General features: G+C 44.8%; 2 protein-coding genes across 6 annotated transcripts; one reads left to right on the top strand and one right to left on the bottom strand.

Moving 5' to 3' along the window:
* Nucleotides 1-44,535: 44,535 nt before the first annotated feature.
* On the top strand, nucleotides 44,536-45,879 carry TPBGL (trophoblast glycoprotein like). The gene has a single exon (XM_036743235.1). It carries the CDS (start codon nucleotides 44,536-44,538, stop codon nucleotides 45,877-45,879), a length of 1,344 nt encoding a protein of 447 aa, XP_036599130.1.
* Nucleotides 45,880-78,869: 32,990 nt separating this feature from the next.
* ARRB1 (arrestin beta 1) lies at nucleotides 78,870-208,891 on the bottom strand. 5 transcript variants are annotated; one of them, XM_036746990.1, is made up of 16 exons: nucleotides 208,560-208,891; nucleotides 122,607-122,637; nucleotides 121,551-121,611; nucleotides 116,623-116,667; nucleotides 114,563-114,756; nucleotides 110,908-110,967; nucleotides 108,316-108,383; nucleotides 105,996-106,131; nucleotides 103,371-103,455; nucleotides 102,783-102,855; nucleotides 100,647-100,784; nucleotides 98,159-98,242; nucleotides 96,540-96,563; nucleotides 93,258-93,328; nucleotides 91,295-91,346; nucleotides 78,870-88,764 (listed from the first exon to the last, which is right to left on the bottom strand). In XM_036746990.1, exons 1-16 carry the CDS (start codon nucleotides 208,889-208,891, stop codon nucleotides 88,656-88,658), a joined length of 1,563 nt encoding a protein of 520 aa, XP_036602885.1. In that variant the 3' UTR covers nucleotides 78,870-88,655. The 5 variants fall into 5 exon arrangements, with proteins under 5 accessions (XP_036602885.1, XP_036602884.1, XP_036602887.1 ...); XM_036746989.1 differs by having other exon boundaries at nucleotides 88,174-88,764; nucleotides 98,159-98,245; XM_036746992.1 differs by lacking the exon at nucleotides 96,540-96,563 and having other exon boundaries at nucleotides 88,174-88,764; nucleotides 98,159-98,245.
* Nucleotides 208,892-214,347: the final 5,456 nt, after the last annotated feature.

Here is a 214,347-nt window from a genome sequence, read left to right as displayed (position 1 = left end):
TTCTTTCAATTTTGGTGATTCTATGATTTTGTAATTCCCCCTGACTAGAATGCTTGCCCCCATACTTTGCTTACCTTGATTGCCAATATTCTGGGCAAAACCAGAACCAGCAGGGGAAAGTTACAGGGATGCAGATTTAAGTTTGATATAAGAAAAAAACTTCCTAATAACCAGATATTACTGGCAATTGAATAAGTTGCATGAGAGGCAGTGAGAACCCTGCCACTAGAGAGATCCTACTTATTCTTTAAGGCTCAATCTAATTGAGTAATTAAGAGAAGGGTATCCTAAAACAAGAGATTGCTATCTATCTATAGACTTTGAGAATATTTTTATTGATAACTTTATCTTTAAGTCATTCTCTTTTCCAAATATATCAATATATCCCTGCCTCTCATCTGCCCAGAGAAGTAGTTCAGCAAAACTAACCAGCACACCAACAAATTCCAACATTATATGCTATGTTCCATGTCTATAGTTCCCCGACTTCTGCAAAGTAAGGAAGTAGGTGCATTTTCTCATCTATTCTTTGTTCCCAATTTTGGTCTTTGCCTTTACATAGCTTCGATTTTTGATTTGTTGTTACTGTTCTTTCTATTGACATTTTGGGAGTCATTTTGTATACTGTCTTCCTACTTCTGCTTGTTTCACTCTGCATCAGTTCATACATGTCTTCCTATGTTTCTCTCTGTTCTTCATATTCATCATTTCTAATGGGGCATCAGTGTTCCATTATATTCAGGTACCACAATTTGTTTAGCCATTACCCAATCAATGGGCACCTCTTTTTTTAGTTCTTAACTATCACAAAAAGTGTTGCTATACATATTTGGTATACATTGGACATTTCTTTCTATCCTTGACTACCTTGAAATATAGACCTACTGGTGGTATTTCTGGGTTCAAATTTAGTCACCTTTTTGGTATTATTCTTGCTGATTTCCAGAATTGGTAAACCAATTCATGGCTCTGCCAACAATGTTTTAACGTACCTGTCTTTCTGTAACCCCTCCCACATAAACTATTCTCATCTTTTGTGATCTTTGCCGAATTTCCGGTTATGATACAAGACCCCAAGGTATTCTGATTTGCATTTATTTTATTAATGAATTCAAGCAATCCAAGTGTGTACTGTAACAACCAGATTTCAGAAGAATGTTTTCTAAAAGATATATACAATACACTTTAAAATCTAATATGCATTAATAATATTGGTCCATAATTTTCTTAAATCTAGGCAATCAGCAAAACAATAAATCATTTGCTAGCATTTTCTAATTTCTGAAGTAAAAATGCTTGTGCTGAAATTTTTTAAAATATTTTTTCCTTTTTGGAGGAGGGAAGGCAGGGCAATTGGGGTTAAGTGACTTGCCCAAGGTCACATAGCTAGCAAGTGTGGCGAGTGTCTGAGGCCGGATTTGAACTCAGGTCCTCCTGACTTCAAGGCTGGTGCTTTACTCACTACACCACCTAGCTGACCATTGTGCTGAAAATTAACAACCAGCTCTTGGGAGAGTGTATGAGCTGGCTACAGCATACCTCTGATTCATTTTTCATTTTGCAAACAGCAGGATGTTCTTCTGCTGAGATTTGTTAGTTCATACCCTTCTGGTAGTTCATATCCATTAGTCATGCCACTTGACCATTAGATATTTTGTTAGTCCTCTACATATATTGGATATCAGATCCTTATCAAAATACTAGATGTAAAGATGTTTTCCTGATTTACAATACTACCTATAGTCCTTGAAGTCTTACTTAGTACATCTGAAAATGTCTCGCCACTAACCATGTTCCCAGCTCTTCCCCAACTTCATCTCATCAGAATTTTCCAATGTCTTCAGTGGGTGGAAATCTCAGCTGGCAGAGAGCAAATGTCCTGCCATCAACCCCAAGGTTTCAGAGGAAGTTAAGTTATTCCTTCACATAGAAAAGCTAGAAATACCCAATTTAAGGGCATGTCCAAGAAGATACAGAGCTAAGATAGAATCTAAATTGGGTGGGTTAGAGACCAGATAGTGTCCTGGCTATGATAGGTAAAAAATATGAGTAGACAGAGGCCAGAAATAGGCAGTAGCACTGAAAAGACAGAAGCCACAGGCTTTGTGGACTTATATTTACTATCTGAATGATCCTGGAAAGTCACTTATCCTATTGAAAGCTCACATTTACTCACCTATAAATTAGGTATAATGTTGTTTGAACTTCATAAGGTTGCTGTGAGGAAAGAGCTGGTAAACCTTGAAGTTCTGTACAAACAGAGCAATAACACACAATATAGGTATGGTTGACATGGACATGGAATTAACAGGCAAGACTCATCCAGAATAAAAGAAGCTGGACTATGAGCTAGGCAAGGTCAGGAAACCTAAGCAGACCATAACAGAACCACAGGACATGAATGATGGAGGAGAATCTCAATGCCTATCTTGTCCAACCTATATACAAAAGAAATGCCCACTATCACATACCAGACAAGTGGTCATCCAGCCTCTGATTTCACCACCTCTTGAAAAACCCATTCTGTTCTAAGACAGCTCTAATTGTTAGGGATGTTTCCTGACATCAAGTCTAAATTTGGTCTCTTTGGAACTCCCAGTTATTGCTTCTGGTTCTTCCTTCTGGACTAGACAGAACAAGTCTAATCTCTTTCACATGTTAGTCTTCCAAATACTTGAATAGAATCTCATTTCCTATCTTAGTCTTCTCTTCTCCAGACTGAATATCCTAAACTATTTCAACTTGTCCTTATAAGACATTAACTCAAGACCCTTTGCTATTCCAGTTTCCTTCCTCTAGATGCTCTTCAGAAAACCAATTTTCTTCATAAACTGCAGTACGCAGAACCAAGTACACACCAGATTAGGTCTAATGAGGACAGAGTACAAAAGGGACAACTCTTCTTAGCTTCTGGAAGCTATACCTGCTTTAAATGCACCTCAAGATTATATTAACATTCTTGGCTACTATATCACACTTCTGATTCCTGTTGATCTCACACTCCTCTAAAAAACCCTAAATCTTTTTCAAGCCAAGTGCTATCTAACCATACCTTCACCATCTGTGTGTGCAAAATTGGTATTTTTGTACCTAAATGCAAGACTTTACATTTATCCTTGTTGAATTTCCTCTTATTAGATTCAACCCAATTTCTAGTCCTGGCGAGATATTTCTTGGACCTTATCTCTCATCCATTGACAACTTAATGTTACCTACAATCTTATGAAATGCCATCCAGGTCTTCATCCAAGTCACTGACAAAAATGTTTGACATCACAGGCCAGCACAGATCCCTGATACACCTCCACTAAAGAACTTCATCATTTTGACATTGAACCATAGTGACTATTATTTGAGTATAAGCCCACCTAACTAGTTCTGAAGCACTATTATCAAGCATATACCTCTCCATCTTCTCCACAAGAAGAGCATAAGATACTTGTATCAAAAGATTTCCTGAATTTGAGGTAAACTACATCTACTTTTCATACATATATACCTTTCATCTTCCAGAGTCACAGAATTTGAGAGTTGGAAGGGACCTTAATAGTCATCTGGTCCAACCTACATATGAAAGCATCGCCACCAAAGCTAACTGACAAGTGTTATAAAGCCACTTCTTTAGAACCTAGGTGTAGGCAGGGAGAGGACCCTATAACTTCTTTTTTTTTTTACAAGTTCTTATCTAATTATGCTGTGTACCATTTTAGTAATCCTTTCAGAAAAAGAAATAAGGTTAGTGTGGCATGATTTGTTCTTGATTAAGCCATGTTGACTCTTTATAATCTCTACTTTCCTTTCTAGAGATTCACCAAGATTTCTTTAAAGATACTCCTAGAATTTCTCAGGAAAGTCACACCCCACTGGCCTATATTTCACAGACTGTGGTTTGCTTTTTTTAAAAAACAGATTGGGGTAGCACCCTGAATCAGTGAGCTGTGGCAGTTACCAGACTCTCAATCCACAAATGCCAAAAGAAAACAGAGCAGGTTAGTGGAAAAACTGCTAGGTGGGAGTGAGACGAGTGTGCAGTTGGCCCCAATCCCAAGGGCAGCGGAGGTGGTACAGCTCTGTGGCTGCTTCCAGAGCTTCAGCTGCAGTTGCTTCTGGCCCCAGGACCACCCCTGTGGGAGGAATTAAGTGGTAGATTAGAGTGGGAGTGCAGAGCATGCTTGGATCTGGATTGTGGTCCTGGTTGGCAGCTCTTGGAGAAGGAGGAGCACTGGTGTGGCAGAGTTTGCTGTGTAGAAGTAGCTCTGAATACAGCAATGCAAAGGCCCCTAAAGCTTGGGACAAAGCACTCTCTACTCCACAAGCAGTCATACCCTGACAAAAAGCTCAAGGGTCAAGCAGTTGACTGGGAACATGAACAGGCAGCGAAAACAGACTCAGATTCAGACTCAGACTTTGGAGTCTTTTTTTGGTGACAAAGAAGATCAAAGCATACAGCCAGAAGAAGTCAAAAAAGTCAAAGAGTCTATATCAAAAGCCTCCAAGAAAAACATGAATTGGTCGCGGGCCATGGAAGAGCTCAAAAAGTATTTGGAAAAGCAAGTTACAGAAGTAGAGAAAAAATTGGGAAGAGAATGAGAGTGACGCAAGAAAATCATGAAAAACAAGTCAATGACTTGCTAAAGGAGACCCAGAAAAATACTGAAGAAAATAACACCTTAAAAAATAGATTAACCCAAATGGCAAAAGAACTCCAAAAAGCCAATGAGGAGAAGAATGCCTTGAATGGCAGAATTAGCCAAATGCAAAAGGAGGTCCAAAAGACCACTGAAGAAAATACTACCTTAAAAATTAGATTGGAGCAAGTGGAAACTAGTGACTTGATGAGAAATCAAGATATTATAAAACAGAACCAAAGGAATGAAAAAATGGAAGACAATGTGAAATATCTCATTGGAAAAACCACTGACCTAGAAAATAGATCCAGGAGAGATAATTTAAAAATTATTGGACTACTTGAAAGTCATGATCAAAAAAAGAGCCTAGACATCATCTCTCAAGAAATTATCAAGGAACACTGCCCTGATATTCTAGAGCCAGAGGGTAAAATAGAAACTGAAAGAATCCACCAATCACCTTGTGAAAAAGATCCCAAAAAGAAAACTCCTAGGAATATTGTTGCCAAATTCCAGAGTTCCCAGGTCAAGGAGAAAATACTGCAAGCAGCTGGAAGAAACAATTTTAGTATTGTGGAAGCACAATCAGAATAATACAAGATCTAGCAGCTCCTACATTAAGGGATCAAAAGGCTTGGAATATGACATTCAGGAGGTCAAAGGAGCTAGAATTAAAACCAAGAATCACCTACCCAGCAAAACTGAGTATAACACTCCTAGGCAAAATATGGATTTTCAATAAAATAGAGGACTTTCAAGCTTTCTCAGTGAAAAGACCAGAGCTGAATAGAAACTTTGACTCTCAAACACAAGAATCAAGAGAAGCATGAAAAGGTAAACAAGAAAGATAAATCATAAGGGACTTACTAAAATTGAACCGTTTTGTTTATATTCCTACATGGAAAGATGATGTGTGTAATTCATGAGACCTTTCTCAGTATTAGGGTAGTTGAAGGGAATATACATATATTAGACAGAGGGCACAGGGTGAGTTGAATATGAAGGGATGATATCTAAAAAATGAAATAAAATTAAGGGATGAGAGAGGAATATTTTGAGAGAGGGAGAAAGGGGGAGATAGAATGGGATAAATTATCTCACATAAAAGTGGCACAAAAAGCAGTTCTATTGGAAGGGAGGAGGGGGCAGGTGAGGGGGAATGAATGAATCTTGCTCTCCTCAGATTTGACTTGAGGAGGAAATAACATACACACTTGATTGGCTATCTTGCCCCACAGGAAAGTAGGGGGAAGGGGATAAAAAAAGGGGGGACAATAGAAGAGAGGAGATGGGGGAGACAGTAATCAAAAGCAAACACTTTTGAAAAGGGACAGGGTCAAGGGAGAAAATTGAATAAAGGGGGACAGGATAGGGTGGAGTGAAATATAGTTAGTCTTTCACAGCATGAGTATTGTGGAAGTGTTTTACATAATGATACATGTGTGGCCTATGTTGAATTGCTTGCCTTCTTAGGGAGGTGGTTGGGGAGGGAAGAGGGGAGAGAATTTGGAACTCAAAGGTTTAAAAAGCAGATGCTCTAAAAAAAAAGTTGTTTTTTGCATGCAACTGGGAAATAAGATATACTGGCAATGGGGCATAGAAATCTATCTTGCCCTACAAGAAAGTAAGGGGAAAGGGGATGGGAGGAGTGGGTTGACAGAAGGGAGGGCTGACTGGGGAACAGGGTGATCAGAATATATGCCATCTTGGAGTGGGGGGAGGGTAGAAATGGGAAGAAAATTTGTAACTCAAAATCTTGTGGAAATCAATGTTGGAAACTAAAAAATATTAAATAATAAAATATGGAATTAAAAAAATTGGTACATTTGTCCTTCTCCAATTTTGTTGCACCTCTTCCATTCTTCAAAGTCATTCCAATATTATTAATAATGACTCAACAATCACATTTGCCAGTCCTTTCTATTCCCAAAGATTTAGTGTTGGGGGGGTTTTGTGGTTTGATTTTAACAAGAGTAAGGAAGTGTCCTTTTTCCAGATTTAAGTGCAGCAGCATCAGAGTTCTGGGTGAAGCCAGTGTCTGAGATCATCACCATGGAGAGTTCCAGCAAGGCAGGTTTGTGATCAGCACCATGGATAGCTCACTCACTGGAGTGAGACTGGGGTCTGAGATCAGAGCTATAAAGAACTCCCAAAGAGGACATGAATTGGACCGGCATGATGGAGAGCTCCCAATGAAAGACAGGGCCAAAGGCCAGCACCATGGAAAGTTCCTACAGAAGCCAAGAACTGAGATAGAACTACAGCGAGTTCTCAAGGAAGAAAGATCTGAGTTTGGGCACCACGTAGTTTTCAGAGAAGAATGGAATGGGGTGGGAGTGGGTGGGGAATACCATGGACAGACCTTAGGGAGAGACTTTGAAACAATGAAAACAGTCCTGGTACACCAGGCCAGCTCTATCTCAGTGAGACAGGCACTACTCAGCCTTAAGAACCATGATCAATTATGGTAGACTCGGTTCTGTAATGTGCTTAAGCATAGATCATAAAGTAATAGTATACCAGAGCTGGAAGGGACTTTAGAAAACATCTAAACCCTCCCCCCCTCCACCATTTCATTATTAGTGTTGACAACATCTGAGAGAAACAGAACGGTGCTGTAAGTTAGAAAACTGCCCTCAGAACCTGAAAGACCTGGATTCATGTCCCTGCCTCCAACACATGCTGGCTAAGTAAATTACTTGACCTCTCAGTGCCGCCAGGCTACTCTTTAAGACTATAAATTGCAGAATTGTTACCAATCCGTATTGATGGGGAAAGATATCCTTTTACTAACCTTATTAATCCTTTTAATAACCCATTATTATCCCCATTATACTGACGATGAAACTGAACTCAGAGCAGCTGTGACTTGCCTATGGTCACACAACTAATAAATATCAGAGGCAGGATTTATAGTCATAGCATTTGGAGCTAGAGCTATTCATGGCAACAGTAGTGTTTCTTCAATAATTTAAGGATCTAAGATTTCATCATGGAGCATCTTCCCTACACTGACACTGATTTCATCTTGGTAGATTACTTAATGGGCTGTGGTGGACAGGAAAAGTGGCTATCCCTCTCTGATCTTAGCTACACTGGTTCTTGAAGCATATTTACACAGTCTCTTCCTAAGTCCATCCTCAAAGTCTGAACAGTTTCGGAACACCTGTCAGAGCACAGCATTTCACTGGAGCTGCCATTGAAAAAAGAGTCACTTCTACACATTGGAGGTAGATTTTAGGAGATAAATGAGGAAGAAAGATGGGTGATACTGCTGCTGCTGAATCTCTGGGTTTGGTTTGCTCATCTGTAAAATGAAGGGGTTAGACCAAATGATCTCTAATGTCTCTGCCAGCCCTAACCCTATGATTTTATGACTCCAAGACTTCATTCCAGAATGCTACCCCCCTCTCTTCCTCCTCTGAACCTCCATAACACCATGTATATCCTTTTATGATTTTCCCCCATTCTCTCCTCCATTCTCCCCCATCAAAACCACTGTTAACTAGCATACATAGATGGCATAGAACAGGGCTTCTTAACCTGGGGTCTAGATTCCAGGGGGCCCAAGAAATCAGGCAGGAAAAAATTAAATATTATTTTCACAAACCACTAACTGAAATTTAGCATTTCTTTTAATCAAGATTTTTTAAAGCTATTATCCTGAGAAGGGACCCATAGGTGTCACCAAATTGCCAGAAGGGTCTATTACACACAAAAAGTTAAGAACCCCTGGTTTAGAGACACAATTCACCTCTATTCCAATGGGAGGGAATCTAGTGATCAAGCTGTTTATAGCTGAGGTGACTCATATGCAAAGTCACATATTCCTCTGTTGGTACAATTTTAAAATATTAAATTAACTGTGTCTTAACAAAAATAATACCTAGAATTCTTCATAAATCACTGACCCCACAACAGCTTATGAAGTAGGATATGCAAGGACAATATCCCCATTTTACAGATTAAGTAAATGAGGATCACAGGATCACAGAACAAATATGTATCAGAGCTAGAATTTCAAGTCAAATTCCCTGTTTATAAATCCATCAGTCTTTCCATTACACTAGAAGAGACAGGCCAAGAAGGAGGAAGCAACCTATCTAGAAGTCCTCAGTGCCTGGATCTGTGGGTAACACCAAGTCCTTTAAGTAGATTTGGGCCTCAATTGAGGTGTCATCTTCTCCTAGTTCTTTGGGGAGGATGGTCACCAGAGTCCTTGAATTATTTCATTTAGTCTTCACCTTCTGGAAATCCTATCCCATGACATCCCACCACAGGAAGTCTTTAGGGGATTGATAAGACAGCCTTTGACAATAATTGGAGATGGATAAAGGTGGGGAGTTTGGTGGTGGTGATGGTGGTGGTGGTGGTGGGTGATCTGGGTTAATTCAGGAACTAGACAGTGGAAAGTATATTAATGTGTGTTAAAATAAGAACATTGTGTCAGTCACAGAAACTAGTTTTTCCAAGGCCCTCCTAGAAATTATGGAGCATTTTGGTGCCACTGCCTGCTGATATATAGCTTTCATTTCTGACTTACAAAGAGATTGCCTCACAATAACCCTATGAAAGTAAGTGGGGAAATTATTGTTATAATACTATGATCCTAGGATCACATTTTGATGATCAATTTTCTTGTTACTGCTGTTCAGTCATTTCAGTCATACCCAACTCATCGTGACCCCATTCGAAGTTTTCTTGGCAAAGATACTGGAGTGGTTTACCATTTCATTCTCCAGCTCATTTACAGATGAAGAAACTGAGGCAAACGGGGTTAAGTGACTTGCCCAGGGGCACACAGCTAGTAAGTTCCAGATTTGAACTCATGAAGATGAGTCTTCCTGACTCCAGGCCCAGCACTCTATCCCCTACACCACTTAACTGATCAAACTGATGTCTAAATTAAGGAAGTGACTTGCCCAAGGTCACCAATGAAACAATGTCAGTCATGATTCAAACTTATTAATTTTGACTGCAAGATAAGCACTTCCCTTCATACCATACTCTCTCTCACTTTCCTGCCAAGATAGCATTCAAGCCCCAGACTCAGAGAGAATCATAGATCTAGGACTGGAGGAGGATCTCAGAAGCCATCTAGTCCAATCTCATTGTATAGATGAAGAAACTGAGACCCAGGAAGGTTCAGTGATTTGCCAGAGGTCCCATAGATAATAGGAAACAGAAGTAGAATTTGAACCCACATCCTCTGATTCCAGAACCACTGTGCTAGGTGCTCCCTTTTTGAAAATCGATTGAAGGAGTGTTAACTTCCTCATTCTTTTCTCTCCTATTAAACCAGGAACTCCTTGAGGACAGAGGCCATCCCTCTTCTCTCAGCCCAGGCACTCTCTGAAGGTAGGGGCTGTATCACCTGCTTCCTACCCCATCAAAGACCCTCTCCCTTACTGAAAGCAGGAGTCATTTCTTCCCTTCAATCAAGAGGGGTAAGTACCTAACAGGAAAGAACCAGAACCACCCAAAATAGAGCTTATAAGAGCACTCAGTACAAGACAAGCTGCATTCAACTCAAGTAAAAACTTTATGACAATGAAAGGATCAGACCCAGGACCAGATAATGGTCAAAATTACTCTCTCCTAAATGGCTTAGACAATCATCTGATATTATCCTCACCCTATTTAGAGCTAGAAGGGAGCTTAAAGGAAACTGAGGACCCAGGAAAAGAGTGGCCTGCCTAAGGTTACACAGTTGCAAGTAATAACCTCATAGAAACAGGAAGTTTGACTTGTGGCCATCAAGGCTTAGAGAGCCTACTCATTTTATCATCATTACTTCCCCCCCCCCCCCCCCCGCTAAAGTCCCTTCACATCCACAGTTTCCATTCCTGGGAGACAGTCAGTGCAGAATTGATTTTTCCCATTGGTAGAGGAAGGAATTTTTTTCTGCAATAACCATGCCTATTTGGACCTCATAGTCTAGACCACCAGGAATAAATTGGCTTCCAGGATTCTGACCATCACACAAGGTAACTTTTTTCAGCCATAGACATTTTCAGAAGCCTTCTAAATTATAATTTATATATAATTATATATATTTATAAATATATAAATTATATAAATATATACTATGTGTATATATGTGTGTGTGTATATTTTTTTTTTACAAAAAAGGAGCACCCACAGTATATCACAGGTCCCTGTGGTATTAAAGCAAGTATGGGAATAAACTAAAGACCTCAAAAGAAAACTGAGCCATCCAATGTCATAAGGGTCTGGCCCTGGTGAAGCTAGGCCTAGAACTTGGGTTTCTCTACTCTCAGCCCTGGTTCATTCTGCCCTTATTTCAACGGCTCACCAGCAGAGCATCTCCTGCCTAGAGAAGCCTCCGTTGTGGGCTTTGGCCCCTTTAACACAGCCAAGGAGAATGTTCTAGTTAAAGATCACTCTCACATTAGCCTCTGGGCCAATCATTCTGAGTCCTTGACTGGGAACAAAGCCCAACATTCCATCCCTTGTAACACTCTACCTATTTTTCAGTTTATCTGAACATTGTGACCTCTATCCTTCCTGCTCATCTTCTCCATATTCCTGGACATGTTGGGGCAGGTATTTCTAGACCTCTGTGCCCTCCTTATATTAGCTCTAGTTCCCAGGTCAAAAGTGTTCCCAGCCTCACTGTGAATGGATATAGTTTACATTTGACAATGATCTCTGTCTTTGCCAGGCCAAACTACATCTTTGGTTTAGGCTCATAGTAGTGGAAGAGGCCTCAGAGGCCATCTAGGTTGAACCCTTCATTCCATAGATGTGGAATCTGAGGCTTAGAGATGTTAAGTGACTTACCCAGGGTCATATGTCAGTGACAGAGCCAAGAGGAGATGCGGGTCCTGTAGCTTCAAAGCTAGTACTCCTTCCACTCACTCCCCACACTCAAACTCTGGCCTCATTTCATTGGTCAGGATGCACTTCTAGACTGGGGCTGGGGAGGGAAGTTACTTTAAGGACATCCAAAAATCCCCCTGCTCTCAGGAAGCCCCTAGTCTGGCTCTCACATTCGGGAAGCCCCTAGAATGACAAGGAGAAAACCCCTGCATTCAGGGAGTCCCCAGTCAGAGTCAGCAAGAACAGAAAAAAGTGGGAGCCATAGCCCTGGGGTGAGGGCTGCCTCCATTCACCAGACCCAGGGCTCCAGCCTGCTGGGGTTGGACATATGGTATATTACACCTCTGGCAAGGTGCAGGGCTGTGGGTGGGGCAGTACTGACCTCAGCAGGAAGATCTCCCTTACCCCTCTTCCATTCATTCCCCGGGCAGATGCTGACAGAGCTCCTCCTGAGCCGGCATCCAGAGTCCAGCCAAGTCAAGTACTGCCACCCAAGTGGAGGATTGCTTGATGTGGGGATTGGCTAAGGCTGTTTGGCTAGAACTTAGAGCTCTATTGCCTTGCTGGAAGAACCACTGCACCTTTCTGCTTTGGCCTGGTTACTTCCCTCTTTCTGCCCTTCCCCCTTTGGCCTAAGTAACCATATCTCTGGCTGCCTTAAAGATCCTAGGTCAGAGATTGACTTGGCTTGGGCACTGAGGTCAGGAGTAAGGAGGGAAGAGCTGAGAAGAAGAGAGGAGAGAAGGGAAGGGGAAAGGAAAGAGGATGGGATTTGGGGCTAGGGAGGAAGGGAATTCAGGCAAAAAGATGAAGGGTATGGAGGAAGAGAAGAGGGCCAGATGAGGTTATGGATGAGGAAGAGGGAGGGATAAAGGAGAGATTAGGAAAGGAGGAAGGAGGAGGGAACAATGGGTAGAGAGAAGGGGGGGAGGTGCCAGGAGTCAAAGCCAGGAATGAGGCAAGGTGAGAAGAGACCAGAAGGAGGGAAGATAAAAATGATACCTACACTGGGAAGGATAGGCTGGCTTTAAGCTCAGAGACCTGAAGTTTCATGTAAAATTCATTTTTCCTATTCTACTAAGTACGTACAAATGCCCATTCTATTTAGTGTTTAAGTTCAGAACAAAAATTAAAATTAATTAGGAAAAAAGGAAAATGTCTGATTTTCACAAAGTCATACTCAGAACTAGAAGGAACCTTAGAGAAACTAGCCCAATTTCCCACCCATTGCAAGACTCCACGACAACGCATCCTCCAGCCTTTGCTTGGATACCTCCAGAGACAGGGAGCTCCCTCCCTTTCCAGACCTCCCATTCTATTGTGAGACAACTTTTCACCATTAGGATTTTGTTCCTTATACTAAGCTGAAATGTGCTTCCCTGTGACTTTCTGCGTCCTTCAACCCCTGGCTCCTACTTCTGCCCTCCAGGGTCACAGACAAGTCTGCCTCCCCTTCCCCAGGATAGCCATTCAGATATTTGAAGACAGTGATTATGTTCCCCTCCTCCCACAAGCCTTTTCTTCTGCAGGACAAATATTCTAGTTTCTCTAGCCAATACCTGAATCACATGGTTTTTAGTCCTTTCACATCCTTGTGTCCCTCCTTTGGATTTGCTCCTGTTTCTCAATATCCCTACTTCAATGTGATGCGCAGCACTGATCATAGCACTCCTGGTATGACCTAACCAGGGCAGAGAAGAGCAAGACTGACACCTCCCTTGGCCTGTGGACATGGTGCTTCTGTTCATGTAGCCCAAGAGCATGTTTGCCTTACTGTCTTCCATATTACAGTGTTGACTCACATTGAGTTTAGTGTTGTTCAGACATTCAATCATGTCCAACTCTTCATGATCTCATTCAGGGTTTTCTTGGCAAAGATACTGCAGTGGTTTGCGATTTTCTCCTTTGGCTTATTTTACAGATGAGGAAACTGAGGCAAACAGGGTTAAGTGACTTGCCCAGGGTCACATGGCTAGTAAATGCCTGAGGCTGGATTTGAACCCAGGAAGATGTCTTCTTGAGTCCAGGCCCTGCACTCTATCCACTGTGCCACCTAGCTGCTCCACATAGTTTTCAGTTCACTAAACTCTAAAATCTTATTCACATGAATTGTTATTAAGTAGATTTGCCCCATCCTGTATTTATACAATTGGGTTATTTTTTTTAACCCAAATGCAAGGTTTTAACTTTATCCCTGTTCCACTTGATTTTATTAGATCTGGCCCATTGTCCCAGCCTTTTAGAGCTTTTTGTATCTTAACTCTTTCATCAAGTGTATTAATTCTCTCTCTTTCTCTCCGTCTCTGTCTCTGTCTCTGTCTCTCTCTGTCTCTGTCTCTCTCTGTCTCTCCCTCTCCCTCTCTCTCTCTCTCTCTCTCTCTCTCTCTCACTCTCTCTCTCAACTTTGTATCATCATCCATAAATTTAATAAGAGCTCTTTCTATCCTTCATTCGAGTCATTGTTTTTCTTCCTCCAATAGCCTTTAAGATCGTTGAGAACAGGGAATGATTTTTGCCTGCCTTTGTATCCCCAGGACTAGTTTCCTGACTCACTTGCTGTTCATTGGGTCTAATCTTTCAACCAATTCAAATCCACCTAACTCTAACACCATCTAGCCCTTCTTTATCCATCTTATTCACAACTTTATCATGAAAATCTTTGTCAAATGCCTTCCAGAAATCCAAGTATGTCTATGGCACCCCCATAGGATTCTAGTAATCTTGTCAAAAAAGGAAATTAGGTTAGTTTGGAATGACCTGATTTTTTTATTAACTCATCCTAGTTCCTAGTAACCACAAGGACTGATTTCCAAGAGCTAACAAAACCATACCTTTAAAAGTTCATCTTAAAATTCTGCTAGGGAAGGACACCCAACTTCTGGGAATAGATGGCCAATTATAAGGAGCTGAGTGGGAGGTGAGATCATGGAGACAAGTGGAGAAAAGTAGGATTTCTCTGTGAAAGTGGGGGCAGATATAAAATGAAAAACTGAGGGGATAGTAGGTTTAAGTGATTTTTTTTTAAGAATGAGGAAAATTTGGGAAGGCAGTAGGAAAGGAGATAATCATTAAAGAGGGGTGGTGACCAAAGGGATGAGCTGCCTGAAAGAATAGAAGGGGCTGGATCCAGGGTACAAGCATAGGGGCTGGCACTGGTAAAGAACTCAAGCAGAACAACTACTTAATTCTCCAAGACTGGATCAATGGAAGAAAGAATGAGTAATGATGCTGAGGTGGTCTGAAGTATGCAATGGAGAATGAGAGTGAATCCCCGGCAGAAGGCCTCCAGTGTTTTCTTTTTTTTTCAGTAAGATGTAAGACAAGGTCCTCTCCTGAGTGGAAGAGGGTAGAAGGGATGGAGGTAGTGTGAAAAGAGGTGGGGCAGTTAGGAATAGTTCCTGTGTCAAATATAATAGTCATTTTGTATACAGCTAATGAGGGAATTTGTTCTGCCTGGCGATGTATATAGTCAAGGAATTTGTTTTGCTTTTCTCATTTCTTTTACAAGGGGTGGGGGATGGGAGGGAAAGAAAATGGATTTCTACTAATTTTTTTAAAAACACTAAAAAAAAGAGAGGTTAGGAGATGCTACAGACATGGAATGTTGCTTTCAGATGAGGCACTGTAATGTTAGTTTTGTTTAATTGTCCTTGTTACAAGAGAGCTCTCCTGGGTAGAGGTAATCAGGAAATGTTTGTAATGTAAAACAAAGCATATAGATGAGAGTGGAGAGAGGGAGTGAGGGAGAAAGGGGGGGGGAAGAGAGAGAGAGAGAGAGAGAGAGAGAGAGAGAGAGAGAGAGAGAGAGAAGGAGAGAAGGAGGGAGAGGGAGAGAGAGAGAGAGAGAGAGAGAGAGGGAGAGAGGACGAAAGGGAGAGAGGGGGAGAGAGAGAGAGAGGTAGAGAGAGAAGAAAGGAGGGAGGGAGGGAGAAAGAGAGGGAGAAGAAGGGAGAGAGAAAGAAAGAGAGAGGTAGAGAGTAATAGAATTAGTGTGGAGCAATGAGGATCCCAATAGGATTGGATCACATAAGTGTGTCCTGTCAACATGGTTGTGTGACTTTGTGCAGGAGCAAGCAGGAGCAGAGAAGACAGGGTCAAAGTTTGAAAGGGATGAACAGAAGTAGGACAATGAGACAAGGAATCCAAGGGTGCAGGACAGTGTGAGGTTGAACTGATTAACAAATAGGTTGAAATTTTGGAAGGAGGAAAGTGAAGTCAGGATGCAAGCAATAACCTGGGCAAGTAGAGAAGGGTGAGATGTGAAGAGGCAGCAGTGAGGCAGAAAATTAGGCTTAGGATGGGTAAGCCACAGGGAAAGATGGGAGGACAGGAAGCTATAGTCAGAGAGGAATTTCCAGGTTATGGATTGCAGAAGTGGAACACTTGTGAGTAGTGATGGGATCAGAATTGTAATCATGCTGGTGTGGGGCTGAGGTGGTGCAGACCATAGGAGTTGAAGAGAGGGATGATCTGGAAAGCAAGGGTATTAGAGGGAAGGAACATCAATATGTAAATTGAGATCCCTAAATATTATGGTGGGGTGATGGATACAGTGCCAGATCTGGAGTCAGAAAGACTTACCTTCTTGAGTTTAAATCTGGCCTCAGACACTTCCTAGCTGTGTGACCCTGGGCAAGTCACTTATCTCTCTTTGTCTCAGTTACCTCATCTGTAGCATGAACTGAAGAAGGAAATGGCAAACCACTTCAGTATCTTTGCCAAGAAAACCCCAAATGGGGTCATGAAGAGTCAAACGTTACTGAAAAGAATTGGACAACAAAAAATCTTATGACAGAGATTTAGATGGAAAACGTAACTGTGAGCCAGGTACTGAACCCCTTAAGAAACAAGAGTGATCTGAGATAAAGATGCAGAATGAGACCTATGTTCTTGGACATGACCAAGATGGGAATCTGTTTTGCTTGACTATGCAGATCTCTTACATAAACTTTGTTTTCTTTTTTCCCCCAGTGGGAAAGAGGTGAGAAGAGAAAATAAATGTTTATTAATTGAAGGATCCACTCATCCATGTCCACTAACATCCTCAAAATATCCAGAAAACAGGAAGAGGTCCCCTGCCCCATTGTATGGACCTTGCTGTGGAAAACCCAGGAGAGGACATGGACGAGAAGGTATTCATGAACTGAGATCTGCATTGCTGAAGGAAATATTCATCTTAATGATTATTAGAGTATAAACATAGGTGTATATTCAAAGGCATGAAGTCTGTTCATTCATGTGCATGCATTGATGGTGGCCATTAGGTGGAGCAATGGATGAAGTGCTATCTTGGAGTCAGGAGGAACTGAATGCAAAACCTGCCTCACACACTAGCTGTGCAATCTTGAGCAAGATCCTGAGCAAGCACTGAATTTCTTTGGATATCGGTTTCCTCATCTGTAAAAGAAGGTAAACCATAGGTCCTATGTCCCAGGGTTGTTGTGAGGATCAAAGTAAATGACCTATATAAAACCTTAAAGTTCTATATACGTGCTCATCATCATTATTATTGCATAACATTACTACGTCTTAATTTTCCAATAGCTTCTTTCATCTAATTTGCTCCTCATAATATCCTTGTGAGAGATGAAGAAACTGAAAATTATATAAGCTGATTGGCTCAGTCAGGGCTACTCACGAGGAAAGGACAGAGCTAGGACATGAACACAGGGCAGGCACAGTGGTAGAGTGAAATGAACACTGACTCTGGAGTCAGATGAGCTGGGTTCAAATTTCACCTCTAATGCTTGTTTAGCTGTGTGACCTTAGGCAAGTCACCTAACCTAGCTGAGCCTCAGTTTCCTCATCTGTAAAATGAAAGCACTAGACTAGATGGTCTCTCAGGTCCCTGATAGCTCTAAATCTTTGATAGCACCCCTATTTAATGAAAATAATAATAATCATTAACTTTTAGACAGTGCTTAAAGGTTTGCTTACTACCTTATAAATAATACCCTATTTGATCTATTTCTCTCTAAAATCCTACTTGTGCAGCTAACTACCTGTGCAACTTTGAGCAAATCCCTTGACTTGCCTGGGCCAGTTTCCTCATCTGTGACCAAAGGGGGTTGGATTATATGGACTTTGAGATCTTCTTAAGGTCTAGTTCTATGATCCAGTGTCTGGAGTCCAGCATTCCTTCCTTTGTAGTGGGTCTTTCCCTAACACAACTCCATAGAGCCAAGGAAATTGGAGGAGGGCATGATCACATCTGGCTGTGGGGATAAAGAAAGCATTCATTCATCTCAAAGGGCCAGTTTGACCTAGGCATTTCTAAGCTTCAGATAGGGCCCTATTTCTGAGAATAATCCTTTCCCCACCCCCTGAGGTGCCATCATCTTCATCTCAGCTTCCCCCCTCCCAACTTTTCTCATCAGTAATGACTCCTCCCCAACTGGGACCCAGATGGGTGTGGGTACACCCCTGCCTGACAGATGGGCTGATGGACAAGAAGGCAGCTGGGTCTGCCCTTGATCCGTCCCTGGCTGGAGCAGCTTCGTGGCATCTTTCCAGAGGAGGCTAAAGACCTTTGTGTGTAATTTACAGCTTAACCATCTGGGGGCTGGAGAAAGAAGTCCTGGGAAAGGGACGGGAGAAGAGCAGGACTGGGCAACTGGAGCTGAAGCTGGGACTTAAGGAGGGAGTAGAAGGGAGATGTGCATTCTGTGACCTCTGCCATCACTCGCCTGACCTCTCCCCTAAATAGGACCATGAAGATTGATGACCCTAGATTTGGAAGCGAGATCTAAGCTGGAGTCCCAGTTCTAGCATTTTCTAGCTGTGTGACTTTAGAGAAATCACTCCCCCTCCTCCATGCCTCAGTTTCCTCCTCTTTAAAATGGGGACAATCCTTGCCCTGCTTCCCTTAGAGTTGTGAGGAAAGCAATTTTTAGATGTCCAAAGGGCTATGTAAATGTGATTTGTTATAATTATTATTGACAACAATTTAACAAACATTTATTAAGCAGTTACTTAAAGGTGCATAGAGCAATGCTCAGAGCTGTGGGAGATTTAAAGTCTAGATGTTTTCATGTAGTTCACAGACTAGCAGATATGAATATGCTTGATAAATTCACATTAAACCATACATACTGTCTGTTACAAGAAAGGGCTACTCCAGGCAGCTGTTGAGAGGCAACTGGCAGATAGAAACAATGATTAAAAAGAAGGAAGAAAAGAGCTTCAAAGAAGCATTAAAAACCATACAGATGAGGACTTAAGGAGGTTCAGAGACACCAACAAGCAGGGCAACTTTGTTATTGTCATATTAAATTTAATATATACTTCAAGAAAACAAACTAGGTAATAGAAGGTCAAAATTTCATATATCATCCTCTTTTCTGTTCTTCTTTGCAAATTGAAATGCTCATGTTTGCCAATGATTGTGGTGTTCATAATATAAAGTAATTCAAATTCTAAATTTTGAATTTAAATTTTTTTAATTGTCCCAAAAATCTTAGTGAGGGTTTAAGTTATTGAGGCTTACAACTGCACAAAGACTTTTGGGATGCCCTGTGTATACATATATAACTTTATTATTTATGTAGGGAAGCTGCAGAGCATGGTGAAAAGACTGCAAAACTGGGATCAGAGACACCCAGGTTCAAATATGGGCTATGTAACCTGAGGCATACCACCTCCCCATCCTGAGCCTCCGTTTCCTCATTTGTCAAATGGGCAGCATAGGACTTGTACTCTTTACCTCACAAGTTGTTGTGAGGGAAACAGGTTGTAAGCCTGAAGGAGCTACAGAAATGGGGGCCATCGATAAGTCTATACACATTTATAGAATCGATCGGAGTCAGGAGACTTGGATTTAGACCCCATTGGGCCATTTGTTAACTAGCATTTACATACCACTTTAAAGTTGGCAAAGTGATCTATATAGGTTACCACATTTGATCCTCACAATGACTTTATAGGGTAGGTACTATTATTACCTCCATTTATAGATAAGGCAAATTGAGGCAAATAGAAGTTAAGTGACTTGCCCAGGGTCACTCAGCTAATAAGTATCTGAGGCAGGATTTGACCTTTCATGACTTCAGGCCTGAAGCTCTAGACATAGGTCACTCAGCTGGCTCATTTTCCACTTCTGTACTATGAAGTGATTAGATTGACTTCCTTCTAATGTCTCTTCAGGCTCCAACAATCCTATACAATATTAATGCATATGTACATGTGTGTGTATACATACACACATGTATACATACATACACACATATACACGTGTACACACACACGAATATGGGCCTTCATACACAAAAAAATGACATTGGTGCGTTTGCCCAGTTTCCTCATCCATAAAATGGACGTAATCATATCCCCTTGTCTTTGTCTCCTCCCAGAGCCATTGTGAGGGCTTAGGAGGGTGTCACAGTAAAGCACTTTACCATGACAAAGCCCTAAAGGAATGCGAACTGTTAATGCCAGGCTGCTCCAAGGATGTGCTGATCCCAGGCAGGGTGGCCTGAGCCAGACAGAGCTAAGAACAAGGTCTGGAGACTGAAGACAGGGCATCAAGTTTCAAAGATTTAGAGAAGAAAGATGCCTTAGAACGCAGATTGTTAGAACTCAAAGACACTATCTAGACCACCACTTCCATGTTTGACAGAAAAGGAAATTGAGGCCCTAGGAGAAAAAGGGCCTTGCCCAGGGTATCAAGAAGAGGGGGGTCTGCGGTCTAGACAGGAAAAGAAATGGGTTCCCTTGAGGACTGGAAGGGAGTTAAAGGCAGAGAGCGCAGCCTGGAAATAAACAGAAGTGGTCACAAGGAGCAAAAACCATCCAGGCGAGCAGAGAGGAAGGACCAGGAGACAAGCAGCAAGCGGGACAGGGGAGAGCACTGCATTTAGAGTCAGGAAGCACGGGTTTCAGTTCCAGCTCCACTGCTCACCAGCTGCAGTACCCTGAGCAAGCGCCTTCATCTCTGCAAGCCTCAACTGCCTCCCTTCTAAAATGGGAAGAATGGTGCTTGTATTCTTGTCCTCGTAGGGCTGCTGGGAGGAAAGTTATTTGGTAAAGTACTACGGAAATGTGAGCTAGTAGTTGTATTTATATTATTGTCATTTTGTTGACAAGGAGATAATCGACATAGAGGAGAAGAGAAAAGACAATTAGAGAGAGGAGGAAGGGAGAAGGAGAAAGAGAAAAAGGGAGAGAGAAAAGGAGACAGAAAGAAAGGGAAAGAAAAGGAGGGGCGAGGAAGGGAGAGTGAAAGGGAGAGAGACAGAGACACAGAGACAGAGACACAGAGACACAGAGACAGAGAGTGCCCGCTTTTATGAGGCACTTACTCAATTCCAGACAGTACCAAGTGCTGGAGACAGAAATGCAAAGGATCAAAGCAGCCCCTGCCCTCAGGGAACTTACTTTATACTGGGCAAGAGGACACACAAAGGGATGCTGAAAGAGGGGCAGGTTCACCCTCAGCATCATGGGAGTGATATGAAAATGACTGGGAAATGGCGTGGAGGCCTGAGCCCCGGTAATAGAGAACAAACATTCGCCTACCAGAGTCAGGGAACTTTCCGTTGCTGTTCAGTCATTTTTCAGTCATATCTGACTTTTCCTGACCCCATGTGAGGTTTTCTTGGCAAAGATACTAGAGTGGTTTGCCATTTCCTTCTCCTGATCATTTTACAGATGAGGAAATTGAGGCAAATAGGATTGAGTGACTTATTGAGGGTCACACAGCTAGTGTTATGGTATCTAATCAGCTCGCAAGATCTCAATGTTAAATTTTCATTGTGAGCATTTTCACATGAGAAATTGGTCATCCCAACCAACCTGGGCCCGATTTATTGTTTTGTTAACTGTCTAGACTTAAGAACATGCTAATAATTCAGATTAGACATAAAAGTGTGAGCATACATCCCTCCTCCCTCCAGCCCTGTTGTTAAATATTTAGCAGCACATCCCTTCAGGGAACCCAGGGGTGGAGTCCAAGTTTCTGATGCAATGGATAAGATAGCCCTGCAGGGTCTTTCCAACTCTGAGATTCTGAAGTTTTGTGACATTTAACCTGGGCCAAGTCATTGCAATGACACTAGACTTTGAATAGGAGTTGCCTCACTTGCAAAGTTTGTATCTTCTCTGGATGACATTGTTCTTGAACCATCTCTCTGTTTGTGCTGAATGACAGTGGGTAGGAAGGAGGGACAGGACTTCCTCTAAAGTGGGAGAGTGGGGGCAAAGGCCTGATCCATAATGGGGAAATTCCTCCTCCTTGTCCCTGTGGGTAGTAACCACAGAGAGCCTGGAAGCTAGTAGGAGACCCATCTTCAGGAGCCTCCCTTCACTCTTTACTCAGCCTTGAGGCAGGTAGGTAAGGCAGTGTAACAACAATGCTGCTTGCCACTACTGTGGCTGTGTAAGACCAACATCACCAGCACACAGGAGGGCTGCTAGCACAGGTTCTTTGATCTGCTTTTCTAAGGAAAGCAACTTTAAGGGGTCAACAATCTCACTTGAATTAAACATACATATATCATTAACTTAGTTCAGGGGAGAAAGTTAGCACTCTGAACCTCAGAGCAAATACAAACAGAAATTACAAACAGAGACAATATAAACAGACGAAACACACACAGTTATCAACAGACAGGCCTCTAGCTGTCTGACCAACGAATTGCATGGTTACCAGAGACAGAGGCACCAACATCCGGGTTTTCAAAGCCAGGGGGCTCCAGCGGCTCCCCAGAGTCTCGTCTGGTCAAATCACATAAGGCTCTTCCAGTGAGTGAGAGCCCCAAACAAAACACTAACCTGTGAATTTACATACCCTGTTCAGGGTCAAAGGGTGTAACAACCATGCGACTCAAAACCATGTGATGCTTCTTCAGGCACCACAACCATGGGACTCAAACCTATGTGAACTAGGCTTTCTTGTTTCTTAAGCAGGTCATCAAAGACTTCCGATTTAATCAAAGAAACAAAGGCCAGACTCATCAAAGGCACTTGGTTACCTAAGTGCTCCAAAAGAGAAAACAGTAAAAAAAAAAAAAAAAAGTCCCACCCTAATTACCAATACAGGCAGTGGATAGAGAGCTGGGCCTGGGGTCAGGAATACTTGATTTCAAAGTCTGGCCTCAGACACTTATTAACTGTGTGACCTTGGGCAAGTCACTTAACCTTTGTTTGCCTCAGTTTCCTCGTCTGCAAAGTCGGGATAATAAAAGCACCCAACTCCCCCAGGTTGTTGTAAGGATCAAATGAGATATTTATAAAGCAATTATCACAATGTCTGGTGCATAGTAGGTGCTATATAAATGCTAGCCACCATCATCATCAATCACCTTGATCTTCATCACTATTATTATCTCCTTACCAAAGACTGCCCCTTGCTCCAAGACCAAAGTGGAGCGTGTCCCATTTCCTCATGGTTTTCTGCTCAGAATAATCATCCACATTCATGAAAGACCTTCTCTCCCTAGAAGCTTTCTTGGCTATGAAGTTTGACAGGCTCCTCACTCTGTCGATCTCATTAATTGGGCTCTCCCTTCTCATATGGATAAAATAAACACCAGCAGCCATGTGAATATTTATTTGACCAATGCCTTTATTCTACTTCTTGCGCATGCACTAATTGTCCACATTAGTGGATCTGTCTCAGGCCACAGCAGAAGGCCATACCTCCCCTTTCATTCCAGGGACCTCTTAAGGTCAGGACCATATCTTCTCTATATAGGACTTGGCTCATAGGACAGTAAAAGGGGCTGAATAAGTCATTTCCCCAAAGGAATACTGGTTTCCTTGAGGTCAATATTGGAGAAATTCCAAGTCATTGATTCATCTGATGTCCTTCCAGTAAGAGGCCACTGCTGAGCTGGTGAGCTCGGTCATTAGAGTGCATTCCTAATGAGGATAAGTTTCCATTTCAGACAAGGTCAAGTAGCCTTAACTCCTGGACCCAGACTGAGCTCTGACCCTGCCTTAGAGGGAAACCTGACGCTAGCCCCAGATCGAGCTTTGACACTGACCCTTGATCCTGATCATAGACTGAGCACCTGATCTTACCCTGAGCTCTGACACTAGCCCCAGTTCAGTCAGTCAACGAGCATTTATTGAGCACACCTACTATGTTCTAGGCACTATGCCTCAGATTGCTCTTGCCCTCAGACTTAATCAGCACTCGACCCTACCCTGAGCTCTAATTCCAGACAACTGAGGAGAGGGACCGGTGACCTCTAAGGTCTATTCCTACTTTCAGGTTCTATGATTCTTCAAAGATAATAACTCCTAGGAGCCTCAGTGAGATAGAACACTGGGCCTGGAGTCAGGAAGACCTGAGTTCAAATTCAGACTCAGATACTTGCTTGCTATGTGACCCTGGGCAAGTCACTTAACCCCATCTGCCTCAGTTTCTCATCCGTAAAATGAGCTGGAAAAGGAAATTGCAAATCACTCCAATATCTTTGCCAAGAAGACTCCAAAAGAGGTTGCAAGGAGTTGGACATGACTAAAAACCCACTAAACAACAACAACTTTGTAAAACATCTATAGGTTACAAAGAACACATTTTACCATTTTAAAAGCTCTTTATAGTAATCATCTCCCTTCACCCAAAAGTCAGAGAAGCATGTTGCACAAGAAAGGGTGGGGTTGAGTTTCAAAGAGTCATGGGACAGAAAATCTCTGGGCTCAGAGCATAGGACAGAAGAAACTTAAAACATGGAATACTAGAACACCAAATATTGAAATCTAAGAGGTGGAAGGGCCCCTAGAATGTGGAACTTTAAGGAAAGAACCTTAGAGACCACCTAGTTCATGCCCCATATTTTTCAAAGGAGGAAACTGAGGACCAGATAGGGTAAGCAACTTGCCCAAGGTCACACCAAAAGTTAAATCGGTAAGGGTTGGTGCCTTTGTCGCAGAATAATAAATAATAGCCTACCTGTGGCCCTGACTGTTCTCTGGCCTAAAGCCTGGGCTCCTAGCTCCCGCCCATCCCAGGGGCTGCATCAGCTTTGTTTCTCGATTGCATGAAAAGCAGGCATTTTGAACCCAAGGCTCCTAGAACCTCAGGGTTGAAACAGACTCCAGAAGAGTCATCCAGCCTCCTCTTGAAGACCTCCAGGGATGGGAAACTCACCATCTCCTGAGGCATCCCATTCCACTTGGCAGAGAACTTGCTTAGAAAGCTTTACCCCGCATCAAGTAGAGATCTGCCTCTCAGCAGCTCCTCCCTATGGTGTCTAGTTCTATCCTGTGGGACAAGGCAGAATAAACAAGTCAGGAATGTTTATTCCATCATCATGACAGCCCTTCAGATACCTGGAAACAATGACCACAATGATTATATACCAGCTTAAGGCTCTGTTCCAGGCATTTGTCCTGAAGGATTTGTACTCCCTGCCTGACAGAATCCATCAGCTATTGGCCTGGAGAATTGGAAGGGGTGGTTGGAGAAGTCAAGGGGGTGTGTGCATGTCTGTATCTGTCTGTCTGTCTGTCTGTCTGTGTCTGTATCTGCATCTGTGTGTCTATATGTCTGTATATGTCTGTGTATGGCTGTGATGTGTTTCACCAAGGGAAAAAGCTAAAATCAAAGATCCTGATTCACCACAGCCTAAGTCTCAGTATCTTTTCCTTAGTCAGAAAGAAGGGGGAAAACTAACAATACAGGAATTGAAGAGATGTGTTTTTCTGTCCCCAGAGATGGAGTATGTCAGTCTTGCAAAGAGACAGTAGAATATGGAGGGGGAAGACCCCAGAGCAGTGATGAAGCTGACAATGTGACACTAATTTCTTGTCCCCCTTCACAGGACCCTTGTCTTCTCACTGAACCCCTCATTTTTCTCCCTACCTAAAGTATGTTCCTGCTTGCATACACTGCCAGAGTCACCTTTCCAAAGCCCAGCTCTGAGCTCACTATCCTCTGCTCAAATATCTTCAATGGTTCCCCATTACATAAAAGAGAAAGTGCAAACTCCTTTATCTGGCATTCAAAGTCATCCAGAATCCACCTTTTAAGGCTTCACAGAAGAGGCAACAGTGACAAAGGACTATATTCTGGTCTAGACCATGGCCTACAGGAATGCAGGGTGGCAGGAGATGGCAAAATAAGAGAAAGGAACAGCTGGTGACCCGGTATGGCTACAACATAACATGCATAGAGGGGAGCATGAAATAAGGCTAGAAAGGTAGTTTGGAGAAAGTTCACAGAGGGTCTTAAATGCCAGGCTAAGAAGTTTGTAGTTTGTCCCGAAGGCAATAGGGAGTCCCTAAAAGTTCTTGAGCAGAAGAATGGCATGACTGCATATATGCCTTAAGAAGATTATTTTGGCAGCAGTGGAAGAATAGTTTGGAGAAGAGATATTGGAGGCAGAGAGGGCAGAGGGATAGCTGTTACAATAGTATGGGGGAGATATGGAATGTAAGAGAAAGGGAAGAGGTAAAGACGATAAGGGTTTTCAAACCTTGCTGCCAGAGATAGAGGGACCATCTGAAGTTGGGAGGAGGGACAGATTCAGGGAAGGTGATGATAAGTTCGGTTTTGGACATTTTGTGTTCTAACTAGTGGAATGTCATCCAGGTGGAGAGATCTTGAAGACATTTGGACATTCTGTGTTCTAAAATCTCTTCCAACTGTGACATTATATGCTCTAAGGCCCCTCCTAGCTCTGATATTCTATGTTCTAAGGCCCCTTCCAGCTCTGACATTCTCTCTTCTAAGATCTCTTCCAGCTCTGACATTCCCTGTTCTAAGGGTCCTTCCATTTCTAGCATTCTGTTTTCTATTCATTAAATTATTGTGGAAAAAGAACTAATTAAGAGACAGTAAGGAGAGGTCACCTCAATTGGAAGCATAACTATTTCCAGGGAACTATAAAGTAAATTCTCTCCCCCTCCTCTTTTTTTTGTCTTCTGTCTTCTACCTCATCCTCTAAGGCAGAAGCTGGCCAACTCTAGGGGCCACTGTCATTTGACATAATGCCAGGGAACCCATTTAAAGCCCCAATAATTCTGAGATATGGTATTTGTTCATGCTCCATTTCCAGTGGGTCAGAAGAGACCCCTGCCCCCGAGGATTCTTTGGTGGAAACTCCAGCCGTCAATCTGTCCATCAACTATGCTGAGTGCCAAGCATGTACCTAGCCTCTGGGCTTGACCACTTTGTGGCTACACAGGCCCTCCCTTGGGAAATTCTGGTTAAAGAGACAAGAATTGTGCAATCAAACAATTATAAAGCATCCTAAGACATGTTTAAAGACTAAACTGTGCTTTGCATTCCAAGAGCTGCCAGAACTTGAGAAGGGAAAAATGAGCAATCTTTAAGGGGCATGAAGTCCAAAAAGAGGGAGCCAATTATCAGAATATCAGAGTTGAATGGAACCTTGGAGGTCAATTACTCTGCCATATACCTGAACGAGAATCCAATCTAACAGCCCACTGTCCTATTTCTCCTCTGCTTGTGGTCAGATTACAACTGGAGAATTGGATGTTACATGTTAGGAAGGGCATGAACAAGAGGGACATTTAAGGTACAACCAGGGTCAGGGAAAGACTAGAAAATATGCCATCCAAAGACCTGTTAAAGCAACTGGGACTGTTGAGCAACAAGAAGACTCAAGGGAATGTGATGGCTGCCTTTAAGGATTTGGAAGCCTGTCATATGAAAGAGGGATTTGATTTATTTCTCCTGACTGGAGATGACAGTACCAGGAGAAATGGACAGAAGTTACAGGGAGGCAAGTTTCAAACCTTTCCTAACAACCAAATGTGTCCCAGAGTGGAATGGACAACCTTGGGGTAATATTTGCACCCCAATTCACCTGAGGGTCTTCAAGTCGAAGCTGGATAACCACTTGTCAGGGATATTCTTGTGAGTTACAGGTTGGACTAGAGCAGGGGTTCTTTTTTTTTTTGAAGGAAATTGAGGTTAAGTGACTTGCCCAGGGTCACAAAACTAGTAAGTAGCTGAGGCTGGATTTGAACTCAGGTCTTCCTGACCCTATGGCTGGTGCTCTATCCACTGTGCCACTTTGCTGCCCCTAGAGCAGGAGTTCTTAACCTGACAACTATGAGCTTGGATTTTTTTTTAAATTTGATCATTGGATTGCAATATGCTTGGTTTCCTTTGTAATCCTATGGATTTTACTTTATGCACTCAAAAATATGATTCTGAGAAGAGGTTTCTGAAAGGAGCTTTGAATCCCTCTTTCACATGACAGGCTTTCAAATCCTTAAAGGCAGCCATCACATTCCCTTGAGTCTTCTGGATGCTCAACAGTCCTAGTTGTTTTAACAGATCTTCAGATGGCATATTTCCTAGTCTTTCCCTGATCCTGGTTGTACCTTAAATGTCCCTCTTGTTCATGCCCTTCCTAACATGTAACATCCAATTCTCCAGTTGTGATCTGACCAGGAGAGAGAAGGAATAGGACAGTGGGCTCTTAGATTCTGAGAAGAGAACCAGGTTTCACCTGATTCCTGAAGGGATCCAAGACACACAAAAAAGGTTAACAATCCCTGATCTAGATGGCCACTGAGCTCTTTTCCAACTTAGAGGTTCTGTGGTTCTTTACATTTAAGTGACTTATCCAAGACCCCACATCTAGTAAGTATCAGAGCTCTGATTCAAACGCAGATCTCTTGAGTCTTAAGTCTAGCTCCTAATGCCTTCATTTATAAGATTACCTTATAAAGTATCTATTCTGTGTTTATCACATATGAATATGTATGTATGTATGTACATATGTTTGCACTATGTATGTACATATTGTCTCCCTATTAAAATGTAAGCTCCTTGAGGGTAGGAATTGTTTTTGCTTTTTCTTTGTATTCTCATTACTTAGCACAGTGCCAATCACACAGTAGGTGTTTAATAAATGCTCATTGTTTGATTATTATTCTGACCATGGAATAGTATAAGTGGAAAGAGCTCCCTGGATAAGTGGAAGAGTTGTTTTTTTTAAGACTAAAGAAATGGGAGGGGGAAAAAAGGAGAGGGTCTAGCACAAAAGGACCCAAGTGTCTTCCTTCTCCTAGTCAAGGTAACAAACATTTATTAAATGCCTACTATGTGTCAGGTCTTGTGCTAAGCACTGGGGATACAAAGAAAGGACAAAACCCAGTAGTTTTCTAGCCCTCTTTCTGGCCATCCCAGGCCAAAAGAAGGAGTGTCTCACTCTAGAAGTTTCAGTTGAAAGAAATGGGGATGTCTAGCCTAGGAAAGAGCCGACTTTAGGAGAGACATGGTCACTACTTTCCAAGATCAGAAGGGCTATCCCAGGGCAAAAGAAGCAGATATGTCCCATGTGCCCAGGTAGAACTAATACCAAGGATGGAGGAGGAAGGAGATACTAGGAAGGGTGGGGTATAGTGGCAAAAGTCCTGGATTGGAGTCCAAGCTTTGTCATTTACTATATATGTGGTGCTGGAGAAATAACTCCCCATCTGTGGCCTTCAGTTTCCTTATGTGTTAAATGGAAAGACTGAACTACATTATCTCTAAAGTGTTTTAAGTTCTAAATCCCATAAACATCCAATTCAGAATTTAGAGCCAAGAAGGACCTTGGTATTCATCTATGTTCAAAGTCTCCCATTTTACAGGAGAAGAAATTGAGATAAATAATGCTCACTCCCATTCGTCTTTTGCCTGGACTATTGCTTCCTAAATGGTCTCTCCTGCATCAGTTCTCTCTTCACTCCTCCCATCAGCTGACAGAGTGATTTTCCTAAAGCATTGGTTTGACCATGTTATCCCCCCACCGCTAACACGCATGCATGTGCACATGTACCCACATATACACACACATACACTCAGCAAACTCCAGGGGCTCCCAATTAACCCCAGGAACAAATTTTAACTCTCTTGTTTGGCATTTAAAACTCCTTGAAATTTGGCTCCTCTTAACTTTCCAGTCTTTAAACCTATTGGTTCCTTCCAATGACTCTTCCATCAGGCCATGCTGGACTATTTGCTATTTCATACACACAATACTCCATCTCCCTCCACCATGCCTTGGGGCTTGCTGTTCCCCACACCTGGAATGCTCTGCCTTCTCATCTCCAAAAAAATCAGCTTGAATTTCACCATCTGCAGGAGGCTTTTCATAATCTCTCCAGTGGTTAGAACCTTCATCTCTAAGGTTATTTCTATCTCCTCTATATGTTTCTTGTGTATTCCTAATTGTGTATATGTCTCTTTCATTAGAATGTAAACTCTTTCAGGGCAAAAATGCTTTTGCCTTTCTTTGCATCTCTAGAGGTACCTGGCATGTAAGGAAGCACTTAATAAATGTTTGCTGACAGACTGATTGACTTACCCAAAGTCATATGGCAAGGTAGAGGCAGAGCAAGGACTAAGAACCTAAGTTTGAGGACACTCAGTGTTGAGGGTAGACCAGATGCCCTGCCTGGGATGGTTAGACTGGTCATGCTGCTTATAGTTATGCCCAGAGCCATTAGTCTGAGCCTGCTGTATGTGGCTATTATTTATACCCTCTCTTCTTTGTCCTCAGGGACATCTCGGGTTTAGGGCCACTGGTCTCTCTTCACAGTCAACCAGTTAATAAGGCACTATCCTCTACCCTTTAATCTCTTGCTTCCTTGTTCTTCTATTGTTCTCACTTCACTAATCCTCAACTCTGGATCACCGCCACCATCACTTTTCTCTGGAACTGCTGAATGCTACCAGAGAGAGTCACAAAATTGTTTTGGATAAATGTACTATGAATTCATGGCATGTAATCTCAACCAGTCTTTCACTGCTACAGGCAATTCTCTGATTCATCTCTCCCTATCATACTCCCCAAAGCAGCTATCCCAAATCTTGTCCTGTTTCTTCAAACCTACAATTCCATTTTATCTGTGACCCCCCCCAACAGATGACCTTGACTCCAACTTTACTGAGAAAAACCAAGTCATCCATCCAGATATTCCATACTTCAAAACCTCTCTAGATCATCACCTTTCTTCTCCTTTACTCCAGACTCAGGGAGAGAGCCCTCCTGGTCAATTCTAACACCTCTCCAACTTGTGTTCTGGATCACTTCTCATTACCTTTGTGAATATGTCTCATTAATCATTTCCCCTTTCTTATCTTGTCTTTCTCCAAACCACTGGTTTGCAACAAACATTCTTAGGTCTCCACTTCCTTTTTAAAAAAAGCCTCCCCTTGATGCTACTACCTCTACTCATGCTATCATTTTCTCCTCTCTTTCCTGATAAATTCTTCGAAAGAGTTGATATCTCACCATGAGCTTGCGGTCTGGCTTCTGATCCCACCACTCTACTGAAATTGCTATCTCAAAGTTTACCAGTGACCTCTTACTTGCAAAATCCAATGACTGTTCCCTTTTCTCAGCCCTCTGAATTTGACACCGTGCCAAGCAGACAGCAGGAACTTAATCAATGCTTATTGATTGGCTACATACCCTCCTCCCAGAGAGTCTCTTCTCTTGACTTTTCCTGATGCTTCTCTCTCCCAGTTCTCCTACTAGACTGACTACTCCTTAAATGGGTCCACTATATTTGGCCCAATCTCTAAGCATGATGCCCTCATGTATCTGTGTTGGGGTACTTGTCTTTTCTCTTTTTTATCTATACATAGTAGGTGATTTTAAAGTATTTGCTGAATTTGTTGAATGGGAAACCACTCTACACTTGCCACCTCCACTTCCTCATTGCCTATTCTCTCTCTCTCTTTAACTAAAAAGTGGAATAATCTACCTCTGAAGATGAGTCAGATTTCTATTCCACTTCTCCCAACACCGAAGACCATAGTATCATAGTGTCATAGACCTAGAACTGGAAGGAACCTCAAAGGCCATCTAGTCTAACATCGTCATTTTACAAATAAAGAAACCTCAGTTTCTCCAGAAAAAGTGATTTGCCCAAGGTCTTTGGATTGCTAAAGAGCATTTGTTCTGGAAGCTATGGAGAAGATCCATGTTTCAGGCATATTTAGATTCAATATCCTCTAAAATGTATTCCAGCTCAGAAAGTCTTTAAGTTAAAAATCTGCAGAGTCCTAAATACCTAGGGTCCAGCTGTCAGGGCAACGAGGCATAGCCACTGGAGTTGCCAAATGTTCCCATCACGGCTCTCACCTGGAGATTCACCAGAGTCTTTAGGTTAATGAGTTCTCCCAGGTGTGTCCTCCAAGATTTCTCTGAGGTTAGGTGTCCTCAAGGACATTTCTCTAGTTCCCAACAACCCAACCCAATACCACCCAAACATGACATCCCTTTCCTCCTTTAAACTTCTGCCACCCAGGCAAAGTCTGCCTGGGACAGATTGAGAAAATTGAACCTCATTATAATACTGGTATTTTGCAGGGGAGGTCATTGGCTTCTGGGATTTATTTCATTATCTTGGTGTGAGACAGAGATATCCCCAGGATAATTCTAGTGTGAAAAAGGAAGATATCCCCACATAAGCTGGTGTGAGGGGAAAAGATAACCCCACCATAACACCATTATCAGGAGATAGAAATTACCCTATTATAATACTGGTATCAAAGAACAGAGATACCCCCGATTATAATCTTCATGAAAGGAATAGAGATAGGCCCAGTATAATGCTAGTCTAATGGAGATAACCCCATTATAACATTGGTATCAGATGCTAGAAGTGTTCTACACACACACACACACATACACACACACACACACACACACACGCACGCACAGTATAACCCTGGTAACAGGGACAGAACTATTCCCAGCATAATGTTAGAGGGACAAAGATAACTCCATTACGCGCATGTAATACTATTGTTGAGGGGGATAGAAAGATAACCCAATTATAAGGATATTTTCCAAGGTCAAAGACAACTCCAAGCATGGTATTATGGAAACTGCATTGAAACAGGAATCAAGGCATTCGGATTCTAACTTTGCCTTGCTATTTGCTACTTGTGTGACCTTGGGCAAGTTTTTCCCCATCTCCAGACCTTAGTTTTCTTATCTGTAAAATGAGATTATTGGAATAGACCTCTAAGGCTCCTTCCAGCTCTTAACCCTATGATCCCTTGATCCATCATAACTCTGGGGTTAGGGCAGAGGTAACCCCATTATGGTGTGCATGTAACATGCTGGTGTCTAAGGAAACAGGAAAGCCTAGCATAAGGCTGGGTTAAAGCCGCTGTCAAGTGATGGGGATAATCTTTGGTCTCAGGAGGATGAGGCTAACACTCATGTTAGAGACTTTCCCAATGATCTGATTCACAATCAAGCCCAATACAGTTGTGCTGTATGGTAGAGGCCCCTTGATAGCTATAGCAAACCTTCTCCATTTTAATTCTGAAATGTAGGGACCCATGCAATGGTCCACAAAACAAAAGGATTTTTCCCTTATTTGTAAAGCAGTTTCAATGTGATCATATCTGTGTTGATTTGTTTGTGTGTCTTTTTGTATGTGTATGTCTTTGGGTGTGTTTCTCAAACACAGTAAGTTCCCACGCAGCTGCTGCAACATAGCCATCAGTATTTATTGACCAATAAGTATGAGCCAAATACACAGTTTCCTTTCCTCCCATTTCAATCATTTCCATGTCCTGGCAGCCCAAACACATTAGAGGATGGGGAGACGGACATTAAGAGGAGAGGATGGGAGGATGGGGAGGAAGGAGATGGTCCCTGGACAGGGAGGAGTGGTCCATTCTTCTCTGATCTGAGGAGGTTTCTGGGAGGCTTCCCACATCACTGAATGATGTGAAAGTCATTTGGAAGGAGGGAGGAGCCTGAGCCCTTTATTCCTTTGGAATATCAGACCTGGAAAAAGCATTAGAGTATAGAATATCAGAGCTGGAAATGACCTTAGGACATAGTCTGTTTGAACATAGATGGAAGGGAACATTAGGATGTCAGAGCTTGCAAAAATGAGGCCCAGGGAGAGAAAGTAAAGTGATCTGTCCAAGGCCAAACAGAGAACCAGTGACAAAGTCCGACGGAACCCTGTACTGCTAACACCCTGTCCCCTGGTTCTTGCAGCTATACTGTGACTGGATCTTTAGGAGAGACTATCCCCATGGAAAGCCTGAATAGTGTATAGCATTCTGGGGCCAAACCCAAGTCATCTCAAAGGCAGAGTTGTGGGGACTAAGCCAAAGGAGAAAATTAGTCTCTTGCTGTTGCCGTGAGTTATAAAGCTGGAGAGGGATGAGAGGGAGAAAGATTTGGGGGAAAGGGGGGAAGAGGGGAGGGTGAGTGATGATTCCAGGGAGAAAGGCTCTGATGGTGGCCCAGGAATGAGTTCATGCAGCTGATTTACAGCTGGATTCTAATGCCAGGGAAGGGGAAGGAGGAAAGAAATATTAAACAACCCAAGTGCTTGCCTTGCTATCTTGCCTGCTTTGGGGGGATAGGAGGGGGAGTTGGCGCCAGCTCACTAAGCGGAGATCAGGATCACATTGAGATAGGAATCCCAGGTGCAGTGATGAATTTAACTCAGCTCTGCCCACAGGGTTCCTTTTGGGTCCTGGGCTGATCTGATGTCTCACTCCACCCCCATCCAAATCCACACTGGGGATACTCACACTAGGAATTGTATCCTGCTGAAATGCCCTTGGGCATCCAGGTCCCTGACCCACAGAGATTTCCCTTTGTCAGCTACAGCCTCTGTCCAGTGCTGACCCTGTTAAAGCCCAAAACACTGAGTACAGTGGAGGTATGGTGGGGGGAAGGGGGAGGCAGGGCAAATGAGGAAGGAAGGAAGTGAGGAAAGAAGGAGGGAGAGAAGGGGGGGAAGGAGACAAGGCGGGAGAGAGATACAGAGAATATAAGAAAAGGGGGCGGTAAGAACTGGAAGGGGAGAGGAAGATGCATAGAAAGGGAGAGAAGAGAGGATTGCCCTCCCCCATACCTCTTCACTCCCTCAGGATAGCCGTTTTCAATATTTTGAAGGCTTGCCAAGTGAAAAAAAAAATGCATGTTCTACTTGGTCCCAGAGGGCAGAATTAGGAAGTTACAGAGAGACAGATTTAGGTTCAACCTAAGGAAAACCTTAACGATCAGAGTTGTTCAAAATCAGAATGGACTTGCTGAGGGGAGTAGTGTGTTCACCATCATTGGAGGTCTCTGAACAGAAGCTGGGTGGCCATTGGTTAGAGATAGGGGTTGAAACAGATGCAGCCTGAAGTCCTCCCCAGATTTCAGACTGATTCTGTGACTCAAATGAGGAGTATATAAAAGATCCCTGGCTGAGGCAGCTCTCTCTGTCCCTGCCTCTCTGTCTGTCTCTGTGTCTCTCTGTCTGTCTTTTTGTCTCTATCTCTGTCTCTCTCTTCTGATCAGTTGCTAGTTGCTGTCAATTCCACCTCTCCACCATCTTTTCCATCCACACTTTCCTTTATTCCTAATGCCACCACCCTAATAAAAGTCCTAATTATCACTCTCCTAGACTATTGTGAGAGACTCTTGACAAGACTTCCTGCTGCCACTCCCTGCTTCAATTAAACTTTATAGCTCTACCAGAATCATTTTAAACCCTCAAATCTAATCATTCAAAAAATCTTTTAGCAGTTACTTATTGTTCAGACTTCTAAACCTGGCATTCAAGCCCCTTCACAAGCAAGTGTCATCCTATCTTGACAATCTAATCTCATGGTTTCTCCTCCATACACTGTGGTGCAAACCAGATGATGCTCTATCTCCCTGAACATTTGATGCATTTTCCTGTCTGCCTTTTTTCATGTTGTTACTTAAGTCTGAAGTGCCCTATCCCTGCATGAGATCTTCCCCAGTGCCACCTACACACCCCATAAGGACCTTATCCCTAGGACCTTCCAGTGCCCTTTGCATATACATATATATATGCATACATATAATATATGTATATATAATCTGTAATTTAGTTATCTTTGTCTGTGTCTCCTCTCCCATTAGACTGCGAGCTGTGAGGACAGGAATGGTGTCTCATCTAAATACTGTCTCCCAAATGCAAATTAAAGCAGCTCTGTGGCTACCTTACACTCATCAAATTGGCAAAGTTGACCTTCTCCTGTCCCACCCCCCAAAAGAAAATGGCAACTGATAATAGGCAAACAGGAATATTAGTGCACTATTGGGAGAGCTATGAATTGATCCAGCCATTCTGGAAGGCAATTTGGAACTATGACCCAAAAGTCAGTAAACTAGGCACAGCTTTTGGGGTCCATGTGGTAGCAATACCATTCCTAGGGTTATGCCCCCAAAGGGGTCAAATAAAGAGGAAAAAAAGACTCACATGTAACAAAATATTTATACTTTTTTATGGGCAAAGAACTGGAAACTGACAGGATGCCCATCAAGTGGTGAATGGCTAAACAAATTATGGTATGGAAATATAACGGAATACTACTATGTTGTAAAAATAACAAAAAGGATGGTTTCAGAGAAACCTGGGAAAACTTGTATGAACTGATTCAGAGGATTGCAAACAGAACCAGGACTGTTTATATGATAATGACATTGTAAAGACAAACAACTTGGAAAGACCTAAGAACACTGATCAATCAGATGACCAACCATGACTCCAGAGAACCAGTGATGAAGCAGATTGTCCACCTACTGACACAGAGAAGATGGACTCAAGATGCACAACGAGACAACATTTTTGGACATGGTCAATGTGGAAAATTTGTTTTTCTTGTTTATGTATATTTGCTATAAGGATGTTGGGTTTTTTCTCTTTTTACCAGGGGGAGACAGAAAGAAAAAAATAAATTCTTATTCATTGAATTTTTATTTTAAGAATAAACATTTTTTGTCTCTCCAGTAGCTCTGAGGTGCTCACAGGGTGCTACAAACTGTGATTTCTTGCTATTTGTTCTGGTCATTAAAGTCCTTTCTGGTTATTGGTCACTCACAAGGCCCTGCCCTCCTGGTGACTGCAGATCTGATTCTTGGCTATTTGCCTGGACTGTTGATTATCATCCTTGCTCTATCCTCTGGTATGTGTGTGCTCTCGGCTCACGCTGGCATAACTCACTCCCTACCCTGACCCTCTCTCTTTTTGGATGCCCTGAGTCTGGCTTGCCCACCCAGCTGGGCTCCACAACCCCCGAAGTAAAAGACTCACTCTACTAGAACTGCTATTGTAGATAAATTTCTGCTCAGGTAATAGTTAGACTGGCTGGTCTTCCTGAAGTTTCTCTCTCCTGGCTCTAAAATTTCAGTATTCTGTGCCTTTAATATGGCTGTCCTAATGGACCTTGGGGGTCACCTCCTTCAATACTGGTTTGAAGATGTATTTGTGATCTTAAGGATAAGAGGCAGCTTGGCATGCCTAGTTCTGCCCTCTGAGGCCAAGTCTAATTTCCCTTCCCCTTCCACATGACAGGTCTTTAAATACTTAAGCAAAGTTGTTGGATCTCTACCCCACCCTTCCCCCCACCCAAGTCTTTTCTTATTCGGGCTAAACATCCCCAGTTTCTACCACTGATCTCCATACAATGTGGTCCCCTGCCCTTTGCCACCCCAGTCTCCATGATCATCCTGATCACCCCTTCTATCTTTGCTCTTGTTTATCAGAATGGCTGAAGAAGTAGGTGTGAAACACCAGCCACTATCTGACCAGGGCAAAGGGCCTTTGCAATTTAGGTACCTATAATCCTAGAATTTCAGAGTTGGAAAGAATCCATTTAGTTTAACTTGTATTTGATCAGGAATTCTCTCCACAACATCATGGGACCATAAATTGGAAGCTGGAAAGGACCTTAAAGGGCATTTCATCCAACTTCATTTCAAAAGAAAGAAACTGAGGCCCAAAGAGATGGGATGACTTGCCTGAGGTCACAAAGTAGCACATAAGAGTCAGGATTTGAACCCAGATCTTCTGACTTCTAATTCATCTTTCTTTCTACTATATCCCTGACTCCACCTCCCTGATAAGTGGTCATCCAGCTTCTGATTTAAGACTATTTACATCTCCAGTCTGTTTCTATTACACAAATGATAAGGTCCCCAAACGGCCATTCTACCCTGAGAGGCAATGGCTCCATCCTTCCCATTTCCCTGGAGACAGCTGCAGACAAAACAATCAATTCAACCAAATCTGTATTGAGCACTTATTGGATCACAGAATCCAGAGCTTGAAGTTTTCCTAGGGTTCATCTAGGCCACTACCGCCCCTGTCTTTTTTTATAGATCAGGAAGCAGAGCCCGAAGAAGTCAGTCAACAAGCACCTATTAAATGCTTAGCATGTGCCATCCACTGGCCTAAACCTGGGGATACAGAAAAAGGCAAAAAACCTGGCCCCTGCCCTCAAACAATTAATATTCTCATGGGGAAGACAATATGCAAATAACTAGGCACATCTAAGAGATACAGGGGAGAGAGAGTGATCCAGGCCAGTGAGGTGGCCCAATGAATAGAGCACTGGGCTTGAAACAAGGAAGACTCATCATCTTGTGTTCAAATCCAGCTTCAGATGCTTCCTAGCTGGGTGACCCTGGGCAAGTCACTTCACCCTGTTTGCCTCAGTTTCTGCATCTGTAAAATGAGCTGGTGAAAGAAATGGCAAACCACTTCAGTGTCTTTGCCAATAAAACCCTAAATGGGGTCACAAAGAGTCAGACACAACTGAAACAAGTGAACAACAAAGAGTGGTCACACCAGAAAAAAGTATAGGAACTGGGATTCCCCAGAACCCCTGGCTCAGTATCCATGGCACCTGGCATTATGCTAATATTACTGGCCCAAGGTCACCCAGCCAAGGTATATTAGTGGGAATTCAAACCCTGCTGTTTTTCAGGATCTGTTGGAATTCCAACTCTGATTCTAAATCCGGGACTCTTTTATGGTGCACAGCCCTCTTAGAGATTTACTTAGTCATTCCGTAAGGAGTGACTGAGCCTTTAATAATAATAATAGTTCTCATTTCCACAGGGCTTTAATGTTTACAAAGCATGTCCCCCCTAAAACAGCCCTGGGAGGCTGATAGTACAAGGATTATTACCTACATTTTATGGAGCAGTCTGGGATTAGGGAGTCAGGGAAGGAGAAGATCAGAACAAAGTTGTGAAGCGCAGCTGGGTGGGTAAGCCAGAATTAGGTCTACTTAGTAATTTCTTCACAATAAGCCCATGACAAAAGTAATCCAAGTATTATTATTGCATTTCTTTTAGATGAAGAATGGCTCTCCTCATAGGAGATGATTTGCCCAGTGTCTCACAACTGGAACGTAGCAGAGCTGAACCTTGAACCCAGGACTCGTTAGTCGACAAGTCTAATAGCCATGACTCAGAGCACAATGTGAAACCATGGACAGTTCCCCTTTTTCTTACACTTTCATGGAAATCATACCATATAGTAAATCTCAGTGTCCCACAGGAACAATGTTATACCCAACAGGTTCATTCCTGACCCAAGGTTTGGCCTTAATCTAAATTGCTTTTACAGCATGCTATAGGGACAAAGCTCCATCATCATGCCACGAAATCAGCATGCCACGAAAAGAATTCCTGATCTGGAATCAGGAGATCTGGGTTCAAATCCTGCCTCTGATGCTCAACAGTTTCATGACTTTAGGAAAGCCACATCCCCATAGGAAAGCCTCAGTGTCCTTCTCTCTAAAATAAAGAAGCAGTACTCGATGACCCTTAAGGTGCCTTCCAGTTCTAAAACTATAATCCTACAAACCTGTGTGATCACTTCAAAAACAACTGTACTTTCGTGGCATAAATATACATTACCACACATAAATATACATAACTATACTGTAACACATGGAGCTAGTGACACCACTCCTCTGTTAAAAAAAAAGACATCATAGTGCAATGGAAAGAGTGGCTCTGAGATCAGAGGACCTGAGTTCAAATCCTGCCTGTGATGCTCAACTGGCTTGTATAACCTTAGGTGAATCATGTCTTTGGGAATCAGTTTCCTCATCTATGAAATTGAGGGATGGGGGATTCAAGGGCTTCTAAGGTCCCTTCCAGCTCTAGACCTAGGATCCCATTGCTATTCAGTGGGTCTCAATTCCCTACTAAGAAAAGGTCACACTTCTCTTCAAGGCATTCAGGTTCCTCCACAATCTGGCACCACTCTGGCCTCAGCTCATATTACTGCCCTCCATGCACTCTACACTGCAGTCAAATTATACACCTCCATACTCCCTGGCTATACTCTCCCACCTCTATGACTTTGCCTGGGATCACCCTCCTTGTTACTACCTTTTAAATTCGTACTTGCCCCTTAAAGCCTACTTCAAGTCCTCTAAAGAAACATTACCTGATGCACCCAGTCCATAAAGACCTTCTTTCTCCCCCACCCCAACCACCACAACCCCAGCCCACTGAATCACTCCTATGGACCTTTGTTTGCTAATACTTAATAAAGAGATCTGGAAGGATTTAAGAAACAGGCCCTATTATGACAGTCAGTACATGTATTTTATCCCCCTTATACTGTGAGGGAGGGGATCATGTCTTTTCTAAACTTCTAGTCCCAGTACTGGGCCCTGTAGTCATTCAAAAAGCATGTATTAAAGGCCAGGCACTGTGCTAAGCCCTGGGGATGCAAAAGTAAAAAGACAATCCTGACTCTCATGGAACTCACAGTCCTATGGGGGAGACAACTCAGAAATGACTGTTCATAGATATAGGCAGGACAAAATGGAATAACCTACGGAATCAGCACTCAAATGTTTGCAGAATTAAACGAGTCCCCTCCAAGTACTAAAAAGTGTACGCACACAGCACCCCCCACAAGAGCTCTACAGTATGCTTGACTTATCTATAATTAATGTGTTTCCTATAGCATATAATATCTATCACGTATATAGCACTCATCTTCCTGAGTCCAAATCCAGCCTCAGACACTTAATAGCTGGGTGACTTCACAAGTCACTTCACCCTTTTTGCCTCAGTTTCCTCATCTGTAAAACAAGCTGGAGAAGGAAATAGCAAACTACTCTAGTATCTCTGCCACGAAAACCCTAAACGTAATCAGGAAGAGTCAGATATGACTGAAAATGACTGAACAACAACATATAGCACTCTAAGAGCACTTTATATTTAATTATCTTATTTGATCCTCACAGCTACCCTGTAAAGTAGGTGAGAATATAGTAAACATTTCACTCACCACTTTAACTCTCTCCTTAGAAAAACTATCTTTTAGAAAGATAATTTGGATAGCCCATGTCTCTTTAAAAAGCTGTCCCTGGAAGTCTGAACTAATCTTTTTTTCTCTCTTTTAGATAAATTTCCCTATATCAAGACGAGGTACGCAAAATGACAACTAATCATTCTTTTCAAAAATAGCCATTAGAGCATATGAATATTTGAAGGCTGCTAGCTAGGGTTCAGAGAGCAGAAGTCTCTTGAATCTGGTCCTCATTCATTTTTTTTTCAATCTCACCAGCTCCTTTGCAGTACCTTTCCTCCACCTCCCTCACCTACCTAAAGGTCACCGCCCCCCCCCCCAAGCCTGGTGTAATGAGAGGAGATTGGACACTGAAGTCCAAAGACACAGAATCAAGTCACAGCTCTGCTATCCATATAGATTGGGCTTTCTCTGAATCTTTTCACTTAAAAAAATAAAGAAACATCCCCGGGCAGTTTGGTAATGGGACGGATATGATTATCCGCATTTTATCTAAATGAAAATTGGTTCCAAAAAGGTGAATTATCCAAAGTCACATAGAAAAAAAAAAAGATGTGCCCAGAACTTGGTTTTTAAAGTCGAGTTGGGTTAGGCTGTTTTATTTCCTACGTTTAGCCTTATGTTTCTATCGTAAGGGCAAGTTCCCAGATGTTACCGAGCATAGCAGTACCTTCAAAAATCAATTTCAGAGCTGTCTTGGGCTAAAGCCTGAGGGGGTTGGCATCTCCATGGCCAGTGAGTTGGGAGGAAAGAGAGGTGGTAAAGTAGTTGGAATGGGGGAGGGGGAAGAGGGGAGGAAGCATTACTGCTGTGAAAAGTAGGTGACATGAAGGGAGCAGGCCTGGGAGAATAATTGGCCCCGGGGAAAGAAAGATCTAGCACAAATCTAGCTGACTCTGTGGGACAATCATTGTTGGGAGCTTGGAAAGGAGGGGGGAAAGCTGCCCCCTAGAATTAGAACAAGGAGTTCTAATTCAGTATCTTCCACTAGATTCACACTCCTGGAGTGGACAACATGCTCCCCTCTACATGAATTCCTAAGGATAAGTGACCAGTTCCCCAGTAACTCAAGAAGCTGGACTAGAAAGGTACTCTCCCCCCCAGAGCAGAACAAAGTGTAGGCATGTGGCCTGGTTCTATGGCAGCATCACCAGGGCTTAATGCAGGCCATTTGGGGATGGGGGTGGGGGACCCTGGGCAACCACAGGGTCAGCCTCTGCTTCTTAAGTGTTATTGATCCATTAAATATAACCACAAACAAAGAATCAAGGCCACTAAGCATCTCCATCCCTAGGAGAGCCGGAATTGAGTGTCCAAGCCCTGTATGCTCTACTCCTGAACTCCTAGGGGTGGGGAAAGTGGAGGGGAGAGAAGAGAGAGAAGGTACTGGGAGCCTCCGCCATCCCAGCCCCAGTTTCCAATGCTGGATCAGGATCAGATGTCTGCTGGAGTCTGAATAATTCATAGCTGAGCCAGAGAGAGACTGAAGTCCTAGAGCTCCTTGGGGCCTGTTTTCTGTCTCCTTAAATCAATTGTTGGGGAGGATAGGGTAGTGGGGAGCCCCTCTGGGCTCTGCAAAAGGAAGAAGCTCCCCCACCCACCCCTGTCCACTGCCGATTCAGTTTGCTCCTCAGTCCACTGTCCACCCCACTACAGAATCCTTTGAGAAACATTCTTGTCTTCTTCCTGCTCCCCACCTCTCCTTCCCTCCACCCAGGAGGCTGGGAAGCCCAAGGTCTGTGCCTGGAGCTCTCTATGCAACAGAAGGAATACTTCCCCCATCCTCCCAAGGTCGGTGACTTCTTCCCTGTGGCCCTCTCCTCTCTGTACTCACATAGACAGACCCCAGCCCCTCTACAATGTGTAAGTGGTTTCTTGAGTTGCTATGATTGAAAAAAAAAAACTGAATCAACCAGTAGAGCATCCCTTTCTATGGCACTTGACAGTTTATATAAAACCTGCACATAGGGCATAAGTTACACACTATAATAGAGTGAACAGAGAGAGCCCTGAGCTCGGAGTCAGGAGCCCTGGGTTCTAATGTCAACTCTGACAGAGACTCATTGGGTCACCTTTGACAAATCATTTCACTTCCCTTGACCTCATTGTCCTTCCCTGTAAAAGCAGCCCCAGTGATTTCCAGGGTGTCTTCTAATCCTGGCATTCTAGGATTCAAGCTCTATGAACTCCCCTTGGGAATCTGCTGGGACTCAGCCAAACCTGGGCTCGTCACTCCAACTTTGATATGCTCAGGTATCTATCTCCTCTGGCCTAGATACAGAAGAGTTCCTTAAAATTCATTCCCTAATTTTCCACATCTGTAAAATGAGAGGATTGGACCAGATGCTCCCTTCCTATCTTTTATGTAGTAAGGGCCTTCCCAGATCTGACATTCTATGAGCCCACTTATTTTACTGGATCCTCAACATTTCTGAGACTGAGGCAGGGCAAGCATAATGATGCCCATTTTATAGATTAAAAGGAAAAAAGTTGAGGACTAGAAATAGGAAGTGATTTGCCCAAGACAACACAGCAAGTTAGTGGCAGAGCTGGGACTACACCCTCCCCTTAAATTCTAGACTTACAGACTAGGACTTTTTTCTCCACAAAATAGAGACTTGTTAGTTACGAGTATTAATATATTATTAGTATAAAGGCAATTCAGGATCATTGTGGGAAAAAGTCCCAGGTTCAGTAGGGTTACCAACATAATAAGCCCAGACCATGAAGCCGATTAGCGAAGTTTAAAACACAGAAAGCTGAGTCACTGACTGCCCACCCATCCTTCTTGGAGCTCCTCTTGTATGCCAAGGCCTGTGCCAATGAGAGGACAAGAGGAAGGCAAAGCAGAGGAGGAACTGGAGAACGTACCGTCTAAGCCATCAAGGAGCCTAGTCTGGCTGGGGAAGGGGAAAAAGATACTGACAATTAAAGAAAGATAAGTGGGGACAGTGAGCGCTGGGAGAGATCGGTGTGGTCTGTGGAGATGGTCAAGAAATGCTTCCCAGAGGAGAGATGTGAGCTGGGCAGGGAGATAGATACCTGAGAGACAAATTCAGACCATCAGAACCAGAAGGGGTACCAAAGAGTCTTCTAGTTTAAACTTTTCATCTTTCGGATGGATTGAGAAATGACTTGTTCAAGGTATATGTAAGTTGGAGCAGAACCAGGGCTAACACAAAATTGTAGGGTTAAAAGGAATGTCAGAACCCTCATTTATCCCCACCCCAATTAGAACCTCAAGAAAAAGGCTCAAAGCTGATATCAGAAGGGTAACTACAAATTTGCTCTCCTCTCCCCTGCTGGAACCTCCCCTAGTTCGGGGGTCAGTTCTTGGCTGGAGGTACGGAAGGGGTAGGGTCACTTAAATCCCTAACCTCGAACTCACCCTGGAAGAACCTTCTATCTTGGGGGCTCCCAGACTCCCTACTGTCCCCACAGTTGGAAGAGGGCAGGAAAATTTAAAGGAACAGAAGAAAATGCTTGAAGGGTGGAGGAGACCAATTCCACTGATGTGATGGAGCCACAGTACTGGGTTGGGGGGAGAGAAGTGAAGGGAATAAAGAGAGGGAAGAGGGGCGGGGAAAATGGAGAACTCTAGAGAGTCCAGAGTCTGGGCCGCCTCCTCGACTCCCCCGCCCGCCTGGGACCTCCGGAAGAAGAAGGCGTGTCCTCGATGCCCGGGAGGAGGGAGAAGAGGGAGGGCAGAGTGGTCCAGTAGTAAAGTCCTCCCCACACCGGGGCTGTCCTGGCGCGGTTTGGGGTAGAGAGAGAGCTGAGGCGTGCTTCACATCTTTTCGGAGAACCGATCTCCAGTCCGCAGCCTAACCATCCCTCCCCACCCACTTCCCTGAAGGGGCAACTGAGGCTTCCAGCTGCAGAGAAACAAGCCAGCCCAGCCCAGCTGGGCTCCTCCCTTCTTGACCCAACTCACTTTCTGAGAGGAACCGCGACCTTTATACTCTCCCCCCACCCCACGCAGTCCAAGCTTCCTTCCCGGGGGGGCCTGGATGTGGAGGCAGAAGCTATGGTCCCGTGCCCTCCGCCGCCCAGGGCTCCGGCCGCCGCCCGGGGCTCGGGGCTGCCAGGAGTCTTGGGTCCTCCTCCGCCGCCGCCGCCCCCGCCTGGGCTCCCGCCGCTGCTGCTCGCACCACCGCCGCTGCTCCTGCTCCTGCTGCTTCTGCTCCTGCTGAGCACGCCGGCCGCTCCGTGCCCCTTCCAGTGCTACTGTTTTGGGAGCCGGGAGACTATACGCTGCAGCCACATCGTCCTACAGGAACTGCCTCGCGACCTGCCCGCCGACGCGCACAACCTCAGCATCGTGGGCTCCAACCTGACGGTCTTGCGTGCCGCCGCCTTCGCCGGGGAGGAGCTGCCCACGGCCGAAGGCAATAGCAGCGGTGGCGGGGGCTGGGCAGTACGCCTGGTCAACCTCACATCCTTACAGCTCAACCAAGACAACATCCAGGTGGTGGAGGACCGCGCCTTCTGGGGCCTGCCCCGCCTGGCCTCCCTGGACCTCAGCCACAACCCGTTGGGCGTCCTGGGGGCCGCTGCCTTCCGTCTGCTGCCCGCGCTGAGTGTCCTCAGGCTCAATGCCGCCGCTCTCGGGCTTGGCGAGCAGCTGGACGCCGCCCTCCGCGGCCTGGCCACCCTGCGCCGACTCGAGCTGCAAGCCAATGAGCTGACCCACCTGCCGCCCTCCGCCCTGGAGCTGGCGCAACTAGAGCTGCTGGACGCGCAAAGCAACGCGCTGACCGGGCTGGCGCCGGTTGAACTGCGCGCGTTGGGAGGGGAGACCCCGGGGAGCCCGACGACCCCGACGGCTCCGGGCTCTAGAGGGCTGCGCGTGTGCCTAGCAAAAAACCCGCTGCTCTGTGACTGTGGGGCGCGGGCGCTTGTGACCCTACTCCACAAGCACCCCTGGCAGGTGCCTGACGCGCGCAGTCTGCGCTGCGCCGCGCCCCAGGCGCTCCAAGGTGTTTCTTTACTGGCCTTGAACGAGTCAAAGCTAAGCTGCTCCCAAGGTCCCCAAGAAAAGGAGGAGGGGGATGAGGAAGGGAAAAGAAGTGAAAAAGAGGAGGAGGGGGCGGAAGGGAAAGAGGAGGAGGGGACAGAGGGAAGGGATGAGAAAGGGCAGACGGGTACTGGGGAGGAGTTGGAAGCGTCCTACGTCTTCTTCGGCATCGTTCTGGCGCTCATCGGTGTAGTCTTCCTTATGGTCCTCTACCTGAACCGGCGCGGCATCAAGCGCTGGACGCGCAACCTGCGCGAGGCGTGCCGGGACCAGATGGAGGGCTACCATTACCGTTACGAACAGGACGCCGACCCCCGGAGGTCTGGCACTGCCAGCTCGTCGGGCACCCTCTGAGCGCGGCGCTCTCGGTCAGACAGATTAGTCCGCTAGGAAGAAGGGGGGAACTTAGCCCCTCTCAGCACCCAACCTTTGGCTCTTCGCCCCTATCCATCCTTTCCCATCTTGAGCATTTAGTCCCCAACCCCTACACCCCACCCTCACCCCCGCCTCAACTAATCCTTGGCTCTTAATCCCGCCTGTCAAAATTTAGGCACTTTGTTCCACCTGGCAAACCTGTTATTTAGTCCCCACCTATTTCTCGACTTTTTGCTCCTCCCCCAAACCCCAGTCTTGGGCCCTCTCTCAAGTTTTAGGAACTTACTATTGCCCCTTACTAGCCACCCCCTTAAGATATCCCCCAGGCCTGGGGAAGTTAGGACGCAGCCTCCAGTATACCACGCTCTTCCTCCTCTTCTTATGCTTTCTCCCCTCCTCCTCTTCTTCCTCTTCTTCGTCCTTATATTCTTCCTCTTCCTAGCCCTTCTCCTTTCTTTTCTTCCGTCTTCTCTTTTCCTTTTTTCACCCCTGCTCCCTTTCTTAATTCCTGTCACCTTCCGCCCCCACACCTTCTTTCTCCTTCTTTGGTTTTAGGCTAGGGAGAAGTCATTAGGATACTAATTGGGAGGGAGGAAAAGGTGAGGAGAAATCTCATCTTAAGGCTTTGCAGAAATAGAGGAGTTTGAACGCTCTCCCTGAACAGACAGCTGGACTGCTCTCAGGGCCCATTGCTGCTAAAACTGGTGCCTCCACCCCATTCCACCTATTTCCCTCTTCTTTACCCACCCTATTCTCCTCCCTTCTCATCAAATGAGATTTTTGTAGAGCCCTTAGTACACAGTAGGCAATATATAAATGCTTATTCTCTCCACTCTCCTTATTCCTCTTCTTTCTGTACTCCCAATACACCCCTTCCAGCATTTCTCCCTCTCTTCTCTCTTTCCTCCTTTCTTCTTCTCTTCCTATTTTTTCCTCTCACTTCACCCTCACTTGAAATCTCTTTCCTCCTTTTCATGGAAAATAGAATGTTAAAGCTAGAAAGGGTCTTAGAGCTTATCTAAGCCAAACTTTTCTTGACCCTCCTTTCCCCTTCTCTGCTCCTCTCTCCTCTTTTTCCTTTTTCTACCTCTTCCTCTTCCAGTCCATCTCCTCCTTAACCACCCCTTCCCCACTCCTACCTGCCTACTAAACAAACTTGGATCAGTCCCCTCCTCTTTCTCACCTCCTCCAAGGATTCTCACCTCCTCAAACTCCTCCCTCCTCTAGGGGACCTTGGTGAATCTGACAAGTTTCCCCTCTTTTCTCAGGCACAAACTCCCCTGCTCCCTCCTCATTGGCCCCAGTGAACCTGTTTAAAAATCTGGGGTCTGTCTGTCAGCCACTTGCATGATCTCAAAGCACACCCATTGTGGGGAGGGGTACTGCCTAATCCTGGAATCCCCTCTCCCTGGGACTTCCCCCCTTCCATAGGTCAGGCTGTGACAACAGACTATGTCCACACTGTAGAAAAGGGAGCTGCCCCATCCCCAGCCCTTGAGACCCGACCCCCCCCCTTTTATCTGTTCGGTCTCTTGAATGGTCAATTTTCTATAAAGCTTGCAATAATTTCTGGACCCTCCAGTTTCCCCCTGGAAGTGCCTGTGTCATTCTTCACCCGATCTTGGGGGGGACCCCGGGGTGGATAAGTCAGACCAGGAGTGGGAGTGAGCCACACACACACACACATGTTCAGAAAGAGAATGAAAAGTCACCAAGTATAAAGAGGTGGAAGGGGCCTTAGAGATATAATTGAATCTCTTCCTTTTATAAATAGGTAAACTGAAACCACAAGAAGGGAAAACACTTGTCCAAAGTCACACAGCTATTCAGTGGACTAAGGATGAAGTCATAAGATGTCGGAACTAGAAGGTACCTTAGAGACTGTTGAATCCATACTCTTGATTTCAGAGGCAATTGAAGCTCAGAGAGGGGACAGAAACAACTCAAATAAGTGGCAGAGATGGGACTTATGCAATAGGACAATGACCTTATGTGCCGTTCTCCCAAAGACTTAGAGCAATAAGTTAGGATTGTGCTACAGTGCAAAGGATGAAGTAAGGTGGGATACAGAGAAAGACTTTATGAGAAGCAGAAGTTGTGGAATGTCAGAGGCAAGTTATAGGATTTCATTAAGCAGCTAGGTGGATAGAGCTGGGTCTGAAGTCAGGAAGATTCATCTTCCTGAGTTCAAATCTGGACTCAGACACTTACTAGTTATGTGACCCTGGGCAAGTCACTTAACCCTTTTTGCCTCAGTTTCCTCAACTGTAAAACAAGCTGGAAAAGAAAAGGGCAAACCACTCCAGTATCTTTGCCAAGAAAACCACAAATGGATTTGTAAAGAATCAGACACGATTGGACAACAACAAAACAGCCCATGCTCCATTGCTACTGGTGTGGCAGAACATTGGACTTGGAAATCAGAGAACATGGGGTTCCAGTCCTGCCCCAATACTCATTAGCTATGTGATCTTGGCTAAGTCACTTCCCCTCATTGAGCCTCATTTTTCTCACCTGTAACAATATTCACACTTACCACAAAAGCACTCTTTAAATTTTAATGCATCAGGATCTTAAAAATGAGAGGATCTCTAGGGTCCTTCCTAATGCTAACATTCTATTTTCCATGAAAGAGAGATTTCAAGTGAGGGGGGACTGAGTAGACCATTAATGTTAAATCCCAGACTAGTTGCCTCCCGTCTTCTCCAGCCTCTTCACTCTCCCATCAATTCATTAACCAAGAGGAAAGGCAAAGAGATTTCTTGCAAAATCAGCCCTACTCTGGTAGAATCTATGGCCCTTGATTCCAGAATTATAGGGTTTGGTGATTCTAGGATATAGAATTAAGTTGATTGAGAGAATGTCACAGATATAAATAAAAAGTAGTGTTGTGACTAAAGTTGGGCCAATGTCCTACTTTTCAAAATAAGGAAAGAATATGGGTTTTTCAAACTATAAGGCTAGAAACTTAATTTTGATTCCCGGGGAAAATCTGGAATGAATACTTTATGAGCATTCTGAAAGGGGAACAGTGATCACTAAGACTCAGGGTAAATTCACTAAGACCAGGCCATCCCAGAGTAACTTCACTTAGAAATGCCAATGACATTGTTTAACTGCATTTCAGCGAAGCATTAAACTAAGCCTCATATAGACACAATGGAAACATCAAATGGATGGGCAGGTGTTGGAACCATTTGACTGAGTAGAGTGAAAATACAAAGGCATGTACCTCATGTCTCAGTCAAGAAAAATTTTGAGTTGTCTTCAATATTGCAATGATTGGTTCCTTTTAATGATTAGAGGCACTGCTCTCTCCAACTAACACAGATAATGAAGATTTGACTCACTGCTACCCACAAGTGGAATGAGCTCCCTCAGAAAACAGTGAGTTCTCTACACTAGAGATCTTTTTTTTTGATGAAGCATTAACTGATTTAATTACTTTTTTTTCATTCATTCTTTCATTCATAATACCAAGTTTTACATTATATTCTTTTTATATATTTTATCTTCCCCTAATTACATGTTATAACAATTTTTCACATTTGTTTTTTTTTTAAGTTTTGAGTTCGAAATTCTATCCTTCCCTTCCTCTTCTCCCCGCTCCCTGAGGAGAAAGCAATCAGATATAGGTCATACGTGTGTCATCACTTACTTTATCTTCCAAGTAAAGCCTAATGAACACTTTTTTATTTTATTTTTTTATATTACATTTATTTATTTATTTTTAGTTTACCACACACGGTTCTACATAATTTTGAGTTCCAGATTTTCTCCCCTCCTTCCCCCCTCCCTCCCCAAGACGGCTTGGAATCTCATATAACTACCATGTATAACTTTGCATACACCAGAGATCTTGAAGAGGAAGATGTACGACCAGGGACATCAGAGCAGAGAGGATTGCTGCTCAGGGTATAGGTTGGATTCCATGTTCTCTGAAATCCTTTCCAGTTCTGAGATGGCATGATTCTGTGACTCATTCATACTTGCTGTCCCAAAGTGAAATAGGCTTGTAAACAAAATAAAAGGTTGTTGCTTAAGTAAGGGGTTGGGATAGAAGCCACCTGATTTCCTCTCCAGTTCTAAGATTCTATGATTGGAGGTGAAAACCACACAAGTGCAAGGTAACTTAAGTCAAAGGCTCCAGAGATACAGGAGAATGGATACTATAATTCCCATTGGGCGAGGTCAATGCTAGATTTATAAATCTGGAATTATGCATTACCAAACCTCCTCAGAAATGGAGGGGAATCAATAGCGTTGGTTGCCTCCACTGATCGGAAATTCACCACCTACCTTGGAAGCCATTTTTATTGTGGGAGAATCTTGTTACAATTTTCTTCCTTCAGCTGAGCTCAAGTCTGCTCCCTTGTTCTTTTTCCTGGGACCAAAAAGAAATCTTTTCTTCTCTAGAATAAATACACCTAGTTTCACAATCCAGCTTCCTATGCTATGGTCTCTAATCCTTTCTCGAAACTGTCCACACTTCTCTGAATTCTCTCTGGATGTCAGTCTTTCTGAAAACATGGTATCCTGAAATGAACACAATTGTCTAGATGGCTAAGATCCAGTTTGTCACCATTTCACATTTCACATTGTTGATTTATATTGAGCATGCAATCCACTGAAAACTAAAAAAATTTTAATATCTCCATTTCCATATTTATACTATTTATTTTTTTAATCCAAGAATAGGACTTTACATTTATCCCCATTAAACTTCACCCTGTTAGGCTAAGCTCAATGTTCCAGGCTGTCAAAATCTTTTTAGATTCTAACTCCATCTTCTAACATATTAACTATTTCTAATCTTAGTATCACCTGGAGATTTGTTAAACCTACCATCTCTATTTTGATCCAGCTCTTTATATAAATTTAAAGTGTTGAAGGGGCCAAAGGTAGATCCCTGGAACCCTGGGAAAACTAAGGTTTTCCCTCCAAGTTGACATCAGCCCATTAATGGCTACTCTTTGAGTCTAGTCACTGAACTAGTTCCAAAGTCATACTATCATTCAACCCCATCTCCATCTTATCTACAAGATTACAATAAAATTTTAGAATACTTCACTGAAATCCAGTGAATTTCTATGTGATTATGGCATTCTCCCAATGTATCAACCTAATGATTTTTTGTTCTAGAATCACAAAACCTTATAGTTTATTCAACTCATTGAATGTTAGGTACCTACATGTGTAAGCACTCTGCTAGGTCCTGGAAATACAAAAACAAAACAGCCCCTTGCCTTCAAGGAGTTTATGTTCTCCCAGGAGGATAAAACATATTCACAAATAATTATAGTATAAGAAAAATGGAGGCTGGGAAGAGCACTGAGAGACGGGGGAATCCGAGAAAGCTTAACAGTGGAGGCTGCACCTTAGTTAAGCCTTGAAGGAAGCTAGAGATCATCCAAGATGAAAATGAAGAGGAAGTGCATTGCAGTTATGGGGGATGGTCTTACAAATTCATAAAGGCATAAGACAAAGTATGATGTTTGGGGAATAACTGGTAGTTCCATTTCACTGGAAGGTAGGGTTTTTAAGGGTTATTACCATAGAAAAAAAAGAATGGAAAGGTGGCGGGGAGGGGGGGATTTGTGGAGAGTTGGAGAGTTGTGGGGAGTTATGAATGCCAAGCTGAGTTTGTATTTTATCCTAGAGGCAGTAAGAAGCCATTGAAAGAAATAAATGGGACCAGATTTCTAGTCAAAGACCCTCCCTTTCAGACTAATGAGGACTAATGATTCATTGAGGATCCCTACTCTGTTCCATCAGTCATTCATATAGGGGTAGTGATTATAAGGCCTATGTATTAAGTCCCAGAGCTGTGAGGTATGAATTGTTAACTTGCTTCATCCTAAGAAGTTAACTAGAGGCCCTCCACCCTTGTTTTTACTTGTCATGATGACCAAGCCCAGTGTGATGGAGGTGACTTAACTACATGGAAAGTCCCCCAATTTATTTTTGTACTGCTGGACCATTCTCTCTTGTCCAGCATGAGCAGGTGACCATCTTATGACCACTTAGTCAGTGTAGATGCCCCATGTTTCACCCAATCTGTGACAACCCCCCCCACCCCCACCCCCAATATGTCATTTTTGGCCTTCAAGAAGAAGGTCTATCAACCAGTAAGATTCTCTATTTTGCCATGCCTCTTTTGCGTATTTGAACAAGAATAAGGAATATATTAATCCGTACTTTATATAAGTCACATAGGAATATAGTTTCTAATAGAAGGGCCCTGTAATAGGCCTCAAACTTTAATGTAATGTTCATTAGTTGTTTACCAGCTGTGGAGCTCACTCGTGCAACCATAAGAATGCTGACAAAGATATCTTCATCCTGTTTTTCTCATGTTCCACGACCAAACCAAGCACAGGTGGTGGCATGATATGGAAAGTTCCCCTGACATGTTCTTGGAGTGTATGTATAGCTCCAACCCAACCTAAGGAGAAGCTCATGCATCTTGTGACCACCTAGTCTCTGGAGATATTCCCTCTATTGCCCAGACTGTGACCCCGCTGATCTATTGTTTGCTTATTTTAGCCTGTGCATCATACGTCAACCAACAGAATTATTTTGTATTTCATATAGCTGCTCAAGAATGTCTAGATATCTAGCCCTATAAATATTGGGCCCTGGAAGGAGGGAGCATCTCAGCTCATGACAAAAATCTGAGGTCCACTGGGGACCATGGACTTTTTAATAAAGTGCCATCGGCTCAGAACTCTGCCTCAGTCTCTCTTATTGTAGTTTGGATCATTTTAATCCCCATGCCAACATGGAAATTATAGAAGCATGCAGTATCAGGGCTAAAAGGCTCTTAAAAGTCACCAAGTTCAATTCCCTCATTTTAGAGATAGAGAAACTGAGGATATGAAAGGGGAAAACATGAGTCCAAGGTCCCTCTCCATTACCTTTCCCCCATTAGACCGTAAGTTCCTTTTTTGTTTTGGATTGATATTCCTGGTGCTTAACCCAGCGCCTGGTGCACAGCAGGCACATAATAAATGTTTGTTGACTATCAACAGATATATCAGTGAAAACAAAGACTGAAACTTAAATCTTCTGTCTCCCAATCCAGCTCTTACCTTCACAGCAGCTGGAGAAGTAGCACCCCGACCAAGTCTGGCTCAGTCCGTAGTATTTATTACTATTAACAGCAATGATGCTCCTAATAGTGCGGGACTTTGTTAACATTTCCTCTGAGGTAGGTAATCATATGAATTTTGTGTTCATTTTACAGATAGGGAAACTGAGACATAAAGCATTATATCGACATTAGTGGGGTAGACTTGGAATCCTAACAATGTTCATTGAATCAGTTTCCAAGATCACTCTCAGGCTATAGATGGTGGACCAGATGCTACTCTGCATTGGCAAAGGAACTTCCTCATTGGGAGTGCCCTAGACAAATGAAATTATAAGTCTGGTCCCCAAAAAAGTTATTATTCACCCAAATGATGCCCCAAGGTGACCTTGACTCTCCTCTTTCTGGGTCTCTGCTGTTGTTGTGCACCTTCAGCAGTGCTAGGACTAGGGTTGGTATTTCCATTCACATAAACTCCTCAGAAAGCAAGGCAGCCTCTACACACACACCACACACCCATATATACACCCCCCACACACACACACATACCAAACACACATATACACACAGATACACAGCCCATACATATCCATATGGCCTCACATGCCCCTATACATACACATCCATGTATTCACACTGATGCATACCCATACACACACATCCATATTCTCACATACACACCCACACCAACATATACACAGGCCCATTCCAGCTGCTGAAAATTGGCCAGTAAGAGTTAAAGTCATTTACAGACCTTGGATCTGGTACTTTTTCACCCTAGCCTAGCAGCCCTAAGCCTCATCAGTGCTCCATCCTTCTCTGCTGAGGTCAGTGTGCAACATCTGTTACCATGGGAACATATTCTCCTCCCTATCCTTCCCCATCCCCCTCGTCAAAATGAGAGTTTTCTGAGGGCTGGACCTGCCCATTCAGACCAGGGGCTCCCAGAGGGCAGAGCCTTGTCTCCTTGGGTGATGGGATTGCTGAGGGCCAGGACTGCATTCTCTCTATCAAAGATGGGCGTCCCTGAAGTCAAATATTGTCTCCCCCTCAGATGAGGCACATTAGGGAAACAGACAGTAAGAAGAAGAGTCCAGATGCAGCCACAGTGACATAAATATAGGAGTTGCGGGTTTGTGTGTATGTGTGTGTGTGTGTGTGTGTGTGTGTGTGTGTGTGTGTGTTTAAGGAACGCTGAATCTTCCCCCTCCTCTTCCCTTTGGCTCATCAATCTCTCTTCCATATCAAGGAAGGCAATTTCATTTTATTGATCTATGAGGCATCACCCAGAGCAGCCTAGACTCCATGTTCCCTGAGCCCTGAAATCTCAACCCGCTGCTATCCCATGATTCAGTCTTGGCAAGCCTGTAAATAGAAGTAATCTCTTAATTATGGCTCATCTCTGCTCAGGGAGCCAGAATCCACTGTGGATATAGTGGCCAAATAGATACTAACTGGTTGAGGTCAACTAGGGAAGGGTCCTTGGAGGACACAGGTTTTGATCCACGATTTAAAAGACAGGAGGAATGGAGTGGTTGGTGTCTGCAGCATCTTGAAGCCAGGAGACAGAATTCTCCTTAATTAATCAACCAATCAATATTTATTAAGCACTTACTGTGTGTCAAGCACTATTCCACATGCTGCATCTACATCAAAAAAAAACCAATCCCTACCCACGAGGAACTTATATTCTAATGGGAGATAGAAGTATTTATACAATTATATGTAGTATACCTATAAAATCCTGCTGCTGCTGCTGCTGATGACGCTGATCAGGGAGGTGAGGTCATGACATTCAAGTGAATTGGATTTAAGTGAGGGAGGGCTGGGCAAAGTCACCAGCCTCACTTTCTTCTCTGGAGCCATTAGGGTCCGGTGGCCAAATATAGATCAGGATACCTGGAGATGGCCCAGGATGCAATGGGGAACCTTGGCCTTTTCAAGCTAAGGTCTTTAATCAACCTCAGTTTGACTGAGGCAGCCCCTATTCTCAGTGATTAAGGCTCACTAAGAAATGAGGCAGATAATGGCCTTTTTAAAAAGAAAAAAAAATTATGTGGGAGGAGAAGGCCCTCAGGGTTTCTGGCCAAAACAGATGAATGAATAAAAAGAGATACAAAGACATCCAGGAGGGATGGCACTAGGAAGCTGTTGTTTTTCAGTTGATTTTCAGTCATGTCTGACTTTTTGTGACCCCATTTGGGGTTTTCTTGGCAAAGATTTCCTTCTCCAACTCATTTTACAGATGAGGAACTGAGGCAAACAGAGTTAAATGACATGCCCAGGGTCACGTAGCTGGTAACTGTCTGAGGTTGGATTTGAACTCATGAAAATGAGTCTTTCTAATTCCAAACCCAGAGCTCTATTCACTGTGACAACCTGGCAGTTGGGGGAATCATAAAAGGCTTCATTCGGAAAATGAGCTACATCTTAAAGGAAAAGAGGGACTCTACAAAGCATGGCGGGGGAGGGGGTGGGAATACATCCTAGGCATGTAGGACAGCTAGTGTAAATATATGGAGAGAGGGAAATGGTGTGTTGAATACGAGGAACAGAAAAAAAGGCTGTTTGGCTGGATCCCAAAGTGGAGGAGAAGTATGCCCAATGAAGCTGGAAAGGTAAATTGGAATCAGGCTTTATAGGGCTTCAAAAACCAAATAGAGGAGTTTATATTTTATCCTATAGGAAGCTAATGGAGTTTATTGAGTAGGGGAATCATGGTCAGATATACCATTAAGGAAAATTCCTTTGGCATCTGTATGTAGGATAGACTGGTACAGGGAGAAACTTGAGGCAGGAGGTCAGTTAGGAGGCTGTTGCTATAATCTAGTTGAGAAGTGATGAGGACACCATCTAAGATGGGAGCCATGGGAGTGAGGTTTAGAGATGTTGTGAAGGCAGGGATGCCAAGATTCGGCAACTACTTGTATATATGGTGTAAGAGAAAATAAGGAGACTAGAATAATGCTGAAATCACAAGCCTGGGACACTGGAAGGATCTGGTAACTTCTACAGAAATAAGAAATTTTAGAATAGGGAAAGATTGGGCAGAGTGCAATAATGATTTATATCTCTAAGATTTATATCTCTAAGACATACAATTTTAACTACGAGACATAGTTTGAATGTCCAAAAGGCAACTGGTGATGTGAGACTGAGGGAGAGAGACTGGGGCTGGATAACTGGAGACATATACACATATACATATGTACATACATACACACACATACATATGTATCTCCTCCTGGATCACTGCCTTGTTGTGGCAGAAGAACTTGAGTAGCTCAACGAAATGCCACGAAGAGTTACCTAAGAGACAAGTCATAGTGGAGAGTTCTGACAAAAGGTGATTCACTGGAGAAGGAAATGGCAAACCATTCCAGCGTCTTTACCGAGAAAACTTGATGGATAATATTTAAGTGATAAAGATATGACACCAGAAGATGAGCCCCTCAGGTCAGAAACAGGAGAAATCACAGGAGTAATAGTAGAGACAGACAAATGGAAATTCAGTCTCTAAGGGATGTTGCAGAGGAAGCTGGCCTGGACCTAGAACTTCTCATCTTGGCGTGACTGATAGAAGGAAATGAGACAGTGGGGGTGGGGAGCAGAGAAGGGTACAGTGGTCCTTCCCCTCTCATCAGCCAAGTCTGGGTCTAGGTTCAGCCTGGAATGTCCAGGTCTAGCTATTCCTGGTTCCTTCTCTAGGATATCTAGTGAGGGTCACAGAAAGCTGGTCCACTGGTCCTGGGTCTAGGTTTGACACAATGCTACTCTTCTCAGGTGGCCATCCACATAGCTAGGAGCCCAGCCCAACCACAAAGACCCAGTTCAAATCTCCCTTCCTTTAGCAGCTCCTCTGTGATTTAGCCATATCTGGAAAACTTTCAGCATACTGAGACTAAGATACACCCAGAGAGAGGTGATAGAAAGGCATCACAGCCTAGTGGTTTGGAAAGAATCCTGGACTGGAAGAGAGTTGGACCTTGCTTGCGGCTCTAACACCAACTCTTCAAGTAAGGGAAGCTCCTCTCCTGATTTACACTTCAGTTTCCTCATCTCTAAAAGAAAAGAACTCAATTAAATATAGTCCACATTTTCTTCCAACTCTATCATTCTGTGTTCCAAAGTCCCTTCTAGTTCTAACAGTCTATGCTCTCATTCTAGGGACCCTCTGAGCTCTGATATTTCATGATCCTAGCTCTATGTGTATACACCTCCTAGGAATCCTCATAGGATCTAACCAGGCTAGGGAAGACAACTCTGGTCCAATAGCCAAGCATTCATCTCGCTTTCATCGGCTGGTGTTAATGCCTGTTAGGATATCATCCTATTTATGATCTATATGTGCATGTGTCCCATCTTTACCCTCAGAACAAAGACTCCCATATGGCAAGGGTTGTGATTCCCAATAGACTAACTCCCAGGACCCCTCTTGGAGTAAGACAGACTGTCACCTTATGCAAAGGCCTGCCCAACATGTGCCAACATTCCTCCATCATGAGACTTCCTCAACCTTGCCCCTTCCTCTTCCACTGCTGTCCTGATTTTTTAAAAATCTGTTTTGCTTCTGGGGGAAAAATCCATAAAATCAAAAAATCATAGATCTTAGAAACTTCAGAGGCCATCCAATATGACTTCCTCAGAGCTAGAAGGGATTACTTATAGAAGGCTTCATGGAAGAGGTAAGTCTTGAATTTGCATTGGAAGGAGAGGATAAGCCATCCTGTGATATCTGCCCTGTGCCTATCAGCTCGTGGATGCTTTGGGGGCACCCTCTTCTCCAGCATTATTTATCTGTTTGTATTGTCAGCTGCCAGTCCACAAGCAATTACTAAGTGCTTCTTATGTGCCAGGCACTGTGTCAAGTGCTGAGAAATACATATAGGAGCAAGAAGAAAGATAGTGCCTGCCTTCCGGAAGTTTACGTTCTTTTTGTTGTTGTCAATTTTTCATTCTTTTTAAACTTAAATACAAAATGAGAAAAGAAAAAAAAGGAACATTGCCATGTGCACAGCAGAACCTGAGAGGATTCAATATAAAACAATAAATATCCATTTCAAGAAAACTTAAGTAATAAATACTATACCTTCTTTTCAAAGCTACCCAGCTTTTCTTTGCTTCCTGGTAGGTTTTCTTTTGTTCTCTGCTATGCACTTTTTACTTTATTTTCCCCCTCTTTCTCCCCCTCCCCCCAGAAGGCTACAATTTAACTTGGATATATACACGTGTATATATACATATTGATATCTATAAACATACACACATATTTACATATACACTCGTACACATATACATAAGACCATACTATGCATATTTCCACTTCTTATATATTTCTCTGGAGGTGGGCAGCATCTTCCTTCATATGCCCAAGTCTTTCCATGTTTTTCTAAATCAACCTATCTATCTAAATCTAAGTCATCATTTCCTACAGCAAAGCAATATTTCAACATAATCACATCGTATCCAAGAGATTATCAATTAAAATTTTTTCCCCCAGTTTTCTGCATTCTTTCTATTCTTGGTTACATTGGTTTTATTTATACAAGAAATTTTTAATTTAAAATAATTGAAATTATCCACTTTACACTTCAACAATGCTCTCACCTAATAATATTGTTTAAGGTATGATACTACTTAATCTCCTGTATTTATATCTTTTTTCCCCCTGGTTTCTTTAAAGTTCCTGACCTTTTGTTCTTCCAAATGAACTTTATTATTATTTTTCTGACTCAGTAAAACAATTTTTAGTAATTTAATTGGGATGGCATTGAATAAATAGATTAGTTAGGTAAAATTGTTGTTTTTTTAATATACTGGCTTTACCTACCCATGAATAATAAATATCGCTCCAATTATTTAGATCTGACTTTATTTGTATAAGAAGTGTTTTATGTTTATGTTCATGTAGTTCCTGTGTCTATTCTGAGGGAAAAGACAAGATTATAAAAGGTTGTGTTGGGCCCAGAAGGGAAGACAAAAGAGGGAACCAAGAAGTAATTATACCGAAGAGTTTAGAGGGAAAGTCATTTCCACTCTTTAAATCTCTTATAACAAAATGAGGGGATTGGACTAAATGGTCCCTAAAATCCCTCCCATCTCATTGTATGTTCCATGTACTTTCTGCACCATGGTTTAGTGGAAAGAGCACAGTACTTTGAACCTGGAGACCCGGGTTCAGATCCGGTCTCTGTCATTAACCAGCTATGTGGCCCTAGACAAGTCTCTTCCCCTTTCTGAAATTCAATACCCTCAATTAAATAAATGAGAATGATAATAAAGCCCTACTCACCTCATGGGGCTGGGATAAGGACAACGATTAGTAAAGCTTAAAACTGTAACAACAGGAGTTACAGATGTCTTCGTTCTCTAAGGTCTCTCCCAGCTCTATGATTCCATAAGCCTCAATCCTTTTTTATTAATGTGTAGGGTGGCTGATGCACTTAAAGTCATAATTTATAGGCACGACCTTTCCCATCCTCAGGGAAGAGTGATTGGCACCATTAATTTCCCTATATAAGCAGTGCTGGGTCCTTCACATCCCAGCACCTGGACCAACAAATCACTGGCATGATTCTGACTCCCGCAAATGGAGAGTGGGGGCTTTGGCCCAAGAATGGGACCTACAGTGACTTCCCCTCAGCAAAAGGGAAATTTCCTGGGAGGAATGCAAGGGATGGAAAGGGATCTTGGGCATAGAAAACAGAATGTGAAGACCAGAAGGTCTCTGGGACAAATAGAATGTCAGTGCTGGAAGAGATCTCAGAACAAAATGTCAGAGCTGGCAGGGGTTTGGGAACATGTAGTATCAGAACTGGAAGAGTTATCTAGGGTAGGGACTAGATCAGGAATTTCACTGGTGTAAGAAACACCATCTGCTGAAGCAACTCACAGCTGCAACTCATATTCTTAAAGTTGTCTAGAGGACTAAGAGGTTAAGTGACTAGCTTAAGGTCACACAATAAGTATGAATCAGAGATGGGACTAGAACTCAGGTCTTCTCACGTCCAAAGCTAACACTCCATCTACTACGCCATGCTACCTTTCTAAGATCTCTAAGGAAGAGACTTTGAAACATAGAATGTCAGAACTGGGAGGGCCCTTGGAACACAGAATGTCTGAGCTGGGAAGACCCTTAGAACATAGAATGTCAGAACTAGAAGGGCCCTTGGAACACAGAATGTCTGAGCTGGGAAGACCCTTAGAACATAGAATGTCAGAACTGGGAGGGCCCTTAAAACCCAGATAATCAGAGCTGGGAGGATCCTTAGAACACAGAATGTCAGAACTGGAAGGGCCCTTAGAACATAGAATGTCAGAGTTGGGAGGGCCCTTGGAACACAGAATGACAGAACTAGGAAGGACCTCAGAAGTGATCTAGTCCAACTGCTTCATTTCACAGAGGGGAGACTGGGACCCAGAGAGATATTTTTGTCACAGGCAGTTGGTTTCCCTGTATTCTATTCCTATCTATTCCCAAGTAAAGATAATATGGGCAATCACAGAAACATAGAATTTCAGAGCTTCAAGGCATTTCAGAAGATCTAGTCCAATCTCATATGTCTGAAGATAACAGACAAATGTGTCCCCTCGTTGCAGTCATTTAGTCCTGAGATAGGAAGCACATGGCTGAACATTCGGTAAACACTAATTGAATTTTCCAATACTGGGAATGGGTTTGCGCTGAGCTATCCATTAATTCTGGCCTGGTCCCACTTGGCTAGGGTCAGGTCTCAGATTGGGGTTGAGGTCAGAGTTCAGCCTGTGATCAGGTAAAGCTTATTAACCTGAGGCTATGATTCTAATGACCTCACCTCAACCCTCATTCAGACCTCAAGAAAGTCCACAACAAAAAAGAACAATGTAAAAAGTACACAGAAGAGAACGCAAGAAATCTTAGAAGGGAGCAAAGAAAAGATGGACAGCTCTGAAAACAACATGAAGTATTCATTATATAGTCTTTCTTGAAATGGAAATTCATTGCTGTATATTTTGAATCCTCTCTTAAGTCCTGCTGTGCACATGGGAATGCTTTTTTTTCTTTTCTTATTTTGTATTTATTTATATTTTTAATATTTAAATTTATAATATATTTCTTTTCTTATTGTTTATTTAAGTTTTTGTATTGCAGTTTGAAATAAATAAAATTTAATTTAAAAAAGAAAAAAGTCCACAACACAAAGTCCTAGGGTCCCTGTCTCCCAAAGCTGCCTTATACAAAAGTTGGGGGGAGAGAGTGCATCTCAATTGCCTCTTCCAGCACAGAAATAATTTCCTGCAGAAAGATGAGTAAAGGAAGTGGGAAGGTTATGAGAACTATAGCTGGGATCTTCAGAGCAGGATGCAGATACAGAGTGGCATGAGAGTGAAGATGGGGAGTCACTGTTATAGGAAGTCCCATCATTGATAAACTTCACTTTTTGACCTTCTACAGGGAAGCCCAGTAATTACAGGGCTCTGTTTTTGATTCCTTAAAGCTACCTTGTTGAAGGAAGACAAGGAGCCAGGGCTTGGGAGAGTCTAGAGAACAGGTCCACAGGATGTAGGTCCTAACCCCAAACTCTGAATGAATTCTAAACCCTCAGTCTAAACAGATTGAGCCTTGACCTTAGCCCCAAACTGAGTCTTGACCTTGGCCCCAGACAGATCCCTAACCTATAACTGACCCATGACATCTTCTCAGACTCAAATGTCACCCTAGTGCCAGAATGTGCCCTGGCCTGGATCATATGTTGAGGCTTCAACCTTCCTTATTCTGAGCTTTAACCACTAAACTAAGATCCACCCAGACCTATCAACAAAGGAAACTGCAAATTCTCTTTCTGTGTTTGACCTGCAATGAGTAGACAGAAATGGTTAGTTGTGGTCCTTCGTTCTCGAAGAGGACCAAAAATGACATCACTATGCTAGAGTCAAGTTACAGTGTGTCTAACTGTGGCTGATCAGAATACTCTATCACAGGTTGGGCACAAATAGTCCGTGTGAACATTTGGGGTGGATTCTTTAAATCTGCATATCTCATGTTTCTTTTGAGATGTTTCAATTCTGCTTTGCTCAGAGCACAAGGCCTTCTCTATGAGGGCACACCGTACTGGTGACAGGAGGAAGGAGGCATCTCTGGAGTTGGTGTTTGGATGTCTTCATGAGAAGAACATCTAACCACGGAGATGCAAACCTCAAGCTGGACCACTAGATTGGGCTGCTTTCTTATAATACAGGGACCCAACCAGCCCCCAGCCACTGTCTCTTATCTCCTGAAATGATTAGCCCCAAGAATACAACTCCACTGATTTTGATGGGACCCAAACATCTTCAGCTGGTTCCTTAGTGAGAGTGTTGGACATTGCAGAGTTGTAAAGGCCTCCTAGTCCAAACAAAATGATCATGGCTATCCAGCCTCTACTTGGAGACCTCCAGTGAAGAGGGACCCACTATCTCCTGGGGCTGCCCACTCCACTTTCAGATAGCTCTAATGTGAGGAAGTTTTTCCTTGAATCAAGCCAAAATCTGGCATTTCACAACTTCCTCACAATCTTCCTGGTTCTTTCTTCTGGAGAAAAACAGAAAAAGTCAAATGAAATAATCTATGTACAGCGCTTGGCAAACCTTAAAGCCCTATACAAATCTTAGCAGTTACTATCATTATTATTAACTTTTCTTTTTTGATTTAGTAGTATAATACAATGATTTAAAAATATAAATTCCCTTTAAATCCTGTGCATGTTTTTACATCTTTTCCACATGATACACCTTGCCTACTATGGTCCCTCCCAAATGGGAAATCCCTAGGTCTCCCAACCTATCCTCCTATGGTATTGTCTCCAGTCCTTTCTTCATACAAACCACTCACTAGAATCTAGAGGGATTCTTAACCTTTTCTGTGTCATGGGATCCCCTGGCAGTCTGGGGAAGTGTAGGGAGACCCTACATGTTTGTAGCCTATATTCACAATTGAAAAAAACACAAAATTCCAGCGTGAGGTTAGTGAATATAATCTTTTTTCCTATCCAAGTTCATGCCGTACCCCCCCACCCCGAAATCTCTCCAGGATCTGTTGAAGGTTAGATGCTTGGCCCCTCCTGGTCTTCCACAGAGTTAACACCTGAAATAAATCCCTATCCTCTTTCACTCTCAGCAACAGAAGTCAGCAGGATGGATATTGTCTGGGTCTCTGCCTCATAGCACCGGCTTTAGGCTGGAGGTTGGATCCAGGGAGGGACATTGAGCCAAATACTTGAAACCAACTAGCTCTCAAAGCTCAGCTCAAATGGTGCCTCCTGCAAGAAACCTTCCCTGATCTTTCTGGTCATAGACAATCATTTTCCCAGTTGGACCTCACATATGACTCTTTCTCATGCTCTCATTATATTCTATTCTGCATTCAATTATTGCACTACTATGCCCCTACTGGACTGTGAACTCTATGAAGTCACAGACTATGTCACTTCTAAATCTGTATCTCACCCCCAAAATAAACAAACAAATAAATGCTTCCCTCTACTTCCTGCACACAGTAGGTGCTTAATAAATGTTTGTTGAAATTTGTTTGTTCAAGGGACTTGAAAATATTCAGAAAAAAGTCAATTTAAGAAACTAGGAATGTTTAATCAGGAGAAGAAAATACTTAGGGGAATGTATCTGAAGAACTGGCATTGAAGAAAGATTAAATTTATTCTGCTTGGCCCCAGAGAGAAGAAATAGAAGCAATTAAGGGAAATTTCAGAGTCAGTTTTTGGCTTGATGTAGGAAAAAAAAAGCTTCCTAATAACTAAAGCTGTCCAAAAATGAAATGAGCTTTCTGAGTGGGTAGTGAGCTCCCCTGCAAAGGAGGTCTTCAAATGAAGGCTGGCTGGATACTTCTCAGACCATCCTCTTCTACAATTCTGGGATTTGTTTTCAATCAAGACCCGTGATTTCACTCATGTAGAGAACTCTCAGTCAGGAAGTTCTTTCTGTCGGTACAGACTCTCTTTAGAGAGTCTTGACCACTAAAAAGTGAAATCAGTGAGTTGCTGAACAAGCATTTATTAATCACTCATTATACGTCATTTAGTGGTTTGGTTAAGTGACTTGCCCTGGTCAGACAGCCAGTCTGTCAGGAACAGGACTCGAACCCAGGTCTTCCTGAATCCAAGACCAGCTCTCCATCCATTTTCTCTCACTGCTTCTCTATGATTCTAGTAAGCAAAACAGAAATGGTCGTCAAATGGATGAATGAATGAAGTTCAACAAAGAGATATGGTGCCAACAATAAGCAAAGTTCTGCACTCAGGGTCTTGCATATAGTAGGAAGAAACAAGTATCTATTATGAACCTAGCCTGTGTCAAGCACTGTGTTAAACTCTTTACAAATATCATCTCATTTGATCCTCACACTAGCCCTTCGAGGTAGGTCCTATTATTAGCACTGTTTTGAAGTTGAGGAAATTAAGGCAGACAGTGGTTAAGCAGCTTGCCCAGGGCCATGCAGCTAGTGAGTGTCTGAGGCTAGATTGGAACTCATGTCTGCCTGACTCCAGGCCCAATGCTGCCTAACTGGCCAAAGAATTGAGGTAGAAACAAACTTAAAATAAGATACAAGTCCTACCCTCACGGAGCTTATTGTCCAATGAATCTAGTACCTAGTCGATAAGTCAGCAGGCATTACAATAAATAACATTTATTCAGCAACCACTCTGAGAAAAGATCCACCTAAAAGTTATCTGAGACTAGAAGTTCCCTGTGAAGGCAGGGACCATAGTTCTGTCCTGCAGCAGAAAAAGCAGAAGCCTTCCTTTTGAGCTTCATACTCCTTCACCCAGGGGATCCATTCAGCCATGCTCCCCTCTCTACCTCTTGCCTCTTCCTGAACAACCTTCCCAGCCTGCTAACTCTCCAACCCAAAGTTCTTCTCTCTCCTTCCTAAAGATGACCCTACTGTGGTGTCTCCTGAGAGCTTCCTATTCCAGGACACCTACCTGGCCTGATTAGAGACTTGATTAGAAGCTAGCTTAACCTGGCCTGCCCAACTGATAAGTGTCATTAGGTCTACATTCATTCACATCTGGGATAAACCTTAGAGATCATCCAACCCAGGAATTCTTAACCTTTTTGTGCATCATGAGAATCTTTGGCAGGCTGGAGAAGCCCCTAGATGCCTTCTCAGAATAACATTTTTCAAATATGCACAATAAAATACAAATGATTACAGAAGAAACCAATTCTGTATTATCAATTTTTAAAAAATACAAATTCATGGAAAACCCCCCAACCTAATCTATTTCATTAATGACATATTTTTATATAATGCTTTCAGGCTTATGAAACACTTTCCTCCCAACTATTTTACAGCTGAGGAAACTGAGGCCCAGAGAAAATAAGTCAGGAGATCATGTTCAGTTCTGGGCCACAGTTTAGCAAGAGCACTGACAAACTAAAGCATCTTCAGGGAAAAGGGACCAGTATGATGAGGGGACCATCAATCCCATAATAGGAGGGCTGTCTGGAAGAACTGGAGATGTTTAGCCTGGAGAAGCAGAGTTAGCCTAATGGATAGCTTTCTTTGAGTATATAAGCTTATAGCTTTCATGTAAAAATGGGCTAGACTATTCTTCTTGGCCCCAGAAGACAGAACTGTGAGTAATGGATTGAAGTTGCACAGTTCTGTTTGAAGCAACCAGAACAATTAGAGTTAGTCGAACAGTTGCCTTGGGAAGTAGTGGGTCCCCATGCTGTGTGTAGTAGGGGATGGGGTGGGCAGAATGGCTTTAAACAAAGGTTGGATGATGGCTTGCCAAGGATGGTGCAAAGGAGATTACTAATCAGTTTGGAGTTGGACTAGAGGACTTGTGAGATCTCTTTCAGCTCCTAGATTCTCTGGGAAGTGACTTGTCCAAGGTGTTGTGAGGAGTCAGTCCCAGAGCAAGGACTAGATCTGGGTCTCCTGATTCTCATTCAAGGGTTCTTTCCACTTGACTCACCACCATACCCCACTCCTATGGATTTGCCAGAGCCAACTGAAATTACCTAGTAAAAGTCAGTTGTTAAGTTTTTGATGTGAACAGTTACACCTTGGAAATCAGCAAAGGTACAAAATGAGGGCTTGATTTACTGTGTTGGTGATCATCTAGGCTTAATGAAGTGATGGAGAGAGTGTTAATAATGAAGTTTAAGCTTAAAAGTGTGTCCTGTATAAAGTTTTTTTTCCCCAGAGAGTCGTGAAACATTTACCAGCACACCTGGGTCCAAACCCCACCACACATTACCACCACCACTAGCACAATGTTTTTTACTCTTACCTCACTTAGCCTACTTTTTGAGGTAAGCTGATCAAAGAGAGACCAAGTCTAAAAACCAGCTTTCTGGTTCTAGTTCTACCTTTATTTCCTGACTAGGCAAATCACTTATCCTCTGTAAAATGGGCAGAATCATTCCTCTCTTTTATCCTTTTCTCCTTCCCTTCCTCCTTCCAAAGGCTGTTGTAATCATCCAATAACATAATGGAAATGAAAGACCTTGTAATCTGCAGAGCACTATTTGAATAGAAGGGCTGATCACCAGCAATATGGTGGATGGAACCCATCCCAGTACTGAGAATGGCTGAGGTAAGGACATGAAAAACATAGAAGTGAATTTTAAAAGAACCTTACTGAGTTAAGAATCAACTAAGTTAATTTTTTGAAAAATATAGGCATTGACTCAACAGTGATTCACAAACAATGAAATTAATTAAAAAATTTCCTTGAATGAGAATACAGTGAAAATGGCATATTAGTTTAAATGATTTGGAACTCAAAAACTTGGTCTATATCCCAAAAGCATTAAAGACAAAAAAAGGACTCATAGGCACAAAATTATTTATATTTATTTTACCAAGGAACCGGAAATAAAAGGGGTGCCCATCGTCTGGACAGTGGCTGAAAATATGATGATATATGAATGTGTTGGAATATTATTGTGCCCTAAGAAATGACAAAGGTATATTTTCAGAGGAAGTTGGGAAGATTGTATGAACTGATACAAAATGAAATGAGTAGAACCAGGAAAACAATTTTCACATCAATGATAACATTGTAAAGACAAACAACTTTGAGAGACCAACCACAATTCCAGGGAATGAATGATAAAGCACATAGAGGAGGTACACCTTGATTTTTCTCAGACTACCTCATGTCTTATCTCTCAAGGCCAGACAGCAGGAGACCAAGGATCATGCCTCTCTCAAGCCTTTACCAACTCTGCTCCTCAAGGTGCATGAAATTGGAAAAAATGAAATACTTTTTAAAAGTGAGTAGGGATTAAACACTCTACCATAGGAGGTGTTCACTTCCCTGCCAGAGAGGCTATATAGGGGATTCCTGCATTACACTGGGAAAGGAGTTGGATGAGATGATGATTAGATACCTTCTAGCTCTGAGACTATCATTCTGCTCATGAGACATTCATAAGTCATCCTGTATATGTGTGGGTATATGTATATATATTTTTAAAAATCTGTGATTTATATGTGTGGGTATATAGGCATATATATGGATATGCATGACATATAGGTATGTAGGCAGATATATGTGGTTATATGTTTGTGTGTCTGTGTGTGTATATATATGTATGTATGTATGTTATATGGGGCAGCTAGGTGGCACAGTACACAGAGTGCTGGGCTTGGAGTCAGGAAGAGTCCTTAGTTCAAATCCACCCTCAGACACTTACTAGCTGTGTCATCCTGGACAAGTCACTTAACTCTGTTTGCCTCAGTTTCCTCATCTGTAAAATGAGATAGAGAAGGAAGTAACAAACCACTCCAGTATTTTTTCCAAGAAAACCCCAAATGGGGTCACAGAGAGTTAGACATGACTGAAAAATTACTGAACAACAATATGTATCATACACACATACATACATATGTACGTACCTATAATATACCTCATAGATTTTTTTTCCTGTCCTATATTTGTAATCTCCTTGGTATAGGGAACTCCATGTGAAGAAACTCCCTTCAATAGCACCTGTTCAGCAATTTATAATCTCAGAGAGCTGCCTGGGAACACTGAAAGGTTAAGAGACTTACCCAAGGGTCATACACCTGAGGAAGGACTTCTAACCCAGGTCTTCCTAGCGCCAAGGCCAGCTCTCTCTATTGTCAATGCACTATGCCACTGATTCTTACACACACACACACACACACACACACACACACAATGTATATATGATAGTGATAATATGTCTACGTGGCATATTAGCACATACAGCAATGAAGAGAATAACAGTGATTATTTTGATTATGATAATGACAATCACCTATACGGCTTCTCTGACAGGGAGGTGATCCACCTCCAATGAACACTTCCAATATAGGGTGCTTGATCTCTATTAAGGCAGCCCATTTTATGGTGGGATTGATCTGGCTTCTGAGAAGTGTTTCCTTATGTTGATTATTATGATGGTTAACCTATGGCAATGTCATGTGAGTGAGATGGTTGATGAAGATTTTGTTGATGGTAGTGGTGGATCGTAGATACAGAGCTGGAAAGGAAGTTGTGAGTTATCTCATCCAGTGCTGTCAAACTCAAATAAAAATTGATCCCTGCAGGCTGTATATTGACTTAGAAAACCACAAATTAACATTATCTATGTTATATTGCATTTTCACTTCTTTTGTTAAACATTTCCCAATTACATTTTAATCTGGTTCCCATGCCTTCAGGAGATTTTTTTGGCCAATTGCTACCCCTGGGCCATGAATTTAACACCAATGATAGTCCAACCCTCTCATCTGACAAATTAGAAAACAAGGGCACAGGGAGGGGAAGTGACTTCACTAAGGTAATATAAGTAATAAGTGGCAGAACCAAGATTTGAACTCAGGTTGTCTGATTCCAAGACCAGCATTCTTTCTACTCCACCATGCTGCCCTTCTACTGGTGACGATGGTGGTAGTGTGGGGCAGTGGAAAGATAGCTATATTTGGAGCCAGATGACCTAGGTTTAAATACAGTTTCTAAAACCATTCAGTACCTGTGTAACCTTGGAAGTAAATCAACTTCTCTGGGTTTCAAGTTCTTCCTTTAGTCAAATGAGGGTGTTGAATTTTATAATCTCTTAGGTCCCTTCAAAATCTAAATTTGTAATTCCGTGATTGTGTTGCTGGTTATGAGCTGGGAACAGGACTTTAAGGTAGTGCATTCCCATTCACTGGAGACCTTCCAGCACAGCCTGAATGGCCCACCATCAGGTATATGATAGAGATCTTTGTTTAGGTGACCTCCAAGGTAGCTTCTAGTTGTGAGAATCCATGAATCTACAATTCTGAGCGTGATGAAGATGATAACGGACATGGAAAATTTTACTCTTCCTCCTCAGATTTACTCTAGAGACCTCTGTCTGACTTCTCCTGTGCTCCTATCCCTCTCTACCTTATATTATACTTCTCTGGGCATGTCATACCCCACCCAGATAATAAAATATAGGTGTCCACAGTACGGATCGTGTCATATTTTATTTTGTATGAATCAATCAACCAGCAAGCATTTATTGAGTGATATGGACTGTACTAGGCACTGGGGATACAAAGATAAAAAATTAAACAGTCCCTGTCATCAAAGAACTTGACATTGCACCTTGAATATAACAGGCATTTAGTAAATGCTTTTTAAATAGATGGATGAATGAATGAATGGAAAAAATAGTAAGTCATGCTGACAGTGGTCACTATAAATAGGCTGATACAAATCATAACACATTCCCATAATATAGCAACCTTTGTGTTGATACATATAGGTGCATAAACTCCACACAGATAATTGGAAACACAAAATCCACAACATGCCTGAACTTATTCCTCAAAGATTAAGATCATTTTAATTAAATAAATAAATTTAATCAGTGATTAAAGGTATGAATATACCCTGTCATGTCTTCTCCATCCCAGTGATTCTGAGTTTCCAGATTCCATTATTCTGACTCCATTTTTGTCCCTTATTGGCCACTCCCATATTCCTATCCTTATGAAATCACCCCCCCCCACAACATCCGTCTCTAAATCTAAATGCCCCTTGCAATCTTCCCTCTTTAATGTCTGCTTTATGGATAGCAAATCTTAATCTTAAATATTTTTCATCTTAGATCTTTTCTTTTTTCACTCCTATTATCTTTTTGTGCTCAGTGAAACTTAGCTCCCTCCTAATGACTCAGCCTCCCTGGCCACCTTGTCCAGCATTGACTGTACTTTGACTCATTTTCCCACAAGTCACTGGCTATTTGTCTTTTGTTCTAGAAGAGGACCAATGACTTTATGAGAGTGATGTCTAGATTTGTGCATGAATTGGATTTAAGTGAGGCATAGCCGTGCAAAGTCATCAGCCTCATTGTCTCCTTCACAGTCATAGAAGTCCAATGGCAAAACAAAAAGTCAAGATGACTGGCAATGGCTCAGGATGCAGTGAGTGACCTTGGCCTTTCTAAATCAAGGTGTTTTCCAGGTCTCAGTTTGTCTGAGGCAATGCCCATGAGACAAAAGATGTACCAATTTACCATTACGAAAGAATCAGTCTGGGAGGGGAAGACCCCTATAGTTTCTGGCCAGAACAGAAAAGAATTGCTATTGACATTCATCATAAGTCATCAAAAACTAAACAATGAGACACAAAGACTTGGGTTGGGGGCTGTTACTGGCCAATCAATGAGTCAGAGTGATTTAGGTTTAAAGGTGTAATCAAGTAGCTCCATTTGAAACAGAAGGGACTTTTTAAAGCATGTTTTTTCAGAGCTATATTTTAAGAAATCATAAATGAAAATTATGTAGGGAAAAAGGAAATTGTCCCAGGTTTTTAAAACAATAATAAATAGAAGTAAAAAAATTTAAATTCAGGCTCAAAACTTAAAATGTCTTACAAAATATAAGAAGAGGAAGAGGAAGAAGAAGGAGGAAGAGAAGAATAAAGAGGAAGAGGGGAAGGAGGAGGGAAGGAGGAGAAGAAGAGAGGGAGAGGGAGAGAAAAAAGAGGAAGAGGAGGAGGAAAAGGAAATGGAGAAGAGGAAGAAAAGGAAAAGGAGGAGGAAGAAGAGGAAGAGGAAGGAGAAACACACAAAGATAGTTATACCTTGATCACACCATCACCCACAAGTGTCCCTTTTCCATGTTCATGAACTCTAAAATTCCCTCATCTGATCACAGCCTGTCATACTACCTCTCCCTCTCCCTTGAAATGCTCAATCCTATTCCTCCTTCTCACTGAGACTTCCAATCCCTCCACCACTTAGTTCTTTTCCAGGCCATTATCCTTAGACTGGCCAAACATAACAGGTACCTCTACTTCCTTTCCTCTCCTTGTCTTCTTAATTCTCTAAAATCTGGTTTCTGACCTCGTCATTCAATTGAAACTGCTTTTTCTAAGGTTACCAATAATCTCTTAGCTGTCAAATCTAATTTCCTTTTTTCAGTTTTCATACTTCTTAACCTCTATGAAGCTTTTGACAATCCATAATCCTATTCTCCTTGATACTCTAAGCTTTCCTGTCACCCCTCTCTTCTCCTCTTATCTGACTGATCTATTTTTCTCAATCTTCTTTGCTAAATCTTCATCCAGATTATATGCACTAACCATAAGTGTCTCCCAAAGCTTTTTCCTATCAGGCTTGGGGAACCTGCAGCCTTGAGGCCACATGTGGCCTTCTAGGTCCTCAAGTGCGGCCCTTTGACTGAATCCAAACTTCACAGAAAAAATCCCATTAATAAAAGTATTTGTTCTGTGAAGTTTGGATTCAACCAAAGAGCCACACTTGAGGACCTAAGGGCCACATGTGGCCTTGAGACTGCAGGTTCCCCACCCCTGTGACCTAGACCTTTTCTCTTTCTCTATGCTATTTCACTTAATATCATCAACTGTCATGGATTTAATCCTTATGCAAATGATTCTTAGATCTATTTATCTAGCCCCAACCTCTTTGCTGACTTCCAGTCAGTGGCTCCCTATTACTTTCAGGATCAAATAATCTTCTGTTTGGTTTTTAAATCCCTTCATAACCTGCCCCTCCCCAACCCTGCACACGCATGTGTGTATGTGCATGAGCGCGTGCACACACACACACACACACTTTTCCAGTCTCCTTACACCTTACTCCCCTCCATATGATCTAAGATCCAGTGACACTGGTCTCATTGCTGTTTTTCACTCATACAACAATTGACTCCAGTCACTGGCTGTCTCCCATATTTGGAATGTTCTTTTCCCTCATCTCTGCCTTCTAACTTCCCTGGCTTCCTTCAAATCTAAGCTAAAATTCAACCTTCTTCAAGGAGTCTTTTTCTGACCCCTCAATGCTAGCACTGTCTCTCTGTTGATTTATCTCCAAATTATTTTGGTTTTATCTTGTTTATATATAGCTGTTTGCATGTCTCCCCCTTCCCTATTAAACTGTGGGCTCCTTGAGAGCAGGGACTGTCTTTTGCCTTTCTTTGTATCCCTAGTGTTTAGTATAGTGTCTGGCATATAGTAGGTGCTTAATAAATATTTGTTGACTTAAATTGTCTTGATAATCACACATGCCAAAAACAGAGATCACACATATCCATGTTCACAAATATAGAAGCACACCAACGCTTTTATTTATGTGTTTGTTTATTCGTTTATTTATTGACCCTGGGACACCCTATCTCACTCAGGCTAGAGGAGCAGCAACCAGACATGGGCAGATTCTTTTATTGTTTGACTCAGGAGCTTTAACCTACTGTGTTTTTCTGATCTGAGCAAGTTCCTCTCTCCTTAGGTAGCCTGATCCCCCTCCCCAAATCCAGATCCCAAGGGATTGTGTGTGTGTGTGTGTGTGTGTGTGTGTACACACACACACACACACACACATATATATATATTAGTGCCAAACATTGACACCCCCAGGATTTTAGCCCACTGCTGCCCAGAACTCTCGAGCTTAATAGATCTGCTAGACTCAGCCACCCCAACAGCAGGAATCACAGGTGTAGGTCACTAGACCAGTAATTACATACACTTTAACATACAGACATAAACATACATAACAGATTCATTCTGTTGGACAGGCATGCACACACGGGTATCACAGTACATACAGATATATTGGGTCCCTATCTCTTTCTAGACCTTAGAGTGGCCTGAGATTCCCAGGCTCAAAAAAGTGACTCCATCCCACTTCCAGGCCCAAAGCCCAGCTGTGCATAAAAGCTAAATTTGGCAGGAGGAGCGGCAGGGACACCTGGTGGCCACTCTGGGTGACTGCAGGAGACTGTCTCCTTGCTTGGAATAGTTTCTCACATAGCTTCAGTTCCAGTGTATTGGACACTGAAAACCCTAAGGAAATATCCTGTTTGGTCTCCCATAGCCACTGAAGGGCCCACCTCCCCAGGCCAATGAGTGATGAGGTAAGGGAAGGGTAAAACAGCAAAACTCTGGAGAGTGGAGGGAAAGAGGCTAGAAGTATCCAGAAAGTGGAATCAGCTGAATAATGAAGCAGTGAGTTTTCCATAGCAGAGGAAGTGAGAGCTTCTAGCATAAGCTGGATGACCACCTTCAGTAATATTGTAGAGGCGATTCTGTTCAGGCAAGGGTGAAATGATCTTCAAGGTCCCTTCTAGCTCTGAGATTCTGAGTGTGTGGCTCACACATTAGCAAAGGAGTTTCAAATCCTTTCCTAGAGCAAGTTTCCTAGATAAACACAAGGTGGGTAAAGAAAAGATCATTTGAGCACAGGGACAGGAGAGGAAAATGGCCACCACTGAGGGGGGTGGGTGGGGTAAATGAATGGAATTTATTATATGCCTATTATGTGCTAAGTACTGTTCTAATCACTAGGGAGGGAGAGAATAAACATGTTTATTGCACCTGCTATGCTCTAGGCACAGTGCTAAGTATTTTATATTGAGATGAGATATCATCTCATTTGATCTTAGGGGTTCAAAAATAAGGCAGTCCCCACCCTCAAGGAACCTACTATTCTAATGGGGAAGTCAACTCAAATGAAAGAAGACACTGTCAAGATAACCTCTCCTAACCTCATAAGCTTGTCAAAGGTAGAGGTTGGGGGTATTTGATGAAATGGATGTCTTTAATTATAGCAGCTGAAAAACAAGCTTTGGACCATTATAAAAAGAAGGAAGATGGAACAGTGTGTGCCTGTTGCAGAAGCTAAGAATCAGAAGGGTGAGGGAAAGAGCAATGTGTTGCTCTATTTTTTAAGAACCATGGCATTTTCAGTTCGCATGGACTTTGGAGGGCAACTTGTCCAACCTTTACCTGACTGACTCAGCCAGCACCTTCTTGAAGACCTTCATTAGCAGGGAATGCACTAACTTCTGAAACAAGCTATTTCACTCTCTTAGTGAGAAAGTTTTTCCTTAGATTAAACCTAAACCTGCCTCTTTTTCCCCATTTTGCTCCTGGATCTTTCCTCTGGCTTGAAGAAGCATAATCCTACTTTCCAAGTGGCCATCCTCTAAATAGAGGAAGAAAGCGATAGCTCCCTATATCTTCCATTGTCTTTTTCCCCATGTAATATTACTCTTTTGTAATAGATAAGCATAATTAATCTAAACAAATTCCCTCATTGTCCATGTCGATAAATGTATTGTTCATTCATTCTGCTCTTTGAGCCCATCACCCTTCTGCCAGGGGGGCAGGTAGTATGCTTCATCATTGATCATCTGGAGTCAAGCATGGTAGCTCATTGTATTGATCCCAGGTCTGAAGTCTTTCAACGTCATTTTTCTTTATGATGTTATTACTGTATAAATTGTTCTCCTGGCTCTGCTTATTTCACACTATATAATTTCATTCAATTGTTGGAGTTGGAGTCAGGAAGACCTAGCTCAAATCTTGCCACAGAGAACTTGCTACTTGTACAACCCTGAGCAAGTCATTTAACCTCTGTTGGCCTCAACTTCTTCATCTGTAAAATGGGAATAATACCTCATAGGGTTGTTATGGAGATCAAATGAGAAATAAATACTTTGCAAACTTCAAAATGCCATGCAAATGCTGGTTAGTACAAATATTTCTGGGTTTCCCTAAAACCACACTTTTCATAATATCTTATAGCTCAAAAATATTCCATTATATCCATGTACCACATTTTGTCTAGTCATTGTCCAAATGATCAGTAATCCCTACCACTTAGTATAGTGCCTGACACATAGTAAGCACTTAATAAATGTTCTTTGACACAACAACAACAACATACTGCTATAGATATATTTCTAAGTATGGAGTTTTTCCTCTTTATTTGATCTTTAATAGTGATGAAGCTGGATCAAAGATTATGAACAGCTTAGTGATTTGGGTGATCTAGTTTGGGGGCACTTGCCAGCCCTCTCTACACCATGCTACCTCTACATGAACCATCACCTCTAGCTTCTCCCCACCAGAAATCTAGTCTCCACCCCCTGGATCTTTTGTCTCTGATAGGTCAGCTTTTGCCTCATCTTTCTAGGCACCAGTTCTCCACACTACTTCCTGGATGCATACTCTCCTTTTCATGCTCCCTATTGTGTATTACCTTCCTCCATTAAAATGTAAGCTCCTAGAGGGCAGGGGTAGGCAGTCTTGCTTGCTTAACACTGTGCCTGGCGCATAGTAGACATTTAATAAATGTTTTGTCTTTTCATAATTACAAATTGCTTTCCAGAAAGACTGGGCTAATTCACAGCTCTATCAACTGTGCACCATGGTGCCTGCCTTTCTATGGCTCCTTCAGCAACTGTCATGTTCTTTTTTTTACATCTTTGCCAATTTAACAGGTAAGAAGTTGAACCTTGGAGTTTTTAGTTTGCATTTCTCTAATTATTACTATTTTGAAGCATTTTTCATATGGCTGTTGTTAGCTTGGATTTAATCCTTTGAGAACTGCCTGTCTATATTCTTTGACCTTGTGTCCACTGGAGAATGACTGTAATTCTGACACATTTGAATCAGTTTCAGGTATATCTTGGATATCAGACCTTTAATGGAGAAACTTGCCACACAGATGTTTTTCCCAGATAACAATTTCCCTTCTGATTTTAACTGCTTTGCTTTTATCTGTACAACAAAGTATCAATTTTATGTAATCAAAATTGTGTATTTCATCTTCTATGATTCTATCTCTTATCTAGTTATGAACTCTTCCCCTGTCCAGAACTCCAAGAGTTAGCCTTTATAGCTGTCACATATTCATTTGCAGATTGCTATGGTATATAGCAAGAGGCTGACCTAAAGCTAATTTCTACCAGTGCTTTCCAGTTTTTCCAGCAGTTTCTTATTTTAACTATTCTTACCAGCTAGGTGCCGGGCTAGGGTGTTTCGTACTGCTGAAGGACTGCAAGTGTTGTCCACTTCTAAATTTTGGCACCTTGGGGCATTACTCCACCCATCCACCCCTTAGTCATGCACTCATGGCTGTACACCTTTCAGATGAGAAATGATCTTAGAGAGCACCTAGTCTAACCTGCTTATTTTACAAATGGGGAAACTTGCATTAAATAATCCTAGGTTCCTGATTTCCAGTTCTATGATCTTTCCACACCTCTTTGTCTCAAGATTTCAATCCCGTCCAGGAGCTACTTATTATCTGTGTGACTCTGGGCAACTTTCTGGGCCTTGGCTTTCCCATATGCAAGGTGGGGGAGCAAGGTTGGACTAAATCAACTTCTAGGTCTTTTCCACTGCAGAGATTTTATAACTAAGGCCTTTAAAGTCCTACAAGCACAGATCCTTGAAGGAGCATTTCTTACTCAGTTAGGACTGGACAGTGTTGTAGTTATATGCCCACTGATACTATCACTCTTTCTAGCCTATAGGCAGATGCTGGGTCTTAACAGTATTCCCCCTCAGGACCTAGGACAGCTCCTTGCACTAGTAGGCACTTAATACATGTTTGTTGCTCAAAAGATAAGGGTTAGGTTACTAAATGTTATTTTTCAAATGCTTTGGATGGAATTAAAGGTGGTATGCTTGAGGAGGGAAAAACTGAGGATGACGATAATGAAAGAAAAATGTAGACGATGGTGATGGGAGTCCATGATAGAATGTTAGGGCTGAAAGTACCCTTAGAACAGAATGTCAGAGCTGGGAGGGACTTAGAGCATAAAATGTAATTAAAGCACAGAATGTCAGAGTTAGGGTCTTAGAGCATAGAATGTCCAAAGTAGGAAGGACCTTGGAGATCATTAATCCAACCCCCTCATTTTACAAATGAGGAAACTAAAAGCCTACTGAAGAGGCATAAGGCATGGCCCTAAAAGGCCAAGGTAAGGGAGGAAAAACAACACGAACTCCAAGCAAATCATGCAAGGAACAACTTACCTTATTGTATTGTGTACATAAGTACATAATATGAACCTTTTAGGGGAGGGGGAGGTGTCACCTTCCTTTTGTTTCTAATTCAATGAAGCTCTTCCTGTGTGCAAAGCCCTTTGCCAAGAGATTTGCTAAGGCAGGGATGGAGAAGAGTCATTGTTCTTCAGGACCCCACAATACAAGGTAGGGTTTGGGCGGAGCAGGGGAAGGAGTGGATCACCTGTGGCTGGAAAACTTCCTGGAGGAATTGGTCATTGCCCCAGGGCAGGGGTGGGATTGGATGGTGGCATGGCGGGACAAAGAACAAGAGATGTGAGAAAAGGTATGGAATCAGGAAGAGTCCAGTGTACCACAAGTTCATGTAGTTTCACTGAAGCCTAGGATATGCAAGGGGGAGCAGCAGGAATTAAACAGAATGCCACATAGGAATTTGGTCTTTCTCCTATAAGTGATAAGTCATGGATAGTGTTTAAGTGGAGGTTGGGGGCTGGGACAGAATATTAGTTCTGTTTCACTTACTGGAATTTTAGAACTTCCCCCAGCACCCCCACCCCCTATCTCCACTTCAATGGTTTTATCCAATGTGTCCCTTCTTGATTGGCTAGAAACCTTAAACTATCTGGAGTGACCATGATTTAAAGGAAAATGGAATAAGGAGCTCAGACCTCTGCCTCTGCAGCAGGAGTGAGGTCCTAGTTGGAGGATGTCAGTAGACCAGAAGAAGAAAGGCCTAACTGGGCTAAGGAACTAGATAGGGAAGATGAGGAATTTCACCCAGATCAGTCCAGAAAGACATAAAGGTATCACCTGAGGGTTACATGTGAAGAAATGATTATTTCTCTTATATTAATAACCAATTATTGAATTAAATAGGACTAAGGTTTTTCCCCTTTTCTATTTCCTCATTCAGAAATGATCCCATATAGGTTATTCAGGCAGCCTTTGAAACATAGGGCTGATGATGAGAGGGAAAATGCAGATCTGTTCAAAAGGTAAAGAAATTTTAATTTAGGTGAACTCATGGATTCCAGACCATTGCATTTAACTCAGACAGGTCTGTGTAAAAGTGAATTCCCCCTTTTGTCTAGATTACCCTAGATGGGGTGATATAGGTATAGATAAATCTCTTTGACTGAGGGATCAGTCACATACCCCAGATGCTCATTAGAATAAGCTCATCTCTCATTATAATGTTCATTCACTCATTACTTGTTAACTGTTCAGTTTATTTCCATCCTCAGGTGCACCCCCTTTTCCAAAGGCTTTAGAAGTACTGAAGGTTCCACCAGTCAAGTTTCTTCAGTCATCAAGAGGACAAATGAGCCCCTTTTTGTTGACTACTTGCTAGCTGTAGTTGACAAAATTGATTATAATTTACCCAGAAACTGTCCCACAGAAGTTTTTACTCACTACATATATCTTACTAAATGATCTAGGGGTGGTGTCCATTGGGGTTTGTCCAGTTATGCCAAGCAGGAGGGGCCCAGAATCAATAGCATTTTTTTTTTGCCTGGGACTATTCACACTCTGACTACCAGAGGAGAAAATGCAACCAGCCCCTGGTCCCCCAAAAGCAAAAATGTAATAGCCCCCATTTGTGCTGATTGTTTTTGTTGTTTAATAAACTATAATAATTTATGTGACAGACACAGAAACAGTACAACAAAGAAACTGAGCAGGCAGGGCCCATGGTGGGTGCAAAGAGATCCTTTTTCAAGGCCCTAAAGATGACCACGGTCCTCGGGGGTCACCCCTCTTTCTTCCTGCTCCCTTCTTCCATCTTTATATCTCTTTACATGTATATACAGAGAATCTCTGGAACACTCATCTCCAAACATCAATCTCAAAAGTGGAAGCAAAGGATGGAAGGAGTCTGGGGTGAGGAGGGACAGCCACAGTCCCATCGTGGAAGAGGGAGCAGGATATGAAGGGCAGGTTGGTGGCCAGCCAGAGCCCTGCACCTGGTGTGGCTTCCCAACTGCATTTTACTGCTAACAAGGTTCAGCTAGATGAACACACCTCTAGAAACTGCCTCCCATCCCAAAAAAAGCTCTTATTCATGCTTTTTTATCTGATCGTTACAATGGCATTTTGAAGGAGACTGAGTGGGCAGAGGGTAATGTCTTACCGTTGTCAGTATGGCCCAGAGAGGGTAAGGATGAAGACCAAGGTCACACAGTGAGCCAGTCTTGGAATGGAACTGGGAGCCAAATCTCCTGATTCCCCACATGGGGATCTTTCCAAGGTGTCCCTGTCCCTTCCATCTGGGCCCAGGAAACTGTGTAGCAGTGCCGCAGTATAACAACAGCTGGCTAGTTTTCCCCTGGGTCCCCAGGACTTCAACAAGTACAGGAGCAAGACCCCAGGGCCCCTTGGGGAGGATGCCTCAGTCAGGCAGATCCCGGGCCTCCCTAACTGGCAGGAATTTGCTGTGACATTCAGGCCAGTGATCTTCAAATCAGCCACAAGCAGATCTCCTCAAGGATAATGAGAAGTCATCAGACTTTAGGATTAGAACTGGCAAAGACCTCAGAGATCACTAAATCCAATCCCCTCCTTTTGCAGAGGAAGAAACAGAGATCCATAAAATGAAAGTGTTTTGCCCAAAGCCCTGCATATAGTTAAGTATCAGAGTGAGGATTTAAACCCAGGCTAACTCCAAATCCAATGCTCCTTCAGCTACACCACAATTCATGTACAGAAATGGAGACTGCATGTGTATCCTATTTAAACTGCACTAGGAAATTGCTAAAAAGGAATGGGGATGGGAGGAGGTGAGGAAGCTGTAAGATAGACATTCTGCTAAATGAAGATTCAACTTCTCTTTTGTGTAAATCTGGCATTTCACATATTCAGTTTTGCTTAAATTAATATCTGCCTGTTTTTTTCTCATACTATTAGTTTTTTGAAGGTAGAGGAGGTCACATATCTCTCACTAGGCCAGGGTCCAGTGCCTCCATCAGACTAGAAGCTCCCTGAGGGTAGAGACATTGTCTCCCCTGGAGCCTACCTTCAGGTCAGGAATTACCAAGGATGGTGGTAAACCTTCCTCAGGCAAGAGATTCCATAAGGACAGAAGCCAATTACCCCCTTGGGCAGCGATCCAAAACATTTTTTTGGCCTTGAGAGATCTCCTGGGTAGGGACTATTCATGATTTTATATCCCTGGAACCCAGCAGTGGGCCCTTGTATATAATATGTTCAATAAATGTGCCTAATACTTGGTTGTTAAATCAAGTTTTGTGTTCCTCTAGAGTTCTCTTTACCTCCAAGAGGCACAAATGAGGACCTAAGAGGAAAGATCTTCCATCTCCAAGAGTGACTGAGGTCAGATAAATGTCTCTGGGGCCCAAATCAGTCAGGAAGGTGCAGCAGGAACTATCAAATCAAGCCAAGAGCTTCCTCCTACCCACCACTTTGCTCCATATAATCCAAGACTTGCCAGGAGTTTCACAGACCCAAGGAGAGCTTTGCCCCCATGACAAACCTCAACCTAAGCTTCTGGGCAGGCTGACCAGAAGCACTAGAAACAGATTTGTGCATGATTTTGTATGTTTCTGTGCATGCTGTTCAGTCTATTTTTGTAGGTATGGTACATGAAAATACAAGTACACTTTAATCCATGTTCCAAGATTACATGTGGACACTTTCCTCCTTATGTGTGAGATTATGCACTTGGTTGCATTTGTGACTATGTGATTGTGACTAGCTATAACTCTAGCTGTGTGTACATCCCTGTTCATGGGTTTAGAGTCATGCATGTTCATGCATGTATCTGTAAAGCCTGTGATTAAATCCTTCCCAGGCTCCTAGCCTTGAAGTTGGGAGGGACCTTAGGGATCATCTAGTCTAACCCCTTCTTTCAGAGATGAAGAAACAGAGAGGTTGCTCCTTGCCCAAGGTCACACAGGCATTGAGTGACTACATGTGCCGAGTGGCATGTGCCTGCCTACACTTGAGCATGAGGCACAGGCATAAAAACCTCAAGAGAATATTGTCCCCAAGGCTCTTCCAACAAGCAAACCAAGAAATTTAATGACAAAATCCTGCCTTGGATTTGGTCCCCACCTAGGAGATCCAAATCTAGGAAAGCCTCTTGGATTTATGTTTCAGAGAGACAGAAATCATGAGTTCTATTAACTTGTCTTTGAGTTGGGAGTGCAGAAAATGTCCTTCCAGAAAGGTTTCCTTTTAGAGTCTGTGGGCAGGGTCCCAAGCCATTCAGGTTGAGGACATGGAAGATACTTCTGCCCAATGTGGATATTTTATGGCATGTCAGGAAGATAGGGTAGTTGACCTGTGGGGACAGGAAGGCAGCTACTCTTACCAATAGCCTGAGGAGAGCACCTTTCATTCTAAGGTTGCTTTCAGCCAGCAGATAAACAGTGAGATTCAGAACCTCTGGACTGGTGCTCAATAGTGGCCTGTTACACTGGTTTCAGAGTTGACTGTCTTGAAAGGAGGGAGAATGAAAGAAGGTTCTCTAGACTCTAGGGAGTTATGTTACTTGGTTGTTTTCCCCACATTCCCTTGCCTTAGGTGTGACTTTGAGAAAGCCTCATGCGCTGGGCTAGGCTATGAGCTGCCTGAGGGCTTAAACACAGAGAATGTCAAAGGGTTGAATAATCTTGCTTTCTACGGCTCCCTGTTTGCGTACAAAGCCATACTCTGATCTGCCTGAGGTCTTGAGCACAAAGAATGCCAAAGAGCCAAGGAATCCTAAGTCTGTCAAACCATCAGTGACAGCCACAGTCAAGACAACACCCTCTGAACTTACACTAGTCTCTCAAGTGTGGCTGTGTCAGAGGTCATGGGATCCTGTTAATGGAAGCATAGAACATCTCTGGGTAGTGAAAGAAGCCATCTAGAAGGTGGATACATGTAAAGCAATGGGCAGTTGTTTATCCAAGTAAATAAAAAACAACAAATGTCAAAACAGAATTATTGGGGACATATTTCAGGACTCAAATCCAAATCTCTTCCGTTTAGATGTCTTGGGAATTTCCAGTGCCCAGGTCTCTAATGGGAGCAAAGCAGACTGGGAATGCCAGCATGGCTTCTCTCTTCACTCAGGAACACAAAACCTCAGCTTTCTGGGCATCAGCCCCCACTGTCCTGCCATTGAACTACCTTCTGCAGGTAATTGCTTGTTCCCTTTACCTCTAGTACCTTTCCTCTGAGATTACATTTCATTCATTAATTCGCTGTATTTGTGTGTGCGTGTAAAATCTTGTATGTACGTGGCTGTTTGCCCGTTGTCTCTCTTCTGCAGCCTCATCACTTAGCACAGTGCCTGGCACATAGAAAGCACTTAATGATTGCTTGGTTGAATGACTAGGAGACTTGTTGGTGCTGGAACTGATGAAAGACTAGAGGAGGAGGTTCATGCTCAAAGTAGATTGGAAATCAGTGGGAGAAAATGGGACTGTTGGCAAAATACTCCTTTCTCAGATGCTTCCAACAATGGAAAGGGCTGAAACCTCAAAAAGTTCTATTGTCTTTCTAATGAATTTATGGTATAGTGTGCACAGTAGGGATAGGATCTGCAAGGTATTGTGGGTAACAAATTCAGGGGGACCAGCAGGTGATAGAAACCCCAAAAAGAACACTGTGAGGCCATAGTATTCCATCCCATCATTCCCTCTGCTATTTCCAAGTCTAATTCCCAGTTGGTAGATGAGATGGGCCTCTCACTGACAGCAATTGTCACTGCCAAGAACAACCACCCATAGACTTACATTTCAGAAGACAATAACAAACTGAGTTTTGTCCAGAACAGAGTGAACGATATCATGAAGGGACAGGAAACAATTCCACAAAAGGATTAGTAGAAAAAAATTGGGGATGCTTAGTCAGAAGACTGAAGAGCACATGGTAGTCATCTTCAATATCTGAAGAGCCGTCATGGTGAAGAGAGAGATTAAATACTTGTCCTACTTTGCCCCAGAAGATAAAAACTAGGAGCAATGGGAGAAATTAGAGGGAAAAAGATTTTTTTTCCACGTAAGAGAAAAGCACATAACAATTAGAATTATCCAAAAATGGAATGGGCTGCTTTAGAGGACGATGGGTAGCGAGGTGGTCTAGTGAACAGAGCACCAGACCTGGAGTCAGGAAGAGCTTAGTTCAAATACTGCCTTATATACTTACTGGCTGTGTGACTCTGGGCAAGTCACTCTCTCAACATCAATTTCCTCACCTGTAAAATGGGGATCATAATAGCACCTGCCTCATAGGGTTATGATGAGGATCTACCAAAAACTCTTTGCCAACATTAAAGAATCACGTACATGTTAGCTATTGTTATTAGTGAGTTCCCCACCACTTGTGGTCTTCTAAATGATGAACATTTATCAGGAATGTTGTTGTTGGGGGTTCATGATCTTGGTAGGAATTGGATCAGATGGTCCTTCAGATCCTTTGGAATTCTAAGTCTGTGAATACATATTTAGAAGCACTAGACTGACTCTTTCATGACATTAATTTTCTTCTACGAGGATAAATCAAGTCATGCTCATTTGTTTGATCTCTCGATGAGTCTGACCCAGAGTGATGGGTGGTATGGTCCAGGAGAAAGAATGCTGGGCCAGGATAGGCTCTAGTTCCACCTCTTCTTGGACCTACTCTGTGATTTAGGACCAAAGCTTCTCTCCCAAAATACAGCCTGTCCCCATCCTTGCAGTGGTACGGAGAAAAGACAGGACTGGACATAGAGAAGCTTGCATCAAATTAGAATGAGAGGTGGTAATCATATTGAGGCCAGTTATTCCCTCATAGGCTTGAGGTCAGAAGAGATCTTAAGGGACCACGGAGGCCAAGCTCTTCACTTTAGAGAGCCCCTGCCTCCAAATCACACGTTCTACCATGGCATTTCTCTTGACTTAAACCACTGTAATAGCCTCTTAGCTGGTCTCCCTCCTTCCAGTCTCTCCCTCTTTCCAATCCACGCTCCAAAGCTACCAAAAACTAAGACATCACAAAATCTTCAGTGGCCTTCTATTATTTCTAGATAAAAATACAAACATCTCATCTTGGTATTTAAATCCCTTCACGGTCTTCCTCCAACCTACCTTTCCAGACCGATTTCACGTTACCCTCTTTCACACATTTTATGTTCCAAACTAAACTAGTAGTTGTTTCTAGTATATGGCACCTCTCGTTGAAATGCCTCTGCACTGGCTGGTTACCACCACTCCCCCCACCCCCATTCTACCTCTGGTAGAATATGTAGCTTCCTTCAAAGTTCAGGTACCTGAAATGGCCTTTCATTTACTTATCCATGTACACATTGCATTTTCCCAGTAGAATCTAAGCTCCTTGAGGGCAGAAATTGTTTCAGCTTTTTCTTCACATTCCCACAACCTGGCACAGGTCCTTGCAATAGAGCAGATACTCAATAAGTCTGTGGAGCTTAATGATCTGATTCAGCTCCCCCACTTCCTTCTGCATGCAGTGCAAGAGGCACCAGTTTATCCATGAGCTGCAGTGACCTTGACACAGTGCTGGTGTGGTCCTTCACCGGGAAAGTGAAGAAGTGGACCAAATGTCTGTGGGGATCAGGACCATGTTTTCATGGAGAAACAGTTTTTGGAACACCTCAGGCTTTAGCAATGAATCAAAATAAAAACCAATACAATGAATCTTCTGCAAAGAGAGGACTTCAAGGCAAGAGCCAAGACTTGATGATTTTCCTTGATAATGGTCTCTTCAGCCATCTAAATCAAAAGATCTCCCTCCTGGTATGCTTACTCTGCCCTCTCTGGTTCTGGAAGTTAAGGATACACAGTGGGATGCTCAGCCACACTGAGGGGATCTTCAGTCTGCACTGTCATCTTTAACAGCAAGAGGCATCAGTTTATGAAGACCTGCTCAGTTCCATGTCCTAACTTGTCCTCACAGGACTCAAAGATGGGAAAGGGAGTGAAGATCATGTCTAGGTAATACTAGCTAAGGACTCTGTGGATTGTTTAACCTAGAGGAAATTATTTAAGAGGGGGTGTGACAGTTTTCTTCGCTTAATTATTTGAAGGGCTATCATGTAAAAGACATTGGTTCAGCTGGAGTCCAGAGAGAAAACCAATCCTGTGGGTAAATTTCAGAGGCAAATTTCAGTTTGACATAAGAATTACTAACAATGAGAGCCGTCCAAAAGTGAAATGGAGTTTTGGTGGGTAGTGGCAGATTCCCATTTACTGGAGACCTTCAAGGCTAGATGATTTAATCTGCTAGATCCTCCACTAAATAGGTGAAAGGGTGAGAAATTCTTGCTGAGGTACAGGCTGGACTAGTTGGCTTCTGAGGTACTTTCCAAATCTGATAGAATGTAAGGTCCTTGAGGGCAGGAACTTTTTTGTGTTTGTATCTCTAGTACCTAGAATGGTGCCCTAGTACATAATAGGTGCTTAATAAATGCTCAGAGTCTGTGACTCTGTGAACTCTCCAGTATTGCTGCTTATAATTTGAAGCTGTGGAAGAGAATTTTGGAAGGGTAGCAAGTGGACATCTACTTTGTCTGCCATTCCTCCCCTGTTGCTCCCTATGCTCAGTTCTCAGGCCTTAAACATGGTTCCAACTTCCTGAAGAGGTCTCAAGTGGATTGCCAACGATTTTCCTAGGAAGGGTGTGTTGGCACGTGAAAAAGTCAGGACTGGCAGGAACAAGGTGAGACCTCTAGGCTCTTTGTACTTCTGGCTGCTTCTGCCTTGATGGCTAGGTTGCTCCTTACTCTCTACTGAGGATGGCACAGGTATTGGAGCTGGGGGGTTCTCTGAGAACTCTCTGTTGGGTAACTTTGCTAATCAGATGAAAAGATGGTGTGTCGGTGAGGCTACAACATATACTGACCAAGGAGCCCAAAATACTGCTTAGGAAAAAAACTACAGAATTCTCTGTGGCAATCAGTGCCTACTGGGAAGGAGAAGGGAAGGAGAGTTATAACTGGAGGATGAAGAGGAATCTGTCTTAGGGTACCAAAATTTGTTGGATGCTGTGCTTTTTTATCCCTATCCCACCCCCAGCAATTATACTCTTGGTGAGCTTTTACCCCTACCTTTCCCCTATTCCTTTATTCCAGGTATAAAAGTTCTTAGTTATTGCTCCAAATATGGCATCCATTCCTTATTCTGTACACTTGAATTCTTAAGGGTTCAAATCTGAGCTCCTTTGACTCTAGATTCAGGGCCATTTCCACCACACTGTGACATTCAATCCACATCAGATGGCCTCATCATCAAGGTTATGGGGAAAGAGTCTCAAATTGGGTGAGAGGCTGGACTAGACTCTTAGGGTCCTTCCATCGGGAGGGATTCCATGTATTGGAGTTAAAGTTTTTTCTCTATAATCTCTAGATTGACTGAGAGAGACCCCATCCTCTGCTCCAATTCTCCCTCTGTGGCTCTGGAGACTTTCCAGGATCCAGGAGAAGAAAGATGGAGAAACTGCTGAGCTTGAATCTATAGGTGTAGATGAAGAGAACAGCCACTCTGCAGGAATCCATTTGCTTCCTCTCTAATGAAATATCTTTCTTTTCAGAGGAGAAGAAACCCAGAAGAACACAACCAGTTGCTAGCAAGGAGATGACCTCGGGGGATCAGAAATAAGTTTTTGGTCTGGAAATCCAAATCTGAACCCAAGGGAGTCAGAGAGAAAGCTTTTGGAAGGCAGCTCCCTGTTCAGGATATAGAGGATTGGGAATCAGAGGCCCTGGGTTTTAATCCTGGTTCTATTCTTTATTACTTAGTGTGACTTTGGACAAGTCACTTAACCTCCTTGGCCCTCATTGTCTTAATCTGTAAAATGGAGAGGAGGGGCCAGTTTAGACTACATGATCTCTGAGGTTTTTTTTTTTACTCCCTAAGTCCTAGGCAATAAACCTGCCTTTCCACATCACTTCCTTCTGTTTCTGAAGAGGGAAACAAAACCAACATCTGGGCCTTAGTACTAGCTCTTCTTCTAGAGACCAGCTACATCCTCTTCATTTGTGTGTCCCTCACCTGGCCACAGAAGGAATCACAGCCAGAGACTTCTCAGAGAATTGGGTGAGATCTGAACCCACCACATACCCCAACTATCCTTCGGCCCCCACGTATGATCTGAGGGCAATTCAGTAACTAATAAACCAAATGGAAGAATCTAAGTTCCGCTCCCTCCCCCAAACTAGAATATAAGTTTCTTGAGGGCAGGAAGCGCTCCCTTTATCTTTATATCCCTTGCACAGAGGCATTTAATGCTGCTTGTTGAATTTAACTGCATCGCTGAATAGAAGACTAAAACTCTGCCATCCTAGGGTAGATTAACATCTCACTCGGGAGAGAAGAGTCTCTCTGGGAAGTCTTCCCCAGAGACACTGATTCCCTTGCTACCAGGGACTAAGAAGCAAGACGTGCTTCTTCTCCTCACTTCAAATACAAGGTCTTTTTTTTTTCTGGACCATTGACAATGCCCATCCTAATATAAAAATGATACATCCAGCTCTCCTTCTTTCTCTGTCTCTAATACATATAAGATACATATCACTTAAGAGACTAAGTTCTGACAATATTAAAATGTTTGTACTAATTCTTGTGACCTGCATTCAACTTAGTAACTGCTGGTAAGGACATCAATTTGCCTGCTTTTGTCATGTTGAACCGTTATAACACTGTCCAAAATACCAAAATATTGGGAAGGAGGGTGGAAAGACAGAGAGCCCAGCTGCTGGCTCTTCCCCACCCTCCCCAGTGAATGGCTCCCCACCTGCTACCTCCATCTCTGTCCCAAAGTAGTTCAGCCAGGTTGTCTCACTGGCCATTCTGAGCATGCCATTGGCTAGAACTATGTCACCTCCCACACCCTCAGTAGCTGTGCCTAGAACCATCCCCCTGCTCCCACCCCCAAACACACATATAAGAGCAATCTTTTCCCCTCTCTCTTGCCAGACTCAGTTTATATACTCAATTCCATCAGATGGATTCCACCCAATGTGCGCAGAAGAGATGCAATCCAAAGGTTGTGGATTGGGAAGCTCCTAGAGATTGGCCATATGGAGAAGACTGAAGGCTGGCTGGCTTGGGGGGATTGAAGGTGAGGCAGAAACAGAGAGGGATTGGGACGGATTAAGGTTGGAAGAAGAGTAGTAAGCCATTCTTTCATTCTCCAGGGTGGAAATGAGGTGTCCACTGGGGAGGCTCAGTGAGATGGTGATGAGTGGGTCAAAGCCAGACAGCGAAGATCCCTGATGATACCTACATAAGTCCTCTGGAGTCCCCTGGTAGAAGTAGAAAAACAGAAGGGGAAAGAAATACCAGAAAAAGAAGGGGGAGAAGAAAAAGAAGAAAAGATAACAAGCAGCCTAATTCACAAGAATTAACCAGGAACCACCCGAGAAGAAGAGCAAGAGGAGTCCAGTCTTATGTGTTGTTTAAGTGTGGCGAGTTTGGGACTTCCTCTTCTTCCTGGTCATCCTTCATACCTTTCAGTCTCTGTCGAGCAAAGTCCTCAAACACAATGTCGTCATCGCTGACAGGAGAGAGAAGGGGAAAGGAGCTGTCAGTAGGGGAAGGGACATCCATACAGAGGGGTGGAAGCCAGGGCAACTAAGGGGGCAAGGTACCAGACAGGCTATCCAGCTGCCCACGGGCCAGGACAGGCATGGCTGTAGCCCATAGGGTAGCTCCAGGTGGGTCAGAAATAGACACTGCTTTCTATAATGAAAGCTAGGGAGGATCTGGTGCTGAGGGACTAGACATCTGGGGTCAATTCACAACCAGTTGTGAATTGTTGTGGAAACAAGATAGGAAGAGAGAATCACAAATTTTTGAGGTAGAAGGGACCCCAGAGGGCAAGTAATTCAAACCCCATGTGAACAGGAATCCTCTCTGCAACATTCTTGACAATGTGCATCCCACAGGCTACAGCATGCATCCATGTTCTGGAGTAACTAGGAAGCATTTCATGTGAAAAAGATCTGGGGCTCTTAGTAGACCACAAACTCAGCAATGCAATCTGCCAGCCAAAAAGACTAATAACGTGAACTTAGGCTTCATTAGGAGAGGTGCAGAGTTCAGAAATTATAGCTCTCCCACCCTCTGCTCTGGATAGATGACTTTGAGGGTACTGTGTTTGGTACAGGGTATAGCATTTTAAGGATGACAGTGGCCAACTGGAGCACATCCAGAGGAGGGTGACCATCCAGAGGATGGCAAGGGGACTAGAAGCCTTGCCACATGAGACTGAGTTGAAGGGACTGAGTATACTTTTTACTCACAAAGAAGAGTGCATGTTACAGTAATCTCTGGCTATCAACAGGCCTCAGATGCAGAAAAGGAATCAGACTCATTCTACTTGGCCCCAGTGAGCAGAACATGGAGGAGTGGGAGGAAGTTAAAGAAAGGAAGGTTTTGTTTCAACATAAGGGAGGAACCTCCTAACAATAAAAGCCGTCAGGAGACAGACCCAAGTATCTCTCATCAGTGTGATCATTCTTCCCCTCACCATGAGCTATTCATCCACTGACCCAGTGAGCTCTCCATCACTGGAGGTCTTCAGGTGGAGGCTGGACAATCACTTGTCAAGGATATTAGCAGAGAGATTTCTCTTTGGATATAGATTGGATCTAATATACTCTGAGGTTCCTTGCACCCCTTAGGATTCTGTGACTCCTGGGAAAACAGGACTGATTCTTGGGAGTCAGGGAAAATCAGAAACCCCAAATCACCCCAAAGCACAGCCTAAAAGGCACCGGTACCAGCGAGAACCAAGCAGGGCAGAGCGGGAAAGGCGGAGGGCTTCAGGGGTGAGAGCAGTCTCCTTGCAGCTTTGCTAGCTCAGGGATACCCCATGGGGGTGAAGGGTGAGGTAGCAGGACAGGATGACACAAAGTAAAGGAGAGAGCCCAGCTTGCATGCTAAGGGTTTCAGGCAGCCAAGCTTGTTGTTGGACATGCCAGGCCAGGCGGGATTCCTTGTAGGTGCATTAGGCCAAGCATTTCCCAAACCGTGTCCACTGGAACCCTGGGGTTTTGAAACAAGAAAATTTCAATACTGAGCCATATTCTCCATTGCCTTAAAATACAAAGCTTGAAATTATAGCCTAAAAACACTTCAAATGGCAATCTGAAAATGTGAAAATATGCTCCAAAATTAGATTCTCCCACTCACCACTTATAGGTTCCATCAACATATACCGTATTGGTCTAAAGGTAGGCCACTTTTTTTTCCTAGACCTGGCTCGCCCAAAACCTGAGTATAACCCATAATAGGTGTAATTCTTCAGTGTTCAGATTTTTTGTTCGTCCATTTCCCCCACTGGAACTTCATGTAAGAGGCTTTGGGGCATGGAGGCCAAGGAGCCGGCCTTTGCTGGGGGCTATGGAACTAACCCTCAGCAAGTCACTTAACTTTTCAATGCCCCAAGATAACTCTTTAAGAGCATATTATGGGTTGGTTTCCCCACTTAGAATGGAAGCTTCCCAGGGGGAATGATTTGTCCTTTTTTTGCATATATTTGTGTCCCCAGACTACATCACAGTGCCTGACACGGAAAGTGCTTACTAAAGGCTTTATCTAGCATTGATGGAGGGAGTTTCTATACTAGACATTCACCTTGAGATGAAATCATTGACCTAAACCTCCTCCACCACCACCACTCCAACATTAAGTTACCATTCAATTTAATTTCATAAGCACTTATTAAACACCTACTATGAACCAAGCATCTACTTCTGAGGCTTAATGTGAGGGAAGTGCTTTGTAAATTAAAGCACTGTGTAAATGAAGAGTCATTATCTTAGGGGAGCAGCCTATATTTAGACCAATATGGCAGGCCCCAAAGTCTCTGATGGCCAAGTGGTTTGGGAAATACTGAGTTAGCTATAGATGGGCCTGACTCATTAGAGGTTAATATGCCAATGAGCCAGGCCATTCCCTCCCCTTCCCACCACAGCCGGTCTCCTACACACACACACACACACACACACACACACACACACACACACACACACACACACTCCCCTCCCCACCCAGACATCCAAAGTCAGGGTTCAGCTTACTTTGTATCAAGTTCTATGAGATTGGTATCTATGGGCGCTTCATTCTCTGGAACTAAACACAGGGAGTTAGGACATGGGGTTAGTGAGTTTATGCATGAACGGTTGGCTGTCCAAGTCACAGCGACAATCGCCACACACAGAGAAGGAAACAGGAAGGGAGGGCGCTGGAACTCAGCATGGACTAGTCTATAGCTTGTCTACAGATGCACAGCTTAGTGTTTAAAAGAGTGCTGGACTTGAAGGGAGAAGAGCTGGATTCTAGTTTGGACACGACTGCCTACTAGCTGGAGCACCTGGGGTGAAGTCCCTTTCCCTCTATGAGATTCAGTTCCCTCCTAAAAAATGAAGGCATTGGTTTAGCTCATGGGCTCTTAACCTGGAGTCCCTGAGCGGGCCCAAGAGGTCTATGGATAGATTTCAGTGGATCTGTGAACTTAGATAGGAAAAAAATTGCATCTTTATTTTCACTAATCTCTACCTGAAAGTTAGTATTTCCTTCAATTATTTTTTAAAAAGCAGTTCCATGGGGCGGCTAGATGGTGCAGTGGACAGACCACTCCACCTTGGAGTCAGGAGAACCTGAGTTCAAATCCAGCCTCAGACACTTACTATCTGTGTGACCCTGGGCAAGTCACTTACCCTAATTGCCTCAAGAAAAAGCAGATTTCCAGAAGGGGTACATCATACAAAAAAAAGTAAAGAACTCTGGTCTAATTGGTCTTTAGAGGCCTTTCCTGCTCTAAGTGCCTAGAAATGGCTTCCAGGACTTTTACTTTTCTTTGGGGGTGGGGATGCTGTGTTTTAGGGAGATTGGGGCTGTGCATCATCCCAAACAAACCCTTTTCTAGGTTCCTCTCTGAATAGTGCCATATCAGAGCTCATTCCCACCCACCTACTTCGACCTCCAAAGCTAACCCCAATATGAGACTGGAGAATCTGCCAAGACTTGGGATATGGAGAGAGCCCATCCTCAGTATGGTCCCTGAAAGCATTGGAATCCGAAGGGTTAGGTGTCCAGAGGTCATTGGACCCAAGCTCTTCCTTCCAAGTTGGTCTGTGCTAATCTCAGTTCAAGAAGCCCAGAATGGAAGAGGAAGAGTTGCCTGGATTTGGAGGTAAGAGGACCTAGGTTCAAATCTTGGCTCTGATTCTTACTACTACTGGTATTCCCTTCGGCAAGTCACTTCAATGGGACTCAGTTTCCTCATTTTTAAGATGGGGTATGAGGTGCTGAACTACATGAATTTCTAAGGTTCCTTCCAGCTAGAAATCTACAATCCTATGAAATTAGAAGGGAAAGGCAAGGGAGGAGAAGGAGTCTGTGCTTAGAAATGCACCCAGAGTCAGGAGACACTACTGACTCGCTATAGGACTCCTGGTGAGACACTTGTCATTTCTGGGCCTCATCTCATCTGTCTGGTCTCTACATCAACATTGTTTTCTCCATTCTATGTTCTAAAGTCCCTTCCAGTTCTTATGTTCTGGTTCTAACGTGTTCTAAGGCACCTTCCAGTTCAGTGATTTGGCCAGCGCCATTTGTAACAACAGTGCTACTTGCCCTGATACTATTTTCTGTAACCTTCACCCCCAGCCCTAATCTTATCACATGTCCATCAGAGATGGACATGAAAGATGGAGCCAAGGTAATTCCTAGGCTGACGACCAAAGAAGAAGTAGGAGAAATCCCCATCTGATAAGCCTTTCCACTAATAAGTCAGAGGTGCTGAAACTCAAGATATTCTGTAAGTTATTAGTTGTGTGTCCATGGGAAAATCATTTAACCCCTCTGAGCCTCAAGTCTCCTTATCTGTAAAATGGAAAAACTTGAGCCCTCTGCACTTCCCAGCGTTTGTGAGGAAAGGATTTTGGAAACTTTAAGCACTATAAAAGGAGAGTTATTTCTCTTCCAATCCTGCTCAGTGGATAAGACCCAACCCATCCAAACTCCCACAAACACACTCACCTTCTCGACGCACAGGTTCCTCCCTGGGCTTCGGGTGCATCAAGGTAAAGGGCAGTTCTACAGCCACATCACTGAAACAGACATAGAAAGAGCTAAGCTCAGGTCCCACACACTCTCTTGGCCCAGCCCTCCTTCAGGCCTCCCAAGGAGACAGGCCTCTCTCTGAGATTGGGGGGAATAGGCAATGGGAGGGAGCATTTCTGTGTTCAACATTAATAAATCAGCTAGGAGTCAGAAGTCTTGGGTCTGAGTACCAGCTCTGCCTCTGCCTTGCTGTATGACCTTGGGGAAAGTAATTTCCGCCCCTCTCCCCCTGGTCTGGGCCTCAGTTTCTTCCACTATAAAATGGAGAAAATAACCCCTTCCCTGTCTCCTTTCCAGGAAAAAACTATAACATTTAGAGGGATATACACATGTGAGAGATGGTTAGTACATAATCATTACATAATTATTCAACCAACATTTATGAAGCCCCTACTTTATACAAGATCTTATAATTAGGGCTGGGCATACAAAAATAGATATATCATGGATTCTGCTCTCAAGGGGCTTATAACTAAGTGGGGGCAGGGCAGCTAGGTAGAGCCATAGTGCACAGAGTACTGGGCCTGGAGTCAGAAGACTCATCTTCCTGAGTTCGAATCTGACCTCAGACCCTTACTAGCTGTGTGACCCTGGGCAAATCAGTTAACCCTGTTTGCTTCAGTTTCCTCATCTATAAAATGAGCTGGAAAAGGAAATGGCAAACTACTCAAGTATTTTTGCCAAAGAAATCCCAAATGGGATCACGAAAAGTTGGACATGACTGAACAACTGGACACCAACAACAATGGTGGAGAGGCAAGGGTGAGAGGAATGAGAGACAAGTATAAAAATGACAATGATAGGAGAGAGGAAAATAAATGTAAAGAAGAGAGGTCCAGGCAAAATGTTATGAAAAAATGTTATTGAGGACAATAGAGGAAGACTCCAATAACTGGAAAGATATTCATTGTTCATGGTTGAGCTGTGCCAACATGATAAAAATAAAACTATTACCTAAATTAATTTACAGATTAATACCATACTAATCCAACTGTCAAGAGGTTACTTTAGATAATTAGATAAAATTCTGACATCATTTGGAGGAGACTTATAATGGAAGTAATGAAAAAAGTAAGAAAGAAAGGAGTCTAGCATTACTAGATTTCAAATTATATGACAAAGCAGCTATCATTATCTAAACTATTTGGTACTGATTTTAAAAGTTAAAAAAGTAGATCATTGGGAAAAAACTAAGTCATCCATACTTAGAAGTAATTAAATGCAGTATCCTGATGTTTGAGAAATGCAATACTATACTCTACTGATTAAAGGATTCTCTGTTTAACAAGCATGCTGGGAAACTAGAAAGCATTTTGACAGGAAACAGTTATATTACATCACATACCACAATTAAGTTTCCAAGTGGGAAATGAACTTAATATATAATATTACATCATTAAAATAACATTAGAGAAAAAAGAAGGAATCTTTCAAGTCTAGGATAGGAGAGGGAATTCATAACCCAACAAGAAATAGAGCAGAAGACAAAAGTCAATATTAGACAATTTTGATTATAAAACTTAAAATACTTTTGCAAAACAAATGCAGTTGCAACAACTGCATTTATTATATTTATTTTATCACATTTGTTGTTATGTGTTATATTGTTTATATGATATATAATTGACATACATGATATATGATCATGATAGATATGATATACTTACATATAAATAATTTATTATTATAATATATAAAAATGAGAAAAATATTTGCATCAAATTTCTCAGATAAAAGTCTAATATCTGAAGCATATAAGTAACCGTAACAAATATAAGGCAAAGATCCATTCCTCCAAACTCTCACTAGATTCTACCTTCTCCCCACCAGCTCTCTTCCTGTATGTCTCCTCTCATCTGCTAAACTCTTTGAAAAAGCCATCTTCATTGGTGTTTCCACGGCTTCTCCTTACTTTATTCTAAATCTTCCACAATCTGGTTTTCAGACTCATTGTTCAACTGAAACAACTTTCTCTGAAGTTATGAATGACCTTTGCGCTGCCATACCTGATGGCTTTTACTCAGTTCTCAACTTTCTTGACTTCTCTGCAGCCTCTGACATTGCAGACCTCCCTTTTCACCTGGAAATCCTATATTTCTGGGTTTTCATAACACTTCACTCTCCTGGTTCTCCTAGCTGCCTGACCGATCCTCAGTTTTCTTCACGAGATCTTCATCTATGTCATACCCACTAACTGTGGATAGACCACCCCCCCCCAGGCTCCCTTCAGAGCTCTTTTTTATTTACTCTCTACTTTCTATACTTGATCATCTCCATCAGTTCCCATGGATTCAAGCATCACATATATCATTCCTGTATCTCTATACCTAGCCCTAGTCTATTTCCTGAGTGCTAATCCTACATCATCAAATGCCTAGTGGACATGTCAAAATGGATGTGTCATAAACACCTCAAACCAAACCTGTCCAAAAGAGAAATCACTACCAGCCCCCCCAAAGAACACCTCTCCTGTTCCAAACTTCTCTATTATCATCAAGGCCACTGCCATCCTCTCAAACAAACTGTAGTTTTGAATGGAATGGGATATTTTGTTGTTTCATAAGAAATGACAATAGGAAGAATTCAGAGAAGCATGGGAAGACATGCATGAACTGGTACAGAATGAGAAAAACAACATACATAAGGTCTACAAAGATGTAAATGAAAACAACTCTAAATATTGGTCCTAGAAAACAGAAAGAATCTCAAGTGGAAAAAACCTCCAAGATAGGGAAACACAGGTATGTAAAATTATATGCAATGTCAGGTATTTTTTTAAACTGTTTTTCTTTGTTATGAGGATCAGGATGAGAGTGGGAGGGGAATGTATTAGGATATGACTGTAACCTGAAAACTAAAGGCTGGGGGCAACCAGGATGTAGCATTTGGGCTTGGCCTCAGGGGACGGATATAAAGCATAATCAAGTTGAAGTTTATTACATAGTCACAGGGTAGTGAAACAAGCCCCAGGCTAAGAAGTCATGAGCTTACAAGCTCTGTCCCTGACTTCCTATGTAGCCTGGACCACAGACTGACCCCCTACCTTGACCACAGGTCTACCTACTCCCTGGACCCACCTAGACCTCTGAGAAATGCAAGACACCCGAGGCCCAATAATGGGCCTTGGTTGTCGGGCCACTGAGGGAGAATGGGCCTGGCCCAGCTCAGAAGCAACTGGGTCATAAGGAGTTGAGTTACCTGGATGCGAGATCTCCCAACAGGCTGGCGCAGATCAGAGGAGGCAAAGAGAAGGCAGAGTTCAGAGTGGGAGAGACCAACAAAGTCATCCATGCAACATCTGTAGCCCCCAGTGAGGATAAATGAGGGAACTGAGACCATCCTGGACTGCTAGCTATGTCAGATATGGAATCATGACATTGATAATAAAATTGGAGTACAAAGAGTCCTAAACTCTTTGGATTCCTGACTCTGACAATGACTCCCAACATGTCCTTGGACAAATCAATTAACCTCTAATTAAGCTATAAAAGCAGGCAATTAGACTAGATGATCTCTAAGATGCCTCCCAGCTCTGACATTCTGTGTTCTGAGGTCTCTTCCAGCTCTGACATTCTGTGTTCTAAGATCCCTCCCAGCTCTGACATTCTGTGTTCTAGGCCCTTCCAGATCTGATATTTGGAATTCTAAGGTCCCTCCCAGCTCTCACATTCTCTGATCTAAAATCTTTTCCAAATTTTGTATTTTAAATCTCTCCCACCTTTGACATTCAGCATCCCAAGGTTCCTCCCAGCTCTAATAGTCTAAGTAAGGGAAGAACCCAAAAGGAGCAGAGCAGCCTGGCTCACACCTAGATGGAGGAGTGCCCCTTGAGGCACCTCTGGCTTGAGATCCCTCCCACCTTGCACTGTCCTAGCCTCTGAGGGTAGGACCCGAGGCCATATCACTCACTTGATAAACTTCATGCCCCGAGCAGAGAAAGGCTCCATGAGGTCTGAGATGGAGGAAGAGGAACATGAAGAAGAAGGAAGGAGGAGGAAGAGGAAGGAGGTAGGAAGAAGACAGAGGAAGGAAGGAAAGAAGGAAGGAAGGAAAGAAGGAAGGAAGGAAGGAAGGAAGGAAGGAAGGAAGGAAGGAAGGAAGGAAGGAAGGAAGGAAGGAAGGAAGGAGAAGACAATAGAAAAAGGAGCAAGGGAAGAGGAAGTAGACAGGGATAAAACAGAGGTACGAAGGAAAGAAAAAGGAGAAGAGAGGAGAAACAAAGGTAAAGCAGTAGCAAAGATGAATATGGAGGAAAGGAGCAGGAAGAAGACGAAAAGGAGGAAGAGAAGGAAAAAAGGAAGGAGGAAAGAGAAGAGGAGGTGAGGAGCATGAAGGAGGAGGAAGAAGAAGTGGAAGAATATGTATGAGGCAGTGGTATAGGGAAGGAAGAATAGACAGAAGAATGGGAGGAGGAAGAGGAAGGTGGAGGAAGGAGATAAAAGAGGAGGGGTCAGAGGAGGATGGAAAATGCTTGGATGAGAAGAGGGAGAGAGGAGGAAGGACAAAGGATGAGGGAGGAAAGAGAAGCTGGAGGAGGAAGACCCCACACCCCTTTTGTTCTCCCCAGGTGAACCCAGCCTGGGGAAAAAACTATTAAAGGTATCCCAGATGATGCCCCAACCGAGGAGGGGGTGGTGGGAGCATTTGTGGAATGGACCAGAGCTACAGCTGCCTCCTTCCTCCCTCCACCCTGCTCGGGAAGTCCCCAGCTTGAGGATGATGCCCCAAAGGGAGTTGGAAGGGCTTGCTTTTGTGATGGGAGATGGAAAGGGGAGGGAAGGGGGAATGGTGGAGAAGTAAGGATGGGGCCCACTTACCCGCCTCGGGAAACGACCAGCTTCACTTTGACTTTGTAGGACACGATGATTCCCAAGATCTCTTTATTTGTGCCATCCCTCAACCTGCAGTGTTTGGGGAAAAAAACAAGTCATAAAGACAAGAGGTAGGAGAAGAAAGACTATGAAGTAGGAAGCAACATTGGGTAGATGCGGAAGACTGAGGGGAGGAGATGCCAGCTAGGATACTAAGGAATGAGCCCTGAGCCTGGGGACAAGGGTCTGTCTGCCACTCACTCTGCAACCCTGGCTAAGAACATAGTATCTCAGAGCCAAAAGGGAGAGTCCATCTAGGCTAATGTGCACCAAACGAGAATGCCTTCTACAACATCCCTCCCCTCCTCCTTCTCCTCCTCCCCCTCATCGGCAGCAGCAGCCGCAGCATCTATATTGTGCGTGGAGGCTTTCAAAGCACTTTATACACAGTAACTCATTGCATCTTCTCAACAACCCTGTGAGCTAGGCACTATTACTATCTTCATTTTACAGGTAGGGAAACTGAGGCAGACAGAGGTTAAGTGACACATGATCACATAGGTAGTAAGTATCTGAGGCAGGGTTTGAACTTCCTAACTTTGGTCTTCCTAACTGCAGATCCTACCCTCTGTCTCCTGTGCCTAAAGTGTCCCCAAGAAGTGACTGTGCAGCCTTTGCTTGGAAACCTCTGGGTAGAGAGGAAACCTTCCATGGAATGGAATAATCCATTCTCCTTTTGGATAGCTCTGTGAGGAAGCTTCTCTTAGAGGCATCGTGATGTTGTCAACAGGACACTGGACTTGCAAGTCTTGAATTAAGTTCAAATCTGGCCTCAGACACTTCCTAGCTGTGTGACCCTGGCCAAGTCATTTCACCTATGTCTGCCTCAGTTTCCTCATGTGTAAAATGAGGAGCTTTTAGACTCAATGCCTTCTGAGGTCCCTTCCCGTTCTAAATTTATGATCCTTACATGGACCCTCTATCTTCCTCCTGGCTCTTGTACCTTCTGCTCCTGGCTATGCCTCCAGAGCCACAAAGGAAACAAGCCTAGTCCCTCTTCCATGTGACAGGTTTTCCAATCCTTAAAGACAGCGCTAAAGTTTCCCTTAAGAATTCCTTTCTTCAAGCTAAATCTTCCCAGTTCTTTTAATCCATACTGAAATGGCCCAAACTCAAGGCCTTTGGTGATAATAATAGTTCACATTTATATATGGTGTTTTAAGGTTTGCAAAGTTATCTATATATACCTATATGTAGATGTTTATATTATACATATATAACATATTAACATATATGTGTATTTGTATATGTACATATGTTTGTATGTATGTCTATAGGTATATGGGGGCAGCTAAGTGGCACAGTGGATGGAGCACCAGTCCCAGAATCAGGATGACCTGAGTTCAAACATGACCTCAGACACTTATTAGCTGTGTGACCCTGGGTAAGTCACTTAACCCCAATTGCCTCCCCTCAAAAAATTTGTGTATGCATGTATATGTATGCATGTATGTATGTGGGGGGGAAGAGTAGGGGTGAGAGGGGGAGAAAGGGGAAGGGAGAGGGGGAGAGAGACAGACAGACAGAGGGGAGGAAGAGAGGGAGGGGGAGGGGGGAGAAGGACAGGGGAGGGGGAGAAGGAGGGATGGGGAGGGGGAGAGGGAGAGCGAGAGAAGGGATGTTCTCTAACTCTTCCTGGAATGGAATGGCCAAAAGTATAACCGAAGTACTCTGGAGGCAGAACACAGTGGGACTGTCAGCTCTCTTCTCAGCTCACAATGTCTAGGACTCCGTAGGCCCTGCACTCCAGGAGTTCAAGGCTGTCTGGGGAGACCAGAATTGTCCAGGGAGAGGCAGTCTGACATCCTGGGAATCGCTGGTTATCTGATTCAGAGAACCTCAGTTTGAACCCATTTTGCTGTTTGTCATCTGTACGATCTGGGGCAGCACTCAACTCAGATCTCAACTTTACTCTTGATAAGCTGTGCGACCTTGAGCAAGCTACCATGCCCTCTGTGAGCCTCCATCTCCTCATCGGTAAAGTGGGAGGCCGGACTTCACTCTAGACTTCTCTTTCCTATCCCTTTTCTCCTTCCCCTTCTACTTAATGACTAGAGTCTCCTTAGAAAGTGGTCTCTAGGACCTTCACCACCTTAACTAACTTCCCCAGTGACTGACATGACAAGTGATGTCTCCCCCCCAGACCAGGGCCCCCAAGATCAGGAGTCATGGCTACCCTTCCTCTGCGTCTTTTCTGGACACCAGAAAAGGAGTTTCTGCTCAGATCTGGAGGAACGTGGGAGTGAGGGGGTAAAGGAGAAGCATGATCCAAGGCCTTGACACTAAGGATGCTTAGGGAAGGCTGGGCTGGCAGGCCTGGGAAGGGCAGAAAACAAGCAGCCAAGGCCAGGGAGGGGAAACGTGGGACATGCATCCAGAGAAAGCTTGGGCAATGGGCAGTTATTGGGGAGGGGGCAATCGGGGGTATCCTCACAGGGTACTAGAAGCCAAGTTGGTGTCTTCATGCTTCAGCTTGCCATCCAAGGCCAGGCCTCGCTTCTCACGGTTGTTGGCCAGGAATGGGGTAAGGGTGTAGACTTTGCAGAATGTTGAACTTGGAGCCACCACGTCACTGGAAAAAACAGAGGTGGATAAAGGAAGATTCCCTCCTTCCCAAGGCCCAAGCAGACAGGCAGGTAAGCCCTGCCCCTCCCCATGCCCCACGTCTGTCTGTCTGTCTGTCTCACACACACACACACACACACACACACACACACACACACACAGTCACACTCTCCCTTCCTCGGACAAATTGGGGACGGTGAGAAAGATCTTGAAAGAGAGGCCAGGTGGGACAGTGAAAAGGATGCTGGGTTCAAAGTCAAAGGATCTGGGTTCAAACTCTGCTAATTATTATCCGTGCAACATTGGGTAAGTCTCTTAACCTCTCTAGGCCTCAGGGTCACCTGTAAAGTAAGAAGGATGAACTACACTTACTCTAAATTCCAAGACTATCATTCTAACTACTAAATCATCCTGTCTAACCCCTGCCTTGGGGGAATGGATGTGCTTAGCACAGCGCCTGGCACACAGTAGGTGTTCAATAAATGTTTTTAATTGAATTTAATTACTCTAAACAAATGATTGATTGATAGCATCAGAGCTAGAAGAGAGCTCAGAAGCCATCTAATCTAACCACCCTCATTTTACAGATAAAGAAACTGAGGCCCAGAGAGATTAAGCGATTTGCTGAAAGTCAAACAAACATTAAGTAGCAGAGTTGGAACTCTGATCCTGGCTTCTCTTGAATCTGTGCATGAGTCCTTTTCACAGTACCAAGCTGGACTCTCCCTGCCTCCCCTTCCCATGGTCACTTTAGTGATGTTCAGGGAACCAAGATGCATGGTGTAACCTGCCTGGGCCACATTGGGCTGGCGAGGGAAGCTTGCTGCCACAGGTGAAAGAAACAAGGGGATCTACAGCCTGGAAGACAGGCCTTTGAGGTTTTCTGCTCCTTCAAATTATGTCCTGTTCTGTATTAGCTGCTTTTCAAATTAGTCATCTGCTGCTTGTTGGGTTGTTGTTTGGTTTTTTTTTTTTTAAGCCACTCTTTGGATTATGCTGAGCTAATACGAGCCACACTCTTCAGTATCATTGGCTCAGGGTTTTTAAAATTCATCCACACTTTTTTCCATTAACCATTTGCTGTTTTGGATTAGCTGCCTTAAAAAAAAACTTGTCTAGCTACTTTCACACCAAGAAGCAACATGGTACAGAGATCAAATGGACCTAGGGAAATCAGTCTAAGTTCAAGACCGGCCTCAGACACATACTGCCTGCAGGACCCTGTGCAAATCATTTAAACCTCACAGTGCCCTTTTGTATGTTCAGTGTGTTCAACTCTTTGTGACCCCAGATGGGGTTTTTTCTTGGCAGAGATACTGGAGTGGTGTGTCATTTCCTTCTCCAGCTCATTTTACAGATGAGAAAGCTAAGGCAGACAGGGTAAAGTGACTTACCCAGGGTCACACAGCTAGGGAGTGTCTGAAGCTGAATTTGAACTCAAGTCTTCCTGACTCTAAGCCACTTTACCTACTGTGCCACATAACTGCCCTCACAGTGCCCAAAGCAATTCATTAAGACTATAAATAGCACATAAATCACCACTAGAGAAGAGAATTTTCACACCCCATGCTGACCAATTTGGAGAGTTGTACCAAAGGAGTAAGACATTTTTTGCAACATTTGTTTTTTAATTACCTGAAATTTTGAATTGTTGATTATTTGGAGGTTACCCACTCTTTAATTATCCACTCTTGGATTATCTGCTTTTCAAAAATTATCCTCGGTATATCTTATTATCTGTTATTATCTACTGGTTATTTAAGGGATTATCCAGTGTTTGGCTGTTGTTTTTTTTTTAAATTATATATGGCATGAGGATAATCTACTGCTTTTATTATCTGATTTGTAGGTGGGGGGAGGAGTTGGGGAGTTTGTAATGATCCCTTGTTTTTCTGGACTTGGGACCTGACTCCCGCTTCCCCCACCATTGGCATTGAGGGTCAAGGCAGGACAATCAGAACCAAAATGCTTCCTACCCATCTCAGGTCCTATAGGGCTAACTTACTCAGCCTCCTCCACAGCCACAGGACATTTGTACTGCGCCGTATTGAACAGGCAGATGTCAGCATATTGGCGAACTACAGGCAGAAAGAGAACACACCTTATAAGGAAGAAATCCCAGGGCACTAGAGGGGGAATGCCCAGGGCAGCCCCAGGGGCAGGGCCTCAGCAGACATGAGGACCTGTGGCCCACCAGCCTATAGGGCAGCTCCCCTTCTCCCAGGGCAGCTGTGATACTCAACCGCCCTACAAATGCCCAGAAGCATCCCACAATCCCTTCTAGCCTCCCTTGGTCCTTAGAAGCCAAACTCCAGCCAGAATACTGGCGGAGGTCGTTCTACTCACACACCCTCCAAGAGCAGCAGCCCATGTTATCAGCCCACGTGGCCTTAACCCTTCACCACCGTGCATGTCCACTGCCTCCCCTTAGACCACTGAACAAGGGTCTATGTGAAAGGCTGATATGGAGAACCCTTTAACCAACTCCAGGAAGAGGGTGAAGAAGACAGAGCTCTCCCTACCAATTTCACCTAGAACTTGCTCTCCAAACCTTCACGTGCAGATCTCCCCCACCGCCCCAACCCCCAGGTACCTGAAATCTTTATCTTCTTCACGGTCTTGTTGGTGTTGTTGGTGACATGGACGTTAACACTGATGGGTTCCCCGTGGTAGTAGATCTGGGAGAAGGGGGAGTGGAGAGAGAAGGGTGGAGGAGTCCAGTGTAGTCAGGTAGGGGAAGGGAACAAGCACTGATCGATTTACAAACATTATCTCACTTGATCAGCAGGCAAGGGCACCAGACCCCCTATCTGTACTCCGAATCAGTGCTTGTTCTCTATAGGGCTGCATACTCACTACTTCTTTGTTTCTGCCTCTTTCAGTCAAGAAAACGGTCCCAGTCAGAAAGGAGAACCACCTTACACCATGATGTCAGTAAGTCAGAAGCAGGTGAGGAGGGGAGAAGGGAGAGGCCTCCTTCTGGACTCCCTCCAGCTTAGAATGGACAGCAGGACTGTCCTGGCCTGGATCCCACATCTCTGTTAGCAACCCTGAGCTCTCAGGAGGCTCCTCTCTCCCCAGACACCTCCTGAGGGGTTTTCCTACAGGCCCTGGGGTAGTGCTGAATCCACCAAGAGCTAGGATCATTTCTTCCCCCATTTGTATAGCACTTTAAGGTTTGCAAAACACTTTACACATATTATCTCATTTGATCCTCACAACAACCCTGGGACAAAGGTGCTTTTATTGTTCCTATTTTACAGATGGGCAAAGTGAGGCAGACAGCAGTTAAGTAACTTGCCCAGGGCTGTACAGCTAGCAAGTGTCTGAAGCTGGATTTGAACTCAGTCTTCCTGACTCCAGGCCCAGTGCTCTACCAGAGAGCATGTAGTCTAACTTTTACATAGATGGAAATCCCCTCTCTGACCACCTGCTCTGATAAGATGTAAGCTCCTCCAGGGCAGGGGTGCCTCAGGGGGTTTTTTTTGAGATTTTTTTGTCTTGTTTTGTTGTTTTGCTGCATACACAGTGCCTAGCAGATGGTTGGTGCTCAACAAATTCATGTTGTTTGATTCTCCAGAATAAATATTCCCCAGTACCTTAAAGTGACCCTGGAATGGGCTGGTGTCCTATCCCTTCCCCATCTGCATGCCCTCCTCTAAACACACTCCGTAGCCCATGAACTGGACGTAATTCTCAAAATGGGATCTGACCAGGGCTGAGGCTGGGGAGACTATCGCCTCCCTTGCCCTAGAGGCTGGGCCGCTCAGTGTAGCCTAGGAGGATCAGTAGCAGCCCGCCATCACTTCAGTTAGAAGCAGGAGACATCTGGGTCTGGCAGCTGAAGGAGCGGATGGCAGACCAGCGTCTGCTAAAGTTGAATTGTCCACAAGGCAAAATCTTCCAGGCCAGACTCAAATGCCACCTCCTGCCTGATGCATTCCCTTACCCCACAGTCAGAAATGAACCCACAGACCTCAGACAGGACTTGGATTCTCCTCTATTATATACCCATCTTATCTTGTATCATTATTATCCATATATACGTTGTGCCACTGCCCCCACCCCGACTCCTGGACTGTAAACTTTATGAAGGCAGAGACTGTAGGCTAGTGTTTCTCATGTCATCTCCTCTCCCTGACACGTACACACACATCCCAGTATCTAGTACAGGACTCTATACACAGTAGATGATTCCTATTTATTGAATGAATGAATGAATAGTAGGCACATAATAGATGTATGCTGATTTGCAGTGAATGAATTCAAAGCTTCCTGACTCAAGGGATACCCCTGGACATCTATTTGCCTCTATCGGACCCAAAGTTAAAGAGAAGCCAAAACCAAAATTGACAAATTGGGAAGAAGGGTGCTACCAATGTCTCCCAGAAATCCTCAAACAACTACTTTCAATGGAGTGTGCTGCCCTTACTTACTCATAGAACTTAGGGGAAAAAGAAGAAAAATCTCGATCCTTCGGCAGAGTTTGCTGCCCTAGCACATGGCTATGAGAGGAGATACAGTCCCCCTTTCAGTAGTGGATGATCCTGAACTACCCAGTCTAAGGAAGAAATTCTCAATACTCTTTTGGAGAGCTTGTGGCCCTTATTTACTCATAACATGCAGGGAAATGAAAGAGGAAGGGAACAAGACCACACACTCATACGAAGCAGAGAATCTAAGATTTGGAAGAGAGCTCAGAGGTCATCTAGTCTATCTCTATCCTGAATATAGGATCACCCACCCCCCAACATCCTTAACAAATGGTCATCCATCCTCCATTTAAAGACCTCCAGTAATGGGGAGCTCATTACCCCCAAGGCAGCCTGTTCTATTCTGGATAGCTCTCACTGTTAGGAGGTTATATTGAACTGAATCAATCAATCATTCAGCAAGTTCTTATTAAGCATGTGCTAGGCCCTAGAGATGCACAGAATAAAATAATCCCTACTCTCAAGGAGTTTGCATTCTCTCCCCATCCCCCTCCCACCTCCAACTGGTTCTAGCTGGGCTTTCTGGAGCCAAGCAAAATTAATCTTTCTTCTTTGCAGCAAAGCTTCAAATATTTGAAGGCAGACAGGTCGTCCCCACAAAAATCATTTTTCATTCTTGAGTTCAAAACCCTGGAGGATCATGGGAAAGTCCTAACTAATTGATGACAGTCAATGCTGCCCTCCTTACCTTAGCTCTTCAACCACTCAGGGCCCAGTGCCCTTACCTCCTTGTCCAGAGAAGCCTCCAAGTGCAAGGGCTTGTCAGACATCAGAAACTGACGAGTTGTCTCAGCTGTGGGCTGGGGACCAGGCCTCTCCGGGGCATACTGGACCTTCCGGATAACCAGGCGCACAGAATTCCTGAACGAGCCAGGGAGAGGAAAAGATGATGCCACTGGGGGCAGACAGCTCAGTCTCCTTCCCAAGACTCCCCAAAACTTTCCTCTGCTCCAGAACACTAACTCCCCATAGATCCCACAGAATCAAGATCGAGCTGCTCAGCCTAGCATTAAAGGCCTTCCAGGATCTGAACCTACTCTAACTTTCTAGCTTTATCTTTACTCCATGTACCCTTTGCTTTGGACTTCCTAGAAGACCCCACATTTCTTCCTCCCTCTTTCCTTTTGTTCATATCAATCCCTTTCCCAGAACACTTCCAACTTCCAATTGTCTAAATCCTAATAGTCTTTCCAGGCCCAATTCAAGGTCTACCTTCTCCGAGAAACTCTCTCCCTGACCACCCTGGGCCTTTCCAGTCCTGACTATCTCTACAGCAAAGTTTAGGGCTCACTTCCCTCATTTATTCCAATGAGTCTTAGTTGAATCTCTGTGATCTGCCCTGGAGATGCTGTCCTCTCTTTTTCCTGCTGCGAGTCCCTCTAGCATAAGGCTAAGAACAGGCTGCTAGTGATAGTGACAATGATGATGGCTCAGTGAGGGGAAGATGAAGGTTCTGTGTGGGGGATGCAGGACTTGGGCAGAGGATGGAGGCTCAAAGATAATATAGGGATTCAGTGCTGGAGGCTGAGGCTCAGAAGGGAATGGCAGTCTCAGTGAGAGGGTGGAGTGAGGACTCAGTGAAGGGAATGGAGGCTCAGGGAAGATATGGGAGAAAGGTGAGGATGGGGAATCAATGAAGGAGAATGGGGGTTCAATGAGGTGGATGAGGTGGCTCAGTGGAGAGGAACAAAGACAGTGTGTGGTTCAGTGGAAAGAATACTGATGACCTGGAGTGTGCTGCCCTTACTTATTCATAGAACTCTAGGGGAAAAGGAGAAAAATCAGGACCTGGGCCCAAATCTCAGTTCTGCTCCTTCCTTCCAGTATGACCATAGTTTAATTCCTATACCTCTCTCTAGGAGGCTGGGCTAAATAACCCCCTAAGGCCCCTTTCAGCTCTAACTCTATGATTCGATGATCCTAAGGGGATGGTAAGGTCAGACAGAGGAAGGGCTAATTAAGGAGAGGAGGGGGTAAAGGCTTGCAGAGGACATAGGTTGCTTAGTGAGGGGGCAGGAAACCCAAGGAAAACATGACACTCAGTGCCAAGTCTGAGGGCTTAATGGGGAGGGGGGGCAAAGGATCCCTCAGTGAGAGGGATGAGGACTCAGCGAAGGGACAGTGGCTGAGGGAGGGGGATGACGGCTCAGTAAGCAGACTGAGGGTCAATGGCTGGCTCTTTCCAGCTAAAACTGTCAACAGAATTGCCTGCAATATGAGAAATGTCCACCAGATGGTGAAGCCGGCCCATACCACATGGACCTCCAGATTGTCTCCTTACGGTCCACGGTCTTCCACCCACCTGGGCTACGCAGGAATGTTATTGGTTGCTCATAACCTTAGACTAAAAAGCCCCCATCACCACCCAAACCTTACCTTCTTTTGCCTTCTGGGTCCCATTACTTAAACCTATCACTAACACTGCAGTTTCCAGCATGGAGTTCATGCCTATCTGACTTCCTCTCCTTGGTTCATATTGTTCCCTCATGCCAAATTTGATCCTGATTCTTCTTGGAAGTCTCTTCCCTGATCAGCCCCCACCTACCCTCAGCAACTACCCAACTACCCTCAGCACTGGCTTTTTCATCCCCTGAGGAAAAGGGCCATGTTGAGCCTCCTTGGATAAGGTGTTCCGTTAGGGCAGAGACCATGTATTTCCCCCTCAGACCAGGGACTTCCAGAATGCTGGGAATGTGCCTCCTACCTCCTAGATTCAGGTGGTGTCCGAGAGATAAAGAGAATGCCAAATCCACTTTAGATTCCACTAGAGAGCTTCTGCCATATATATTCTCAATTCCTCTTTAGAGTCTCATGTTACAGAAGGGGAAAACAGATTCAGAGGGAATAGTGTTCTCTTAAAGCCACAAGAGCATTTCAGTGATTGATAAAGATTAGACCCTTTTGTTCCCATCTCCTGCCCAGGATTTCCACGACCACCACCACCATGTTCACAAAGTTTTGTGCCTTCTCTGAGCCCTTGCTTGATGCCTCACTCTTCCCTACCCCCAGACAGGGCCGACAAAGAGGACGCTGGGTCCTGGTTACCGTTTGTGAGTCTTCTCCTCCAGATTTTCTGCACAGAAGGCCTTGACTTCATAATCCACACCACAGGCCTGTAAGAAGATGGGGTACACTGGGGAATAAGGTATGCCCCAGGCTATAGGTACAAGGATCCCTCCCACATGTGAAGAACTGGGAACTGGGGCAGGAAAGGAAAGCCCAAAAAACTCAAGACCTAGGTCAAGAGAACTGGGTTCCAGTACAACGTGTGACCTTGGGCAAATCGCTCTTGGAGATTCAATGTCCTCAATTTGTAAAGATTAGATCATCTCTGAGATCCCTTCTAGGTTTGACATTCTACGTTCTAAGATTCTTTCTGGTTCTGACATCCTACGTCTAATAAAAAGAATTCCCATCCTTTTAGCCCAGGCCCCTCACAGGGTTAACTCTGAGCAGGCCATTTCCATATGGACAGTTTCCACGCCAATTCTACACCTTGGAGAACCTAGGGCTCACCCAGGGTGAGAACCTTCTTACTAACGTCATTCTGCTGTATTAGACACAGAAATTTCCTGAAACAAATTTCAGGCTACAAAAATCAGCTCTAATGTGCTGGAAAATATAGAAGCTGTCTCATCACCCCTAGGAGATAAGAGGGTTGGTAGTTATTTGACAGATGAAGAAAGTGACAGACCAGAAGGTGGGGAGAAAAGACATTGCTTTCCTTTATTCCCAGGGACCAAAGAAGCCAAACACCTAAGGTCAAGTTATAGAACCACAGAATGTCAAAGCCAGGAGGAACCCTAAAACACAAAACATCTGAATTGGGAGACATTAAGGCATTGAATGTCGGAACAAAGAGCACAGAATGTCATAGCCAGAAGGGACCTTAGGCCATAGAGTGTCAAATACAAGGGACCTTAGGGCACAAAATGTTACTTACACCTGGAAAACACAGAAGGTCAGAACTAGAAGGGAACTTAGAGGTCACCTGGCATAACCTCTTCATTTCACAAGTGAAGAAACTGAGGCCTGGGAGAAGGGAGGTGACTTGTCCAAGGTCACCCAATTAGAAGCAGGTTCCTTTTCATCTGCAAATGCATGCTACTCTTGGTTCTCCAAAGGCGGGGGAGGAGAACAATGGCCCAAATAATCCAAACTACTTGATAAATCAAAATGAAACCAGGTCTACTTAACTTTGGAATGGATTATGATAATTTTTGGTTCCACATATCCTGATTTTGTCAGGCTTGGGCTCTACCAGGATCAATCTGCCTTTCCCAACCACTCCTTGGCATATACAAATGTTCTCTCTTCCTTCCCTCTAGATCCCTGCAAATCCCTGGCCTGCCAACTTTCAAGGTTTGAGAAGTCTTCCCTGACCACCTCAATGTACAGGGTTCCCACCCTCTTCTGTACCACAATTATAGAGCCAGCTCTTCTACAACATCCCCAACAAAGAATTACCCCCATTCCGCTTCTGCTTAAAGACCCTCCCTCCCTTCCCCTGTCCCCAGTGATGAGAAGCTCACCTTCTTCTCAAACAGCCCAATCCCTTTTGTAGGCAGCTCAGATCACGTGAAAGTTTTTCCTCATATGTAGCCAATATCTGCCCCACACATACCCCACCCCACCTCCTTCCTTCCTCCACTGTTCTTACTGTTTTTTACCATCATCACCACCACCACCACCACCCCCACCCTAGGGCAGAGTGAGATAAATCTTCCTCTTCCCTGGGCCAGTCCCTCCAAGTCTCTACCCACCCCACATCCCCCTCAGCTAAACATCCCCAGCTCCCTGAATTACAGTTCCTGTGAAATGGCCTCCAGACCCCTCACCATCCTGATTGGCCCAGCCTAGACACACTTGGTTTGTCAGCAGCCTTCCTCACCCAGAACTGAACACAATGCTCTAAGCATGCTCTGGCTCGCACAGAAGGCAATGGGGCTGTCACTCCCTCTAGACACCATAAGGCACTTCCTCTCCCTCTGGACACCAGATCCCTATTCCTTTAGCCAGCATCCTATTCTCTGGGGCTCATTGTTATGGTTTGGCTTGTTTTCTTTTGCGGGGGGGGGGGGGGTGTTTTATTTTGTTTTTGGCTTCACTTTGCTGACTCACGTCAAGAATGGAAGCCCATGAAAAGCCTCAGGTCTTTTTCACATGAACTTCTGTCTACTCATGCCTCACTGATCTTTTCCTTGGGCAACTGATTTTAAGATAATGAATGTAATCAAGAAAGCATTTCGTAAATGTTTCACAGAATGGTGGGGGCAGAAAATGTTTTAGAGATCATCCATTTCCTAGAATCCTGGAAGTTCAACATCTGAAAGGTTCAGAAAGAGTACTGAGCACCCAAGTATCTGAACAGAAAATCTCTCCATCTTCCCCCAAAGTGCTCAATCCAGCCTCTACTCACAACCCTCCAGTGATGCGGAGCTCCCTACCTACTGAGTTAGTTCTATTGCTACCTTGAATTTCACTTCACTACACCCTGATACTTCATATTTCACCCTCACAAAGGTCCTGGGGCCTGCCTAAACTACTCCCACCCTTTTCTGCCTGGATGTGGTCATGTCACTTCCCATCAGGTCCAAGAACTCCAACCCCAGAGGCAATGAGCAAAACTAGACTCACCTTCCCAGTGTCCTCAGGCCCTGGCTGCAGTGTCACTGAGCAGGGCAAATTGGGAGGAATCTGCAGAGAAAAGAGCTCAGGGTTAGCAAAGGCTTAATAGTACAAGCTCCCCCACCAGACCAGGGTTTGACCAGTTTCTCTCTGAAGGTGAGAGCCGTGTCTCTCCCTCCATCCAGGTACTTTCTGCAAGAAGGGACAACATATAGTATCTGTCCTCCATCGGACCAGGACACCGTGGTTCACTCCACACTGCCCCAAACCAGGACCAGACAGACTGGGGAATAAAGACTTTGTGGTCTTGAGCGGAGATGATGGTGGCGGTGGTGAGGATGGTGACAGCGCTGTCCCTTCCCAGCCTCTCATCCCCAGAGTCCCACTGAGCTGAAAAAGGCACATTCTCACCGCTATGAGAGGTGGCCCATGAAGTGTGTGTACAGCTGGGTCCCAGGAGGGAGCTGTTCCGCAGGAGGTGCCAGCTTCCACCCAGTGCAGCAGGAGGAAAGGTGTTGATGACCCTTGGGCTAATTTTAGGCAGCAGTTGCTGAACTCTCACAGAGCTGAATTTCCTCCTCCTTTCCCCCCACTCTCCCCTCTCCCACAGGACCCTTCAATCAGGCTATGAATTAGGGAGGTGTCAGTTCTGGGCTGGTCTGGGCTTGGACAGGATTATACCCATAAAACTTTTCCAGCTCCACCCAAGATTCCATGTGTGAACCTGGACCTGCCTTTTGCCCTCTAGTGCCTCGTTTCTTCATCTATAAAATGTGGTTGGTCTACTCAGTCTCTAAGATTCCTCCTAATTCACATAGTATATGGGTCTAGGAACCCTTGTGAGCTGAGACACTGTGGACTGTCTTTGAAGGTCCCTTCCAATCCTAACATTCTACTGTCTACCCAGGGGTAGGGAATGTATGGCCTCAAAGCCACATGTGGCCCTCTAGGTCCTCAAGTGTGGCCCTCAAGGGTACTTGAGGACCTAGAGGGCCACATGTGGCCTCAAGGCTGCGGGTTCCCCAACCCTGGATGCTCTAAGGTTCTGAGCATCAGTGAAACAAGAGCATGGCCTAAATGACCTCTTATTTCCTCTCTAACTGTAAATCCATAGATTTATCCATAGATATCCAAATCTGTAGACCATAGTCCTAGGATGGGTAAGTTGCCTTGTCTTCTTGGGACTTTTGTGTCCTCTTCTGTAGAATGAGAGTTGGACTGTCTCACTTCAGAGGTCCCTTCTCTAATCTATGACCTGAATCTGTTTCTGAGCATGCAGCACAAGATCATTAGCTTTTAGGGCTGTCGCATCAACCACACTGTTGACACATCTTGAGTTTGTGGCCAATGAAGAAAAGCCTCAGGGCTTTCTTACATGAATTGCTAGCAGTCCAGACATGCCTCCCCCTATCTATATGGCCGACTTTCGCTTTATGCCTGTTTCATTTAGGTGGCTTCCAGCCAATCGAGATCTTTTTAAATTTAGATTCAGAGATCCAAATTGTTAACTGCTTCCCCCAGTGTTACATTATCAGTAAATCTGCTCTGGGTTCCATCTCTACCTTCACCCAGATCACTGACCAAAAATGGTGGCCAGCCCCAAGGCCAGTGAGGATGGAGCTCTGGAGCAGTTTCCGAAGCCTGCCCTCCTTAGGATCATGGGATTTAAAGTCAGAAGAGAGCTCAGAGATCATCGAGTTCAACATTTTAGGTCTTTATCTTACAGATGAAGTAAATGAGGTCTAGAGAGAGGATGTGGCCTCTGTTTGACTACACAGATAGGAACAGAGCTGGAATTTGAACTCGGGTCATCTCAATTCAAATCCAGTGTTTCCTCAGTGTGCTCCTTTCCAATCCTCCTTGCTGACTGTGAATCATCCAGCCAGTTCTGCATCCTTTCCTCCTCTTCCCTCCTTTACCCTCACTTTCCTTACCAGCTCTATTCCTGGCTTTCTTTGAACTTTAGAATCATGTCCCCTCTATTGCTGGCTCATCCTGGAGTCCTTGGGGCCTCCTCACCCTGGAAAAGCCTACCATTCCTGTGACTGGCTCACCCTGGTACTCACCCATTCAACCCTGGTGGGCTCACAAGGCCAACCTCCCCTTCTACCTGATCCACCTGAAGCCTCCATTTTGTGGCTAACCGAGGGGCAGTTAGGTGATGCAGTGGACAGAGTGTCAAGCCTGGAGTAAGACTCATTTCCTGAATTCAAATTTGGCCTCAGACACTTACTAGCTGTGTGACCCTCAGCAAGTTGCTTAACCCTCTTTGCCTCAGTTTCCTCATCTGTAAAATGAGCCAGAGAAGGAAATGGCAAACCACTCCAGTATCTTTGCCAAAATGGGATCAGGAAGAATCAGACACGTCTGAACAACAAAACCATCCGGCCAAGCTGTCTTTATTCCCCTCCCAGCCCTATCCTGACTTTCTCTGGCCTTTAAAACCATGGCCCTGTGCCAGGTACCTTTATTCCCTCCCTGCCCCTTTGTAGCTCCCTTTTGTGCATCGTCTTCCTTATTAGAACACAAGCCATTTAAATGTGTACGAACTAATAGTGCATCCGTGAGTCAACTGAGCAGGACCAGCAGAACAATTTATGTAGCAACAGCAATTCTGTAAGGACAAATGACTTTGAAAGACTTACAAACCCTGATCTGACCAAGCACAACTGACTCAAGGACTCAAGATGAACCGTGACCTATCTCATAATAGAAAGGTGAATAATACAGATTAAGACATGGTTTTTGTACATAGCCAATGTAAGAATGTTTTACGTGACTATAAATGTTTGTAACAGGAGTTTTGTTTTTCTTGCTTTCTCAACTGGGGATGTGGGAGGGAAGAATGTGAATCTAAAAATAAAATTCAATTTTAAAAAATATAAACTCCTTGAGAGCAGGGAATATCTTTCTTTTTGCTTATATTTTTGTCCCCAACACTTATCATAGTGCCTAGCACATAATTAGCATTTAATAAATGCTTGTTTGTTTGCTTGCTTCCTTTCTTTCCTTCCCCCGACCCCTTCTTAACTATCACATCTCTCACCCACAACCCACCATCCCTCTCCCAAAGAGGACATATGTATGTAAACATCCAGCCCTCATTTCTCCATCTTGCCTAACCAGTTAATAAACAAGCGTATATTAAGCACTTCAATATGTACCTGGAATTGTGCCAAGTCACAGGAATGAAATAGTCCTTACCCTCAGGAACCTCATATTCTAATCAGGAAGACACATTTTAAGAAATTTTGTGGAATGCCTTGCTGAAATCTACACACGATATCTAAGACATTTCAGTGATCTACCAGTCTAGTAACCCTATGTCAAAACAAGAAATGTGGTTAGTTTTGCACAGTCTGTTCTTGAGGAAACCATGTTGTTGTCTCTTGGTAATCACTTCTTTCCTTTCCAAATGCTTAAATGAAAGAGGTAGCTTTCCAAGTATTAGTAACAGTCAAAAAATAGCAGCAGCTAAAGCTGGACAGCTCCTCACTGCGGTGACCCTGTAATTTCTTATACCACTTCATTTAAGGGAGACAGAGTCCAGATCTGAAACTAGACTTTAATGGGCTGGGTAGTGTCAATGATGAACAACTTCCTGGAGACAGTAAAATCCAGAAAGGAATCTTTGGGACTGGGAAAGAACCCAGGGATCCCTCACCTCAAAGGTGAAGGGGTAGGCATGCTCTCCCAGTTTCCTGATGAGCCGTTCTTGGAGCCGAGTAAGAGGCCTGTCTTCAGGGGCAGGTGGAAAGGACTGGATGTTGGCCACAAATAGGTCCTTGCGGAAGGTCAGGCCCAGCACATCCAGGTCCTCCCGGCCATAGCGGAAGGCGCAGGTCAGGGTCACGTACACTGTGGCAGGAAAGGAAAATCAGAAAGTCAGAAAATGAGTGGGTCCCCTCAGGTAGCAGCAATTACATCTCCATGAATGCCCTGAGCCCATCCCTGGGAAGCCAGACCACAGCAAGATATCCAGCAAAGAGGGCCCAAGCCCTATAACATCCTAAGGGTGGCCACCTTCTCTACAGGGAGGCTAGGTGTGAGACGCAAGGTGACCATGCCCTACTATTCCTTTCCCAAAAGGAGGAAGCAGCTAAAGCCTCATTGTACCTATTGGGAAGAGAGAAAAGGGTCCCCATAATATCCTACATATTAGACCCTGAGGTCTTTTTTCTCCTACTAGAAAATTAGCCTGAGATGACAGGGATAGGGAAGTTCAGGAAGTCTTAGGGGTGGAAAGTATCTTAGCTCAAGGAGCTTGGTAGAGAATAGAAGAGACTGGAGGTAGTGGGAGGGAAAGAAGTGAGAGGGGCTAGAGGGATTTAGAGGGACCTGTCTAATCTGGAGAAGGATAATAGGACTTTCCTGAGACCAGGCAGCTGAAACAGGGTGATGTATACAGGAGGTGATGTGGGTTCCAGGATGGAAAGATTAGGGAGGCTGGAATTTAGAGGAGCCTTCCTTCTTCAGCCCCTTCCTCCCATCATACTCCCAGCCCCATGCTATATCTCAGCTTGGGGGAGCTTGATAGGGCTAAAGGAAACCAAGAAAGGCTTAAAGAAAATTCAGAAAGCATGATGGTGCTGTGGAGCCCAGAAAGGAGAATACTGACTGAGTTGAGGACCTAGACCTACTAGGAGATTTGTCTAGATCAAGGAGTGCTGCTCTGAGTAGAGCTAGGCAAAGCTAGGGAAGGCTAGAGGAGGCCAGAGAAGCCTGGAGGAGGATAAGGCTGGGGGACACTGCTGGTACTGTGGGGCCCAGTGAAAGAGGTTATTGGAAGACTTCTGGGAGGGTTTAGGGAAGCCACTACTACAACAACTAAAAATAACAACAATAATCCTTCAGATTTATATAGTGCTTTACTATATAGATGTACTTTACTATAGTGTTTACATAGGCTATCTCATTGGGTTCTGCACAACAACCCTGTGAGGTAGGAGCTACTATATCCCCATTTTACAGATGAAGAAGCTGAGGCTTATCTACACAGAGAGAAGTCGGGGAGGGTCTGAGTTCCAGGAGCTCAGTGAAAGGTTACAAGCTAAGGAAGGCTGGAGGGTCCTTAAGGGTTTAGTGAGAACTGAGGAAGGACAAGGTTTAGAGGGCCTTTAAGGGCTGCCTAAAGCTAGAGAATGGGCATGAGCTTGGGAGGCTTGAGGCTAGAAGAAGCTAGAAGATTCTGGGGGAGTCCCTAGGAAATAAGAAAGTTAGTAGGGCTGGTAGGTTCAAGTGTGAGGGGATTAGTTAGCCTGGAGAAGAATGGGAAGGGGGTCTGAGATCAGGGGGCTTGGTAGGGTTTAAAGGAAATTAGTGAGACTGCGAGTCTTTCTCAGAGAGGGCTAAGGGAATGGGGAGAGGTTGGGCTGGTCTTGGGCAGACCTTGGCTAAGCTTGATTGAGGGAGGCTGAGAAAAGCTAGAGTGAAAGAGGCTGAGGGAGGATAGGCTGGTCCAAGGGAGATAAGACTACAATAGGCAAGGATGAGGACTGTTTTCTCCCTCATTTTGGGGCTGGATGAGAGAAAGGGAGGTCAAGGATCAGAGGAGAAGAGAGGGGAAAAGGAATTGGGACAGACAATCAATACTGAGGTCCCCCTGAGACAGAGGAGGAGAGTGTGAGGGGGTTAGGAATGGGGCTGGACCAAAGAATGAATGGAGAAAGAGACAAGAATCCCCATAGAAGAGGTTTGGGAAGAAGGGCAGGGCAGGAGACTCACCTCTCCTCTCCTTGAGGTACTCAGGATCCACCAGAACCACTCCATCTGAGAGAAATAACACAGTGAAGAGGGAAGACCTAAGTGCTCCCTAAACCTCTAACTCTACCCTGTAACCCAGACCTACTAACTGGACTACATGCACAACATTTCAAATCTAAATTCACCATCCAAAAATCCAATCTCACCATCCCCAATCTGAACTCACCCAAACTCCAATCCCATATCTTCATCCTGAATTCATCAGCCCCAGGTGAATCTAAGAAACAGACTCTAGACCCCAATCCCCCTCTAACCCAACCCCAAATTCACACAATGAAAACTCCTTGAGGTCGAAGACTTAATTTTTGTCTCTGTATCCCTAGCACCTAGCCTGGTATATAGCTGTGAATTAATTCATACATGTTGAGTTAGATTGATAACTAATCCAACCCATTTGCCATTACCACCCTGAACATAGCAATCCAATCCTGGGCCCAAACCCCATTAACCTAATGATGAACTCTCACCAATACTACAATAACCATACCTTCACCTATCCACCAACCCTACCTTAAATTCCAATCCCACCAATCCTGCTCCCAATCACAAACCCATCTCCTCAACCCTGTCCTATACCCACCATCCCTGTTAAAAACCCCAATCTCACCAATGTCACCATGAACTCACCAATCCTAACCCAAATGCCAACCCCATAAACCTACCCCATCACCAAACACATCATCATCCCCACAATGAACCCAAACCCGTACCAAACACCTCATCCCTACTCTAAACTTCAAATCTTTATCTACCAATTCGTCCTCTCACCTCAAATCTCTAACTCTATACTGACTCCTGACCTCTGAATCTGCTACCCTTACCCTGAAGCCATGAGAATTCCAGAATGCTAGAGCTGGAAGGGAACTGAAGAGATCACCTAGTGAAGCTCTACCCTGTGTTAGAGCTGCTAATGGCAAGACCTGGGACTCAAACCCAGGACTTGGGGTTGTTTTCTATACTTCTTTCCAATCCTACCCTGAAAACTACCCCCCAAACCCACCAACTCTACCCTGGATCAGTAAACCCTACCTTGACCCTGTTGGCACCCCTCAAAGGCCACCCTGGATGAAACCTCCTCCAGAAAGTCTCCCAGGGTTTCTCTTCCCCAATAACTGCAAGCAGTCTCTTCCTTGGGCTTTCATAGGACTTCACAGTCCTCTTTATGTGTCTGTCCTTTTCTGATTCACATTCTATTTTTCTGTCTGTGTATTATCTCCCCCACCAGATGGTTTCTCATTTATCTCAGCATGTGCCCCAGCACTGAGCATAGGACCATGCATAGAGCAGATGTTTAGTGAATGTTTGTTGGGTGAATGAATGAGTGAGCAAATGGACCATGAACCTATGGGCCCGACTCCTATCTTCTCAGCCCACCCCAAGCCCAGGCCTGGAGCTGGCTGCCTGGGGCATCCTTAAACGCTCAGAGAGGTCCACCATGGGTGGCCCTGCCTCCTGTCCTACTGCCTCTGAATGGACAAGACCCTTTCTCCTAACTGGCTGAGTTCCCTGTCCTGGTGCCAAAACCCCAAGCCTCCCTTAGTGCCCTCCCCAGACACCACAATGCCAGAGCCAAGAGAACCCATGAGAGAAAGGAGAGTGGGAGTCTCTGGAGAGAAGATTGCTGTTCTCCATTAATCCCACAGTCTGATTTCTCTTGCTCCCTGGGCTGAGTCAATCTCCCCAGCTAATGCATCCCAGGGAGCTTTAGGGCTTCTGAAATGGGTGTACTTTAGAATCACAGAACATGAAATGATAGAAAGACATCAGAATATATATAGGACATTGAAGCATCAGAGTTGGAAGGGACCACATTAACAAGAGCTGACATTCCAAGGGAGCTTGGAAGCTTACAACACGTGTAACACCCATTACCTCATTTGAGCCTCACAATGACCCCTGGGAAGCAGGTACTACAGATATTAACATCCCCATTTTACAGTGGAGGGACCCATGGCTCAGAGGGATCAAATGACTGGCCCTATGTCACATAAAGGTGAGATCTGAACCCAGGTCCTCCTGACTACAAGGTCTGCTACCCCACAATCAACAGCAGTTGATCTGTCAGGGCTAGAAGTGACCTCAGAAAGTCAGAGTTGAGAGAGAGGGGGCCTTAAAGCAAAAGACACAAAGTTTCAGGGCTGGACCTTAAGAGATCATCTAGTTCCATGCTCTCAATTTACAGATGGGGAAACCCGAGGCACAGAAAAGGGAAAAGCCTTGTCCAAGGTCATACATCTAATAAAGATCAGAGCTGCGACCATGATTCATGTCTCAGGATCCCCAGGCCAGCTGCCTTTCTTTCTCTTGCTGGGGAGAGAAATTAGAGAATGAAAAGCATTTGCAAATGTATAATCAGCAGGATTTGTAATTAAATATGTTTCCAAAACATCCCCAGGGACAGAAGATAACACAGCAGCAAAGTCTCCCCCCTCCCCTTTGTCTCCCGTCTCTGTCTCCCTTTTCTCTGTATGTCACTCTATCTTTTCTCTCTTCTCTCTAATAGATGTGTGTGTGTGTGTGTGTGTGTGTGTGTGTGTGTCTGTAGAGAGAGAGACAGAGACAGAGAGAGAAGAGAAGAGAGAAAAGAAAGAGGAGAAAGACAGAGAGAAAGAGGAGGAAGATGAAAGAGAGAGAAGGGGGAGGGAGAGAGAAAGGAGAGGAGGAGAGAGAAAAAGAGAAAGAAGGGAGGAGAGAAAGAAACAGAGAAGGAAAGAAAAAAGGAGGGAGAGAGAGACAGGGACAGAGGGAGGGAGGAGAGGAGAGAGAGGTGGGAGGAGGAAAGACAGAGAGAGACAGAGAGAAGAGAAGAGAAGGGAAGAGAAGGGAAGAGAAGAGAACAGAAGAGAAGAGAAGAGAGAAGGAGGAGGAAAGAGAGAGAAAAGGAGGGAGGGAGAAAGAAGGAGAGAGGAGGAGAGAGAAGAGAGAAAAAGAGAAGGAAGAGAGAAGAGAAAGAAACAAAGAGAGAAAGAAAAAAGGAAAGAGAAGGGGAGAAACAGAGAGAGAGGGAGGGGGAAGGGGAGAGGGAGAGGGAGGGGGAGAGAGAGGGGGAGAGAGAGAGAGAGAGGAGAAGAAGAACAAGAAGAAGAACAAGAACAAGAACAAGAAGAAAAGAAGAAGAAGAAGAAGAGAGAAAAAGAGAAAGAAGAGAGAAGAGAAAGAAACAGAGAAAGAAAAAAGGAGAGAGAAGGGGAGAGAGAAACAGAGAGACAGAGAGAGAGAGAGAATCCATCTTCATTTCTTGCTTCACTTTTCTGTCTCTCTCCCTCCTTCTCTCCCTGTCTCCATCTCTCTTTTTGTAACATGTCTTTTCTTTCTCTCCTCATCTACATCTCCCTCCATCTTTTTTGTCTAAATCTGCAACTAAATATGTCAATACTCTTATATAAATATTAAATATAAACCCTCTCCTGTCTAAACCTCTGTGTCTCTCAATGCCATATCCCATCTCTTTCTCCCTCGATGTCTCTGTCACGGACCCTCAGAGATGAAAGGAATCTTAGAGATGAAAGGATCCTAGAGCTCGAGCCAGAAGCAAGGCCATGTTGTCTCGTCTCCTGATTCTACAGATGGGGACACTGATACCTAGGTGGGTTAAGTGATTTGCTTAAGGTTCCACAAGTAGCAAGCATCAGAGGAAAGGCTATGCTTTGTCATGTGCTCCAGTGACAAAATCACTTCTCCATCTCTCTCCCTTGACCTTTACTCACATATCCTCCATAGTGCTCTCCCCAGTCTGGTTCCTGGATTTCATTACATGAGTATGCCTTCTCTTTTAAAAAAATTAATTTTATTTTTAATTTATGGAATAAAACAAACATTTCTATGACACAGTAAAATAAAAAAGATGATTGCACTTGAGTATGCTTTCTTAATATACTACTGTATGCTACTCTCTCTGCCCCTCCCCTCTTTTATGTACCCTATTTCTCTTCAATAAGGTATGCCTATCCAGGGCCATGGTCCAGTCATGTGGTTTGGCCTACCAAGTCTTAATGAAGTCACATTTGACCCTTTCCATTAGGACTTCTACCTCCTCTTTGCTTGTCACTATTGTTATTAGCAATAGAGGCCTATACCAAGATGGCAGCTGTGGGAATGCAGGAGGAAATGAATGCAAGAGACGGTGTGGAGACGCAAATATCATACAGCACTGCAGATGAAGAGGTCTGGAGAAGGGAAGTGTTGGAGATCACCCCAAGGTTAGGAACATGGGAGATAAGTATAATACAGTGGTGAAAAAGAACACTGACTCTGAAAAGGACCTGAGTTCACATACTACCCCTCGTGCTTACTAGCGTGGCCAGATCACAACCTTCCAGGCCCTCACTGGTAAAATGAGCAGGTTGGACTAGATGGCCTCTCAGGGCCCTTTCCCATAATCCTATGACTTCAACCTTGGTTCTCTGACTCCAGAGCCAGTGTCCTTGCCACTGGACCTTACTGCTGCTCATCTGGTTCGATCCCCATCCCCATTTTATAGTGCAAGAAACAAACTCAGAGAATGGGAATATTTTGCCTAAGGCTGTATGGCAAGTCAGGGACGGAACCTAGGTCTCCTGACTTGCAGGCTGGGGGCTCTTACTACCATACTGCACTTAGGGTTAGTCTACTATCATGAATCTCATAGCACATGCCTCCAGAAAGTCCTTTCTGTCATCTGACCTCAATCCTCCCTACTGCTGCACAACACCCTTCCTCTCCTCCTATGTTGGCCTCAGCATAGCTGGTGGCCAGTGGAGTCCCTAACCTGTGTATGGAGGCCCAACAAAACTCTAAGGATGAAATACACGCTGCCCTTGACCCTCATCTTTCTGGGAGCGGTTCCTTCCTCCCAAGTTTCTCAGCCTCAAGTCTCCAGCCCTCAAATACCCCAACCAACAAGAATTTACCGACGGGATCGACGATATCGATGTGGTCCACAAAGTCTCTCTTTCCCAGGTAGACTGTGAGCTAGGCAAGAGAGACAATGAGACAGTTAGAGGGTGTGGGCCAAGAAGCCAGACACTCTGGTCAGCTTCCAATGGGGGTCCTCAGCAAAATCCTAAATCAATTCTAGAATGCCTTTGATTCATGGGATTTAGAGCTGAAAAGAACCTTGGAGATCACCAAGGCCAACTCCCTCATTTTACAGGGGGAGAAGACCCTCCCAAAGTCACAGGAGCAGCCAGTAGCAAAGCTAGGACTCAATTCCAGGTCCTTAGACTCCAAAGTCATGGCTCTTTCTGAATCTTCTAGCCTATTCTGCTTCCTTCCCTCTCCGCTAACCCTACTGATGACCTCTACCCTCATTATCCCTCTCCCAAGACTACAGGTGGGACAACTATAGACTAGCAAGCAGGGTAAATCCCCAGAAAATAGGGGAAGGAGTAGATGGAGACTCTGAAGGGTAGAACATCTGGGGATGGAGCTTCCAAAAATTGAGTGTATCTATTCCTTGAGGCCCTAGGGTCAAGCTCTTAAATCTCCTCCTGACCAGAGCGTCCTAAAGGTGCCTCCCTCTCAGACTTAGGCAGTGGGGAGCTGTAGGAGCTTGGGGATGTGGGGAGGGAGGCAAATGCTACAAATCTGGGCTAGACTCATTGTTCTGTTGGTTATCTAGACTTAAGAAAGTGATAAAGAAAATGTTAATATAACAGGTTATACTTAAAAGTGTGTTGTGGTTATATTTTTCCCCCAGAGAACTAGCTGTTAAGGATTTGCCAACACAACCCTGGACTGGAGACTCCCTGAGGGCAGGGGATATAACTCCCTCTACCAGCTCCAGCCTACCTTTTTTCTTAGATGGCTCACTAATTATGTAGATTTGTATCTGGGTCATAGGGATCAGGTAGAAGCTAAGGGTGGTGGGTAGGGAGATAGGGAAGGGAAGGGGGTAAATAATTATGATGATCATGTTATTATTCAGTGAGGAAGAAGAAGGGGTGACTTTGATATACGGTACTCACCTTTCCATTTGGACTCGCCTTCTTGAAAACTCTGTAAGAAAGGAAAAAAGAGAAAGGCAATATGTTAGCAGGGCCTGATATGAAGGAAGTGAAGGGCAGCCCTGCCTACCTGCAGGAACAAGGAGAGGGGGTTGGGGGCTTGTAGAGAAGTCATTTAGGTAACTGGGTGGCCCAGTGAATTGAGTGCTGCTCCTGGAATCAGAAGTACCTGAGATCAAATCTTGCCTCAGACACTGTAACCCCAGCGGCAGACGCTTAACCACTCTGAAACTCAGTTTCCCCATCTGACAAATAGGGATATTAATAGCACCTATATCCCCAGGGTCATAGTGAGAGTAAAATAAGAGAATATTTGTAAAGTTGCCTGAAATTAAATTGAATGGCTTAAATCACTTATAAATTTTGCTAATTATCATTTGTCTTTTGTTTTGTTTCATTTTATCTTTTTAATTAACAAAAATCTATTTTCTCTTACCTCCTCCACTACAGAAAAACAAAAAATTTCTTGTAACAAATATGCATAGTCAAGCAAAACAGACTGTCCAGAAGTAATTTGCAATCATTCCCCTCGCTAGAGAACTGCCTCCAAATTTGACAAGAAAAGTATACTGAGGTCAAAAGAGGTGGAGCGATCACACAGCAGGTAGGCCCATCCTTAGCCTCCTGCCTCCTGGGTTGGGGCTCTTTCTATGGAACAGCACTGAAGGCCTTCCCTCCTCCTCCCCCCAATAAAGATCCTTTTTGCTTCCTGCTTCAGGCACAGGGCCCAGTTCATATCATGAACTGAACAGATGTTTGTTGAACCGGATTGAATGGAGTGATGAAACGCAGATTAAAACAACTGAGGTTTCATCTCACACCCAGCAAATTGGGAGAGATGATGAAGGACAAAAATAGACAGTGCTGGAGGGGAATGTGAGAAAATGGGAACATGAATACGCTGTGGGAGGAGCAGTGAACTGGTCAGACCATTCTGGAAAACAACTTGGAATTATTTGAGAAGTCCCTCCGAGGTTTTATACCCCTGGGCCTGACCATCCCACCACTGGGCAGAAACCCAAGCCCGTCGAAGACAGAAAGAAGTTTCTTAATCTACCAGGATACACACAGAGAGACTTTTTGTAGTAGTAACAAAAAGAAAACATACTTGACTGCCCATCAACTAAGAAATGGCTCTGAACAAATCATGGTCCGTGAATATAATGGAATAACACTGAATGGTGAGCGGCTACAAATAGGGGAAACTCAAAAACAGGGAAAGACTTATATGAGCTGGCATAGGGAGAAGAAAGCAGGGCTTGGAGAACAATATGTACACTGTCTCATAATAATAGTAATAGGAACTAGAATTTATGTAGTACTTGGAAGTTTACAAAGTACTTCTATACATGTATTATCCAATTTGATCTTCAACAACAACCCTGTGGGGCAGCAGCTGGCATTATCCACATTTTACAGATGAGGACACCTAGACTGAGAGGATCACAGAACTAAGAAAGTATTGGAGGCAGCATTTGAATTCAAGTCTTCCTGGGTCCAAGTCCACTGCACCCAGCACCTGCTTCCATATGCAGTAATGTGCCTGAAAACACTAGCGGCAATCAGAGAGGACTGAGCTTAAACACAGTAACCAATCTTGGTCTTAGAGAACAGATGTTGTGAGACCCATTTTGCCCCTCTCAGCAGAAGCGATGGACTAGAGCTGAAGAAAGTTGCTTATGCTATCAGACTAGGTTTTGTTTGTTTTATTACAGATGACTTTGTTTCTTCTTCCTTACAAGGAAGGGAACTGGCCAGGGGGCTACACTAGGAAATGGTAGGGAGAGGGAGAGGGAGAGAGGGAGAGAGAGAGAGAGGGAGGGAGAGAGAGAGGGAGAGAGAGAGAGGGAGGGAGGGAGGGGGGGAGGGAGAGAGAGGGAGTGAGAGAGGGTGAGAGGGAGAGAGAGAGAGAGAGAGAGAAGCTCACACACCCACTAGTTAGGGAGAGAGGGTGAGAGGGAGAGAGGGAGAGAGGGAGGGAGGGAGGGAGGGAAAGAGGGAGAGAGGGAGAGAGAGAGAGAGAGAGAGAGAAGCTCGCACACCCACTGGTTGTTTCTTGTCTTGGATTTCTCCTCCGTATGATTCCAGAAAAGCCCTGATGTCACCAGAGAAACATTTGAGTGACATTAAACTCCAGAAGCCCACGCAATGTACAAGCCTCCAGTTTCTTAAGTTTCATGCCATCACAGGCTCTGGGGGTAGAAAGGAAGCTCAGAGTTACATCTCAGCTCACCTCCCACTTGGTGCAGGAATCCCCTGGGCAGCCTGCTTGGACAACTCCAATAAGAGGGAGCTCCTCACTTCCTTCAAGTGGCTTGCTAGACAGCCTTTCCATCCTTCTGAGCAGAAACAGACTTTCTGAGAATGCCCTCTCCCTCCCGTTTCTGCTCCCTGGCACCAAAAAGAACAAGCCTAACTAACTCTTCTTCTGCAGGGCCACCCTTCAGATACTCTCTGATGCCCTCTATTAATTACTTACAATTTAGGCTTGTTTACACATGTTGTTTTCTCCCTTATGAGATTCTGAGCTCCCCAAGAAGGGCCATAATTTGCCTCTTTTTGTATCCCCAGCATTTAGCACAGTGCCTGGCACGTAGACGCTTAATAAATGTTATTGATCAATTGATTAAAAACAGCTCTCATGTATGTATCTGTGTGTCCTCCACCCTTCCCCCTGGCCCCAGGCCTAGTCTTTTCTTCTCCAGACTAACATCCCCAGCCCTTTCACCCATATTCCTATGGGTGGCAGGTCTCCAATCCCATAGCCCCACCCTGATCTCCCTCCTCCCACTAAGCTGCAGTCTGTCATTGTCCTTCCTAAAATGTGGCCATGGAGCTGACCCTCCAGATGAGCCCTGACACAGACACAGGACAATGAACTGATGCCTCCCTTGTTCTGGGCGCTAGGATTTTTATTCATTCAGCAGAGCATAAGATTAGCTTTTGTTCTTTCAACGCCCCACTTTTACTCGAGGTAAGTGCAAATGCAATCCACTAACACCCCTTGGATATTTTTCACACAAACTGCTATCTAGCCATCCCTCCTACCATAGACTCATGGAATTAACTTTTCAAATTACTCCAATTCAGTCAGCCAGTCAGTATTTATTAAGCACCTATTATGTGCCATTGTGCTAAGCATTAGGGATATGAAGAACAGCATAAGACAGTCTCTGCCCTCCAGGAGTTCACAATGCAATGAGGGAGAAAGCATGCAAACATGTACAAACAAGATCTATATAGGACTGATATGAAACAGCCAACAGAAGAAGGTACTAGAATTAAGAGGGATTGGGACAGGCTTCCTGCAGAAGGCAGGATTTTAGCTGGGACTTGAAGGAAATCGAGGAGGCCAGGGAGCAGAGATGAGGAAGGAGAACATTCCCGGAATGGAATTCTCTTCCTCCACACTCCAATGGCCCTGATCAGCTAGCTGCCTTCGAGAAAAGGAGCTTTTCCAAACTAGAATGGGCTGTCTTGTGAGATCCTGGTCACTAGAGATCTTCAACCAGAGGGGGAAGCATTTATTCAGTGCCTACTATGTGCCAGGCACTGTGCTAAGAGCTTTACAAATGTTATCTCATTCAATCCTCACAACAACCCTTGGAGGTAGGTGCTATTATCATCCCCATTTTAGAGTTAAAGAAACTAAGGCAGACAGAAGTTAAGTAACAGAGTCACCCAGCTAGCTAGTAAGTGTCAGAGGCAGAATTTGAACTCAGTTCTTCCAGATTCCAAGCCCAGCACTGTATCCACTGCACTGTCTTGTTCGTACATGTTTGCATGCTTTCTCCCTCACTGCACTGTGAACTCCTGGAGGGCAGAGACTGTTTTATGCCTTTCTTCATATCTCCAGTGCTTTGCACAATGCCTGGCACATAGTAGGTGCTTATAAATGCTTACTGACTGACTGAATTGGAGTAATTTGCAAAGTTAACTCCATGAAGTCCATGGTAGGAGAGAGGACTAGATAGCAGTTTGTGTGAAAAATATCCAAGGGGTATTGTGTATGTATGTGCGTACATATATATGCATATGTGTCTATGTGTGTATATACGCCTATGTAGGTGCACGTGTGTATGTATACACATTATGTGCATGTGTGCACACAGAAAGAAGTCTGTCACGTACAGAGCATCCTGAAAGGCCCAGCACAGTCTGAGCTTTAATAAGCTTAATACGCATATACCTACATACCCAAATGGGGGGTCACAAAGACTCAAACGCAACTGAACAACGAGACGATAACAAAAACACACACACATACAAATGACTATGTGTATAAACATACACACATGGATGCATGTATACATACATGTTCTATTCCTCCCCCTGTACCCCCACCCCCATATGCTATTTAAGAGGGATCATTTTTTCATTTGGTGAACACCACAGTTCCTTCCGCATGTGTATATCTGTGATTTTGCAAACACATAAACAGACGAGCATGCACATGCGCGAGCGGGCACGCGCACGCGCACACACACGCGCACACACACACACACACACACACACACACACACTCCAGCAGGAGTTTAGTGAGTGCCAACAATGCACTTAGTCAGCATTGGAATAGGATCCCTCCAAACCCCTGCACTGACTATTTCTGACATTCTAGGCCATCACCCCATCAGATTCTGAGTTTTCCCTTCCTCCCCTGCCTCTTCCTTCTCCATCCTTCCCTCCCCTCAAGATGCTCGCATTGTACTGGGAGGCGCGGCTGGGAACACAAACATGTCAATAGATCATTATACAAGAGAGGGAGCCAGGCTAACAAGGAGGAGGCCGAGTAAAGGCTTCTTGCTGCAGGCAATCCATGAGCCTGGCTTGGAGGATACCAGAAATTCCACAAGGCCTAGGCAGGAAGAGTGCCCTGGTCCTGAGGGACAGCTTGGGAGAAGGGATGAAGGTGGGAGATGGACGGGCAAGCTCAGAACATGCCAGGCAGAAGACTCTGGGCCAAACACAAATGTAAAGGGACTGAAGAGAAGATGGCACAGTGGATGGGGCACAGGACTTGAGAGCCAGAAAGTCATCGGTTCAAATCCTGCCTTAGACACTAGCTATGGGTCTGGCCCTAGGCAAATCACTTACCCTAAGCCTGTTTCCTCAACTATAAATGAGGGGTTGAATCTGATGCCTTTAATGACCCTTCCAGTTCTAAATCTACGATCCTAAGAAGAATGTGAAATAAGGTGAGACAGGTGGTCTGGAGTCAGATATAATGAGAAACTGAGGAGCTCATATTTTATCCTAGAGGTAGAAGGGAGCTACTGCAGGTTCCTGAGCTGGAGTGGCATACTAATTGATACTAACAATAACAACAAAGGAGTAGCATATATATATATAGATACAGAGAGAGAGAGAGAAAGAGGGAGAGGGAGGGAGGGAGAGGGGGAGAGAGAGAGAAGAAGGGGGAGAGAGAGGAGGAGGGAGAGAAAGAGAAAGAGAGAGAGAAGGAGGGAGGGGGAGAGAGAGAGAAAGAGAAGGAGGGAGAGAGAGAGAGAGGGTCAGAGAGAGAGAGAGAGAGGAGTGAGAGAGAGAGAGAGAGAGAGAGAGAGAGAGAGCACTTCAGAGTTTGCAAAGCACTTGATAACTATTATCTTATTTTATCCTGACAACAGCCCTGGGAGGCAGATATCATCATCACCATCATCATCATCATCATCATCATTATTCTCATTTTACAGATGATGAAACCGGGCCACTGAGAGGAAAAGTTATTTGTCCAAGGTCACACAGCTGGTACATGTCTGAAGCCACATGTGAACTCAGATGCTCCTGACTCCAGGTCTAGCACTCTATCCACTGTGCCACCTAACTCGTTAGGTACGGTCAGACGTGTGCTTTAGACAGATGATTCTGGCAGTTGTGTGCAAGGTGCATTGGGCAAAGGAAAACCAGGAAGTCAGGAATCTGCTGTAATAATGTAAGTAAGAGGAGGCAGTTGGGTGGCCCAGTGGACAGAGCACCGGCCCTGGAGTCAGCCTCAGAGTTACTAGCTGTGTGACCTTGGGCAAGTCACTTAATCCCTACTGCTTCCAAAAAAAAAATAATCCAAACAAGAGGTGATGAAGGCCAGAGTGAGGGTGGTGGGCGTGTGAGTGGAAAGAAAGAGACAGACTCTAGAGATGTTGCGAAGGTAAGTAAGATGCACCAACGCCGGACACCGAATCTTCCCAGATGCACCTGGGCCAGGACGAGCAAACGCCCCACCGCATGCGTCACGCCGACATGCACACATACATGCATCCACACACACCCCCAATGAACACGTGGACAAGCATGCGTGTACGACATACTGCCAAGGACATGGGATCTGGAGTCAGAAGGTGGGTTTCATGTCCCAGCTCTTCAGGTTACAAGCTGGGTGAGGCTGGGCAAGCCGCCTTCCCTCTCAGGGACTCAGTTTCCTCTTCTGCAAAAGGACAGGGTTGCGCTAAATGCTACGGCGCCTTGCACAGACAAGGCAACCATGACGATGCTTCTTAAATCGACCTGAATCTCTGGGAGCTCATCCAGCTGCAAAGCAAAGAAGCCTTGGAACTCACAAGGGAAGAACGCCGGGGACACTAGAAATTGCTTTGGATGCTTGGTGCCTGGTATAGTGCAGTGGACAGAATGCTGCACTCAGACCCAGGAAACCTGGGTCCAGAGCTCTGGGTTTGAGTCTTGGCCCTGCCACTTTGCTAGCTCTGCTGAAATCGAGAAACCCCTTTCCCTCCATGGGCTGCAGGCTCCTAGTTGTAAATTGAGGAGGTTGGAAGAGATGATCTCTAAGGTTCATTTCCAGTTCAAAATTCTAAGCATGATTCCTATACATAAGCGCATATTGCCTGTAGTAGAAAGCTGCCTTTGAAGTAAGGAAGACCTGGGTACGTGCTGGCTGTATGATCCTGGACGAGTCCCTTCCCTTCTCTGGGCCCCGGTTTTGTCATCTGTTGAATGAGAGGACTGCATTACATGCCCAAGTTCCTTCTGGTTCTGACATTCTTGGAATGTAAGGATCAACGGAATGGATAGATTACAATCAATTACCAGACAAATGAGGTCTGGATAAGCCAATGCCAATCTGCCTTTTTAAAAATGATTTCCTCACCAGCATATGCTTACCCCAGTGAAACCACAGGCCCAAAACATGCCACAATGCACATACACACATATGCATACATACGTATGTTCACTCACAATACACGTGTACATATAGGGGCCTTCTCAAGATACACAGGTATACAGGCACCCACATGTACAACACATAAGAATTAAGAGGGCCCGTGGGGGGGGGGGCAGGAGATCTCTATGTTAGAGACAGAATGTAGCCTCTCCCCCCAGAACAATCTAGGTATTTCCATCTCTACATAAATATTTATTAATATCCTGTTTAGGGTGTGAAGATGCCCCGTGGGGTAGGCTGGTGAGATTGTCACTAAAAGTGAGAAACAAATAAAGGACACGTGATTCCCTCAGGAGAGACAACTCCAAGCTGGCTCTGGGCCGAGTGGGGGGCTTTAGGCAGCTGCCAAAGGCAAGAGGCTAGACTCCACACTAACGCTGCCTTCTGCTTAGGAGGAAGCCAGAGATTCCCGTCCGGCATGCTCTCTATTAAAAAGAGGCATCAAAGTGTATGCGATAGGAAGACTCCAGGGCTAGGAGTTAGGAGATCCGGGTGAGAAGCCCTCTGGGACTTGACAAGTATCTGGGATAACGGCGTTTCCAGATTCCTTTCCAGTTTTGATATTCTGTGATAATAAGAGTCGACAGTGAATGAATCGATTACCATCATAGTGAGGCTCCCTCTCTATATTCGTACTGAATTCATTAGTGTGCCCCCCACCTTCCCTGCTGATGCTGGGGAATAGGGCTTAGGGTCCCCTTACTATCTGACCCAATAACAGAGACAAATGTGGCTAGAAAACCCTAGCCTCGAAGCCAGGATGATTCAGGGTAAAATGCAACCTCTGGCATTTAGTAGCTATGTGACCTTGAGCAAGTCACTTAACAGCAACCAAACAAGCCTGGAGGATTTCCCCATCAAGAAAATTGTAGAGGAGATTCTACACCAGGGGGTGGGGGTGGGAGGTGGACTTCAAGACCTCTAGGATTCTATTATTCTAAGATTCCTGGATCCAATTTTCTAAAGTTCTATGAATATGCTGTTGTTTCATTTTTCAGCTATGACCCCATCTGGGGTTTTCTTGGCAAAGATACCGGAGTGGTTTGCCCTTTCCTTCTCCAGATCATTTTACAGATGAGGAAACTGAGGCAAACAGGGTTAAGTGACTTGCTCAGAATCATACAGCTAGTAAGTGTCTGAGGCCAGATTTGAACTCAGGAAGATGAGTCTTCCTGATTCCAAGCCCAGCGTTCTATCTTCTATAACTCTAGAGAATTCTATAGTGCTAAGATTCACAGCTTTTAGAGATAGATAATATAGTCTAACACACATATCTCTTTTGGCAGAGGAGGAAACCATAGCTTAGAGGCTTAGAGCTTAGAGGGGTCACCAGAGGAATCAGTGGCAGAGTCAGGCCTAGAAACTAGGAGTCTTGTGAATGTAAGAGCCGTGCTCTTCCCAAGAAAGCCGCCATGTCAGATCCCAACCCCACTAAGAAGTAGGGCAGACAGATGGCCAGAGAGTAGAGGAGCATCACCCCACTGCTACCCCAGGATCCCTTGGCTACCCCAGACCTCGGCTGCAGGCTCTGACACCCCTGGGCTTCCAGGTTCTTTCTCTATGGGGACTTGTTGCCCTAGATTCTGACCTAGTTCTCCAGTAGGGAGAGAATAGTGAAGGCATCCGAAGGAGGTGGTAGCTTTGGAAACACTGCCTGGAACAAACAGGGATTGGTGTTAACCCCCTAGGGTGCCCCACTTTGGGAGAGGGGTGAGACCTGACCTGCTTTCTCTTTGCCAGAGAGAGTAAGAGGAGGAGGTGGGAGGGAGGAGGAAGGGAGTAGCAACGGATGGAGACCTCGGCTCCATAGCCTGTGACCCCTGCTCAGGTGGGACAGTGACCTTGACAAGTCCCACCCCCCTCTGAGCCTCAGTGGCTTCTTCTGTAAAATGGGCATTTTGAATTCAATTCACCATTCATTCATTAAATTCCAGCTATGTAGGAAGAAAGAGTTGGAAAGCCACATAGTTCCTAGACCCAAGGAGGCGACCGCTTTATATTTATGTTCCAAGAGGGGAAAAAGTGACATGTACACAGCTGGTGTGATATCAGGTAGTGTCACAGACTTAAAAGGCTGTAAGGGACCTCGGAGGTAATCTAGTCTAACCCCTTCATTTTACAGATGAGGAAACCGAGGCAGGTGGGTAGAATGAATTGTCCAGGGTCACGCAGGTAGGAAGCAGCATTTGAAGGGAGGTCCTCTGACCTCAGAGGCACTCTCCACTGCAACCTGCTATGGAATCCAATGAGAATAAAGGAGAGCAGCTCAGGAGATCAATAAGGGAAGGATTCGGTAACAATAATAATGAGCGTTTCTATGGAGCGTTATAGCTTGCGCAGTACTTTACACGCATTATCTCCCTGAGAGGGAGGTGCTATGATTACACCCATCTTACAGATGCTGAATCTAAGACTAAGGGAAATTACACAACACCCCCAGGATCACACAGCCAGCGAGTTTCTGAGGCAGGATTAGAACTCAGTTCTTGCTGACTCCAAGTCTGGTGCTCTGTCTCCTGCGCTAACAAGGTACCAATCTCCCAACCAACAAGTGAAGGGAGTGGCATCTGAATGAAGGCTAGAAGAAAGAAAGGTATCTTTAGCAGCAGAGAGAAAAGAGAAGTCTGTCTCAGGCAGGAGAACAGAGACCCCAGAGGACTAGGGAAAACTATGTGGGGCAGAAAGTAACCCTCTTGGACTGGGTCTTCTGAGAAGAGTCTTCTGAAATAAGCTTGGGAAGGTAGGCTGGACCCAGATCGTGAAAGACCTTGAAAGAGTTGGAGCTTCACTGAGCTGGCAATGGGGAGTCCATTGACAGTTTCTGAGCTGGGCTACAGACTAATAGGGTAATGGATGGCCCAGCAATGGAGGTCTCCAAGCTCAGGCTGGAGAGAGCCCCCCACTGGGGAGATTCCAAGAGATTCCTGCACTGACGGGTCCCTTCCAGCTCTGAGATTCCCTGATTCTCTGAATCCCTGCCCTGTGTCCTTGGGTTAGTGGGATGATCACAAGACCCAAAGGAGGAAGAAAGCTCTGATAACCACCATAAAGCTCTACAGGAATGTAAGATAGTTCCTATACTGAGGCAACTCTATCATTAGAGATTATGGGCAGCTAGGTGGCAACAGTGGACCTGGAGTCAGGAAGACCTGCGTTCAAATCCAGCCTCAGAGGCTTGCTAGCTAGTATAACCCTGGGAAAGTCACTTTACCGCTATGTGCCTCAGTTTCCCTAACTGTAAAACGAAGATGATAATAGCATCGACCGCCTCCCAGGGTTGTTGTGAGGATCAACAGAGATAATATTTGTAAAGCACTTTGTAAAACTTAAAATGGTATGTAAATGTTGGTAAATATCCCTGCTTCCTCTGCCTGATCTAGGAAGTTGTAAGGAGAATTCCTGACCTCTAAGGCTCCTTCCAGTTCCAGATTCTATGTGTTCTACCCTGAGTGGGGCTTCTAATCTACCTTCTATTTTTACCTCCAATTTCCCATAACGCTCTGGCAGGAAGGGCTCTCAAGATGCCAACTCCCCAGCATGACTCCCAAGGGCCTCCAAAATACGGCTCCACCATCATTCCAACTCTGCCACTGACTTTGTAGAACCTCAGTTTCCCCATCTGTAAAACAGGGACAACGATCCTTCTGCAAACCTACCTTGTGGGGCTGTAGCGAGAAAGACACTTTGTAAATCTCACATTGAGGGGATGATGTCACCATCGATCCCCACCAAGTCTCTGCTCCTGACCAAATGTGTAACTAATTCACTGGCTTTCCATTGCACATGTGGCCCATTCCAGGTGGATCCGCAGTGGATAGAAGAATCAGGGTCAGCATTTCCTATACCTGCCCACCACCATGCCCAATCTCTGACCAATCACAGGGTCGAGAGCTAGAGGAACCCTAGGGATCCCCAAGTATAAGTCCCTTATTTTATAGAAGAGAAAGCCAAGACCCAGAAAGAAGAAGTGACCCACCCAAAGTCACAAAGCTAAGTAGTGGCAAAGCCAAAATTTGCATCTACATCCTACGATCCCAAACTTGCTGACTCCCTACCTATCTATCAAGGCAAGGGTTAGGGGCTACCTCTCTTCCATTGAGCCTTCCTTGAAGCCTCCAGCCAGTCTCCACCTTTTCCTATCCTTGATAGATTTCTCATCCTGAAATTTCCTTATGAACATGTCACCTCTCCCCCTTAATAACTCAGTCAGTCCACAAACATTTATTATGTGCCTTCTGTATGCCAGGAACAGTGCTAATCCCTGAGGATACAAAGAAAGCTAAAAGACGGTCCCTTGCTCTCAAGGAGCTCACATTCCAATCAGGGGAGACAACACTCAAACAACCATGTACAGAAAAAGAAACAGACAGGCTTAATTGGAGATAATCGGTGGAGGGAAGAACCAGCATGAAGGACACTAGCAATAGGTTTCCTGCAGAAGGTAAGACTTTAGTCAGGACTTGAAGGAAGTTGTATTTCTTTTTTAGAGGGGGGAAGGCAGGACAATTTGGGTTAAGTGACTTGCCCAAGGTCATACAGCTAGTAAGTGTGTCAAGTATCTGAGGCCACATTTGAACTCAGGTCCTCCTGACTCCAGGGCCGGTGCTGTACTCACTGCACCACCTAGCTGCCCCGGAAGTCGTATTTCTAAAGCATTTTAAAGTTTCCAAGTGATTTAGTCACAACAGTTCTTGAAGGTAGGCAGCATGCATATCATCTTAAGCTTCTGAACAGGACTATATGGCACATAACTAGATGTAGGAAACTGTGTGGGTTTGGGTGTTTTGGGGGACAATTGTGAGCACAGTGGATAGAGCACCGAGTCTGGAGTTGGGAAGACTCATCTTTCCAAGTTCAAATCTGGCCTCTGACACTTACAAGCTATGTCACTTTACCCTGTTTGCCTCAGTTTCCTCATCTATAAAATGAGCTAGAAAAGGAAATGGTAAACCACTCCAGTATCTTTGCCAAGAAAACCCCACATGGGGTTACGAAAAGTCGGACATGACTGAACTGCGTATTTTTGCAAACTGAAAAAGCACTCCATAAATATGAGCTATATTATTACTCTACGCCAAAGGGAAAGATATCTTTGTCTTTAAATAAAAAAAAATTTAAATCCCTAATCCAAGTCCCCATCACAGCATCTAACCTCCTGCTTAGGTAGGAAGTTCTTCTTGAGGCCTAATCTTGGCTCTGGATGTTCAGTGTCTATAGACACAGCCAAAGGCTGCCATCAAAAAAGGTAGTTTTGAGGAAGCCTTCAGATAATAGAAACCAGAGGAATTCCTCAAGCAAATTCAATGGCGAAAATACTGATTCTGGTGCACGCTGAGGGTCGAGAAACAGCCTAGCCTAACTGAAGCAGAGGGAGCATTTACGGGAAGAATCAGAGTTAGGCCACAGTGGGAAGGGCCTCGAACACCAGAAGTTAGACTGTACAATGAGGTTTTTGAGGAGGACAAAGATATCACTGTCTTCATCACAATCACTCCAACCATCAGGAAAGTCATAATCACTTTTATACAGGGCTTTAGGGTTTATAGCAAGGTGCTATCCTTACAACAGTCTTGGAAGAATGGTGCAGAATCAAAGAAGCCCAAAGGGGTCAACAGAGCTGACGGGCCTTGGAGCAGAGTATATCAAAGCTGGGAGGAACCTTAGACTACAGAATTCAGGGGTGAATGGTGCCTTAGAACAGAGAATGTCAGAGATAAAAGAGACATTTGAACATAGACTGTCAGAACTGGGAGGAGCCTTGGAATACAGACTGTTGGGGTGAATGGAGCCTTAGAACAGAGAACATCAGAGCTAGGAAAATCTTTGGAGCATAGAATGTCAGGGCTGGAAAGGACTTTAGAACCTATAAAATTAATCAATGAATAAGCATTTATTAAGCTCCTACTACATGCTAGGCATTGGAGATAAATACAAAGAATGAAACGATAAAATGCCAGACCTGTGAGGGTCCTTAGTACATAGATGGTCTGATCTAAGAGGGCTCTTAGTGACAGGACCAGACAAGGGAAGTGGGTCACATGGCTAGTTATTGGCAAATCAGCATGGGTGGTATTTTGGAGAAAGAGCACCAGAGTCAGCAGAGATCTGGGTTTGGACAGAATTGTGTAGCCATGGACAAATAAATCACTGAAATCACCCCAGTCCAGCCTCAGTTCCCTCATCTGTAAAACAAAAGAAATGGGACTAAAATGATCTCCTTGGTTCCTTCTAGCTCTAAATCTATGAAACTGTTATCTATGGCTAGATGCCTTGTCTCCTGATTCCCAGTCCCCAAAAATCATCCTCCAAGTGAGAGGTTCTTCAGTGAGACTGAGGGGTGGGCAGTAAGGGAGAAATCTGATTGCCCTTTGAATGATAACGAAACTATACTGAAAAATTCATATTTGCTGATGTTTAGATTCATGATAAAAAATTAAATTAAAATATAATAATAATATAATATATTAATAATATAATAAATACCTTAGTCCCTACATAACTAAGAGATGACTCCAATTTTAACAGGTCAAAGCTTCCATTGGATCTTGCAAACTGAGGAAAAGGGGCTCCACTTCAAGGCCAGCTTTCTCGTTTTAGATGGTCCCTGAGGCATCGAAGGCTAAAAACAATCTGTCAATCCCTCCTTCTCACTCTCTCTCCATCCATTCATTCGTTCATTCAATTACTTCTTTGGCAAACTTACCACAAGCCACGATCCATATTTCTGAAGATTTTCGGGGGCTAATGAGGAAAGAGAAAGCCTAGGGGGAGTAGAAGAAGTAAGCAGAAAGGGAAGAGTTGGATTTCTTAAAGAAATCTTTTCTTTTTTCTGGCAACGCACAAAAACCTCGAGGCTCCTAGAGTCAAAAAGCCTTATAAAATTTTTACTTTGTGGGTTGGCGGCTGAGTTACAACTGCAAATTCATCTTCTGGGCCAGGCCCGACGATCCCCATCCCACAAAAGGAGATAAGGAAGATTACTTCTTCCCAACCCAGGATTCTTCATTTCCCTCCTGAGCCCGGGGTCTTGGGAGGTCATTGTGGCTAGTCCCCCACCACCAGGAAAAATTCCATCCTCTCAGAGACAGAAGGAACCTCAAGGGTCACCTGGCCCAACCTGCACCTACGTTTCCAGACTTCTTGGACATTGCTCTCTTCCTCATGCAATCCAGCCACACTGGCCGCCTGTTAACTGTTCTGTTCACGTGACCCCGTCTCCCACCTGTCTCCCATGCCAAGAATGCAATTCCTCCTTGCCTCCCTCTCTCTGAATCCCTGCTTTCCCTCAAGACTCAGCTAAAATGCAACCTTCTCCAGGAAGGTGCCAGAACCTTCTCTCCGCTAACAAGCTCGCATTCATATTGTATATATTATACACACATATGTGTATATATATATACTTATATAGCTAAGCATACATATACATATGTATATACTTATAAATAGATCTTCACCCTGGAACGGCTTACCACTGCTATAGCCTGCTCAGCCTGAAATATCCTTCTGTATGCTCCCACTTCTCCCTTCTGGAGCCTCCATTTTGTGGAGGGGCCCAGGCCAGCCTACCTTCATTCTCGTCTCAACCCTCCTTCTGACTTTCTGGCCTTCACACCACGGCCCTTGTCCCCAGCACCTTTACCCTTCACCCCCGACCGTTTCAGCTCCCTTTCATGCATTGTCTTTCCCCACGAGAATGCAAACTTCTAGAGGGGAGGGGCTTTCTTTCTTTTTTGCTTGTATTTGTATCCCCAGCACTTAGCATAGTGCCTGGCACCTACTAAGTGCTTAGTAAATGTTTGTTTTCTCCACTCCATCCACATCCCTGTTGTTTTCCCCATCAAAACAGAAGCCCTCTGAGGGCAGGGACTGTGAGTCCTTTTTGTCTTTTTATTCCCAGGGCTCAGTAGAGTATCTAGCCTTTAACAAAAGCTTGTTAATTGATTAATTGATTAAGGCCTTTCCTGATCCCCCTAGCTATTCGTGCCTTCCCCACCAAAATCACCTTGTATCTACTTTGTATATATCTGCATGTACATGTTGTCTCTCCCTATAGAATATAAGCTTCTTGAGGGAAAGTATTGCTTCACTTTTTTTTAAAACCTGAGCATCAAGCACAGGGCCTGGCATACAGCAGGGGCTTAATAAAAGCTTACTTATTGATTGACTGATTCTCTAATTGACCATGCCCCTCTCTGATGCAGCACATTTCTATTCATACCCCACCCCCACATGCACCCCTAGCACTTAAGGCCTCTGATGGGACTGTGTTCATTTGCACTGGAGGATCTGACATTTGGGGAAAGCTCGGGGACTCAAAGCCTCAGAAAAGTAGAACGTTCTATGTTCTGAGGCCAAGGTCTTTCATCAATTCAATGCAGATGACATAGCCTTCTGTGTGCCAGGCCCTGTGCTAACCACTCAGGTGCCCCAGTTTCTCTCTGGCTTTTTTTCTCCACACCACTGAGGCAGTCTCTTCTGCTTATGCTCAGTCTCCACCTCAGATCTGGGGTTCCCTGAGGGTAGAGGGTGTGTCTCCCCTTAGGGTGATTCACCAGAAAAGGAAACCCTCTGATTTTTCAGGTTTGGTGTTCTTGGGTCCATATGCATTTATATGTCCCCTACTATGTGTCAGGCACTGCCCTAAGTGCTCAGGTATCCCAGTTTCTCTTTGGTCCCAGGCTTTTCTCTCCGCACCACTGAGGCAGTCTCTTCTGTTATGCTCAGTCTCTACCTTAGATCTGGGGTTCCTCGAGGGTAGAGGGTGTATTTCCCCTTAGGGTGATTCACAAGAAAAGGAAACCCTCTGATTTTCCAGGTCTGGTTTTCTTGGGTCCATGGGCATTTACATAGTACCTACTATGTGTCAGGCACTCCGCTGAGCACTTTATAAATGTTATCTTATTTCACCCTCATAACAACCCTGTGAGGCAGGTGCTGCTATTATCCACATTTTATAATTGAGGCTGTACCATCAGTTACCTCTGGAGACATTTAAGAACTGGGGATAATTAGCCTGAAGAAGAGCCGGCTCAGAAAAGGACAAGAGAGACAGGTGTCTTCAAACACTTAACGACTGTCATGGAAAGGAGGGATTACATTTATTCCCTTTGGCCCAAGTGGGCGGAGCCGGCAGCAATGGGTGGAAGAGATTAGTTTAGACTTGACATCAGAAAAAAAAAACTTCCCAACAGAGCTGTCCCAAAGTGGAAAGGGGTTCCAGGCTACCCTTCTTCCAAGGTCTGAATGGTCATTTGTGAGCATCATGAAGTAGTAGGGATTCCCTTCAGGCACCATTTGGACTGGATGGCCACTGAGGTGGTTCCAATTCTCAGATTCTGTGTGTTGGTGTTTCTCTGCTTTAGCACCCACTTTCTTTCCAGGAGTTTTCTATGCCTGGGACCTTCTATGTCCCAAACAATGTCGTGAATTGGCTCCTCATTGCCTTGGACAAGAGAGGTAGGAAACCAATCACATGTGCCTGAGTGACAATCCGCCTCCCTCCCTAGAGGACATCTGGTCCTCTTCAGCATCCCTGAGCTGCCCAGATGCCTGGAACAACCACTGATAGAAGAGAGAGGTCGTTGGATCGATGAACCACATCAAGGGGCAACTTCCTGAAGGACCATAATAGTCTCCTTCCTCTCACACATACATGAAGATATCATTCTCACACATACACAAGGCTCTGATCCTATGTATCCTGTCCTCTCCATATTCTGGTTCTATCCTTATCTTACTGTGATCCAAATATATCCAGACTCTTCTTTGTGGGGCAGCTAGGTGGCAAAGTGGATAGAGTGCCTGGCCTGGAGTCATCAGGAAGACTCATCTTCGTGAGTTCAAATTTGGCCTCAGACACTTACTAGCTGTGTGACCCTGGGCAAGTCACCTCACCCTGTTTGCCTCAGTTTCCTCATCTGCAAAATGAGCTGGAGAAGGAAATGGTAAACCACTCCAGTGTCTTTGCCAAGAAAACCTCAAAAGGGGTCACAAAGAGTCAGACACGACTTAAAAACAACTGAATTAAACTCTTCCTTGTGTGTTTGCATGTCTCCAGTTAAGCCACACAGTGTTCCCTTCAGCATTAATAGCCTACACTTTGCAATATGGGCTGTTTGATTCTTTTACGAGGTCCCCTTTAAGATCTAGGAAGGGCCTTGGCCTACTGTGCCCCCTCCAGTGGGGTGCTGCCCCATTCCAGGGGATGGGTCTCCCCCTACCTTCCTCCCTGTGCCTCTGGCCACCATGCATTCGGGCCAGAGAGGGGATGAATGCAGCGTGCCTACAGCATCAGTATCAGCCTTGGGTATAGGGAGTCACTAGGGAGACAGTCACACTAAGCATGACTCACATCCTTCTGAAGGATAGAGCACCAGCCTCCCTCACCTGGTCGTGACCCCCCTCCCATGGCTTACACAAGGCTAATTGCCATGTGTCACAGCTGATAGCCTATATCAGGAAGGGGAGGTGAGGCCCTGCCTGAGAGCAGGGCAGATTCCATCTTTTCCTGGGCATCTTTTAGGGGAGAAGGGAAAAGGGCAAAGGATGAAGAAAGAAGAGAAGTCTCTGAGCAGACATGCCAGCTGTCTTCAGTTATTCACAAAGCTGTCATGTGGAAGATCGGGGTCTCAAAGAGTCAGACACGACTGAACAACAACACGTGGAAGAGAGGTCAGACTTGTTCAAATTGGCCCCGGAGACCAGAACCAGGAGCAGTGAGAGTAAGTCGTCATGAGGCTTGATAACAGGAAAAATATCCCAACTGTCCAAAAACAGACTGGCTGCCTTGGGGGCAGTGGGGTCTTCTCCTTCCTCAGTCTTCGAGGGAAGAAAAGCTGAATGACCACTTGCCAGGCAGGTCACAGAAGGGCTCTTTTTGGATGTGGCCAATGTGGGAATTTGCTTTGCTCAACTATGCATATTTGTTCCAAGGGCTTTGTTTTAATTTGTTGCAACCCCACTGCCAATCTGGGGAAGGGGGAGATTAGAGTGAGAAAAATATATCTTTTTTTAATAGAAAAAAAATTAATTTGATTTCTTTTTTTTTTTTGAGGGAACTGGACTAAATCGTCAGAAGATCCTAGCTCTAGAGACCTGAGAGGCCTTCTGTGTACTCTGTCCACCCTCCCGTCCCTGAGACCCAGATCCTACATAGCCTTCCCTCTCCATGGTCCAGTTGTATCCTGGTCATACTGGGCTCCATTTATATCCTGAACCATCTTCCTCATGCCCCTTGAGGGTCTCCAGTAAAGCCACACAACCTTCCAAGCAAATACTCGGCCCTCCCTCATTTCAGAGCTGAAGAGGCTAAGCTCCATGAAGCCCGAGGTCTCATCCAGCTTGGTACTGTGGACCCTGTCAAGGCCCTGCCAGATGTGAAGATCCAGGATGATGCTCAGAATCCCTAAGATGATGATGCTTGGATACCATGGCTCAGACTCAATGACTCAGAGTCTTCTGGGAAGCTCGGGCTTGGTCCCTAAGATGTTGGTAAAGGGAGTTTGTGAACACAAGATCCACGCCCGCATCCTGGACCAGGCTCGTCCCTGTGGCTTTCCACCCCATCGCCATTCCATGCAGCTCCTGTTAAATGCATCCTCTGCTAAAGCTGGCCCTGCTGAGCTGCTATAATTTAGCATTGATCCACGAAGTGCTTGGCCATTCTTTTTATGAAGGTTTCTGATTAAGGGTAGGGTGGGGTAAGGTGTAAGGTATCAAAGGATCACAGATTTAGAACTATAAAGGGCCTTAGAGGCTATCTTGTCTAAACTCTCTTTTTATAGATGAGGATACTGAGGCCAAGATGAGTTAAGTAGCTCATAGCTGAGGCAGAATTTGAACTCAGATCTAGGACTCAGCACTCTATCCGCCTAATTGCCATGGTACAGACTAGGGCTTGGGAGGAGCCAATGGCCCTGTGACATACAGCAAAATAACCTCTAGAAAGGAGTTCTCGTGGGCCCTGTCAGCAGTTTGATGAAATGTCTGTACCACTTCTCAGAATCATGTTTTTAAATACATAAAATAAAATACATATCCTTTATGGCCCCACGCGGGTTTTTACTGCAGTAGTTTGCCATTTCTTTCCGGCTCATTTTACGGATAAGAAAACTGGTGCCAACTTTACAGTGACTTGCCCAACATCACAAAGCTGCTAAGTGTCTGGGGCCGCATTTGAACTCAGGTCTTCCTGACTCCGGGCCAGGCTCTCTATCCACTGTGCCACTTGGCTGACCATGGGATTCTATTACATGAGATTGTAAAGGAAACCAATTATACTGAAACACAGTTACCAAAATGTTGCTTTTTTTTTAAGCTCATGGCCATCCCAGGATAAGAACCCTTCCTCAGAGCTTAGATTTTCCATCTGAGGCTAAGATCCAAGCAGACCCTTGACAGAGGAAAGAACAGGACTTCTCCAGAGCCCTGGGCTGTATTTGCTACACAGGCATGAAGAAGCTCTGAGTTGCACTTTTCTGTCCGTCTTTTAAAGCCCAACTCAAATGCTCCACCCACCAGGGAGCTTCAGCAGGAGCTCCAGCTTGGTAATGACCTTCCTCTCCTCAAACTGCATATACCACTTTGTTAGCCCATCTCCATTATCTTATATGTTATATATCTTATATATTATATAAGATATTATATATTATATAAGACATTCCCAGCTTTTTAAAGCACTTTAAACATATAACCTTCATTTGACCTTCACAATAACCTTGTGAGATAGGTGCTATTATCAGTCTCATTTAACATATGAACAAACAGAGGTCAATAAGGGTTTAAATGACTTGTCCAAGACACAGAGATTCTAAATGTCTGGGTTGGGATTTGAATTCACATCTCTATCTACTATGCCACAATGTTCCCACTAGACAATGAGCTCCCTATCTTCCCCCCAACCTCTCCCTATATGTTTGCTGAGTTTAACTGAAATTTAACCAACTGAAGGGATTTTTACATCTACGTCTCCAGTGGCAAGCTCTCCCTACCCCAGGACCAGTTCTGCTATGTCAACCATCAGACAAATTTCTCCCAGACCTTCTACCCAAACCTCAAACTCACAAGACCAAAGCCAAATTCATCTTCCCCTCCATCTTCTCCTCCAAACTGGCCCCATCCCTAGCTCCCCCATTTCTGCTAATGGCCCAAGCACCCTCTTACTTACCCAGGGCCTGAACCTCAGAGTTGGCTTTGGTGTTTCCCTTGGCCTCATCCTCCATATCTTGGCCAAGGTCTATTGATTCTATCTAAAGACTGCTCCCAACTAGACTCCACTCACAATGTCCATACTAGCTCAGAACCTTATTCTCTCCCACCAAGACTCTCCTAACTTGACAATCTCCTCCTTCCCTAATCCGGCTGCCAAGAGTCATCCCTGGTCAAATTCTGAACTGGACTGATAGAGAGGCAAAGGCCCTGAGCTAGCACATAGGAATCCTCAACTCTAGGCCCCATTCTGTCATGACCTAGGCACATCCTTTCCTGTTTACAGCCCTCAATTTTCTTTTCTGTAAAATGAGAGGGTCAGACCGTTGGTTAAGAGCTCTTAACTTCGGGGTCTGTAAACTTGTTTTTGATTACATTTTTAATATAATCTGATAAAAGTATTTCAAATAATTATTTTCCTTTCTAATCCAAAATATTTTATTTGGTGCATTTAGAAACACTATTCTGAGAGAGGATCCACAGGCTTCCCCAGACTGGCACAGCAGTCCACGACTCAAGAAAGGTTACGAATCCCTCACCTAGATAATCTGTGAGGTCCCTTATAAATCAAATGGGCTATCGGACTTATAAGCTCTCTCTGCAATGGGGAATCACAAAAGTAAATGACCTTTGGATAGTGCTTCTACAGTTTACAAAGGACCTCACATTTCTTGGTCCTAACAGCAATATGAGGGTGGTAGTTGCCTGTGAGTAAGGAGTCTGGAGACCAGAGAGTGAATCAGACAATAATAACATCCTACATGTCTATAGCCTTTTCATGTTTTACAAAGTGCTTTTCCCACAATAAACCAGTGAAGGAGGCAGTACCAGGAGGATTATTATCCTCATTTCAAAGAAGAAGAAATTGAAGCGCAGAAAGTTCGGCTTGCTCAGCCGAGGGAGCCAAGATTCACACTCTGGCCTCTGGACTCCCAGCTCAGGGCGCTTTGCACAGAACACGTTGACCAGATGATCTCTGCTTTCCAGACAAATCACGGCAGAGCATACAATAGAGTGGAAAGGGAATTTGACTTGAAGTCTGACAGTATGGGTTCAAATCCTTTATCTTGTAAACTGTGTGACCTGGGCCCACTGAAGTGAGCCCACTTCTCTGGGCCTCCCCATTTCTAGCATCTTGCAGATGCGGGAGCTGGACTCAAGTCCCCTCCATCTCTAACTAGAGGATCCTATGATTTCCAGTGAAAACAGGGATGAAGAGAAGCTTTGCATCTGACCCTGGAGGGAAAGCAGTTCTGTCACCCCTAATGTAGCCAGAAGGAAAACAAGCAGACTTCAAGTGATGCCATCCCCCCAGGGAGCTGCAGGGTGGAGTCTGAGGGAGGATTCCCAGGGGGTCCTTACCCAGACAGGGAAAGGAGCAGCTAGAGCCCAACCCCATGCTGCTCAGCCCCACAGCCTGGCCTGCTAGAGACAGCCTCAGGCAGCCTAGGAGATGGTGCCCCAGCCTTAGCAGAGGCTACAACAAACAACCAAGATTAATACTCAAGGGCCATTTGATTGAAAAGATTCATTTTTTTAAAAGATCAGTTCTTTTTGCTCTCAATGGCAAAGAAATCAGGTGCTAACAGGTCTGCCTCCACATCCTCTTCTGGACAAAAGGGCTGAGACCTGTGACTAATCCCTCCAGGCAAGAGGCAGGGCTGGAAATCCTGTCCAGTGAGGATGGCTCCTGGGGACCACGGTTGTCTAGGCTGCTGGAGAGCACAGCATAGTGGAAAGAATATACTAATTGGAACCAGGGGAGCTGAGTATGAATCACAGCTCTTCTACTTACTGTGTACCCTTGGATAAGTTATCGCCCCCTCTATGAATTTTATTTTCCTCACTATAAGATGATGATGATCTCTAAGGGCCTTTCGAGGACTAGGCCCTATTGTTCCTGAAGTCCTAATGGAGAACATGATAGCTTCCTTCATACATCTGAAGGGATACCAAGGAGCAGAGAGAGCAGATCTGTTCCATGTGGTTCCAAAGGGCAACTAGTGGAAAGAGTGGATTCAAAGACCTGGGTTCAAATTCTACTTCTGACATTTAATACCTACGTGACCTTGGGGCAAATCGTTTAATCCTCCTGAGTCTCTTTATCTGTAAAATGATAGAGTTGGAACTAAATAGTCCTTCTCTACATCTGTGATTTCTGGTCCTCAGTTTCCTCGCTTGTAAAATAAAGGGAAAGGAATCTTCCAGCTCTGACATAACAATTCCATATCAATGGGGGAGGGGTGCTTACTTTTTGGAAAACTTCCTCTCAATCGGAGCAATTCCAAGGAAATGAGCATCCAGGTAGGCAGCTGGACAGCTCCCTTCACCTCATCAAGCCAAGAATTGCCCAGCTGGGTGAGGGATCCTAGATTCCCAGCTGGAAGGAAAAGCACCTCCTTCCCCATCCCTTTTATAGCTAAGAAAACAAGACCAGAAAGTGGAGTCAGTTAGTAAATGATAGAGACTGAATTTGAATCCAGGTCCCCTGATTCCAAAAGCAATGCCCTTTTTTTTTCTATTTCACACTGTCTCTCAGAGAGATGTATGACTAGTAAAGGAGGTGGATGGGTTACCCAGCCAGAGCAAGGGATGACCGATGGGCAGCCCTCTCTCCCACTGAGATCCACTGAAATCCATGCAATGATAAGAGACTGATTTATTTATTAATATTAGAATAGATTTAGAAATGATTTATTTATTAATAATACAATATTGATGGGACCCATTCATGGGAAGATGAAGCCAAGAATCACCCTGGATAAGGAGACACAGGGGCTGCGGCCTGTAGGCTTGGTTGGGTGGTAGTCCACATCAATGGGATCATAAATGTCCCCCTCCGCCCCCACAGCAGTGCCTCCCACAAAGCAGGCACTCAATACATGACAGCTGAATTGAATTGGATTCTTCCCTAAGGACAGAATGAGATAATGGATGGGAAAGAGCTGAGAGAGAGGTAAATGGGGTGGTTCTCAGAAAGAAATGCACTTCCATTACTTCCAAGAACACATAGACACTCAGCCTTGGCTAACAAGAGCCTGGCAAGTGGCCTTCCTGCCTCATCAGCTTTATGGAACAGAGAAGGATCGCTGGCAATTAGCACATCCTTCTTACCCAAACTGCACTCTTAAAGGGCTTGAAAACAATTGTCTCCCCCTGACATCCTGGCACCCCTTCCTGGATCTCTGTTTCCTGAAGGGGACCAGGATGAGGAAGGGCCTCGAGATCATGCCCATGATTTCTGCAGCTTAGGGGAATTTCTAGTGAGAAATTTCCCTGTACTAACGCAGGGAGGCACTTTCTCTTCAACTCAAAGTGTTAGAGTTGCCTAGAGGCTAAATGACTTGCCAGGGTCACAGAACCAATACATATTAGATGCAAAACTTGAACCTAGCTTCCTGAATGCAAGGCTATCCACTGTGCCAAGCTACTTCCACATCTCTATCCATGCCATGGAAGGATCAGTTGAAAGAACTAGGGATGCGTTAGCCTGGAAAAAAGAAAACTTGGGGAGGGGAGGGAGAGAAGATGACAATACCTTAGATCATATTTACTCTGCTTGGCAACCGAGGGCAGGATGAGGAACAGTTGATGAACAAGGGAAATTGCCCATTGGACTCAAGGTAAGGAAAAGCTTACTAGCAATTAGATCTGTCCCAAGGCAGAATGGGCTGCCCCAGGTGCACAAAAGTCACAGAATTACAGACTCTCCGAGTCAGAAGTTCAGAACCCTCAGAGACAATCTTGTGTAGCTGAATGGGGGTGGTGGACTTCCCAGCCCTGGAGGTCTTCAAGCAAAGGCAGGAATACAACTTGCCCTGTATGTTCTAGCAGGAACTCTTGTTAACAATAACTCACATTTATATAAACACTATAGGGTTTACAAAGCCCTTTCATCACAACAACCCCATGGGGTAGGAAGAATATTTTGATTTCCATTTTACAGACGAGGAAATTGGGGTTTTGAGGGACTGTGTACCTGAAGCAACATTTCCCATCCAAGTCGTCTTGGAATCAGGAAACCTGAGTTCAAATTTCACTTCTCAGAATCACTTAATCTGTCCCAGGTTCAGTTTCCTCCTCTGTCAAATGGGGATATTAACTCACTTCTCCAGGTCACAGTGAAAAAAGTGAGTGGTAGAAACCTCCAAGTACCATAAAGATAGAAGTTACCATTATTCATCATTATTCTTGCACACGACACACATTCATAGACATACACAGGTACAGACACTCCCGCAGTCACACCAAAACAAATTCCCATTACACAGACACACAATGCGGACAGATATATAATGCAGACAGACACACAGACTTACGTGGTCACAAACATACACACATTGGTACCCACCCTCTCATGGTCACCCCCAGATACAATGATACCACAGCGTCCCATGGTGTTCACTCATTCGTGTGTACACACACACACACACACACACACACACACACACACTCCTACAAATCTCTAAACCCAAACACTGATCAAATAAAGATTATCTGGCAGACAACGATCAACTTTCTCTCATCTCTGCTCCCCTCTTCACCTCAAGCATCTTCCTCAACCTCTGCCCTCCCATTCTATCAACATACATAATGATGCACCCTCAAATACTCTAACTTTGCTCCTCAATCAATTCAGTTCCCATGACCTTCTCTATGCTGCCTCAGCTATACACAAGAATGGTCAGTTATACCCTTGATCTTGCTATCACCCACAAGGAAGGGTTCCACCTCCCATGATCGAGAACTCTGAAGTTCCTTATCTGAATGTAACCACCCATTATTCCATCTCTTCCTGTAAAGATGGAATCTCCATGGTACCTTCTAAAACTATTCTTAGTCTTCCACCCTCCATCGCTCAGTTCTTTCCCAGGCCATCACCTCCATGGTAGCTATAATCTCACACCTTCCCAATCCCTGCCTCTTATCAATTCAACTCTACGCTAGCCTCCTACCCTCAAATCCCTTGACCCTTTGTCCTGCTGCTGCCTGTACCCTGTCAAATTCTCAACCCTGGTGCCTCCTCCACCCCTACTCTCATACTACTAACCAGAACAGGACAAAGTCACACAATCACAATAACTAAGGCCACTACAAATCTGTTATCTAATCTCAACTGGGCTCTCACTACAGCAAGGCAATCCTTCCATGCCTTGCCATCTGTGCCTCTATCCCACTTATCACAGGAATTATTCCAAATCTTCCTTTATAGAGAAAATGAGGGCCTCTCCTTCCCTCCTTATCTCACAAAGTCCTGACATCATCCCCCACAATCTCCTCCTCTCCAAGGCCAACTCCTCCACGTGACCCTTTGTCCCATCCCACTCTGCCATCTTTTCTGGAAGGTTGCTCCCCCCTCTCTCTAATCTTTGACCTCTTCCTCTCTACTGGTTCCTTTCCTTCCACCTACAAATACACCCAAGTCTCCCCCATCCTTGAAAATCCCACGATCCCTGCTAGCTACTATACTATACATCCCTATCCTTTTTCTCACCCAAACTCCTTGAAAAAGCTGTCTACACACATCACCCTTACTTTCTCTTCTTATTCTCTTCTAAGCACTCTGCAATCTGGATGCCAGCCTCCGCACTCCACTGAAACTGCTCTTTTCACAGTTTCTAAGAATCCTCTCATTGACAAGTCTAACTCCTCAAGACCCGTCCTTCTTGACTTTCCTCTGACACTACTGACCTCCCCCTACCCCTTCCTGGATTCTCTCTTCTCTTAGCTTTCATGACACTGCTCTCTTCGGGCTCTCCTCCTACCTGTCTAAAGGCCCCTTCTCAGTCTTCTTTACTGGATCATTGGCCATTGGATGCCTTCTAACTGTGAATGCAGTTCAAAACTCTGTCCTGGGCCCTCTTCTCTTTTCTCCCTACACTCTCTTAGTGACCTCAGAATTTCCCAGGGGTTCAATTATCATCTCTAAGCATATTAGCCCAAGATCTACAGATGTCTCTAGCCCTAGTCTAAATTTTAAGCTCCAGTCCTACATTACTGGCGGTGCATTAGACATTTTAAATGGGACAGCCAGGAAGCACTTCAAACTCCTGTTCTAAAACAGAGCTCATTATCTTTTCCCCAAACCCACACCCCTCTCAAACATCCCTGTTACTGCCTAGAGTACAACCATCCTTCCAGTCACCCAGCTTCATAGCATCAATGTCATCCTTGATTCGCTGCTCTCATTCCTCAAGTCTTCCCTGATCCTCTCCCAGCTAATGGTGTTATTTCCAAATATTCCTGGTATTCATTTTTTATGTATTTTGTATATACCCATGTGTCTGTATTGTTCTTTTTCCCCAATCAGTCTTTGTACCTCCTGCGCTAAGTACAGTGCCTGATAAACAGTCAACCTTGATAAATGCTTGTTGATTAATTAGTTTATTCTTAAATCCTCAATGGTTTTAATCAAACACCATTATAAACAGGATTTTCTCCCCACATCCTGAGTTTTTATGCATAATACTGCCTCATTTACACTCAAAATCTTAAATTTGAAGGACTCTTATACCATCTTGTCAAACCCCCTTACTTTTATGGAGGAGTAAAGTAAGCCCCAACAGAGAGCAGGTCTGTGGTCATCCAAAGTCACACAGCCAGTTGGTAACAAAGCTGGTCTTGACTCCGAGCTTCCTGACTCCTGGTGCCACCTGACTCTCCACACTACACTCGTCTGTCTCACTGAGCTGTCACCAGCCTATCTGGCATGCTAACTCCAAGAATTAAAACCTAAGAAGAGAGGTCTCCTGAGTATTCAAAATAGAGACTGCAAATTCTATGCACCTAAGCTCATGCAGGTTATTCATTCACAAGCCAATAATGAGAGACGGTTGACTCACATTAACCACAAATCTAAAATACTATGTTCCCTGACACCCCAGATCACAACCGGGGGGGAGGGGCACCTAGAGGCCTGAGCACTGACAGCCAGAAGACACACATGGTATAGCAGATAGAATATTAGACTTTGAGTCAGGAAGATTCAGAGTTCCAATCCTGTGTCAGGCTATTTGACCCCGGGCAAGATGCTAAACCTCAATCTACCTGTTTCTCTTCTGCAAAATGGGGATGGTAATAGCACCTACCTCCCAGGGCTGTTTTTAGCTAAATGAGATAACATGTAAAGTACTTTGCAAACCTCAAAGTGCTACATGAATGCTGTTTATTGCTGTTGCTGCTGTTCATTAGCAAAATGGAAAACCTTGGGGGAAGCGGACAAAAAAAAACCCCACAAAACTCACTAGTCTTGAGCCACAAAATATAAAAGCAGGCAAACGGTGGCATGTAGCTTAGTCATCCTGGAGGGTACCACTGTATTCTAGGTCATAAACCAAAGATATTCATAATGATGCCTCTGAATCATCACAAAAGGGATACATATGTTCTAAATTTGGTACTTATGAAGGGAGAGATGTATATAATCCATCTTAGGAAGACCCTACAAAATCACTTGAACCTCAGCATCAGAAGGGACTACAGAGGTTATTTAATCTGCCCCATACCTGAAATCCCCATGGCTTGAATGCCTCCAATGGGGACAAATCCACTCTCCTCCAATGATACCCTACTCTACTTTTAGATGTTCTCATAGTAAGAAGAATCGGTACTAAATTCAGCTCTCAAAGTGGCTAACATTTTTTTCAATGCTTTAAATTATAAAGTTATTCTGAACCATCAGTCTAAAAGAATCCCTTATATAGTCCCTTCCTCAGGGAACTGTCCCTAATCTGAAGCAGAGGCTGTGGTGGCAACCAAAAATGGGCTCCTTAGCACTTAGTCAACAAGTGCCCTTGACTAGTTTGGCTTTTTCCCCTGAACTGAATACTGTTTGTATGTTGGACTGGAGTAAGCTTGTCGGCCCCTTCGCCTTGCTTCCCTTGCTTAAGCTGATGGAAAGAACCTGTGCTTTCCCGGTCAACCCCTTCACCTTGCTTAAGCAGATTGAAAGAACCTGTGCTTTCCCCGGCGTACCTTACACCCCCGCAAAAGCCGGATGGTTAAAAGCAGCTCCTGTTGGAGCCAGAGGCTGCTATAGCTATAGCCACAGCCGAAGCAGGAGCTGCCAGTAGCAGAGCTGACCTACGGGAGGAAGCTGAACAAAGACTTCAGGCCAGTGGGTAATCTTTTTACCATAGAGGGGGAAGCATGATTTTACTTTATGCAATCATGCTTCTCTGTAGCCTCCTGGTTACTCTTTCAAGGCGTACTTATTGGGCCTGGAAGCTTTTGATCAATATATCAAAATGGGGTTGCTGGTTCATGGGTTGGTTACTGTGGAGCCTAAATATATGTTTTGATTCTTCTACCTTCTACTTTGAGAGTTTCTTATATCCGGCGGTTCCGAACCTTTCAGACATGTTTATGATCCTCTTTGAGATTATAAACTCTGCCCTCCTATTACATTTGGCGACGAGGATGGGATCGCTAGGTATAAGATCTCTATTTAGAAGCAGAACAATTCCAGAGGAAGAGATGAATATCCCAGGATGGGAGGATCCATTTTATTCCTCCCTAGCAAAAGAATTGGCTAAAAAAGCTGGACCCTGTGAAAACTGGGAACCAAGGCTACGGAGAGGAGATCCTAGGGATTTAGAAAAGTGTTTACAAGAAGTTGGGATTCAGTCAGGGGCATCACTATCTAGGCAAAGCTGGATAGTGTTATCAGCCTACCGGCTAGTATACGAAAGATTGAGATTAAGTGAAAGACATGGGGGCACTCCTACCCCACAGCAAGAAGGGGAATCTCAGATAGCAGGAGACCAAACTGACTCAAATGAGAACTTTTCTATTAATGTGGCTAAGAGCAACAGGAGACCAAAAAAGCCCAGAGTGCATTTCAACCCAGCCCAGAAAGAGCCTGACTGCCTGCTTCGTCCTAGCCATGGTGGCAGAGGAAGTGAGTGGGGGGAAAATGAGACAATGTTAGGGGCTGAGGCACAAAACACTACTGGGGTTCAGGATGTCCCTCACACAGAGAATAGGAGATGGTTAAATGATCAGACAAGGGCTCGACCCATACAAAGGAGGAAGACAGAAACCCGAGGTGAAGATTCAGTTACAAGGGAAATTCAGGAAGATTTCTCACCGCAAGAGGTCACAGATATTTTGAGTAGATTCAGCCAAAGAATAGGAGAACCATTAATATCTTGGATGGTAAGACTCAGTGATCAAGGGGCCAGTGGAATATCAGTAGATAGGACAGACTGCATGAGATTCATAGGTATCAGCCATGATCCTCTAGTTCAACAAGCTTTTAGGGAACATCATCAGCAAGGAGATGGTGATAGCAGGACTACTCTGTTGGCGTTAGCCGCTGTGGGATGCAATAAGAGATATGCTACTGATTCTATGTGGCCCACTGAGCACAGACCCTGGTATTCACTTAGAGATTGTATCATGAGACTAAAGGAGGAGGTGATGAAGACTGCCATTATGATAGGAACTGCAGACAAATATTACAATGATCCAATGGGACTGCCTCATAGGAATTTAATAATTAGGACAGCTCCCCCTGCTTATAAACAACTAATTTTGAATTTATTACTTGGAGAAGTAGGGAGCCGTCTTACAACAGTGATAAATAAGATTTTACAGTTACATGACTTAGGTGACTGGGGAAGGGATAGATCTCCTCGAGAGAGAAGGGTGAATAACCAGCAAACTTGGCGCCAAAGGAGAGTAACAAGGAAAGAAATGTTTACTGCTCTATTGAGATCAGGGGTAGGTTTTGAAATGATAAATGGCATTCCAACCAATGAATTATATAGAATGTATAGAGATAAAGGACTTGGTAACAGGAGAAATAGGGAAATAAGAACTGCTCCTGCAAGCCCACAAGCCACTCAGAGTGAAGGTGACCTTGTGTGATTAACGGATGAAAACTTGTACATTTGGGGAAAGGCTGGGAGGACAATCCTAGTCTCTATCTAGGATGGGATCCTCTTAGTTTAATTTTCCCATTGTGTTTCCTTGTACATCTGGGGAAAGGCCGAGAGGACAATCTTAGTCTCTATCTAGGGTGGGATCCTCTTGGCTTCCTCATTATGTTCCTTTTGAAAAGAAACATTTCCCACCTGAGTTTGGCTCTGATGTTGGATCTTTGCATAACTGAAATCTCAACCAAACTTGAGATGATTTTATTTGAAGAATAATAGTCCATACTTGTCTACTCTTTTTGTCCTTTGTTTTGGCTAACCTTGTTGCTAGTTTTGTTTCCTTTAGGCTTAAGCACCCTGCACTTTCTGGTGACTGCCTAAGCACATAGCATTCTTGGAATTCCTGCCAGCTAGTTAAAGAACTGACCTCTGGAATGGGACTTTTTGGGGCAGGGCCATCTCTACATCCAATTTCAGCATGAAGGAGCTATGGAAAATGAGACCATCACCCCTCACCCCAAGATTTTGAGCCCCAATCGTTCAAGGGGGGTGGGAATGATGAGAGTGTTCTGTTTACTTATTTTGTGTTATCCTTGCTGTGTTGTTTTATTGTTATGATATTATGGGACCTAGGGGTGGATCACATTTGAATCATAAACCAATATTTAGGAATGTCACCAAATGATATGTTTTGCTTTATTATGAATGATATGTTTTAGTTTCCTTTGTAATTGGATCACAATGTATGTTCTAGGATACATGGCTGATTAGATTATGTATCCTATAACAAGGGGTGGAGAAGTGTGTTGGCAACCAAAAATGGGCTCCTTAGCACTTAGTCAACAAGTGCCCTTGACTAGTTTGGCTTTTTCCCCTGAACTGAATACTGTTTGTATGTTGGACTGGAGTAAGCTTGTCGGCCCCTTCACCTTGCTTCCCTTGCTTAAGCTGATGGAAAGAACCTGTGCTTTCCCGGTCAACCCCTTCACCTTGCTTAAGCAGATTGAAAGAACCTGTGCTTTCCCCGGCGTACCTTACACCCCCGCAAAAGCCGGATGGTTAAAAGCAGCTCCTGTTGGAGCCAGAGGCTGCTATAGCTATAGCCACAGCCGAAGCAGGAGCTGCCAGTAGCAGAGCTGACCTACGGGAGGAAGCTGAACAAAGACTTCAGGCCAGTGGGTAATCTTTTTACCATAGAGGGGGAAGCATGATTTTACTTTATGCAATCATGCTTCTCTGTAGCCTCCTGGTTACTCTTTCAAGGCGTACTTATTGGGCCTGGAAGCTTTTGATCAATATATCAAAATGGGGTTGCTGGTTCATGGGTTGGTTACTGTGGAGCCTAAATATATGTTTTGATTCTTCTACCTTCTACTTTGAGAGTTTCTTATATCCGGCGGTTCCGAACCTTTCAGACATGTTTATGATCCTCTTTGAGATTATAAACTCTGCCCTCCTAATACAGAGGCATTGGGTGATGAGCAGATCAGGGCTTGAATGTCAGATCGACAAGACAGAACTTTATTCAGTAGGCCCTGGGGAGCTTTCAGAAGGTGTTAGAGTGGGGATCCAGGAGAGGTGGGTGGGTGATACTAGAAAGTCTCTTGAAGGAACCCTTTCAGAATCGCGATATCATGGAGTTAGAGTCAAAAAGAACCTTGGAAACAGTCTGATTCAATTCCCTCACTTTATAGATGAGAAAACTATATTCATGAGAAAATTCTCTGTGCTCATATCAGAACTCTGACTTGGGGTTGGCATCTTTGGCTACAAGGGACAGAAGGATGAAGCCTGGGAAGCTGGAGCCAGGATCTGAGCTTTTCCCTTCTACACCAGATCCAGGGTTATGGTTCCTTGGGGGAATGGATCTAGAAAGGGCTGGATCCAGCATACTTGGGTTCAGGTCCCAGCTCTGTCACTGACCAAAGTCCCTTCCCTCCATTTCTACGTCTGTTCTCTGTTCCAATCAATTCAGAGAGTTTCGCCTAGAGAGAAATCATCCTCCCTTGTCCTAGGATTAGCAAATTCCCATGATCTGCTGTTGAGAGACTGTTCTGTTCACAAGTATTTACAGGAGCAGGGACTTTTTTTTCCCTTCGGTGCTTACTGGAATTTAGTAAGTGATTAATGCTTGTTGACATAACCCTAGGCCAGAGGAAGGATGGTTTCAGAAAAAAAATAAAATAAAGTCACAGAGAGATGAAATGAGGTCACAAAATTAGAAAGATGCAGACCTGGGCTTGAGCTCTGACTCCAGATGTTGTATGATATCACAATTACAGAGAAAGAAACTCAAACCCAAACCCCAGAGCCAATGAAGTTTCCCAGACGCTCCCTCCATGTCTTCCCTTCCCTCTATTCTGAGTGTCCGGGGCCCAGGGTAGCTGGAGATGGTTGTGCTTTAATCCAGATCCATTATATAGCCTTCCCTTCTCTCTGCCAGCTTTCTTTGCTCTCTCTCTCTTCCCCCATCTGTCTCCAGGGAGTGTTCTTCCTATCAGCAAAGCCTAGAATGAGTAGTGGGAAGTACATGCATCATTTGGAGTCCACTGGTGCCACAGCAGAGCTGATGGAAGGACAGACCAGAATGTTCTAGACTCTCCAACACCAAAATCATAAAACCTCACATTTGGAAGTGGCCTCAGAAGGCATCTAACCTAGGGCAAGCAGGAATCCTCTCTACAACATATCTGGCAAGGGGTCATCAAGTTGCTGCTTGAACTCTTCCAGGGATGCAGAACTTACTACCTTCCAAGGTAATCCTTTTCATATGATCAAAGATTTAGAACTGGAAGGAGATAATTTATTGGAGATCATTTATTATAAGCCCCCCAGAGAGGGGTAAGTGACTTGCCTGAGGTTACACAAATATTTCACACCGACACTCAGAGGTAGAAGAAATGACCTCAAAGGTTATTTGCTTCAACACCTTCATCTTGCAGGTGAGGAAACTAAGACCTGGATTTTGCAGAAGTGACTTACCCAAGGTCACACAGGTAGTAGGTAGTAAGTCTTGGGTCTGAACACCATGGTAATGTGATGCTAAATGTTTGACAGCCCTCCAGGGGGAAAATGTACAGACAACAAACATATAAGTTTAATCTGAACTATTAACATTTTCTTAATTCTAGACAGTCAGCCAAACAGTCAATCAAGTCCTGATTTGTATCTTTTGCCAATTTCTGAGGTATAACTGCTCACCCTAAAAATTTAATAATGGGCTTGGAGCCTAGATGAGCTCGTTCCAGCACACCCTTGATTTGAATCGATTTCCTTTGGTTGGAATAATAGGTAGTATTAACCCCATATCCCAAATGAAGAAACTGAGGCTGAGGCAAGGTTAAGTGATTTGCCCCAGTCAGATAGTAAGCATCTGAAGCATGACTCAAATCCAAATCTACCTTCAAACTTAGCATTCTCTCCACTACCCCACAACTGCCTCTTAATGACTTGCTGACACAAAGAGAATATTTCCGAGTTTCCGAAGCTCTTTGTGTCTATTATTCCATCTGATCTCACTTCAAGGCAGGGAGGGAAATGATACAGAGGACACTCTCCCCATTCTACAGATGAGAAATCTAGAAGAGGGGTAAGAGCAAAGGGAGAAGGCATGGAGGAGATGAAAGAAAAAGGAGAATGAGACAGAGAGAGGGGGACAGAGGAAAGGGTACTCCTTTTCCCTCTTTGCCATCCACAGAGATTCCTACCAAACCTATCCATCTCTCCCGGACTCACATTTCTCCACCACTATGGACCCGGTGAAAAGAACCATATTAACAAGCAAGAAATTGGACTCCAGTGATCTTCTACCCCCATTAAGCCTGCCCTTCCCACATGGGGATTAGCTCTGTGGTCTGGGCCTAAGCTCCCGTTTATCGTTTACCTTATTTATTATTTAAATAGTTTCTGCACCTTCCCTCCAGAGAGCTCAAAGCACAGTCAGCCAAAAAAATTCCCAGCACTCAACAAAGCAGCAGGAAAAATCAGGGTTAAAGTAGAAGAAAGAGAAGATGCCACTCACACAGTTGATGCTTGATAAATGTGGAATGGGACTGGATGGGAATGGGAGGAGAAGGGAAAAGAGGAGGAAGGGCCATAGGAATGAAGGATCATTGAATGTTTGTTGGATTGACTGAGGAAGAGGCATCAAAGGACTTAGTGCTGGAAGGGAGCTTAAGCATCACTGAGCCCAACCCTTCCTTTCATAAATGAAGAAACTGAGACCCAGAGATTTGGAGAAGGGACCTGTCCAAGGTACCAAGAAGCAGAGTCAGGACTGAAAGCCACCTTCTCTAAAAACCCAGTTCTCTAACTATAAATCCATAATTGCAAAGGGAGCAGGAATGAGAATGAAGAAGAAAGGCAAGAGGATGAGGCAGCTGGGTGGCACAATGGCTAGAACACTGGACTTGGAGTCATGGAAGACGCAAGTTCAAATCCCATCTCAGACACTTAGTAGCTGGGTGATCCTGAGTAGGTCACAACTCTTTCAAGTTCAGTTTTCTCATCTGTAAAATGGAGATAATAGCTGCTACCTTATTGTGAGGATCAAGAGATAACACGTGTAACGTGTTCTGCAAATCTAAAAGAGCTTGAAGACCAATGTCAGTTATTATTAAGTATCAAAGTGAGAAGGGTTAAAGGCAAAGTGGATAAGAGAGTTGGCCTCAAAATTAAGAAGACCTAGGTTCAAGTACTGCTTCTTACATATACTGGCTGGGGGACTCCAGGCAAGGGACCTCACCTCTCAGTCCTCTGGGTAACTGTCTAAGATTAAGTTAAGGAAAAGTGCCAACCTGCATTGGTAAGGACCTTTTCCTAACTCAGAGATCCCTATATCAGTGGTATAACCAACTGGTCCAGGCCCTATTCCTAGCCTAGTGTTCACACCCCCATCTTCTGTCTCCAAATCCAATTCTCTTTGCACCACCCCACCCTTCCCAGGGTCCCGAATGTCCAATTCTCAGAGGTAGAAATGACATTTAGAGAAAGGCTCAAGGAAAAATCTCCTTCCTCGGGTCTTTAAAAAAACAAAAGATTCACCTGCTTCAAATGAATTCTTAAAGTCAGGGGATGGTCAACTCTAAATGACCCCACAGGGTTACATACATACACATATACACACATACACATACACACACATACACACACACACACACACACACACACACACACCCCTTTGATTCCATAACAAACACGTTAACTGAGGAACTCTATGAAAAGAACACCTGGGCCCTAGGTCTGCTGTAGACTCTCTGCAACCTTACGCAGGTCTTTGATATTTGGGAGGTAAGATGAGCTTAGGCAATCCTGGTGCTGGAGATTCTGAAAGAATAGCTGGACATCTTGGAGCCCAATAGCTCCATCACACAAGCAGGCACAGCAGCTCCTTCATGCCCTCCTGGGGTGTGTGTGTATGTGTTTGTGTGTTTGTGTGTTTGTGTGTGCATGTGTGCGTGTGTGCGTGTGAGAGTGTGTGTGTGTGTGTGTGTGTGTGTGTATTGCAATAGAGGAGGGCAGGCCCCAGGATGCTGAAAAACATGAGAAGAACAATAAGTCAAAGTCTCAAGGAACCCAAACCTATTTCCACAAAGATGGGAAGGTGGACTGTAGGAAGGAAGGAAGGTAAAGGTGGGTGCTGACAGCATGAGGAAGAGTGAGGGGAGCAGAATGACCTCTGACTTAGCAAGAGAACCTAGAATCTTAGAAGTGCAGACTCAGAGAAACTTAGAATATTCTAGAAACTTAGAATATCAGAATGAAAGGCTCACAGATCATAGACTTGGAACTAGAGGGAATTTAAAGGTCACCTAGTCCAATCCCTTCATTTTGCAGAAGAGGAAACTGAGGACAGCAGAGGTTAAGTCACAAGGTCACAAAGGTAGTAAATATTAAAGCCAACATGTAGAACCAGGTCATCCAGCTTGAAACCCAGCATTCTTTCCATAGCAACACAATAGAATTTAAATTTTAGAGTCTCAGGACCATGAAACGTTAGGATTTTAGAGCTCAAAACCATAGAATCCTAGAGCTAGGAGGGACCTTAAGGTTATCTAGTCCAATTCCTTTATATTATAGATGATGAAAATAAGGCAGAGACAGAAAGAGACTTGGACAAAGTTCAGACTGAGACAAGTTCGTGGCAGAGCACAGACTAGAAAACAAGTCTCCTTGCCTCTCCGTGCGCCCCCTTTTCTATAGCATTTCCCAGGAAAGGCTCCTACAGCCAAGTCAGTTCAATTCAAATCCAATCTATTCAGACTGAACCAAACTCTATGCCTAGCCCTGCTGTGCTCTGCTATGCTGTGAAGTGAGGGGGAGAAGACCCAGACTTGCTCCCAAAGCTTTCTCGGTTTGCCTGAAGACTGCTGCTCACCACTACATGGGCACTTCCTAGGCTCTCAATCATAGCCGGCCTTAGCAGGAGCTAATGACACCATCTGCAGAGGCAGCCCAAGGAAGTGTTAACACAGCTGAGAAGGAAGGCCTGGCCTCGATCCAGGCTACCACCTGCCTCCTCAGCCCCTCACCACAGCCCCAACCCCAGCCTTAGTCCCAGCCCCAGCCCCAGCTGTCAGGGAGCACCTGGAGCCTCCGCAGATGGAGCAGGCTAAGGTAGTGCTAAACTGGAAACAGTGGTTGGGGGAGGGAGGGGAACACAGTACTTGTCATATAGAATTCATGATCTGAATCCAATGCAAGTGAACAAACACTTATTAAGCACCTATTTTTATACAAGACCTGGTGCTAAGCGATGGGAATAGGAAGTTAAACCACAAACAAGAGTTCCTGTGCTCTAGAACATTCTACTCTGCAGGAGGATGCAGTTGTCCACAGAGAAATAAACACAAGATAATTTAAGAAAGTAGAGCCCTAACAAAGGAAGGGATCAGGAAAAGGCTTTTGGAAAGAGGTGGTACCTAAACTGAGTCTTAAATAAAGCTGAGGATTCAAAGAAGTAGGAGGCACAGTACCTTGCAGAGAGTAGGCACTCACCAAATGAATGAATGAACAAATGAATGAATAAATGAATGAAATATGCTATAAGGGAAGGTAAATTAGAGTATTGGATTAGATCAGGGCTGGGGAACCTTCGGCCTCGAGGCCACATGTGGCCCTCTAGGTCCTCAAGTGCAACCCTTTGACTAAATCCAAACTTCACAGAGCATTAGGTCAAAGGGCCACACTTGAGGACCTAGAGGGTCACTGTGTGGCCTCGAGGCCGCAGGTTCCCCACCCCTGGACTAGGTGGCCTCTGAAGGTCCTTTTGGGGTCTAAATACGTGATCCTATAATCCTAAGTCTATAGCTTATATATCTCCCCTATCTCCCCACAGCCTCAACCTTGGGATTAGACACCTAATACATTCCCATTCAAAACCTTACCAACAGAGGCTGGATAAGAGAAGGCACTGGTATTTTCACTGAGATCCACCACCAAGGAGAGAAAGGTCCCCAACCAGATGATAACTGGTGTAAGGGAATCATCCTCCTGAAAGCCATCCCTCTGCCTCTGCTAACAAAGGTACAATACAAGAATATATTACACCATGATGGCATTTAGAGCTGGAAGACCTTGGAACCTGAATGTTAGAATTAGAAGAGACCTAGAACAAAGAACACAGAATATCTGAGCTGGGAAGGACATCAGAAGAAAGAATGTCAGAGCCAGAAGGACCGTTAGAGATCTCGTCCAATCATCTCACTTCACAGGAGGGGAAACTGAGAACCTTTGAAGTTAACTGGCATGGCCAAAGTTACAGAGGTAGTAGGAGCTGATCTGATTCCAAACCTAAGGCTTTTTCTACTCTACCTTTTTTTAAACAGAGGTATGCCTACAATAACCGTAATAATGGCTAGCATTTTATAGTAATCTAAGGTTTACAAAGCACTTTGCAAATGTCTTGTTTGATTCTCACAATAATTCTGAAAGGCTGATATTATTATTTTACCAATGTAGAAACTGAGGCAGATGGCAGTCAAATGACTTGGCCAGGATCACTCAAATAGTAAATGTGTGAGGCCAGTTTTAAATTCCTGACTGCAGATCTAGCATTTTGTCTACTGCACAGCATATCTGGCTACCTCATCCATATACGAGGCATACACACATATATATTTAAAAATACACATTATGTATATGTGTGTGAGACATGTTGTGTACATAAGATATAATATATATATATGTATGACACATGTTATATACCTAACATGAAACACAGACACATAGAGTAATAAAGAGAACTAGATATATACTAGACACCACTAGGGCTGCTGCCCAGACAGTCCCTCCTGGTATAGACTCCAGGCACATCTATGCTCAGAGAGACTAACGATTTTTGATCATCTCAGTCAATCACCTGGTGTAAGCCCCACCCCCATTTCACAGAAGAGAAAACTGAGACCCAGAGAAGGAAAAGGACCTACCAAAAATGGAGAAGCTAGAACCTAGGCCTCCTAATTCCCAGCCCAGTGCTACTACATAAAGCCTCTAATGACCAAGAAATACAATTCAGTCAATAATCAGAGAACGGTACATTAAAAGTCAGCTAAAGGGAACCTTAGAACGTAGAAGGTTTTACTGTAGAAGGGCATGGGGCTCAGAGAGGTGAGGTTACTTTCCCAAGGTCAAAGGCAAGGTTGATGGCAGGGTGAGACTGGGCTTTATCTCCCAGATGCTCGGGAGGCCTGAAGGATGGCAGGTAGAAGTCAGTAAGGCCTTTTGAGCCTAGAGTGGAACAGAAAGTCATGGAAGGATTCACAAGGAGAAGAGAGGACCACAAGGCTAGCCAACTGTAAGGGTTCTGCAAACCCCCATCCCACAGGTGTCCTGTGAAGCTGGCTGAGCAGACTGGACTGGACGGGAGCCAGAATGGCAAGAGGAAGCATCTTGAGAGGGAAGGGGAGGGGGAGGAGGGCTAACAGGAGAGAGCCAGACACAGAAACACCTCAGCCTCCTCTTTCCAACCAAAACAAAGTCCCCCAAGGGAACAGTAGCAAAGAACGGCAGGAAGGAGGAGGCAGTGGGGAGGAGAGACTGGGGCCGGTGGGGCTGGCTTGGCAACAGTATGGAGCACTGTCTGCCAGTTTGGGTTCAGTCATGGTCAATAATACAGACTCAGCACCTCTGATTCTATGGGTTAAAAAAAAAAAACATTTGTGCTGCAAAGACAAGGAAAGAAAATAGCTGTTTTCATGAAGGCCCAAGTCTGAAGGGCAGACCCAGCCCTGTACTCAGGCAGTTTCTAATCCAGGAGGCAGGTATGGACCCACCCCAGAGAGATCCTCCAATCTTAGAGACACAGCTTTGTCCTTAGGGAGCCTCCAGTGAAACCCCAAGTCTGAGGTGGGAGATACGGCCCTGTCCTCAAGGACCCTCACAGTCAGAGAGGGAAATGCAGCCCTGCCTACAGAGGGCTCTAATCCAAGAGGGTATATATGGCCCCTCTTCAGAGAGTCTGAAGGAGACACATCCCAGCCCTCAGGGAGCCACCAATATGATAAAGAGACAGCCCTGTTCTCTGGGAGCTTCCAATTCAAAGGGGGCAGACATAGTCCCTCCCCAGAAAAAGCCCCTAGTCTGAGGGAGAGATAAAGGCCCTTGTCCTCAAGTAATCCATGGTATAAGAGGAAAATATCGCTTCTTCCCTCAGGGAACTCCAACCTCTGGTTCCCCTAACCTCTCCCTTCCCCCAGGCCCTCATGGCCTCCAATCAATGCCCCTGGCTCCAAGCTATGAAGGGAGACTGTTAAAAACACCGGCTATCGGAAAGTCTCTCAAAAACTTTACTCGCTCATTAATTCATCCATCCATTCAACAAACATTAAGAACATCCCAAGCACAGAGAAAACCGGAGGTAGACGCAAAAGGAGCAGCAAGAGTCTAGGGATTTGAGTCAGAAGGGCTGGCTTCAAATGCCAGTGTGACCCTGGGCAGGTCCGCATCTCCCTCAGACCTGGGGAGAGGCAGCCTGGCACACTGGAAAGAAGGCTGACCTTGGAGCCAGGAAGCCAGGGCCTAAAGTCAGGCCTCTCGCTCATAACAGCCAGTTATCTATCAAGTAACTCTAAGACTGCAAGTTACTGACCAGCATGGGCCAGAGATACTGTCCACATCCAGAATTTCCTTGCACAGATTTGGGCACCCCATTCCCCCAAAATGGGAAAATATATATATATATGCATATATATATATATATATACATACACACACACACATACACTCACTCACATATATACACATATATGTATATATGTGTGTATATATGTGTGTGTATGCATGTATATATACACACATACACACTACCTACCTCCCAAGGTTTTAGTGAGGAATGGATGCACTTCATAAACTATAGAAATATAGTTTAGTATGTCTTGGTATAGAAAATTTAGTATAGTTTAGTATAGAAATATAAATTATTACTAATATTATTAGATGAGTCAATCCTGCCCTCCATACATAACACAGGCACAGTTACCTCAACACAGAGACTGAGGGGATCCAGAAAGACTTATCAGAGGAGGTGGCATTTGATTTAGGCTTTTAAGGATGGGTAGAATGTCAGGGGGGCAAAAAGAACAGACAGTGCTGACAGAGAGAAAATTGTGATCAAAAGCAAAAGAAAACACAAGGCTTGTACAGAGGAATGTCTGGGTTGTGGCAGGGGCTGTTGTGAATGAGGCAGGGAAGGCCAGTGGAATCTAGACCTCAACCTGTCAGCTGTGGAGAACCCCTAAAGGTCTTTGAGCAGCGGAGGGAGGTGACCAGGATTAAGCACAAGGATAAAATCATTTCTCTTCTTTTTTTGTTGAAATAAAAACAAGGGTGCAGAGGAGTCTCCAACCTTCCATCATGGATGACTTGTGAGGGAGTAATTCCTCCAGTCTAATGCAAGTCCCTGCTACTGTAACTGAAAACCATTTCCTCCATTGACAAGGAGTACTGGGCGAGGATCACTGTCCAGCCTCCAGGAGACAGACAGGGAGATGGCAATTTCAGAGAGAAACCTGGCCTAGGTGTCATGAGACTTCGGGTCACTAACTCAAAACATGACCTTATCTCTTTCCCTCTCCAAATCACACAGTTAGGAGCAACTTAGGATATACAGTCCAACCCTAAAAGGCACAGGATTCCCCTCAAAGACATCCCTGAGAAGTGGGCACTTCTATATTTATTGCATAGAGTTTGGGTTGCATTTTTTCCTTAAGTGGAAGAGGGAGGCTGGTGGTAGAGTTGCCTCCCCCCACACACCAAAAAAAAAAAAAAAAAAAAAGAGGGTGATTGAAGCATTTTTAAATGCCCAGAAGAGAACAAAAAAGGATGATCAGAAGGATGCAGACAAACTGAACAGCTCTGAAAGTTACAGGTTGAATTTATTAAATACTTAAAAAGAAAAGCTCTATGTAATAGATTCATAGCTTCATGTGCAATCCTCTCTTTCTGTTCTACTTCCGATGTGATGCCAAGCCCTATCATTTCTACCTTTGTCGTCTCTCTAGAATACACCCCCTTCTCTCCTCTGACACTGTGACCACCCTCCTGTGGGGCCTCATCACCATATGCCTGGACTATTGCTACAATATATCCAATAGCCTGCTGGTTGGTTTCTCTGCCTCAAGTCTCTCCCCGTTCCAGGCCATCCTCCACTCTGCTCCTCCGGGTCTAACCATTTCACTCCCTTCCCTACCCCACCACATTCAATAAACTCCAATGGCTCCCTATTGCCTCCAGGGTCAAATATGAAATCTTCTGTTTGGGTTTGAAAGCCCTTCATAACCTGGCCCCTTCCTACCCTTACAACCTTCTTGGACTTTACTCCTCACTGGCCAACGCTCTTACACTACAGATGCATATTTTCAAGAAATGAAATGAATGAAATGTTCAACATTTTATTTAATTGGAGTGTTAACAGATAACATCTTCAATATGATTTCCATCATTCGTGGTGCAAAGATTGATGCTCTTTGCAAGAATCACATGAACTCGATACAATAACTCCACATTGCCGTCAATTTTAGCACATTCACTCTTTATGTGTTCAATCAAGCGTGTTGCATCTGTGATTTTCATTGAGTACATCTTCTCCTTTAGCATACCCCAGAAAAAGAAGTTGAGGGGGCTAAGGTCTGTTAATATTCCAAATATTTCAAAATATGCATTTTTGCCTATGTGTCCAGACTTTAGGGACACCCCGTACAATCCAACGATTTTGGCCAATCCAGTGGCCTTATTACTGTTCCTCCCGCACTCAACATTCCATCTCCTGACTGAGCATTTTCCACAGCTGCCCCCAAGCCTGGAACATCCTCCCTCCTCATCTCCACCTCTTAGCTTCCTTGGCTTCCTTTCAGAAGAAAATTATGTTTTATCTCTGCTTCAATGCCTCGGATGATGGGGAGCTCATTACTTCTCAGATCTTGTTTTCTTCTTGCCTCCCAAGGAGAGGTGTGAGGGCACAGTTGAAATATTGAAACCAAGCATCAAATAACCTTGTGCAGCTATAAAAGCCAGCATCAGCATCAGCATCCCACACTTTAGAGCTTATGAAGCACTTTCCTATCCATCGCCTCCAGGAATACGAATAATAGCAAACATTTATATTGTGTCTCCTGGCCTCCGAAGTGCTTTACATAAATTATCTTGTTCGAAGCTAATCCCTCTTTGGAGCCACCCTGCTCACTCGGCCATCCCCACTCTCAACTCACACCCTTAGACTCATGTCAGTTCCTCTTCTAAGTCTCATCTTCGGAATTACAGGAGTGGAAGAGTAACCTAGTAAATAGAGGATGCCCTCGAACTCAGGAGGATCTGGGTTAGAGAGCTGCCTCTAACACATACTGGCTGGGAGACAGTGGATAAGTCACTTTTGAGAGATGCCAACCTGAATTGACAGAAAGAGTTCCCCACAGCAATAAATCATAGGCCCAGTGTCTATCCCAGATATATTTGCTCTGTCATCCCCTGGGGCAGGGAATGGATTACAGATCTTTAATGAGAATGGACCCCTCCTTCTAATTGGGTTTGGGTTTTTTTTTTTTTAATTTTACAGATGAGGAAACTCGAATCCCAGAGGTTAAGTGAATGACCCAAGGTCCCCCATGTGGTAAGTAGCAGAAGCAATTTTTGAATCCAGATCATCTGACTCCAAATGCAGGGTTCTTTCCACTATACCAATGATTCTCCAAGTGCGACCCTGGGGATCCCCGAGACCACAGCTATTTTCTCTCTCTTTTTTTAAATTCACAACTATTTTCATAATAATACTCAAAAACTTATTTGCTATGCAACCTTGGGCAAGCTGCTTCATCCCTGTCTGCCTTCATTTACGCATCTATAAAACAGGAGCAGTGATAGTGCCTAACTGCCAGGATCATTTGGAGAATAAAATGAGCTAAAATTTGTCAAGTGCTTTCGAATCCTCGAAGCACTATATAAATGCTAGCTATTGTTGTGAGCTGTGGTTCGGTGATTTTCAGTCGTGTCCAACTCTTCGTGACCCCATTGGGGGTTTTCCTGACAAAGACACTGGACTGGCTTGCCATTTTTTTTTTCTCCAGCTCATTTTACAGATGAAGAAACTGAGGTGAAGAGACTTGCCCAGGGTCACACAGCTAGGAAGGGTCTGAGGCCGGATTTGAATTCCGGAAGAGGAGCCTTCCTGACTCCAGCGTTGGCCCTGCTCCACCTACGTATCTGTGTTCAGTCGGATTTTATTCATCTACAACAAAAACTACATACCACAATGATGAATGTAGAAGTAGGTGTGAGAATCCCATTGTCTTCTATTAAATAAAGTGTTAGAGAGATTTGCTATGATCACTCTTCCCACTACATATTTTTTGTTTTGGAAAATATAGTTAATTTTCATAAATACGTTATTTAGGTTAACATGTAATGGGTTTGTTATTGTTATTTTAAATGAATTAATAAATACATATTTAAATTTTATCAGTTTTAATTTCTAATGTGATAAATATCAGTAGATATAAGTCCTCAACCATTTTCAAAGTGTAAAGGGGTCCCGAGCCCAAACAGTATGAGAACTGATACCCTGAGCACATCAATTAACCTCTTTCTGTCCTCTCCAACCCAGCCCAGCAGAGCACAACACCCTATTCTGAGCAAGTATGCAGGAAAGAAACAAGTACCCAAGAAAGAGACTGACTTAACCAGAATTGAAGTGTCCCAGCGGGGACTAGAACTGAGGTGTCTAGACTCTGTCCAAGTCCAAGGCTCTTTCCAAATAAACTCCTTAAAGGCAGGAAATGTGTGCTTTATCTTCATATTCCTGACTCCTAGCTCACTGCCTCGCCCATAAGAGATATCAAATAAAGCTTGGCTCAACTGAAGCAAGGGGCAGCTAGATCGCAAAGTGGACAGGGTGCTGGGTCTGAAGTCGGGAAGACTCTTCTTCCTGAGTTCAAATCTGGCCTCAAACATTTCCTAGTTATATGACCCTGAGTAAATCACTTAACTCTGTTGGCCTCAGTTTCCTCATCTGTAAAATGAGCTGGAGAAGGAAATGGCAAACCACTCCAGTATCTTTGACAAGAAAATTCTTGTGATCTTCGGGGTCACAAAGTCGAAAACCACTGAACAACCACCACCAAAAACTGAATTGAACTGAATCCCCAGCTCCTAACCCCATTCTATATCTGTTGACATACTTCCCTTTGTTAGGGACATAATTTTTACATGCCACCTTTCTCAACAATCTTCCCTGGAACACCTTCCCCCTCCCTCCAGCCAACAACAGGTGAGCCTTCCTTCCTTAAATGTCCCATCCTGGCCATCCTGGGTCCTCACGAAAGAACCATTCGGCAAGTACTTTTCGAACACCTACTATGTGTAAGATACTTAGCATGCTCAGACATGTCATAGTTAAACACCCACAATCTTACTCCCACATTAGAGTATGAGGTCCTTGAGGGCAGGGATTAAATTGTTTTCATCTTTGTACCTCCCGGCACAAAACCTTGCATTTTTAATTTAATTTAATAAAGGTTTGCTCAAACACATCCTCTTCATGTCTTCTTGCCCTCAAAGACAATGACTAAATCATCTGCACACTCCATTCCACTCCTCTGCTTCTCCCCCTCTCCAGCCTTCTCTTCCCACAAACTAGCCCTACATATATGGAAAGCCAGACCTTGCCAACCCCATTATTAGTTCTTAGGGAGGAGAATGGTTCAGATCTCTAATCGATTTTGCTGATGGTGGTAGAGCTTCCACACATTTCTCTCTCCTCCCTCCAGATCCTCCCAGGTCCAGCCAGCCAAGGATACAAAGAGATCCAGTCCTGACTCTTCTCAAAGAGCTTTAAACAAACATGCTTAGAATCAGAGACCTGAGAATCATAGCCCCAGGGAAACTCTGAACTCTCAATTTTAGAATCACTGCAATCCTAAACCCAGAGCATCTAGTATCACAGGCCTCGGGTTCCTAGAATGATGGAATTTTAGAGTGGAAGAAAAATCCAGTTTAAAACACAGCACCAGAGCATCCTGAAATCAAGTAGTAACCTAATTTACACTCCTATATACAGGGCATCACAGAATCAGAATCCCTGAATCAAGAGTTTAGAACGACAGAGCCGTAGTCTTAGCATAACTCAGTTTAAATATGGAAGCAGAGGACCTTCAGCTGCTGGCTGCTCCTTTCCTCAGACTGTGTCTTTTGCCTGACTTTTGTTCAAGGAGCAGGCTGGCCTTCCCAAAGTTCCTAGGAGCCTGAGGATGATACAACCCAGTGGGACCCAGTGATCTCTACATTTGGGCACCTACACCCTCAGCCACCACCATCATCCCCATTCACAGGACCCAAGGCCATAGAAAATCCTGTTAGCAGAGAATCTGGGGAAAATAGCATAGCTAAGATCGGAAGATAATGCCAGCTTCTAGCCTTGCTACTCCTCCCATCCCCACATTCAAGACCCCCATCCCCCAAGACCTTCATCTTCCAATCCTCTCCTTCTCACCACCCTCTCATACCCCAACACTCTCACCCTCCCAGGGCTCCCATCCTCCTTCCTAGTTCTTCTCTCTCTTTCTTTCTCAAAGCATCTGCTAATTGTGGGGGGCGGGGGGGGGGGGGGGGAGAGAAGAGAGTAGATCAGGAAATCAGCCCAGGAAGGATCTTGTTCTCACTTCTCCTTTTTTAACCAAAAATTCAACATAAGCAAAAACATAGTCCAAGGAACAAGGCAGCCTCGAGCTATCTGGAGCAGTTTTATCCCCTTCCCTTGCCCTCTCCCCATTCTCTGCCTTGCTCCAAACCCATGGACCCCCACTGAAGAGAAAAACAAGGAAATGCTCTCAGGCTCAAGGTAGAGAGAGATAGGGGAGATGGCATGGCCCTTGTCCTTGAGAAAATCCCAGTCTGAGGGGGAAGGCACAGTCCCCCAAACCTAGAGAGGCAGTGATCTGAAGGGAGACACTGCCCTGCCCTCAAGGAGCCCCTACTCTGAAGGGAGACACTGCCCAGCCCTCAAGGAGCCCCGACTCTGAGGGGGAGACGTAGCCCTCAGGAAACCTCTGCCCTGAGGAGGCATGGCCTTCAGGAATCTCCACTCCCAGTCTTAGGTCCTGCTTAGGGATTTAAAAAGAAGCCCCATATACCAAGAGGACTGGAGATCAGAAGAGGAAACCAAGACAGGCCCAGCCCCATGTCAGGAAGGCAGCTGGGGCAGAAACCCAGCCAAGTTTCAGCTTCCTCCCAGGAAGCCAGTTCATCTGCTCAGGACAAATGGGAAGTGATGAATGATTTTCATTAGTAGCCAGAGCTGCAGGGGCTGGAATGGCTGCCTGCAGTAGTCAATAAAGGACTGAACCTTTGCCCCAGATCTCCTCAGTCCTCCATAGGCCTCTTCAAGACCCCACCCCAGCCCTTCTGAGTGAAGCTGGCTAGCCCAGCCCACAGGGATCTCTGCCTCCTCCTGAGTTCCAACCATCCTTACTGTCTGTGCTTCTCATTGTGGCATTTCATCACCAGTGCCTATAAGAAGGCCTCTTCCAGCCTGGGAGAGTCAATGTCCCAAGGTCCCCCTGTAAGTGTGACATGCTGTGTTCTAATGTTCCCTCCAACTCTAGCACTCTATGTTCTCTGACACCCTATTGCCTCCAGTATCAAATATAAAATCCTCTGGTGTTCAAAGCCCTTCATAACTTGGGCTCCCCAATCCATATGTTGTGTGCCTTAAGCTCTGTCCTCTGCCCCAAACACATACTCTTTGATACAGCGACGTTGCTGTCCCACAAACAAGGCACTGACCTTTCCCTGGCTACCCCCCATGCCTAGAATGCTGTCCCTCCTCATCTCTGCCTCCCAGCTTCCCTGGCTTCCTTTAAGTCTCACCCAAAAATCTCACCTTCTACAGGAAGCCCTTCCTGATCCCTCTTAATTCTGGTACCTCTGCTGATCATTTCCAATGTAGCCTGTATATAGCTTGTTTGTACATAATTGTTTGCATGTTGTCTGCCACATTAGACTGAGCTCTTCAAGCACTGAGACTGTCTTTTGCCTTTCTTTGTATCCCCAGCACTTAGCACCGTGCCTGGCACATAGTAGGCACTTAATAAATGACTACTGACTGACTAAGGTCTTTTCTATCTCTGACAACGTACATTCTATGTTCTCAGAGTCATTTCGACTCTGACTTTCTATGTTCTAAGGCAGTCGCATCAAACTCAAATAGTTTGACTCATAAAACCACAAGTTAACATTATGCATTTTATTTTTCTTTGTTTCGCTATACATTTCCAAATCACATTGTAATGCAATTCAGACTGCACTCGGAAGTTCTGCAGGCAGTGAGTTGGACACCTCTGTTCTGAAGTAACCTCTAACATTAACATTATATGTTTTAAGGTCCCTTCTAGTTCTGATACTCTACATTCTAGGTTTTAGGGTTCTTTTCAGTTATAATTTTCTATAAGTGTATGAGAAAACTGAAGCCTAAGCGCTGTTAGCAGAATTCATGAAGCTGCTGCCTGGGCTCTGAAGGAGGGGGATCTTCAGAAAAGTTTACCATGGGCCCGGGCCCAACTCAAATTAATTCAATTCAACAAATATTTACTATCATGCCTGCTGAGTACACAGTACTATGCTAGACTACAGAACATAAAGTTTATATAACAACGTCCACACCATGAGGGGTTTACAGTCTAATAATACGTTATGGTCCAGTAACTTTTCAATTGTGTCCAACTCTCTGTGACCCCTTTTGGGATTTTCTTGGCAGAGACACTGGAGTGATTTGCCATTTCCTTCTCCAGCTCATTTTACAGATGAGGAAACTGAGGCCAACAGGATTAAGTAATTTGCCCAAGGGTAACTGTCCGAAGCCAGAACTCAGGTCCTCCTGACTCCAGGGCCAGCACTCTATCCACTGTGCCATCTAGCTGCCCAATAAGATACACACAAGCTTGAATATACACTAACAGAATAATCTATTTCTTCACATGGCCTCTAAGCCTAGGGATGGACTGCCCCTGCTGTGGGTAGAATGAGGGAGCTAAGGGTTTCCTCTTTGGCAATGAATCCAACTGGAAGAAGTCCAAGTACCCATTAACCTTACAAAGGTCTGTCCAATCCAGCTCTAGGGCGGAGGCCAGGGAAGGACGACATTCCAGACTTTCTGCCAAAGTCTAACCTCCAATAACACCACGTCCCTCCCTACAAGGAGGTAGAGCCATTAGCTATGTAGCCATGGCAAGGAACAAGGTAACCTGGGGTAGAGAATACTCCACCTGCCCCCTGTCTCACTGAACTGTGCTTTTGAGGGGTTACTTGCCATGAATCTTTACCTCGCTTCTGATTTCTGAGATCATCAAAAGAGAATTCTTCAAAGACACCTACACTACTTCTGTCCTCATAGGCATTGCCATCAACTACAAGGGAAAGAAAAAACCCTACTCTCTACCTTGGAAAATTATTCCCCATATCCCCACATCTATCAAATGAGGGGAAGAGTGGGCCAGGACGGTTTCTTAAGTTCTTCCCAACTGTAACACTGTGTTCTGTGCTCTAAGGTCAATTCCACCTTTCACATATTATGTTCTGTCTTCTATATTTTGTGTTCCCTTTCAGCTCTAGATCCTACCATCACCCCATGACCTCAGGAAGAGGCAGCTTCTATGTATGATGGAAATTTTAGGCACAGGCCAGACCGAGGTCAAGGATGGAGCCATGCCGGTTACCAGCAGAGTCTGGGATTCAGGGGCCTTTTCTCAACTGTCAAATGAATAGATCTCCAGCCATTCTGATGCATTAACTGCTTGGGTGATAGGGCTACTAGACTACCAGAAACCTAGCCATGCTATAAGTTTTTCTTACTTTGTTGTTTGTTACTGTTGTTATTTTGAGGGAGCTGAGGTTAAGCGACTTGCCTAGGGTCACGCAGCTGGTAAGTATCTGAGGCCACATTTGAACTCAGGTCCTCCTGACTCCAGGGCTGGTTCTCTATCCACTGCACCATCTAGCTGTCCCCCGGCTTAAAGTCTCTGATGCTATGATCTGTGCTCGGTGCCTCAACATTTTTCCAACCTCTCTAGACTAGCAAGACTCCAACCTCCCTTTCTTTCTTATTTTCATCTCCCATCACTCTCTTACCCCGTCTCCTCCGCTCTATCTGAAGTGGCCATTCCTACTTTACATACCTACTTTGGCCCCCTTGGGAAAAGGTCTTAGAGTCAGAGACCTGAGTTCAAGTCCCAAGTGGTAGCTAACTAGCAGGACGAGTCAGAGTGAATCAACTTAATTTGCTTCAATGACTCAAATGGGCAAGGCTCTGCAATGAATATTAGAAATACCAAGCCAAAAATAAAAAGCAGTCTCTGCCCTCAAGGAACTTCCATTCTATTGGAAGGATACAACAAGACCATAAACTGAATGCTCTGGTATAGGATATCCCATTGGCCCCCGTTCCACTGAACTTTTGAGAGGCTGCTTCCCAGGAATCTCCACCTAGATTCTGACTTTTGACATAATCAAGAGAGCGCATGAAACTCTAAATGGAAAGGTGTCCCACAGGGGAGGGGTAGGAGTCCCTGAAGATTGGAATGATCTCCTCCATCACTATATACCCCTTCCTGGAATGCTTTCCTAGAATCTTCTATTTACTAAACAGAAAAGTAAATACAAGATCTTCTGAGCAGGAAGAGCACTAATCACCAGAGTGGGGTGATCTGGGAAGGCTTCCTGGAGGAGGTGAACCTTAAAGGAAGCTAGGGAATCTAAGCGGCAAAGTAATAAGGGAGGGCGTTCTGGCTACTTCCTCTCTCTGAGCCTCAGTTTCCTCATCTGTAAAATGTGGATGATCATATTTGTACTCAGCCACAATGGATTACATATGTAAAGTACTTTGCAAACTTTAAGGTACCATTGAAATAAGAGGTGTACTGGTGCTCTCTGCCCCTCCCCCACCCCCACCCCCACCCACCTCATCCCTACCTCTTCCAGTCTGATATATCAGGCTGCTCCCTACACCTAAGTGACCTTGCTCTCCTTCCCAGAGCCTGTCCTGCCCACCCTAGCCCACAACAGATGGAGCTCTCCCTCCTCGGAGCTCCTGAAGCCGCACAGTTTAGCCAATAATTGGTCTGTAATTGCTTCCTGTGGGTGAGTCTGGTCTCCCGGACCACACGGTGAGTTCCCCTGGGGATGGAGGGCAGGCAGGGCTGTTTCTGCTGCTTCCTTCACTGCCTGGCAAAGGGAAACAAATCAGAGACTCATCTAGCCCTCCCCAACCCTGAGCAAAGATCCAACAGACAACAAACAGCTGCAACAAGTAGTCCTTCAGCCCTCCTTTGAAGACCTCCAGGGATGAAAAAGACACTGGTCCCCAGAGGCAGCCTGTCTCACGGCAGACCGGCCAGTGCTCAGGGAATGGATGCTTAGAGAAGACCAAGGACAATTTGATTGTGAGTGCAGGAATCAACCATGGGAATGTGGGGCCTCCCAGAGGCAGCCAGTGGGGGACAAGAGAGGTGGCTGGAAGGGAAGGGGCAGCCATTGTCCCAGATGCACTAGTCAGTCCATAAAATCCTGCCTCCCCTCCACCCCCGCAAAGCATAGCCCCTCCCCCTCCTCCTCACTCCTACTCAAGATGTCCCCACAGTCAGCATAACTGGAATTCAAGGCAAGGACCAACTCCCCTTCTGAGAAGAGGAAGGAGGGATGATGGAAATAATCAGAGCTCACCTTTATACAGTCCTTTAAGCTTAGCCAAGTGTTGGATACCTATTAGCTCACTGGATCTTCTCAATGACCAGGACTGATGGGTGCTAGGACCATACACCTACTAAGTGTGTGAGCCGGGTATTCAAACCCAAGCCTTCTTGACCAAATAAAGTATATTATTCTATCCAAATCCTAAGGTACCCCAGCTCCTCCCATCCCCATTAGGAAATGCTCTGATCCCCCATATATCCTGCACCCTTCATGTTCCCTCGAGCTATCCCGGTCCTTTCACACCCTCTGGAGATGCTGGGAGCCCTCCCGGAATCCCTAAAGCAATCTACTTTCCTCCCTTTTTTGACCCTGGAGACAGCCTTGGCCCCACCTCCTTCCAAATTAGACTACCAGCACTAAGGGGGTTAATCCCTCATTCCCAAGGTCCCCAGCTTCGAGTGAGACATCTTCCACCCCTCCTCTGCCCCCCCTTGGAGATAAATGTTTATAGGGAGTTGAGCCTCCCGGGGAGAAGTTATTTGCTTTGGTTGTAATTAATTGCAAGAGCAGCAGGCAGGCCATAAACTGAGTGCTATGGAAAGTATAAACAGTACATGGGCCTCCAAATGGGCAGGCATCCCGTGGGGGAGTAGCAGGGGTCCCTGAAGAATGGAATGTCCTCCCCCATCGTTATCTTCCCCTTCCTAGAGCCCTGCTTCCATCTGGCCTGGCCTGGACGTCTTGGAGGGAGAGTGTTGAATTGGGAAAGAAGACCAGGGTTCAAGGGCAGGCTTGGCCACCTACTAGCTACATGACCCTGAGCAAAAACTTTCCCCTCCCTGGGTCTCAATTCCCTTCTCTGTAAAATTGAATGATGAGCTTAAATGATCTCTAAGCTCTGACCTTCTGCAGCTGTGATTCGGGAAGGGGGTTGTAACCAGGCCCAGAGGGAGTCACCCACCAAAGAGGAAGCAAGATCTGATCTAAACACAACCCTACTCCCAGAAATCCTACAAATCCCAGGCTGAAAGGCATCTTAGAGAATATAGATGATAATCTCTTACCCAAGATAAGAAATCTCCAATAAAAGAGAACTCGGTAGCCACCAAGAAAAACTCATGGCAGTGCAGAATATCCCTGATCATTACTACTGATAGATTTCCATTGCTACTCACTTTATAGTTTATCTTTTTTTTCCACACTCCAATGAGGTAGTAAGTATGAGGATTATGCCCATTTTGCAGAGAAGGAAACTGAGGCCCAGAGAGGTTAAGGGACTCACCCAAAGTAACACATCCAGTCACTGGTGCTGCTGAGATTCAGGCACTCACACCCAAGTCACCGACTCTAAGTCCAGGACTACTTCCACCATAAAGCAGAGTGAAGCCTCTCACTTCGGATCTAAATCCCACGATCCAAGCATTCTTTTTATGGAACTATCCCACATTTCTCCCCACCCTGATCTTAATGGATCCCTACTTCCTCTGAGTTCCCACGGTCCTGTGTCCACCTTTCCTTTCTGACCCTTAGCACACCCTGCCTTGTGGTACAATTATTGGTCTCCAGGGCTTAGCTCCCCTGTGTGTCTCCTTCCTGTGGACAGGGTAAGTTTTTATCCATCTGTCTCCCCATCAGTCCAGAGCAGAGGGATCTAAACCCAACAGATGGTAGCTGTTGTTTGTTGAATGAATACACAAAATAAACACATTTGATGCTCCAGTCAGTACAACATGGGGCTCTGAATGGTTTCTCCAGGAACAGAGATGGGCTGTTCCAAGATACCCACACTCTTTACCAAGTCATCTGGCACACACCCCTACCTTAGTTCTTTTGTCCTGGACTAAACCACCTGGGACAGATATTCAGGCACCTGTTTCAGAGCCCTTCTGGAAGCCCTGTGCTCTCCAATGGCTAGGTGGCTGAAGTCTCTGGACAAGTCACTCACACTACCTAACCCTGAGGTCCTTATCCATAAAATAGGGACAACACCTCACAAGGTTGTTAGGATCAAATGGCAAAACATATGGAAAGTGCTTTGCAAACCTTAAAGTGCCATCAGGCACTGTGAACAATGATATTATTACATAAAACATTTCCCCCAGGAAAGCCTAACTCCATGGTAAAAAGGAAAGCTTTTCAACGCCATTACAACCAGCGCACACAATCACAGGCATAGTCAAATTGAAATTCCCAAAATACAAGCCAACATGTCCCACACACCCCCACCTCCCACTCTAAAAAATCTTCAACGGTTCTCTATTGCCTCTAGGACACAATAGGAAAAGCTCAACCTGGCACTTAAAGCCCCCCACAATCTGCCTCATGTTACTCCCTTTTAGACACCATTCCAGACACACTGGTTTGCTACTAATTATCATTCCTTGTACATGACACCCCAAAGACACCTTTTTGTCTGCACAAGTGGTCCCTCATTCCCAGAATGCACTGTCTCCTAGAATCCCTGGCTTTCTTCAAAGCCCAGCCTAGCTCACCTCTTACAGTTTCCTGTTCCAAATAGCTTTTCGCATTCTCTCTTGGGAAATTACTTTGTATCAAGACTTTATATTTCCTTACTTGGATATGTTTTGTGCCCCTTTCCTCCTGCCTTATGCCACCTTCCCAGCAGAATTAAGTTCCTTATGGATCTGTCTTGGGTCCTCTTTTCTTTTCTCTCTATAATGTCTCACTTGATGGCTTCATCAACTCCCATGGATTCCATTATCAGCTATATATCCAGACCCAGTCTCTCTCCTGAGTTCCAAAATCCAGATCACCCGCTGCCAATGGACATTTCAAAATGAATGTCCCACAGGCATCTTAAACTGAACATGTCCAAAAACAGAACTCATCCTCTATCCCTCTCCCCTTACCCCCAAAACCACCTCTCATCTGAACTTCTCCACTGATACCTGGGGCACCACAATCCTTCCAATCACCAGGCTTTTGCAACCTCTGTGGCATCCTCAGCTCCTCCCCATCACTCTCCCCACATATGCGATGCATTCTCATATCTTGTCACTTTTAAATCTCTGTTTATGTCCCCTTCTCTAGTTGCCAGCACACCCTGGCTCAGGCCCTCATCTCCTCTTGCCTGGATAATCTCCTAACTGGTCTTCCTATTTCAAGTCTCTTTTCCTTTCAATCTGCCTCAAGCAACTGCCAAAGTAAGTTTCTTCAAGTGCAGGTCTAACTGTGGCACTCCTCTATTCAGAAAACTCTAGTAACTCCCTATGACATCCAGAATCTTCTTTTTTTTTTTTTTTTTTGGAGGCAAACAGGGTTTAGTGACTTGCCCAGGGTCACACAGCTGGTAAGTGCCTAAGGCCAGATCTGCACTCAGGTCCTCCTGACTCCAGGGCTGGTGCTCTATCCACTGCTCCACCTAGCTGTCCCTACATCCAGAGTCAAATATTGATTCCTCTGTTCACAACCTGACTACTTCCTACCTTTGCAGAACAGTAATGATAGAATATAGCAATTTAAGGTTTGCAAAGCATTTTACAAATACGATCTCATTTCATCCTCACCACAACCCTGGGAGGTAGATGCTGCTATTATCCCCATCTTACAGTGAAGGTAACTGAGCCAAGCAGAGTTTTAGTGACTTGCCCAGGGTCACACAGCTAGTCTGCCTGACTCCAGGCCTAGCACTCTGTGCACTATGGTGCCACCTAGTTTCTTCAGGTAATAAAGTGTTTAATAAATGCCTGTTGATTGATGTTCCCCCAAATCTCCTTCTGCAAATTGTCTGATTGCTTCTAATTCTCCCCCTCTGGGGCTGGCATATGTAAATTTTGGAGTCAGAGGTCATGGGTTTGAGTATTAGGTCTGAGTCTGCTACCTGTGTGACCTTAGCTAGGTCATTTAATCTCTCTAAGACCCAGTTTCCCCATAAGTAAAATAAAAGGGTTCAGATAACTATGCCCAAGGCTTCTCTGTAATAGGCACAAGGCACTCAGAGGCACTGAGGCACAGGTGGACAGGTGAAAAGGGAAAATGGCCTCAGAGTACAAAATAAATACCAACTGGAGGGGTTAGGGAGAGTGACAGAGAGGCAGAATAGGGCTCCCTAAGTGTCATGTCAGAGTAAGCTCTACCTCTTACTACCTGTGTGACCGTGGGCAAGTCACTTAACATCTCTGGGCCTCAGTTTCCCCATATGGAAAATGACAGAGTTGGTCTATATGAACTCTAAGGCCCCTTCCAGTTCTAACTCCACAATCCTATGAAAGATTTCCTCAAGAGGTACAGAGCTTTCTATCATTAAAGTTGCCTCAGCAGAGGCTGGATGACCTCCTCATGGAGAGGCTGTAGGGGTAAGCTAGGTGGCACAGCAGAGAGAATTCTGGCCTTGGAATCAGGAGGACCCAAGCTCAAATCTTGCCTCAGACACTCAGTAGCTGTATGACCCTCGGGCAAATCATTTACCCTCTCTCAGGCTTGGTTTCCCAATCTGTGCAAAATAAGGGGGAATAATAACATACGTAAAGTGCTTTTGTAAACTTTAAAGCACTGGATAAATACGGGTTATTAAAAGAAATTGCTGCCCTGGGAGCCCTGACATCTGCAGGCCCTTCCTACTCTAAGCTCCCATAAACTGGTGCTCCTAAAAGCAGGCTCCCACCTTGAAGAGGAGGAGGGGGGCCAAACGTCTAACTACCAGCTAATGAGTGACTAAAATGAAAGTAAGGGATGGCCTGCTTTCCCAGATCTCTGCAGGAGGAGAGGAGAAGGAGGGGCCTTTGAAGCCTGAAACCCAAGCTCAAAGCTGTGGCCTCATTATGATGGACTCCCTGGGGGGACCCAGCTGGCATCCCAAAGAACAGTTCTAAGATCCTCAGAGCCCTTCCAGCAGGGCTCCCTCAAGCCCGAGCTGAGGCTCAGAGGGCTCACCTGGGGAGATCCAGAGGGAGTTGGGGCCACCACACCTAATAATTATTATTAATAATCATAATAATGCCAGGGATGCAGGATGAAATCCAGGCACTATAAAAACAAAGCTTAGTCAATAAGCATTGATTAAGGACCTACTATGTGCTGGGCAAAGAAAGGCAAAAGACCATCTCTGCCCTCAAGGAAGTCACAGTCTAATAGGGAAATAACTATGAACAAACAAGATACGCACAAGATAAATTGGAGAGCAAACACACTAGCTGTAAGAGGAGGCAAAAAAAGGTTTCTTTTAGAATGTGGGATTTTAGCTAGGACTTGAAGGAAACCCGGGGATGGAGATAAGGAAGGAGAGCATTTCAGACACAGAAGACAGCCAATGAAAATGCTCAGAGTCAGGAGATGGGTCTTTTCCAAGAAACAGCAGAAAAGCCATTGAGGGTTGTAAGGTATAAGATGACTAGAAAGGTAGGAAAGGGTAGATGAAATAATAATAATCTCAACTCACATTGCTACAGGGCTTAATTTAGGGCTCACAAAGAGAATCTCTTTGCAAGGCTACAGGCTTTGTTGTACAAGTTATTATTGAGAATAAGAATTATCATTCCCATTTTACTGGAAGAAAAAGTTTCAGAGAGGTAAAATGTACAGGTCACTCCAGGTCACTTGACTGGTAAGCAGCAGAACTAGAATTCAGATCTGGCCATCTTCTCAAGCTTGAATTCTTTGCTACACACAGAAAAGACAGGCCCAAACCCGCCTAGCACCGCCAGGGACCCAAGGGTAGAAGTATTATCTATCTCATTCAGAGCCTATTTCTATCTCTAGCCTAGCTCCTGGTGGTGATGGCTGAGGCAGAGAATGGATTTGCATTTATTCCCAAAGCTCTTCTTTTTCTAGGCCCAGGATCCTTCCTCCTCAAGGACTAACAGACCCTCTCCTACCTTTCACCTTTCCAGGTCTCATTTTTTTTTTTGGCCTCACACTTGATTTCAAAGTCTTCCCCAGGTGGCCCATGGTGACCTCACTGCATTAATTTCTCCTCCTCTCCCATCTGTGCCCTCAAATCCTGACAAATTTTATCTGGTATTTCAGAGACACATCCATAACCACAGTCTGGAAGGGACAATGCTGAGAGGGACCGTAGCTACAACTTGGAACAGAGAATGTCAGAGCCCAAAGGGACCTTAGAACACAGAGTATAGAATGGTGAAACTAGAAAGGACCTTGGAGATTACTTAGGCAAACATTTTCATTTTTTATAAACTGTTCATTAATAATAACCATATACCATCATCACAACCCACATTGCTACAGTGCTTAATTTGAAGTTCACATAGTAGGTCTCAGTAAATGTTCATAGATTTAATATGTTGATTTCCAGCAGGGAAAGTCCACTGCCCCCTTCCTTCCAAGAAATATTTGGAATCTCCTCTTTCCATCCCCATGTACCCCTATAATCCTTCCCATCTTCCAAGGAGAAAACAAGCCCAGTGGATTCTAACCTCCATGATATCCACTCGGTCCTTCCCTGGCCACATCTGAGTTCATGCTCTTACTGCTCCTTAGCTGGGCCATTGTCATGGGCTCCCAACAGGCCATTCTGCATTTGGCCTTCACCTCTGCAGTCTGTCCAACAACAAGCTACAGTCATGAATCAATCAACAAGTCTTTACTGAGGACCTAGACACAGTGCTAGGCAGCAGGTTGCCAAGACAAAAAAGGGAACAGGATCTGCCCTTGAGGAGAGCTTTATAATCTAGTTGGGGCAGGGGGGAGGTAGGGATATGTACATCTAAAGTCACAGAAAATAAATTCGAGATCATAGGGCAGGGGGAAGAGAATCAGGAAAGGCTCCCACTAGAAATTGACGAGTGAGCTGAGTTTTTAAGGAAACAAGGGATTCCGGGGAAGGAGAACATGAGGGACATCTCGTGCAAAGATGCTCAGTCCACCAGCCAGTCAATAAACATTTGTTTAACGCACCTACTATGTGCCAGGCACTGTGCTAAGTGCCGGGGTATACAAAGAGAGGTCAAAGTCAGTCCCTGCCCTCTAGGATTTCACAGTCTAATATGGGTGACAACCTGCAATGTACAAACAAGATATAAACCGGAAATATAGGTGGTCTGGTGTTATAAAGTGAGAAGGCCAGCTGGGTGACTCAAGCTCGTCACCATCACCATCACCATGATGATAAACTTTAATGGCACTTGAAGGTTTGCACAGTCTTTATGTATATTATCTCATTTGATCCTTGCTATCGAATCAGTGAAGTGAGTGCTATTCCCATCCCCATTTTACAGATGGGGCAGTAGCTAAAGTTTTGTGACAAGCCCAGGGGGCCACGAAGCCAGTAAGTGCCCGAGACAGGATTTGAACACGGGTCTTCCTGACTCTAAGTTGAGCTACCATCTTCCTCATGCACCATTATGACAAAACTCCTCTATTCAAAATCCTCTACTGGCTCCTCACTGCCCATAGGAATGGCCAGACTCCTGATCCTGGCCTTCAAGACCTTCCACAATCTGGACTCAATCTATCTTTCCAGCCTTATTTCTCACTGCTCCACGTTCCAGATAAACAGATCATTCCCAGAATGCATCCCCTCATTTTTCTACCTTTCTTAAGACCCTTCTCAAATCTGGCTTTCTATTATATAGTTCATAGAATGTTCAAACTGGAAGGAACCTTGATGACCATCTAGGCCACCTCCCTCTTTTTTTTTTCTTTTTAACAGATAAGAGACATTAAGTGAATCACTGAAGGACACACAGCAAACAGCAGAACTCCTAAATCCTAACCCAGCACTCCCTTCTGAGCTCCCCTGAGAACGCAGCCCTGAGCACACGGCTCTCTGTTCACAGTACTGAATAAAGGCAGAATGAATTAGAGGGTCATTGTGCCCATCTTACTGCTTCTGGACAGGACTATCACAGTGCATCCCAATTTGGGGTCTAATCAGACCAGAAGGGCCTGCCAGCCAGGCCAAAGTTAAACCACTAATTACTTTCCTTTCCAAGGACCATTTCAACAGCTTCCTGTCATCCCCAGGGTCAGGAAGGAAGTCAAACAGTGTGTGTGACTCCAGCCTGGCTCTTTTGGGGTGCGCTGCTCTGTACTCACTTCCTCCGGGAAGCCTTCCTGGTCTGACCACACCCAGTGCTTATCATGTTATTTACTCTGGGACTCAGCCTCAGCCAGCAAAGGTCCCAGTAAAGCTGGATGTGTTTGTACTCAAAACTTGTTTCTCATGGCTGTGTCTGTCTGTTACGTTCCTTGATGCTGACCAGTAAGCATGGGACTTGCCAGGGGTAAAGGCTGCATCCGCTCAGATCAGGGGCAGCACGCTATGGTGGGCATGCTGCACTGGACTCAGAATCAGATAGGCCTGGGTTCAAAGCCTTCCTGGCTGTGGCAAGTCATTTGAGCCTCTTTATGCCTCGGTTTCCTAATCTGTAAAATGAGAGGTGCTGGGTGGGCTCAATCATGGGTTCTAAAGTCCCTTCCAACTCTAAATTTATGATTCTAAGGATTTCCCGGAAGCCAGGGCTGTGTCTCCTCAACTCATTCTGAAACAAGGCCCGGATCCCATCCTGCCTCCTAACCCCCTCCAAGGCCCACCCCAGCTCAGTTTAGAGTATGCCTGCCTCTCCCCTTCACTGTCTGACTGAGCCAGGATTAGCTGAGGTGGGTGGATTAACTCAGGCGGGATCCCCAAGGGGAAGCTCTGAGCTAAAACCGGCAGATCCACTTTAGAACACGGTGGATGCAGAGACAAATTGTGGTTGTTTGGCCCAGCGACTGGGCTTCTCCACCTCCCTCCCCACTGGGCAAAGTGGAACCAAATCAGAGAAACGCCCTCGACTCTGGGAGATGGGGAGGCTGAATCACGCCCAGGGAGCCCAGAGCTGCTGGCCCTGGTGCCAGGTAACCTGATAATGTGTCCTTTTAGCAGACACAAAAACTCAGACCCAGAGACTGACAGAGTTGGGAGGGGTCCTAAAACACTGAGTGTTCTCAGAACAGAAAGTCTCGAAATACAAAATGACAGAGCTGGAGGAAATCTTAGAACATAGAACACAGAATGCCAGAACTGGAAGGGCTCTCAGAACATAAATTAGTGGAACATGAAGAACAGAATATTAGGGCCAGAAGGGACCTGAAAAGAAGAAAAAAAAGGACAGCTAATATTTCTATGGTTCTTTAAGGTTTGCAATAAGTTTTACATGCGTCCTTTGATACAATAACTCTGTGTAAGAGGAGTGCTGTTATGATTCCCTTTTTACAATTGAGGCTACCAAGTTAAGTGACTTGCCCAAGGTCACACAACTACTAAGTTTCTGGAGTAAAATTTGAACTCAGGTCTTCTGGGGCAGCTAGGTGACACAGTGAATACAGTACCCAACCTGGAGTCAGGAAGACTCATCTTCCTGAAATCAAATCTGGCCTTACACACTAGCTATGTGACCCTGGGCAAGTCACTTAACCTTGTTTGCCTCAGTTTCCCCATCTGTCAAACAAGCTGAAAAAGGAAATGGTAAGCCATCCCCAAAATTTATGAATTTCAAGTCCAGCATTCTATCTACTCTAGCACCCAACTGCTTCTAACATAGAATGTTAGAGCTAGAAGGAGTGTTAAAGCAGATTTAGAACAGAGAACACAGACTGGCAGAACTTGGAAGGGTCATAGAACACAGAACGTCAGATATGGAAGAGACTTCAGAACAGAGAATGTTAGAGCGGAAAGGGACCTTACAACACACTGTTAGGGCTAGAATGGAGCTTAGAATATAGAATGTTAAGGCTGAGAAGGCCTTAACATAGACTGCTAACCCTAGAAGGACCTTTTTGCTATTTTTTAGCCAACTAGTAGTGTCCGACTTTCCGTGACCCCCATTTGGGGTTTTCTTGGCAAAGATATTGAAATGGTTTGCCTTTTCCTTCTCTAGCTCATTTTACAGATGAGGAAACTGAGGCAAAAAGGACTAAGTGACTTGCCCAGGGTCACACAGCTAGTAAGGGTCTGAGGCTGCATTTAAATTCAGGTCCTCCTGGCTCCAGGGCTGGCACTCTATCCACTGTGCCACTCAGCTGCCCTAGAAGGGCCTTTAGCACACAGAATATTAAAGCTGGACTGGTCTTTACAGACCATGGAGTGTACATCTTCTTTATTTTACAGATGAAGGAACAGGCGTAGTGTATGTGATTAAATATGATATTAGCACTCAGGTACTGGGTCTTTCAACGACGACGTCGTTATATTTGTCTGTTTTGGCTAGAGTGGTCAGGAAAGGCTTCATGATGGGGATGGCACCCAGTTTTATACTCTGCTTGATGCCTGTGTGTGGATGGGTCTGCACACCTATGGCGGTGGGTACCCAAGGCCAGCCCCTAGAGAATGTCTCTGAAATGAGGAATCCCCAAAGAAGGGATTTTTTCTCGTTGGATCCCTACAACGATCTCGTGAGGTTTGTGCTCTTACTATCTCTATTTTACAGTTAAGGAAACTGAGGCAGATAAGTGACTCACCTAGGGGTCGTCCAGTTAGTAAAGCTGCATTTGAACTTGGGTCTTCCTTACTCCAGGCCTCAGATGCTGCTATTCAACCCTTAGGCAGGAGTCAGTGTCAATGCTATGGGCTCTACCTAGCCAACTGAAACCTTGGCCAGACATGACTAGGAACTTTTTAACCTAAGACAAAATAGTTCAGCTTCGCAGGGGCATTTCAGAGGACGGTCTGACCACAAGTACAGTCAGGTGAGAGAAAGGAGTGGCCTGGTTTTAGAGAAAGGCATGGAAGCTGAGGAGGGTCATGAGGCAAGGTGCAGGGGGAAAGCATGCCCCACCAGGTATGGGCACCCAGGAGGAAAAGCCCATTTACCTCATCCTAGTTATGGTTCTCCAACCACGACTTAGCCCAGAGACAGTTAAATTTAGGGGGACATTTGGTCCAGATCCCTTCACCTAAACTACCCCAGACTTCTTAGAAGACAGGTGAAAGGGAGGTGAAGACAATGATTCTTTGGAGGCAGCACAGCACAGGGGAAAGAGTGAAATCTGGGAACCTGGGGTCTGATCCTGGCTCTGCCATCAAGTGCTGTGTGACCTTAGGCAAGTGATTTCCCTCTCTGGGCCTCTGTCTCCCCCCTCTGTAAAATGAGGGAGTTGGAAAAGATGGTCTCTAAGGTCCCTCCTAACTTGAATACTCTAAGGTCCCTTCTGACTCAGACATCCTCTACTGTCAGATTTCCTTCCACCTCTGACAGTCTTTAATTTTATGATTCCTTCCAAGAGGTTCTGGTAACTAAGAAAAGTGCTGGGAGCCTGCAGACAATTTAATGCAGGCTATGGTCTGTTTCCTCTAATGAGAATTCTCAGTTTTACAGCCACACAAAGACCTGTTCTTAGGGAGCTTGGGGGCCCAGCAAAACGCAGATGCTGCTGGATAGGAAAGAACATTCTCTCCTCCTCAGCCCTGCAGGGGGTGGGGGAACTGAGAAAATAAGAGTACACAATGCTGTCTGCCTGGAACATTTTCAGGATGGGAGGGGGAGGGGAGAGAAACCGAGCCCCCCATCCCCACTTGAGGGCCCCTGAGGTCCATGCAATCTAACATGAACCTATCCAACAGATTAGAGGCAAAGAGAGAAGACAAGACTCTCCCAGATTAAGAATCTTTGGGGGAACAAGAGGGGCAGGGTGGGGGGAGCCCCCTGACTATGGGGCTGCCATCTCCCTGGGCAGCTCTCAGCCTGGGCTTGGGAATGGGGAACTGGCTGTTGTTTTCCAACTGTGTGAACCAGCAGCCGGTCAGCTTCCCTGGCAGGGCCCCAAGGTTCTAAGATCCACACCCTGAGGGCCAGAGCTGAACCTTGGGGATGGGGTGGGGGGGGGAGTTTGATCCATGTCCCCAGTTCCCCTTAAAGAAACAGCTCAACCCCCCAAGCTAACAAATGAATCACCATTTCCACCTCCATTCTCCACTCCCCATGCTTCCATTTCCTCCCTGGCTGCTGCTCTTCCGGCTTCTTTCTCTACCAATAATAACTCAATATCCAATTTAGAGATGATCTGGTCCAATCCCTTAATTTACAGATGAAGAGACGACTAAGACCCAAGGGAAGTGTCCAAGGTGGGAAGAAGCAATGCTGAAATGTGAACTCAAGTTCCAATTAGAAATCTAATGCTCTTTTGCTATTCCACAGGGGGAATGAGTTATTTCCAACAAGTAAGTTACACCTAGTGAGAGTTGTTTCCTTATCTCTCTGTCTCCCCATTCCAACCCATTTTCGACAAATTACAGAATAATCTTCCTAATGCATTGATCTGTCAGGAACTTCTCAGTTTTCAAGTACTATAGATGGCCCTCCATGCTTGCAGGAGTCTTCAGACAGGCATTCAGTGCCCTCCCTTCACAACATAGTTCCTATCTAAAGGCTGCCCCAGTCCGGAGACCCCTTGGGGGCACAGTGGATGCAGCACTCAACCTAGAGTTAGGAAGGCTGTTCAGTTGTGTCTGACTCTTTGAGACCCCATTTGGGGTTTTCTTGGAGTGGTTTGCCATTTCCTTCTCCAGCTCATTTTACAGATGAGGAAATCAAGGCAGACAGGGTTAAGTGATTTGCCCAGGGTCACACAGCTAGTAAGTGTCTGAGGCCTGACTGGAACTCAGGAAGATGAGCCTTCTCGACTCCAGGACAGGCACTCTATCCACTGCACCACCCAGCTAGTCGGGAATATCTGAGTTCAAATCCAACCTCAGACTTTTATCACTTAACCTCTGTCTGCCTCAGTTTCTCCATCTGTGAATTGAGGATAATACTAGCACCTCCCTCCCAGAGTTATTGTGAGGACTAAAACAGATAATATTTGTACAGTGTACAGTACAAACCTTAAACATGCTAGCTATACTATTATTAATCATACAATCTTCATTCCAACCAAACTGGGCTCCTTGCTGTTCCACAATCTCAGCCTGTCACCTCCCTCTTCTGTACACTAGAACACAGGTACTCTGCCATGCCTGGAACACAGCGTGCTTGACTCCACCCCTTTCTCTACCTGTTGAAATCCATACCTTCCCTCCAGGTGCCACCTCCTCCAGGAAACCTTTCACGTTCACTCTATCTAGAAGCGATGCCTCCCTCCCCAAGTCCCTCCTTCCTCTCTAACACTTCTCATGTTCTGCCTCATACCGCTGCGCTTTGTACACTGCTTCTCTCCTTTAGACTATAAACTCCGCAAGGACTTAGTTCCCCCTCTTTCTCTAATCTCCCGTGCCAACTGTTTGTTTAATTGAATAGACTCTATGATCCGGCCCTGGTTCTGCTAACTCGCTGTGTGAGAGGGGGAAAACAGGGAACAGAGCATATAGAAAACCTGAGGCAGGGAAAGAACTGGGGCAGACAAATCAGTGAGTGCACTGTGGAAAGAAGACTGGACTGGGTGTGCTAATCTCCACCCTTCTAGTCCCCCTCTTGTGTGAACATGGCATAACTGCTTCACCTCTCTGGGGACCCAAGCAATTTTCTGTTCTGTAAAATCAGGTATTTGGGGACAGCAGGCACGAGGAGCTGGGGTGGAAGGGTGATGAAGAGAAAATCGAGAGAGGTCTAATACACTGGGTGGAATTTTAGCTGTGCTTTGAAGGAAATTGTTGCTGTTCAGTCATTTTAGTCGTGTCCGACTCTCCATGACCCCATTTTGCGGTTTTCTTGGCAAAGATACTAGAGTGGTTTGCCATTTTCTTCTCCAGCTCGTTTTACATATGAGGAAACTGAGGCAAACAGGGTTAAGTGACTTACCAAGGGTCACACAGCTAGTAAATGTCTAACACCGGATTATCCATTGCACCGCCTAGCTGCTGGTTTGAAGGAAATTAGGGATTCTAAAAATCTTCTTTGCTAGCCATTCCAAGGGCCTTTTCAGCTCTAACGTTCCATGTTCTAAGGTCCTCTCTAGCTTTGGCGTTCTCTATTCTGAGTTCTAAAGCTCTCCCTTCTAAAGGCCCTTCCAGTGCTGCCATTCTATCACATAAACAGAAAGGGATGAAAGACATAGCATAGTTCCCTTTCCAGTTCAAGGAGCCCTCAGTCTAAAGTCTTGGACGTCTGGGAAATCCACTGGGACATTCATGCCTGTTATCTTCACCTCATATTAACCTTTGGATTTAGGAATGCAAGACTCCAGCCAGACTAGCTTTAACTGAAACCCAGCCCTCCCACACCTTCCTCAATGCCAGGAATGTTGGGAGCCTGGCTAGCCCTGCCCAGTCCTCCTCCAGCCTCTCTTCTTCCTCACCACCTCTCCACCCCCACCCCAGCCTCTCCCTCGCTTTCTCATTCTTTCAGCCACAAAATGTCAGATCTGGAAAAGACCTTAGCATCTATCTAACTCAACTCCTTTGCATTAGAGAGAAGGAAACTGGAATTCAGAGAAGGTAAAGTACTTTCCCAAGGTCAAAGAGCAAGTAATAACACTGCTGGGACTCAAACCCATCTCTTCTGACTTCCACCCCATTGGTTTTCCTTCTACCACCCTTCTTTTTTTGGCCCATGCTCCTCCACTCTCTCTGCCCCTTGTCCTCTCTCCTTAGTCCCTTCCTAATCTGAATTTCTGGCCCTGCCTCCATCTGTCTCTAATTCCCATTCCTTGTCCCCTCTTATATCCCCCTTCATCTCCATTTCACCCTTCTCATGCCCACTGGGTGGCCTAATTATTGGGTGGCCTAATTAGCTGATTATGCCCAGGGTCTGCTGGTTCTTGCTTTTAGGAGCCATTCGTTTGAGGCCCCAGAGTTACAGAAACTTAGAGTTGGGAGGGAAATTAGAAAGTATCGACCCTAACCCCTTGGTTTTACAGAGGAAGAAACTGAAGCCCACAGAGGGGAAGTGATTTGCCAACATCCCTCAGTCAGCAAGTGGAAGATCTGGGATTCAAACAAAGGCAAGGCTCTAGAATTCTTACAGCTATCGGTTTTGGATGGGCTTGCTGGTAAGAATTTTAGCATTCCGGGTAAGAAAGACAGAAACCTTAGCCTGCATGAAGAGGCGAGATAGGGAGGAAAACCAAAGAAATGATCATAGAATCAGAAAATGAATGATACCATCATGGAGGCCACCTAGTCCAACCACTGCACAAAGCCTTTTCTCCTCCACAATATTCCCAACAAGTCACAGAGAAGGACGTTCATCTGCAAGTTGCACAATTGGCCCTCCACTGGCCATGATGCAATGTCTCCTCTGCTTCATGATGCCCTAGCTCCCTTCAAAGCACAGCCCAGGTGCTACCTCCTATACCAGGCCTTTCCTAATCTCTCCCAGTCATTAATTAATTCCTTCCTCCCTCCCTGCTCCTTTCCCCCTGCCTCCCTCCTTCTCCCTCTCTCTCTCTCCCTTCCCTCTCTTCCTCTCCCTCTCCCTCCCTTTCCTTCTCTCTCTGTATTTAATCACTTATGTAACTTTCTTGAAGGCAGGGACCATTTTTTGTCACTGAACGCTCAGCACCTAACCCAGTGCCTTGTGTATAGTAATTGATAAATAAATGGTTGGTAAATGAATGAACTCATTATTCCTATCCCCCCATTTCCACTGTAGGCAGCTCTAATTATTACAAGTTTTGCTATATATGGAATTCCAATCTCTTTCCCTGGAACTTCCACCCACAGCACCTACTTTTGCCCTCTAGGCTCACAAAGCACAAATCTAACAATGTCTCTTCCACAAAACAGCCCGTCACATACTTGAGGACAGAAATCGTGTCCTCTTAAATCTCCAGATTAAATATTCCCAGGTCCTTCAACTGAGCTCCAGTTCCCTCATCACCTTCACTGTCCTCCTTGGAATATACTAGTTTGCTGATGTCCTTGTTAAAATGAGGTACCCAGAACTGAACAAAATAGTCCAAAAGTGGTCTGTTGAGGGCAGGGGACAACTGGACGATAACATCTCATGGATCAGTTTGGCAGCCATGTAGCACTGTGGGGTCGTATTGACCTTCCAGTGCACTAAAACCCCTGGTCCTTTCCACAGACTATTCTCCAAAGCCATGCCTCACCCAGTTGATATTTTTGTACCAAAATGCAGGACTTTGTGTTGAACTGTATTAAATGTCATAAAGATATTGCCCATCATTCTAGACTATTTGTACCTTGACCCTCATTTATCATATTAATTATCCCCCCCAGTTTTGGTCATTATTCCATTTATGCTTTCATCCAAGTCACTGATAAAAATGGAAGAATATAAGGCCAAAGATAAAGCCTTATGGATGCCACCTTCCTCCTCCAGGTTGACAGGGCCCTATAAACACTGTTCTTTGTGTCTGGTCATTCCTCCGTGTCCTGAACCCTCTTAACTATATTATCATGTAGCCTACATCTGATCCTCAGGAATGACAAGAGAGTTGAAATGCAGAAATTCTATGGTCATAGCATTCTCCCTATCTAGCAGTCTGGTAAACATGGCAGCAAAAAATAAAAAACCTGGAAATTAAGTGAGCCTTCTAATATGTCGTCTTCTTCTTGATGAACCCATGATGGTTCCTAATGATCACCATTTCCTCATAAGAAGGAAGGAAACAAACAATTTTTATGTGCCAGGCACTGTGTTAAGCTCTTTATAAATATTATCTCATTTGAGACTCACAACAGTCCTGGGAGGTAAGTGCTATTACTTTACAGTTGAGCTAACCTGAGGGAGGCAGATGGAGTGTCTTACCCAGGGTCATATAGCTGGTAAATATCTGAGACTAGATTTGACCTCAGCTCATTCAGACTCCAGGCCCAGCACTCTAGGGTTCTTAACCTGGAGTCTATGGAGAGATTTCAGAGGGCCCAGGAACTTGAATGGGAAAAAAAATTATATCATTATTTTCACTAAACTCTAAATGAAATTAAGCATTTCTTTTAATGATGAATTTTAAAAAAAAACACACTATTTTGAGGAGAGGTCCGTAGGCTTCACTAGACCACCACAAAGAATATTAAGAATTTGGGGGACAGAACAAAGCTGAAGTGTTTTATGAACCACCCAAAAAGAAAGACAAGAAACTAAGGAAGCAGCTTAGTGACTGCTAAATAGGTCACAAGAAGTTTAGGGTATAGGGGGTGTGTGTGTGGGTGTGTGTGTGAGGGCACGATACACACATACACACCACACACACACACACAACACATTTCATCTTTCATTTGGCCCCAGGGTTCTGAATATTCTCTGTGGCAAACTAGCAAAGTCTATGAACCCGTCTTCAAAATAATGTTTTTTTTAAAAATTCATCATTGAAAAAAATGCTCTCTCTCCCTCATTTTCTCTTGCTCTCTCTCTATATATATTGTACACATATGTATACCTGTATGTATATACACACATGTACATGTATATTGTATAGCTATACATCTATACGTTTATATGCATGCATGTATACATATATGTATGTGTATATACATATATGTACACATGCATGTGTGTGTATGCATACAAACAATGTCCAATAATCTGTCACTAGAAACTAGGAGTCCTGCTCTTTCTCTTCCCAGATCACACCCTTTTCTCCGAATAAGACCAAACACTAATCTCTCTCCCCTTCTTCCCCTTAAGCGAAATCATTTCGTTTAATTACATAACCTTGAGAATGAAGTCCAAGATGCAATCTTTGTGTAAACGAGTCTCTGGGGCCATGGCAAGCTTGTTGGAGGGGAAGAAGAAGCATTGTGTAACATTAAGAGAGAACACTGAACTTAGATTCAGGCTTCTGCCCTAGGTTCAGGTCACTTCCAAAGGGCAAGCAGTATGGTATGTTAGAAAGGGAGCTGAATTTGGAGGCAGACCATCTGGTATCAAATCTCCATCCTTCTACTACTTGGGTGGCCTTACACAAGTCATGCCATTTCTCCCTAGGCTTCAATTTCTTCTACTGAATGATGGAGACTAGACTAGATAGATAATCTCTAAGGTCATTCCCATCAGATATTCTGTGTTCTTGACACCTAGATGCCCTGATGATGGGCTTCTGGCTAACCCAGTGTCACAACCCTGGCCCAGTGGGAACTCAAGGATTCCTCTGATCTGGTCCCTCTCCTCAACCCTAGTTGCACAAGGCCATCTGTCTGGCACCCAGTGTTCTCTGGAAAAGAACAAAAAGTTTCTCTGGAGTAGGACAGAGGGCAAGGAAAACCCAGGAGGAGAGGAGGCAGCTGTTCCCTGGGAGATGACCCCAAGGCAGAGCTTTCTGGGGAGGAGGGAGCCAGAATAACAGAGTCCAACTGTTCTCATCTTGAAAGTGTTTAAGTCCAGTAACCTCTAACCAGAGCAACATGGGCAGAGATCTGTCCTGAGTAAAAGAGGAGAAAGAAAGACTGGAGGCATGGCCCCTGTCCTTAGGGAGCCCCTGGCTGAGGGGGGGAGGGGAAGGGGACACAGGCCCTGACTTCAGGAAGTCCCTGATTGGAGAGATGTGGTTCTGGTCTTCGGGGAGATCCTGGTCTGAGGGGAAGTTAGGACCCTGCCTCCCCCCTCCCCAAAGATGAGGTCGAAGACAGAGAAAGAGTTACAAATTAATAATGAGCAAACTGAGTTCATGAGAGCCTGGCAGCCAGCCAGCCCAGAAGCCCTACAGCAATGCGATTAATTGGTAAAGGCCTCAAACACACAGATATGCCAAATTGAGAAAAGAAATCAAGGGATCCCACATGGCCTTCCTCTCAGAAAAAAAAAAGAAGCTGGAATATGAGGCCCAAGAAATGAAAAGACCCCTTGATCCTAAGGCCCAGAGGTATCCTGAAAGGTCACTTCAATCCCTCCCCACCTTTCCCTAAGTCACATAACCTTCAAGCTATTATCAGATAGCTCCTTTTTCATACAGGTCTCCAGGGAAAGAGACTCATTGGTTCCCCTTCCAGCTAACTTACATCAAGGGAGACAGTGCATCAGATTGGAGACGGCCTTGGACTGGAAGTGAGGAGATCTGGGTTTGAGTCTTGGGCCCTGGCACTTGCTAACTGTGTAACTTTGAGCAAATTGCCATCCCTCTCCGGGCTTTGGGTTCCTCATCTCAATGATCAGTAACGTCCCTTCTGGCTCAAATATTCAGAGATGCTGTCTCAGCCCTCACTTCTCACTCCCTCCTCCGACGCAGTGGAAAGAGCCTTGCCCTGTGAGTCAGAAGACCAGGGTTCAAAGCCTGGCTCTGACCCTGACCCACTGAGTGACTTCCTCACTCTAGGCCTTACCTCCTACAGCTATAAAATTAAGGCTTTGAGCTAGATGATTATTACTAAGGTGCTTTTTAACCTCTAAAGCCTATGATCTCATAAATCCTATCTCTTCTACAAAGCCTTCCCTGAATAATAGCAACACTACAATTCTGTACAACTTCTCTAGTCTCTGAGGCCCTCTCTGGCTCTAAGATTCTTGGGAACCTCTGAGTCACTTTCTATTAGCTGTTATGACTCCCCTCATGGGGCCTGTCCAAGACTGGAGCCCTGAGTAACCCTCAAGATAGGACTTGGGATGTCCCAGCTCCAACTCAAACCTGAGATAGCTTCAACGTTTAGCTCTGTCCCCCTTCACCCAAGAAGTGATGACTGACAGCAAAAAAAAAAAAAGCCCAGGGCCACCAACTAAGACCTAAGGAAGAGCTCCTAAGTTTAGAAGATGGAATCAGGTATTCATGAAGAAAGATCACCTATACATTGGCCCTGACTCAGATGAGGGAGAGAGAGAGAAGGAGAGAGAGAGACAGTGATAGAATGACAGAGAGGAGGGGAGAGGAGAGAGAAGGGAGAGGAGAAAGGGGAAAAGAAAGAGGGGAGAAAAGAAAGAAGGGGAAAATCAGGGAGAGAGGGGAAAGGAGGGACAGTAAAAGAAAGCAGAAAGAAACAGAGGTAGAAAGACAGGCAGAAGAATATTTAGAGTCAGAGAAATGAAGAAGTGGAGATGAAGACAGAAATGTAGAGAAAGAAATAAACAGTGACCAAGATCCAACACTATGACACAGCAGCCACTAGGCCAATATGACCTTGGGCCCAAATTCTGGGAATAACAAAGTCAAAGTCCTGCTATCTTCTGCCCTGGTCAGACCACATCTGGAGTACTGGGTTCAGTGCTAGGGGCCACTTTTTAGGAGGGATACTGATAAGCCAGATAGCATCCAAAGGAGGGTGACCCAGATGATCACAGGATCATAAGATTATACCACAAGGATCATCGGTTGAAAGAACTGGACATTAAGCTTAGAGAAAAAAAAAAAAGACTTACAAGGAAGCCGGAGAGCTGTTTTCAAGAACTTGAAAAGCTGCCATGGAGGATTAGATTTGTTCTGCTTGGACCCAGAGGACAGAACAAGCAGCAATGGGCAAGAGTTATGAAGAAACGGATTGGAGCTGCTAGGAGAAAGAGGAGCTTCCTAACAATGAGAGCCTCTCAGAGCGCAACGGGCTTCCCTCAGAGGCGGGGGCTCCTCCCTCATTAGAGGTCTTCAAGCAAAGCCTGGGTGACTTGTCGGGGACATCGTGGAGGATTCTTGGTCAAGTACGGCTTGGACGGGATGGTCACCGAGGTCCCTTCCAACTCTGAGACTCTGTGAGAGAAAGGAGGCAGGGAGATGGAGACTGAAACAAGGGTACAGCTAGAGAGACTAAAAGATGGAAATATGTGGAGGGAAAAATGAAGAGCTAGAAACAGGGGGAAATAACATAGCACCTTCACCATGCCCTGGAGGAGCGAGATAAGCCATGCTGCCCTTTCCTGTCTCCTAAATATGGCATAAACCACCCCCACAAGGTCAATTCTTCGACAAGTCTGAGCACTGGCTGCTTAGCTGGACAGACCCGTTGTGGTGCCCTGGCACTGATAAACTGATGATGAAGCCTGGGGAGGCAGTTGTGATGGTGGGGTGGCAAGGGGGGTGAAATCAGAGAGCCTGAGTTGGTACTCCCTCTCTGCCACCTGATACCTATGTGACCTTGGACCAGTCCCTCTGTCTCTCTCTGCAACATCTGTAAAATTTCGTTCATATCTTTTGTAAACACCCTCTTCTCTCTACCCATCTGGGCCACTAGCCTAGTGGAACTAGTACCTGAGATATTAAAATCACCTCCTAATTGGTCTCTCTGTCTCATCTCAACCCTCTCCAATCCAGTCAGTCAACAGGCATTTATGAAGCACCTCCTATATATCAGACAGGGTAGCAAGCCCTGGGGATACAAAAAAGGAAGAGAGAAATTCCCAAGCTTAAGGAACTTACATGTAAGTGGGGGAGATGACGTGTAAATATCCAGGTATGTGCAAGATATATAGAGAGTATATGAAGGTAATTTCAGTGTAGAAAGGATTGTCATTGTTTGTCCTTCGTTCTCAAAGAGGACCAGGACATCAGGAAGGTTGCTTGCAAGTGAACTGGATTTAAGTGAGGGAGGACTGTGCAAAGTCACCAGCCTCACTTTCTCCTCCAGAGTCATCGAGATCCAGTGGCCAGACACAGACCAGGATGAAATAGATATATGGACATGGACATGGACATGGACATAGACATAGACATAGACATAGACCAGGAGAAAAGATTAGCAGCTGAGAGGAAGAGGAAGCACCTAGAGCAGAAGGTGGGATGGGAGCTAGTTCTTGAAGGAACCCAGGAGACAAAGATAAGGAGGTGAGGAGAGAAATCCAGTCATGGGGGCTGGCCAGTGCTAAGGCACAGAGCTAGAAGGTGGAGCGAACAGCAAAGAAGCCAGTGTAGGCTTATCCTCCACACTATGCCCAAAGGGATTTTCCAAAAGCATAAGTTCGACCCTGTCACTCTCCTACTCAATAAACTCCAGCGGCTCCCTATTTCCTCTTAGGTTAAATGCAGACTCCTCTCTTTGGCATTTATAACCCTTCACAATCTGGCTGCAACTTACCTTTCCAAGGCTGATCACACATTACTCCCCGCCCCCTTCAAACATTCACAATCCAGTCAAAGGCCTTTTTTGCTTTTCTTCCCCTCTCTTGTCTCCACGTGTTTGCAGACTGTCCTTCGTGCCTGGAATGCACTACCTCCTCACCTGGCTTCCTTCAAAACTCAGCAAAAGACCTTTCCTGTTTCCCCCAACTCCTGGTGTTTTCCCCTCAATATCACCTTCTATCTACTTGGTCTGTGTACCTGTTGCCTCTCCTAACAGAATGTAAGCTCAAGGGAAGAGATGCTCTGGTTGGTTTGCTTGTTTTTTTCTTTCTATCCTCAATGCTGAGCAGTATCTGGCACACAGTAGGAACTTAATAAACACCAAGTGATAAACGGATTGATTAATTTCAGGGCCCTTTGCTGTGTGATTTGGGAAAATGAAGATGGATATGGTACAGCCTCTGCCCTTAGGAACACCCTGTCTAATGAGAGGAGGAGCCAGGCATAGGCCTATACACCTGAAAACAAAGTACCCAGCACTCAGAGCCCTAAGGGGGCAGACAAGGGGCTGTGGCAACTCAGAGGGGAGAAAGCAAGATCCATCCCGGAAGGCTTCCTAGAGGAGGTGGCACTGTCATTATCGAACCTTAAAAGACTTTAATAGAAAGAGAAAGGGCATCCGAGGCAGGAAGAAAGTTCAGAGGGCAGGTGGTGTTTCAGAGGCAATCAGCCATCCGGTTTGCTTAGACCTAAGTCCAGGATGGGGCCAAAGTAAAGGCAGGCTGAAGAACTGGCCCATGGGGCTTAGAGGGATGTGACCAGGGTAGGTTCCTGAGAGAAGGCAACATGGTATAGAGGGCAGACCATTAAAGCTGTAGTGAGGAGCACTTGGGTCCGAGCCTCTGTCTGGGACTTATCAGTCTGACCTGGGGCAGATCACTTGGGCCTCAGCTTCTTCATCTAAAAAGTGGGTGTTAAAATCCTTATAGGTATTCCCTAACTCACAGTGCTTTTTCTGAGGAAAACAATAAAAAACTGAGAAGTTACTATGATCATTGTCTTTATCATTGGACTTTCAGAAGATGACTTTGGATGTGCAGTACGAGTTGTGGGAGGAGTGTGAGAGAGCTGGACAGAGAGGGACAGAAACAGACACAGAGAGAGAGAGAGAGAGAGAGAGAGGGAGAGACAGAGGGAGAGGGAGAGGGAGGGACAGGGAGAGAGGAGGGAAGAGAGGGGGGAGAGGAGGGGGGAGAGGAGGGGGGAGAGGAGGGGGGAGAGGAGGGGGGAGAGGAGGGGGGAGAGGAGGGGGGAGAGGAGGGGGGAGAGGAGGGGGGAGAGGAGGGGGGAGAGGAGGAGGGAGAGAGAGAGGGAAGAGAGGGAGAAAGAGAGAGAGAGAGAGGATGAGAATCTTTTACCCCTACTCTAAGTTCCCCAGGGCAGGGATCATACATCACTCCTCCCCCTTTTGTCTCTCCACTCACTGACAGAGTGATCTTAGAAACATATATTAGCAGCAAGTTAGGATAGTGGAAAGAACACTGGATTTAAAGAAAGAGGATTCTACTCTAGTATGGCTTACTATCCTTCAATAATCTTCAGTGACTCCCTATTACCTCCAGGACCAAATACAAAATTCTGTTTGTTTTTTAAAATCGTTCATAACCTAGCCCAGCCACCCTGTCACCTTTCCAATTTTCTTAAAATTGACTCCCCTCTACATACACTGTGACCCAGCAACACTGGTTTCCTTGATGTTCCTTGAACCGCACATCACATCTCCTAACTCTGGGTGTCTTCACAGAGCTGTCTCTCTCTCACTCCTCATCTCTGACTCCTGGCTTCCTTAAATCTCAAGTAAAGTCTTCTGTCCTACAAAAAGCCTTTCCTAATCCTCCTTAATCTTTATGCCTTCCTTCCCTCAGAGGTTCCCTCCAATTATCCTGTCCATGACTGGTTTGCACATAGTTGTTTTCATGTTCTTGCCCACTAGGCTGTGAGCTCCTTGAGAGTGGGAATCATTTTTTTTCCTTTCTTAGAATCCCCAGTACTTAACACAGTGCTTATCACATAGTAGGTGCTTAATAAAAAGCCTGCTGATTTGGCTTGACCTTTGTGACCTTGGAAAGTCATTAAACCTTCATGTATGATGTGAGGGCTGGACTCACTAACCTCTAAGGCCTTTTCCAACTCTAAATCAAAGGATCAAAGCTTTCAGGCTGAAAGGGGCCTTAAAGGCTATCTAATCCAAACCTCTCATTTTACAGATAAAGAACCGAGGCCCAAAGATGTTACGTGACTCGGACAAGTCACTGTGTGTCCAAGGTTGGGCAAATAAGTGGTGGGACCAGAACTGGAACCCACATTCTGTGATTCGAAATCCAGGGCGATTTCCAGTCTACCAGGGCTAGTCTCAAATGTTAGGGCCATACCCCCATCCAGGAAAAGAGAAAGGAATAGCTCCCTGACCCACTACAGATTCAACCATCGAGTCTTAAGCACCTATTGCCTGCCTAATGTGTGACCCTAAGGAGGCAGAAGAAGCAGTGCCATCCTCAAGGGTATAAAATCCAGGTCACTGCCAAACCATTCTTCTATTTTCAAATGCGTAGAATTTGGAAGTTCTTATGCCTAATCTTTTTTGATCTTTTTTAATAGTAGTTTATGTTTTCCAATTACATGTAAAGATAATTTTAACATTCATTTTTTAAAAGTTTGAGTTCCAAATTTTCTCTCTCACCACCCCCTCCTGAAGATGGTATCTTGCTTTGCTCTTGAAGGAAGACCCTGCCCAGTTAAAGGGCATGGTTCCCTGGGACTGGCCAACTCTCCTTCATCTGGCCATCACAGACCTCTTCAACATGTATTTCCCCAAGCCCCTCCCCAAACTCACACTCAGATCCTTCGCATTCTACCATTCACTTACTGACACATACCACATTAGCCACGGTGTAGAAAATTGGCTTTCCTACTCGCTAGTCCAATGGAAAACTCTTAATCAAGACGAGTCTGTTTCCCCATCTGTAAAATGAGAGCTCTGAACTCAATGATAAGTAAGGTCCCTTCCAACACCTAAACTGAATGAGTCTATGGTTCCTCCTCATCCCACTCCCCACTAAGGTCTCCTACGAGGCCCATACCATCCTTCCTGATGGAAATCCTAGCCATCCTTCAAGTTCCAGCCAAGCCGTGCCTCCTCCAGGAGCTTCTCCTGCCTGCTGCAACCCTCATCAATCTCAACTCCTCCGGACTCCCAAGAATTTGGACAATTAGCCCCTCATTAACAAGCTGATATTTGGAGAGACTTTCACGGTTTGCAAGGGGATTTCTATATATTAGCTCCTTTGGGCCTCACGACAACCCTCAGAAGTATATAGTGCAGGCAATATTATCCCTGCATAAACTCAGGTTCAGGAGCTTGAAATGACTTGACCTGGCTAAGTGGTATCACTCTATTTACTATCCCCTGCTTCCTCTCCTATTATATGCTATCTTATTTAGTACTTAGCATAGTGCCTGGCACATAGTAGGCACTTAATAAATGTTTATTGATTGACAGCTGTTTATTATTTATTCTTCAGTTGCCTGCACCCATCAATTTAATACTTCATCTTATTGACATCTAAAGTTGTTTATATACATGCACCTATCTCTTATTTTCTAATCCTTTCAGGTGTGTGTGTGTGTCTTATAAGCCTAACTAGATTAATGTTGTAGTTCAGTTGTTTTCAGTCTTATCTGACTCTTCATAACCCCATTTGGGGTTTTCTTGGCAAAATTACTGGAGTGGTTTGCCATTTTCTTCTCCAGCTCATTTTACAGATGAGGAAACTGAGGCAAACAGGGCTAAGTGGTTTGCCCAGGGTCACACAGCTTTTAAGTGTCTGGGGCCAGATTTGAACTCAGGAAGATAGTCTTCCTGACTCCAGGTCTGGCACTCTGTTCATTGTGCCACCTAGCCATCCTGACTAGATTATAGAACCATAGAATCTGCAAACCTTAAGAGTCATGGAATTTTCCAATCAGAGAAGCAGAGATTCTCAGAACCAAAGTATCTCAGAATCCCAAACTTGGTAGACATCTCAGAGGTCATCTAGTCCCAATCAACACAACTTCCCTAATGAGAGGGCAGTGAACTCTTTGCTTGAATCTCTCTGGTGACAGGAAACTCACTTACACAAGGCAGCCCAGTGCAATGTGAGATAACTCTAATTGTCAGAAAGTTGTTCCTTATATTGACCTCAGATCTGCTTCCCTGTAAATCCCCTAACTTGCCACAGTCCTTCTTTTTCTGGAGTCACCCTGAACTAATTCTACTCCTTTTTTTTTCCTAAGACAGGCTTTTGGAGACAAAGACATCTAGAAGGTGTCTCATCCCCAGGTCTTCTCTTCTCCAAGCACTACATCCCCAGTTCCACCAACTTGGGGCGACATGCCAGGGCAGCCTGGCATAGTGGTAAGAGCCAAAAGACCTAATTTCTAATCCTGACTCCACCTCTTACCTTCTACGTGACCTTGGGTGAGTCACAAGGCCTCTGGCCTCAAGTTCCCTCTCTGTATAATGGAGATAATAGCACTTAAATACCTATGCCACAGGGTTGTGAAGAATTCATTTTATAAAGCTTAAAGGCTTAGAGAAATCTGACCTAATATTGTTATTCCAGGTAGAGCAAACTGAGCACGCTCCAACCTGTCAAGGTCCCTCCTACAAGGTGACCCTTTAAGGCACCATACCTTAGACTTCTCTCCTGTCTTCCAAGAGTGCTGAGCATATGACTAGACACCCAGAAGAACCTAGAATATCAGAACTGAATGTAGGCCGCCACTCAAGACACTTCCTAAGTGACTGACTTGGGTTTCCTCCCCAAAATTTCTCTAGTCAGTCACTCTTAGGGGGGCTTATATAAACCCTGCTTGATAGGTATGACTCCTGAAGCAGTATCATGTGCTTGGGATCTTGGGGGCCTCATCTCTGAGGTTTGCAACCCTGAGAGGCAAAGGCCAAGAGAGAAAGAGGGTGATGGAGAAGATGGATAAAGGAGAGGAAATATGGTGTAGTGGAGTACTGCCTAGGAGTCTGCCGTTGTCATACTGCATGACCTTGAGACAGTCACGTTCCTTCTATGGACATTCTAGGTTCCAACGAGTTGGACAATCTAGATTCCAAGGTTCTGTCCAACTCTGACATCCTACGTTCTAATGTCTCTTTCAGGTCTGATGTTCTAGGTTCTAAGGCCCCTCCCAGCCCTGACATTCTGTGTTCTAAGTTCCCTCCTAGCTCTAACATTCTCTGGTCTAAGTTTCCTTCCAACTCCAACATTCTGTGTTCTAAGTCCCTTCCAGCTCTGACATTCTGTGTTCTAAGGTTCCTCCTACCCCTGACATTCTATTTTCTAAGGTCCTTCCTAGCTCTGAAATTCCCTGGTCTAAGTTCCCTTCCAACTCCAACATTCTGTGTTCTAAGTCCCTTCCAGTTCTAACATTCTGTATTCTAAGGTTCCTCCTAGTTCTGCCATTCTATGTTCTAAGTTCCCTCCCACCTCTGACATTCTGTGTTCTAAGGTTCCTCCTAACTCTGACAGTCTATGTTCTAAGTTCCCTCCTACCTCTGACATTCTGTTTTCTAAGGTTCCTCCTAGCTCTGACATTCTCTGGTCTAAGTTCCCTTCCAACTCCAACATTCTGTGTTCCAAGTCCCTTCCAGCTCTGACACTCTAAAGAGAATTCAGCACAGAGGAGGTAGGGAGCCATGCACCAAAGTTGGTTGGCCCAAGGTGGGGACAGACAAAATTAGTTCTGCCTCTGAGCTCCAGCACTGTACATCCCTGGGATATGCTCCAGCCAAAACCACAGGACTTCCCCACGATCCTGGCCAAGCCAGGTCACACAGGACTCTAGCGCCAAGAGAGAGAGCAGCAGCCAAGATTCCTGGAGCATTGCATCCTGGGCTAGTAACTTTAGCAATGGAAGTCCCCCAGAAGACATGAGTGAAATCAGAGGCAGAAGAGACCCCCCCCCACCCTTGGAGCCCCCTCCCCACTGACGCATCCTCCAGGCAGGTCTGCAGACACACAGGTGTCTTTCCTATTCTATAAGGAATTCTCCACCCTCTACTTCACCCCACAAGTCTCAGAAGTTCCTCCTACAGCCTAAATCTAATTCAATGAGCCACACAGCAAGTTAATTTTTCTCCTTCCCAAGACTGGGGAAACCATGAACTCAGAGGCAACACATACTGCGGGCAGTCCCACGATGCAAATTTTGAGAAACACATGAGCAGTCTTAAGAACTTAGAGCATAGGGGAAAGAGTTGTTGGCACCGGGAGTCAAGAGATCTAGGCCCTAGCATTGAATCTGCCACTAACAGACTGTGTGACTTGGGGCAAGTTATTTCTCCTCCCTGGGATCTCTCTCAGTTTCCTCTTCTGTAAAATGGGGAGATTAATCACTGCCCTGCCTTTCTCCCTGAGCTGACTTGAGGATCCACTGAGAGAATGAATATGGCCCTTTTCAATAAAAGTAGCTTCCATTTCCACAGCACCCTGAGGTTTATAAAGAGCTCACAAGAGCTAGGCAAGGTAGGGGATCCAAGTATCATCATCCATTTGTATAGAGAAAGAAACTGAGGCTCAAGGTCACAAAGCCCTGCTCTTCTGATTCTAAGGCCAGGGCTCTTTCTACCATGCCACGATGTGACATGATGGAACACAGTTATCATCTCTATCCCATCCATCTGGCATCCGACACAAGATCCGGTAAAAAGCAATTGGAAAATACCAAATCTGGACCCCCTGCCAGCAATATGCGCCCTTTATAGGCCTCAGTTTTCCCCCTCTGTAAAATGAAGTGGGGCTAGATTATCTCCAAGCTTCCCTCTGGCTCTAGAGCCTATGCTCCAATCAATATGAAAGAGGGAAGGAAGGGAGGGAGGAAAGAAGGAAGGAAGGAAAGAAGGAAAGGAAGGAGGAAGGAAGGAAGGAGGAAGGGAAGGAAGGAAAGAAGGAAAGGAATGAGGAAGGAAGAAAAGGAAGGAAGGGAAGATGGAAGGGAGGGAGGAAGGAAGGAAGACAATGGCAGGGAAGAGAAGAGAAGGCAAGGGAAGGAAAGGGAGGGGAAAGGAGGGGGGGAAGGGAAAAGAGGAAGAATAGAGAATTCCAATAAAATGTAAGCTCCTTGGGGTCAGGGACCATTTCATTTTTTGTCTTTGTCTCTAGCATCTAGAACAGTACCTTGCATACAGTAAGCACTTAATACATGTTAGTTGAATTGAGTAATCTAAAGATGATTCCAACACAAGGCAGTAGAGGATTCTTGCTCGCTGGAATTTTACAAACCTGGCCCAGATATATGTACTGAGTTCTCCTTGGTCAACATGGCTCAGTTCACCCTATCCTTCTCTAGTTACTGAGCTCCTCACTCCTCTCAATAGTTAAGGACCCAATAGGTGCCCTGGGTTGGAAAGCACCTCCTTCCTACATGAGGTATCTCTGTGTCCGCATCTCCCTTCTTAGAGTTAGCCAGAATGGTAACAATCCCCTCCAAGGGACATGACTTCTGTCCTGAAACCTCTTTTCTCTCTACATCTTCTTTCTTAGTGACCTCAAGGGCCCCCAGGGGTTCAATGATCATCTCGATGCAGCTGACTTGTCCAGAACTGCATTTCCAGTGCTCATCTGCCTCCTGAGCTCCAATCCCACATCACCAACCTGGCTATCTCATAGCTGTGTCCAAAGTCCACATGTCCAAGACAGATCCCCTCATTTTTCTCCCAAAACTCTCTTCTCTCCCTAACTTCCCCACTTCTGCCTAGGATACCATCAACTTTTACTCTCTCTCTACACTACACCCTATATCCAACCAGTTGCCAAGTCACGTCCATTCTACCTCCCTAATATCTCTCACATGTGTCCCATTCTCTGGACTCACACAGCTGCTGCTCTAGTTCAGACCCTCACCACCTCTCCTATGGACTATAGGAAGAGATTCCCAACAGGTGTCCCCACCTACAGTCTCTCCCCTTCTCAATACACTCTCTAGACAGCTGCCAAATGAGCGCTCCAAAAGCAAAAGTTAAAACACATACTGCCTCCAGGATGAAATACAACCGCCACTGCCTGACATTTCAAATCCTCCACCATCTGACTCCAACGTACCTTCCTAGACTGAGTTTTTATTATCTCCAATTGATTCTGTCTATATCTTGTTTGTACATAGTTATTTGCAGGTTGTCTTCCCCCTTGAACTCTTGGAGAGCAGGGATTGTTTTATGCCTTTCTTGAATCCCCAGTGCCTAGGACAGTGCCTAGCGCAAAGAAGGCGCTTAATAAATGCCTGTTGACTTTAATTGTTGTCAGTATCACTCACCCTCACGCAGTCTACATTTCAGCTGAAATGGATTATAGGGCACTCCCCCACCTCTGGGCCGCACAGGCTATCATTCCCCGTGCCTGGAATGCTCTCACTCCTCACTTCTGCCTCTTGCAATCCCTATTGCTGCTGTTGCCGTTCAGTTGTTTTTCAGTCCTGTCTGACTCTTCAAGAACTTGGGGTCCTTTTTGGCGGGGGAGGCAATCATGGTTAAGCGATTTGCCCAAGGTCACACAGCTAATAAGTGTCTGAGGCCGAATTTGAACTCAGGCAGGGCTGGTGCTCTATCCGGTGCACCACCTAACTGCCCCCAGTTAGGGTTTTCTCGGCAAAGATACTGCAGTAGTTTGCCATTTCCTTCTCCAGTTCATTTTTACAGATGAGGAAACTGAGGCAAACAGGGTTAAGTGACTTGCCCAGGGTCACAGGGCTTCTACGTGTCTAAGGCCAAATTTGAACTCAGTTAGATGCATCTTCCTGACTCCATAGCTACGATCCCTAACTCCTTTCAAGGCACAATCCACATGCCCTTTCCCACATAAGGCTTTGCCATATTCCCCCACTTCTTAGAACTAGGCCTCCCCACCTCCAAAATTACATATATTTTGTATTTCTCTGTGTACATATTGTCTTCTCTCAGCAGTCTGTAAGATCCTTGAGGGCAGGGATTGTTTCATTTTTGTCTTTTTTTATCACCAGCACACTGGCTGGTACAAGGTTACTGAATTCAATAAAACTGAATTGAACTGAGTTGAATATCAGCAAACACCAAGGCCTCTGGCCTTTCCCTTTGCAGAAAGAGCATCAGGCTTATAACAGATCTTGTATCTGTCTAGGAATCTTTAACTAACATATCCTTTCATCTGAGTAGGGAAACTGAGGCTGAGAGGCTGGCCCCGAGCCTGGCACTCTCCTCCTGCTCATCTCCAACTCCTGGCTCCCTTCAAGTCTCAACTAAAATCTCCTTGTCTGCAAGAAACCTTTTCCAGGCCTTCCACGGTCCCTTTCCCTGAATGACTATTTCCAATTTATTCTGTGTATATCTTGCCTATACATAGTCATTTGCATGTAGTCTCCATTATTAAGCCATGAGTTCCTTAAGAGCAATAATTGGGTTGAGGTTTTCCCCTTCCTTTTTTCTTTTTTGCATCCCTAGAATCCAGCACAGTGCTAGGCACATAGTAGGCCCTTAATAAATGCTAGCTGACTGCCTGAGGAGAGGAAGTAACTTGTCCAAGCTCATCCAGCCAAACACACTAAAACCCAGGGATCCTTACTCCTGAAAACAGGTGCTTTCCACTGGACTACGTTTTTTAAAATCCAGTTCCTCAATTCCAAAGGCCATTCCTCCAGAAACAGTGAGGGTGACAAGGACAGGGTTTGCTACAGCACAACATGGTGGGAGGAGCCTGGGCTAGGGTGTCAGGAGATCTCAATTCTAGTCTCTGCCTAACTGAGAAACACTGGCCTAGTCATTTATCCTCCCTGGGCCTCAGTCTCCTCATTTCTAAAACGGAAGGCTAGGACAGATCAGGCAAAGTGCTTAAGAGTGGAAAATTCTGGCTTTGGAGTCAAAGGACCTGAGTTCAAATCCTAGTCTTGCTGTGACGGTATACGAACAAGGCCAAGTTACTCAATCTCTCTAGACCTCATCTGTAAATAAAGAAGTTGGAAAGGATCACTTCTGGTTCTAAATCTATGACCCTACCATCCTATGGCCAGCTAACACAAAAGGACAGGACTTTTCAGAACTCTTACAGGCTTCCACCCTCTGAGACAGTGACGCACCAACTTGCCTGCTGCCAAGGAAATCTGGGAAGATGTGAACGCTCATAGATGAAGGGGTGTTTGTCAACTGCAAAGCCCTTTGGGTTACAGTTCAACAGCGGTAAAAGAGCTCAGGACCTGAAATCAGAAGACACAGATCCTCCTGCTCTCTTATCTGTTACCCTGAGCAAATTATTCCAGCTCTTTGCTCTGAGCTTTATTTTCCCCATCTGTAAAATGGGAAAAGTGGTTGTAAGGGAATCCTTCAATAAGAGTTAAAGTGCTTGAAAAAATGCCAGCTCTGACTACTACAGCTCACCTTTCTATAGACACTATCTCCATTTTACACATGAAGATTCAGAAACTTCAGAGAAGGGAAGAAACTTGCCGATGGTCACACAGCTAATAAGTGTAGGAGATGGAATTTGAACCCATGTCCTCCTGACACCAAAACCAGCACTCTTTCTCCTTTGCCAGAAGAAGCCAAGCTAATTAATTATTAATACTCGACAAGTATTAATAACAAATAAAAATACTGAATACTCACGAAGGAGCTTTAGATCTTCAGTTCTCAAATTTTTTGGTCTCAGGACCCCATTAGACTCAAAAAGATCGTTGAAGACCCTCCCTCAAAGAGCTTTCATTTATGTGGGTCATATTTATCAATATTTATGGTATTCTAAATGAAAACATTTTATTGTGATGATGCAAATCGTTTTGACCTCAAGGAGCCCCTGAAAGGGTCTCAGGGACCCTGGAGCACACTCCTGCTGCTGTAAATTGTTGTTTAGCTATCCAGCCCCCCACCACTGTCACCATGACTTCAGTGAAGAACAGGGACCTGATCTCATCAGGATTTGGCCCCTGAATTACCCATTATCTACACCTGACCACCAATTCCCATTACAATGCCCTGAACAGTCTAAGAATTCAGGGAATGTTTTGTTGAAGAAAGTGAAGAGAAGAGAAAAAGGGGAATGAGAAGAGAAAGACCAAAGAGAGCTTACCAAGAAAAAGGGGTTTAAGAGGTTGAGGCCAAGGGAGAGGCCTTTGAAGGACCATGGAATGGGATGACGGAGAGTGGTGGCTGTCAGATGTATAAAAAACAACAGGGGAATTCAAGGTACTGGAAAGGTTCCTCTGCTTGGAGACAAGGAGACCTGGGTGCAAATCCTGACTCTAACAGTAACTCTACAGCTCAACGTCAGACAAAGTTATTTTTCCTCTTTAGGCCTCAGGTCCTTCATCTTAAAATGTGAATAGTAATAGATGTAGCAGACCTTGGTTTGAATTTTGACACTTACTTGCCCTTAGTGAGAGGGAAGGTAAGTCACTTGACCCACATCCTGACCTGTAAAATGAGGGGTTGAGCTAGATAATTTCCAAAGTCCTCTTTCAGGTCTAAATCCTATAATACTACTGCTACCTCAAAGGTCTGTTGGAGAGAAAGTACTTCAGAAATATCAAAGCACTATAAAAATGTGACTGTTATTCCTACTAAAAAGGGGAGAGGGAAGTAAAGAATAAGGGAAACTCAGAGCCCAGCCTAGTTCCAGCCAGGGTACTCTCCTTTCTACCCCCATCCCCATCAACAAACCATCCCCCCGGAGGGGCTGGTGATTCTGTGGAGGGGAAAGAGGGTGGGCAACAGAACCATATAACATTTTGACCTGGAAGAGACCTTGGAGATCACCTGGAGTGAAACCTCTCGGTTCAGGTATGAAGCCACCGAGGACCAGATGTTAGGCGACTTGCCCAAGGTCAAACAGGTAGTAAGTGACCAGAATTCTAGGCCAGTTGGAATTATTCTAACGGCAAGCCCAATCACGAAAGCCTGACCCGCCCCCACCCCCAAAGAGTTACCCCATTTGGTCCCCAGCCCTGCCCTGTTGTGGGCCTCCAGAAAGGGAAAGGGCATCCCCGGCGACATCGAGGAAGAAGGGGGACTGGAAGGATGCCGTGGAAGCTGCCAGCCCCGCACACACTGGCATTCTTGGCGGGGGGAGGGGGTGGGACGGGGACTGTCACTCTGCGACACCCCCTTGCCTGGGGCTTCCCTCCTAGGGAGTGGAAGGAGAAGATGAAATTGAGTCAGAATGGGACCTTTCCACCCAATTAATTAAACAAGCCACAGATGAGGGAGGGCGGTCGGGGGGGGGGGGGGAGGGGGAACCCGGGCGGAATCTGAGCCAGGAGAGCAGAAATGTGGGAGAAGTCGGGGACCCGGAGTGGGGGAGGCACAGGGTGTGATGTTCGTGAATGCGGTGTGCACGTCAATGTGTAATGAGTGCGGGAGCGTTAATCCATGCACGGTTCGGAAGGTGTAAGTAGGGATGTGCCCCCCTCCCCCCAATTCCATGCCACCAGCAGCGGAGCCGACCAGCCGGCCCAGAGCCCGAGCCGGAGCCCGGGATGAGCGCTAGGCTCAGCGTTGGCAGCATCCTGAAATCCCCAGGAAGGGCCGGGCGCCTCCTCCCCGTCCGCTGCCCGGCTTCCCCCGCCCGGCCCCGACACCCCCGCACCCCGGGCAGTGCCACCCCGGGCTCACGCAGGCCCCCTCGTCCGCCGGGGCACACTCACCGCGTCCCTCGGTCGCCCATGGTCCCGGTGGCGGCGGCGTCAGAGCCACGGCTGGAAAATCCCCGCGCGGGCGCCGGGAGGAGCCACCCGCCGTTCTCGCTCTCCTCCTCCTCCTGCTGCTCCTTCTCCTCCTCCTCCTCCTGCTGCTCCTTCTTCTTCTCCTCCTCCTCCTCCTCCTCCTCCTCCGCTTCCTTCTCCGCCCCCGCCCCCGTCCCCGCCCCGCCCCCGCCTGCTCCCCTCCCTCTCCTAGCACCCGGGGCCCTGCCCCGCCACAGACCCAGATCGGGCTCGGGCTCTGAGCCGCCCGGGGCCGGCAGGCAGGGAGCGTGCATGCGTGGGTGCGTGGGTGTGCGTGTGTCTGGGTCTGGGTGTGTGTATGTGCGCGCGCGCGCCGTGTCCGCGTGTCTGTGTGTCTGTCTGTGCGTGAGTCTGTGCGTATGTGCACGGAGGCGGTGTGCAGATCCTGTGTACACAGGTGTACATGAGTGTGCACAAGGGTGTTCGTACGCGGGTATGTGTGTGCGCGGGCTGCTGTACACGGGAGGGCATTCGCTTGGGTGGACGCCGCACCCGCGGGGAGGTATGTAGTGCGTACACCTGGCGTTGCGGGAAAAGAGTGTGATTAAACTCCTCAGTCACTCGCTCGACTGCCGAGACGCGGGGAGAATCAGGGGTCCGACAGCGAGCTGGAGAATGTGGGGTCGAACTGTCGCTGGCCACTGCCCAGTCCAGCTCCCCTGCCCTGCCCTCCCCTCCGCCAATTGCAGGCCTGGCCGGCGGAGGAGGGCGGAGGCGGGGGCCGGGGGCGGGTACAAGGATCCGAGTTTCTTCGCGCCCGGGCCACCTCCCTCCCCGCCCTCATTTGGCGCAGCTGACTAGGGAGGGCCCTAGATAACCCCCCCTCTTTCTGGTCTTCCTCTCGGAAGATCAGTAACGTCCCAGGGTGGGTTTGTGTATGTAGATGTAGTGCTGGAGAGAACCTGCAAGAAGAAGGGGGCCTGGGAGGGGGAAGAGGGGTGGGTGGAGAAGTGGGGTTAAGGTTGCCCTCCCTTCCTGGGGTGAGACAAGGGAGGGATTGCACAGAGAAAAGTCACGTGATATGACGGTGAGAAAAGCACTGAATTGGGGGTCCAAGGACTTGAGTTCTAATCAGACCATTGCCAGATTTGCTGTTTGACCTTAGGGAATTGACTTCACTTCTCTAGGCCTCACACGTGTTCCTGAGAAATCATAGACACTTGTTGGGATGAGACCCATATGTCATGAGAAAACTATACTTAATTCAAAGGAACTCTTGCTTAAAAGGATTTAAGTGTGTACAGAAGGGGATGTAGTAGTAACAATCTATACACATTGAGAAGATATGTTTAGAGAAATCCAAAAAGCTAAAGGCAAGGCCATGAACAAATTTGGGGTCATTTTGTTGGTGGGGGGAGGTTGGGGTAGCTGGCTTTCTCCTTGCCTGGGGGGCTCTTGATATTTCTTCATGGTACTTCATAGGTCTGGTTCAGCCATGGTAGTTGGGGGTGTCCTAAAACTAAACATATGCCTTTGGTTCCCAGCTGGAATCAGACTTGTCTGGGGAACACACTACCCCATTTCCCAAGAGAAGAGTAGGACTGCACCCAAGATAGGGCTGACTGTCCCCTGACCTCCTGCCCGCAAGATTATACACAAACACACTGAATTTGCCATGGAGGGGCTAATTACAGGACTTACCAGAAGGGATATGACAGAGCTGATTACGAGGATCTACCAGGTAGGAATCATTTGGGTAACAATCGCAGAACTAAACAGAAGTAATTTTGTTTAGGCCTGTGCTAAAAACCACCTGGGCAGAAGGAGGAGATAGATGTGCCCTGAGAAACATTGAGTGAACATTCCAAATCCAATATTGTATATCCTGTCCTCAATCCAGGGTATTCAGAGATGAGTAGAGGGAGAAAGGGGAGAGGGGTAGAACCTTGGGGGAATACATAGTATAGATAAAGAATGAGATCTTCCCTTGAGGAACTTCTAATACAGTAGTGGGATAAGACACCAAGACACCAAGATAAGGATAATACACATCACTTGAAAAGTGTATCAGAGAGGTGCAAGGTGCTGGCCAAGGTCCAAGGAGGGAGGGTGTCACCACCTGGAACAACCAGAGAATGTTTCATGAAAGAAAAGTTGAACATGGAAGGATAGGCAAGAATTCAATGGATAAAGTTAGAAATCGAAGGATGGAAGAGGGAGCGATGGGAGCAGTCATTTAGTCAGCAAATATTTATTAAGCATTGACTATGTACAAGCACTTAGGATACAAAAAAAAAAAAAAGGCCAAAACCTGGTCCCTTCCCTCAAGAGGTCCCAGTCTAATGGGCCAGACAACATGCAAACAACTATGTGCCTACAAGATCTCTCTATTTGGTGTTGGGGGCATCAGGGAATAAGTTGTCCTGTGTGGCTAGAGCAGTTTTTGGAAAAGTCCTATAAAGTGAAACTGGAAAGGGCTTTGAGTGCCCAGAAGAATTTGAACTTCAGGTGGTACAGTGGACAGCGTATCAGGCCTGGAGTCAGGAAAACTCATCTTCCTGAGGTTCAAATCCGGCCTCAGATATTTCCTAGCTGTGTGACCCTGGGCAAGTCACTTAACCCTGTTTGCCTCAGTTTCCTCATCTGTAAAAATGAGCTGGAGAAGGAAATAGCAAACCACGTCAGTATCTTTGCCAAGAAAACCCCAAATGGGGTCACGAAGAGTTGGTCGTGATGGAACAATAGCAAGCCACAGAGCCCCAAATGCTTTTGAAACTGATGGGTGAAAGGTATGTGTGAGGGAGGTGGCTGTGGGTCCAAATGAAGGGGAAAGCAAGAATAGAACGAGTCTCTCACTCTCTTTTTGGTTCCTGAAGATGCTCGGGAGTTCCGTATAATAGTCAAAAGTGACTGACCAGGAATCATGACACCCAGGGTCCTAGTCCTTAATCTGCCCTTTCTCCACTATAAAACTAAGTGACTCTAGTATATGATACATTTTTTAAAAAATAAATTGAGACAGTTGGACTAGATCAATGGCTTAAAGAAGATCTGAGTTCAAATCCTACTTCAATCACTAGTTGTGTGACTCTATGTGTCACTTAACAGTTCTCTGCCTCACTTTCCTTATCTGTAAAATGCGGATAATAATGGTGCCACCGCCCACCACCCCCACCCCAGGGCAGTTGTGAAGTTAAAATCAGACAATATCTGTAAGGCACTTTGGAGACCTTAAACTGTGCTGCATAAATGCCAGCAATTACCCAGCACCTAACTCACAGGGTTGGTGTAGGGATGAAATGAGTAGACCTAATATGTAAATCATTTTGAAAACCTGAAAGGGCTGTAGAGATGCTAAGTATTGTTATATCTCTATGGGGCTCTTTCAGCTCTGACATTCTATGAATTCCTCAGCTTAGAGTAAGAGAAATAAGTGGGAGGAGAGAGTGGGAGAGAAAGAAGAAAGGGGAAGAGAAAGAGAGACCAGGAGGGGAAGAGTGGGAGAAGAGTAAGAGCAGGAGGTGAGGAGGATGGGGGAACGATGGGGGGAAGGGAAGAAGGAAGGAAAAGGAAGGAGGGAGAAAGGAAAGGAGGAGGCAGCCCTAGAGAGGATAGAACCCTGGACTTGGAGTCTGGAAGTCCTGAATTCAAACCCAACCACACATACATACTAGCTGTGTGACCCTGAGCAAGTCACTTCACCTGTCTGCCTCAGTTTCCTCAGCTGTGAATAACACTAGCACCTACCTCCCAGAGTTGTAGCGAAGATCAAATGAAGTCATATTTGTAAAGCCCTTAGCACAGTGCTAGGCACATGGTAAGCATTTAATAAATGCTTGTTTTTAAAAAGAGAAGAGGAAGGGAAAGATGGATGGAAGAAAGGAGCAGAGACAAAGAAAAGATTGGGAAGGGAGGGGAAGAAACAGAAAATCAGAAAGGGAAGAAAGAGGAGAAGAAGAGAGGAAAGGAAGGGAAGAGCGGAAGGAGAGGAAGAGGAGACAGAGAGGCAGGGGAGGGGAGGGAAAGAAAAGAAGGAAGGGAAGTGAGGAGGGGAAGAAATTGTTTCCTGGAAGTACTAGGCTCTTAATGGGCAAGCACTCCCTGAATGAGGAGAAAGCCCAGGGCCCAGCTCCAACCTTGGCCCTGGGCATATCTCCCACCAGGCCTTCCCACCAAAGGCATTTGGCTCATTGGCCCTGATTAGTGCCTAATATCTGATTATTAGCTGGAGGAAGAGAAGCCATCATTTAGACTGATGCAATTAGGGCTTGTAATAAACATCATTTGTAATTACATTCCCATAGAGTTACCTCTGCTCCTTGTCTATAGAGCCAGCTAATTCAATCAGGGATGTGATCACTGTAAGATGGGGGGGGGGGGGAGGAACAGGAGAGCAGTGGGGAACATGACCTGTGTCCCAGTGATCAGATTGAAGGGCTGAGCTCTGACCATGTGACCTTCAATCTTAGTGACCCCTGTCTGGCTGTAATTGTCTTCCATGGTGCCTGTCCTTTTATACTAGTGAGGCCATCAAGTAAAATAGGGAAGACTTTGTATTAAGAATAAGGAGATGGAGACTTAGGGCTCTACACTGACTTGTGTGTAGTAAACAAGTTCCTTCCCTCTTCTTGGCCTCAACTGCCCCATTTATAAAATGAAGCATTTGGACTAGATGGTCCGTAAGGTCTCTGCTGTCTATAAGGTCAACTAGGTGGTGTGATAGATACGGTGCCAGGTCTGGAGTCAGGAAGGCGCCTCTTTGTGAGTTCAAATCCAGCCTCAGACACTTAGTAGCTGTGTGACTCTGGGCAAGTCACTTACCCTTGTTTGCCTCAGTTTCCTCATCTGTAAAAGGAGCTGGAGAAGGAAATGGGAAACCACTCTTGTATTGCTGCCAAGAAAACTCCAAATGGGGCCACAGAGAGTCAGCTGCAACTGAAAAATGACTTAGCCACATCAAAAGGTTCTGCCAACTCTGAAGAAGGAAGGATATTTGAGGTCATCAGATTCAACCTCTTCAATTTACAGATGAGGAAACTGAGGCCCAGAGAGGTTGTGACTTGCCCAAGGTCAAATAGGTGGCAAGTGGCAATTCAGGGCTTATGCCTAGGTCTTCAAATTAAGGGATTTTCTTTCCACCCAACCCTGTCAGTCTATGGCCTGATGCCCACTCTGACCTATGTTCCGTGTTCCAAGAGTCTTTTCAGGAATAGCATTGCACATCCTAGGGTCACTCCAACTCTGTCATTCTTTGTTCCAGCTGCCAGATTCCAAGGTACTAGAAGCAGCTGTACCTATTTTCTTGTCCCTTCATTATTTGGAATGAGTTATGATGGAAACAGGGATGAGGAGTACAGAGGAGAAAAACTGCCTCCTGGTCATGGCAACAGTGGGATAGAGGAGAAGAGCAGTGGGAGCATACTTAGCCAGAGATCTTGGCCAGGGAACCAGGACATTTGGGAGAAGTCCTCCTGGCCCCTTCCTCTTGTGCTAGGCAAGGGTTTCTGTAACTAGGTGACAGGCTGCCTTCTGCCCCCAGAGCCCAACTAGACCCAGGACTGATGAAAGGTAAGCCTTGGGCACAACATGGGCAGGTGGACACACCTATAAGCTCTTCAAGACCAGGCAGGGACTGTGTCCTAGCTAAACATCATAAAGCAGAAAGGGGATTTCAAGGCTGAGCTCAGCAGCTGCTTCCTCTGAATAACCCTCCCTGATGTCCACAGCCATTAGTGTTCTGGGTCTCCTCAATTATTCATAGGATCATAGA

Source organism: Trichosurus vulpecula, chromosome 2 (assembly GCF_011100635.1).
Source record: "Trichosurus vulpecula isolate mTriVul1 chromosome 2, mTriVul1.pri, whole genome shotgun sequence".
Taxonomy (NCBI): Eukaryota; Metazoa; Chordata; class Mammalia; order Diprotodontia; family Phalangeridae; genus Trichosurus; species Trichosurus vulpecula.
The sequence above is the reverse complement of the archived record's forward strand: the minus strand, read 5'-3'. Positions and strand labels throughout refer to the sequence as shown.

What these genes read in the sequence shown, in the direction of transcription:
- TPBGL (XM_036743235.1), top strand. Translation starts at nt 44,536, where the DNA reads ATGGTCCCGTGCCCTCCGCCGCCCAGGGCTCCGGCCGCCGCCCGGGGC.
- ARRB1 (XM_036746989.1), bottom strand. Translation starts at nt 208,891, where the DNA reads ATGCACGCTCCCTGCCTGCCGGCCCCGGGCGGCTCAGAGCCCGAGCCC. An exon ending in AGGCGAGTCCAAATGGAAAG is followed by an intron (nt 121,612 to 122,606) that starts GTGAGTACCGTA and finishes TCTCTTGCCTAG; the next exon opens with CTCACAGTCTACCTGGGAAA. An exon ending in AACTTGGCTTCTAGTACCCT is followed by an intron (nt 98,246 to 100,646) that starts GTGAGGATACCC and finishes CCCCAAACACTG; the next exon opens with CAGGTTGAGGGATGGCACAA.